Raw genomic sequence first — 288,358 nt, forward strand, 5'->3', positions numbered from 1 at the left:
TTTTGCTTTTGTTGATGTTCATCTTATATCCTCCCTTCAAGACACCATCCATTCCGTTCAATTGCTCTTCCAAGTCCTTTGCTGTCTCTGACAGAATTACAATGTCATCGGCAAACCTCAAAGTTTTTATTTCTTCTCCATGGATTTTAATACCTACTCCGAACTTTTCTTTTGTTTCCTTTACTGTTTGCTCAATATACAGATCGAATAACATCGGGGAGAGGCTACAGCCCTGTCTCACTCCCTTCCCAACCACTGCTTCCCTTTCATGCCCCTCGATTCTTATAACTGCCATCTGCTTTCTGTACAAATTGTAAATAGCCTTTCGCTCCCTGTATTTTACCCCTGCCACCTTTAGAATTTGAAAGAGAGTATTCCAGTCAACATTGTCAAAAGCTTTCTCTCAGTCTACAAATGCTAGAAGCGTAGGTTTGCCTTTTCTTAATCTTTCTTCTAAGATAAGTCGTAAGGTCAGTTTTGCCTCACGTGTTCCAGTATTTCTACGGAATCCAAACTGATCTTCCCCGAGATCGGCTTCTACTAGTTTTTCCATTCGTCTGTAAAGAATTCGTGTTAGTATTTTGCAGCTGTGGCTTTTTAAACTGATTATTCGGTAATTTTCACATCTGTCAACACCGGCTTTCTTTGGGATTGGAATTATGCAATGATATTGTAGATGTATTTACAATGGTCCTGCCTCATTCAGCTGCAAATAGTAAAATTTTGTAAGGGTTCTCTGAAAATAGTATTTGGCCGTTTAATGAAAGCTTTTTCAGGAGTAGGATTCCTCACCTTGCCAAATTACGGACTGATCAGATCCCGAAATTAGTCCTGTTACTCGTCATGACAGACTAACAGTAGCCTCAGCTTTGCAATGCAGACTCAGCAAAAGAAATTGGGGTTAACTTTTTTCACTTGGTGTTGTGCACACGTCTCCTAAAGCCAGCATGAAGGACATTTCCACACAACGCCCAGCAAAAGATCTGGGGAAAGTAAATTTATTACTGTATTCCAGAAAAACGTGCGCCTGAAGAAATTTCAAATAAAAGGAAAATAAATGCTTCAAAAAAAGTTCCAAAAGAAGGTGAAGACATGCCGTCCCTTATAAGGACACAAATTTCACTTCTACCACACTAACAATGATGAAGGAACTTACTTTTCATCTGTCTGAATGGACGATTACAATTGATCATATGAATAATCGGTGCAGTACATAACATGATCGAAGTGGACACATATTAGATAGACAAAGGGTGGACCGCAATATGAACGCTCTTTTTCCTTATTAGCATTTATGTTTATTACTTGTCTGTCGTACGAATGTTATACTTCCATGTTATGATTACTTTTATCTCGCGTATAAGTATTAAATTGCCATTTAATACTACCTTTCTTACAATGTTATAAATATTGTGTTACATACTTAATATTTCGTGTAGTAATTATATGTATAATCAATAACTTGAAGAAGATATACATCTATTATCTACACCAAATGTATAATGTTTGCTACAGCTGACACTTGTGTTTGTTACTGCTGTCTCACACGAGGGGGCAAATGTAATACAATGGAGTTTTAAGTTCGTGTTATATCATACACATTGTTAATTGAAACGTATGCATAACTGCAAGGAAACGGGAAATTCATTGATATCTACACCAAATGTATAATGTTTGCTACAGCTGACACTTGTGTTTGTTACTGCTGTCTCACACGAGGGGGCAAATGTAATACAATGGAGTTTTAAGTTCGTGTTATATCATACACATTGTTAATTGAAACGTATGCATAACTGCAAGGAAACGGGAAATTCATTGAATAAATTACGCAATTATTTTATGGATTCATAATTAGCTAAAATGTAATTTTTTTAACAACTGGCAGCAGACTCTTCTACCTTTCCATTTCAGCGTTACCAACTTTAGAACGAAAGTACAATTCAACTTAGCACAGGAAAACGATGCACATCGTACATTGGCTGCCAAGAGTTGCCCCACTACAATGAAAACTGTCATCAAGACGTTATTTGCAGTCGGTCCTAGAATTCCCTTTCTCGCGTTTAAAAGGCCCAGCTCAGGAGTTGAAGCCCATATTGAACTGTCATCCTCTGTGAAGGGGCTCCAGTGTCCGAAGTAGGCAAGACCATTTCCAGCAGGATCATGCCTAGTAAAACATAGTGGTGTCCTGTGTTGCAACTTCAGAAGAGATTTACTTCAACCAAAAATTCTGGAATGCGTCGAATATTTCATTGTTAAAAACAGGCCACTTTCCGCTTCTGTCCTTAAAATATCTATTGCACTGCTCTATGAGCCTATCTCAATTAAAGCTTCAAAAACGACATATCGCTCTAAACTGTCAAGTAGGACTTTAACATAACGAGAAATGTATTGTATTTTGAAACACACCAATGTTTTACAAGACCCAATAAAGAAAGTAACCAAAAGTATGAGACGTTAACAACACAATATGATATTACGGATCTAACAGTTAATACAGAAATTCTTACAACGTTGCACTTGAAATTCACACTGTTGTCCATTTTCTTAGACCAGCTTCATTTCCTTTAGCCTTCTGAATCTAGCACAGAGGTAATCTGTCCTTATATCCAGATCAAGTGTGTTCATCATATGCGTCTTGCGACAGTACGCACATTCCTTCAAATTCTTTCCTGAGATACATAGGCCATGGAAAAATTGTTTGCGGTTCCGAATCAAACGCTTAAGGCTAGATTGGAAAAAGGCTACCTTTAACATTAACTGTAGATATTCTTTTGCTCTTCTGTCCAAGACTAACATAAGGCATATTCTGTACCATATTCTTATAACAGCGCTTTTGCCGAGTTTTCACTTCGAGCCTCATTGTTCTTAAATCTTTTAATATTTTCTTTATCCGTGTTGTGGTTTGGGGAACAGAGCAGTAAATTTTGTTTCATTTTCTTCCTGTCTCCGGTAAAATATATTGTTTTTTGACACTTGAGGTTCCCAGTGAATGTTGCTGATATTTTTCCATTCTCTTCTTTTAAAGTTAACAGAATTCTGTCTTTCCTTTGGGAACAAACGGGGGGAGGCTTCGATCTTTTCACCCTCGTCCTCAAATTTCTGTAGTATTGCTTTAGTAAGTCATTACTATTAACATTGGCATGATATTATTTTATCCAAACATTCACTATTTCAGGGCAATGTATTCTAGAAATTGTGTCATGATCTGTCTGAAGCCCTTCAAGGACTACATTTGGAAATTGTCATGTTGTTCGTTCTATGTGTAAGTAGAGGAAGCATGAGTATTTTTAGATGATTTGATTTTTTTCTGCTCTTACAGGATTTTTTGTACGCTGCGTAATGTTGCACAAGCTTCCCGTATTTCCTTTCTTGATTTAATTACGCAGCAAAGTCACCCATGATGATCTTGACGAAGTTCATAGAGATGTTTGGTATACAGACTTCCTAAGTGTCCCAAATTTGTGTGTTCCCAAAGGCTTTCCGGCTTGGGCATTGAATAATGCATATTTCTTACTCGTACAATGTTACGATATTGTAGGCAACCTACTACATTTGAGACAGCTCACATGCATATTTATCATTCACATTAATGAAATCCTGATAAAAACTCCTCTCTGTCCCTTCCCCCTCACCCCCCCGCCCCACCACTCACCCAAGCACTACTCTCCCAGAACCCGAAAGGGTGGTTGTGTCTCCACCGGTGAAGGTGAAATCGTTGTAAGTTACTATCCTCGGAAATGTTTCGGTCATTACTTTAAAGTAATCTGTCACTTTGACTGGGGCCAGGGTTAAAATTTATCCAGATTACTCTGTCTGTCTGCATGAACTTATTAGAACTATTTATTATTGTACTGATAAAATATTTAATCAAATCCTTCGAAACACTAACGTGAAAGGAGTCCTAGTTATTGGTATGATTTGTGTTTAAAACTTTCTTGTATCGTAATTAACATGTCACGACTGATTGTTGGACGATTTCTTGCTGGTTTGTTGGATGAATTACTCACTATCAAGAGTCCGTTAAAACAAATTAACTAATTTAATTTCGTTTGATCTCACTCTGGGTGCAGAGTGAGTCCTTATAGTATGCTTCTTACATAAATTAGTCCAGAAACTGCTGGAGCTCAAGGGCAGATGTGTTTCTTCCGAGTATACTTCCAGTTTATATTACGGTCACTCGCATCTGTCATGTTTCATTATCTACTTGGCTACAATATAACTGTAACACAACGATTTCAAACAGGCAAAAGAAAATTACATCAGATGTTGAAACGTCCCCTTAGAACAAATTATACACGACTGTGCTTAAACTGACACACAATATTTTTTAGCGCAACGCAATCTGACTTTCAAAAATCCCTACAAAAGAATGGCCCTGACTAACATTAACCTGTACCTTTCACAAATCACTTACCTCACAAAAATCTTCGTTACTCAAGCTACAGCAATACAGCGAGCGCCATTACTGCCAGCTAAATAACAGATTCAAACTACGGAAGGCACTAACTACTAGTAGGCATAGTTAGCAAATGAAAGATTTTAATAGAGAACAAACAATGTATTTACCTTAATAGTCATAATATATGTAATTTCAAAACTCCGCCATTTCCTTCCACACATCCACCACTGCTGGCGGCTCACCTCTAACTGCGCAACGCTATGCGCTGTTAACATCCAGCTGCCGCTGCCCAACACTACAATGGCAGACAACAATGCAAACTAGCCACAGACTGCACACAGCACAGCCAGTGATTTTCATACAGAGAGCGCTACGTAACGTTGCCAATAAGAAAATATAAACAGCCTACTTACATAGCCCCCATGCTCCCCACAAAAATTTTACAAATTGTTTTGGGCAGTGGCCAATAATGATTCGAACGTATTGTAATTTTCTCCTTCGTAAGCTAGAAGCTTTCTAATGTGGACAATCTTAAGTTTGTGTAAACACTTCGCGATTCACAGAAGACTTTAAGAGCGAGGTATCGGGATCATATTTTTCATCTATGGACCCGTAGGATAAACCTAGGTGTCTGCTCTGTCAGGAGATGTTTTGTGGTAAATAACCCACAACAATTCGTTTGATAGCAGTTTTGGGGTTAAAAGACCATGACGCAACGTATAAGGTTTGCTTTGCAATTGTACGAAGCTTTACTGTAATTTCTGATTACACCGGTAGCTGTCTTTGCTGTGACGTTGTTGTTTTGCGCCTGCAATGGCGGATACAACAACATTGGCAGTTCTGTGTACTGCGGCTCCACTTACGGCTTGGCTCTGAGCTCTATGGGACTTAACTTCTAAGGTCATCAGTCCCCTAGATCTTAGAACTACTTAAACATAACTAACCTAAGGACATCACACACATCCATGCTCGAGGCAGGATTCGAACCTGCGACCGTGACGGTCGCGCGGTTCCAGACTGTAGTGCCTAGAACCGCTCGGCCATCACGGCCGGCCGCTCCACTAACGGGTACAGTCGTCGTATTGCTGTAATAGTGATCTTATGAATTGTTTTGTTTCCAGCTGGAAGTAGTACAACTATTAAGGCAAAAATACTTGTATGCAAAAGTACGTTTCTATTATTTTACGCATTCGTTCATTTATTTTTTGTTTCCGCCGAAAACGTTCATTTTGGTCTCGTGATCTTGCGATTACGTCACTCGTCACTAAGCTGACTGCCACACACTGCTTCCGCAATATCTCGTTAAGGAACAATCTCTGAAAGTGGTTTACCCCAGCTTCAAAACTTCAAGAATCCTCTCCTGGCACAACATGAAATTTTATTGTCGTCGTACGAACTGAATGCACTGTGAAAGAAGTCGGCTTTTCGCGAAATCTAATGTACCTCAAACTGTCAAAATTCCGTCACACCGTTCTTCTGAAAGAGTTTTAGCGATTTTAATATCCGAAGTTCCACGTTATTGGCCGGGCGCCTCTGCAAGACAGCTCCCACCACGTTTCCAAGACAGTTATTTATTTCAGATGTTTGTTATGTGTGCCCCTTTGTGGTGTAGGTCCTTAAGCTCATGGATAGATAGCCTGTGCATAAATGCGGCCCTTCAAGATGAAACGTCCCCTTAGAGAACTTAATGAATTACTATGCAGATAAGCCCCAACGTTATTTGATTTTCAAACAGCTGAGCAGAACTGCACGTACTCAGACATTTCGCAATTCGCCCTTTACCTGTTCTGATCAATACTAAAATGACACACAATATTTTTGCCGCAACGCAGTCTGACTTTCAGTAATCCCTACAAAAGAATGGCCCTGACTAACAATAACCTATACCTTTCATGAATTCTTACCTCACAAAAATCTTCGTTACTCGAACTACTGCAAAACAGCGAGCGCCAATACTGCCAGCTAAATAAAAGATTCTAATTACTGAAGGCACTAACTACTGATGGGCATAGTTAGCAAATGAGTTTTGATAGAGAACAAACAATGTATTTACCTTAATAGTGCTCAAAAGTCATTTATATATATATATATATATATATATATATATATATATATATATATATATATATATATATATTCACTCTTTTTTCTATTTCTATCATGAACTGATATATATATATATATATATATATATATATATATGTTCATGAGAGAACTAAAAAAAAGAGAGAGAAAAATATTAAGAAAAATTCTAGGTCCTGAGAAAAACAAGGAAAACAGGTGGATTTAAAGGAGTAATTAAGACCTATACAAAAATACAGAAAATATCACATATACAATGAGGAAGAGACGGCTAAAATTTTATGGCCATTTAAAAAGAATGGAAGAAACACGGATTACAAAGAAAATTTTTAAATACGTTGTTAAGCTGAAAAACACTGTAGGACGGATAGAAGCAGTAAAGAAAGACGCCAACAAAATAGGTGTTACAGAAGAAATAATACGTGACAGGAATAACTTTAGGCTACTTATAGAAAACGCAAACTATGAAGAAGATGCGCCAAAACCTCGACCCAAGAGTGTGGACAGGTGCGCAGAAACGAGCAGTTGGCGAGAAAATGAAGAAGTACTGGGAAGAACGGAAGAAAAAGAAACACCATAAGTCTTAAGTTGTATGCGGTTCATAGCTGGCCAAATTCATAATAAAAAAAATAAAAAAAATCAGTTCATGACATCCAGTCATACAAATTTACTGTCTCTGTCCAGATCATCCGCTCTCAAAACTCCGCCATCTCACTCCCCACATCCACCACTGCTGGCGGCTCACCTCCAACTGCGCAACGCTACGCGCTGTTAACACCCAGCTGCCCAGCGCTACAATGGCAGACAACAATGCAAACTAGCCACAGACTGCACACAGCACAGCCAGTGATTTTCATACAGAGCGCTACGTGGCGTTACCAATATAAAAACCTGAACCGCCTACCTACAAAATCAGTCTAAAAAACGTACGTGCATAACGCTCGTAATGTCACGTTATCTGACAGAGATGCCCCCGATTCTCGTCATTTGAGAGCAATATTTCGTATGCGTACTTGAAGAGCGAACTTGAAATGAGTGCTGGCATAGGAGCAACTCAGCCTCGACTGAGACGAATGTGGTGTCAGCGCTGAGTGGAACAGATGGACCAGCGGACGGAAGCGGCCGCGCCGTGCATCAAACGGAAGTACCCCACGGAGACCGGGGCCCAGGAAGAATGGCGGGCAAAGTCCTGGCGACGCAGGTGACCCGGAGAGGAACGGTCTACTTTGGAAGACGGGTGTTCTCCGTCCGCCAGCCGGGGCTTTCCATTGGCTGCTTACTGCGCCGAGGAGCCCGGGAATGGGCTTCCTGGCGCCCAGGGAGTTACGCAATCACACAGTAGACCGTTCGTTCTACAGTAGATCTCTGCTCAGATTATCACCGGCAACTCCACTGGTTGAAAGTCAAGACAATGCCGCTATCTTTGTTTACACTACTGGCCATTAAAATTGCTCCACCGAGAAGAAATGCAGATTATAAACGGGTACTCATTGGACAAATACATTGTACTAGAACTGACATGTGATTACATTATCACGCAGTCTGGGTGCATAGATCCTGAGACATCAGTACCCAGAACAACCACCTCTGGCCGTAATAACGGCCTTGATACGCCTGGGCATTGAGCCAAACAGAGCTTGGATGGCGTGTACAGGTACAGCTGCCCATTCAGCTTTAACACGATACCACAGTTCGTCAAGAGTAGTGACTGGCGTATGGTGACGAGCCAGTTGCTCGGCCACCATTGACAAGACGTTTTCAATTGGTGAGAGATCTGGAGAATGTGCTGGCCAGGGCAGCAGTCGAATATTTTCTGTATCCAGAAAGGCCCATACAGAACTTGCAACATGTGGTTGTGCATTATACTGCTGAAATGTAGGGTTTCGGAGGGATCAAATGAAGAGTAGAGCCATGGGTTGTAACACATCTGAAATGTAACGTCCAACGTCCACTGTTCAAAGTGCCGTCAATGCGAACAAGAGCCGACCGAGACGTGTAACCAATGGCACCCCATACCATCACGCCCAGTGATACGCCAGTATGGCGATGACGAATACGCGCTTCCAATGTGCGTTCACCGCAATGTCGCCAAACACGGAAATGACCATCTTGATGCTGTACACAGAACCTGGATTCATCCGAAAAAATTACGTTTTGCCATTTGTGCACCCAGGTTCGTCGTTGAGTACACCATCACAGGCGCTCCCATCTGTGATGCAGTTTCAAGGGTAACCGCAGCCATGGTCTCCGAGCTGATAGTCCATGCTGCTCTCGTAGAACTGTTCGTGCAGATGGTTGTTGTCTTGCAAACGTCCCCATCTGTTGACCCAGGGATCGAGACATGGCTGCACGATCCGTTACAGCCATGCGGATAAGATGCCTGTCACCTCGACTGCTAGTGATACGAGGCCGTTGGGATCCAGCACGGCGTTACGTATTACCCTCCTGAACCCACCAATTCCATATTATGCTAACAGTCATTGGATCTCGAACAACGCGAGCAGCAATGTCGCGATACGATAAACCGCAATCGCGATAGGCTACAATCCGACATCAAAGTGTGAAACGTGATGGTACTCATTTCTCCTCCTTACACGAGGCATCACAACAACGTTTCACCAGGCAACGCCGGTCAACTGCTGTTTGTGTATGAAAAATCTGTTGGAATCTTTCCTCAAGTCAGCACGTTGTAGGTGTCGCCACCGGCGCCAACCTTGTGTGAATGCTCTGAAAAGCTAATCATTTGCATATTACAGGATCTTCTTCCTGTCGGCTAAATTTCGAGTCTGTAGCACGTCATCTTCGTGGTGTAGCAGTTTTAATGCCCAGTAGTGTAGTTAATGGAGTTGTTTCCGAATGCCGTCTACAAGTGCTGGGGCTAGTTACAAAGTCGCATGTGCATGCCACTTTCAGAAGTCTTGATAAGCCTTTTATTTGCTTAGGAACGGCCTAGTGAACAAAACGGGAAGGGGGGTGGGGTGTGTGGTGTTGGATAAAAAACTGTGGTGGCGTTGGCGAAACGGCCAGCCGTGAGAACCATTTTTCAACTTCGTACTGACACTTAATTATCGGATAAATATCTGAGAATAACACCACGGAAAGAAAGCAACCCGAAGCAGTCTGAGGCGCGGGTACTGGAACGAATGTCCAATAACGTGAGGCGGACGTCTGTAGCCGGTCGTGGTGCTGCTAGGAGCAGTAATTACTGAGCTGGCACGCAACAGCAGTGTTTCAGAAATGGAGGTTCCTGTAGTGACTGTGATTTCACTCCAAAACCATTAATACAGAAAATACGGGACCCTAACTTGGGAATTTCTTAGAACAGATATGCTCTAAGATTCCGTAACAAATAGACATCGAGGAAACTAAGCGGTCGTTTTGTGAATCACTTCAGCTACCTTTCTCGTAGATGGGTGTAACCTGTGTTTACATGCAACCACTAGATGCATTTTTGTTGTGAGGTTTCATAGTACATTATCATTAAAAGAGGGGCTAATAAAGATGCAATATCAGTTACAGAATTTCATAGGTATGCGATCAGGTCCTGCAGCCTTGTTCGGATGTATTATTTAGCAATATGGAAGACAAATACCATACTGAGATTTAGCAGAAGGTTAATAAGAATATATGATTTCCCAGCGGTAGATGTTGCTCATTAAGAAATCCTTCTGTCAACTGTCAGTTACTTTTTGTTGATCTAGGTCATTACCATGTTGAATACGTAGAAGGGAAGGTGATTTTTCAGAGAACAGAGCACGCTTCGTCGCGGGTTTATTTACCCAGCATCACAGAGTCATAGAAAGCCCAACAAACTCCAATCCAGGACGCTAAGACATTCCTCCTCGAACCATCATCAGTATATATATATCCCCCATGAACCATGGACCTTGCCGTTGGTGGGGAGGCTTGCGTGCCTCAGCGATACAGATGCCCGTACCGTAGGTGCAACCACAACGGCGGGGTATCTGTTGAGAGGCCACACAAACATGTGGTTCCTGAAGAGGGGCAGCAGCCTTTTCAGTAGTTGCAGGGGCAACAGTCTGGATGATTGACTGATCTGGCCTTGTAACATTAACCAAAACGGCCTTGCTGTGCTGGTACTGCGAACGGCTGAAAGCAAGGGGAAACTACAGGCGTAATTTTTCCCGAGGACATGCAGCTCTACTGTGTGATTAAATGATGATGGCGTCCTCTTGGGTAAAATATTCCGGAGGTAAAATAGTCCCCCATTCGGATCTCCGGGCGGGGACTACTCAGGAGGACGTCATTATCAGGAGAAAGAAAACTGGCGTTCTACGGATCGGAGCGTGGAATGTCAGATCCCTTAATCGGGCAGGTAGGTTAGAAAATTTAAAACGGGAAATGGATAGGTTAAAGTTAGATATAGTGGGAATTAGTGAAGTTCGGTGGCAGGAGGAACAAGACTTTTGGTCAAGTGATTACAGGGTTATAAATACAAAATCAAATAGGGGTAATGCAGGAGTAGGTTTAATAATGAATAAAAAAATAGGAGTGGTGGTTAGCTACTACAAACAGCATAGTGAGCGCATTATTGTGGCCAAGATAGACACAAAGCCCATGCCTACTACAGTAGTACAAGTTTATATGCCAACTACCTCTGCAGATGATGAAGAAATAGATGAAATGTATGACGAGATAAAAGAAATTATTCAGGTAGTGAAGGGAGACGAAAATTTAATAGTCATGGGTGACTGGAATTCGTCAGTAGGAAAAGGGAGAGAAGGAAACATAGTAGGTGAATATGGATTGGGGGGAAGGAATGAAAGAGGAAGCCGCCTTGTAGAATTTTGCACAGAGCATAACTTAATCATAGCCAACACTTGGTTCAAGAATCATAAAAGAAGGTTGTATACCTGGAAGAATCCTGGAGATACTAAAAGGTATCAGATAGATTATATAATGGTAAGACAGAGATTTAGGAACCAGGTTTTAAATTGTAAGACATTTCCTGAGGCAGATGTGGATTCTGATCACAATCTATTGGTTATGAACTGCAGATTGAAACTGAAGAAACTGCAAAAAGGTGGGAATTTAAGGAGATGGGACCTGGATAAACTGAAACAACCAGAGGTTGTAGAGAGTTTCAGGGAGAGCATAAGGGAACAATTGACAGGAATGGGGGAAAGAAATACAGTAGAAGAAGAATGGGTAGCTCTGAGGGATGAAGTAGTGAAGGCAGCAGAGGATCAAATAGATAAAAAGACGAGGGCTAATAGAAATCCTTGGGTAACAGAAGAAATATTGAATTTAATTGATGAAAGGAGAAAGTATAAAAACGCAGTAAATGAAGCAGGCAAAAAGGAATACAAACGTCTCAAAAATGATATCGACAGGGAGTGCAAATTGGCTAAGCAGGGATGGCTGGAGGACAAATGCAAAGACGTAGAAGCTTGTCTCAATAGGGGTAAGATAGATACTGCCTACAGGAAAATTAAAGAGACCTTTGGAGAGAAGAGAACCACTTGTATGAATATCAAGAGCTTAGATGGCAACCCAGTTCTAAGCAAAGAAGGGAAGGCAGAAAGGTTGAAGGAGTATATAGAGGGTTTATACAAGGGCGATGTACTTGAGGACAATATTATGGAAATGGAAGAGGATGTAGATGAAGACGAAATGGGAGATAAGATACTGCGTGAAGAGTTTGACAGAGCACTGAAAGACCTGAGTCGAAACAAGGCCCCGGGAGTAGACAACATTCCATTAGAACTACTGATGGCCTCGGGAGAGCCAGTCATGACAAAACTCTACCACCTGGTGAGCACGATGTATGAGACAGGCGAAATACCCTCAGACTTCAAGAAGAATATAATAATTCCAATCCCAAAGAAAGCAGGTGCTGACAGATGTGAAAATTACCGAACTATCAGTTTAATAAGTCACAGCTGCAAAATACTAACTCGAATTCTTTACAGACGAATGGAAAAACTGGTAGAAGCCGACCTCGGGGAAGATCAGTTTGGATTTCGTAGAAATGTTGGAACACGTGAGGCAATACTGACCTTACGACTTATCTTAGAAGAAAGATTAAGAAAAGGCAAACCTACGTTTCTTGCATTTGTAGACTTAGAGAAAGCTTTTGGCAACGTTAACTGGAATACTCTCTTTCAAATTCTGAAGGTGGCAGGGGTAAAATACAGGGAGCGAAAGGCTATTTACAGTTTGTACAGAAACCAGATGGCAGTTATAAGAGTCGAGGGGCATGAAAGGGAAGCAGTGGTTGGGAAAGGAGTAAGACAGGGTTGTAGCCTCTCCCCGATGTTATTCAATCTGTATATTGAGCAAGCAGTAAAGGAAACAAAAGAAAAATTCGGAGTAGGTATTAATATTCATGGAGAAGATGTAAAAACGTTGAGGTTCGCCGATGACATTGTAATTCTGTCAGAGACAGCAAAGGACTTGGAAGAGCAGTTGAATGGAATGGACAGTGTCTTGAAAGGAGAATATAAGATGAACATCAACAAAAGCAAAACGAGGATAATGGAATGTAGTCAAATTAAGTCGGGTGATGCTGAGGGAATTAGATTAGGAAATGAGACACTTAAAGTAGTAAAGGAGTTTTGCTATTTAGGGAGTAAAATAACCGATGATGGTCGAAGTAGAGAGGATATAAAATGTAGACTGGCAATGGCAAGGAAAGCGTTTCTCAAGAAGAGGAATTTGTTAACATCGAGTATAGATTTAAGTGTCAGGAAGTCGTTTCTGAAAGTATTTGTATGGAGTGTAGCCATGTATGGAAGTGAAACATGGACGATAACTAGTTTGGATAAGAAGAGAATAGAAGCTTTCGAAATGTGGTGCTACAGAAGAATGCTGAAGATAAAGTGGGTAGATCACGTAACTAATGAGGAGGTATTGAATAGGATTGGGGAGAAGAGAAGTTTGTGGCACAACTTGACTAGAAGAAGGGATCGGTTGGTAGGACATGTTTTGAGGCATCAAGGGATCACAAATCTAGGATTGGAGGGCAGTGTGGAGGGTAAAAATCGTAGAGGGAGACCAAGAGATGAATACACTAAGCAGATTCAGAAGGATGTAGGTTGCAGTAGATACTGGGAGATGAAGAAGCTTGCACAGGATAGAGTAGCATGGAGAGCTGCATCAAACCAGTCTCAGGACTGAAGACCACAACAACAACATATAGAGAGAGAGAGAGAGAGAGAGAGAGAGGGAGGGAGAGAGAGAATTCAGTACCACTTATTACAATCACCATCTTTACTCTCTTTGCATACAACTCAGCACCACAGAAGCATAGCGTTAAAATTTACGTGTAACTCAGTTCATTTGTGCGCACAGTGTACATAAACGTATTAAATGATGTCTGTGTTTTTGGGTCACCTTCACTACCGACACGAAAGCTAGAATACATTTAAGATCATTGTTGTTACGCTATGTTACATGTCTGCAAGAAGACCATCATTATTTGTAGACACGTTGAGCAGTCCTCCAACAAATCGGGCATTACGGCTATATCCAAACACGATAGCTCCTTTTTGCCGTTGTGTCACGTCACCGCGTCACCCAGTTTACTATGCTAATTCCGCACAGACGACCAACGCATAAACACCACTGCACTGCCATTAATTGAACCACAGATGGAGGATAGGAACTGGACGTCTGATGCCAGGTCTGTGCTATCTAACTCTATCATGGGTGACTAATACTTTGCTCCAAAGTATTCGCTGAACAGAAAACAGATGTAGTAGCCAGTTGTGACATGTGAAAATTCGTGCCGAGCGGGAAACTGACCTGGATATTTCGCTAATAGCCAGGGCTCGCTCTTCCATTTCCGCGTTCTCTTGCCCTGTCCAAACCTACGTGTGTCACTGTCCACTTCCTTACACCGTAGTTTTGTGAACGTCTCCCCTCAAGATAGCATTATCTGATTCCCACTCAGGGAGAATAACGTCCAGCCTCGGGTTATAAGATTTACATATGATTTGGCGATCAACAACTGTGTTGTAGATAGGTTTGGGTCTCGGTCCGGTACGTATTTTCTTGTATCACATTGTGGTGGTGCATTGCACCTGATGTCATGATTCACTTTCAAAGAATAATTTAAAATAATATTTCATGTAGCTGTTGCCCGTCAGATCACATGTAAGCCAAATATTTTACCCGGTGAGCTGCAATGAACTCAAGCTGGAATATTGCTGTGGTGTCACCGCCAGACACCACACTGGCTAGGTGGTAGCTTTAAATCGGCCGCGGTCCATTAGTACATGTCGGACCCGCGTGTCGCCACTGTCAGTAATTGCAGACCGAGCGCCACCACACGGCAGGTCTACAGAGACGTACTAGGACTCCCCCCAGTTGTACAGACGACTTTGCTAGCGACTACACTGACGAAGCCTTTCTCTCAATTGCCGAGAGATAGAATAGCCTTCAGCTAAGCCCATGGCTACGACCTAGCAAGGCGCCATTAACCATTTCTAGAGAGAGACTCACTTGTATCTTCCAGAATGCTGTATACAAATGATGGATTAAAGTTAAGTATTCCAGCAGCTACGTACTTTTCTTTATAGCATTCATAACGTATCCTGTTTCAGACCTAACGCCAGCCGGCGTGTGTAAACGCGTGCCTTTCGGTTACCCGTCACTGTGGACTGGCTGTCTTGTCAGTCCACAACAATTGCTATGGCACTGTCTCCATCTGTACACGAGGGAAACATTTGTCAGCTGTTCTATGGAGTCATTAAAGCACTTCTCAGTAAATTTCACTAATCTCGGTGCACTGTATAACGTTCCCATAGTGACAGATGTATTTAGTCTCACAAGTGACTAATCTACAGTGAGAGCATGCCCTGCAACAATAGGTAAAGTAAAATATCTACGTCGATGGGACATTGTTGTACACAAACGGTAAGAACTCTACGTTACTTTACAGGAATCTAAACTGACTTCGTGAACACTGAACTTCGCATTTGCATTTACATCGACCCTCTGCATACCACTGTGAAGTGCATGGTAGAGGGCATTTCCAGTTACAAATTTAAAGATAGTTTGTTATCTTATATTGCCATTACTGAACAGGAGTGCAGCTTTTTCCCGTAATACTTCATTAAATATAAACCCTTCTTCATCAGAAGTCCGAGGTTACTATTAATATTGCCTTCAACGTCGTCAATATACTAATTGAACCACAAGGGATGGCAGATGAAGGAGCGAGCTGAGTTTCACAGTGTTCCGGGGTAGCGCCGGCACGAAGATCCAGAACGATACAGCAGAGGGGGCTGTGAGACGACGGCAGCCAGCAGCACGCTGTCTATGACGTCACCACGACAGGAGAATAAATGCGACGCGCCGCCTAGCCCCGATCGCAATAGAAGACGGACTAGGAGAGGCGCACTAGAAGAGCCGCGACTTATGAACAGTATCATTTACTTCCATAGAAATTGTATACGTTGAAGGACATTGGTTATTCCCATGGCGCCAATAGCTTGCGACAGCTCGTTGTAAATACAAAGTTAAGTATTGCCAATCACTGTAATAAACTCCATTAACAGATACGCTTGTATGTTGTCTAGCTATCCGAGAAAACAGCTTCCTAGGCACCCTATAAGACACGAGTCGGCAGGATTCCACACACAGGAGTGATCAATTCGGAATCCATGTTGGTGGAATGGTCATTCTAAAACAGGGCTTCACAACATACGTGCTCGCGGAGCAAGCTGTGAGCAGCAAGGCGCGAGCACGGAGCAGCGCGAGCACGCTACCCCCACTACCGGACCGGAGCGGAGTGGGGATAGTCACGTGGGGCACACAACAGCTGCCGCCAGTCAATGTAAATCCGCGGCCACCTGCAGGGATATCACTCACGAATTATTACTGCGACAAATGAAACAAATAAAGGAGAATGTACACATGCCACATAATTCTATTAGCTTAGTGTATGCCTCTACATTCGCATTAATTTGTGAACTGTTACACAATAAAAGGTGTCACTGAAGTATGGGAATCTCCGTTATCTTGTACTTTTTGCCCTTTGCAATTGCGTCTATGTTCGGAGTAATTGTTCTTGTGCATTTTAGACGAAGTGTGCAGTTTAAATTTCGATCAGACAATGCGTTTCTCAGGCGCGTCTTGTTACATTTCATTGCAGAGGACAGTTGTTCACAAACATACGTGGAACCGAACATTGATATTATTGTAGCCGCCAGTTTGTGCAAACGAGGAAATCTATCCTGAGGGAAGTGTCTGCAGAATTCCAAAATGTTTTTCTTGTTCTGAAATTTGTCTCTGTATTCTCTGTCACACTGCAGGTCAATAATTTCTTGCTGCAGCTCAGGACGAATCTCTTAAATATTCGCTGAATATGGAGAGAACAGACCAAAATCACTGTCCAGTGCTGTCAGATCTTGAAAGCGCTGATCAACTAAACTATGTGAATAACGTTCACAGTCTTTGTGAACATCTTGCATGGATGATAGTTTAGGAAAATGAGCTAGGTTTCCTGTTTCCAGCTGACTCACCCAAAGTGTCAATTTCATTTTAAAAGCTCGTATTCGATCTATGAAAAGAGTAATTAGCAGATCTTTACCTTGTAGTAAAATGTTCAAAGCATTCAGACGGCTAGTTAAATCTGCTAAGAACGCGAGATCACATTCAAACGTGCGCGCGCATTTCCCCTCCCTCCCCTCCCTCCCTATTCCACAACCTTGCACCTGCTCGCGAGCACGTGCCTGAGCAGACGCGAGTACTCGCGCTCAAAACCGGCCAGTTGTTAAGCCCTGTTCCCAAACGAATCTCCTATAACATGGCGCAGGAAAGACAAGTACGTAGCCTGGTGGGGTCAAAAGGGCACAGTTTGAGGGAGGAGGTTGTTGAAGTGAGTATGCATACATAATAAAGTCATTAACACAGAAAAGAGGAAAGCTCAATTTCGAAACCATTATTTTATTCACTCACTACACGAAAGCATTTGTAAAAATTTAGAGACAGAAGTCTTACGAAATAATGAATGAGGTAGGCTACCCACATTATACAACACATGCCTTCTGTGTTAAAAGAAGGGAGAGGAGGAGATCACCGGATGAAATCACAAACCATGGCCCTCATCACGGAACTATTTTAATGTCGTTATTAACTCAGCTATAAAAGATAGACAGAGAAATATAAAACACAGAATTGACAAAAAAGTTTTAAATAAAATTTTACTTGTTGATAATCACCTGTTACTTGCAGGCGATATAACTGATTCAAAATTATCCACACTTCAAATCAACTCAGTTTCAAACTGTAAACTAGAAATGGAGTTCAGCCATTTCACACATAGATGTTATTCAAATGGAGATATCCCCTCCGTTCAGATACTGTAATCTACAATTACATTATCAGGCAAGTCAACAGTATTAAAAATTGATTGTTTAATTTCCTGTCATCAAAACAAGTAATTTTCAAACGTTTTTTGCGCAAAAACAACATCAACGTAAGAAGGACGTACAATCTAAATGTTATAATGTGATGACCATGAGGCAATACTGACCTTACGACTTATCTTACAAGAAAGATTAAGGAAAGGCAAATCTACGTTCCTAGCTTTTGTAGACTTAGAGAAAGCTTTTAACAGTGTTGACTGGAATAATCTCTTTCAAATTCTGAAGATGGCAGGGGTAAAATACAGGGAGCGAAAGGCTATTTACAATTTGTACAGAAACCAGATGGCAGTTATAGAGTCGAGGGGCATGAAAGGGAAGCAGTAGTTGGGAAGGGAGTGGGACAGGGTTGTAGCCTATCCCCGATGTTATTCAATCTGTATATTGAGCAAGCAGTGAGGGAAACAAAAGAAAAATTCGGAGTAGGTATTAGAATCCATGGAGAAGAAATAAAAACTTTGAGGTTCGCCGATGACATTGTAATTCTATCAGAGACAGCAAAGGACTTGGAAGAGCAGTTGAACGGAATGGACAGTGTCTTGAAAGGAGGTTATAAGATGAACATCAACAAAAGAAAAACGAGGATAATGGAATGTAGTCGAATTATGTCGGGTGATGCTGATGGAATTAGATTAGGAAATGAGACACTTAAAGTAGTAAAGAAGTTTTGCTATTTGGGGAGTAAAATAACTGATGATGGTCGAAGTAGAGAGGATATAAAATGTAGACTGGCAATGGCAAGGAAAGCGTTTCTGAAGAAGAGAAATTTGTTAACATCGAGTATAGATTTAAGTGTCAGGAAGTCGTTTCTGAAAGTATTTGTATAGAGCGTAGCCATGTACGGCAGTGAAATATGGACGATAACTAGTTCGGACAAGAAGAGAATAGAAGCTTTCGAAATGTGGTGCTACAGAAGAATGCTGAAGATTAGATGGGTAAATCATATAACTAATGAGGAGGTATTGAATAGGATTGGGGAGAAGAGAAGTTTGTGGCACAACTTCACTAGAAGAAGGGATCGGTTGGTAGGACATGTTCTGAGGCATCAAGGGATCACCAGTTTAGTACTGGAGGGCAGAGTGGAGGGTAAAAATCGTAGAGGGAGACCAAGAGGTGAATACACTAAACGGATTCAGAAGGATGTAGGCTGCAGTAGGTACTGGGAGGTGAAGAAGCTTGCACAGGATAGAGTAGCATGGAGAGCTGCATCAAACCAGTCTCAGCACTGAAGACCACAACAACAACAACAACAACAACAACAACATCAATGTGATGACACTCCCAATGATGTTATACTTTATGATTTTGAAAATTTGGTTATGAACAGAAAGGAGGAAAGGACTGTGGAACGAATGGATATAAAATTCCTGTGAAGAAATTGTAGATATAGCATTACAGACGAAATAGGAAACTAAACATCAGACTGGAATTACCCATTATACAAAGACGAGCTAAAGCATTACGAACACGTGATTATTACCTTGATGGGCCATTTTGTAACGCAATACATCACCGATTCTGCGTACCATACATATTACAGTTCGTAGTAGATTTGCGGAACTATATAGAACCTGTTGGCTACGCACAATTCATGTAACTCCCGTAATTAACTAGCCGATGATTTGCGTACGCGGTGGTGGCGCTCGATAGCGACCCAGATGGGAACCATCGGATTCACGTCATGCGAATCTGGTGGCCAAGACATTATCGCGATTTCACTATCATGCTCACCGAATCACTGTAGTACACTTTTGGCCTCGAGATACGGACAATTATACTGCTGGGAGATGACTGCCTCGTCAGGGAAGGAATCATGTATGAAGGGATGCTGGCGGTCCGCAGCTGACATGGTGTCTTCCATTACTACCACATATCCCATGCAACCACAAGACAATGTCTATCACGGACTAATACTGCTCCCACCAGTCTGCGTGCGTGGTGCGCTGCAAAGTTTCTTGCAGACATTCCCCTGAGTGACGGCGTTTATGGAGACGACCATCTACTTGCTGTAGCAGAAATACAATTCATCCGACAAGCAGATACGTTCCCATTGATAGACTGCCAAATCCAGATGACCTCGGGCCCTCTGCAATCGTAATTGACTATGTCTTTGGGTCAACATGTGAGCACCTGGGGGTGGTCGGCTACAGTGCTCCACGTTCAACAATATACGATGAAAGGATATGCTCCGAAACACTTGTGCGTGCACCAGCTTTTTGTTCTTTCTGCAGAGATGCCACAGATTACCATCTATAGTACTTTACAGAGCAGACAAGCCTCTTAACCCCACGTTCAGTGAAGAGTTGTAGACGTCCAACCACCTAGAGCCTATTGGTAGTTTCACGGCCCATCTACCACTTCCCGCAGATGCTCACGACAGTAGCACGTGAACAATCAACAAGCCTCGCCGTTTCCGAGATATTCGTTCACAGGCTCTGCTTAATAATAATCCGCTCTTTAGCAAAGTCGTTTATCTCAATGGATATATCCATCTGCAGCGCATATCTTCGCTAGGGTGATCCGCATCTGTATCTGCTTTTCTACTTTTCTTACAGCATCATGTGCCTGCGACACCACTATGAGGTTTCCAGCCTTGCAGTAGACAGTGTATATCTAAAGGGAGTCTTTCCTATGGATCAAATGGTTCAAATGGCTCTGAGCACTATGGGACTTAACATCTGAGGTCATCAGTCCCCTAGAACTTAGAATTACTTAAACCTAACTAACCTAAGGACATCACACAAATACATGCCTGAGGCAGGATTCGAACCTGCGACCGTAGCAGTCGCGTGGTTCCAGACTGAAGCGCCTAGAACCGCTCGACCACCAAGGCCGGCTCCTATCGATCGTCAGGCATGTTTTCTTCCGGATTTCGGCAGATAATTGCAGATCTGTTTTTGCAGTAAGCAGCTGGGGTCAACAAAAACTGCACATCAAGCTTTTCATTCGACACCTGAGCGCCGACAGAAAGCGTCGGTTTGGTTCCGGTTACGAGCGAAATGATTTTGAAGCGCAGTTTTGAGGTGTCTTAGCAGAGACAGGGAAACACAAAAAAAAAAAAAACCAAGCCCAAGCAGACTGCCACCACCACGCAATAGCGCCGCGGTAACTGCTGGTGGGTACTGGTTGTTCTTCGTGTTTTTACTGTCGGTGTTAAAACATATCCATGAAAAAAATGTAGCAGTCGTCTAGAGGTAGTGCCTGTGGTTCATAATCGAAACGTCCTCTGCCCCAAGTTCGAACCCCTGCCACCGCCAAAATTTTGAATAAAAATCATCAGCAATGGCTACCGATGACATCTCAACAGAATATCGCCCGCGCGACCGGGGTTCAAGAGCACTCTCTTAACTATGGGTTTGGAAACTGATCCTAAAAGCAGAAGAATCAGAAATGATCAATGCCACGAGAATGCAGAAGCCAATGGAAACCATTACAGACAAATAAAGTGTATCCACACTACATGTAGCCTGTAATTTAAAAAGTGTCATGATGAACTCTCCATTGGTAAAAGGTTCCGGAATAGTCCCATTTCTTGATCTCCGGGAAAGGACTGATAAGGCGCAAGTTACCATGAAAGAGATTGTATAACCAACGAAATGATAACGTTCTGCGAGTCGGGTCGTCGAATATGAAATGTTTGAGTTGGGTTGGGGAGTTAGAAAATCTCAAAAGGGGAATGCAAAGGCTGAATCTAGACATAGTGGGTGTCAGTGAAGTGAAAACGAAAAAAGAAAATGATTTTTGTTTAGATGGGTGTAGGATAACATCATCAGCATCAGAAAATAGCATAAGGGGAGTAGCATTCGTTACGAATAGGTAAGGCAGAGTGTGAGTTACTGTTAACAGTTCAGCGATAGGTTGTTATGATTAGAATCGACAGCAAACCAACACGAACAGTAAAATCTCTGGTATACCTGCCGACGTCACAAGACGAAGACGAAGAGATAGAAGAAGTACACGAGGATATTGTATAACACCCCACCCATCACTTATCTGGTTTTGGTCTGTGTTTACCCCAGGTAATTGACTAACAGATCAACAGAGAGTGCAAAACTGCCGCAATGTCGGATAACACAAAGAAAGTAATAAGGCCCTGTGACTCCTGATTGAACTGCGGTGGCAGTGTTGACAATAATTGATTCAGAATTGATCCCTTTTAATTTGAAAGGGGTGCATACTGATGTTATATTCAGCTACTGAACGCCAGATGCAAATGTTGAACATAAAACTAATTAAGATAGTGACTTGGGATTTCAACTACTTGATTGGAAACAGATGCAGTCGATTAGCACAGATTTATTTTAACTCACGACCTTCAATCATCACATTACATGACTCTCTAACAGGTAGTGGTAATAAATTGCGTTTGCGTGGAGTAAAGCGCGATAAATCAAAAGTAATTCCTATCGGCTGACCCAGGCGTAATGCGAAATGCGAGAAGAATTCTACAATACATGGCCCATGAAACCCTCGTGGAAACTTTGCTGACGTGATCCAACAAATTAATCAGTGGCCGGAGCGGGCGCAATATCACCGAATTCAGTGTGGCTGAGCGGAGGCGTTGTATGGACGTCGGCCGACCTCATGGTGCTGCAAGGCTGTGCTCGTCTCTTCACTCCTAGCTATCTTGCTCAGTACATAGCTGAATCAAAACTTCCTATCTCCAAGCTCAATCGTTCCCTTTGCTAAGTCCTAAACTGCTGAGATGCTCACTCTTTCTCAGGCAAGCTGAGTCAAGAACGCCACGTCCACACTCTAGGCAAGCTGGGAATGGAAGACCTCTACAGAGGTCTGCTCTTCGCCTTGGTTTCCCATCCAGCAAAATCACTTACGCCAACTGCAGCGCAAGTTGCGTTAATTATGCATAGCTTCCCAATGTCGAACAATGCCTGCTCTGGGAAGTGAACAAATTCCCACAAAATTTCCCTTCCTCTCAACTTCTGTTATTTAGCTCCTCCCAGGCCACCCATCTAGGTTAGCATCTGCACAACACCAAGTTTTCCGGAATTCTGACTCCCAGGAGAGTACTTCAAATTCCTTGGTCCTACATTGCCATCTGAGGCCGGCGTATTTCATTCTGTCGCTCTTCACGTGATTTGCTTCAGACTCTGCGGACCGTGAATTCAGCGTGAAGTTGCTATAGTCACGAACACGCATATTTTGACCTCTGTTGACCGCTCCACCGTAGCTTTGCGCGGATTTCTCGCATGTTTCACAGAAAACGGGATGACAGACATTTATCAACATGCGTACAAGTTCTCTGTCTGTTTCCCAGTACACCGGCATGGGGTCAACCACCCATGCCGTCACTCATCTTAAGGCGGCTGGAGGCCGCACCGCGTTACCGCTTTCTCAGAGCTTGAGCCACCCTAAGCTGCCAATTGTCGCTTCCCTTTGCCATTCCCCAGCCGGCCATGGTCAACTCTAAATACTTCCCTGGGGTAAACTAGCGTCCAGTAAATCGACTCGTTTCCACAAAGTTTTCATGTTGTGTGAATTACCTTAAAACCATCACCCAACATTAATTATTCCAATACGTCCATATTATACCCTCTACAAGATACATTGTGCCTTGTCAGTCATTTTGTTCAGCCCTTCTGTTCGCTCAATGTGAGTGAGGTGATCTTTAATGACCTTATGTAAGGGGCATAGTTCTTGCCATCTTACAATTGAACAAGTAATTCAGTACATAAAGGGAGATGCAAATCTAATAGTAATGAGGGATTGCAATAAAGTTGTGGGGGAAGGAGAAGAATAACTGCCTGTCGGAGAGGCCAAGTGGTTATAGGCGCTACAGTCTGGAACCACGCAACCGCTATGGTCGCAGGTTCGAATCCTGCCTACGGCATGGACGTGTGTGATGTCCTTAGGTTAGTTAGGTTTAAGTAGTTCTAAGTTCTATGGAACTGATGACCTCAGATGTTAAGTCCCATAGTGCTCAGAGCTATTTGAACCATTTAGAAGAAGAAACGGTTATGGTGCTAGGAATGAGACAGGAGGAACACTAATTGAGTTCTACAGTAAGTTTCAGCTAGTAACAAATACTCTGTTCAAGAATCACAAGAGGAGAATGTATACTTGAGAAAGGCCGGGAGACACAAGAAGATTTCAGTTAGATTACATCATGGTCAGGCAGAGCGACATCAGGTACAGGATTGTAAAGCCCACCAGGAGCAGGTATAGACCAGGAGCAGATACCAATTTAGTAATGATGAAGTATAGGCTGAAGTTTAAGAGACTAGTCAGGAACAATCAGTACTATAAGAAGTGGGAAACGGAAGTACTAAGTTCTCTAAGTCCACAGATAATCCGATAAGGATTAACTCATTATGCAATTCATTGAAGAGGAACGGACATCTATAAAAAGGGCAGTCAAAGAAATTGGAAAGAAAAACATAGGTACAAAGAAGGTAACTGCAAAGAAACCAAGGGTAACAGAAGAAATACTTCAGTTGACAGTGAAAGAAGGAAATACAAAAATGTTCAGAGAAATTCAGGAACAAAGGAATAAGAGTCCTTAGTAGTGAAATAAATAGGAAGTACAGGGAAGCTAGGGTGAAATAGCTCCATGAAAAACGTGAGGAAATCGGCAAAGACATGATTGTCGGTAGGAGCGTTCTTGCATATAGAAAACTCAAACCAACCAACGGTGATATTAAAAGCAATGGTGGTAATATTAAGACTGCAATGGAAATTCCACTGTTCATTGCAACTAGGCAGACGATATGTGGAAAGAGTATATTAAAGGTCCCTATGAGGGAGAATTCTTGTCTGATGACGCTGTAGAGGAAGAAACAGGAGTCGATATTTTAGACATAAATGCCAGTATTAGAATCAAACTAGGTGGAAGGGATAGGTAATATTTCATTAGATTTTGTAAAAGCACTGCGGGAAGCGACAAGATAACGACTGTTCACGTTGGTGTGCAGAAAGTGTGAGTCTGACGATATACCGTCTGACTTTCCGAAGAACAGCATGCACATCGTTTCGGACACTGCAAGAGTCACCAAGTACGATAATTATCGCTCAATCAGCTTAATAGCTCCATGCGTCGAAGTTGCTGCCAATAATAATATGGAGAAGAATGGAAAATATAACTGAAGACGTATTAGATGCCGATCACTTTGTCTTAGAAAACGTAAAGGCACCACAGAGGCAATACTGACGTTGCGGTCGATAATGGAAGCAAGACTAAAGAAAAATCAAGACACGTTCATAGAATATGTAGACCTGAAAAAAGAGAAGTGATGGAAGATATTTGAGATTCTAACAAAAATAGGGTTAAGCTGTATGCAAATATAATATAGAATATATACGAGGGACAAGACCGAACAACAAGAGTGGAAGACCAATAACGAAGTGCTCGGATTAAAACGTGTAAGATATTGATGTAGTCTATCACCCCTCCTATTCAATCACACATCCTACAAGCAATGACGGAAATAAAAGAAAGATTGAAAATAAAATCCATAGTGGAAAGATATCAATGATAAAATTCGCTGATGATATTGCTATTCCCAGTGAAAATGAAGAAGAACGACAGGATCTGCCGAATGTAAAGAACCGTCTAATCAATGCATAATATGGACTGAGAGTAAATCGTAGCAAGACGAAAGTAACGAGAGGTAGCAGAAATGACAACAGTGAGTTGCTGAACATCAGGATTGGCGAGGACTGGCGATCTCGATGTAAATAAAGTGAAGGAATTCTTCTACCTATTCGGGTAAGTAATCAATGTCGGATGGAGCGAGGAGGACATAAAAAGCAGGCAAGCACTGTAAAAAGAACGTTCCTGGCCGATGGAAGTCTGCTAGCACAAAACATTGGTCTTAATTTGATGAATAAATTTCTCATAATGCATACTTTATTTACATCATTTTACGATAGTGAGACAACGACCATGGGAAAACCGGGACAAAAGAAAATCGAAGCATTTGAGATGTGGTGCTAAAGAATAATGTCTACAGTTAGGTGGACTGATAAGGTAAGGAGTGAAGATGTTCTCCGCAAATCAGTGAGGAAATGATGATTTGGAAAACTTTTACAGAAGGAGGGACAGGATGATAGGACACCTGATAAGACATCAGAGGATGTTTTCTCCCGTACGAAAATGTTAAAACTATGGAGGAAGACAGAGATTGGAACAAATCCAGCGAATGATTTAGGACGCATGTTGCAAGTGCTACTCTAGTTGGCACAGGAGAAGTATTCGTGTCGGAAGACTGACGAAAAGAAAAAAGAAGAAAAGAAAAGAAAAGCTGTAGCTGGACCACTCAGTCGAACGGAAACGTAAAATTCCTCTTTAAGAATCATTTTACTCTTAACGGGAAGCAAACCGACACTTTGTCTCGGCACCCGTTGTGCAGGGTACGCTTGATGTAATCATTCCCATTCGAATCTCTATATATAATATGTATAGGTGAAACATTTAATGCAAGCACCCAAATGTGCATACAATGTGTTGTATATGTGTTGCATGATGTCGGTTTGTGGAATGGAGTTTGTGATGCCATGTCTAATAACGAGATATATTTTTTTCCCTTTCTTTTACTGCCATGTAATACATAGATATATTTCTGATGACGTAGACGTAGAACTGGAAGTGTTACTACGTTTACTTCGCTGTTTTATGCATGAGTTCCTCATGTAGAGTCAGATTTTTTCTGATGATCTTTCAAACAGTTTTATTAAATGTATTGCGTGAAACGGAATGCAGTAGGCAGAAGTGTTGTAAGAACTTTGGAGCCAGAGAAGTATCGATAGTTGTCGGGTCTGAAAGTGTGGCAGATAGTGGCGGATGGCGCGTGAGCGTCGCAGTACGAAAACAAGAGTTGTGTGTAGTAATTGTGTGCATTTAACGCGATATTAATACCGGACTTTCGTGTGTTAGACGCGGTTTGAAATTTGACTTTATGATGGACACACTAAACGGACGTTGTATTGAGCGGCCGCTGTTGGTTTTTGCAGAATGATGCTTGTGGCAGTGACAATGTACTCGTGAACAGACAGTATTGTCGGTTTAGAATTGAACTGCACTACATAAACTGGGAATTTTATATTTCTCATTTTCTTCATTATGAATTATGACGTATGGTAAAACACTAACTGCCAATGTGGAAACTGTTAACCGTGTGCTCCGTTAGTGAACAGTGTTATCCTGAACCACGAATATTAACAGCAGGTGGAGTGTCTAACTTCGCAATTGGCAAATCGTAGCAAATAGAATGTTGATTTATACACGATGTATGGACTGTGCCAAACTTAAGTGTGTGAAAATTGCAGTTGAACCAATACGACCTTCAGGTAGTGCATAACTTTTACTTTGTTCCGGCCTACGACAAATGGATGCTATGAAAGTTATTAACCCCGCCAGACGAAACAGGATGTAAGGAAAGAGGATATATCAATGTCGAGGACACGACTGGATGCTCTTACAGGATTCGTATCAGCAACTTCAAACTGCTTCTACCGCCGTTGCCACTCCACGCCGTCCCAGAACACATAAGACTCAAAACCATTCCCCTCTTCGCGAAACTCACAACTGTAAGCAATTCAGTTTCTTTCTGCTTTGTAACAGACTATCTCTTAAGGTTTCTCTTCGTAAATAAAAGTACAGTAGTGCATTGTAAAGACTGTTCACCTTCAGTGATTGTTGACCACACCACCAGCAGTGGTTATTGCCATCATTTTATTTGTTTTCTCTTTTCATTGTATTTGTACTAGTCGTTGCATGCGTTGTGTTTGTCTTTCGGAGGAGTGTGCTTCGACGTCTATATACAGTCATTTAGGTAGGAGGACATGTGGCCAGACATGTAGGTTGAGGCATCCCCCATTAAAGTTATTTACACCGACCAATTACAGAGAAGTAGCTCACTCGCCATTCGTTCAAGTTGACATACTAGAGGAACGTATGAATCTAACAGCTGTCAAAGTAGGCGATCTTTGTTTAGATGTCACTTAACGTCATATTCCCATTCATTCATGTTTAGATGCAAGTTTATCTGGATTTAACTGTTACTGGTAACCAAAATCACAGTATACTCTGTCCTTATTTATCAGAATGTTTTGCTGTTTTCAATATCAGAGATTTTATTGCCAGAATTTGAAGAGGATTGAGAAACTTCTTATATAGAGGTTTGCTTTTGAGGTTTCCGAAAGTAAAACGGGTTCTCTGGTTTTATACCTGTATTAATTTATTTCATGCAGTTTCTCTTTAAACATTTTCTGATTGCAATTCATGGTCATAGTAAATCTCCAGCAACTGTTTTCTTCACAAGTTCCAAGCCTGTTGCACTTTGTCCGTCAACACAGAGATGAGTAGGCTGGTTGTGGATGACGCTGGACTTGTCCTTCGATGATTACCCAAATGCACTCGACTGGATACGTATTTGGCAATCTAGCACACCAAGGAACTTTTTCGACGCCCTGTAGAGCATGCTGGGTTAGAACAGCTGTATGTGGGCGAACGTTACCGAGCTGGAAGAACCTCATTCAATACTATTAATGAATGGCAGCACATCGTCACATCACCAAGCTGACGTACAAAATTTCAGTTAGGGTGCGTGGGATGACGAAGAAAGTGCTCCTGCGGTCATAGGAAATCGCACCCCTGAACATAACTCCAGATGTAGTTCGAGTGTATGTAGCAGTCAGACAGGTTGGCTGCAGACACTCAATTGGCGTGCTTCTAACCAACACACGGCCATCACTGGCACCGAACAGAACCAGCTTTCATCAAAATTAACAACGGACCTCAATTTTTCTTCTAATATCATCTCACTAGACATCGTTGAAGTCGCAAATGGTGGTGGTCTGCTGTCAGTGAAATGCTCGCTTCGTAGCGGGCTCGCAACTGTCGTTAAAGGAACGGATTTATAACAGGCAACAATGTAGTTGCGGCAGCCACAGCTGTCAGTATTCATCTTGGGTATTAAAACTTTCGGGCAGATTAAAACTGTGTGCCGGGCCGAAACTCGAACTCGGGACCTTTGCCTTTCGCGGGCAAGTGCTCTTTCCTTTCTTCTAGGAGTGCTAGTTCTACAAGGTTCGCAGGAGAGCTTCTGTGAAGTTTGGAAGGTAGGAGACGAGGTACTGGCGGAATTAGAGCTGTCAGGACGGGGCGTGAGTCGTGCTTGGGTAGCTCAGTTGGTAGAGCACTTGCCTGCGAAAGGCAAATGTCCCGAGTTCGAGTCTCGGTCCGGCACACAGTTTTAATCTGACAGAAAGTTTCATATTAGCTCACACTCCGCTGTAGAGTTAAAATTTGTTTCTATCTTGGGTATTAAAGTCGGTTTCAGCTGTATTTGGTCCTTTATTACTGTACCAGTACCGGTATCGTGGCGCTAAAAGTCACATCTTCGGGTGACATATGATTAAAACTTTAGGGCGGAAAAGCCTGGAAACTTTTTTCCCAACATTCTCTGTCCTCAAAACAAAACATCGCAAAAAGATGGTATTTCATGGATTACAAACTGCCAAATTCCAATATAGTGGATGGGTCCAAAACAAATCGTACGATACCGATCGCTTGTCTGATCTAAAATACTTCAAATGGCTCTACGCACTATGGGACTTAACATATGAGGTCATCAGTCCCCTAGACTTATAACTACTTAAACCTAATTAACCTAAGGACATCACACACAGCCATGCCCGAGGCAGAATTCGAACCTGCGACCGTAGCAGCAGCGCGGTTCCTGATCGAAGCGCTTGTCTGATCTATCACTCATGCAACCTCGTACAGGGGACGTGGTAGCGGCCGCGAGCTCTGTCATGACAGTCATGGTGCTCTGTCATGACAGTCATGGTGCTCTGTCATGACAGTCATGCGACTAGCGTGAAATTTGAAAAGAAATCACCTTTAAGATGTAGAAACATGACTCCTAGATTTAAATTACGTCGCACAACACATTCTTTGTGTTGCGATTTTTTTTCCGCCAGTGTACAAAATTAATTTCAGATTTTGTGACAAATAAGCTACTTGTACGGTAACGTGGTTTTCTGTTCACTGAGGGGTTAACTTGTGGCGAGCCCCCCAAACAATCGGAATGCTCGATTTCAACAGCTGCCCTCGAACACCGCCATCGGGTGACTGATTTCGGAGTGTGTTTCCATCAGACCGCCGTATCTCTCTGTTCTGGCATAACCACAAGCACCGGAACGAAGATGCAGTACGCAAGATCAGACAAGGTGGTGAGGAAACGTCGGCCAATTGTGCGCTGAACTGGACCGCGCCGCGCCAAGAATGGTACCTGGAAGAAATGAATATAAGCGTCGCTCTTGCTTACCTCTGCCGCTTGGATCGGCCCAGTCTGCAGCGGCCATTCTACGCTATCACCGGCCGCGGTGGCCGAGCGGTCCTAGGCGCTTCAGTCCGGAACCACGTGGCTGATACGGTCACAGGCTCGAGTCCTGCCTCGCGCATGGATGGCTGTGATGCACTAAGGTTACTTAGGTATAATTAGTTGTAAGTCTAGGGGTCTGATGACTTCAGATGTCAGACTTCAGATGTCAGAAGTCCCATAGTGCTCAGAGCCATTTGAACCATTCTTTACTACGCTATCAGGTGGTCGTGAACCGTATCACGTGCTTACTTGGACTTGGTGTACAGCAAAAACTTTACTGTTTTCATGTCGCCTCTCGCTAGCGACATTTCCTGTAATTAAAGTTAAGTATTTTCAATTTGCTTTCTGGAAATAAAACTACTAACGTTATTTGTTTGAATTGTTGTATAGAATTCCGAGAATGCAACATCGATTAGTAACACTAAAAGGAACGAGTGGGCAAGTTCCCACACTCTCGCTCTGATCGCTACGTGGCTACCGGGGGAATACAAACCATAACCACTGTAATAAGGTAAAATGTCCCAAGTTGTAGTGACAAAATGGATCAAATGGATCTGAGCACTATAGGACTTAAGTTCTATGGTCATCAGTCCCCTAGAACGTAGAACTAATTAAGCCTAACTAACCTAAGGACATGACACACATCCATGCCCCAGGCAAGATTCGAACCTGTGACTGTAGCAGACGCGCGGTTCCAGACTGTAATGCCTAGAACCGCTGGCCAACCCTGGCCGGCGTTGTAGCGACAGGCGCTTATGCTATGGATAGTTACCGAAATCAAATACTCCAGCGGTGACAGGCAAGGGGACTCAACGACATCAAGCACTCCACTGGCTTCAGGCAATGGTTCTCACCGATATTAAGCATCCCGGATAGGAACAGAAAACTATTACTTCCACACCTTGTTCCTGGACCACGCAAAACGTAGTTTCTAATCAGATTTTGAAACTCATCGTACTCAACTGTACAATCAAATTTGCGACACTGTAGTAAATTTCGAACACAGATATCAACTGTTTGAAGAAAAATGTTTACATTTACAGGGTCAGGGTACTCTACAATCAAATGTGACTGTTCTTAACCGGAATAACAGGCACACTTTGTATTTGTAGATTACAGTGCCATATGCCACGAACTGCAATAAATCTGTTGTAGCAAACGGTACGTGTTTTGGGGGGTAGAACCCGAACATGAAATAAAAATGGACGGGGGATGGGGGGGAGGGCTCCTATTTGAAAATACAAGGTTCACACCGCCAAGCCAACGCTGGTGGTTTGGAGGACGTCAGTTGTAGCACAGACTCAGCTAATTGGTATCCACTTTACTAGTGTTAACTTTTCACCTAGAACGTTTGTGTGTCTATGAAATGATAGTGGTAGGCGCACATACCATGGATACTCACATATGGTGTAAACACTCACATGCTTGCACCTCCGCTCAGAGCCTCAGGCTGTGGCGCGCCTTTATTAGCACGCGCACCGACTGTCTCGACGGCAAACTTTTCTGGAGACTGTGCTGGCGCAGCTGGCCTAATGGATGTTGTAGCTGTTTTTGGAAAAAAACATTTTGTCTACGGAGTGCGTGATTGATTCTCTTGTAAAATTTTTTGTTACTACACTCCTGGAAATTGAAATAAGAACACCGTGAATTCATTGTCCCAGGAAGGGGAAACTTTATTGACACATTCCTGGGGTCAGATACATCACATGATCACACTGACAGAACCACAGGCACATAGACACAGGCAACAGAGCATGCACAATGTCGGCACTAGTACAGTGTATATCGACCTTTCGCAGAAATGCAGGCTGCTATTCTCCCATGGAGACGATCGTAGAGATGCTGGATGTAGTCCTGTGGAACGGCTTGCCATGCCATTTCCACCTGGCGCCTCAATTGGACCAGCGTTCGTGCTGGACGTGCAGACCGCGTGAGACGACGCTTCATCCAGTCCCAAACATGCTCAATGGGGGACAGATCCGGAGATCTTGCTGGCCAGGGTAGTTGACTTACACCTTCTAGAGCACGTTCGGTGGCACAGGATACATGCGGACGTGCATTGTCCTGTTGGAACAGCAAGTTCCCTTGCCGGTCTAGGAATGGTAGAACGATGGGTTCGATGACGGTTTGGATGTACCGTGCACTATTCAGTGTCCCCTCGACGATCCCCCGGGGGGGGGGGGGGGAAGGCCAGTGTAGGACATCGCTCCCCACACCATGATGCCGGGTGTTGGCCCTGTGTGCCTCGGTCGTATGCAGTCCTGATTGTGGCGCTCACCTGCACGGCGCCACACAAGCGTACGACCATCATTGGCACCAAGGCAGAAGCGACTCTCATCGCTGAAGACGACACGTCTCCATTCGTCCCTCCATTCACGACTGTCGCGACACCACTGGAGGCGGGCTGCACGATGTTGGGGCGTGAGCGGAAGACGGCCCAACGGTGTGCGGGACCGTAGCCCAGCTTCATGGAGACGGTTGCGAATGGTCCTCGCCGATACCCCAGGAGCAACAGTGTCCCTAAAATGCTGGGAAGTGGCGGTGCGGTCCCCTACGGCACTGCGTAGGATCCTACGGTCTTGGCGTGCCTCCGTGCGTCGCTGCGGTCCGGTCCCAGGTCGACGGGCACGTGCACCTTCCGCCGACCACTGGCGACAACATCGATGTACTGTGGAGACCTCAGCCCCACGTGTTGAGCAATTCGGCGGTACGTCCACCCGGCCTCCCGCATGCCCACTATACGCCCTCGCTCAAAGTCCGTCAACTGCACATACGGTTCACGTCCACGCTGTCGCGGCATGCTACCAGTGTTAAAGACTGCGGTGGAGCTCCGTATGCCACGGCAAACTGGCTGACACTGACGGCGGCGGTGCACAAATGCTGCGCAGCTAGCGCCATTCGACGGCCAACACCGCGGTTCCTGGTGTGTCCGCTGTGCCGTGCGTGTGATCATTGCTTGTAGAGCCCTCTCGCAGTGTCCGGCGCAAGTATGGTGGGTCTGACACACCGGTGTCAATGTGTTCTTTTGTCCATTTCCAGGAGTGTATATGGACGCAATCACATGTTTATGACACAGTCATAACCGGTTTCGGCCATGCAATGAAAAATCTTCAGATTCTAAAGGCGGCATACACTGAACACAAGTTCATCCGTTGTCAAAATGACACCAAAATGATTCTGTCATAAACATGTCATTGCGTCCATAAATAAACCTAAAATTTTACATTATGTATCTGTTTCAGAGAAGAGCGAAATACTCTGGGCAGACGTCCATCCTTGCTGCAAGAGCTTCCACAACTGTGTCTCACTCATTATTCCCCTGTTCTCGGATGCTCCTGTCCAACTCATACAACAGTAGATCGATTGGGATGCCATCCGGGAGTCCATTCAATGTTTTTCATAATTTTGCGAACCTCTAGAAGCTCCAGGAAGCTGTGAAACAAACGATATGTACGGTTCCGGTCATTGTGTCGCTGCAAGAAAAACCTTTACCCAAACACATGCAAACCAGATGTGTTGGTATGTCGCTGCAGAATGCAATGAAAATCCTTTAGTTTCATTTTTCCATCTACTTCCATCAAATTTCGGACTTTATTCCATCCAAACCATTCCCATACCATCACAGAGCTCCTTCCATGCATCACAGCTGGGACTACCCACTGAAGATTCAAGTACTCATGGGGTAAGTGGCTTTCGAATTGATGGCTTTTACTTCCCAATATTTCAAACTTGGAATCGTGAATGAGACTCTTTCCCTGTCACCGGCTATCCAATGTTGGTATACCGTAGCCCACTGTAGCTTTTCTTCTTATTAACAGGAAGCAGAAATTGTTTCCTTGCTGCTACATAACCATGGATGTTGTTTTCTGCCAGGCGCCATCTCACCATTAATTCACTCGCTAGGGGTCCGTAACTTTGATGAATTTAGCAATCGACTTACAGTTTTGAATATACTATGTTTACTGGTTAATATCTCATACTTTTCCTGGTGTTTTGATTTTTCCTGGGTGCTCGTGAGCGAGCAGTATCATTATAGGAGCTTGTACCTCAATGCCGGTGTATGGTCTTGACAACTTCGTTGATGGAAATCCTCAAATTCTTCGATATTTGTCGCACACTATTGCAAAGTTATTATCGGTACCGATGAATCATCAGGAATATGGTACTTTCAGGCCAATTTCAGTTACTTTCGCTACTTTGCAAAGTGATTATCTTTACCCGTAAATCATAAGGAAACTGCCACTTTGGTGCTCTTTTCAGTTACTTTCACTACGTGTACTAACGTCTTTCACAGCGTGACTTAGCTTTATATGCATCGAGCTACAACTGAGGAGAGCTTTATGGAACGTAGCTCTCTTGCACCAAGTGGAAAAATTAGGTTATTTGCGGTCCCTAGGCTTACGCACTCTTTAAACTAACTTAAACTATCTTACACAAAGGACAACACACACGTCCTCCGTGCCCGAGGGAGAACTCGAACCTCCGACGGAGGGGGGGGGGGGGGTAGGAGCCTTGGGAACCGTGACAAAGCGCTTCAAGACCGCGCAGCTACCCCTCGGGAGCACGTGACATGTTTAGTAGAACTGCTTGGAAAGGGAAATTCAATTTATATAAAACTGAGTAGTATCAGTATCTTATCTTAGAAGAAAGATAAAGGACAGGCAAACGTACGTTTCTAGTATTTGTAGACTTAGATAAAGCTTTTGACAATGTTGACTGGAATACTCTCTTTCAAATTCTAAAGGTGGGTGGGGTAAAATACAGGGAGCGAAAGGCTATTTACAATTTATACAGAAACCAGATGGCAGTTATAAGAGTCGAGGGACACGAAAGGGAAGCAGTGGTTGGGAAGGGAGTAAGACAGGGTTGTAGCCTCTCTCCGATGTTATTCAATCTGTATATTGAGCAAGCAGTAAAGGAAACAAAAGAAAAATTCGGAGTAGGTATTAAAATCCATGGAGAAGAAATAAAAACTTTGAGGTTCGCCGATGACATTGTAATTCTGTCAGAGACAGCAAAGGACTTGGAAGAGCAGTTGAAAGGAATGGACAGTGTCTTGAAAGGAGGATATAATATGAACATCAACAAAAGCCAAACGAGGATAATGGAATGTAGTCGAATTAAGTGGGGTGATGCTGAGGGAATTAGATTAGGAAATGAGACACTTAAAGTAGTAAAGGAGTTTTGCTATTTGGGGAGCAAAATAACTGATGATGGTCGAAGTAGAGAGGATATAAAATGTAGACTGGCAATGGCAAGGAAAGCGTTTCTGAAGAAGAGATATTTGTTTACATCGAGTACAGATTTAAGTGTCAGGAAGTCATTTCTGAAAGTATTTGTATGGAGTGTAGCCACGTATGGAAGTGAAACGTGGACGATAAATAGTTTCGACAAGAAGAGAATAGAAGCTTTCGAAATGTGGTGCTACTGAAGAATGCTGAAGATTAGATGGGTAGATCACATGACTAATGAGGAAGTATTGAATAGGATTGGGGAGGAGAGAAGTTTGTAGCACAACTTGACCAGAAGAAGGGATCGATTGGTAGAACATGTTCTGAGGCATCAAGGGATCACCAATTCAGTATTGGAGGGCAGCGTGGAGGGAGACCAAGAGATGAATACACTAGGCAGATTCAGAAGGATGTAGGCTGCAGTAGGTACTGGGAGATGAAGAAGCTTGCACAGGATAGAGTAGCATGGAGAGCTGCATCAAACCAGTCTCAGGACTGAAGACCACAACAACAACAACAGTATCAGTATCTACGTAGACGTACAATGATTATCTGCACAGCACTGTGTCGGTATGAAACGTTATTTGAGAATAGTATTCTGTTTTCTAACCAGTACTTCACACACATCACTCCCATCTTGCTCCCGTGCAGTCTAGTGCGATACTTGTGTTATCGATACGTAATAACGGTGGCAATAAGACTGGAAGGGTCCCCTAGTGCTCCAGAAGCAACTGAGCAGCGTTGGTGCACGACGGTAGCAGTCAGCGCGGTTAGTGATGACGCTGGTGTAGTACTGGTAACTATTCGTGTTTTACTGTCCCTGTTAAAACATGTCGATAAAACGAATATCGCGCTAGACTCATTTGGGAGCGCTGAGTCGAATGGGCACGTAAAATTCAGCTTTTAAAAATAATTTCCTTGTAGCTGGTAATAAACCGACGCTTTCCGCCGACGCTGGGTATCGCATGAAAGGCGAGACGAGCAGTGTTTGTTTCGGCCGACTGCAGCTACACGTTACAGAAAAGGAAATTGCAGGTATCTTCCGAAACACCGGAGAAAATCCGCCTGAAGATCCTTCAGAGGTACACCCTATATACAGGGTGTTTCACTACATGTGTTTTCCTCTGTAAGTTACGAAGTAATAGGCGACGGAAATATTTATTGCACTAGGTCACCATAAGAAACGTAAAAACTGTCTGCGGGGCTATGAACATAGTTTATTGTGTTATTATCCAAAGAGTTACCGCAAAAAGATACAGTTTTTAAATGGAACAATAATTGTTTCTATCATGCACTGGAATCAGTAACAGCAGCTGTGTATACATAAATTTAAATTACATTCTTATCACTTTTAGTTTGAGAGTTACAACCCGTCAAAGTTTCAAGGACGGATACCACCCGCTGTACATAATACATGACTGTGTGGTGAGTGACATATGTTCTGTCGGTGGGAAATTTTTTTAAAATGAGATGTTCAAATGTGTGTCCATGTTCCTGAATGCACAATGCAATGCTCCTTCTAAAGGATCTGCGGACGAGATGTAATATCGCCGGTGTCACGGAGAAACATGCGTCCTCGATGCCCCGTTTTAGATCATCTGGGGATGTGGGCGCAGTGACATAAAGCGATCCTTTAGATAAAAAATGTCTCTGAGCACTATGGGACTTAACATCTATGGTCATCAGTCCCCTAGAACTTAGAACTACTTAAACCTAACTAACGTAAGGACATCACACAACACCCAGTCATCACGAGGCAGAGAAAATCCCTGACCCCGCCGGGAATCGAACCCGAAACCCGGGCGTGGGAAGCGAGAAAGCTACCGCACGACCACGAGCTGCGGACGATCCTTTAGATATCCCCACAAAATAAATCTAATGGTGTTAAATGGGGCGACCTTGTGGGCCATGAATCAGGACCATGGCTCCCCAGCCACCTTCCTGCAAACCTGTTGTTTAGTTCTTCCACAACAGCACGCGCAGAATGGGCTGGGTGACCATCGTGCTGCATCCACATATGGACTCTCGCTTTTAGACACACATGTCCAAGGAGACCACCCATATAAAATCGCGATATAACCCACCTGTCAGTGTACCTGGGAAGTAGTGTGGACCGATGATTTCATCCCCAAGGATTCCACACCATACGTTAATAGACCACCTACGTTGACGGTCAACACGTCGTACCCACCGAGGATTGTCTGCGGCCCAGTAGTGCACGTTATGGCGATTCACTGCACCATAATTTGTGAACGTGGACTCATCAGAGAACATAACACCTTGTAAAGACTCTAGCGTGAAATTACGCATGGCCCACTAACAGAAAGTAACTCTCCCACGGAAATCGTTCCCATGCAGCTCCTGGGTCAGTGACAGGCGGTACGTGTGAAACCTGTGGCCGTGTACTATACGCCACACATACGTATGTGAGACTGACACCAGCGACCGCATCAACGGTTCGTAAGCTGACATGAGGATCGTGGTGTACTGCAGCTGAAACGAACACCTCCGTCTCCTCACTTCTTGCAGTTCGTCGTCTGTTACTGCCGCGCATTACCAAGTTGCCTGTCTGACGAAGTCGTTGTTCGGCACGTAAGAACGTAATGGCTGCCGGAGCTCTTATCCTAGGATATCTCACGGCGTACCGCCATGGCTGCTTCAGTGGCATCGCGTCGGCACTCGCGGAGCATCAGCAACATGTCAACGTACTCGTTGTTTGTGTATGCCATCTTCATCCGATGTCAGTAACTGTGGTATATGGAGCCCAGTTTCTTTGTGTGGTTCGAACTGGCGGGTATACGACCGCGTGCGGCGACAGTAGACAGTCTAACAGCGCATCGAGGAAGCTTCTCGCTCCGTGACACCGGCGACGTTACAACTCGGCCGCACCACATTTAGAAGGCGCATTGCGTTACGTGCAGCGTGTGTGGTATGTTCCCCTGAAACTTCGAAGGGTTGTACCTCCCAAATTAAAAGTAATAGGAATGTAATTTCAATTGTTGTGTATACAGCTGGTGTTACTGATTTCAGTGCATGATAGAAACAACTATTGTTCCATTTAAAAAAATTGTATATTTTTGTTGTAACTCTTTGGATAATAACAAAATAAACTATGTTCATAGCTCCGCAGACAGTGTAACGGTTCTTATGTTTGTGGTACAAACTTAAACAAATCTGTTTACAAGCCATCATTGTTATTTCGTCTGCCATTTTCAGGAAAAATATAGCGAAAATTTGATGTTTTCCAGTATGTTGACATTCGAAAATGTCATATAAGAATAAATGACTTAATTAGGGCAAGGTTACTATCGATGGTACAACTGCTCTGTTGATGTTGACAACAGGCGCATTCAATTAGTCATTACGTGTACAGCTGTTGCGAAAGATTCGCATGGTAATAGCAATTACATTTCTTCAACAATCATTAGAAAGTACGAGGAGCTCACATCATTTTCTCAAATTCATAATGTAGAATTACGAGTTAGTAACGGGCACTTGGTGTTGTTAAGCGACGCCGTGCGCAAGTTGCCTTCAATGCTCCACTTCGAATTTCTTTAATCTTACGCCTAAATAGGCCGTTATAACAAAATTTAAGTATTGACTTTCATTCTACGTTTCCAAATAGTATATAAGTGTTTTGATAATCAGTAACTTTTAATTTTTATTTTTTTCTAAGGCGCCAATTCCACTTTTAACTGCGTTTAGAATATATGTTATTCCGTTTCAGATGTCAACAAAAAAGTCCTAAAAATATAAAATATGGAGAAGCGTATTGGCAGTTGTTTATGTATGTCTAGTATTTAATAACTGTTACAGTATAGGCCATTCATGGAATCTGCTTGGTCCGATGAAGAGATACAGTTACCTTGATTGGGTCGATAAAAGATTGAAATATTGTTTTAACAATAAATATTTATGACTTCTATGTCTACTACAGTGACATGCAAAAGGTAATGTTCTAGTCACAGAGTAAATAATGTGTTAATTTCAAAATAAGATGATTTTATTACATATTTTCTTTGAGTTGCCCATCGACAGCAACCTTCACCTGAATGGTTCACTTCCAGTGAATGTGGATATAACATGAATATGTCGAAACAAGGCCCCGGGAGTAGACAAATTTCCATTAGAACTACTGACAGCCTTGTGAGAGCCAGCCCTAACAAAACGCTACCATCTAGTGAGCAAGATGTATGAGACAGGCGAAATACCCTCAGACTTCAAGAAGAATATCATAATTCCAATCCCAAAAAAAGCAGGTGCTGACAGATGTGAAAATTACCGAACTATCAGTTTAATACGCCACGTCTGCAAAATACTAACATGAATTCTTTACAGACTGGTAGAAGCCGACCCCAGGGAAGATCAGTTTGGATTCCATAGATATGTTGGAACACTTGAGGCAATACTGACCCTACGACTTATCTTAGAAAATCGATTAAGGAAAGGCAAACCTACGTTTCTAGCATTTGTAGACTTAGAGAAAACTTTTGATATGTTGGGTGGAATACTCTCTTTCAAATTCTGATGGTGGCAGGGATAAAATACAGGGAGCGAAAGGCTATTTACAATTTGTACAGAAACCAGGTGGCAGTTATAAGAGTCGAGGGACATGAAAGGGTTGGTTGGTTGGTTTAAGGATTAAAGGGACCAAACTACAGAGGTCATCGGTCCCGACATGAAAGGGAAGCAGTGGTTGGGTAGGGAGTGAGATAGGGCTGCAGCCTCTCCCCGATGTTATTCAATCTGTATATTGAGCTAGCATAGAAGGAAACAAAAGAAACATTCGGAATAGGTATTAAAATCCATGGCGAAGAAATAAAAACCTCTAGGTTCGCCGATGACATTGTAATTCTGTCAGAGACGGCAAAGGACTTAGAAGAGAAGTTGAAAGGGATGGATAGTGTCTTGAAAGGAGGATATAAGATGAACATCAACAAAAGCAAAACGAAGATAATGGAATGTAGTCGAATTAAGTCGGCTGATGCTGAGGAAAATAGATTAGTAAATGAGTCACTTAAAGTAGTAAAGGAGTTGTGCTATTTGGGGAGCAAAATAACTGATGATGGTCGAAGTAGAGAGGATATAAAATGTAGACTGGCAATGGCAAGGAAAGCGTTTCTGAAGAAGAGAAATTTGTTAGCATCGAGTATAGATTTAAGTGCCAGGAAGCCGTTTCTGAAAGTATTTGTATGGACTGTAGCCATGCATGGAAGTGGCACATGGACGATAACTAGTTTGGACAAGAAGAGAATAGAAGCTTTCCAAATGTGCTGCTACAGAAGAATGCTGAAGATTAGACGGGTAGATCTTATAACTAATGTGGAGGTATTGAATAGGATTGGGGAGAAGAGAAATTTGTGGCACAACTTGACTAGAAGAAGGGATCGGGCGGTAGGACACGTTCTGAGGCATCAAGGGATCACCATTTAGGTATTGGAGGGCAGCGTGGAGGGTAAAAATCGTAGAGGGAGACCAAGAAATGAATACACTAAGCAGATTCAGAAGGATGTAGGTTGCAGTAGGTACTGGGAGACGAGGAAGCTTGCACAGGATAGAGTAGCATGGACAGCTGCATCAAACCAGACTCAGGACTGAAGACCACAACAACAACAACATCAAAAGAATAGAAGCAAAAAGTAGGACATGAGCCTAATGTCTCTGTGCTTTCTAACACACATTAAATATTTAACCCATTTCTTCATGAATAGTATATATCGGATACAATCAAAGACATAGACGAATAAATATATTCATAAGCATGCTGCTACCGTTTTTTCGTGTGGCTGTGGAGTACTTATGGCCTGACGCGATCGATAGTAATCGGCCACTTTGAACTCCAATTACTCATGTACTATTCAAGTAACATGCCTGTAATTCATACTAATTTAGGTTTACAGTAATAGCCTTCTAGAGACACGACGATCGACAAAACCGGTTGAAGCATTTATATTTTGGAAATTCGTTGCTGCGTGTTACTTGTATAATTTACAGTCAGATACTAAACTTTAAACTAGTAAAGATATTGAAAATCTGATAACACCATCAGAATCGACGTCTAAATAATGGTAATGTACATGTTTCCTTTTGAGCTATCATGATTCATCTGGCTACTATTAATTTCTATACGAACTGTAGAATGTCTGCCATTAAGGTTTCACAAAGTCTCTCCGGCACTCCCAGCGTGTCTCCTTCATCAACATAAAGCTCCGCCCTCATCACAGCGGAATTCCGAGCCACTGCTGGACCGGCCGTTGTGCGGCATCACGCGTTTGCTAAGCTAACCTTTAGCACCACTTCGTCGCTACGGGGCCGCAGCTTTGACCAGCCTCCTGTGCGGCCGCCCCACCTCCGAACATATAAGATTTCCAGGGCGCCACAGCTCACCCGTTAACTCACAAGATCACAAAGAGCAGGAGCAAACAAGCTAATGACGCTCAGCGTACTGGTAAGACTGTTGCACAAGACTAATGCAGACGGAAAGAAAGTAAGGTAATCGAGGTGATGATGATGGTGGTGGTGGTGGTGGTGGTGAAGACGATGATGGCTATGCCGTTAGTCAAGATCAGCCCAGTACGCCTAAAACACTACGAGACATGTTTGTAGTCATCTCTCTCTTTCTCCTAAATAGCACCCCTTGCCCTGCTGTGGGCAGGCGGAGGAAGTTGGCTGCCCGGATGGAAAACAGCGGCGGCTGACAGCCGTCTCTTGCTGCGGTCCCAAAGGGACTTTTCTGCAGCAGGACTGCCTGTCTCGATGCAGGACGAAAGAAGGCGCAATTTGTCCTCTGGCGGCGCCAGTAACAAGAAGCTGTAGGGTGGGTGAGGCAGGGAGGGGGGTGGGGGGGGGGGGGTGCTCGAATGACAGGTCCCCAGGCACAGCACCGCCACTCAGAGCCGAGCTGGAGGTCCTACCGGGCGGCTGGGCTGGGCTGAGCGGCCCACAGGATTACATTACGCGCCGGGGCCCTCCTGGGGGGGTCTGAGGCCCTCACCAGACGAGTGGCGGATTACGGCTGCCGCACTGGCGCTAGAGTTCTTCATACTGTGCTGTGTGCCGGCAGCAGCCACGAAAGAACGCGAGGCGAACGCTCTTTCATTCGTATGTCAGCAACACTGTCAAACAAAAGCTGGCGTCAGCTCGGAAATTGTTCTGAACATGAGAGTATTTTACCAGACACAGTCTTACTCTAGGTGACAAGCCATGCACTTCCTTCACCTTTTGCAATGACTCAACCATCTTCAAGGAGCTCGTCTCTAGCTCAATGGTGAGTCTATACGACAATTATGCGGAGGACTCGGGTTCAATTCCCGGTACTGTTTGGGGTTTTTCATTTGTGGGAGAACTGGAACGAGATACACTCACTCTTATGATGCTACTGTACCACGTAGGTATGTAGAGAGACGGTTTCGTAGATGAGGTGCAGAATAACAGCCTGATACATTTATCAAATCCAATATTTTTGAAATTTACGTTACAGTACTGACTGTGGTGTTACCGCCAGACACCACACTTGCTAGCTGGTAGCCTTTAAATAGGCTGTGGTCCGTTAGTGTACGACGGACCCGCGTGTCGCCACTGTCAGTGATTGCAGACCGAGCGCCGCCACACAGCAGGTCTAGAGAGACTTCCTAGCACTCGCCCAGTTGTACAGCCGTCTTTGCTAGCGATGGTTCACTGACAAATTACGCTCTCATTTGCCGAGACGATAGTTAGCATACCCTTCAGCTACGTCATTTGCTACGACCTAGCAAGGCGCCATTATCATTTGCTATTTATCTTGTGATGCATGTACCGTCTGACCGATGTTCACCAATTATGGATTGAAGTAAAGTATTCCAGCCGCTACGTATTATCTTTACTAGACTCAACTCCTTTAACTGTTCCAGACCTCACGCCAGCCTGCGGGACCTTAACGCGTGCCTTTCGGCTACCAATCATAGTGGCTTGGCTGTCTTGCCAAGTCACAACACTGACCACAACTAACATTACATACCCTATTGATCAAAGCTTCTTCATTAATCGAAGCAAATCTCTAAAGCTCTAAAAAAATAAAAGATTTTAATCATTAAGACGTCGGCCAACGGACCCGGAAAAGAACTGATTTCAATAGAGAGACAGTGCAGCTGAAGGCTTTACTGAACTGTAAGAAAAGGTAAACATCACACAAAGCTTTACAGCTGATTAACGGTAGTGAACCATAAATAATGAAAGTTGGTGGGTGGGTTGATGTGGGGGAGGGAAATAGACAGCGAGGTCATCGGTCCCATCGGATTAGGGAAATACAGAGTTGGAAGCTGCCAGTGCCCTTTCCAAGGAACCATCCCGGCATTTAATAAGTATCCTTTAACTTACGTCTATGGTCACAAAATTTTTGTTAACTGATTACCGGTTGCGGTCTTTAACGACCATCATCAGATCTGTTCCATAAAAATCTGTTGATGATCATTAAAGACCGAAACCGGTAATGTGTTAGCACAAAGTTTGTGACCATAGACGTAAATTAAAGGAAACTTATTACATATACGGGTCACTGTTTTTCCGCGACGATGTCGCAGCTTCTGAATCCAGGCATTTGCTTGAAGCGATTTAGGGAAATCACAGAAAACGTGAATCAGGATGGCCGGACACGTGTTTGAACTGTCGTCCTCCCGAATGCGAGTCCACTCTGACACATCGCTTGGTATGATGAAAGTTAATGCAACAGCTAGTCACTTAATTTTCATTGATCTTAAAAGGGCCGTAATTTATCTGGTACTACACTGAATACGCAGAAGAAATAGTTACAACAAAATTACACCATCAAATTAATCAGAAGATTAAATGGGAATCAGTGGCCACCCAAATCAATGAAATTTACCTGTGGCCGTAAAGAAATTAATTCCACAGTATAAGCCAAATTCAGACATGTTTAAGGATGGAAGCTCGACTCGGACAATGACTTACTTTAACAAGAGCAGCTCTATAATCATTACTTGAAAGACGGACTAGCCTTTTTTTTGGGGGGGGGGGGGATTTGTTTGACGAGACTCGCCACGAATTCCGGATTCCTCCCCTGTGCCAACTTCATCTAAGAATATAAGAATAGCACTTGAACCTACGACCTCAATAATTTCCGGGATGTACTCCAATCTCTATCTTCCTCTACAGTTCTTACCCTCTACAGCCTCATCTGATACCTTGAAAGTTATTCCGTGATGTCTTAACAGATGTCCTACGTCTTTTCCCTTCATTATATCAACTATTTTCATTTTTTTTCCTCACTGACTCTGTGGAGAACTTCTTCATTTCTTATCTTAGCTTGGTAGTCCATTAGTAAGTAATAATCGAGTTCTCAATCAAAAACAAATTGAGTAATTGGCGAAAGCATAATCCAGCAACTAAGATTAATAAAAGAGCAGCAAATAGTATACTTACCAACTGTTCCGGCTCCCAAACCGTTAATACAGCTTGAAGTGACATAAAAAGAAAGACAGACAAGTGAAACACATAAATACACAGATTGAACTCGACCCACTCCTTTTGAAATAGCATGGATTTATGTTTTACCGATAAGATTCTTTTCCTTGTTATTAATATTTCAGTGAATAATCAGTTGCCGGCCGGAGTGGCCGTGCGGTTCTAGGCGCTACAGTCTGAAACCGAGCGACCGCTGCGGTCGCAGGTTCGAGTCCTGCCTCGGGCATGGATGTGTGTGTTGTCCTTAGGTTAGTTAGGTTTAATTAGTTCTAAGTTCTAGGCGACTGATGACCTGAGAAGTTAAGTCGCATAGTGCCCAGAGCCATTTGAACCATTTTTTGAATAATCAGTTCAAGGTATTTACCAATGTAACTTTATTAGCACAGAAACCCGCCAGAGAAATACGGATATGTTGTTATTAGCTGGATTGCCCAAAGCAGAGCACAAAGGCTCCATAATACTGACATCTGGCGATGGTCGTGGCCAGGGAAGACGCGAAAATTAATCCACGTGCTCACAAAACCAGTTGTGGACAATTGACTTGGGTCAACATCTACATGATTACTCCACAATTCACATCTAAGTGCCAGGAAGAGGGTTTGTCGGACCACCGTTAAGTTACTTCTGTACCACTCCACTCTCGAGCAGTGCGCAGGAAAAACGAACACTTAAATCTTTCGGTGCGATCTCTGATTTATTTTGTTTTGTCATGATGATCATTTTTCCCTATGTAGTTGGTCCCCAACGAAGTATTTTGACACTCAGATGACAAATTGGTGACTGAAATTTCATGAGACCCTGCTGCAACGTAAAACGCCTTCATTTTAATTACTGCCGCCCCAATTCGTTTATCATATCCGAGGCACTCTCTCCCCGAACTTTTTCGATGTTCACCGTCTATTCTATCTGATACGGTTCCCACACCACACAACATTACTCCAGAACAAGACGTACAAACGTAGTGCAGGCTGTCTCCGTAGCATATTGTTACATTTTTCAAGTAATCTGCCAATAAATCGGATTCTTTGCTTTCCTTTCCCCAAAACATTATCTATGTGTCCGATCCAAGTTACGATCTTCTTAACTCTAATCACCAAGTATTTTGTTGCGTTTGCAGCTTTTATATTTGTGTGTTTTATCGTGAAACTGAAATTTAGCTGATTCCTTTTAGTTCTAATGTGGATGACTTCAAACCTTTCATACTTTAGAGTCAATTGCCACTTTTTGCACCATACAGATATCTTGCCTAATCATTTGGCCCTTCATTTTGGTCATCTGATGACATTACATGACAGTAAATGACAGCATCATCTCTAAACAATCTAAGAGGACTGCCCAGATAGTCTCCTAAATCGTTTATGCAGATCAGGAACAACAGAGGACCAGCAACACTTCCTTGGGGAACACCAGATATTACTCTTGTCTTCCTCGATGACATTCCTTCAGTTTTTGTGAACTGTGATCTTTCTGACAGAAAGTCACGACTTCACACAACTGGGACGATACTCCCTAGGCACGTAATTTAAATTGAAGTCGCTTGTAAGGAACTGTGTCAAAACCTTCTGGATATCAAAAAATGTGAAATTAATTGACGTCCCCCGTCGATAGCATTCATTACTTCGTGAAAATAAAGAACTAAATGTATTTCACGAGAACTATATTTTTTTAATCCGTGGTGGCTATTTGTCAATAAACTGTCTTTTTTTTTGGCTAGGTGATTGATGATATTCTAACACATTATGTGTTCCAAAATCCTACTGCAGATCGACATTGGTTATAGGGGTCTGCAGTTCAGCGAATTACTTCTATTTTCTTTCTAGGCTGTTGGCGTGGCTTTTGCAACTTTCCAGTCTCTGGGTACGGCAAACGATTGTATGTGGAGCAACGGTATCAGCACACACTGAAAAAAACCTCTTATACAATCCGGACCAGAAGGCTTGTCTTTCTTACGTCTTTTAAGCTACTTCGTTACTCCAAGAATATGTAATTCTAACTTACTCATGTTGTCAGTTGTTCACGAAACGAATTCTGGAAAATTTTCTTGGTCTTCTTTTGTGAAGGAATTTCGGAGAACCATGTTTAGTAACTCTGCTTTAGTGGCGCTGATATCAATAACATTACTATAGCGCAGTGAAGGTACGGATTGTGTCTTGCCACTCATGTACTTCAAACACGACCAGAATATCTTGTCATGATTTCGAGACACAGTGGAGATTTAAAAGTATATTTCACTAGGGAAAAAACAGATCCCGCATACAAGAAAATTAAAGAAACCTTTGGGGAAAAGCAGATATAAGAATCACAAGAGATCAGATGGAAAACAAGTCGTGAGCAAAGAAGGGAAAGCTAGAAGATTGGAGGAGTATGTACAGGGTTTATACAAGGAAGGTGAACTTGAATAGAAGTGTGAGAATGAGATGAGTAATATGATACTGCAAGACGAATTTGTGAGAGTACTGAAAGACAAAAGTCAAGACAAGGCCCCGGGAATAGACAACATTCCAGCAGGACTGCTGATAGCCTTGGGATAGCCAGACATGACAAAACTCTTCCACCTGATGTGCAAGGTGTATGACACAGGGGAAATATCCTCAGACTCAAAGAATAATGTGATAATTCCACTTACGAAGAAAGCAGTTGCTGACAAGAGTGTAAATTATCGATGTAAGTCATGGTTGCAAAATACGAACACGAATTCTTTACAGAAGAATGGAAAAACTGGTACAAGCCGATATCGTGAGGGATCAGTTTGGATTTCTGAGAAATGTAGTAACACGCAAGACAATACTAACCCTGACACTTACCTTAGAAGATGGCTTAAGGAAAGGAACACCTATATTTACGTCATTCGTAGACTCAGAGCAAAATTTTGACGGTGTTGATTGGAATACTCCCTTCGAAATTCTGAAGGTAGCAGGTGTAAAATACTGAGAGCGGAAGGCTATTTGCAACTTGTGCAGAAACCAAACGGTGGTTACAAAGAGTCGAGGGGCATAAAGCAGTGATTGAGAGGGGCGCGATACAGGGTTTTAGCTTATCTCCGATGTTGTTCAGTCTGTACATTGAGAAAGCAGGAATCTTGGAGTAGGAATTAAAGTACAGGGCAAGAAATAAAAACGTTGAGGTTTGTCGATGACATTCTAATTCTGTCAGAGACAGCGGAGGACATCTGAGAGAAATGGATAGTGTCTTTGAAAGATGACTTACTACAAAAGCAAAGTAAGGGTCAAGGAATGAAATCGAATTACAATGATGTTGAGAGAATCAAATTAGGAAACTTTACACTTAAAACTGTAGGCGAGCTTTGCTTTTTGGGCAACAAAGTAACTGATGATGGCCGAAGTTGTTGTTATTGTTGTGGTCTGCAGTCCAGAGACTGGTTTGATGTAGCTCTCAATGCTACTCTATCCCGCGCAAGCGTCTCCATCTCCAAGTAACTACTGCATCCTACATCCTTCTGAATATGCTTAGTACATTCATCTCTTGGTCTCCTTCTACGATTTTTACCATCAACAGTGGCTTGCACTACCTCCTTGGTGATGCCTTGATGCCTCAAAACACATCCTACCAACCGGATGGCCGAAGAAGAGAGGATTTAAAATGTAGACCGGCAATGCCAAGAAATTGTTTCCGGAGAAAAGAAATTTGTGACCATCGTATACAGACTTAAGTTTTAGGACATCTTTTGTGACGGTATTTGTCTGGGGTGAAACTCATATGAAAAACGCTTCAGACAAAAAAAGATCAGAAGCTTTCGAAATGTGTTACTACGGAAGTATGCTGAAGATAAGATTGGTAGGTGATGTAACTAATGAGGGGGTACTGAACAGAACGGGGGGGACAGGAAATTTGTGGCACAACTTGAGAAAAAGAAGAGGTGGGTTCATAGTGCACATTCTGAGAGATTGCCATGATGACCAGTGTAGTATTGGAGGGAAGTGTAGGGGGGCGGTAGAAACTGCACGAGGAGGCCAAGAGATGAATACAGTAAGCAAATCCAGAAGGATGTAAGTTGCAGTAGTTGTTCGGAGATGAAGACGCTTGTTCGAGATAATGTAGCTTTTAGAGCTATATTAGACCAGTCTTCGGATTAAAGACCACAACAACAACAGACCGGCTTTCATTGAATTAAATCAAAGTAGTGAGGAACGACGATCACACTGATGTCATAATTTCCTTGTGCTCTTCATTAGTACGGTTATATACGAAGTGCAGCCGGTCAGACGAGTGATTGGAGGCGACAAGACACGTTGCTGCAAAAATGCTGTGGTCGAGATGTTGTCGTATCCTAACGTCGCGTGTCCGTATGTTGGTGCGAAGACTGGCTGTTTTCACATATGACATACGTGCCTTTTTCATTGGATAACTCAGCCATTATCTAGTATAGAGAGCCAGATGATAGCGTATTACATCTGTGAAACCAGCGGTCTGTAAAACAAATTGGAAGAAAAATTACAGCTGACTGTGGTTGTTGTCGTTTTCAGTCCTGAGACTGGTGTGATGCAGCTCTCCATGCTACTCTATCCTGTTCAAGCATTTTCATCTCCCAGTACCTACTGAAACCTACATCCTTCTGAATCTGCTTAGTGTATTCATCTCTTGGTCTACCTCTACGATTTTTACCCTGCACTCTGCCCTCCAATACTAAATTGGTGATCCCTTGATGTCTCAGAACATGTCCTACCAACCGATCCCTTCTTCTAGTCAAGTTGTGCCACAAACTCCTCTTCTCCCCAGTCCTATTCAATACCTCCTCATTAGTTATGTGATCTACCCATCTAATCTTCAGCATTATTCTGTACCACCATATTTCGAAAGCATATATTTTCTTCTTTTCCAAGCTATTTATCGTCCATGTTTCACTTCCATACATGGCTACACTCCATACAAATACTTTCAGAAACGACTTCCTGACACTTAAATCTATACTCGATGTTAACAAATTTCTCTTCTTCAGAAACGCTTTCCTTGCCGTTGCCAGTCTACATTTTATATCCTCTCTACTTCGACCATCCTCAGTTATTTTGCTCCCCAAATAGCAAAACTCCTTTACTACTTTAAGTGTCTCACTTCCTACTCTAACTCCCTCAATAAGGTGTACTGCCCGTAGCAGAGCCAGGATGGGGAAGGTGAAGGCACATTTATTTGGTCCAAGCCTTGTTGACACAAATTTATGATTTAACAATAATTGGTTATTCATCCAAGTTAATACAATTAACAGTTTAAAGGAAATTTCAGCAACAGCAAAAAAAGAATTTCTCCAGAAGAACATGCAGCCCCACTCTGAAACATTATATAAAGGTACTGTTAGTAAAAGGTACATTATATATCATGTGCAGTCATCTAGACCTCAAGAATACTGTTCTGGTTCAACATAAGGTGAAAACACCAAAAATGTAGATCTTCAAAACAACTTTCAAATAAATAATTTAACCCATCAATCACAAAACTACCCGAATTATTTCACCCATACACTCTATTACGAGCTCAACATCATTTCTGCCAGCTGTATGAAACCTATATTTGATTGATACAGAATGAACACTGCTCAAAAGAATCATCTTCCAACATACTAGAAAACAACTTTATAATTAAAGAGGATTCGTTTTTCATTCAGATTTCTGCATAATACTTTTTGTACTAACAAGCTGCAGTTGCTGCCGCTTACTTACTACAGACAGACAACGAGGTGGCAATTCACAGCTAGCAACTTCTTGTAACAACTGATTCTCAAATGATGCCACGAAAAACATGCTACAAAACAGAATCACACAAATAAAAGTTCCACTCACTAGAAAATCCAACAAATCACGCAATATAAATAACGGTCACTTCGTAGCAATGGAACTGAAAAACATTACACACTCAAGTGTGCTTCTCACTCTCAACAGCCCTTTTAAGTGCATACACAACACAGCTCAAAATCTATATCCCAAGCAATATTAGTAGAATTAGGAATTTTCCATTTAAACGCAACAAGTTTAACAAGATCTAATGTAATAATAATAATAATAATAATAAGTAATGATCATTAAATATAATAAAAGTATATGAAAATTTCGGCCTTAGCCAGGTGCCGAGAACCACACCAATGCAGTTTCCTGGTACACTCGAGTGCTAGGCCCAACAAACAACAGCTGGTCATGGAGAACCACGCTAAGCAAGCGAGCATCCCGTCCACCCCACATGCTAGCAAACAGCGACACTCATCGCAGTCCTTAATTGGCAGGCACCAGTTGACTCCTCGCCGCTTCCGTCCTGTCGCCCCTTAACCGACGACCAGCCGACCGATCGACCAACGGCCTTCCGTCTGCGTCGACCAAGGCCCCGGAGCGTACTTGCACCGTGCGAACCTGCCTGCTGCTGACTGCCACCTCGTCCAACTGCCAAGTAACGACGAACACGACTCCCAAGGGAACCTCCCCATCGAACCCCCCTCAGATTTAGATATAAGTTGGCACACTTGATAGGCCTTGAAAAACTGAACACAGATCAATCGAGAAAACAGGAAGAAGTTATGTGGAACTATGAAAAAATAAGCAAAATATACAAACTGAGTAGTCCATGCACAAGATAGGCAACATCAAGGCCGACGTGAGCTCAGGAGCGCCGTGGTCCCATGGGGAGCGTGAGCAGCTGCGGAACGAGAGGTCCTTGGTTCAAGTCTTCCCTCCAGTGAAAAGTTCAATTTCTTTATTTTCGCAAAGTTATGATCTGTCCGTTCGTTCATTGACGTCTATGTTCACTGTAATAAGTTTAGTGTCTGTGTTTTGCGGCCGCACCGCAAAACCGTGCGGTTAGTAGACGGAAGGACGTGCTTCGCCAATGGCAACCGAAAACATTTGATCGCAAGGTCATCGATCAACCGATTCCTCCACAGAAAGCGCGTCTGATATATTCTATACCACACTGATGACGGCATGTGCGTCACATGACAGGAATACGTTGTCGACCCGCCTAACTTGTACACTTGGCGAATGGGTAAAAAGATTCTTCTACCTTACCCGATTTCGGTTTTCTTGTGGATGTGATAATCACTACCAAAAAAGTGATGAAAACATAAGAGGTTGTCACATAAACTGAAAATAAAAAATTAAACTTTTCACTGGAGGGAAGACTTGAATCAAGGACCTCTCATTCCACACCTGCCCACGCAAACCACGGGACCACAACGCTCGTGACTCGCGTCAGCCTTAATGTTGCCTATCTTGCCCATGGACTACTCAGTTTGTATATTTTGCTTACTTTTTCGTAGTTCCACACAACTTCTTCCTGTTTTCTCGATTGATCTGTGTTCAGTTTTTCAAGGCCTATCCACTGTGCCAACTTATAACTAAATCTGAGGGGGGTACGATGGGGAGATTCCATTTTCAGTGCACAAGCCAACAGCGACTGAGACTTAGAGCCGACCGACTAACATTGGAGTGTCTGCCTTGTGACTGACTCTGTCGCCTCACTGCACCGACTCCCAGACTGAGCGACTAACCGACTCACCAGACTCGCCGAGGCTGACTGACTGACCCTCTCGCCATCTGCCCACCGAGCCTTCCTCCTAACACTCTTGCTTCACGCACCAGCGCCAACAGCGCTCAGCGATCACGCCCCCCATCGCTGCGGCGAAAACAAGTGAATAATTTCGCAGGTGAATCAAATGAGCTGAGCCGTGACACGACTCACTCAGCATCACCCAACTTAATTCGACTACATTCCATTATCCTTGTTCTGCTTTTGTTGATGTTCATCTTATACCCTCTTTTCAAGACACTGTCCATTCCGTTCAACTCCTGTTCCAAGTCCTTTGCTGTCTCTGATAGAATTACAATGTCATCGGCGAACCTTAAAGTTTTTATATCTTCTCCATGGATTTTAATACCTACTCCGAATTTCTCTTTTATTTCCTTTACTGCTTGCTCAATATACAGATTGAATAACATTGGGGAGAGGCTACAACCCTGTCTCACTCCTTTCCCAACCACTGCTTCCCTTTCATTCCTCTCGACTCATATACCTGCCATCTGGTTTCTGTACCAATTGTAAATAGCCTTTCACTCCCTGTATTTTACCTCTGCGATCTTTAGAGTTCGAAAGAGAGTATTCCAGTCAATATTGTCAAAAGCTTTCACTAAGTCTACAAATTCTAGCTTTGCCTCTTCTTAATCTAGCTTCTAAGATACGTCGTAGGGTCAGTATTGCCTCACGTGTTCCCATATTTCTACGGAATCCATACTGATCTTCCCCGAGGTCGACTTCTACCAGCTTTTCCATTTCTCTGTAAAGAATTCGCGTTAGTATTTTGCAGCCTGCAGCCGTGACTTATTAAACTGATAGTTCCTTTACTTTCACATCGGTCAACACCTGCTTTCTTTGTGATTGGAATTATTATATTATTCTTGAAGTCTGAGGGCATTTCGCCTGTCTCATACATTTTACTCACCAGATGGTAGATTTTTGTCAGGACTGACTCTCCCAAGGCTATCAGTAGTTCTAATGTTGTCTACTCCCGGGGCCTTTTTTCCACTTAGGTCTTTCAGTGCTCTGTCAAACTCTCCACGCAGTATCATATCTCCCATTTCATCTACATCCTCTTCCATTTCCATAACATTGCTCTCAAGTACATCCCCCTTGTATAGACCCACTATATACTCCTTCCACCTTTCTGATTTCCCCTCTTTGTTTAGAACTGGGTTTCCATCTGAGCTCTTGATATTCATACAAGTGGATCTCTTTTCTCCATAGGTCTCTCTAATTTTCCTGTAGGCAGTATCTATCTCCCCCCTAGTGAGACAAGACTCTACATCTTTACATTTGTCCTCTAGCCATGCCTGCTTACCCATTTTGCCCTTCCTGTCGATCTCATTTTTGAGACGTTTGTATTGCTTTTCGCCTGCTTCATTTACTGCATTTTTATATTTTCTCATTTCATCAATTATGTTCAATATTTCTTGTGTCACCCAAGGATTTCTACTAGCCCTCGTCTTTTTACCTACTAGATACTCTGCTGCCTTCACTACTTCAGCCCTTAAAGCTACCCATTCTTCATCTACTGTATTTCTTTCCCCCATTCCTGTCAATCGTTCCCTAATGTTCTCCCTGAAACTCTCTACAACCTCTGGTTCTGTCACTTTTTACAGATCCCATCTCCTTAATTGCCCACCTTCTTGCAGTTTCTTCACTTTTAATCTACAGTTCATAACCAATAGATTTTGGTTAGAGTCCACATATGCCCCTGGAAATGTCTTACAATTTAAAACCTGGTTCCTAAATATCTGTCTTATCATTATTACAAGGTCAGATCAGTCAATCATCCAGACTGTTGCCCCTGCAACTACTGAAATGGCTACTGCCCCTCTTCAGGAACCACACGTCTTGCATGTTTACAGACTTTCAGTATGTGCGAAGTTGCTGTGTCTGACAACAATCATATCTTCAGCACGGAAAGAAATTCCGTTTATTCAGCAGAAGAATCAAGATTTTTAAATGTATGTTTCAACGAGGTGTAGAGTTCATGAAATTGATAATTAAACTCAACCCATCTGTAGTGAAATGTATCATAAAGCGCAAAAACTGAGGATGCTTCGAATCCTGGAGGACTATATACCTTTGAGAAACTAATGAAAAGAGAATTAGTGCTTATCGAAACGGTGCACGAGCCCCTTCACAGCTTATTATATTACAGTAACAGAAGCAAACCAAATATAAGCTAAAAAGTGGAAACAATGAAAGGCGATCTGAAAAAATGAAAACGTGATTCTGACAGTGACTAAAAATTGATAAAGCTACTTCTTTCTTAACAACAAAGCGCAAACAGATGGAGATTTCCGTTTCTTTATAGGAATTCAGACAATCTCTCAATGACTCGTAGTGGTTGGACGTCTGGCAGCAGTGCGTAAAACTAACAGCTTTGTTTCAGCACGCTGAGGACCTATTAATTAAATGTTGCCAGCTATCCCCTTTTGCCATTTACCGAACATACTATCGTTCATGCATATGAGGATAAAAAAGAGTAAAAAAACAAAATGAAAGCAAATTCCTGGTTACTCAGATTCTATTACGCACCGTAAAACAGAAAATCGCTGTATTTGCGTAAATGTACATACAAACATTACGTAGTAATTTCCTTTTTTCTGTAATTAATGTTTTCATTATAAATAGAGATACTGCTACCAGAATGGAAAACTATGTCAGCGAGTTCTACCGCATTTAACAAACAGCAGTGAACTACCGAATTAAAATACTGATCTGTCGACGGATGTAATTGTGAATTCAAATTTCGTTGCACATATTCCGGTCGGTCTTTGTTTTTTTTTTGTGACAGATGATCATGCACAGTCAGGTCTCTTAGAAATCCTAAAAGGTATTACAGTATCTTTTAATGTCTGGCTTATATCGTAGCGAGATTTCTGAAAGATATACTGAAAAATAAAGAAATAGATATAACGTTAGCATGTTTACAGAAAACTTATTGCACAGCTACTGAGTCTGCGAACGCCCTGCATTGGAGCTGAGTTGATGTACTTAAATTTGACACGAACAGTATGAAGTAACTATGGCTATGGGTTCGCTGAAACGTTTGATCACTTTATCTATTTGTAGTGTTCTATTTGCGCGCTACAGCTATACTTGTGTCTTGTCGCCGATTGACTCTGAAAATATTCTATTAAGTTTTCCACATAATACAGCATTCTTTTTTCACTATTTTTCAATACTTCTGTGTGACAGAAAATTGTTCGGAGGCTACTCCTAAGTCTAATGTTATCATCAGCCCAGAAGCATAGCCGTTATGAAGTTTAAAAAAATTCGTCTGTTTTATTTAATCGCTATATCATTTACTGGTTTCGGTCACAGAACGTCATTACTGGATATCTATGAATATCGACACTGAACAAAAAAAAGTTTTGAAAAAATACAATGTACACTAAAATGAGATAACTCAAAAAATATTCGTGCAAAATTACGTTTTTATACTTACAAAGTAAAACACATCAACAAAAAACATATCTGATTTTCCTTTTGAGCCGATGCAACATCAATGTTGTAACAGTGAATCCACCCAGACAACTACCATAACCTGTCCTTCAAATACTGAGAACGTATATCTTAATGTGTACTTCAAGTCAAATAGACAAAGTACCGTAGAAGAACGAAACGGCTTCCTGACAAATTAAAACTGTGTGCCGGACCGAGGCTTGAACTCGGCACCTTTGCCTTTCGTGGGCAAGTGTTCTACCAACTGTGCTACCCAAGCACGACTCACGACCAGTCTTAGAGTTTCAGTTCTGGCAGTGCCTCGTCTTCTATATTCTAAACTTCACAGAAGAGTAGGAGGTCAAAAGTACCACCTTAGAATGTGGGCTATTTTTAAGTGTACAGGATGTTGTGCTCTTTAAATGGCCCTCATATATATTTTCCCAGTTTCATGTATGCAACCTACCTTGGTGTAATGTATTATACACCGATGACAACCATGGTCAACTTTTTTTTAAAAAATATATCCTGAGTATGTTCATTTTTGTAACAGTGTGTTTTGAAACAGATTTTATCATATGTTTTGGAATAGATTTTATCATTTTGTACAGTACAAATGTAACTTACGTTTCATTGCCCACGACATTCCAGTGACATGATATATGATGATAACACTGTTTCTACATTGACAGTCTGTGACTGGATATGGACAGCATGTCAGAAGCACTTACATTTCATATCTTTCACATTTATTGAGGATGATGTGTAACCTCATGTCTACGTGGTGTTTGACGGTGTAGTCTTACCACATCAAGCAACAGGTTTCTTTGATTTGCTAGTCTGTGTTAAACAGCAACTACTTCTTCCACAACTTTGCTAAGTGCCAACAGCCTATTGCTGTCGATTGTTCACATCCTTCCTCCCTATATTCTGTACTTCACTGTCAAATGGTTGCCTTATGGGTCTAAATCATAACCTGTACAAATTGAGCAACTGATAATTTTTATATCCTCACTAAAAATTGCATGTTGGACTTTATCTGTAATTGTAGAACCTAGAAACTGTACAGTTTGTTCACGCCTTGAATACGATGGTGATTATCAAGAACTGTCTGTTCTAATATTTTTAGTTATTTTAGTTTTGAAAACTGTCTGTCTGATATATAAAAAAATATATTTCCGTATTGCATCCAGCTTGACCCACATGTGTATCATTGTATAAAGGTTGTTTTCATAGGTCAGGTATCACTTGACGTACGACCATGTTTCCTGTCAAAATTGTCCAGTAAAGAAATTCCTTCCTTTGCTTTGTTAATGAATTAAAAGACCTTGTTATTTTGGCTATGTATTACGAATGTATTATCTTTGACGTTATTCTGAAAACGTGGAACTTTGGTAGTGCTACGGTCGTTTGTTCTCCTATGGCACATAGTCTATTTGGTTTGATGCATTGAGAGACACGTTCGCTAGTATTTCAAGAACGGGTTGCGATAGTTGTTTGGGTTCTTTCCAGTGTAATAATCTTGACATTGTATTAGCTTAGACGGAAAATGGAATAGGTTTTTAGCTTATCTGTTTTACCTTGGTACTACAGATATGGAATTTGCACCCATGTTTATGTTGAGTTATGTTATTGTCTTGTGTACTCTGTTTTTTTCAGCTTTTCAGTTTCGATGTTGACAGACATCCAGAGATGATCTATTGCCGAAACCGGTAGATGATACATAGATTACATAAAACAGCTGATGGTTTAAATAGATTTTCTAAAATACTCCTAGATTGTTTTCTCTTGTTACTAGAATGTGCCATTAGCAAAGTCGTAGATAAATTTATTTTTAGTATTTGGGCATCTCGCGTCAACCGTAGCACCTCCTCATCTGCAGTTGAAAGTAGTTCGCAACAAATGCAGAGATCATACGTGCCGTAGAACTTTATCCAACAATATGTTCCCTTGTGCATGGGTTGCTCAGTTGGTGGAGCACTTGCCCGCGAAAGGTACAGGTCCGAGTTCGAGCCTCTGTCCGGCACACAGTTTTAACCTGCCAGGAAGTGTCATATCAGCGTACACTGCGCTGCAGAGTGAAAATCTCATTCTGGAATATGTTCCGTTACCATCCACAAATCGGAGCGGCAAATGAGCAAAACAAATCAGTCAGTTTGATCCGAATAACTGTGGCATCATGATGTCCTAGCTTGTAATGAGCGACAAAGATAATGAACTGGGACTCGTCTAAAAACAAGACGCTGAGCCTTCCCTGCATCGAGTGTCATCGTTGGGTGCAACACTGTTGGCGCCCTTCTCAATATTACCGCGTCAGTCTAAGTGGTAACAGTTGTAACCATCTTCGGTGTTCCAGACATCGTCATAATGTCCAAGAGGGCACTTGTCTCGCAGCAAACGACCCTATTTTCTGAGTCAAGGTAGATGCAGATGAACGATGCAGCAACGAGGAGCGAATAATGTGGCCGGACGTTGTGGCCGAGCGGTTCTAGGCGCTACAGTCTGCAACCGCGCGACCGCTACGGTCGCAGGTTCGAATCCTGCCTCGGGCATGGATGTGTGTGATGTCCTTAGTTAGTTAGGTTTAAGTAGTTCTAAGTTCTAGGGGACTGATGACCTCAGAAGTTGAGTCCCATAGTGCTCAGAGCCATTTGAACCATTTTCGAATATTGTGTCAATTCCCTCAGGAGCTAGACACGTGTGGCTGTTGAAATTCCGTACGGCGTTGATTACGGCACTCCTGAAGAAATCCTAGTCTCGATTGGCTACAATCCCGCTGCCGTCGGATCCCGATGACAGCTGGTAGACGCTACTTTTCCTTACTCGATCTTTTCACAAACAGCCAGCATGAAAATGCTCATTCTATTAGAAGCGTGCTTTGCTTTGTTTCCTCCTCTACAGAATGCAGGTACCGTAAGCTGTGTCTGTCCCGTTGCGCTGGAATGATAGTCATGTACATTATCCAAGCATGTGGTAATCTTTATGTAAATTGTGCCTTTGTTGCATTCCGTCTTTAAGTTGTTGCGACATTTGTGAGACTGGAGTGACCTTCACCTTTCTTCCCAAGGATGTGACACACGCTCCGTTCATCCAGGCTCCCCACATATTCGATACAGAACGTACTGAGCCGTCACGGCTCGCTCCGAGTGGGTTTCCGCGCTGGTCGGCTGTCGAGCAATGAAGGTTGGTGTCTCTAGGCCGAAACGAGGTGACCAGGTAGGAATGTGGTCGGCAGTCGGTGGAGTGGAGTGAAGTGCCCACGAGGCAAATGGAGAAGGCCCGTGCTTCGCCGTGAAGTGCGGCGATTGCAGCTGTGTTGTGCTGTGGGACTGGCAGTGGGTTGGAATGGTAGTTTTCTTTACCTTGCCGCCGAGTGTCGCCCCAAGCGTCCTAGTTTCTTTCCGGAACGTTGTTTCTAGACAGACTTGAAGGTGAAGGTTTCTACTACATGGAAAGCTGATTATTACGCGTTGGTATAGTTTGTGGTTTGTCTGAATGGTGATTATGTGGTTGCAAGAGAAAGAAAGTGACCTCTTTATTTTTTTGTGGATTTTGCAGACGGTGTAATTATATGTTGTTGTTCTTGAGGTCTTCAGTCCAGAGACTGGTTTGATGCAGCTCTCCATGCTACTCTATCCTGTGCAAGCTTCTTCATCTCCCAGTGCCTACAGCAGCCTACATCCTTCTGAATCTGGTTAGTGTATTCATCTATTGGTCTCCCTATACGATTTTTACCCTCCACTCTGCCCTCCAATACTACACTGGTGATCCCTTGATGCCTCTGATGCCTCAGAATATGTCCTACCAAACGATTCCTTCTTCTAGTCAATTTGAGCCACAAATTCCCCTTCTCCCCAATTCAGTTCAATACCTCCTCGTTAGTTATGTGATCTACCTATCTAATCTTCAGCATTCTTCTGTAGCACCACATTTCGAACGCTTCTATTCTCTTCTTGTCCAAACTATTTATCGTCCTTATTTCACTTCCATACATGGCTACACTGCATACAAATACTTTCAGAAACGACTTCCTGACTCTTAAATCTATACTCGAGGACGACGGTTCAATCACGCGTCCGGCCATCGTGATTTAGGTTTTCCGTGATTTCCCTAAATCGCTTCAGGCAAATGCCGGGACGGTTCCTTAGAAAGGGCACGGCCGATTTCCTTCCCCATCCTTCCGTAATCAGAGCTTGTGCTCCGTCTCTAATGACCTCGTTGTCGACGGGACGTTAAACAGTCATCTCCTCCTTCTATACTCGAGGTTAACAAATTTCTCTTCTTCAGAAACGCTTTCCTTGCCATTGCGAGCCTACATTTTATATCCTCTCTACTTCGACCATCATCACTGATTTTGCTCCCCAAATAGCAAAACTCCTTTACTACTTTAAGTGTCTCATTTCCGATTCTAATTCCCTCAGCATCACCCGACTTAATTCGACTACATTCCATTATCCTCGTTTTGCTTTTGTTGATGTTCATTTATGTCCTCCATTCAAGACACTGTCCATTCCCTTGAACTGCTCTTCCAAGTCCTTTGCTGTCTCTGACAGAATTACAATGTCATTGGCGAACCTCAAAGTTAATATTTCTTCTCCATGTTTTTTATTTCCTACTCCGAATTTTATTTCGTTTCCGTTACTGCTTGCTCAATATACAGATTGAGTAACATCGGGGATAGGCTACAACCCTGTCTCACTCCCTACCCAACCGCTGCTTCCCTTTCATGCCCCTCGACTCTTATAACTGCCATCTGGTTTTTGTACAAATTGAAAACAGCCTTTCGCTCCCTGTATTTTACCCCTGTCACCTTCAGAATTTGAAAGATAGTATACCAATCGTCACTGTCAAAAGTTTTCTCTAAGTCTACAAATGCTACAAAGTTACGTTTGCCTTTCCTTAATCTGTCTTCTAAGATAAGTCGTAGGGTCAGTATTGCCTCACGTGTTTGAATATTTCTACGTAATCCAAACTGATGTTCCCCGAGGTCGGCTTCTACCAGTTTTTCCATTCACCTGTAAAGAATTTGAGTTAGTATTTTGCAGCCATGACATACACTCCTGGATATTGAAATAATAACACCGTGAATTCATTGTCCCAGGAAGGGGAAACTTTATTGACACATTCCTGGGGTCAGATACATCACATGATCACACTGACAGAACCACAGGCACATAGACACAGGCAACAGAGCATGCACAATGTCGGCACTAGTACAGTGTATATCCACCTTTCGCAGCAATGCAGGCTGCTATTCTCCCATGGAGACGATCGTAGAGATGCTGGTTGTAGTCCTGTGGAACGGCTTGCCATGCCATTTCCACCTGGCGCCTCAGTTGGACCAGCGTTCGTGCTGGACGTGCAGACCGCGTGAGACGACGCTTCATCCAGTCCCAAACATGCTCAATGGGGGACAGATCCGGAGATCTCGCTGGCCAGGGTAGTTGACTTACACCTTCTAGAGCACGTTGGGTGGCACGGGATACATGCGGACGTGCATTGTCCTGTTTGAACAGCAAGTTCCCTTGCCGGTCTAGGAATGGTAGAACGATGGGTTCGATGACGGTTTTGATGTACCGTGCACTATTCAGTGTCCCCTCGACGATCACCAGTGGTGTACGGCCAGTGTAGGAGATCGCTTCCCACACCATGATGCCGGGTGTTGGCCCTGTGCGCCTCGGTCGTATGCAGTCCTGATTGTGGCGCTCACCTGCACGGCGCCAAACACGCATACGACCATCATTGGCACCAAGGCAGAAGCGACTCTCATCGCTGAAGACGACACGTCTCCATTCGTCCCTCCATTCACGCCTGTCGCGACACCACTGGAGGCGGGCTGCACGATGTTGGGGCGTGAGCGGAAGACGGCCTAACGGTGTGCGGGACCGTAGCCCAGCTTCATGGAGACGGTTGCGAATGGTCCTCGCCGATACCCCAGGAGCAACAGTGTCCCTAATTTGCTGGGAAGTGGCGGTGCGGTCCCCTACGGCACTGCGTAGGATCCTACGCTCTTGGCGTGTATCCGTGCGTCGCTGCGGTCCGGTCCCAGGTCGACGGGCACGTGCACCTTCCGCCGACCACTGGCGACAACACCGATGTACTGTGGAGACCTCACCCCCCACGTGTTGAGCAATTCGGCGGTACGTCCACCCGGCCTCCGGCATGCCCACTATACGCCCTCGCTCAAAGTCCGTCAACTGCACATACGGTTCACGTCCACGCTGTCGCGGCATGCTACCAGTGTTAAAGACTGCGATGGAGCTCCGTATGCCACGGCAAACTGGCTGACACTGACGGCGGCGGTGCACAAATGCTGCGCAGCTAGCGCCATTCGACGGCCAACACCGCGGTTCCTGGTGTGTCCGCTGTGCCGTGCGTGTGATCATTGCTTGTACAGCTCTCTCTCAGTGTCCGGAGCAAGTATGGTGGGTCTGACACACCGGTGTCAATGTGTTCTTTTTTCCATTTCCAGGAGTGTATTAAACTGATAGTTCGGTAATTTTCAGATCTGTCAACACCTGCTTTCTTTGGGATTGGAATCATTATATTCTTCTTGAATTAGGTCTTTTGTATATTATTTTTTATTATAAAAGAAATTAATAATTTTTCTTATTGATAAATGTATAGATAATTATTCGACTCTCACACCAAATATCAATTTGAAAAAAATATTTAACACTGACGGACAAAAGAAAATTTACGCTCTTCGCCTATTAGTTTTAGTAATAGTTGCCTCTCGTTGTTCTGATGTCCTGGTGATAAGACGTGCTATGTAATTTTTAGGTGATAGTGTTATGTAAGGAAATCAATCTACGAACAATATCGTTTTCTCATTTGCGATACCAAGGAACCCAGCTCCTGTAACCCTGGGAGAATATTATGTAATTTTGTATGGAGAATTTAGATGTAGGCGGCGATCTTCACGACGGCGCTGTTCAACAATAGAGGTACGTGAATGTGTTCATCTCTTTCCCGTCTTTCCCGTCGTGTTCACCAATGTCAGTTTCAGTATTTAGGTCATATTAGCCGCGATATTCTGAACCTGCAGTTTTTCTTTACATTTAAGTCCGATAATTTTCTATCTTAGATGAATAAACACATTTTAACCACAATGTTCTGTTCACCCAGGCCATGGGAAATTATAGTGCTTAGAATGCATGTGCCTCTATCTGGGCGTGTTCTTTTGATTGTGTGCTAGTGGAAGTGGGTCAAAACGTAAGTTAGCTGCACATTTGCTACTCCTCTGAGTATTCAAACCTTACTGAATCTCAGTCTGTAATACAATCCCCCTCAAGGCTCTGAACTGTTTCTAGTTTTAAGGTTTATGAAGGTGGTTTTAATTCCTAATTAGAAGGAAAGGTACTTACATGGAATTGCCGTCCATACTTTGCTGTACACTTCAGGAGAAATATGTTTAAGGGATGATGTTGTTTTGTGTTGTTAAACGGTACATGCCGCTAAAGACCCTAAATTGAAGATTTATTTCTACTTAGGCCGATTTGTTTGGCATCCCCGTTAGCTCGGCTTAACCTTTATGCACGACACGTTTCAACGTCACTACGGATAAACAGTAGTTGAGAAATCTTTATTTTCGCTCCTTGCAGTCATCTGGGCAATTGTTCGTAACAAAATTTAGCACACTGGCTACTAACAAGTTTTTTGTACCTCAGTTGCACCATCCATTCGTGTTATTGTATGGACTAGCAGCCGACTGAGCAAGCGCGACTGCCTTCCGGAGTGATCGGTAGCTTACACTGACGTATTACACTAAAGCGCCAAAGAAACTGGTATAGGCATGACTACTCTGATATAGAGGTATGTAAACAAGTAGAATACGGCCTTACGGTAGGCAACGTCTATATGAGACAACAGGTGTCTGGCGCAGTTGTTAGATAGGTTTCTGCTACTACAAAGGCAGGTTGTCAAGCTTTGAGTGAGTTTGAAAGTGATGCTACAGTCGGCGCACGAGCGATGGGACACAGAACTTTCGAGGTAGCGATGAAGTAGGGATTTTCCCGTACGACCATTTCACAAAGGTCAGGAATCCGGTAACCACCAAGTCTCTGACTTCGCTGCGGCCAGAGAAAGATCCTGCAAGAATGTGATCAACGACGACTGAAGAGAATCGTTCATCGTGACAAAAGTGCAACCTTTCCGTAAATTGTTGTAGATTTCAGTGCTCGGCCATCAACAAGTGTCAGCGTGCGAACGTTTCAACGAAACATAATCAATATCGGCTTTCGAGGCCGAAGGCCCACTCGTGTATCCTTGATGACTGCACGACACAAAGCTTTACCCTCGCCTGGGCCCGTCAACACTGACGTTGGACCCTTGATGACTGGAAACATGTTGCCTGGTAGGACGAGACTTGTTTCAAATTGTATCGAGCGGAGGGACATGTACGGGTATGGAGACAATCTCATGAATCCATGAACACTGTATGTCAGCAGGGGACAGTTTAAGTTGGTAGGGGCTCTGTACCTGCGTGGGGCGTGTGTAGTTGAAGTGATGTGGGACTCCTGATGCGTCTAGATACGACTCTGACAGGTGACACTTACATAAACACGCTGTCTGATCACCTGCATCCATTCGTGTCCATTGTGCATTTCGGCGACTTGGCTAGTTCCAGCAGGACAATGCAACAACCCACATGTCCATAATTGCTACAGAGTGGCTCCAGCAATAATCTTCTGAGTTTAAACACTTCCCAGACGTCAACATTATTGAGCTTATCTGGAATGCCTTGCAACGTGTTGTGGAGAAGAGATCTCCAACCCCTCGTACTTTTTAGGGATTATGAACAGTCCTGCAGGAACCATTGTGGTAAGAGGTCCCCATTTTGTAATTAAAGCCTAATGGTTCTACCTTGGGGCCATTCATTACATTTAAAATATTGGTTGACTGTCTGATTTAAGCTGTGTGTTGGTGCTAAATGTGTTTTGTTTTCTCTTTAAATGAGCCTTGGACCTTGAAGGCCTTAGAGGGATTAGCAATGGTGGCAAAAAAATTAATCGTATGTAACAAATGAGGTCTTCTGTTCCGTCTGACAGAAGAAGTAACAGTAATTGAGCTCCACTCTCGATTTTAGAGCTGTTATTTTTTACTGTTAAGGGCAAAAAAAAGAGAACTTTTAAAATTCATAGCTCTTTTTCCCAGTTGTGTAACGAATTTATGCTTGTGTCTTTCGCTTTAGGGAGAGCGTGGATTTGCTCAGAAAGCTTAAATTTTCATGAAAATTTCCTTATGACTAAGTGTACCCTAACTAATTGTTATTATTAAACTGTTATTTTTAAATTATTTCAAATATTTAACCTGTCATACTTAATTCCGCCACTTTTTCCTTGGTGCAATAAATCTGTATTTGTATTTTGGGTAAAACGGAAAAGTTGCTGAAAAGAAACCACCAGGGGTCCACTCCTTCCATTTCGGCCTTTTTCTCGAGTCGTCCTAACGATTTAAGCTGTTTTCCAGTTTCTTTCGCACTTACTTCTATATCCATCAGTTTCATGTCTGTGAAACGGTCGTACGCAGGAAATGCACTCTCCTCTTCTCCGACTAAACCGTATCAGGATTAATATTTGTATTCACATCAAGAAAGGTCTGTTACTAAAGACTGGAAAGTATCACAGGTCACACCAATATTCAAGAAGGGAAATAGGAGTAACCCATTGAATTACAGACCCATATCACTGACCTCTATTTGCAGTAGGGTTTTGGAGCATGTACTGTACTCGAACGTTATGAATCACCTTGAAGAAAATTCGTGATAGATGTCACAGTTCGTAGTGACAGACGGTAAATCATCGAGTAGAACAGATGTGGTATCTGGCGTTCCTCAAGGTAGTGTCCAAGGCCCTCTGCTGTTCCCCATTTTTATAAATGATCTAGGTGAAAATCTGAGTAGCCCCCTTATATTGATTGCAGATGACGCTGTAATTTACCGTCTACAAAAATCATCAGACGATGAATTCCAATGATCTAGAGAGAATTTCTGTATGCTGCAAAAAGTGGCAATTAGCACTAAACAAAGAAAAGTGCGAGGTCATCCACTTGGGTACTAAAAGAGCTCCGATAAATTTTTGGTATACGATAAATTGAACAAATATAAGGACTGTCAATTCGACTAAATACCTAGGAGCTACAATTACGAGCAACTTAAATTGGAATGACCCCATAGATAATGTTCTGGGGAAAGCGAAACCAGGACTGGGCTTTGTTGGCAGAATACTTAGAAGATGCGACAGAACCACTAAAGAGACAGCCTACATTACACTTGTTCGTCCACTGCTGGAATATTGCTGTGAGGTATGTGATCCTTACCAGGACATCGAAAAAGTGCAAAGAAGGTCGGCTCGTTTCGTGTTATCGCGCAATAGGGGTGAGAGTGTCACTGATATGATACGCAAGTTGGGGTGGCACCCACTGAAACAATGGCGGTTTTCTTTGCGGCGAGATCTATTTACGAAATCTCAAACACCAAATTTCTCTTCCGAGTGCGTAAATATTTGCTTGACACCCACCCACGTAGGGAGAAATGATCATCATAATATATTAAGAGAAATTAGAGCTCGAACGGAAAGATTTATGTGTTCCTTTTTCCCACGCGCCATTCGAGAGTGGAATGGTAGAGTAGTATGAAAATGGTGCGATGAGCCCTCTGCCAGCCACTTAAGTGTGAATTGCAGAATACCCATGTAGATGTTTATTTTATCATCTTGTGGTTCGGTGATGTTATGCTCGAAATTTTTTTACGGAATTTAAAATACCGTAGACACCGCGGTCATTAGATACGGACTGTAGGTTTGCATCAACAAAGGATGACGAAATAAATCGGCCGCGCCCCGTTCAAAGTAATTAACCCGGCGTTTGCCTGGAAGCGATTTAAATAAATCACAGAAAACTTGACTCTCGTTGGCCTGACGGGGATTTGAACCACCATACTCCCAAATACGAGTGCAGTCAATGTGGCACATTCCGTTCTTCCAGGTTCTCCAAGTGTTCGATATACACTCCTGGAAATGGAAAAAAGAACACATTGACACCGGTGTGTCAGACCCACCATACTTGCTCCGGACACTGCGAGAGGGCTGTACAAGCAATGATCACACGCACGGCACAGCGGACACACCAGGAACCGCGGTGTTGGCCGTCGAATGGCGCTAGCTGCGCAGCATTTGTGCACCGCCGCCGTCAGTGTCAGCCAGTTTGCCGTGGCATACGGAGCTCCATCGCAGTCTTTAATACTGGTAGCATGCCGCGACAGCGTGGACGTGAACCGTATGTGCAGTTAACGGACTTTGAGCGAGGACGTATAGTGGGCATGCGGGAGGCCGGGTGGACGTACCGCCGAATTGCTCAACACGTGGGGCGTGAGGTCTCCACAGTACATCGATGTTGTCGCCAGTGGTCGGCGGAAGGTGCACGTGCCCGTCGACCTGGGACCGGACCGCAGCGACGCACGGATGCACGCCAAGAGCGTAGGATCCTACGCAGTGCCGTAGGGGACCGCACCGCCACTTCCCAGCAAATTAGGGACACTGTTTCTCCTGGGATATCGGCGAGGACCATTCGCAACCGTCTCCATGAAGCTGGGCTACGGTCCCGTACACCGTTAGCCCGTCTTCCGCTCACGCCCCAACATCGTGCAGCCCGCCTCCAGTGGTGTCGCGACAGGCGTGAATGGAGGGACGAAAAGAGACGTGTCGTCGTCAGCGATGAGAGTCGCTTCTGCCTTGGTGCCAATGATGGTCGTATGCGTGTTTGGCGCCGTGCAGGTGAGCGCCACAATCAGGACTGCATACGACCGAGGCACACACGGCCAACACCCGGCATCATGGTGTGGGGAGCGATCTCCTACACTGGCCGTACACCACTGGTGATCGTCGAGGGGACACTGAATAGTGCACGGTACATCAAAACCGTCATCGAACCCTTCGTTCTACCATTCCTAGACCGGGAAGGGAACTTGCTGTTCCAACAGGACAATGCACGTCCGCGTGTATCCCGTGCCACCTAACGTGCTCTAGAAGGTGTAAGTCAGCTACCCTGGCCAGCAAGATCTCCGGATCTGTCCCCCATTGAGCATGTTTGGGACTGGATGAAGCGTCGTCTCATGCGGTCTGCACGTCCAGCACGAACGCTGGTCCAACTGAGGCGCCAGGTGGAAATGGCAATGCAAGCCGTTCCACAGAACCACATCCAGCATCTCTACGATCGTCTCCATGAGAGAATAGCAGCCTGCATTGCTGCGAAAGGTGGATATACACTGTACTAGTGCCGACATTGTGCATGCTCTGTTGCCTGTGTCTATGTGCCTGTGGTTCTGTCAGTGTGATCATGTGATGTATCTGACCCCATGAATGTGTCAATAAAGTTTCCCCTTCCTGGGACAATGAATTCACGGTGTTCTTATTTCAATTTCCAGGAGTGTAATAAGAGAAATTAGAGCTCGAACGGAAAGATTTAGGTGTTCATTTTTCCCACGTGCCTTTCGAGAGTGGAATGGTACAGTAGTAGTACGAAAATGGTGCGATGAACCCTCTGCCAGGCAATTAAGTGTGAATTGCAGAGTAACCATGTAGATGTAGTTGTTTATTTTATCATCTTGTGGTTCACTGCTGTTATGCTCAACAATTTTTGACGGAATTTAAAATAACTTCGACACCGCGGTCATTAGATACGGAATGTAGGCCTGCATTAACAAAGGATGACGAAATAAATCGGCCATGCCCCGTTCAAAGTAATTAACCCGGCGTTTGCCTGGAAGCGATTTAGAGAAATCACAGAAACCTAGACTCTCGTTGGCCTGACGGGGATTTGCACCACCATACTCCCAAATACGAGTGAAGTCAATTTGGCACATTCCGTTCATCCAGGTCCTCCACGTTATCGATATAGAATCTACCTGTCGAGCGACTTGCGCTGATTTGCAGTTTCTTCCGCCCTTACCTTTACATCTGTCAATAGCACAGCTGTGAAACGGTGTAACGCAGGAAATGCGGGTGCTCTTCCTCGATGTAACACTACCACAATACAGAATCCGGTATTTTGGCCTTTATTTTATCATCTTTTGTTTCTATGCCATCATATTTAGCCATCTTTTACGGAGTTAATACTTCCATTGAGTGAGTTTACACTGTACCAATAAATCTAGGTTTTTTGTCAACTCAGTATGTTAGTTGTCACTTTGGATTTCGTTGACGTCTTCTCGCATATTATTCTTGAGTTTTATCTGAATTCGGTTCAGTTTTTATTCGTCAACCAGTTTCAGCTTGATTTATATCCTCTCTGCTTTCACAGTGGCTTTCTGTGTCAGTGATGTTGGGTTCCTCCCATTCCTTTCAAAAGACAGCGTCATGCTTCATGGCCTCTTCCTTACTAACACATAGCCCAGAATTATCGTATTAACAGCTAAAGAGATCCTAGTGACTGCTCTGGGTGTTTCATTTCGTCACCATGCTTGTTAGGAGAAATATCTTCCTAAAATTATTTAATTCCTTTCGACACCAGAATCGATGCTTCTGTAGAGATGTGGTTGCTGATCCATAACTCTAACAAGTTTGCCCCTGTTCATCGCCATTAGGTCCTACAATTTTCAATATTGTGAATAATATTTCGGGAATACCTTTAATAGAAATGTCTTGTTGCTACCACAGCGCAGTAAACAGGAAAGAAGTGTGAAGTATATAAGCTTAGTGTGTGTGTGTGTGTGTATGTCTGGATCTCCTCCGAAAAACCTGCAATGATTTTTACCGAATTTGGCACAGAAACACCGAGCCTCGGGAGTAACAGTTTATAACTTCCCAGTGCAAATAGCAGTGGAAATATGAGCAGGAACGTGTTATTTTCAGCCCCTGGAGGCCGAACTATTCAACAGGCGTGTTGGGTGGGAACAATATCGGCCTGCGAAGCCAACCTGTTTTGCAGGTCAGCCTATATGTAAGAGGAAGGAATGGTTATTATGGACCGCACAAAATGGTTCAAATGGCTCTCAGTACTATGCGACTTAACTTCTGAGGTCATCAGTCACCTAGAACTTAGAACTAATTAAACCTAACTAACCTAAGGACATCGCACACATCCATGCCCGAAGCAGGATTCGAACCAGCGACCATAGCAGTCGCTCGGTTCCAGACTGCAGCTCCTAGAACCGCACGGCCACTCCGGCCGGCATGGACCGCACATGTAGGCTGCCCTGCATGATAGGTGTGTTGTGTTGAATTAGTATTGGCCTGCTTTGTCGACCTGCTTTGTATTGCGGTATGTCTGTCAGGGGCAAATAAATCATTTTCAAGTCTCAGATGTGTAGCTTGTTCCTCATGACAGGCATGTTGTAGGAGCAGTGTTGGCTTACTTTATTGACTTATATTGTAGGGGCTATAAATGTCGATGAGAACAGCTGGGGACAGGTTGAGATGCATAGTAGAGACAAAGGTCAGAGCGAGAGGTAGAAGGATATGGGTAGAGAGAAGGGAGAAGGAGGAGATGGACGAGGCAGTAGGGGGTTGTAAGGGGGTAGGGGGCAGGTGGAAAGGAGAGAAAAGGAGGAGGATATGGTCAGAGGGGGGAGGAATAGATGCTCAGAGAGATGGGGTGTAGGAAATATATGAAGAGAACGTAGGAGTGGGCGAATTTTCATAGAAAGTGGTAAGCAGCACTGAATGGCAGAAAATGTAGTAAGATAATGGCCTTTATTCTACGTGATAGAGGTGTAGTAAACCGTCGAATTGCCACTGCCGCTGCCTCATGGTCCAAACGCATTCGCCTTAGCGGATTGAAATCTTACCAATCACTATGACATTTACCTTGAATCACTTTCATACCTGATGTAGATGGACGATAATAACATTCGAGCACTAATTTAGTCCCGGATTTCAGGCTTATCTCCGTTCTCATGTCACATTCAGAACATTTGTTTTTCTCATTAGACAATGCAGATTTGGTTATGGCCATAAATACGTGAAACAGCGCAGATGTTATTAATAAAGGAAACATGTTTTCAATAGCGGACCACGGTCATCCTAAATATTTTATGAATAGAACCGTGCAGATCGTTAAATAAAATGTCCGTATTTATTACAGTTTTGTCATCTACCATCATTGGATACCAATAATATCTTGACTTCCGAATCAAAGTTCACCATCAGTGTTAATAAATATTGAAACTGAACAATTATTTCACTCCGTTGTTGCCGTTTGCTACAGCAGCCAGTCTCGACTTATGTCAAAATAAGAAGTTTGGAACGCCGGCCGGTGTGGCCGAGAGGTTCTAGGCGCTTCAGCCTGGAACTGCAAGACCGCTATGGTCGCAGGTTCGAATCCTGCCTCGGGCATGGATGTGTGTGATGTCCTTAGGTTAGCTAGTTTAAGTAGTTCTAAGTTATAGGGGACTGATTACTTCAGATGTTAAGTCCAATAGTGCTCAAAGCCAGAAACTTTGGATTACCAAATTTTCACATTTGACCAGTTTGGGGCGTTATCAGGTTGGGTAAAAGTAGATGGACATGTTCCCATCCGTCACAATCCCATATAAAATGCCAGATGGAAGTTACTGTCGCGTCCATTTTCCATTCTATATGGCTTTATGATAAGTAGGTCATATATCCTTCTAAACTCCTGGAAATTGAAATAAGAACACCGTGAATTCATTGTCCCAGGAAGGGGAAACTTTATTGACACTTCCTGCGGTCAGATACATCACATGATCACACTGACAGAACCACAGGCACATAGACACAGGCAACAGAGCATGCACAATGTCGGCACTAGTACAGTGTATATCCACCTTTCGCAGCAATGCAGGCTGCTATTCTCCCATGGAGACGATCGTAGAGATGCTGGATGTAGTCCTGTGGAACGGCTTGCCATGCCATTTCCACCTGGTGCCTCAGTTGGACCAGCGTTCGTGCTGGACGTGCAGACCGCGTGAGACGACGCTTCATCCAGTCCCAAACATGCTCAATGGGGGACAGATCCGGAGATCTTGCTGGCCAGGGTAGTTGACTTACACCTTCTAGAGCACGTTGGGTGGCATGGGATACATGCGGACGTGCATTGTCCTGTTGGAACAGAAAGTTGCCTTGCCGGTCTAGGAATGGTAGAACGATGGGTTCGAAGACGGTTTGGATGTACCGTGCACTATTCAGTGTCCCCTCGACGATCACCAGTTGTGTACGGCCAGTGTAGGAGATCGCTCCCCACACCATGATGCCGGGTGTTGGCCCTGTGTGCCTCGGTCGTATGCAGTCCTGATTGTGGCGCTCACCTGCACGGTGCCAAACACGCATACGACCATCATTGGCACCAAGGCAGAAGCGACTCTCATCGCTGAAGACAACACGTCTCAGTTCGTCCCTCCATTCACGCCTGTCGCGACACCACTGGAGGCGGGCTGCACGATGTTGGGGCGTGAGCGGAAGACGGCCTAACGGTGTGCGGGACCGTAGCCCAGCTTCATGGAGACGGTTGTGAATGGTCCTCGCCGATACCCCAGGAGCAACAGTGTCCCTAATTTGCTGGGAAGTGGTGGTGCGGTCCCCTACGGCACTGCGTAGGATCCTACGGTCTTGGCGTGCATCCGTGCATCGCTGCGGTCCGGTCCCAGGTCGACGGGCACGTGCACCTTCCGCCGACCACTGGCGACAACATCGATGTACTGTGGAGACCTCACGCCCCACGTGTTGAGCAATTCGGCGGTACGTCCACCCGGCCTCCCGCATGCCCACTATACGCCCTCGCTCAAAGTCCGTCAACTGCACATACGGTTCACGTCCACGCTGTCGCGGCATGCTACCAGTGTTAAAGACTGCGATGGAGCTCCGTATGCCACGGCAAACTGGCTGACACTGACGGCGGCGGTGCACAAATGCTGCGCAGCTAGCGCCATTCGACGTCCAACACCGCGGTTCCTGGTGTGTCCGCTGTGCCGTGCGTGTGATCATTGCTTTTACAGCCCTCTCGCAGTGTCCGGAGCAAGTATGGTGGGTCTGACACACCGGTGTCAATGTGTTCTTTTTTCCATTTCCAGGAGTGTAGTATTATACTACCTGATGGTAACCCAAAATGGCGAAAGATGTCATTAGTATTAACTAATTTCGCCAACAGGACTGTTTTTATTCTGAAGTTGAAACTGAACCTTGATTCGAACGTTCAAATTATTTTGACATCTGATGATGGCAGATGCTAATAAGCCGGTTTTATTGATAAATCCTCCTTATTGTCGCGCGCGATTAGCCGAGCGGTCTCAGGCGCTGCAGTCGTGGACTGTGCGTGAGGTCCCGGCGGAGTTTCGAGTCCTTCCTTGGGCGTGGGTGTGTGTGTTTGTCCCTAGGATAATTTAAGTTAAGCAGTGTGTAAGCTTAGGGACTGATTACCTTAGCAGTTAAGTCCCATAAGATTTCACACACATTTGAACAGTTTTGTCCATATTAACCTTGTATTGAATAGAATTGTGGAGAAGAGGAGTTTGTGGCACAACTTGACAAGAAGAAGGGACCGGTTGGTAGGACATGTTCTGAGGCATCAAGGGATCACAAATTTAGCATTGGAGGGCAGCGTGGAGGGTAAAAATCGTAGAGCGAGAGCCAGAGATGAATGCACTAAGCAGATTCAGAAGGATGTAGGTTGCAGTAAGTACAGGGAGATGAAGAATCTTGCACAAGACAGGGTAGCATGGAGAGCTGCATCAAACCAGTCTCAGGACTGAAGACAACAACGACAACAACAACAACAAACAGCCTTAATGCGTGTAATCAATCACTCCTCATCACAGGTCCAGTAAACCCCTGTGTCGCAAGTACACTCGTAGGTTGCTGCTGGTGGTCAGAGAGCGAGCAGCGGCAGGCATTTCTAGTTGAGACTCTCCGCTCTGGCAGGAGCGGCCTACAGGCTGCAGGCAGTCGGAGCCTCCCCCCCCCCCCCCCAGTGTGGGGTCGGCTGCGGCGGTGGCAGTTGGAGGCTGCAGGTCTGGCGACCCCGCAGGCAAAGCCACTTGGCAGCCAGTGCTACACTCACATACGGCAGCATACACACTCTGAAAGTTACAGGTGCATTCTCATTTGCAGCGAAATCATCAACTGTAGAGTTGAGTTTCGATGTATTCAAAATGGCTCTGAGCACTATGGGACTTAACATCCTGTGATCATCAGTCCCCTAGAACTTAGAACTACTTAAACCTAACTAACCTAAGGACATCACACACATCCATGCCCGAGGCAGGATTCGAACCTGCGACCGTAGCAGTCTCGCGGTTTCGATGTATTCCAAATCAGTGGTATAAAACTACATTTAATTTAATACGTGGACGAGCAAAACTGAGGACGAAAGTAAGGTGGTGTGTCAGTGCCAAATAAGAGAGGCGTCCAGCTGTGACTCCAGCAATGTTGGGACGTGCGGACACTCTCATTCCAGATGATCATCATATCTTAATCAGACACCTTACTGCTGATCTGGATGCCTCTGTTCGTAGTGCTTACACTCCCGTGCTGACACTCCAGTGCCGGCCGTAGTGGCCGAGCGGTTCTAGGCGCTACAGTCTGGAACCGTGCGACCACTACGGTCGCAAGTTCGAATCCTGCCTTGGGCATGGATGTGTGTGATGTCCTTAGTTAGGTTTAAGTAGTTCTATGTTCTAGGGGACTGATGACCTCAGAAGTTAAGTCCCATAGTGCTCAGAGCCATTGGAACCATTTGACACTCCATTTGGGATACTCTAGGGTGTATGGCAGCTGGATTCCTCGCCTCCTAGCAGAAGACCATGAAAAGCAACGAAGGACCATCTGTGCGAAACTGGTTGCGCGGTACGAGGCTAATCGTGACAACTTTTTGTCGAACATCGTCACAGTCGACGAAACGTGGGTTCGTCTCTCCGAATCGGAAACAAAACGACTTCCTGTGAAGTGGCGTCACACCATCGCTGCTCTGAAGTAAAGGCTGAAAGCTGCTTCCTCAGCTGGTAAGGTCATGGTGAAGGTCTGCTGGGGCTCTGAAGGAAGTCTGGTGTCCTTCCTCACGGCGCAGCAAATGTTCAAATGAATTCCTAAGGTACGAGATTGCCAAGGTCATTGGTCCCTAGACTGACACACAACTTAAACTAACTTATGTTAAGAACAACACACACAGCCATTCCCGAGGGAGGACCAGCGGGATCCGTGACATGGCACCTGTAGCCGCACGGCCACTCCACGCTGCCCTATGGTGCAGATGTCAACGCTGAAGTGTATTCTGCTATCCCCAGGAAACTGAAGAAACTACATCAGCATTTTCGTCTCCTCCGTGACAACGCAAGCTAACACAGTACGCACTCGCGGGAGCTCACAAGTCTTAATTGGGCTCTTCTTCCTCATGCACCCTACAGTATGTATCTCACACTTTCCAACTTGTATTTGGCCCAATGAAAGATGCACTCCGTGGGAAGCAGTACACGGACTGATGCAGAAAGATGTCAGCTCCGACGTCGGGCAGTAGAGTGCTACCATGTGGGCACACAGGCCTTCCCAGTAAGGTGGCGTAAGGCCGTCGCTCAGAACGGAGATTAGGTTGATAGAACAGGCTTTTGTAGCCATAAGAGTGGAGAATAATAAGATGTACAAGAATCCCGAATAAAAGACACCTGGTTTCAGAAGAAAGAGTGTTGCATTACTAATTGAACGCCTGAAACCTGACTGGTAGGTAGGCAGAGAGCGCACAGGATACGGTTAAGGTTGTGGATGGGGCCGTAAACAGTTACTACGAGTTGCATAATCAAACACACACCTTTATTGTTCTAAGAACCACTTATTTACACATTGGCCTAAAAGATCACAATTAAACAATGTGGTTGAAGGCTTGGTTAAAGAAACCTTGAGATGCTTTCTGGGCTGAAGGCCCAAAACCACACCAACCACAAGAACAGTTGAACGCCTGGCTTAAAAATCAAAAGCAATTAAAAATAGGAGGTAAAATAAAAAAAAATGCAATGAACACAATTACCGTCTGAAGGCCTACACTACGCGTCTGAAGGACAACTCTAATTAAGGGACATTAAGAAACAATTTTTAAACTTATAACAGAATGTCCGAAACCTCATTGACTTGTTGCACAGCTGAAGGCCACAAACCAATTTCAAACAACGGCTGAAGGACTGAACAACAAGTCTGATAAATAATTTAGAAGAAACCCCCGGCTTCTTATAAAAATTTTCCTTTACAGAAACACACAGCTGAAGGACTTATTAAGGGGTTGACGCCAATCCTCGGCTGAAGGTCTCACATAAGACATGGAACAAATAACAGCTTAGGACCTGGATTACAAACAATTTCAGATAGAACAATTTGTAAGAATAATTTTTTTTCTAAAAATCAATGCCTAAAAATTTAATTTAACACAGCTGAAGGCCTTTATGTAAGAGTTAAAAAAAACTGAATTAATACACGGCCAGAGGCCTCGCACAATACTTCAACTAAAATAGAATTCACAATTTGAAACAAACAGAACAAGTGGGACTCAGAAGTGTTCCAAGGATCGGCCTGGGAAGGTAGCTCAAATGTAATGTAAGGTGAGGTGAGACAGGCAGCCAAGAGGTGAACTTAAATAATCGGACAGCATCCCAAACTAGGGATGGCCCAAGGACCGGCCAACAATTTAACCAATTTCCTTCCGTCCGCCCAATCGCACAATGATGGAGAACATCGGCCGACTACGAGAATACGAGCACACCACGCCTACAGAAATTGGCATCTAAAACCAGCCAGGGGAACAATAACCACTCTATGCAAATATGAACCAAACAACCTAAAGGCTGTCGAACCACACGCCGTGCTGGACAGCAACAACACGACGAGGATAAGGCACACTGCCAACAAACTACACACGCGACCAGGGCAGGTAAATGGAACGTTAACGGCCACGGGGCAGTAAATACCGCTGGTGCACTTCACTTCACAATCAAATTAATAATTAATCACAACGTAGGAAGACGACTGCAACATTTCGCCGAACCCACCAAATCGACGCTGCTAGCCCAAACGGCCAAGGGGGCAACAACCCACAAATGACTGAAGAGATGTCACAATAAATGAGGTTTCATAACAGATTAACTGATCACTCAACTTCAGCGTCCAGGTTCGGTGAGCAACGAACTTGTCGCTCTCGCAGATAAGTTCTTGCGATCTGACAGCGCGTGTACGGCGCCAGTGGCCCCGATCTGGCGTCACGACTTCCTCGCCGCTCCATCCCAACCGATTCACTGCGTCCAGCACGCAGTCTGCGTTACAGTAACTGGTCAGTCAAAACCACAAGCCACACACGGTTCCGCGCAAACACTTCCACAGACAACTCGAACGATACTACGAGGTGCATTCAAGTTCTGAGGCCTCCGATTTTTTTTCTCCGGACTGGAAAGAGATAGAAACGTGCGCATTGTTTTAAAATGAGGCTGCGTTCATTGTCAAAACGTCCCAGAGGTGGCAGCACCGTACGGCAGATGGAATTTTACCGCCAGCGGCGAGAATGAGAACCGTTTTAAATAGTTAAAATGGCGACGTTTTCCTTACTTGAACAGCGTGCAATCATTCGTTTTCTGCATTTGCGAGGTGTGAAACCAATTGAAATTCATCGACAGTTGAAGGAGACATGTGCTGATGGAGTTATGGATGTGTCTAAAGTGCGTTCGTGGGTGCGACAGTTTAATGAAGGCAGAACATCGTGTGACAACAAACCGAAACAACCTCGGGCTCGCACAAGCCGGTCTGACGACATGATCGAGAAAGTGGAGAAAATTGTTTTGGGGGATCGCCGAATGACTGTTGAACAGATCGCCTCCAGAGTTGGCATTTCTGTGGGTTCTGTGCACACAATCCTGCATGACGACCTGAAAATGCGAAATGTGTCATCCAGGTGGGTGCCACGAATGCTGACGGACGCCCACATGGCTGCCCGTGTGGCATGTTGCCAAGCAATGTTGACGCGCAACGACAGCATGAATGGGACTTTCTTTTCGTCGGTTGTGACAATGGATGAGACGTGGATGCCATTTTTCAATCCAGAAACAAAGCGCCAGTCAGCTCAATGGAAGCACACAGATTCACCGCCACCAAAAAAATTTCGGGTAACCGCCAGCGCTGAAAAAATGATGGTGTCCATGTTCTGGGACAGCGAGGGCGCAATCCTTACCCATTGCATTCCAAAGGGCACTACGGTAACAGGTGCATCCTACGAAAATGTTTTGAAGAACGAATTCCTTCCTGCACTGCAACAAAAACGTCCGGGAAGGGCTGCGCGTGTGCTGTTTCACCAAGACAACGCACCCGCACATCGAGCTAACGATACGCAACAGTTTCTTTGTGATAACAACTTTGAAGTGATTCCTCATGCTCCCTACTCACCTGACCTGGCTCCTAGTGACTTTTGGCTTTTTCCAACAATGAAAGACATTCTCCGTGGCCGCACATTCACCAGCCGTGCTGCTATTGCCTCAGCTATTTTCCAGTGGTCAAAACAGACTGCTAAAGAAGCCTTCGCCGCTGCCATGGAATCATGGCGTCAGCGTTGTGAAAAATGTGTACGTCTGCAGGGCGATTACGTCGAGAAGTAACGCCAGTTTCATCGATTTCGGGTGAGTAGTTAATTAGAAAAAAAATGGGAGGCCTTAGAACTTGAATGCACCTCGTAAAACCAGTCACTGAGGAACATCAATAACGAACCACAAGTCGAAACACAAAGAGAACCCAGAAGCGGTCAGCGACCAAAAACAGGTCGTCAGATGAGACGACCGACCAAATGACCAACCAAGGTCGTCCACACCCAAGTCATGTTTCTTGGCAACGATCGGGCGAGTCATGGCTGTCCAGACCTCACTGCTGCTCCGTCCCGATTCCCGTGGTGCCCGTTCGCAACTCGGACACACGACGACCCGGAGACACTGGCTCGGACCCAACCATGTAGAGGGAACCCTTGCCCATTGGCCAACCGACATCTCTGCACATGGAAGGAACCGACCCACGTCCCGAAAGATGGCCAACTGAAGGGGCCCAGAAACGATCGGGCGAGTACTGGCTGCCCGGACCTCACTACTGCTCTGTCTCCACTGAACTCACGACACACCACGACCTGGAAATACTTGCGGTCGCTCCAAGGATAATACGACAGTGCGCTTATCGATAAGCGCTGTTGCTGCCACTCACGGGCAGGCAAGCCAGTAACTTAGCGACGCCAGTAACTTAGTGACGCCAGTAGATCGAATAAGGAACGAGGCGATAGAACCGTAAAGACAAGACGACAAGCAATGACGGCATATCTGCGCACGGCTCAACGCCCCTCGTAACGAAGCTCAATGAAACATTGACCATACTTGGAAAGAACTGCTTCAGTATAGCACAAAAAGTAACCGAAAAATATATGCAATGAGACGAATAGAGATGACATTTTTATTTGAAGACAATACCACCTCTGAGGTTACCGGGATTTATGACGTTTCCCCGGACATTAGAAAAAGCGAGACACGGTTCTTAACAGAGAGTGTAGTGCTAGTTCGCGTCCGTAGTAGACCATGCACCCTGGACAGCGCTAAATGAGCTAACACAAACGGTACCAGATAATCATTGAGACTTCCGGTAATATCATGTACCACGGCATTATTCCAACAAATGAGACTTCTATGGGTCATTTGACTAGGAAGATCGGAAGCTCTTTCTGAGAGTGCCACTTTAGTACAGACGGCTGGGGCACAGCTGAATGTAAAATCCTAAAGAAAAAAAAATTTAATGACCACGTTATCGACCTTGTCGCCAGACAGGAGACACTAACTGAATTCGGAAACAACCTTCTCTCAAGGGACAAAATATCTGGTTTTGATTTGCTGAATGCCACAAATGATCGGGCTTATGTAGTAGCGCCGTACGTGAGATCAAATACTGGAAATGCATCTCTTACTGCTTCTTCTTGAAGTAATTGTGAAGATTGGCGAGATCGGCATCGTAAACGTCTAAAAGCCTCCCATTTAGACCTGGCCAGAACACGTGTTGAACACCAATCCCCATCCAGCAGCTTGTTACAAGTAAGACGATGAAAATTATGTCGCTTGGTACGACGGTGCTGTGGAGCATTCCACACTCACTTTGTTTGACACAGGCACGTTCATATCGGCAGCCTAGCAGTGGGAGTGTAGTCGTGACATCTGCTTTGTGTCCTCCTATAAAACAGCCAACCAGTAGAAGAAACACGTAAAGTTCTCCCTGGGATATCACATATAGCTAATCCTTGTTGCGCGATAAAAAAAATAAAAAATAAAAAGAACGTACTGGGAGGCGTCCCCTGTTAATTTAAACAACTGCATAGAATAGATTCCGCCAACAATTAAGGACTGCCATGGGCTTATTAAGACAATTAGCAGTCAGCAAAGTAAGTAGGTCATACAGGATGCCTTGAAGAATAGTTCGCCGGTTGGACTATCGAGTGCGAGATACTTGTATAAGAGATTTTAGCAAAGCTAAAATCACGAGATAGCAGATGAACTACTTCACGACACTGCGAGACGCGAAAAATGGGTAGAGTCTGTTAAAAACTTGGAGTTTGAAATGTCAGGTGGGAGAGCTTTGTTCTCTCTGAGGAGGCTAAGGGTGTTAGCCCTTTGGAAAGTGTACGCGACTGACCTACTAATCTTTGAAAGAGGTGCACCCGTTGGTCAAAATTATTGTCATGCTGTACCCTTTCCCCAAGTGCGTCTTTTGATGGTCGCATTCAATTGTTGATGTCAAAGCCCGACCAAATCGAACACCACAGATGGAGGAATTGTTAGAACGAGAGGACATTTGGCGAATGGATTGGCCTGCCTGTTCCACGACTTCACTCCCATCGAACACGTGTGGGATGCGATGAGAAGTCGTACAGCAGCAGGTCCACATCGACCAGCGACCATCCAGCAGTAGCCAGCTGGGCTGGTGGAAAAACAGAAAGCCCCACCATAAGGTCTCCTCACCATCCTTGTTCCCAACATGGTGGCACGTTCCAGAGCATGCGTTGCGTTCCATGGTGATCACACACGCTTTGAAGAATTACGTGTCGCCTTTCGTAATGTACTAGGGAATGTCATCAATCGCGGTTACCTCAGTGCAGTTGTTGTCTTTGAATACAACTGTCTCATCTGTTCGTCTCATTGTATAATTGTTTCAGTTACTATCTGAACTTTAATCAACTTTTGTTTTCCTGTCTTCCTCAGTTACTTGTAATATTACAGTATATTGATACGTAATTTTTACTTTATAGACCGTCTAACAGCACTTGAATGTAACACAATTTTAGTGCCATACGCGTTTCACCTTTATTTTCTTCAAGGCATCTTCAGTGGACTTGAATATCTGCATGTGTTTGCTGTTTGATTTACATTTTGGTCACAGTACCTATAGGTTATAAACAGTTCTGGTGGTTGGTATTTCCTATTAAGTAATAAGTGTGTGAGTGTGTGAGTGTGTGTGTGTGTGTGTGTGTGTGTGTGTGTGTGTGTGTGGACGCTTTCCTACATACACTCCTGGAAATGGAAAAAAGAACACATTGACACCGGTGTGTCAGACCCACCATACTTGCTCCGGACACTGCGAGAGGGCTGTACAAGCAATGATCACACGCACGGCACAGCGGACGCACCAGGAACCGCAGTGTTGGCCGTCGAATGGCGCTAGCTGCGCAGCATTTGTGCACCGCCGCCGTCAGTGTCAGCCAGTTTGCCGTGGCATACGGAGCTCCATCGCAGTCTTTAACACTGGTAGCATGCCGCGACAGCGTGGACGTGAACCGTATGTGCAGTTGACGGACTTTGAGCGAGGGCGTATAGTGGGCATGCGGGAGGCCGGGTGGACGTACCGCCGAATTGCTCAACACGTGGGACGTGAGGTCTCCACAGTACATCGATGTTGTCGCCAGTGGTCGGCGGAAGGTGCACGTGCCCGTCGACCTGGGACCGGACCGCAGCGACGCACGGATGCACGCCAAGACCGTAGGATCCTACGCAGTGCCGTAGGGGACCGCACCGCCACTTCCCAGCAAATTAGGGACACTGTTGCTCCTGTGGGGTATCGGCGAGGACCATTCGCAACCGTCTCCATGAAGCTGGGCTACGGTCCCGCACACCGTTAGGCCGTCTTCCGCTCACGCCCCAACATCGTGCAGCCCGCCTCCAGTGGTGTCGCGACAGGCGTGAATGGAGGGACGAATGGAGACGTGTCGTCTTCAGCGATGAGAGTCGCTTCTGCCTTGGTGCCAATGATGGTCGTATGCGTGTTTGGCGCCGTGCAGGTGAGCGCCACAATCAGGACTGCATACGACCGAGGCACACAGGGCCAACACCCGGCATCATGGTGGGGGGAGCGATCTCCTACACTGGCCGTACACCACTGGTGATCGTCGAGGGGACACTGAATAGTGCACGGTACATCCAAACCGTCATCGAACCCATCGTTCTACCATTCCTAGACCGGCAAGGGAACTTGCTGTTCCAACAGGACAATGCACGTCCGCATGTATCCCGTGCCACCCAACGTGCTCTAGAAGGTGTAAGTCAACTACCCTGGCCAGCAAGATCTCCGGATCTGTCCCCCATTGAGCATGTTTGGGACTGGATGAAGCGTCGTCTCACGCAGTCTGCACGTCCAGCACGAACGCTGGTCCAACTGAGGCGCCAGGTGGAAATGGCATGGCAAGCCGTTCCACAGGACTACATCCAGCATCTCTACGATCGTCTCCATGGGAGAATAGCAGCCTGCATTGCGGCGAAAGGTGGATATACACTGTTCTAGTGCCGACATTGTGCATGCTCTGTTGCCTGTGTCTATGTGCCTGTGCTTCTGTCAGTGTGATCATGTGATGTATCTGACCGCAGGAATGTGTCAATAAAGTTTCCCCTTCCTGAGACAATGAATTCACGGTGTTCTTATTTCAACTTCCAGGAGTGTATTACGCTCCTGTCGCATTTTTGGTGTTGTTCTTCTTCTTCTAAATTCCAATTTGCGCTTTTTTTCCTGACATTTCACAGCACTATGAACTTGACACTTGTTTCGATGCAATGTTTTCGTCCGCAGCTCGTGGTCGTGCGGTAGCGTTCTCGCTTCCCGCGCTCGGGTTCCCGGGTTCGATTCCCGGCGAGGTCAGGGATTTTCTCTGCCTCGCGATGACTGGGTGTTGTGTGATGTCCTTAGGTTAGTTAGGTTTAAGTAGTTCTAAGTTCTAGGGGACTGATGACCATAGATGTTAAGTCCCATAGTGCTCAGAACTATTTTTTTGCAATGTTTTGGTTTGTGTTGCCGAATGTCCGATGCTACTGCCAGAGATCTAATGTTATTGCCAACTTTCGAGTGTAATTATTGAAGTATCTGTGAGCTGTTTGTGTATGCATGTGTGTGTGTGTGTGTGTGTGTGTGTGTGTGTGTGTGTGTGCGTGTGCGTGTCCAGAAGGCGAAGGGGGAAGATTTTTTTCCCCGGTTGTGTGAGAGGAACGATTATTTATCTTATCATGCCTTTTATTGTAGTAAACAGCCTGTGCTGATGTGCATTTGTTCATTTATCACCTGTTTGTTTTCAGCGATGGCTTTCTGAATGTGGAAGTTTTCTTGCATTTGTATAAGATGTCTGAGAAAGAATAAGCAACCATGACAAACATCTTATACAAATGCAAGAAAACTTCCACATTCAAAAAGCCATCACTGAAAACAAACAGGTGATAAATGAACAAATTCACATCAACACAGACTCCTTACTTCACTTAATAAAAGAAGTGATGAGATAAAAAATCGTCCCTCTCACACAACCAGGAAAAAGAAATCTTCCCCTTTCGCCTTCTGGACACACACACAGCACAAAAAATATATCACCTCAAAACGCACACACACACACACACACACACACACACACACACACACACACACACATGCATACACAAACAGCTACAAAAAATGTTCAAATGTGTGTGAAATCTTATGGGACTTAACTGCTAAGGTAATCAGTCCATAAGCTTACATAATCTAAATTATCCTAAGGACAAACACACACACCCATGCCCGAGGGAGGACTCGAACCTCCGCCGGGACCAGCCTCACGGTCCATGACTGCAGCGCCTAAGACCGCTAGGGTAATCCCGCGCGGACAAACAGCTCACAGATACTTCAATAACTAGACTCGAAAGTTAGCAATAAAATTTGATCTTTGGCAATAATATCGGACAGTCGGCAACACAAACCGCAACATTGCATCGAAACAAGTGTCACGTTCATAGTGCTGTGAAATGTGGGAAAAGAAACGCAAAGTGGAATTTAGAAGAAGAATAACACCAAAAATGCGACAGGAGCCTAATATGTATGAAAGCGTCCACGCAACCTGTAAGTACAGTTCTAAATATTATTACTTAATAGGAAATACCAACCACCAGAACTGTTTATAACCTATAGGTACAGTGACCAAAACGTAAATCAAACAGCAAATATATGTACATATTCAAGGCCATAGAAGATGCCTTGCATAAAATAAAGGCGAAACGCGTATGGCACTAAATTTGTGTTTCATTCAGTTGGTGTCAGACGGTCCATAAAGTAAAAATTGTCAATATACCTTTATAACGCACCAGTTCTATATATGTGTAGTCCAAGTTACGCCGAGCTGTGCTATTTGGCAGTGACACAATGCGAAATTTTCTTGCACACCAGAATATAAACTGGGTGAACCAGAACACCAACAAAAAAACTCTCAAGGACATTCCAGGGTATAGTCTGTGTATTTTGATACTAGAGATGCGTGATCTCATGTGGCTCTTTACAGAGTAAAAATTTAGTTAATATTTATTAGATCTACTACCATAATTATCTTTGTTTATTTAAAAATAACTGCACAATACTGGAAACGGTTCTGATGTGGGATCACCAAAACAGACAACACAAAATACAAAGTAATAAAGGGTGTCCGAAAAGTCTTTCCATCTACATGTACATCTACATGTATACTCCGCAAGCCACCCAACGGTGTGTGGCGGAGGGCACTTCACGTGCCACTGTCATTACCTCCCTTTCCTGTTCCAGTCGCGTATGGTTCGCGGGAATAACGACTGTCTGAAAGCCTCCGTGCGCGCTCTAATCTCTCTAATTTTACATTCGTGATCTCCTCGGGAGGTATAAGTAGGGGGAAGCAATATATTCGATACCCCATCCAGAAACGCACCCTCTCGAAACCTGGCGAGCAAGCTACACCGCGATGCAGAGCGCCTCTCTTGCAGAGTCTGCCACTTGAGTTTGCTAAACATCTCCGTAACGCTATCACGGTTACCAAATAACCCTGTGACGAAACGCGCCGCTCTTCTTTGGATCTTCTCTATCTCCTCCGTCAACCCGATCTGGTACGGATCCCACACTGATGACCAATACTGAAGTATAGGTCGAACGAGTGTTTTGTAAGCCACCTCCTTTGTTAATGGACTACATTTTCTAAGGACTCTCCCAATGAATCTCAACCTGGTACCCGCCTTACCAACAATTAATTTTATATGATCATTCCACTTAAAATCGTTCCGCACGCATACTTCCAGATATTTTACAGAAGTAACTGCTACCAGTGTTTGTTCTGCTATCATATAATCATACAATAAAGGATCCCTCTTTCTATGTACTCGCAATACATTACATTTGTCTATGTTAAGGGTCAGTTTCCACTCCCTGCACCAAGTGCCTATCCGCTGCAGATCTTCCTGCATTTCGCTACAATTTTCTAATGCTGCAACTTCTCTGTATATTACAGCATCATCCGCGAAAAGCCGCATGGAACTTCTGAGACTATCTACTAGGTCATTCATATATATTGTGAAAAGCAATGGTCCCATAACACTCCCCTGTGGCACGCCAGAGGCTACTTTAACGTCTGTAGACGTCACTCCATTGAGAACGACGTGCTGTGTTCTGTTTGCTAAAAACTCTTCAATCCTGCCACACAGCTGGTCTGATATTCCGTAGGCTCTTACTTTGTTTATCATCCGACAGTGCGGAACTGTATCGAACGCCTTCCGGAAGTCAAGGAAAATAGCATCTACCTGGGAGCCTGTATATAATATTTTCTGGGTCTCATGAACAAATAAAGCGAGTTGGGTCTCACACGATCGCTGTTTCCGGAATCCATGTTGATTCCTACATAGTAGATTCTGGGTTTCCAAAAACGACATGATACTCGAGCAAAAAACATGTTCTAAAATTCTACAACAGATCGACGTCAGAGATATAGGTCTATAGTTTTGCGCATCTGCTCGACGACCCTTCTTGAAGACTGGGACTACCTGTGCTCTTTTCCAATCATTTGGAACCTTCCGTTCCTCTAGAGACTTGCGGTACACGGCTGTTAGAAGGGGGGCCTGATTACATAAATGATAACTCAGGCTAGAAGCAAGATACAAATATGAAACTGGCCTCTAATTGTTAACAAACTATCAAAGATTTTTTCACACATCAGAAATCTTCCACATGAGCACCCTTGGTAGCACGTAGCACATCTAGGCGATATTCAGTTTCCGTCCACACATTAGCCAACATCGCTGGAGGGATCGAATCAACGACTGTGGTTTCAAGATGTGGTACACGTGTTCGGTAGACCTCGTCCTTGACATAACCCCATAAAAAGAAGTCTATTGGGGTTATGTCAGGAGAGCGTGGAGCTCAAACCGTTGGCCCATCACGACCAATCCATCGCCCAGGAAAGGTCATATCGAGATAGGCACGGATGTCCCAACCCCAATGAGGCGGTACACCATCTTACTGAAATAAGACATTTGGGTGATACTGAAGCAGCTGAGGAACAGCATACAGTTGCAACATGTCCAGATACACTGCAGATGTGATGGTAGCCTCAGCGAAGAAGAATGGCCCGATAATTCGATCGTACAATAGCGCGCACCAAGCATTCACCTTTGGGCTGCCTCTGGTACACTCCATGACCTCGCACAGGGGGTTGTGAACCCCAAATGCGCACATTATGGCGATTCACTACTCCAATGACAAAAAAGGTCGCTTCGTCGGAAAAGGCAATCCGTCTGAGATAGCCATCATCGTCCTCAGTACGACATAGCATTGTCATTGGGCACCAAGGCCTGAACGATTAGCACTTTGTATGCACGAAACAATAAACGTTTACGTAAAATGTCATGGAGAGAGCTTTTTGGCATCTGCAATTCACGTGGGGCCCTGCGCACCGATTTCTTCGGACTTCCCAGAAAAGACTGCCTTACGGCTTCCACCCTGTCTGCTGAGGTTCTTGGTCGATCAGACCTCGGAAGGTGAGCAACCGATCCTGTGTTCTTGAACTTCTCATAGCAGGCCTTAATGCTCTTGACATCAGGTGGATTCCTTCCAAATGTTGTTTGGAAGTGTCTCTGCACTTTGGTTGGTGATCGTGTCTCATGGTACCACAGGACACACTGTGCCTTCCCCTGATTGGTTAACATGGCTTCTTGGGCACTGCTCCTCATCCACTACTTACGTACTGCGAACCTAAAACAGAAAAAAACATTGATAGTTGTAAACAATTCGACACAAATTTCATATTTGTATCTTATTTATAGCCTGCGTATCAATTTATGTAATGAGGGAAAGACTATTCGGACACCCTGTAGAACAATCGTTAGAAGAAGATGAACTGACATGTGACTCTACTCGCTAAGGGAACAACTCAGGATTCCGTCGTTGTGCCACACTTACATTCCATTCAGTGGAAAGGGACGCAGGGAGAATGTCAACCAACTATTCACTATTAAACCTCTCCATACTGGTGTCCGTCGCTATTAACGAATTACTAACATTGTCGAAAACACATCCTGAGACATAACCTAGGAGACTTAATGTAAACCTCTGGGCGAAACGTAAAGTGTGCTTTTCTATTGTCAAGAGCAAATATCGCGAGTGAATGAGTACTTGCACTGCTTTGTTTGCAAACAAGACACACAAAGCATACCGTCTGAATTTGCACTGTTGCGTCTATTTTCGTGCAATGCAGATACCTAGCTAATTACAGCCAGAAACTAACGAACTGCGATTACTCCTCAACGAGCCGTCGGAGGGGATAGTTCCAATACACCTAAATACTCACAGGTATCCTTGAACCACGTCTGAAAGTTTATCGGTGGAGTTCTGGTTTACCACTTATATACTGCCTGCGAAGGAAAGTAATGCAAGCACCGAGAACCCATATTTTGATGTCACGACACACGACACACCATCAGCGGGTATGTAAACGATTATAGTTACCATTCTCCAACAGGTAGAAGGGCTACCTGATTGCATTAGTGTTGTTCGCATTTAGTGATCTTACCAAGCCTGGTAGAATATAGTGGGTATGTAGGAAGTAGGGACGAATATTAAAGTGCTATAGGACATACAAAATTTATTGCACATGTATTTTTTTTACAAACTCATTAAGTAACTTCCCACTTACGAAAGAACCATTATATCCTCCTTATAACCACAGAAGGTCACGCGCCAGTGGGCAATGCGTTCATTGAAGTTCTGGGTGACGCATTCACAAACGTCTCTTGGGATGGCGTTGTTGTTGTTGTTGTGGTCTTCAGTCCTGAGACTGGTTTGATGCAGCTCCCCATGCTACTCTATCCTGTGCAAGCTTCTTCATCTCCCAGTACCTACTGCAACCTACATCCTTCTGAATCTGTTTAGTGTATTCATCTCTTGGTCTCCCTCTACGATTTTTACCCTCCACGGTGCACTCCAATACTAAATTGGTGATCCCTTGATGCCTCAGAACACCAACCGATCCCTTCTTCTGGTCAAGTTGTGCCACAAACTTCTCTTCTCCCCAATCCTATTCAACACTTCCTCATTAGTTATGTGATCTACCGATCTAATCTTCAGCATTCTTGTGTAGCACCACATTTCGAAAGCTTCTATTCTCTTCTTGTCCAAACTATTTATCCTCCATGTTTCACTTCCATACATGGCTACACTCCATACAAATACTTTCAGAAATGACTTCCTGACACTTAAATATATACTCGATGTTAACAAATTTCTGTTCTTCAGAAACGCTTTCCTTGCCATTGCCAGTCTACATTTTATATCCTCTCTACTTCGACCATCATCAGTTATTTTGCTCCCCAAATAGCAAAACTCCTTTACTACGTTAAGTGTCTCATTTCCAAATCTAATTCCCTCAGCATCACCCGACTTAATTCGACTACATTCCATTATCCTCGTTTTGCTTTTGTTGATGTTCATCTTATATCCTCCTTTCAAGACGCTATCCATTCCGTTAATAACACTTTAAAATTCATCCTTCAATCGGTGTGTTGTTTGTGGTTTCTTCACGTACACTTCTGATTTCTCAAATCACCACAAAAAAAAGTCACGAGGCGCGAGATCTCGTGATTTGGCAGGCTATTTCTGGTTGCCACGCAAAGATATAATTTTTTGAGGAAACTTTTCATTCAGGAGAGCAGTCGTTCAACGAGGTGTGTCACATGTCGCCCAATCTTGTTGAAACCAAAAATCATCATTTTCACCAATAACATGGAAAAATTAAAACAAAGCATGTTTCGGTACCAGTCGCCGTTCGCATTGATGGAAGCTCCTTCCTCATTTTCAAGAAAGTACGCGCCGATCACTCCCTCTGGCCAAAACCTATACCGCACAGTCGTGCGTAGTGGATGCGTCTCGTCGTCCACAGTCACTCGTGGATTTTCGCTACCACAAATACTGCAGTTCGGCTTATTGATGTACTCGTTGAGGTGGAAGTGTGCCTCATCTGAAAAAACTATTCTTTTTGTGAAGTTCTCCGCTTGTCGAGCCAAGACCCATTGAGCAAATCGATATCTCTTTCCATGATCTGCATGCCTGAACCCTTATGTAAGTTGAATCCTAACGCACGCAATTTCAGATCTTTTGAAAGGATTTCATGCAATGTACTTGGTGATAAATTCAATTATTGAGGACATCGACGAACCAATTTTCTAGGGCTTACGGCCTCAATGTCACGCACGACAGCAATGTTTTCTTGTGTTCGAACAGAAAGTGGTCACCCTGTTCTCTTAACGCTTGAAACAGAACCTGTGGTCTCAAACTTCCGGATCAAATACCGAACCGATGATTCGGTTGGTGCAGCATTACCTCCGGATGTTACACGCAACTCACGAACGGTTGCCGTGGGACTTCCGCTGTTTCTGTAGTAACTTTTTACCATTTGGATACGTTGCTCAGTTGTCGTCTGCTCAGTGACGAAAATAAACAGCAAACGGCAATGCTCACCACACAAAAGCTATCAGGCAGCTATTCGGAGCAAAAAACCAAGGCTGCCAACCGTCATATGACAAAATGGTGCAAAATTCAAATTCGTCCTTACTTCCCGGACACGCTTTGTAAGGGACCGTGAAAAGGAACAGAAGGTGAATGATCGATATGAAGCACACAACGATGTCGTGAATTCTTGTGGGACAGCATTACCAGCACCTGACGGACTTTGAAAGAGGCCTCACTGCAAGTTTAAATTTGGTCGTATGTTCAAATTTGCAATTTTGGGACATTGGGAAATAGCAGTGGCCCAATGTTGGGCTGAGAAGATGATGACAGGTATACTCGTGGGCAATTTTCCGGTTGACCACGTCTGACCACTGTGGTGTCACCGCCAGACACCACACTTGCTAGGTGGTAGTCTTTAAATCGACCGCGATCCGTTAGTATACGTCGGACCCGCGTGCCGCCACTATCAGCGATTGCAGACCGAGCGCCGCCACACGGCAGGTCTAGAGTTACTTCCTAGCACTCGCCCCAGTTTTACAGCCGACTTTGCTAGCGATGGTTCACTGACAAAATACGCTCTCATTTGCCGAGACGATAGTTAGCATAGCCTTCAGCTACGTCATTTGCTACGACCTAGCAAGGCGCCATTACCAGTTACTATTGATACTGTAAAAGATGTACTGTCAAGAGCGACGTTCACCATTTATGGATTAAAGTTAAGTATTCCACCAGCTACGTCAGTTTTTTCTAAGTCTAATTTCCTTGTCCTGTTCCAGACCTCACGCCAGCCGGCGTGAGATTAAACGCGTGCCTTTCGGCTTCCTCTAGTAGTACCGGGTTGGCTCTCTTGCCAACCCACAACAACCACCACATAGGAAAGCATGGCTATATTATGCACCACACACACTGTAACCTCTTCACATCAGTGGCTGCCATCCGAGAGCATGTAATGGACTTCCTGCTATATTCTGTGTCATCTCATAACATTCTGGCATTCTGGGTGAGAAGCTGTCGGATATGTCCCCTTCCCCGTCCAAGAATAAGAAACAAAAAGGGTGCAACTGGATGATATGTACGCAGACTTCTGTCACATATATTGGTGCTGTCTCGTCCACACACGCGGCGAACATTCCACTACGCTGGAGCAGTGTGCGGCTCGCGGTCATGCCGTCTATTGCTCGTCATCTTAGTTTAGGTGGTCCTGTCGCCTCGTTTTTCTTTTAATTCGATTTACTGGCATCCTAAATTGCTGGTTTGCTTGCCCGTGAGTGGCAGCAGCAGAGCTTATCGATAAGTGCACTGTCGTACTACCTCTGGAGCGGAAAGCTAGTTTTTCCGGATCGTCGTGTGTCTGGAGCTCAATCTGGGGACGGAGCGCCAGTGAGCCGCGGACAGCCGGTGCTTGCCGACCGCTGGACACACACTTGAACTCTTCAGCTTTTATAGCCCTGTCTTCCTCAGTTGCGCGTAATATTACGGTATACTGATAATTTTTACTTATGGACCGTCTGACAGCAACTGAATAAAACACAATTTTAGTGCCATATACGTTTCGCCGTTATTTTCTGCAAGGCATCATCAGTGGCCTGGAATATGTACATATGTTAGCTATTTTATTTATATTTTTGTCATTGTGCCTATTGGTTGGTATTTCCTATTAAGTAGTAATGTTTTGAACTGTACCTACAGGTTGCGTGGACAGTTTCTTACATATTACGCTCCTGTTGCATTTTTTGGTGTTGTTCTTCTTCTTATGAACGCCAGTTTGCGGTTTTTCCCACATTCCACAGCACTATGCACTGAACGCTTGTTTTACTGCAATGTTTTGGTTTCTGTTGCCGTCTGTCAAATGTTTTTTGCCAAAGATCGAATGTTATTGCCAAACTTATGAGTGTAACTATTGAAGAATCTGTGGTCTGTTCGTGTATGCATTTGTGTGTGCGTTTGTGTATATATATGTGTGTGTGTGTGTGTGTGTGTGTGTGTGTGTGTGTGTGTGTGTGTGTGTGTGTGAGTGTTTTTTGGTGTGATATATATTTTTTGTGCTGTGTGTTTGTGTGTGTGTGTGTATTTTGGTGTGATATATATATATATATATATATATATATATATATATATATATATATTTTTTTTTTTTTGCTGTGTATGTGTGTGTGTTTCCAGATGGTGTGGGGAAGAGCTTTTTTTTGTTTTGTTTTATGTTATCATTTCCTTTACTAAGTGTAGTAGGGAGCCTGTGCTGATGTGTGTTTGTTCATTTATCACATGTTTGTTTTCTGCTATGGCTTTATGGATGTGGACGTTTTCTTGCATTTATATAAGATGTTTGTCATGGTTGCCTATTCTCATTATTTTCATTTCTTGTTCCATATTTGTAGGATGATGGTTGTAGTGTTTTAAATGCTCTGCAAATGTGGAATGGTTTGTTTCACACTTCCAACATCTGATATGTTCTTTGTATCTTGTTTGAAAATTCCTGCATGTCATGCCTATGTATACTGCATCACGACTTTGACATTCAAGTTTATATATTCCTGATTGTTGGAATTTGTCCCTCTTGGTAGCTGGCTGGCTTAGGTGTGATTGAAGGATTTGCCCAGGCTTATATGCTATTTTGAAGCCCTGTCTTTTTAGGATGTTTGCAACTCTGTGTGTTAGTTTATGTGTGTGTAGGTCATGGTGTACCATCTGGTTCTTTTCTGTGTGGTGTTGTCATTGTGTGTGTTTGTAAGTTTTCAGCGTGTGAGTTCTTTTGTATTGTGGAACTGTTGTGTTTGTTTTTTATTTGTGTTTTTATTTTTTGATTGAGCTTGTGTACCACATGTGTGTCATACCCGTTGTTACTAGCTATTTGTATGATTGTACTCATTTCTTGTTCATAGTTTCTCTTGCTGAGTGGGGTTCTGTTTAATCTATGTAACATGTGTCTTAGTGCTGCAAGTTTCTGGCTGTGGGGGTGGTTGGGTGTGGAATGTATTATTGTGTCTGTGGCTGTTGGTTTTCTAAAGATGTTAAATGTATGTTTACCATTTTCTTTTTTAATTGTAATGTCAAGAAAATTTATAAATAAATAAATAAATAAATAAAATAGCTAACATATTTACATATTCCAGGCCACTGATGATGCCTTGCAGAAAATAAAGGCGAAACGCGTATGGCACTAAAATTGTGTTTTATTCAGTTGATGTCAGACGGTCCATAAGTAAAAATTATCAATATACCGTAATAACACACTTGAACTTTCTGACGGAAGGAGATTGGAGCGGGAACGACCACTGGTTGTTCGTTCGGTTGGTCGTCTCATTGGGCGACGTGTATTTGGTCTTTTGACCGTTTCTGGGCTTCGTCAGTTGGTCATTTTGCGGGAAGTGGATCGGTTCCTTCCTCGTGTGTAGATGTCGTCACCGATGGGCAAGAGTTACCTCTACATGGTTGGATCCGAGTGAGTGTGCCCCGGCCGCCGTGTCCGAACGGACATCGAGTTGAGTCGGGTTGGAGCTGCAGTGAGGTCCGCACAGCCAAGACTAGCCCGACCGTTGACGACATTCAAAACGAGTGGGGACGACCTTCGTTGGTCGTTTGGTCGTCGTCTCATCGGACGACGTGTATTTGGTAGTTGACCTCTTATGAAAACTCTTTGTGTGTCGACCTGGCATTTCTCCCTGTTGTTTCACAGTGATTGGTTTTAGGATCGCCGGAGTTCTTGGTGCGACTGTGTGTAGCTTCTGTGATTTCCAATCAGCAGGTGAATGCTGTCTGCGTACTGGAATAGGCAGTCGGTCGGTTCGGTCAGAGCAGCGAGTGTGTGTTTGTAACGCCGGAAATGCATATCCTCCTACTTCCATCTGTTGTACTATAAATTGTTTTTCCTTATTTTGTTACCTGAAGATATGACATTTCTGTGTATTTATATATTGTAATTGTTTTACTATTTGTATATATATATATATATATATGCATTTATGTCGATGTATAATTGATTTGTTTTGTAAATACTATTCGTATTTTTATGCTGGGTCTTGCCTAGGGAAAACTACGCTATCACACGAATACATCGATAGGTCGTGTGGAGAACCAGTGTTTAGGATCTTTGGTAGTGTTAACTCTGTCGCGTGGAGCGCGGGCAGAGCAGAGAGTCTGGCTGGAGTAGGGTGGTGGAGCAGGTGTGTTGTGTGACGCTCCCGCGAGTTGCCGCGCTTTCGGGGTTGGGCAGCATGTAATTGCGCTCGACTTGCTATGATAGTTTCTGACACGGTGTCGCGGACGGGAAGCATTAGCTGGCGGACGTCCAGAGCCCGTTTTGCCTGGTGACCGTGTCGAGAAGAACATCCAGCTTCTGCAACAGCGACGGCCGATAATGAGTGACTGTCGCCACCGCCTCGATCGACGGCTTCAAACCTTCAATCAACCAACAAGGAAAACTGGAAGTACGCAAAGTTTTAGAACTGTATGGCAGACCTCAGCTTTTCAAACTGTTCCATTTTCATAACTAAATTACAGCAACTTAGCACGAACCTTTGTTGCTCATTGTCCCATTTGCATTACCAAGCAGGGTCCCTTCCTTTTCCATAATGAACCCGAGTATCGTTCAAATTGAAACGCCAGCATTAAAGTAATATCGTTCGATTTCACTGCTTTAATTTCAAAGTCCAGTTAAGGTATTCATTGCTGGCTACAATATTTAGATTACACAAGCACAAATTGTGAGTGCGAGTTTTGTTACCATATTTTAGCTTACCTGTGACTACAGCTCAGCTTGGTACGTACTAAATTTTACTATTGTTAATTGTTCAGAATCATGTAATTCAAGTTCAAAGTTAAAACTCTTATTTCTAAACTGCGTAGATTCAAGTAGCTTTTGAAATGATTGTTGAGGTAGCCCAAGACTAACCTTATTTTATTGAATTTCGTAGTGCTTCAGAAACAAAGCTCACTATTAATTTCAGTCACTAAATTAACTATCAATTTTCCGTTTTATTAATTATTTTGCTAAATTAAGAGTATAGCGAAATTTATTACTTCTGACAAACTTTCAGTTTTCACACTACACTTGTCAACCTTCAGTTGAAATGCTTCTAGTGCTAATTATATGTGTAATAACCTTTCTTTTTCAGTTATTATAGTAATTGTCCATAGGACTGGCGACCGTAATTTCCCCCAAATCTGAAATATCTAATTACCGCTAGTTAATTGTTAACGTAACGGCCGCACATTTACTTTCTTTATTAACTTTACCCCTTTTCAAAATTAATTTCCACCAGTTCCATTTGCATTTTTCCTTTCATTTAGATGTAACCCTTTCCTCCCTCTTTACCGACAGATTAACTTCGGTGACGATTGCTTTTCCCAAATTTCCATTAGGTACACGCGGTTTAATTTTTCACTGTCATTAAGGTCGGAAAGTGAGGAGGAGGTTACATGTTTCTTCACCGTGTTGATGCTGTCCGGTACGGCGTGTAGCTCGACATTCTTTGGTGTTGGCCATATTTTTCAGTGCATGTTCTGCCTTGGCTGTTTTTAGATACCAATTTTGAAGATGTAGTGCTGTTGGTATCTACGTCCTCCTCTGATATTTTCGGTTATCGTGCCGTTGGTTGGGTAGAAGGGAATTCATTAGGTTGTTGGTCGGTTCTTTAGCCGTCCCTAGGTCGTGCAGCTACACGATTATTTAGTGTTACGCTTGGCTGCCTGTCTCACCTAACCTGTTGTTAGAGTTTCCTCCCCAGGCCGCCCCTTGCAACACTTCTGAGCACCACTGTTCTGCGGTTTGTGATTGTGATTTTCTTTTGTCGCAAGTACTGTGCCAGGCCTACAGCCGTGTATTAATTTTGTCTGTTCCATGGTCAGCATACGGCATTCAGCCGTACCTTACGTGAAGTATTCTGAGATTTGGCCTTCAGCCGTGTTTTGTTTTAAAATCTGTGGCTTTCAGCCCATAATGTGTAAATTCCTCTTTGTAAGGTTTCTCTTTAATTATCTTGAAATCATAAAATGGCCTACTGTGTAAATGCTTTTTTAAGGTTTGTCTTTAATTATTTTGAATAATTGTTTGGGCCTTCAGGCGTCAAGATATTTCAAGTTTTCTTAAGATGGTTTTCTGTTGTACTGTGTAAATGCTTGTTTTTTAGGGTTCCCTTTTATTATGTTGAAATATTATTGGGCTTTCAGCCGAGGAATTAATTTAAATTTTCCTTAATATGGCTTTTAGCCGAAATTTGTAAATGCTTGCCTTTTAAGGATTTCCTTTACTGATCTGAAATATTATTTGGGCCTGTAGCTGAGAAGGTATTTTAATTTTATTTAAGTAAGGCTTTCACCGTTTCTCTAAATCCTTGTCTTTTAAAAGGGATTATTTAAGCTTTATTATCGAGAAGTTACTTGGGCCCTCAGCTGAGAATTTATCCTTGTTGCTTAAAAGAGACAGCTGTGCATTGGGTTTCGATTAATAAAGATGTGTGTTCTTGTGTAATTAACAGTAACTGATCTTGGCCCCTTCCCACAACCTGATCAGCTCTGTCCTGCGAATCCAGATTTCAACGCTCTCTCCATCTCTTATCCGCAAACACTTCGAACAGCTTCGAAGGATTTGGTGCATCGCTATCTATGCTTCACCGACCATGGCTATATAAATCGACGCCGCGCAGTACAGATTACATTCCCCACTTCAGTTTGCGGTTGCGAATCGATACTCCGCTCTCGGACTACAGTACTCGTATGTTCGATTCGTTATTTTTATTCAGTACATCTGTAAAATTCAATACCGGATGGCGATATTGTTCTATGTTTCTCGTACTGTAAAATTAAACTCTTCATTTTAGAAGATATAATGGGGCGTTACCTTAAAGTTGTTACAGCAGAATCGCATCGCCTGGAGGATGTGGCGTCAACCTCAAAGAACCTTGAAGAAGGTAATGTAACAACTTCAGGCCCCATGGCTTCAAGCAATAAGGCATCTAATGTCTTACTAAAGGTGCTCGACTGGCAAATTTGCTGATAACTGTACAGTATCCATGTGAAAATTCATTCGAAAACCTTTTGCTTATGTGACGATAGCTACTAACAAACAGTATCCGAAAAGAGATTTTAAATGCTATTAACATTTTTTTTAAATAAACCGCCGCTTCCATTGGAAAGATTCTGTCGATATTTGTGCAGATGGGACAAAGAAAATGACTGGTAAAACAGGAACCGTATCACTAATAAAAAGTAAAGCGCTAAACTGTAGTTCCAGCCATAGTAGCCTACATAGACAAGCACTCGCGATATAGAGTATGTCGCCAAATCTAAAACTGATTCTTGACGAAGCAGTATAAGTAATCTGTTACTTTGAACCACACCCTCTTCATAGCAAACTGTTTTCGGTATGGTGTGAATACGCTTGGAGCTTATATCAAACACTACTGTTCCGCACCGAAGTTAGACGGAAATCTTGGGGTAAGTCCTTAATTAAATTATTGGAACTAAGAGCTGAATTACAAGTTTTTATGACTGACGTTTCTTTGAAATGAAAAGACTGTTGGAGTGATGTGACTCGGTTCTTCAGACTAGCGTTTTTGGTGGATATACTATGAAAAATTAATGAATTAAACTAATATTCACATGGAAAACAGACAACTGTTTTGCATACAAATAATAAAATAACTAACAAAAAAACAACATTGTTTTTGGATAACTTGTGTTGGCAAGACACAACTAGAAGACTTTAGAAGACTTTTGAGTAATGAATGTGTTCTTCGGTGCTGAAGCAGAATTGTCAAATGAAAAATTGAATAAATGGTCCTCTGTCGCCACGACATGCGTACATCTTCTGGGACGTTTTCTCCTGAAGAGCAGATAACAAACCCCAAGATGAATTCGGGGTTCTGTATCCATACGTACAGATTTAGAAACCATAAAATAAGCCAAACGAAACATATACATGGTTTTTAGAAATGGTTTCAAATCCAAGCAATGAATCATCGTTCAAAATATGGTGACTTTAGGATTTTTGGTGAATGGTTTGTGGTGAATATCCTCAACTTGCCACACAGGTTCCGACTGTTCTTCTTCGTTTCCAACAGGAAACCTGTGAGAAATGGGATTCTCAGCAGATGCAGCTACAAAGACAAAATACAACCACGCGTCATTGCCAATAAATAGAATAAAACAAGCTCCAGCTAAGGCTGGCCCTAAAGGCGGGACAATCAGCAATGATCAACCGCTTGAGGATGCAGAAGGCAATGGAAACCATGGCGTTAAAAACACATAACTGTATCTTCAGGACATGCGGCCTGTAACTAAAAAAGTGGCATGATGACATCACCAATGGCAAAAGAGGCCGACGATAGCCCATCTCGTGGTAGCGAACGATAGGAGGCGAGAAACAGTTGCAAAGCTTGATCCCTGGCGTGTGCGGAGCGAAGAGTGGCCATCTGCTGCTTGACGGTTCTGACAAAACCTTCCGATTCACCGTTTGATTGTGGGTGGAACGGTGCACTAGTTAGATACTGTATGCCATTGCGTTCACAGAATGTTCCAAATTCATTAGACGTGAACTGAGGGTCGTTGTCTGACACTGTAACTTCAGGTAAACCTTCTAGGCAAAAATAGAGGACAACAACTGAATTGTGCTACGTGACGCAGTCGAGTTCATTTGCACAGCAAAAGGAATCTTGCTATACAAGTCAACCACAATCAAACAACGATTGTTCCAAAACGGTCCTGCAAAGTCGATGTGCCCTCGTTGCAATGGCGATTGCGACTTACGCCAAGCAAAGAATTTTCATGGCGGAGCTGACTGTTTTTCCGCACTGTGAAGTCATCTATTCGATTTGGGTGTCCATACCTTGCCAAGCACAGTGTCGACTCGCCAACTGTTGAGTACGAACAATCCCACAGTGTACTTGGTGAAGTAACTGCGACACTTCTTTTTGCAAAGCTTTGAAGATCAACACACGTGGCTGTCCACTGTCATTCTGAACAAGAGTCACACCTTTCTATATGGCGAAGCTATGCCGACATGCAAAGTATAGTCGTACTATAGAGTTCTTAATGCTATGCAAAGAACGAGGCCAAGATGTGCGAATGTATGTTAGCAAAATGTTCAAATCTGAATCAGCCTCCGTAGCCTGTGCAATTTTCTTATAGTTCAGCGGAAAAAAACGAAGCAATTGAGAATCTGATCATCGATGCGCCAACGAGATGCTGCACAAGCGTCAAATTCTGCATCAGGGCCAATCGGAAGACTTGAAAGTGTGTCTTCATTACCATGTTGAGCCGTCGGATGTTACACAATCTCGTAGTGGTATTGAGAGAACAACAAAGCCCATCTTTGCAATTTTTGGGCAGTCCGTACTGGAACCAGATTCGTCGGATGAAACAAGGACTGCAATGGCTTGTGGCTCGTTACTAAGTAGAATTTTCTGCCATATAAATAATGATGGAATTTGGTGACAACATAGACAATAGCCAACGCCTCTTTCTCAATTTGTGAATAGCTACACTGAGCTTTGGACAACACCATCGATACGAAAGCAATAGGCCTGGCTTTATCACCAATTGTGTGGAAAAACACTACACCAATTCCGTAAGAGGAAGCGTCAACTTGCAATACAACTGGTTTATCAGCATCAGAGTGAACTAAGTATGAGTCACTGAGCAACGCACCTTTAAGTTTTTGAAATCTAGTTGGCGCTCATCTGTTCAAACTGGAGATTCTTGAGAGCCGGCCCGAGTAGCCCTGCGGTTCTAGACGCTATAGTCTGGAGCCCAGAGACCGCTACGGTCGCGGGTTCGAATCCTGCCCCGGGCATGGATGTGTATGATATCCTTAGGTTAGTTAGGTTTGATTAGTTCTAAGTTCTAGGCGACTTATGACCTAAGAAGTTAAGTCGCATAGTGCTCAGAGCCATTTAGGAGATTCTTGAGACGCAGGCGATGCACTGGAGCTGCAATTTTGCAATTTGTACAGCGTTCGGTATGAACAAGAATATAATAGTTCATTTTCCCTAAGACTGACTGCAATTCTGTGAGATTCTGAGGAACTGGCAAATCTCGTACGGCTAACGAATGCGGCTGAAGAGGATGTACACCTTGACCGTTTATGACACGACCAAGACACTGCAACTCAGGTTTAAAAAAATCACACTTGTCCAGTCTACACTTTAGTCCTGCATCAGATAACTCACGAAACAAAGCTTGCAAATTCGCAATACTATCTTCAGGTGTACGACCTGCTACGACAATATCGTCCAAATTGTTTGAACAGTTTGGCACTTGAGCAGTCTGCTGTTCTAAATAGGGTTGGAAAATGGCGGGTGCGGAAGCACTGTCAAAAGGTAAATGCAATTATTTAAACAAGCCCAAATGAGTATCCACTACACACACTTTTTGAGATTCTTCATCGAGCGTTATTTGAAGATACACGTCACACAAATCAATTTTTGAAAAGTAGCGACCGGCGCCTAATTTTTCCATGAGATCCTATGGGCGTGGCAACGGATAAGTATCAATCAGAGTTTGTGGGCTGACCATAGACTTAAAGTCAACACGGAGGCGAATACTACTTGAGGGTTTGGGCAGCAAAACCAGTGGTCTTGCCCACTGACTAGCTTGTATAGGCGCAATACCTCCGCAAGTTCAGCAGCTACTTTGTCCAATAATGCAATGGGAACAGGTCAGGCCCTGCACAATTTCGGCTGAGCATTGTCTTTCAGAGTGATATTGCCACAGAATTGTAAGTTTTACTTGACCTTCAGAAATGTTTCAGGGATTTCTTTCAGTAAGCTAGTTACACTGTCTTTTACATGTAATGCAGATACTGATAACACGTTGTCCTGAATGTTAAAGCTAAACAAACTAAATAAACCAAGGGCAAATATGTTCTCACAATCGAGTGATTGTAGCACTGTAAATGTCACTGTTCGCATATGCGAGCAATACATGACAGCCAAAATACATTTTTTGAGAACGGGAATGTCTTGTCCATTATAAGCCGTCAGGTGTGTGCTAGGTCTAAAATTTCATATTTGTTATGATTTGGCATTGTAACAGAGGCACCCATGTTCAACTAAATTTCGCACATTTCCCACAAAGAAGAAAATGAAGAAAATGTTTGTTAAGCAGGCGTAGCACTGAAGAAGCTACTCGCTCGCTAGTTTGGCTAATGGCTGTAGCAGACTTGTAATATACTTTCATTAATGACATGGGCCTCGTGAGTAGATTTTTGTGAGTAGACCGAATTCATATGTTTGTTTAGTTGCAAAAATACGGATTGTACAAGTACTTTCTTGCCACAAGAGTAACATTGTGCTTGTCGGGAGGGGCAGTCTTGGTAATTGAGCCGTGAATAACATCACGGGCATGACTCAATTCTGTTCGCCTCTGTAGCCGCCTGTTTAGCGAGCTACGTACATGGCATGGAGAGTTGTTTATGCAGCATGGCAGGCGCAGGATGCCGCTGCCACATAGGCTGGTCGCAAACAAGCTATTCAACCCAATAAATACACTCCTGGAAATGGAAAAAAGAACACGTTGACACCGGTGTGTCAGACCCACCATACTTACTCCGGACACTGCGAGAGGGCTGTACAAGCAATGATCACACGCACGGCACAGCGGACACACCAGGAACCGCGGTGTTGGCCGTCGAATGGCGCTAGCTGCGCAGCATTTGTGCACCGCCGCCGTCAGTGTCAGCCAGTTTGCCGTGGCATACGGAGCTCCATCGCAGTCTTTAACACTGGTAGCATGCCGCACAGCGTGGACGTGAACCGTATGTGCAGTTGACGGACTTTGAACGAGGGCGTATAGTGGGCATGCGGGAGGCCGGGTGGACGTACCGCCGAATTGCTCAACACGTGGGGCGTGAGGTCTCCACAGTACATCGATGTTGTCGCCAGTGGTCGGCGGAAGGTGCACGTGCCCGTCGACCTGGGACCGGACCGCAGCGACGCACGGATGCACGCCAAGACCGTAGGATCCTACGCAGTGCCGTAGGGGACCGCACCGCCACTTCCCAGCAAATTAGGGACACTGTTGCTCCTGGGGTATCGGCGAGGACCATTCGCAACCGTCTCCATGAAGCTGGGCTACGGTCCCGCACCCCGTTAGGCCGTCTTTCGCTCACGCCCCAACATCGTGCAGCCCGCCTCCAGTGCTGTCGCGACAGGCGTGAATGGAGGGACGAATGGAGACGTGTCGTCTTCAGCGATGAGAGTCGCTTCTGCCTTTGTGCCAATGATGGTCGTATGCGTGTTTGGCGCCGTGCAGGTGAGCGCCACAATCAGGACTGCATACGACCGAGGCACACAGGGCCAACACCCGGCATCATGGTGTGGGGAGCGATCTCCTACACTGGCCGTACACCACTGGTGATCGTCGAGGGGACACTGAATAGTGCACGGTGCATCCAAACCGTCATCGAACCCAGCGTTCTACCATTCCTAGACCGGCAAGGGAACTTGCTGTTCCAACAGGACAATGCACGTCCGCATGTATCCCGTGCCACCCAACGTGCTCTAGAAGGTGTAAGTCAACTACCCTGGCCAGCAAGATCTCCGGATCTGTCCCCCATTGAGCATGTTTGGGACTGGATGAAGCGTCGTCTCACGCGGTCTGCACGTCCAGCACGAACGCTGGTCCAACTGAGGCGCCAGGTGGAAATGGCATGGCAAGCCGTTCCACAGGACTACATCCAGCATCTCTACGATCGTCTCCATGGGAGAATAGCAGCCTGCATTGCTGCGAAAGGTGGATATACACTGTACTAGTGCGGCATTGTGCATGCTCTGTTGCCTGTGTCTATGTGCCTGTGGTTCTGTCAGTGTGATCATGTGATGTATCTGACCCCAGGAATGTGTCAATAAAGTTTCCCCTTCCTGGGACAATGAATTCACGGTGTTCTTATTTCAATTTCCAGGAATGTAGCTGGCTGCTCAGATTTGTCGGCTGACAGGGCACCTGAATCACACTGATCTAGTATTTGCGCTACTTGATTAAATGATGTATCGGACTGTTCCAGAATCTGTTCTCTGAGTTTGAGATCAGTTACATTGCACACGATCACATCACGCAACGTAACATCTGAATATGAAGCACCAAAAGCACATTGGAATTAGCATTTCCTCGTCATATTCTGCAAATCTGTTACCTACTTGTGATAAGTTTGTTCTGACCGATTTTTACAATTAAAGAATTGATATCTAGCTGCTACCACATTCACTTGTTGGGCATAATAGTTAACGAACCTACAACCTGATCATATGAAAGTTCACTCACATTGTAAGTAGGCTGTTTAGGTTTTTATGGTCGTAACGCCACGTAGAGCTCTATATGAATATCACTTACTGTACTGTGTGAAGTCCGTGGCTAGTGTGCATTGTTGGAATATTCGCTATTGTAGTGTTGGGCAGTTGGATGTGAATAGCGCGTAGTGTAGCGCTGTTGGAGGTGAGCCGCCGGCAGTGGTGGATGTGGGGAGAGAGATGGCGGAGTTTTGAGAGCAGATGATCTGGGAGCGTGTCCATAAGAGAGAGTAAATTTGTAAGACTGGATGTCATGAACTGATATATATGGCTTTTGAACACTATTAAGGTAAATACATTGTTTGTTCTCTATGAAAATCTTTCGTTTGCTGAGTATACCTATCAGTAGTTAGTGCCTTCAGTAGTTAGAATCTTTTATTTAGCTGGCAGTATTGGCGCTCGCTGTATTGCAGTAGTTCGAGTTACGAAGATTTTTGTGAGGTAAGTGATTCATGAAAGGTGTAGGCTATTGTTAGTCAAGGCCATTCTTTTGTAGGGATCATTGAAAGTCAGATTGCGTTGAGCTAAAAATATTGTGTGTCAGTTTAGTGTTGTCAGAATAAGTAAAGAGAGAAATGTCTGAGTACGTTCAGTTTTGCTCAGCTGTTTGAAAACCAAATAACGTAAGGTGTTTACCAGCAACGTAAATCATTAATTTTTGTAAGGGGACGTTACAAGAGTGACGTTAGGAAACTGTTTTTTTTATGAGCCTGACCTGTGCATGTCCTACTGTTGAGAGAAAGTAATGGCTTTTCACAGTACCTGGTACATTTTGAGCAATTGTATGGGGTTCAAACTGCTGCAACCACTTGAGCCATTCCTCCTCTTGTTCATAAAACTGGTGAAAAGGCGGCACAGCACTGTGAGCTGCTGGAGGTGGGACCGCTACGGTCGCAGGTTCGAATCCTGCCTCCGGTATGGATGTGTGTGACGTCCTTAGGTTAGTTAGGTTTAAGTAGTTCTGAGTTCTAGGGGACTGATGACCTCACATGTTTAGTCCGATACTGCTGAGAGCCATTTGCTGGAGGTGGTGTTTGTGCTGCATTAGTAATTTGGTTCGTCAGGATTTGCTGTACCGTGTTTAGCAGCGAGGATATTTACTGGCTCTGAAACTGATACATCTGCACCTAAAGCCGACAGCTGTGGCGCCTGGGCAGGGGCACGTTGGAAGAGACAAATTCAAGAAACAGACAAGGCAGGCAAGAAAAATAAGTGAAAAAAGCAAAGAAAATATCTGCAACGCCCGCTCGAAAACTCTGATTAGCAAAAAACGGAAGAAGAGTTAAAGCAAGTAAACACGTCTGCGAAGAAAAGACAGAAGATAATTAAGGTGCTAGCGAAACATAAAAGAAAATTCCGTCGCCGCCAGCCACTGGGTTCTCCTTATAATTCGTCACCAATGTAGTATCCTCTCCACTCATCTAATACAGGGTGCCTAGGAAGCTGTTTTCCCGGATCGATAGACAACAATTCAAGCAAATCGTTTTAACGGAGTTTATTACAGTAAGTTAAATTGGCAATACTATGCGTCTTCTCAAAGGTGTGTCGCAAGCAAATGGCGACGTGCAAGTAATCAATGTTCTTCGGTATAGAAAAGTGCAACGCAAGCAAAATAAAGTGATTCATAAGCCACTGCTGTAGCGTTTGTATGATGGCTTGTCTCCTACTCCGTCTGCGGCTAGGCGACACGCACTTATAATCTCTTGACCTGGATGCCACTGCTGTCCCGAGTCGTCCTAGTCAGCGTACTATTGGCTGACGCCGTCTCACAGCCCTCTTTGCTGTACCGTTCCAGGCCGACGTGCGGCGCTTGATGTTTCGCTAGAACATACTGCAGCTGATCGATGAAGGAAAGTGGTAGATAAATGTGATGAAATCGAAAAAGGAATGATAGTTTGAAGGGCTGACTCAGCATATAGGGAATTCAAAATAACCTTTGGTGAAATTAAGAGGAAGGGTGGTAACCTTAAGAATGTAACGGGAATTCCACTATTAAATGCACAGGAGAGAGCTGACACGTGGAAAGGGTACACTGAAGGACTCTATGAGGGGGAAGACTTGTCTGACATAATAGAAGAAGAAATGAGAGACGATTTAGAAGAGATAGGGGACCCACTTATAGAATCAGAATTCAGAAGAGTTTTTGAGGACTGAAGATCAAATAAGGCAGAAACGATAGATAACATTGCATCAGAATTCCTAAAATCATTGGGTAAAGTGGCAACAATACGACTACTCACGCTGGTGTGTAGAATGTATGAGTCTGGCGACATATCATGTGACTTTCGGAAAAATATCATCCACAACATTCCGAAGGCTGCAAGAGCTGGGAAGTGCGAGCATCATCGCACAATCAGCCTAACAGCTCATGCATCCACGTTGTTGACAAGATTAATATACAGAAGAATGGAAAAGATAACTGAGGACCTGTTACATGACGATGAGTTTGGAATTAGTAAAGGTAGAAGCACCAGAGAGTTAATTCTCACGCTGCGGTTAATAATGGAGGCAGGAATAAAGAAAAATTAAGTCTCGATCAGTGGATTTATCGACATGGAAAAAGAGTTCGACAGTGTAAAATGGTGCAAGATGTTTGAAATTCTGAGAGAAATAGGGGTAAGCTTTCGGAAGAAATGGATGATATTCAGTATGTGCTAGAGTCAACAGGGAATAATAAGAGTGGACGATCAGGAACTAACTGCTCGGATAAAGAAGTGTGTATGAAAAGGATGTGGTCTTTCGCACCTACTGTTCAACGTGTCCAATGAGGAAGCAGTGACGGAAATAAAAGAAAGTTTCAGGAGCGGTATTAAACTTGAAGGTGAAAGATAGCAATGATACGATTCGCTGATGACATTGCTATCCTGAGTGAAAGGGAAGAAGAATTACAAGATCCGCTGAATGGAGTGAACAGTTTAATGATTATAGAATATGGATTGAGAGTAAATCGAAGAAAGACGAAAGTAATGAGAAGTACCAGTAATCACAACAGCGAGAATCTTAATAGCAGGATTGATGGTCACGAAGTAGATGAAATTAAGGAATTCTGTTACCTACTCTGGAAAATAACCAATGAGGGACGCAGCAAGGAGGACGACGTCCATTGCATGTAACAGCACTGGGAAAAAGGACATTCCTGGCCAAAAAAAGTCGTCCAGTATCAAACAAAGGCAGTGATTCGAGGAATAAGTTTCTGAGAATGTATGTTTGGAGCACAACATTCCGTGATAGTGAAACAAGGACAGTGGAAAACCCGGAACGGAAGAGAATTAAAGCATTTAAGATACGGTGCAACAGACGAATACTGAAAATTAGATGGGCCGATAAGGTAAGGAATGAGGAGGCTGCGCACAGAATTCGGGAGGAAAGAAATATGTGGAAAACGCTGACAAGGAGAAGGGACTGGATGAAAGGACATCGGTTAAGGCATTAGAGAATGACTTCCATGGTATTAGAGGAAGCTGTAGGAGGTTTGAAACTGTAGAGGAAGGCAGAGACTGGAGAACGTCCAGCAATTAATTTAAATACGTTCCAAGTGCTGCTCTGAGATGACGAGTTTGGCACAGGAGGGGAATTCATGGCGAGCCGCCTCAAGCCATTCAGAAGTTTGATGACTCAAAAAAAAAATTAAATAAATAAATAAAAAAGACTAAAATACTAATCCCTCCTCTACGTATGAGCAGGCGAGCTAATTCTCAGACTCAAGAATTTATTTGCGTTACCCAGTGGTGGTTGCTGTTACTGTTTTATTTATCAGACAGAAGCAACCTCAGTTATTTGGCAATATACTCGTGGCTGCTGATGTCCCACTTCCAACACAAAGGTGCACGATGGCCTCTTCTGTTGGGTCTTACATGAGATAACCCTTGCGCAACACTTCCCAGAACGCGAGACCCGTGTGGGCTCTGTTCAGTAGAATAGTGTTCCTTGCTGTTGCTGTTAGCTTGTGGGAATAAGTCATGACGGGTCTCTGGCAACAACAGGCACACCTTGATTGACACTCTATAGGCCCCCATGGCTTACGACGCAAGCACTATTCTCGTTCGGGAAAGCACAGATTGCACGTGTCCGGCAGACCTCTGCTTGCACACCATACACCGGTCGTAGCTCCATCATGCGTGGCATCTCACCTACCTCATTAGTGGCGACACGTTTTGCAGTTTGAAAAGGACCCGTAGTCTCCCCCCCCCCCCCCCCCCGGAACAAGGTGCTCGACATTGGCCCTCCTCTCTATGCTTTATTAGTCTTTGGTCAAAATGCATTCGATAGGTTCTTAACTTCTCGTTTAAGTAGTCCTTCAGAAGAAGAATTCAAAACGCAGTTTTGGTAGTTAGCTACACAGTGCGACCCATGTGAACCTGAAATACTTCAATGAGTGGTAACATTTGAACCAATAACGGGGTACTTCGGCAATTTTGAGAGATGATAACACGGAATAAGGCGATTATACATACATAAGTACTTACAAAGTGCTCACAGCATATGTTGAAAATGTCCTCCGCCAGCATCGATACACAACTGAACTTGTTTCACTGAATTCTGCAATGTCATGTGAAGTGCATCCTCGTCAGTGTTCCTTATTTCGTGTGTAATGGTCTCACGCGGCTCTGCAACTGTCCGTGGTCTATTCTTGTACACTCGGCTTTTAAAATAACCCCACAAGAAAACATCCGTTGGGAGGGGTTAGGTCAGGTGATCCGGAGGCGGGGAGGCGACAAATTTTTTGAGATTTTTCGGTGACCAAAGAAACTGGTTCCGCGTTGCGTGGAAGCATTTGAAATTTGGCCCGTTGCTCTATCTTGTTGAAAATAGCCTTCTGTAAGTTCCAGCTGCTCCACAAAAGTGTTCAAGGAAGCCAGCCATACAATCTGTAGTGCCTACGGTCTTATAAAAGATAATAGTGCCAACAATCATGGAAGCTGACACCGTGCAACATATTCCAACCTGAAACTTCCCGGCAGATTAAAACTGTGTGCCCTACCGAGACTCGAGCTCGGGACCTTTGCCTTTCGCGGGCAAGTGCTCTACCATCTGTGAGGACCGGGCGTGAGTCGTGCTTCGGTAGGTCAGGTGGTAGAGCACTTGCGCGCGAAAGGCAAAGGTCCCGAGTTCGAGTCTCGGTCGGGCACACAGTTTTAATTTGCCAGGAAGTTTCATATCAGCGCACACTCCGCTGCAGAGTGGAAATCTCATTCTGGAAATATTCCAACCTTTCTGTCATGCAATGGTGTTTCATGGATGATATTGGGGTTAGCACCAGCCCTGTATCTGCCGTTTTCTAAGTTCATGTCATCTGACACATGGAACCATCCGTCATCTGTAAACCAAGGTATAGAGAGATTATCTGGACGGTGAATGAGGAACCCCTGAAACCATCAACAGCAACGCAGTCTTTGCTGCTGATATTTCTTGTAATGCTTGCATCATGTGCACTCTATATGGTGGGAATAGTGATTTCTTCGCAGCTCTCTGACATACGCTATATCAGATGCCTGTCTCCTGGCTGAATCGAAGCAACGATTTCCTTGGAGAGTTCTTCAAGTGTCTTCGAAAATCGTCAGTAACCTTTACACTCAACGATGGTCTGTATATACGATTCTCACTGCTTAGTACGCCACTTATCTCCAGCTTTCATACAATCGATAAAATTGTTTCTTTTGTGGGAACATCGGGTGCACCGGATTCTCTGCGGAGTATCCGTGTTGTGTTGCAACCAGTTAGTCTGCTTTCCAATAGAAAAACCTGCAGTCGAAGGGCGTACTGCATGTTTCTGTCAAGCAAAGACTGCGAGCGAATCATTGATCTGCTCGTTATGGTCAGGCGGACCGACCCACACACTCACAGACTTCACAAACCGCTATCGACGAGGCTGCGAACGAACTAATACGAGCAGAACAAGCGCGGCGTTATAGCGGACAAGTGACCTCCTACGGAGAAACAGCTTGCGAACAACGGGCGATACGTCTGATTCTCCCAGGGCTACTGAGATCACTAAAACAACTTTCCCGTTTCTACGAGCTTTTGCACAGGAATTTAGAACTGTTGAAGTAGGTCAGTTTTATATGGGTCGCCCTAGAAATCACTGACGTTAACTTGGTCGCCCTAGAAATCACTGACGTTAACTTCATCAATACAAGTACTTTCATTTCTCGACCGAAATTAATCAGTGTTATCTGGGTTTATTTATTTATTGGAGTTTGATTATGATACCTGGCAATTCTGATAAAAACGGCCGTGAATGGCAGTCATTGACTATGGGATCCCGCAGAGCTACCGAAGTTCGGTGATGTTCATTGTTGCGTTCTACTTAGTGTTCCAAACAGTCTCATACGTTTTGTATGTGATTAATTTTGGGTGATTTAGCGGACCACTGTTTTTCCGTCCAGGTGACTTTGTGTTCGTTTTTCCACACAAGCAACTTATCATTTGGCGCCTACCTTCTCCCCCACTTTTCCCATGTACACTTTCAGCGGTGTCGGTTTTCACTGTTAACTGTGATACAAATGTAAAGAAATCTTTCACTTTGGCATCTCTTGCGACCCTCCTAGCCTGGTCCCCAATCGAAAACTTCTGTTGCTTGGGTTTTAAACCGGCCCAGGTTACCGTCTATGAGCATGGCATCCGGCTCCTTACATTATATGAAAAGACTCGTTAGACTGCACTACGCGCCTCCATTCAGGTACAGTTCAGATTCTGTGCTGTCGGGTGCACTGAACCCTGGCAACTTCATGAGTCGCAACTCTTAATGTCTGCTGCATGCAGTTCCCTTCGCGATGTTTGCTCGGTAATTGACTGGGTAGACTTACATTGAAAGAGAGCAGCAATCCCCCTCATCTTCCAAATCGATTGTTGTGGGCGACATGGTGGCACTTGTTGGGATCTGTTGATGACCACATTTCTTACGCCATATTAGGTGTCTGTGGATGGTACTCCATTCCTTGTAGGCCTGATGGATGGTGTGAGTTGACACTTCAGAAAATCGGCCATTTACACTCAGTGTTAATGGGAACGTCCAGACAAGATAGCTCCTTTTTTCTGCCATTTTGTAACGTCTACACATCCACACACCGATTCCACAGAACTGACAGGCATATTCATACCATTCCACTGCCACGAATAATGTGGAAGGAGGGTGACATGACCTACAGTAGTAGAAATCAGTATAAAGGAAGGGTTCCACGAAAGTAATAGTGCAATGTCGAAAGCATACATGTATCGTACTATTAAAATAGTAGCTACATATAGAACATAAACAATCATGACGAAATTAAATAGTTTCTTTCTCAACGCGACTGACAAAATAAGGCGTTAGCATTTCTGGATGGAAATTGGTATAAAGGAACTCACTGTCCTTTTGAGCTGTTGCATTGTTAGTACATTGTCCAACCTCCGTTCTTCCTAACTGCCTTAAAAACACTCTCCGACATTGATTTTGTTAGGGTTAGTAATTCTTGCAGTGTTATTGCTTCCCAATCTTCCCGTGGCGCTCTTTCAAACTCACGTGAGGCCTCAAATTGCCTACCATTACGATGAAAATGCCTCGCAAGCACTCTCGAAACGTTTTCCACTAGGTTCTAACCCGGGATACATGCAGCACAGGGCAAGAAATTTATATCCTTACCTCACACCACTTTTTGGTTGTATGAGAAACATACACAGATGCGTTATCTTGTTGAAACATTAGACGGTCGTCCCCTAGGTCTTTATACAATCTAATCGGTTCTGCCTCTGGCAACTGAGTGCACATTCTAGAGTTTATTCAAGTGTTCATCCAAGCAAAGCGTGACCTACCTGTAGCGCTGAAGACTGCCTAAATGATAAAACTTCCATCGGAAAAATTTCTCCTCATTCTTACAGGCTGCTCTGTTCTCAGACCATGCCATTAATACTAAAATCCATCCTTCCCATCTAAATTAAATTTCTCCACGTCGCTTATGATCACTTTATCCCATTCTGAACTCAACGAAACATGATTTTCAGCTTACTCCAGCCTAGCCTGTTTGTGTTTGGATGTTGAGTGGGTTTCTGTAGCTGTCACTTGAATGCAGCACGTTCGTTATGCGACAAAATCTGTCCTACGCTTCTGGTAGTTACCGACAACTGTAAATCAGCAACAAGGTGAGCAGAATAACGGTTTGTGGCCCTTGCTTTGCGAAAAGGTAACGCTTTGTATGCCTCAGATACTTTTCTACTTTGCCCGTATTCCCCGTTCTGTCTATATTGTGCACCCAGTCTAACGAAATCATCAATCGCTGTACTTTAACAAAGCAACTTCTTGGCAGTTGGAAGATTAGATAGTCACATATCCTTGTACCTACTGGTTTTTGCTTTTTCATAACTCGGTAACTGTTTTCCTAGAGGCATTGCCACACTCCTGGATTATACACTCAACAACCACTTTCGCTAGTGGTATCGGTTCCCTGTCTACAGTAAATGAACGTATGCACCCACTACCCCTGCTGAGAGGCGACTGCCTTCATAATGAGTTCCACGCTCTACCACCCGAAATATCTTTTTATGTACTACGCTACCTACACCAAATGCGATACCATTTGACTGGATTTGTTGGTTGTGAGTTAACGAGCATTGCGCTCACATTTAAATACATAGCCGAAAGACTTAGCCTGCAGGAATTGTGCAACGAACCCTGTAATCCAGGACCACGTGTCACAAAGGGCGCAGACTCACTACGAGATGGGGAAACTCACAGGCGTCTATTGTCTGTTGAGGCCTAAACACTGTAGTGTGTAAGACAGACGAGAACCTACGTCATAGGGAAACCCAGGGAATCATAGCAGTGTTAAATATGGCTGACCTAAGATCGCTCGTCAAGGGAAAAATTTAGGAAAATTATTTCATTCTGTATTAATTCAGTTAATTAACCAAAAGATATTTTAATCTACCATCCTTCATAAATTTTCATGGTGATCCCAATAAAACTTGAATATTGATCATATCTATAATAAGAAACTTCCTGGCAGATTAAAACTGTGTGCCCGACCGAGACTCGAACTCGGGACCCTTGCCTTTCGCGGGCAAGTGCTCTACCATCTGAGCTACCGAAGCACGACTCGCGGCCGGTCCTCACAGCTTTACTTCTGCCAGTATCTCGTTTCCTATCTTCCAAACTATACAGAAGCTCTCCTGCGAACCTATAATAGTTTAGGATTTACTTTTAAAGTGAAGTTAATAAGTTTTGTAACTAAGAGGTGAATGCTAGAATCTGAACGCTTCGGTCGATTATAACGATCGACATTTCATACAGAAGTGCATCATTAAAATGACAAACTTTGTAAATATCAACTCTGTAATGTAGTTTGTTTAAAACATATAGTAAATTTAAATTATCAGTGTTATCAGTTAAGCATCACATCATCATTTCCTCCACACAAAACACATTTAACGATGACAGCATGACACCTTACTGAATCATTAGGTAATAGCATATTTATTATTAAAGTTTGGTGCGTAAGAGTCACTACTGCTCTTTATTTATTTATTAGAAAGCACACTGGTGCAAGGCTACTGGTCGTGGCATTCAAAGCTAAGAAGAATACTGTATTGGTTTTATGTAAAACAAAGTAACGTATATTATGTAATGGATATTATTGTTACTTTATTTAGAACGTGAAAGTGATCGAACTCTGATTATTTAAATATGTTAAAATGTAAAATAATGTAGACTAAGCTGTAGCCAATCAGATGGATCGGCTTCAGGAAGGGGAACTGCGCTAGTCAGTTGAGGGAAGATGTTCGGCTCGAGGGAATCGCGGTCGGAGAGGGGCAGAGAGGGACAGTGCTGGTCTAGACACCAAAGAGTACAGTGAGCTAGAGACCTCGAAGGGTACAGTTCGGATTGAAACGCGAAAGCGGACAGTCGGTCTTTAGGCAGCTAGGGAGTGAAATGACTTAAAAATTTCGCGATGTGTGGCATCGCGGCACTTAGTCTAGTCTCTGAGCTGTGAGCCACCACGCGCCTGTTGTGAACTCCAACTTTTCGCATAGTTAACGACGTGGAGTATTGGACTGGTAATTCGCAATGACATTGTAGAATGAAGGCTTTCACGACCGGTTGACATGGCTGTTGATATTCTTTCCGGGATGTGAGGTCGTGGTCCAAGAACTTTTCTGCTCCTTACGTTTCGTCTGGACTTCCTCAGAGGCGCTGCTCCGCTGAGTCTTGCCGACTGACTGGTCGGGTGTCTGAGAGCGTCTTATATATTGTGAGAAAGGGGGGCGTGGTTCAGGTGACACGTGATGAGCAGTGATAATCCATAGCAAAGATAAGGTTGACTATCGATTACCACCTTGTCAAAGATAAAAATTGTTAGCAATTTCGTAGAGCCACTGTCCATATATCGCTGAGTTTCGTAGCCTACTCTTTCCTGTTAAAATTATCGTTATGTTTATATAGGAAAGAGGAGGCTATGAAACTCAGCGATATATGGACAGTGGCTCTACGAAATTGCCAACAATTTTTATCTTTGACAAGGTGGTAATAGATAGTCAACCTTATCTTTGCTACGGATTATCACTGCTCATCACGTGTCACCTGAACCACGCCCCCCTTTCTCACAATATATAAGTCGCTCTCAGACACCCGACCAGTCAGTCGGCAAGACTCAGCGGAGCAGCGCCTCTGAGGAAGTCCAGCGCAGTCCTGGACGAAACGTAAGGAGCAGAAAAGTTCTTGGACCACGACCTCACATCCCGGAAAGAATATCAACAGCGCAATGACATTGTTAATGATCGAACTGTGTCAAATGGATATGCGCTCGAGTGTAGCAATAACTCTAAATACGACCACTTCCGCTATTTGTTTGCTTTCGAAATAAACATTATTCCTACCAAATCACAACTGTGTGGCCTACATCATTTATGGGTCGTTGATTTAGCTCCCGATATTATTATTACTACTATTACATGTTTTGTTAACTTTGTATTTCGCAAACTTGCCATGAACCAGACAGTTTGACCAAAGGGTCACAAGTATCTAATTTAGGGCGTGTAATGCAACACGTGAGGTTCAACCCCTAGACGAAGCTGAGCTAAGACATTTTGACGAAGAGGAACCGCATGTGAGCCGGAACATCTTTGGGATGTTAGCTCGCGTGGAATACTGGATTTCATACTATTTCATATACATAGTGCACAAGAATTCCAACCGACAATTTTATTTTTCCTGCACGTACCCGCACCTATATACTGATTTCCGCTACTGCAATAGTACCAGTTCTACACCACTTACATCACTCCAATTTGGGCTCCGTGCTTCTACCCAACAGTTCTGTACTTGTTAGTCTTGCCGTTACTACTGTTCAGTCGGCAATGGTACTTTGTTCGATCACAATAGACTGAAACTTCGCGTCCGCTTAAAATTTTGTGCCGAAACGCCACTCTAAACAGATACCTTATTATCCTCCGTAAATTTAGTTGATCCATCTTTTTCAATTACGAGAAACAGTATCTTGATAATTATGTCCAATTACAACTGAGTAAAGAGAATTTTTCGTGCCTTACGCGTTTCGCTTTTGTAATTTGGAAGACATCGTCAGTGGCCTCCGGTATATTCGTATTTGTGTTTATACTATTTTGTTTTACATACAGAACATTGTACTTTGGGGCTGCATACCGTTCTGGCACTTTCTGACTTTCTCTGACGTACGAATTTCGTATATGCTACTCTACGTGTATTCTTCTTCCAATTTTTACTTTTCTTCTGCCTAGTCCAATTCAAAATTTCATTTGCGCATCACTAGGAAATAAACACTCATTTGTCGGGAAGAGCATGGCCCAGGAAAAGCAACGCACTTGGTTCGTATCCCGATGTGGCACATAATCCTAATATGCCAGGAAGTTTCAAATCAGGAAATAGGTGCAGGGTGATAGAGATATTCTCTCAAAAACCTAGCAGTCTGGATCGATTATGTCGTCTGAAATTTATGTGCCTTGAATTTAATCGTATTTCATGTCGCATGCTGTTTCTGAAGCGATATTATATAGCAGCTAATAAACGTTCTCCGTTCATTGAGTCGCCTTGACATTACTGAGAATTTCATCCGGAATACAAGTAGGAAGTCTGATGAAGCCAATGTCAAACTTCCAAAAGCTGACGCAAAGTATCAAATCACGTAGCCTATGTGCCCAAAAACTGTCATAAAATTTAAAAAAAGCTCTTAGGAAATTGATGAAGAGTAGTCATTACCATAACGATTGGCGCAGGAGGCCATATTGTGGTCGCAGAAATAGTTAGATAGAGAAAGATAAGAAGCAATTTATCAGCAGGATGTTTTTTGTTCCGGAGATAAAGGAACGACGAGGCAACGAAGCGCGGACAACTCGTAACTCTTCGTGCAGCGCAGAAGTTTGCTCAAGACTCAAGACACAGCGAGCGCAAGAGGAAGGCATTCCGTGCTGCTTACTTGAGCACGCTTCCCTGAGTTATCCTCCACTGCAGCATTAGGAACGTCCATAGATAGAGTCGGAAGACGAAGTAAACACAAGCTGTCAATCAGATGCGAAACGTAGGGTAAGTACAGCTTAATATGACATAGTACACGATCACATGATTTTTATTCTTCATAGAATTAGAACTGCGACAAGGAACAGTAGGGAAACACTGAAGCGTTATTCTGATGTTCTCTCGTTCTTCACAGATGAATTTCTGTTAACCGTTCTTTTTATTTTGGGTCATCATCTGTTGATTTTATGTGGTCTGCCACGAATTCCTGTGCCAGCTCTTCATCTCAGAGTAGCACTTTCAACATACGTCTTCAATTAATTGCTGGATGTATTCCAGTCACTGTCTTCCTGTACATTTTTTGCCCTCTACAGCTCCCTCGAGTGCCATGGAAGTCAGTTCCCGATGTCTTAACAGATGGCCTATGACCCTGTCCCTTCTGCTTGTCAGTATTTTCCACATATTCCTTTCCTCTCAGATTCTGCGCACAACCTGATCGTTCATTCCCTTATCAGTCCACAGGACGAGAAACATTACCCTATAGCACCACATCTAAAATGCTTCGATTCTCTTCTGCTCCTTTTCTCCCATAGTACATGTTTCATTTCCATACAGTGTGAAACATCCCCTTCGAAAAATTTATAAATGACAGCGCTAGAAAACCCCTACTTTATTACAGCTGAGTAAAACTGAACGTACTCAGACATTTCTCTCTTTACTTATTCTAATCAACACTAAACTGACACACAATATTTTCAGCGCAACGCAGTCTGACTTTCAATAATCCCTACAAAAGAATGGCCTGACTAACAATAACCTGTACGTCCCATGAATCAGTAACCTCACAAAAATCTTCGTTACTCGAACTACTGCAATCCGTCAGAAAAAGGAAATTTGTGAGACTGTGTGTCATGAACTGATTTATATATATATATATATATATATATATATATATATATATATATATATATATATATATATATATATATAATCAGTTCATGACATACAGTCTTACATATTTCCTTTTTCTGACGGAGACGCGTCCAGATCGTCCGCTCTCAAAGCTCTGCCATCTCTCCCTCCACATCCGCCACTGCTGGCGGCTCACCTCCAACAGCCCAACGCTTAGCGCTGTTCACATGTAACTGCCGAACAATACAATAGCAAATATTCCAACAAATCCAACTAGCCACAGACTGCACACAGCACAGTCAGTGATTTTCATACAGCGCGCTATGTGGCGTTAACAACATAAAAAACTAAACAGCCTACTTACATATGCTGTGTTCCTCAAATTAAGGGCTTTGTTCGATACTAGTAGACTTCTCTTCACCAGGGATTCCCTTTTTGCTAGTGCTAGTCTGCTTTTGATATGTCCATCGTAGGTGATTTTGCCCCCTGGGTAGTAAAATTCCCAAACTTCATCTACTTCGTAAGCATCAGTCCTGATTTAAGTTTCTCTTCGTTCTGATTTCTGCTACATCTCATTACTTTCGTCTTTCTTCGTCTTACTCTCGATCCATATTCTGTACTCATCAGACTGTTCACTCCATTCAGCATATCATGCAATTCTTCTTCACTTCCACTCACGATAGCATTGTCATCAGCGAATCGTGTAATTGATATTCTTTCACCTTCAGTTTTAATTCCACCGCCGATCCTTCGAGGAACAGAATCAACGGTAGGGGCGGAAGGCTACGTCCCAGTCTTATACCCTTTTTAATCTGAGGGCTTCCTTCTTGGTCGTCCACCATTATTATTCAAGCTTGACTCTGGTACATATTCTATACACCAGTCTCCCCTATAGATTACTCCTATTTTTCTCAGAATTTACATAATCTTTCGCCATTTTACGTTGTCGAATGCTTTTTCCAGGTCGACAAATTCTATGAACGTGTCTTGGTTTTTCTTTAGTCTTGCTTCCATTTTCAACGGCAACGTCAGAAGTGCCTCTCGGGTGTCCTACTAAAGCCGAACTGATCGTGTGCTAACACATCCTCAGTTTTCTTTTCCGTTCTTCTGTATATTAGTCTTGTCAGTAACTTGGATGCATGACCTATCAAGCTGAATGTGAGATAATTCTCTCATTTGTCAGCTCCTACTGTCTTCGGAATTTTGTGGACGATATTTTTCCGAAAGTCACATGGTATGTCGCCTGTCTCATACATTCTACACGCTAATGTTAACAGCCGTTTTGTTGCCAATTCCTCTATGATTTTAGAAATTTTTGCTTAATTAATCTTAAGTCCTCCTATGCTCTCTTAAATTCTGTTTCTAATACTGGATCCCCTTTCTCTTCTATATCGACTTTTTTTTCTTCTTCTATAAAACCATACAAATCTTGTCCCTCATAGAGGTCTTCAATGTACTCTTTAGACCTCTCCGCTCTCACCTCTGCATTTAACAGCGGAATTTCCGTTGCACTCTTAATGTCATCACCCTCGCCTTAATGACACCGTATTTTGTTTTGACTTTCCTTTATGCTGAACCAGTTCTTCCCACAATCACTTCTTTTTCGATTTCTTTACATTTTTCATGCAGGAATTTTGTCTTAGCTTCCCTGTACATCTTGTTTATTTCAGTCCTCAGCGACTTCCATATCTGTATTCCTGAACATCACTGATCATTTTTGTACTTCCTTATTTCATAGAATAACCGAAGTATTTCTTCCGTTACTTACTGTTTCTTCGCAGTTACCTTCTTTGTACCTATCTTTTTCTTTCCAACTTCTGTGATTGCCCTTTTTAAGAGATATCCAAGAGATATCCATCCTCTTTAACTGTACTGCGTACTGAGCTATTCCTTACTGTTGTATCTATAAACTTAGAGAACTACAAGCATGCCTCGTCATCCCCTAGTACCCCCGTATCCCACTTTCTTGCATATTGATTCTTCCTGACTCCTCTGTTGAACTCCAGCCTACTCTTCATCACTACTACATTGTGACTGAGTTTATATCTGCTCCTGGGTACTCCTCACAATCCAGTGTCTGATTTCGGAATGTGTGTCTGATCATGAAGTAATCTAACTCAAATCTTCTCGGAACACCCGGCCTTTTCCAAGTACACCTCCTCCTCTTGTGATCCTTGAACAGAGTATTCGCGATTACTAGCTGAAATTTATTACAGAACTCAGTTACCCTTTCTCGTCTCTCATTCATTGTCCCAAGCTCATATTCTCCAGTAACCTTTTCTTCTACTACCTCCTGTACAACTGCATTCCAGTCCCATGTGACCATTAGATTTTCATCTCACTTTATGTACTGTTTTACCCTTTTAATATCCTCGTGTACTTTCTATTCATCGTCAGCTTGCGACGTTGGCCTGTAAACCTGAACCATCGATGTCAGTGTGTAATTAAATAGGAAGTGAAATAGTGAAGTTAACAAGTTTTCAATTATTTGACAATGTCACAGCTACGACCAGTGAATGAACCGTAAATATATTGGTCAATTTTGCTACTCATTGCTTCTGTACAAATCTCGCAGATTTGATCGTAACCGGTTGTCAGAGATGATTAGTCTGAATTTGCCTTACCTCGGCCAGTGCTATATTCTAGAAGCAGTAAGCTACAGTTTTGGATTTTAAAAATGAGATGGCATTAAACTAATATTTGCTGTGCACATGATCCTCCTAGGTAAAGAACTAAAACATAAAAGGATCATGAAGTTCTCTTTCTGCTTATAGGTGGATTAATAATCAGTGATTTTCGCAAACATTATCCAGAGTACGATGACTTCTTTAAGCACAGACGCCTTCAAAAATCTTAGTCTGAAGCCCGACTTTTCTCCAGTGCCTAACGCTCTGTATCTGCATACACGTATACTCCATAATGTTCTGTGGAATAGTGCTGAAAGTCTGATGTAGACATCTTTCGTGGTATGCAGGTTGCTCGGAAACAGTAAAAAAGTATGTATAGTTGTTGCGATGTAGGTAGTGCTGAGAAATAATTCTTCAGAAAAATTTCGGTATGTTGCGCCTTTTCCGAATTAATTAGTGCAAAAGTTGGCCAAACTGGCCGTTAGGAGTGCAAATTCTAGCGGCTCGCAAGATAGAATAAGTGTCAGTTGTTCTCGTAGTGTAGATGATGGTGCACGAGACTTCCCAGCATTTGGCTCGGGGTTCGAGCCTTTGCTACCGCTCCGTATCCTATTTTTGTATTGCTCTCTAGTTCGGTTTTAGGAAACCGAACAAACTACACATTTAGTGACACCATCTCTGGCAAGCTTCTTGAACTGTCGCACAACGGCCTGACTGGCTGATTCAGTGGTAAGAAACTCATAAAGGGGGTGTCGTACGGAATTTTTTTGTTATCAATTATTTCTCAACACACCCTGCTCTCCAATACCCTTACAAGCGTTTCAGCCTGTTTCTGATTACCTTGTATATTCATAAACTTATCGATAAACACTTACATGTCTCAATGAATCTATATTAAATCTTCCATCGGCTAGAGAAGGCTTATATTTGCTGGCGAATCACAAGAGCATGTCTTAAGCGTGTCATTTAGACACATGTCCTCTACCACAAGGCGAAACAGACTTCCCTTAATGTCTTGCCAAATATTATTATTCCATGTTATGCCACGTATCTTGCAAAGGTTCAGTATCTATCTTCCCCATTGATATTATGAACCTAATCTCCCCGACACAAGTATCAGAGTAATCTATTATTGACCACAAATTTTTGTGTCTTCTGCTAGACTGGACTGCCAGCCAATCGTAGTGTTTGACGCAGAGAACCAGTTAGCAAGGTCCGCATGGCATGTCGACATAGACATCTCTTCCCGTAGCAGGCGTCAACGTGCTCTGCTTTCTTACTTGCCACCTCATCGACGTACCGAACTGTATAGCGTTGATGCTTTGTCTTGTGGTATTGAAATGGGCACATAGAAAAGAATTCCCTCAGGAATTTGGTGGGATGTCAGCTGGCTTCCGCTGCCTTTGCTTAAATACAAATGACGAAAGAACATCGTATGGTGTTATTTCCTCATTTGGCAGCTCCACGAGTGCTCCGATATCGAATACCTCCCAGATACGGGTGGTAACACGTAAATCAAATACTCGATGCGGACCAAAAATAGCCATAAAGGGTAAATTGAAAGCCAGAGGCTTGGAAGACAATCGATCTTAGGGACAACACCCATGAAAAAAGTACTTGATACTTCTGTAATGGGGCCGAACGATGGCCCGGCACCCAGTTCTATGGGAAACGAAATGCTTGTGAATAGTTTAGATCACAGGTCCCGGACAGATAGGACATTTGCGAAGCTTAAGGACGGTTGGACGCTTGGAATATTTAAAGTTTGAGAACTAAACAGAGTGGAGTTTCAGCTGAAATAAGTTAAATTAGAACAGTATCATTAAAATTGGGTTGGACTTCAAAAATCCCAACATTCTAGAGCAGGAGTGTGGACACTAAAAAAAATAAAAAAGATGAGATATATAATCTATGGAGAATGAATAAACGATAATAATGAATGAATAAAAGATAAAAAAAATGGAATTAAATTTAGAGTATAAGCAATAAATGTAAATGCCCTTACCGAAAAGAAAAAATTATGTTTTTATGGTTTGTAAGATGTAATGGATGTAGTAAATGAACGGTAGGAAACTTTAGTTTTTGTCCATTTTAACAGCAGGACGGGAACATCTGAAGGCGGAATCCTGGGACCGTTTGGGGGAATCAAACGACAACGAAAGGAGATTAATCAATGGTAGGAACAGGAGTGTATTGCACCAAATACCTTTCTTTATCTGAAAGACACACACACACACACACACACACACACACATACATACACACGGGCGCGCATGCGCGCGCGTACATACGAGGGAATGTAACTCGATTATAGATTTGGTTATCGTGAAAAAGAAAATGAAGATACCACTGGCGGAATTACGAATGGAGCAGAAGATATCATATGTTGGAGAAAAATATGCCACAAGCTAAGGCCAAATGGTCACGAGAACGGAGGATAAACTTAGAGAATGTAAGAAACTAATGATTAATGAGACCTTCTTAGGCAACGTATGTCGAGATGATGTATCGAAATATGCTCCAGAACAAAGTTAACGGGGAAGGATAGAATATCTCACAACTATTTGTGAACACCTGACAGAAACTGTTCTTTAAGAACCAGGAGACGCCCTTGTAGAGGACGGATGGGCGAAGATATAAGTAGAGGTTTTTACTAGTGAGCTGGAAGCCATGGGTCAGAAAAGGAAAAATGCATAAAGAAGATTAAGTCGCGAGACATCATGTCGTGTGTCAAGATCAGACAACGGGTTAAAGTGAGCGTTAAGACTAAAACGAATGGACATTGGAACAGGCTTTAGAGGAACAGATGGTACAATAGGATGTAATACGTCTACTGAAACATGCAAAGTTATTCAAAAAATGAGAAATAACAGTGACTGTAAGAATGTTACAAAAATCGGGCTCAATAATGCATGGGACATTATTCAACGTTACTGCAGGAAAATAGGTCAGACTACAAACGAGAAGAAAACATTAAGATCTTAGTAGGAAACAATGTATGTATAAAAGAGGTGGAATGAAGGAAATACTGTATAAAGTACTGTATAAAGTAAAGCCCCAGGACAAAGAAACATACGAATGGAACTTCTGAAGTATAGAGGAAGTGTAGTGATAAAACATCTACAGGAGCGTTTTGGGCAAATGTAGGGTGAAGAGGGTCAACCTATGAAATCTTCTCGATCTATAAAAAAGGTGTGGAGAGGGCATGCACAATTTATAGCTTCATTAGTGTTATTCCAGCAACAGGCAGGCTTTCCTCCAAAGTTATGTGTAAGAATATAGTAAAAGGCGTGACGTCTTTAAGCAAGGGCAATGTGATTTTTGGAACTGATGACCATATCTTGCTCTGTGTCACACTGTTATTGTAAAAAAAGGAAAAGACATACGTGACGTTTGCGAACCTTCGCAAAGCGTATGAAAGCAGTGAGAAGACTTAATGTAAGAGAAAACTGGATTAACGTGGTTAAAAAGTTGTACCATCATCATTAGTATTCTGCCTAAACGCAGGTTTTCACGTGGTAGTTCTCCAGGCTGTCCGGTCTTCTGCCATCCTCTTCTGTCGTTGTACAAGGATACAAAAAACTGAATATAAAGTCTCCTGAAGTATTTTTGTCGTCAGAGGTCCAAAACAAGGTTGTGGAACGTCATCAACGCTATTCAACATTTATTTGGAACTGACGTTGAATGTAAATTGAAGGAGGAGGGGGAGAAAGGAGAGGTAAGGGAATGATCTACTGACATCAGCTGCATTATCTCTACTGCGAATTCCCCGTGATGTCTGTTCTTTCGGATATGTTGGAAAGAACAAACACCAAGAATTCGTAAAGATCTTTAACGGACGTTACAAGAAATGCTCAGGGATGAGAGTAAGTATTGGTGACGATACTCTCCAGATCCTTTTATTTGCGGAAGGCCAAGTATTATCTGTCACGATGAATAGTATGTGGAATAAATGCTAAGAAAGCTTAAAGAAGAGTATAGTAAATGAGGTTTGGGAGCAAATCTGTACGTGTATGGGATAGGATTCTGTGAAAATTGACAAAGTGGAAGAAGAAATTGAACCCTGTATAAGACACAAAAACTGGGTCAACTCCTGTATAGTTTACGGCAATATTAGATCGAGACTAGCTACAGCGAAGATAGTTACTAAAGCTTTTAAACATGTGTGGATAAAAATCCTACGTCAAGACGCAATTTTTCTTTGCTATTTATCGGTTTCGGCTCATTACGGAAACATCTTCAGAGGATCAATCAATATGTTACTCATTGAGTGACAGTCATTACACATCGACGTATAGTTAAGCGCACAGTCGACGCCAAGTAAAACTCTTAATTGGTTGTGTAAATTGACAGCGTAATCACTAATCAAATGTAATAGCATTTGTTTAGCGATTATCATTTTCAATTTACATACCACGAAATGTAATGAGTGGTACAAACTGAACAACATATTCTAAATCAACATATTGCGTATCTCCCCTCATTGAGACTGTCAAAGCATAACTAAAGCTTCCCATGGGACATGGGATAATATGGAATAATAAGGGTAGCAATCGGAAAATAGCTACTATAGCTCTGCATCGGACATGGGGTAAAATGAAATAATAATGTTCGACAGGACACTAAGATCAGAATTTCACATTGTGGTGGAGATCACGGTCCTGTATTCTACATCTACATCTACATCCATACTCCGCAAGCCACATGACGGTATGTGGCGGAGGGTACTTTGAGTACCCCTATCGGTTCTCCCTTCTATTCCAGTCTCGTATTGTTCGTGGAAAGAAAGATTGTCGGTATGCCTCTGTATGGGCTCTAACCTGTCTGATTTTATCCACATGGTCTCTTCGCAAGATATACGTAGGACTGAGCAATATACTGCTTGTCTCCTCGGTGAAGGTATGTTCTCGAAACTTCAACAAAAGCCCGTAGCGAGCTACTGAGCGTTTCTCCTGCAGAGTCTTCCGCTGGGGTTTATCATCTCCGTAACGCTTTCGCGATTACTAAATGATCCGGTAACGAAATGCGCTGCTCTCCGTTGGATCTTCTCTATCTCTTCTATCAACCCTATCTTGTAGGGATCCCACACTGGTGAGCAATATTCAAGCAGTGGGCGAACAAGTGTACTGTGACCTACTTCCATTGTTTTCGGATTTAATTTCCTTAGGATTCTTCTAATGAATCTCAGCCTGGCATCTGCTTTACCGACGATCAACTTTATATGATCATTCCATTTTAAATCACTCCGAATGCCTACTCAAAGATAATTTATGGAATTACCTGCTTCCAATGTATGGTAATAGAATGTGGAATTAAATCGGGTGATGCTGAGGGAATTAGACTAGGAAATTAGACACTTAAAGTAGGAAAGGAGTTTTGCTATTTGTGGAGCTAAATAACTGATGATGGTCGAAGTAGAGAGGATATAAAATGTAGACTGGCAATGGCAAGGAAAGCGTTTCTGAAGAAGAGAAATTTGTTAACATAGAGTATAGATTTAAGTGTCAGGAAGTCGTTTCTGAAAGTATTTATATGGAGTGTAGCCATGTATGGAAGTGAAACATGGACGATAAATAGTTTAGACAGGAATAGAATAGAAGCTTTCAAAATGTAATCGAACCCGTGCCCCCTGCGTGATAGGCGGAAACGCTACCGCTACGCTACGGAGGCGGACTGTGACAAAGAATTGAACGCCTTACCTTTGTGTAGCGCTACGTATAGAGTCACGCGTCGAGCCGAAAATCGTCATACCATTAGTGACTTAAGTTATCGGAGAATTTCGAAGTCTATTTTCTCGAGAATTTTTAAGAAGTGCGTCTAACGTATTTGCTGGATTCTATGTGCTACAAAGACAAAGAATTTCAAAATGCGATTAACGTATAGTGGTAGATAAGGTTTCGATAAGGAACAAATGTCTGGAAATGTAGCATTTGGATGTAAGATAAACTAATAGAGCGGATCACTTTCAAATCTCTCGCTTCGTGTTACTCACGCAGGAGACGGTAAGCTTTGCCGTGTGCGCTCCACAGGAGCCCATTGTTTCGAGCACTCGACGTCGGATTCTCTTCTATACGACAAAGGACTTCCTGGCCGAAATGGAGTCTGCTGTGCGTCCTTGGAGCACCACAGTCGGACGGAGCAGTTTCTCGGTACTGTTGTTCCATTCGGATGAAGATGCTATGTGATGTCATAATTACACTAGGGACTGACGGCGACGTCCTTTTCTCGGTCTCTGTGCGTACTGTGTAGGGGGTGATCTAAAAATTAGCGTGGTTTCAAACTTACTTTACATCGAAACAGTACATTTGAGGGCATAGGTTCCTCATCGAAACTTTATTTACCAAGTCCCCTTTACTTTCCCTAGAAGCCTCTTGTAGGAACAGTCAAGTGTGTCTGTATGCGCACATGCACGTACAAATAGTTGCTGAAAGAAACAAGCAGCAAATATTATTGGAGTATTGCTCAGCACCAGCATACTTTATGTGGAACGAGACGGAGGTGTGGTGTAAGATGAATACCAATGAAAAAAAAAAAAAACTAAAAATGCATCACCCAGCTCTCTGTTGCCTGAGGGAGCAAATGTCTCGTAAGTTTGTACCAGCGCTGATAAGTTTTTCGACTGTTGGAAAACTTCTGTGTTCGTTAGCATGATTTTTAGCCGCTACACACTACTTTACTTTAAATATAAAGGGACGCCTGCAAGAGATATTGTGTACTTCAGGCTGATGGAATGAACTGCCGGCACAGTAATAAGGAAATCTTTCTGAAATTTGACTGAATTAGTATTCGAGCACGTCCGGAAGGAGTAAAGACTGATTTTTTATTTTGATTAATTCGTTAATTACTGCAGAAAATATGGCCAAAAACACGTCCACCACTGTGTTTTAATTCGAATTTAAAAAGAAGTGTGTTATTTTTCCGTGTGTAATATCTTAGAGGTTCAGATTTTTTTTTGTTTCAGGTAATACACTCCTGGAAATTGAAATAAGAACACCGTGAATTCATTGTCTCAGGAAGGGGAAACTTTATTGACACATTCCTGGGGTCAAATACATCACATGATCACACTGACAGAACCACAGGCACATAGACACAGGCAACAGAGCATGCACAATGTCGGCACTAGTACAGTGTAGATCCACCTTTCGCAGCAATGCAGGCTGCTATTCTCCCATGGAGACGATCGTAGAGATGCTGGATGTAGTCCTGTGGAACGGCTTGCCATGCCATTTCCACCTGGCGCCTCAGTTGGACCAGCGTTCGTGCTGGACGTGCAGACCGCGTGAGACGACGCTTCATCCAGTCCCAAACATGCTCAATGGGGGACAGATCCGGAGATCTTGCTGGCCAGGGTAGTTGACTTACACCTTCTAGAGCACGTTGGGTGGCACGGGATACATGCGGACGTGCATTGTCCTGTTGGAACAGCAAGTTCCCTTGCCGGTCTAGGTTTGGTAGAACGATGGGTTCGATGACGGTTTGGATGTACCGTGCACTATTCAGTGTCCCCTCGACGATCACCAGTGGTGTACGGCCAGTGTAGGAGATCGCTCCCCACACCATGATGCCGGGTGTTGGCCCTGTGTGCCTCGGTCGTATGCAGTCCTGATTGTGGCGCTCACCTGCACGGCGCCAAACACGCATACGACCATCATTGGCACCAAGGCAGAAGCGACTCTCATCGCTGAAGACGACACGTCTCCATTCGTCCCTCCATTCACGCCTGTCGCGACAGCACTGGAGGCGGGCTGCACGATGTTGGGGCGTGAGCGGAAGACGGCCTAACGGTGTGCGGGACCGTAGCCCAGCTTCATGGAGACGGTTGCGAATGGTCCTCGCCGATACCCCAGGAGCAACAGTGTCCCTAATTTGCTGGGAAGTGGCGGTGCGGTCCCCTACGGCACTGCGTAGGATCCTACGGTCTTGGCGTGCATCCGTGCGTCGCTGCGGTCCGGTCCCAGGTCGACGGGCACGTGCACCTTCCGCCGACCACTGGCGACAACATCGATGTACTGTGGAGACCTCACGCCCCACGTGTTGAGCAATTCGGCGGTACGTCCACCCGGCCTCCCGCATGCCCACTATACGCCCTCGCTCAAAGTCCGTCAACTGCACATACGGTTCACGTCCACGCTGTCGCGGCATGCTACCAGTGTCAAAGACTGCGATGGAGCTCCGTATGCCATGGCAAACTGGCTGACACTGACGGCGGCGGTGCACAAATGCTGCGCAGCTAGCGCCATTCGACGGCCAACACCGCGGATCCTGGTGTGTCCGCTGTGCCGTGCGTGTGATCATTGCTTGTACAGCCCTCTCGCAGTGTCCGGAGCAAGTATGGTGGGTCTGACACACCGGTGTCAATGTGTTCTTTTTTCCATTTCCAGGAGTGTACTTGCAGATTGTAGGACTTCCTTCATGGACACGACTAATTTTGGACAAAGCACTTTTAATTCCGTGGATGGTGCTCTAATGATGACTAAATTTCCTTAAAAAATCTGAAAATATAATCCAAGAACTCAAAAATAATGTGCAAAAAGACTTACGTAGAGTGATTCATCAGGTTCCACCAAAAAGCAGTAAAAATTGCTTATTTTATAGACTGCCTGAGGAGCATAGGCCCATAAGTGTCCTTGATTATTTATTTCGTCCCCGCGTCAAAAAAAAAAAAAAAATTGTTTTTCAGTTCTGTACGATGAGAAAGATATAGTTTGGATAGCATGTCATTCACTCCCAGATGCGCTGTTCTTTGGGGTAGCCAAAGTGCACAAAGCCATACTTTAAACAAGATGGGAAACATTTCAACTCTCATATGAGGAAAAGTACCACAACAGCTGTATCTTCAGAATGTCGTTATTGTATCACACGACTAGTTTCGATGGCACATTACCACCATCCTCAGGCCCCACCACTGCTGCAAAAACATTAGATTTCCATGGCACATTTATTGTAGAGTCCTTGTTACTAGCACACGTGGGCTAGCTTTCATCAGGAGTCTCTACTCGACATTGTGTTGTCTCCGATCAGCAATGTGATACAACGAAGACATTCTCTTGAAACAGCTGTGGTGGTACTTTTTCTCATACAAATCATTAGCTGAAGTCAATCGTCGATGCAACGTCGTCCGTCCAATAGGATGGACAACCATAAATTTCAACCCCTATTACCTTAGATGCAAAAATTAAAGTATGACATTTTAATAATTTCTGTAAGTGTTGAAATTATAAATAAAGATTATTCTAAATTAAAACTATAAGAACGGATTAAAAGTATACGTAGGTCAAATCGACAGTTACACTGTCTTCTTCTTGAACGTATCTCCGAAATAGTGACACAAACAAACCTTTTTGCCAAGACATGTTCAGTTCTCAATCCTGTTTTTCATGGTGCGGTTTTTTCTGATCTTCTCATTGTAAATTTTCAGGTTTTAACAGATAGTTAACCTAATGTTCGCTACATTATCCGCTGTTATTTATTTGCCTGATCCGTATTTTACCAGAAAAAACGGACACGGCGTTTACAATGAAAATTGCCTGTAAGCTAGCTCTGAAGCACCCAGCCCTTAACGCGTTGCCAAAGTGTGTTTTCTGGTTGCTAGAAGATATTCTAAAATAAATGTCCAATATAGTTAAATAACGCATTTCTCTATGCCCTAAATACCTTCCCTGAAATTTGCGTTTCCTGAATAAAATCTAATACTCATTTTCAAATGTAAACAAGCAGAAAAACTAGTTTTTCGTTTCTAAATGATCTACAGCAATACTCATGCGCACTTCAGTGGAAACTAAATTAACGTGCTGCCTTAATTCTAGGCTACTAAAGTTTTTATTCATTATTAGACACTCAGACTTAATTCTTCATATTGATTCTGTTTCATTTTTTGAGTAGACAATTAATTAAGCTTGCGTGCGAATTGTATGAGAGGAAACTCATTTATTCTATGTTGTGAGTGTCTGTCTGACGCCTCTTTACATGAAAACACTTATTATAGAATGTCTCACTCATCAGAATCTCGTACTTTGTGTCACACTAACAGCCAGAAGCTCATGTGACAATATATACGATGTTCCCATAACGATGGAATACACTTCTGCCAGAGAATCTCTCTGGCAGAGCCGTTGGGCATTAAAGCCGCTTCCTTCTATGCTGTCAAAGTAGAAATTCGATTTACCCAACAGATACAATCAGCTGGGAACAAATCTCAATCTCCCCTTCATTTTCATGCCTGATTAAGCATAGACACGAAATTTACTTCGCTTCTATTAGCAGGGTTTCGAATATTGTACCAACGAAGCCAGAATGAAACATCTAAGTTAACTCTACAGAGTTGGTAAGAAACCATTAACGAAATAAGATCACCGGGGACAAAAGCAAAAGGTAAACACCGCCAGAGACTGTTGGAATTACGTCTTTGCAAAACTAAGTAAGTTAAAGAGCGCTTCAAAATACATTATCAAAAGTTAAATGAGGATACCCTCCTCGTAAACGCATTTTATGAAAAAAAAATAACTTTGATATCGATTCAGACGTTCCATCTGTTACAGAGTGAGAACACAACAGCGATAAAAAAACTGTGATATTGGCTGCAGAATACTAAAAATCTGTGTCGTGGGTCTGGAACTCTTTGTATTTTGTGTTAAATCCCAACAACTGAAGAAATTGTCTTGTGCGTGATAAGTAAATACGTATGGGGTGTTAATAAGTTACTGGGATGATAACTGATAAGCTTCGTGTTGGGACGATACAACGCTTTTAATATTTACGTATGTACTTTAGCCAGTTCGTAACATATGTCGTCCCTTGGTAAGACATTCCGCACCGCTTTGTTAGATGAGAGTACATGTTCCAGGTTAGCTACAACAAGGTTAGCAGTACATCACAGTGTGCGAATGGAGTGGCGTGGCCACTGGAAACGTAGTGCAGAATAGAAGTAACGGGGCTGTACGACTATTGTGGTCAGTCAGTAGTTCTCGAAGCAGCATCCATCAACCGATAGCTATGTCCTATTCAACGGAAAATAGCACTGCGGTTTCTGAAGACTTATTGCTTCCTACTTCAGAAAATCAAACTCAAAAATGTAAGAGATAGATATTTCCCTTACAGACAACCACGTCCCAACAAATACGGATACGTTACCGAATTCAGATACAATGTGATTCCAAGTATAAATATCTCTTTCTTCAATGATGCACCTAATTCAACTTTAAAAGTCTCAGATTTCAGGCAGGCAGAATCCACAGCAACACAGACATTGCAAACTCAAGTCACAAAGTAAATAGGTAATGAGAATACCGATGAACTATTTGCTCATCACACAATGATTAACGGCAGTTCTTCACAGATCAATGATTTCTGCACAACGCTTCAGATTTTACTCGCACAAAATAACAGAATTCTTGAGGCTCTGCAACAAGAAAGTAATAACATATTAGCAACACATCTTGACACATAAGGTATACTGCACGAAAATAACGAAAGCAGAGTGAAATATTTGACAATCAGCTAGCAAACCACATTGACAAGTAATTAAGTAAAATTTCTGATCATTTAGAAGCGCTTGCAGAAAATCAGACGAAGCTGCAGACTCTATTTTTGCAACGAGTTGTTGAAGTAGACAACCAGTTAAAAATACTAAAGAAACAAAGCACAAAGAGAAAGGTTTGCTTCATAAGAAAATAAATAAAGTAGTTTCCAGTGCTGGAGTCGTAAGACTACAACGTAAAACACTGAAGCTTCCGGAGCAGATCATTCATTTGGAATTAATAAAGTCGGCAATGACACTACGACACTATTGCAATTCCTATCAGCACAAGTAGAAGACAGTTCTCAGAAAGTCGAACAATCTGACCTCAACACGGACTTTTCTAGACACACTTCCCACACCTTTTACGCAAACAGAAGAATTATTTTCATTACGGTGTTTTCAACATGACGGCAAACAGTAAACAACATTTAATCACAGGAGATTAAGAAAATAAAAAGTAATCTTGTCAACATTGCGATAAGTGCATCAAATGACCAAAACCCTTGTGATTCTCCAAATACTTTTCATGGACAGTCAGATGGATTTACATATGAACAACACTTAGGCAGAATGACTTTGAATCAGAACAGCGACAATAGCAAACATTTTAAAATAGAAATGATATGCAAAATTCCTTAAGACACGACGGATTCGAATAAATATTTTCTTTCTGTACGAAAATTAAAGTTTTTAAAAATGGTGATACTGATTTGCATCCATTAAATTGGGTCCAGCAGTTCTCGTTTTCTTTATCTCCAGCTTGGCCAATAACTCAGACATTAGAGTACATTTGTAATTTCTTAGAAATCGAACCCGCGGTTCGAATCCGCCCAAGAGCCAGATAATACTTTTCTGATGAAGAATTCCAGAACTCATTTTTAGTGGCGTCTTGGTCGGAAACGACACAGCGAGGCGTCGGAAATCAGTTAATTAACGTACCCAGTTTTGAGAATATGCAATTCGCTATAATTACGCAATTTTTTGAGTACGTAGTGCAATAGGACCAGCATTTAATAGAGCCATGGAGTCAGTCAGCTCTCATTCAGCTTTTTATCTCAGAACTTCTTCGTTCGCTACGTGTTTCTTTAATCGTAGGTGATGCATTAAGTGATTTACTTCAATTACTTGAAATTCAGCAGACTATTTTTTCCTTAACAAAAATTTCTCTCAAAACAACATAGGCTACAATGGCGATAGTAATCAAGGTTATAAAAAATAACAGATCATTTAATAACAGACAAAACAGACGATATGGCAATATTCAGGGGTTCAGAGTAGTTACAACAGGCGAAAGAATTTAAATGAACAGCCTCAGTACAATCAACAACAAAACCAAAATTTTGCTGGTAACAACCAACAGTTTCACTCGCTAAATAATAGCAGTCACAATTCGTCTCAGAAAAACTACGGATCACAGCAGAATTACAATAATAATAGTCAGAGAAACAATTATTTTGTCAAAATAATGAGTTACTTTTCAATCGTCACGTACCAAAGAAAATGGTTCAAATGGCTCTGAGCACTATGGGACTCAACATCTTAGGTCATAAGTCCCCTAGAACTTAGAACTACTTAAACCTAACTAACCTAAGGACATCACACACACCCATGCCCGAGGCAGGATTCGAACCTGCGACCGTAACAGTCCCGCGGTTCCGGACTGCAGCGCCAGAACCGCTAGACCACCGCGGCCGGCGGCACGTACCATACAACAGAATTACAGACGAAGTAACCGCAATGACAACAGTCAAAATAAGAGTTACAGACAGCAACAACACTGCGTATTAAATAAACCAGGTAATCGCTTCCATCCTTCTGACATACAGTGACTAGACGCTCAACATACAACAACTGTCCACAACAAAACTTCATCTACAGAGAATATGAACGCAGTAACAGAACGTATTATGACTCTGGAAGACATAGGAGACACTTCATTGCAGGGAAAAGAAGAACCACAAAAGAATGTGTACCGTACGATTATGAACATACAAACTGACTCAGATAATTTCACCGTAGATTTTGACTCAGGATCTCCATTTACAGTGATTAGTGATACAACATTTAATAAATGCAAAGAGAATAATTCTTGCCCTACATTCTCATTAGAAAGGACTAAGCTTAGAGAACCAGTTTCTGGAAAAGGAATAGATGTAAAACTACAGACACCCTTAAAATTTACTTTTCGTGGCCACAAATTTTATGGAAATTTTAGGATCTTCTCATTTTTAACAACAGAAGTTATGGTATAATGGATTTCTTGACAGAACATAAGCGATTTTCGACTTTCTTATATTCTGCTACGCAACAATAATGCTCAAGTTGCATTACACCTTCAGCAGAGCATTTAATTGGACGAACAAGAAATTAACAGATTAGAACTTTTTTCACACAGAAAGAATACGCAGTTGTATACATCATTGTACACTGACACGTCTTTTGCTACCGACAATGCAGATGAAGAATCTAATTTTGACGTTTCGCAGACAATCAGAGCCAGGGTAAACAACTGTGAAGCAGCAACAAACGAAGAGAGACAATAGTTACAAAAGTTTTACAATCGCGTTGGCATGTTTTCGACAATGTACCCGGTACTATGTGAGGTTTTGTGTATGAACTGCAAGCAGAACCTATTAAAACTTTCGTTTCACAGCATTACTCAGTATCTTTTATTTATATAGACACACTGAAATAAGAACTAGAATCCATGCTCGCATAAGGCATTATTGAACCGGTGGCAAATCCGTATACGAGCCCATTAGAAGTTGTTAAAAAAACGGATCGTTGAGGCTTTTACTAGATTCGCGATAGATTAATGGCACTATGGTTACAGAATCAGACAGATCACAGACATGAATTGCTACAGAAGTTTCTCGGAATAACAGTTCTTTTTACAAATCCGTCAAACAAAATAGAAGAACTTGTTTCTTTACCCAAGACACGGTGCCTACGTCATCGTGAAATGATTGGTATTGTAATTAATAATACAAAAAGGCAGCTGAGAAGAGGAAAATGCTACGGAGAATATAAGTTGCACCAGGGAACGCGATGTTGCACGAAGAGTTTTAGTTCGAGAACACCCATTCTCTTGAAAAGCAAAGAAAAAATGTTAGAAATTTGCTTTACATTACGACCGTTTCGAATTCGACGAATTCCACATCCCAGCATAGAATATCTTGAAACACTCAGAACCAAAGATTCGCGAGATCCAAATCACATCACCAATATAAACGCAGTTCATTCAATAATTATTTGACTTACTTTTCCCTAATGATGACAATAACGCGCTGGTATGTAACAGTCACGTTGAGACAACACGTATTTCATTTTCTTTTGGCATCAAAAATTTGTACATAGTTAGTAGTTAAGCTTTTCCTGCAGGTCTTCTGTCATCTACATGTATATGTGTATAACACTTTTTCGCCTCATGCAGTAATATAAGTGATTTCGTACGTATATTTTCACTGTGTCATGACTTTTATGTAACAGATACACTCATTGTTACAGAGCATATACAACACTACGTTCTAAGATAATTGACACAGATCATTACAGTCTATCATTTTACAAGAAAATATTATTAAAAGAAGACAGCAATGATGTTTTCGTAAAAGACAAACGCATCGCAGAAGATAAATGCAACATGAGAATCAACAACTTCGAATTTTGCGTATCATAATGCATTTTGTTTTACAGGCTAACGTGGAGAAGTATGCAACAATGGATTCTAGCTCGGAATGATAAAGCAGGTGGCGTATATATATTTGCACATATGTAACATGTACTGCCAATAAACGGAGGAAATAATTTCAGCGTCTTACACCGAGATAGTCTAACACTGAGCTATAACCAAGGTTTCTTCATTGACGGAAAGAATTTTACTAGAGGTGTCGTATGTTAAGTGAAGACTGAAGCATTTTCTACAGATGAAATGTGTGAAACAAGGACTTACTGATTTTTATAATGAGGATACGATTACAGGAAGTGGGAATAGCGAATTTTTTTATGATTATTATGCGTACGTTTATAGTTTATGATAAGAAGTGTGGCAGATTGATGTTAGGGATTATTAGGGATTAGGTGATGATTTTACCCTTTGTACATACTTTGTTGCTTGAGTTTTGGTGTGCTCCTCTGATGACTAGTATTATTAGCTTACTACTGCTTTTGTGTAATATTGTGTAGACGAATTTTTTCAGTACAAACTTTGCCATATGCAAAAATCATCCTGCAAAATTATGGCCGGAGAGGACATTTGATAGTGAAACAGGTCTATTGCGAATTTGTTATTTGCATTTCTGGAATTTGTTCATACTTCAGATGCCTCAAAAGCTAAGCGACAATTGAATCGCTCATTATTAGCACGCAGTCTTTGGTCAGAGTAGTTGTGTCCCCGGGAAATGTGTCAGTTTTGTCATCGCTGCTTGGCAGCGTTTGTATAGTATCGAGACAGACGCCGAGCAACGGACTTGTGGCGATGTAGACATAAAGTTAAAAGCATCCGTGTGTAGGTAAAATGATTTGTGTTTGAATACTGTGAAAAAGAGGGAAGTATTTAGTTGATTTTCAATGAAAAGAATACAAAGAGGAATGAAGGTAATATTTTATTTACATCGCGAGTAGTTAGAAGCATTGTTGAAAGAGACGTCCATAACAGGGAAGTTTCAGTTTCTTATTAAAGACTGAGTAATTTTCACTGTAAGGTATTTCTTATGTTTATTAATGATTTGTCTAATATTTGTGAAAGTAAGAATTTTGGTATCAATGTTGGCCTTTGTCATTGTTAATGATTGTTGTAACTTGAATTACATACATGTAATAATATATCAGAGAGTTTAAAAACAGTTTGTTAAAGAAATATTTCACCTAAGAGCATTGTCCACATACTCGATCCAAGTCATTTTTATTTAAAGGAATGTCTCACTCAGTAATGCGTGTTAAATAGTTTACTGGTTTTCTGGAGCATTGCACTAAGCGCTCAGTCATTGTAGTGATATTTGCAGCTGGTGCACAGACAGCAGCATGCACAGCGTTTCCAAGCTGTTGGGTTACGTGGTAAGATATTTTCATTTCAGGATCGGATTGCTATGAAAATTATCAACGCACAGGGACCACTTCATAAACAGCATTATTACCTAGGTCATTAACGCACAGGATCAATTTATTTAATTAAAGAGAGTAATAGTAAACTTCAGTATTTTATTATTTTGGGTATTTTTAGGAAGATTTTAAAACAGGGCCAAATTCATGTTGTATTCTAGCAGGCAGATGTATTTGGTTTCTATCGCAGTGGGAAATGCACAAATTTACCCAAAGCTAAACAAGAGCAAAGTTACAGTCAACCGACCAAGTCAGAACAACTTCAAAACCAACAAAAATAGTTGTAATAGGAGTTTTCCATTTTAAGTGTCCTACATCTAGTTACAGATATTCAAGTAATTATTAGTTACCTTTTTGTGCTTATTATAAGGGCTTCTTATTTTCCTCTTGTATTTCTCACACATAACGTAAATGCGCAATATTTCTTTTTGTGTTCTATGTTAATATTTCATGCATGATCAGGCTGACGACAAGGTAAGAGGTAACAGCCTGTTTCATGCCTTCTCCTCACGTTTTGTCTTATATCCATACTTGATTTGCACACAAAATTCTTCCCACTTCATCGACTTCGCGATTCGGTTTTTATTTGGTCATATATCACTTGCGTTAGTTGTTGATTACGTTAGTCGTTCGACAGTAGCTTGTAGCAATGTACAAGACTCATCTCTTCTTACCTTATTTAACATTTCGTACTGCACTTCCTGTAACAGAACGGGAGACCAGCAACGGTAGTGTTACGAATTACACCTGTTAGCAAATTCTCGGTGGAGTCCTTTTGCTAACCACTTGCCGATACACTGCTGTATTTTGGTTTCCAGACTCGGTTCCACACACCAGACATCTGGTCGCATGTGCATCTGTAAAATTTCCTAACTGTCTATTTCAGCGAGTAGGCAGTGCGAAGCTAATACAAATGTTTCCAGAATTTGCTACAAGCGATACTAGCCATGCTTCTCAAAACACGAAGCTCATTCGCGGATACATCATTAACGTATTAGTTGGAGCTAATGAACTGACTTCAACATCTCTCAATGGGGCAGGACCTAGGACATTTCTGGGATTGGGCAGAAAGACTATGCCAAGTGCCTTTCGGAGGTCTGAAAGAAGGCTTTGGAGAAGTAGAGAGGAATATTGGTCATGGCATTGTCGCTTCGAACTCGTAGTTTTATAAATGCTCCGCATTTTTCTTTGGCTTTCTGCTGTTTCTTCATAGTTCTACACTGCGGTTACACACGATTTAGATTTGCAGGAGAAGTAAGTGAGTAGAATACACAAAGAAATAAAAATTGTAGGACGTAGGATGTGTGTGCTATTCCGTGCTAAAGAGTTTTGCTTGGAAGACGAAGTAATTTGGGGGGTGGGGGGCGGCGTGAGGCGTGCCGCCTTCATATGTCTCCTCTCTGGAGCCTGTGTATTGAGAGAATATCTCATGCATGCACAGTGACAGATGGTCTGAAGGGAGTTCAGTCGAGTACGTAGTTTTAATTTTCATCCACCAGAGTACAGTAGCGGACAGAAACTTTCAAGAAACAGTTCAAGAGAATGTTTCGTGAATTGTTCTGTTTATTTCTTGAAGGCTTTTTCGTTTATTTGCTATTTTACAGCTTTGTACATGTTTTTAGTGGTGTGAATGTGGTCTAAAGTAAATATGTAGATCATTCATATACTGACAAACGCTGTTCGAACTAGCGCGAGAAATTTTTAAGACAGTGTGAATGCAGACGACAGGGGAATTTTGTATCATCACATGTTAAGTAAATTTGTGGTAAAAGGAAAACTAATTCGACTGCAAATGAAAATAGTTAATAACGTAAAGTATAAATGAAATATCAGAACATTAAATATTTATATCGGAAAAAAGGAGAAATCGAAAGTGAGTAATTTGTTGATTGGTCACGCAGTGAAAACGCGCACTAACGCGGGAGAATAATATTTTTCTATTGGCCTTAAAGAAAACTGACCAATCAGAACGAAGTATTCATTGCACGTCTTTTCTCTTGGAAATAGGGATGATTAAAACAGTCTATGTAGCCGGAGTCCAGCCTTTCAATGGTACGGTCGTGTGTAGTATGAACTGTGAAGGAAGTCATAGTTTGCCGGTTTTAGTTAGGGTTTAAAGTGAAGGCATATTTATTCCGGTGTGGTTTTCTTTAGAATGTACGGATTTTTTAAGTAATTTTGTGTATGAGAAACGACAGTAATTTCGCGTGGCATACTGAGCAGATCAGTGACCAAAAACTTGAGTGCATTAGACACCGATAAACTTAATATTGTAGCGAGCATTTTCATTTAAGAACAGTTCATGTTTAGTAGCTGTTCAGATTTCGGGAAATACGTTACCATAAACTTGCTAACGTGAACTCGTAATTCTAAACTTCAGAATATACCGAAGTTTTGCCAGTATTTCCACCTTTCATTCAAAATTAATACCTTTTCCCAGTTTGTAGAATAGTTACGTAGTATGCTGCCTGGTGCGAGTTAAAAAATCTAATCCGATATCAAGGCTAGGAGAGCAGGAGACAGAAGCCTGTGTGGGACAGTGACAACACTCCCGGATCGGCAGGGCGCTTCCGATTGGCCGTTGTTGTGGCGTCAGCGCGCGCGCTGCCCCCGGCACCCACGCAGAGGCAGACACTCAATGGCGACCGCGCAACCCGCTAATGGTCCGCCGCCGCCGCAGCCGCCCCCGGGCGCCTCAACCGCCCCCGGCCTGTGGCCTAATAACTCGGCCAGCCGCCGCCGACCACACGGGCACATACCGCACTGCCCCCTCAGCACTCACGTGACGTATTTCCAATACCGCACCGTGCCGCGCCGCGCCGCCCACCGACTCGACGGCGAGCGAAACCTCCTAATTGTCACCCGTCCTAATGGCTACACTCACGAGAGTCAATCCACCCCCGGCAGCACTCAAACGGTGACGAGGAGAACGTTCCTGAAAGGAGAAAAAGAAAAGCACTTGTGCCAGTCCTAGATACGCACGGGAGTAATTGAGACGTGTATCTCCTGGCGTGAAACATGCAGGGTGGCTAGAATGAATCTGGAGACACATAAATATTGACATTCTTTATCGGTTGTAAACCGTAGTTAACGTAGGAATGTAATTAGTATAAAAGATACAGTTAATGTTCTTGAAACAACTGATATGTAGCGATAATTTAAGAGTAGCATCTTTATTTAATGTCTATGAAAATAAAAAAGGATCGAAAGAGACGCGATTGTGCGGCCGAGGGGGAAGAACGTATTTTATGGTACACTCACTGTTTGGTTTCGCGATACGGAAGACAGCCATTGAGCGGCTACACATATTTTATGTAAGTTATTCTGTATTAAGCTAAAATAAACAAATTATTGTAATTACAAAATGAATTTCCTAGCAATAGTTGTCACCTCAAATGCTCGGAGTGGCTAATTATTTTTAATAAGCATTTTTTCAGTGATATGCGCTGCGGGAAGCTCATCTTCTGATGCAGCCTCTGGTTGGCCATTATGCGCCGAACTATTAATTCTTTTTTTTTTTATTTAGTGTTAACAGTAACTGTAAATGCGAGAGATTTCATTGTATGAGCCTTTCTAAATTGCTAAAGATAATTAATTTACGTTAAAGCTCTTTTTTTTAAAAAAATTTACAGATTCCATGAGTTCAGTAAGTTTTATCTTGGCCGCTCCACGGCAACAATTGAAAATCTCTCGAGCCTTGCTTTGCAGTCAATAAATAAAAATTAACAAAATTACATTCAATTCAGTTAACGGCAACAAGAAAAGAAAAATTCCTGCATATATATATATATATATATATATATATATATATATATAATTTTTTTGTATATAACATTACAAATGGCAGCGACGTAACACAGTCCTAGATACGCACGGGAGTAATTGAAAAGTATCTTCTGCCTGAAACATGCAGCGTGGCTAAAATGAATCTGGGCAGGCGTAATTTGAAGGTAATAGATCGCTTTCTCCTGACGCAGCGCTGTGATCATAAGATAGAAAAAGACAGAGATTGGAATACATCCAGCAAATAATTGTGGACGTACGCTGCAAAAGCTACTCTGTCGCCAAGAGATTGGCTCACGAAAGAAATTCGTTTCCGGCCAGATCAGACTAGTGAGAAGACGGAAAAAAATAGCTCACTCATTTTCAGTGAAAAGCACCCAGAATGACGGAATGACTGATTGTTTCCATTCAGTTTTCGACACCTGCTGTACATCTCAGTTCCTTTTATGCAGCCGATCGAGGATGTAATGATTTTTTGTTGGGTAGTTAATTTGTGAAAGATAAAAGACTAGTGGGCAGATGGACAAAATATTTCACTCTTTTCTCGTCTATAATTATAATTGCCGTTTAAATCTCCTAGTCATGATATATGGCCAGTTTACTGAATGAAATTGTGTTCTCCTAGGAGAGTTCACATGCGGCCTTATAAATTCATTAAGTGCTCGTGTGGCACCTGATTACTTGCTTGTGTTTACTGTCAAGCCTCGCTGCTATAAAACTGTGAATGGTGTATTGTTCTAGTGCAGTACTGGGTTTAAAAATGAAATAAAATTTCCTTGGCATAAATACAAGTGGCAGCTAAATAGAAACCAAACAGACTGATGAAAGTAAGTAAATTGTTTATTATCTCAAAAGTAGAGGTTAAAACAGTTAATGTATTTATCATACTGTGAGACTAGACGGCCAACGACTTCATGGAAGCCGGCGGCGGTGGCCGAGCGGTTCTAGGCGCTCCAGTCCGGAACCGCGCTGCTGCTACGGTCGCAGGTTCGAATCCTGCCTCGGGCATGGATGTGTGTTACGTCCTTAGGTTAGTTAGGTTTATGTAGTCCTAAGTTCTAGAGGACTGATGACCTCAGATGTTAAGTCCCATAGTGCTCAGAGCCATTTGAACCATTTTTGAACCTTCATGGAAAAATATTCGCAGTTGGCTATGGAGCCACGATAGTACCCAAGCGTGCACCTCTTCGTCTGATGCAAATCGACTATCAAGAATGTCCTTTTTCAGAATTCAGATAATATGGAAATCGCTTGGCGAAAGATCAGTACTGCATGGAGCGAAGCCTTAGCAGCAATTCGAAACAACCTCGGCAACAGTGGGATAAATTTATTAACAGTTATGGCGATTACTTTTGAAATAATAGTTTACTTCTTCTAAAGTTTCCATTCGATGCTCCTTAATTTTCTAGGTCTGGCACTTCCACTCCCACCTCCTCGTTCTTCAGCTTTCAGAGGTGTTATGCAAGTCTGTATCGTTTATTCATACATTGTTCAAGGACTGAACGTTGTAATTTCCTCTGAAAGAGTCAGTATTGTCAACAATAAGTCCCACGACGGAATACATGACAGGGACGGCTGAGTTAGAAGTGCGAGACAGCTGTACAGCCTACACGAAGTAATGGAACCAGCACCGGAGACTTTCCTGACCCCCAGTTTGTGCGTTAAGAGTGCCATTCACGAGTGCGCGGACTTGCCGCCAAAATACACTATTCAGAGGAATTAGGGAAACACGGCAATCAAGTCCGACGTGTTGAATGGTTCAAATGGTTCCAATGGCTCTGAGCACTACGCGACTTAACTTCTGAGGTCATCAGTCGCCTAGAACTTAGAACTAATTAAACCTAACTAACCTAAGGACATCACACACATCCATGCCCGAGGCAGGATTCGACCCTGTGACCGTAGCGGTCGCTCGGTTCCAGACTGCCGCGCCTAGAACCGCACGCACACTCCGGCCCGCCGTGTTGAATATAATGTTACTTAGAATGCGTCTTGATTGCATGTGAAGGTTGCTGGATTTGGACGGGTTACTCCTGTAACCGAAATATCAGATCTGAAGATGTTTCTGGGTGAACCCAAACCGATCTTATGAATAAGAATTTTACAATCAAGACGGATTATAAGTAACATTGTAAAATCACTGATTGCTGTTATCCTTTCAGAAATTATGTCTGTTTTTGCAAAGTGTTGAATATATTTTCGTACATCCGGTACCTGTGGTCTTACTGTATAGCTTGAGTTTTCCATTTTCGGTGTCTGCAACAATTACAATCATTTGTCTTCTATCGGCTGTCTTGCAGCACAGTGTCAGGTGATTCCCCAGCGGATTGTGAGATCCTGTGTCACAGTGTTTTCTAGCGACGTACAAAGATGGCATTTGTCATTCGGCGACGCTGTATTCAACCAAGCATATGCAACGCGACATCATAATGCAATGCAAGGCTGATATGTTTGAACAAAAAGGGACGAATTTTTGATCGTGTTGCTGAAGATGCAATCGTGTCTCCATCTGTCATCCGTAGACTATGGAGACGTGAAACGTCCCCTTCGAAAAATTAATTAATTGCTGTGCTGATAACCCTCTTACATTATTTGATTTTCTAACAGCTGAGCAGAACTGAACGCACTCAGACATTTCGCTCTTTACCTATTCTTATCAACACTAAACTGACACACAATATTTTTTGCGCAACGCAATCTGACTTTCAAAAATCCCTACATAAGAATAGCCCTGACTAACATTAACCTATACCTTTCACAAATCACTTACCTCACAAAAAACCTTCGTTACTCGAACTACTGCAATACAGCGAGCGCCACTACTGCCAGCCAAATAAAAGATTCAAACTACTGAAGGCACTAACTACTGATAGGCATAGTTAGCAAATGAAAGATTTTGATAGAGAACGAACAATGTATTTACCTTAATAGTGTTCAAAAGTCATGATATATATAGTAGTTCATGACAACCAGTCTTGCAAATTTCAAAACTCCGCCATTTCTCTCCCCACATCCACCACTGCAGGCGGCTCACCTCCAACTGCGCAACGCTACGCGCTGTTAACAGCCAACTGCCCAACACTACAACGGCGAATATTGCAACAATGCCGACCAGCCTCAGACTGCACACAGCACAGTCAGTGATTTTCATACAGAGTGCTACGTGGCGTTACCAATGTAAGAACCTAAACATCCTACTTACACACGCTACAAGGAGACAGGTCAGTACACAAGCCGGGTTCGACAAGCTCACCCACGCATTACAGCACCATGTTATGACCGATATCCTGCCATCACTTCCTTGCGTCGTCGCGCATTTACTGCCAGAGCAGTGCAAGACTATCTGAGAAGAGCCATTGTAACTACTCGAACAGGTTACGAGACAGAGGCGTCATACCCAGACGTCCCGTTTGGGGACCCCGCATAACTGGAATCACTCAACAGAGGAAAGTCCACAGGACCTGACGGGATACCAATTCGATTCTACACAGAGTACGCGAAAGAACTTGCCCCCCTTCTAACAGCCGTGTACCGCAAGTCTCTAGAGGAACGGAAGGTTCCAAATGATTGGAAAAGAGCACAGGTAGTCCCAGTCTTCAAGAAGGGTCGTCGAGCAGATGCGCAAAACTATAGACCTATATCTCTGACGTCGATCTGTTGTAGAATTTTAGAACATGTTTTTTGCTCGAGTATCATGTCGTTTATGGAAACTCAGAATCTACTATGTAGGAATCAACATGGATTCCGGAAACAGCGATCGTGTGAGACCCAACTCGCTCTATTTGTTCATGAGACCCAGAAAATATTAGATACAGGCTCCCAGGTAGCTGCTATTTTTCTTGACTTCCGGAAGGCGTTCGATACAGTTCCGCACTGTCGCCTGATAAACAAAGTAAGAGCCTACGGAATATCAGACCAGCTGTGTGGCTGGATTGAAGAGTTTTTAGCAAACAGACCACAGCATGTTGTTATCAACGGAGAGACGTCTACAGACGTTAAAGTAACCTCTGGCGTGCCACAGGGGAGTGTTATGGGACCACTGCTTTTCACAATATATATAAATGACCTAGTAGATAGTGTCGGAAGTTCCATGCGGCTTTTCGCGGATGATGCTGTAGTATACAGAGAAGTTGCAGCATTAGAAAATTGTAGCGAAATGCAGGAAGATCTGCAGCGGATAGGCACTTGGTGCAGGGAGTGGCAACTGACCCTTAACATAGACAAATGTAATGTATTGAGAATACATAGAAAGAAGGATCCTTTATTGTATGATTATATGATAGCGGAACAAACACTGGTAGCAGTTACTTCTGTAAAATATCTGGGAGTATGCGTGCGGAACGATTTGAAGTGGAATGATCATATAAAATTAATTGTTGGTAAGGCGGGTACCAGGTTGAGATTCATTGGGAGAGTCCTTAGAAAATGTAGTCCATCAACAAAGGAGGTGGCTTACAAAACACTCGTTCGACCTATACTTGAGTGTTGCTCATCAGTGTGGGATCCACACCAGATCGGGTTGACGGAGGAGATAGAGAAGATCCAAAGAAGAGCGGCGCGTTTCGTCACAGGGTTATTTGGTAACCGTGATAGCGTTACGGAGATGTTTAACAAACTCAAGTGGCAGACTCTGCGAGAGAGGCGCTCTGCATCGCGGTGTAGCTTGCTCGCCAGGTTTCGAGAGGGTGCGTTTCTGGATGAGGTATCGAATATATTGCTTCCCCCTACTTATACCTCCCGAGGAGATCACGAATGTAAAATTAGAGAGATTAGAGCGCGCACAGAGGCTTTCAGACAGTCGTTCTTCCCGCGAACCATACGCGACTGGAACAGGAGAGGGAGGTAATGACAGGGGCACGTAAAGTGCCCTCCGCCACACACCGTTGGGTGGCTTGCGGAGTATAAATGTAGATGTAGATGTAGATGACCACGACAACGTGCTTCAGCCAGTAATGAATGTGGTGGACTCCTTGTTGCAAAGCATATTCCGCAACAGCTGATCCGTCAACCTCTACTCTCCTGCAATTGCCCCTGTGCACATCTAGTCGTATTTTGACGGTCCTTTCTGTAATTCTCACGTACACCTCCACACAATAACACGGAACCCTATAAACTCCTGCTTTTTGTAGCGGATGGTCAGAATCCACGGTCGATTTTAGATAATCTTGTATCTTCCGGGTGGGTTTCTACACTACTGGGCATTAAAATTGCTGCACCACGAAGATGACGTGCTACAGAAAGAAGGTGCTGTGATCTACAAATGATTAGCTTTTCAGAGCATTCACACAAGGTTGGCGCCGGTGGCGAAACCTAGAACGTGCTGACATGAGGAAAGTTTCCAACCGATTTCTCATACACAAGCAGCACTTGATCGGCGTTGCCTGGTGAAACGTTGTTGTAGTGCCTCGTGTAAGGAGGAGAAATGCGTACCATCACGTTTCCGACTTTGGTAATGTACGGATTGTAGACTATCGTTGATCGTACCGCGACATTGCTGCTCGGATTGGTCGAGATCCAATGACTGTTAGCACAATATGGAATCGGTGCTGTGCTGTATCCCAACGGCCTCGTATCACTATCAGTCGAGACGACAGGCATCTTATCCGCATGGCTGTAACGGATCGTGCAGCCACGTCTCAACCCCTGAGTCAACAGATGGGGATGTCAAAAGGGAACAACCATCTCCGCGAACAGTTCGACGACGTTTGCAGCAGCATGGACTATCGGCTCGGAGACCATGGCTTTGGTTACCCTTGACCCTGCATCACAGACAGGAGCGCCTACGATGGTGTACTCAACGACGAACCTGAGTGCACGAATGGCAAAACGTCTTTTTCCAGATGAATCCAGGTTCTGTTTACAGCATCATGATGGTCACATCCGTGTTTGACGACATCAAAAAAAGAAACATGGTTCAAATGGCTGTGAGCCCTATGGGACTTAACATCTGAGGTGATCAGTCCCCTAGAACTTAGAACTACTTTAACCTAACTAACCTAAGGACATCACACACGTCCATGCCCGAGGCAGGATTCTAACCTGCGACCGTAGTGGTCACGCGGTTCCAGACTGTAGCGCCTAGAACCGCACGGCCACACCGGCCGGCGACGACATAAAAATAAATGGTTCAAATTGCTCTGAGCACTACGGGAATTAACTTCTGAGGTCATCAGTCCCCTAGAACTTAGAACTACTATAACCTAACTAACCTAAGGACATCACACACATCCATGCCCGAGGCAGGATTCGAACCTGCGACCGTTGCTGTCACGCGGTTCCAGATCGTAGCACCTAGAACCGCTCAGCCACTCCGGCCGGCCTTGGCGACATAGCGGTGAACGCCCATTAGAAGCATGGATTCGATATAGCCATAGTAGCGTATCACCCGGCGTGATGGTATGGGGTGCCACTGGTTACACGTCTCGCTCACCTCTTGTTCGCATTGACGGCAGTTTGAACAGTGTATGTTACATTTCAGATGTGTTACGACCCGTGCCTCTAGCCTTCATTCGATCCCTGCGAAAACTCACATTTCTGCATGATAATGCACGACCGCATGTTGCAGGTTCTGTACTGGCCTTTCTGGGCACAGAAAATATTCGACTGCTGCCCTGGCTAGCACATTCTCCAGATCTCGCACCAACCGAAAACGTCTGGTCAATGGTAGCCGAGCAACTGGCTCGTCACTATACACCTGTCACTGCTCTTGATGAATTGTGGTATCGTGTTGAAGCTGCATGGGCAGCTGTACCTCTACACGCCATCCAAGCCCTGTTTGACTCAATCACCAGGCGTTTCAAAGCCGTTATTACGGCCAGAGGTGGTTGTTCTGGGTACTGATTTCTCAGGATCTATGCACCCAAATTGCGTGAAAATATAATCACATTTCCGTGCTAGCGTAATATATTTGTCCAATGACTACCCGTATATCATCTGCGTTTCTTCTTGGTGTAGCAGTTGTAATGGCCAGTAGTGTATATAAAGCTACGGAACAGTCCAATACAATGATGGTTGACATTTGTCGATACTTCCAGAATGCACTCGAACCGAATATAGAAATTAAAATTGTACAGTGGAGGTGGGTTCCGTACTCACGACCCTCCATGCAACAGATTAGTATCATAAGCACTAAACCATTGTGCTACTCACCTTCTGTTGCGTCATTGCTCCCTCGTTAAGTGAACAGCGTCTCGTTGTTACGTGGTCCTAGTCCGGGAACGAGTTATCGGTCCTGCATAATCCGACTTCCGATGACTGATGCTCGCCCTGGCGGTGTTCTTCTTAGAACTTCCCTTGCCGCTACGTTCATCGTTACCTTTCCCCTTGTTGCCTGTCGCTGCAGCTTCGAATTTGCCCTGGGTTGCTGAATCCTTGTAGGGCTTCATTCGAAGGACGAGGACCGTATCTCTGATCTTTCGTCGTCTTGCGTCGGGGTCGAAATCTTCAACTTCATAAGTAACATCAGGCAACTGTCTTACAACCTTATACGGTCCAAAGTAGCGCCTGAGGAGCTTTTCAGAGAGACCAATCTTCCGAACAGGAGTGAAGATCCAGACGAGGTCACCAGGCTGGTAAACAACAGGGCGGTGGCTCGCGTCATACCGTCGGTGATGGTTTTCTTGAGCCTGCAGCGTGCGGAGTCCCGCCAACTGCCGAGCTTCTTCAGCTCTGGTTAACTCTTGGCCGATGTATTCGTCGTCCACGTCATCAGGATTTAACGGAAACACAGTATCCATCGTCGTAGTCGCCTCACGCCCATGCAACAGGAAAAAGGGCGTAAGTCCCGTGGTGTCTTGTTTCGCGGTGTTGTAGGCAAACGTAAGGAAAGGTAGCACCTCATCCCAGTTGCTCTGCTCAACACTGGCGATGTGCTGAGTAATTTTGCAGCGACGGTTTATCTCTGTCACAAGATTCGATTGGAAAACTTTCCCTCGATCCGTAATTAACGACCTTGGGGCTCCGTGTTTTGCTACAATGTCTTCCACGATGAATTTGTCTACCTCGAACGCTTCGGCTGTTCTCATGGCTTTTGTAATGGCATAGCGTGTCCGATAATAAGTGCAAACAATAATACATCTATTGTGATTAGCAGACGTTGGAAATCGTCCGAGGAGATCAATCCCAGCACGCTGGAAAGACGTTTCGGCTGATGGAATTGGTATGAGTCGGCCAGGTGGTTTCTGAGTGACTGGCTTTCTCCTCTGGCACTCTCGACAGTGCGACACATAGTGACGGACACTCCTAAATATATCTGGCCAGAAAAATCGCCTAAATGTCCGGCCTCAGGTGTGTCATGGAACTTATGTAGAACATCAAAACGCATGTGTTTAGGAATCACTATTAGCCACGTCTTTCGAAACGGATCAAAGTTTTTCTTTCAAAGTAATCCATTAACTACCTTAAATTGTCCTTAACATCCTCTGACCGATTTGAGGAACGTATAATTTGACATATCTTGGCGTCCTTCTTTTGCTCAGCGGAAAGATCCTGGAGTGCAGCGAGACAGTCACTTTCTTCATCAAAGTCTAATGGTCTTGCACAGGATTTCTTGAGAGACAGTAGGCATCTTGGTGTTTTCTTCCACTTTTGTACACTATGGTAATGTCATACTCTTGAAGACGTAGTGTCCACCTTGCTAATCGTCCTGTTGGATCCTTAAGACCTATCAGCCAACAAAGTGAATGATGGTCTGTAACAACCGTGAGTGGCCTTCCATAGATGTACAGTCGAAATTTGCACATGGCCCATATCACAACAAGACATTCTCTTCATGTAGTTGAGTAGTTTCTCTCGGCTTTTGTGAGTGTCCTAGAAGCATAGGCTATAACCTTCTCTTTTCCATCGGAAATTTGCACCAGAACAGACCGATCCCATACCCACTGACATCTGTGTGTAGTTCTGTAGGTGCTCTCTCATCATACAGACCAAATACAGGGTCAGTCGTCAGAACCTGTCGCAGCACATCGAAAGAATCTTGTTGAGCCCCAACCCAGATAAATTTAGCATCAGCTTCTAACATCCCTTGGAGTGGCCTGGCTTTGGTACAAAAGTCTTTTATAAAACGACGGTAGTAAGAACATAATCCGAGGAAGCTTCTCACATCTCTAGCACTTTTAGGAATAGGAAATTCCGTTGTAGATCTCACGATCCTCCATGCAACAGTTTAGTATCATAACCACTACACCACAGTGCTACTCAACTTATACTGCGACACTATCAGTCATGTGGCAATGTGAATAACTGCCTTATTAGCTACGTCATTTATGTTACATGCTATGTATTTTAAAATAAAACGGTTCATGTGCAGAGAGAAAAATTATTTAGCCATTTGGCATGTATAGAGGCCAATCTTTGATATATACGAGGAAAAGCAACGGACCAAGAATAAAACCCCGTGGTAACCCCTAATTTACAGGGCCACACTCAAAGTCTACCCTCGTACATTCAGAAATACGGTACTTGTCAATTTGAAAAGTGTCTCTTAACGAAATCTACGCCCAATGTGCTTCAGAGTTTTAAGAATAAACAACTGGATGTTCAGTGGAATAGCTAGATTATTACCTTATTTAACGGACTACGCTCGCGCGTTTTTTCTCTTACTAAATTTACAGTTTAAGCGAGAACGTCTTCTGCCAAAACACGGGAGGCTCTTTTGTACGCTTACGTGTAGAGTACAGGGGCTGCTCATTAGCGGTGTCGTCGGTGGTTGCGGGGGTGGGGGAGTCGGTGTCTTTGTCAGGGGTGGACCGCAGACGTCCGGTGCTACGGGATTAGCTGCTGGCCCGCTTTTCACTCCCTCCTCCCTAACGAACGGGTCTGAATTCACGAGCGCCGGCGCTGCTTTGCATAAAAATGCTTTACATCCGGGCGGTAATACGTCACACAAATGGCGGCCACGTTATACCGGCGCGGCGCGGTGGAACGGTTTGCATCTCGACTTAGTTGGCAATACGGCTCATTTAAAAAGGGATTTCGCTTTCGTGTTTAATATAAACATGGAACGCTTCCGCTATTCATTAACAACAGACGTTTACTGAATCTCTTAAGCTTCCTCCTTTATACGATGCCAACTTTTGTCAGTGTTCCATTGTTATTACAATACACGTCGCATTTTCGCGTTTGGCGCTCTCTTCGCTCAAAAAACGTTTCGCACCGAAGTGGCTCTTCATTCAGTCCTCTTTCAGACACCTCGTAGCTCCATTTAAGAGCTGTTAGTAATTCGTCGGATAATGGCTTTCCATTTTTTAACCTAGATGTTATGTATTGCTAACAACCTTTTGTCAACTTTGGTAAAAATCTGGTAACTATGGAGACTTCACAAAGTAACACAGCCTTATGGAAAAATTAGTAAAATAAAAAAGGTTTTGTAAGTGGCACCCATTTTGCGATTCATTTAATTGAATACATTGTAGAATGTAACGGTTAGTGAGCAAGTGATGCTAATTTTGATTCGCTTTTTATTTTTTTCTGGAAATATGTGGGAGTATGTTTTGTGGGTAGCATCCTTGAGCCGTCCAAACAAGAAAGAGGCAGGTGGGGACATACCAGTAATAGTCAACTGAATTGAATTCGGTTTACTTCCATTGAGTTGGGACCTGTTGTCTGATATGATAACATTCAATACATTGTTGTATACACATTGCCTCGCAGAAAACGAGCAACAGGCATATTGGACTGAGGAAATGAATTGAAACTCCACAGGTTAAGTTGTGATTTCATTTCAGTAATTACAAAGTTCAGTTGATTTTTACGAAGAATTTGGCAGTATGAGTACATTTCAGGAGGGTCATTCAATAAGTGAAGAGAAAAATTGGTCTGGGGTAAAAAGTGTTCGTAGGGCGAGTTTGGTACCATTATGGCATTAAGTTGGCATCACTGGGACGAGTCCTTATTAGTTGATGTATCAGCATTGTTTTGTTTATAACTTCAAAAATACATTTCAAGATAGCGAGTCTGCTTGAAGCGACAATATTAGTTGAACAACGTACTGTTATTCGTTTTTTACTTGCTGAAGGCGAGAAACCTGTGAATATATCGTGTATAATGTCTAAAGTTTATATGAAGGTTGTACGAATTGCGGAAATTTTTACACGTGGGTAGAGCAGTTCAAAAATGGTCGCTACTCAACGTTCTGACTGACCAGTTGCAGTTTCAACTCCCTCACTTGAAAGTCGAACTGATGACATTATCCGCGCCGACCGCCATGTGCTGTGGAAATGATAGTTTATAAGGTTCAAGTTAGTACTGTTACAGTTCATAACATTTTCTGTAACAAGCTGAAGTACTGCAAAACATATGAAAGATGGGTCCCAAAGGAGTTGACATGGCTACACAAGGAAAGATGGTTGAGTGTGCACAGAGGTAAAGGAACGTTATGAAAAAGAAGGTGAGCACTTCCTCAACAAAATGTTAACTTATGATGAAACATGGATTAACAATTATGAGCCAGAATCAAACAGACAAAGCGTGGAGTAGAAGCACACCAACACACCCGTCAAGAAAGAATTCAAAACCCAAGCATCAGCAGGAAAAGTCATGTTGACGGTGTTTTGGGATGCTGAAGGTCGATTTTTTTGTGATTATCTCAAGACTAAGGGCTATGGTATGAAGATTAACATCTCCAAAACGAAAGTAATGTCAGTGGGAAAGAAATATAAACGGATTGAGTGCCAAGTAGGAGGAACAAAGTTAGAACAGGTGGACGGTTTCGAGTACTTAGGATGCATATTCTCACAGGATGGCAACATAGTGAAAGAACTGGAAGCGAGGTGTAGCAAAGCTAATGCAGTGAGCGCTCAGCTACGATCTACTCTCCTCTGCAAGAAGGAAGTCAGTGCCAAGACTAAGTTATCTGTGCACCGTTCAATCTTTCGACCAACTTTGTTGTATGGGAGCGAAAGCTGGGTGGATTCAGGTTACCTTATCAACAAGGTTGAGGTTACCGATATGAAAGTAGCTAGGATGATTGCAGGTACTAGTAGATGGGAACAATGGCAGGAGGGTGTCGACAATGAGGAAATCAAAGAAAAACTGGGAATGAACTCTATAGAAGTAGCAGTCAGGGCGAACAGGCTTAGATGGTTAGGTCATGTTACACGCATGGGACAAGCAAGGTTACCCAAGAGACTCATGGGTTCAGCAGTAGAGGGTAGGAGGAGTCGGGGCAGACCGAGGAGAAGGTACCTGGATTCGTTTAAGAATGATTTTGAAGTAACAGGTTTAACATCAGAAGAGGCACCAATGTTAGCACTGAATAGGGGATCATGGAGGAATTTTATAAGGGGGGCTATGCTCCAACTTAACGCTGAAAAGCATAATCAGTCTTAAATGATGATGATGATCATGATATCTCAAGAGCAGCGTCAAATGAGCAGCCAATACTACTCTGATTTGCTTGTAAACAAGTTGAAGCCAGCCATGAGAGACGTTGTGGATCTCAGAGGAGAGGTGCGATTCTCCAGCAAGACAACGCACGTCCTCATATTGCTCAATTAATCCGTGAAACCATTCACAAAATGGGCTGGGAAGTACTGCATTATCCCACTAGCACTCCTGATTTAGCACCCACTGATTTCCATTTGTTTGGTGCACTGAGGGAGGCATTACGTGGGAAGAGGTTCCAGGACAACGAGGACGTGAAAAAGTTTGTGGGAAATTGGTTCAAACATCAAGATAAAGATTTCCTTGCAGCCGGAATAAAAAAGCTTGTAGCCAGTTGGAACAAGGGCATATATGTTCAAGGGGATTTTGTTGAACAGCAGAAAAAGTATAGTTTCGTAAAAATATACGATTTTTTTCTCCAGACCAAATTGTCTCTTTAATTATTGAATGACCCTCGTAAGTCTGACGTTCCATCCCTTCTGGCCAGGCCATGATGCATGCACTGGGGAGGGTGACACGAAGCTGCTAAATCGTCTCCTGAGGCAAACCGTGGAAAATGTTCATTTATGTCATGGATAATGGCACTAGGAAGCTGCTGGTCCCACAGATGTCCTGTTAAGGACAGATCTGGGGCTTCACCTCAACATCATGGAGACTGTTCATAGGGACACTTGCCACGATTGTACGAACTTCGTCCTGGTTACAGATGTAGTATGCTGTCGCAGGAGAAGTAATACCTGACGACGCAGGTTATCCAAGATATCCCAATGTGCTATCATAGTTCCTTGAACCACTACCAGCCATGACCTGAAATCGCATCCGATGGCTCACCAAACCATGACGCAACGAGGGTCATCATTGCACGTCTCCAATACTTTGGAAGAATGGGACTTCTTCCCAGCCACACTCGCCGACACTGGTCATCCGTGATAGCGTAGAACAGCGATTCTTCGCTGAGCACAATGCGACGCGATTCATCGCTAGTCCATGTTTCACTGTACCACTTCTGCAATGTGGTGTTAACGGCAGCCCACCCACAGGACGGTAATTCTTTAGTCCGGCTGATGCTAATCTCTGAGCAATGGTGCATATTGACACAGGTTTCTGCAGGGAGACCTCACTCGTTCTCGAATGGCAGGCGTAGATATGATTGGGTTATGGTGTACTCGGTGTACAGTACGGCGATTCCCCCTTACCGTGGTCAGGTGTAGTCGACTGGAACCTTACAAAACATATGCCTGCACTCAGTTTACCATGCAGAGTAAAGCCGTGTATTGTCACATTTATACAGGGTGTTACAAAAAGGTACGGCCAAACTTTCAGGAAACATTCCTCACACACAAAGACAGAAAATATGTTATGTGGACATGTGTCCGGAAACGCTTACTTTCCATGTTAGAGCTCATATTATTGACACATTGTTGGATAAACCAATCGCAGAAGTGTACCCGTGGAGGCCAATCAGCTGCTTATAGTGCCTGCACACGCTGTACATGGTACGGAAACAGATTGTTCTCCCGTAGCACTCTCCCTACAGTGACGTGGTCAACGTTACCTTGTACAGCAACAACTTCTTTGAAGCTGTTAGGGTTATCGTCAACTGCACGAAGAATTGCCTCGTCCATTGCAGGTGTCCTCGTCGTTCTAGGTCTTTCCCAGTCGCGAGTCATAGGCTGGAATGTTCCGTGCTCCCTAAGACGCCGATCAATTGCTTCGAACGTCTTTCTGTCGGGACACCTTCGTTCTGGAAATCTGTCTCGATACAAACGTACCGCGCCATGGCTGTTACCCTGTGCTAATCCATACATTAAATGGGCATCTGACAGCTCCGCATTTGTAAACATTGCACTGACTGCAAAACCACGTTTGTGATGAACACTAACGTGTTGACGCTTGTAACCTCCCCCTCACTTATCGACCTTAATGACAGTGAAAAATTAAACCGCGTGTACCTAATGGAAATTTGGGAAAAGCAATCGTCACCTAAGTTAATCTGTCGGTAAAGAGGGCGGAAAGGGTTACATCTATATGAAAGGAAAAATGCAAATGAAACTGGTGGAAAATAATTTTGAAAAGGGGTAAAGTTAATAAAGAAAGTAAATGTGCGGTCGTCATGTTAACAATTAACTAGCGGTAATTAGATATTTGAGATTTGGGGGAAATTACGGTCACCAGTCCCAAGGACAATTACTATAGTAACTGAAAAAGAAAGATTATTACACATATAATTAGCACTAGAAGCGTGGCAACTGAAGGTTGACAAGTGTAGTGTGAAAACTGAAAGTTTGTCAGAAGTAATAAATTTCGCTACACTCTGACTTAATTTAGCAAAAGAATTAATAAAACAGGAAAATCGAAAGTTAATTTAGTGACTGAAGTTAATAGTGAGCTTTCTTTCTGAAGCACATCGAAATTCAGTAAAATACAGTTAGTCTTGGACTACCTCAACAATCATTTCTAAAGCTACTTGAATCTACGCAATTTAGAAAGAAGAGATTTAACTTTGAACTTGAATTAAACGATTCTGAACAATTAACAATAGTAAAATTTAGTACGTACCAAGCTGAGCTGCAGTCACAGGTAACTAAAATACGGTAACAAAACTTGCACTCTTAATTTGTGCTTGTGCAATCTAAATATTGTAGCCAGCTATGAATACCTTAACTGAACTTTGAAATTAAAGCAGTGAAATAAAATGATGCTGGCGTTTGAATTTCAACGACACTTGGGCTCATTTCGGAAAAGGAAGGGACCCTGCTTGGTAAAGCAATTGGGATAATGAGCAACAAAGGTTCATGCTAAGTTGCTGTAATTATAGTTACGAAAATGGTACAGTTTATACAGTTCTAAAACTTTACGTGCTTCCAGTCTTCCTTGTTGGTTGATTGAAGGTTCGATGCCGTCGATCGAGGAGGTGGCGACAGTCACTCATTGTCGGCCGTCGCTGTTGCAGGAGCTGGATGTTGGCGCGCCTTCTTCTCGACACGGTCACCCGACGAAACGGGCTCTTGATATGCGCCAGCTAATGCTTCCCGTCCGCGACACCATGTCAGAAACTATCTTCGCAAGTCGAACGCAATTACATTCTGCCAAACCCCGAAAGCGCGGCAACTCGCGGGAGCGTCACACAACACACCTGCTCCACTCGCTACTCCAGCCAGACCCTCTCTCTGCTCAGCCCGCGCTCCACGCGACAGAGTTAACACTACCAAAGATCCTACACACTTTGATTCTTCACACGACCTATCGATGTAATCGTTCGATAGCAGTTTTCCCTAGGCAAGACCCAGCGTAAAAATAGAAATAATATTTACGAAACAAACCAATTATACATCGACATAAATGCATAAATATATATATACAAATAGTAAAACAATTACAATATACGAAGACACAGAAGTGTTATATATTCAGGTAACAAAAATAAGGGAAACAAATTTATAGTACAATAAATGGAAATAGGAGGATATGCATTTCCGGCGTTACATGCTACGTACTTATGCACTTGATGCTAGTAATGTAGAGCAATAAGTCGCATGTCAACACAAGCACCGAAGTCAACGTTACCTTCCTTCAATTGGGCCAACTGGCGGTGAAGCGAGGAAGTACAGTACATACTGACGAAACTAAAATGAGCTCTAACTAGGAAATTAAGCGTTTCCGTACACATCTCCACATAACATCTTTTCTTTATTTGTGTGTGAGGAATGTTTCCTGAAAGTTCGGCCGTACCTTTTTGTAACAACCTGTATAGGAATTGGCCCCTTCACGCCCACACCAGCGTGGTGACCAAACCAAAAGTTCTACTGTCACCTCCATATAACATGTTAGTTTTCGAATCGTGAGTCACAGAATGCGGGCTGTGATGTTATCCATGCGTCTGTGTAGGATTACTCATTGACATGGTCCATCGGGAGACAGAAAGTGGACGAAAGCGATCGAAGGGTAGCGGTTGGTAAGGGCAGAGGGTAAAAAGTGACAAGGCAAGCGCCAAGGGAAAAAAACCTTTGCGGCAGTAGGACGGGTTGTGCGAGGTATCGTGCATCGTTACCTTTGTCGTTGCGGAAACTCGTTGTAGGGCTTGTTGCAGCTGCTGCGTCCCTGTAATAATTCAAGTTCGTCATACATTAGTGGGCGATCGGTCATAGATCAGCTCAAAGTGTAGGGGGAGTGTGTGGCTGGTTTGCGTGCTGTGTACAGTACGGTTTCCCTGCGACTGCCTGTTTTTCGGCGGGTCGAGCATCTGGGGTTGCCAGTAATAGCTGTGTTGCAGGGGATCGCCAGTACTGTCATGTTAGCGTGCTATAGGTCATAGATATTTAGTTTATTGATAATAGTGTCTTTGGTCTATTATGTTTTATGGTTATGGTCGTAATTACCCAGAGAAAGGATAAACGGGTTACGCGAGTGTCTAGTGTTATTGTACAGTCGTGTGGAGAGTTTTTGGGATACCTGCAAGATGGTATCCAGCCGATATTCCCGGTGAAGGTACGCGGTGCGTGTGCAGCACGGAGCGTTGCTTATGATTCTGAGTACTTTGTTCTGTACGAGCTGCAAACGGCCCAGGCGTGTGGGCGCAGCGTATCCCCAGACAGGGGCTGCGTACGTCATCAGGGGTCAAATAAGTGTCATGTACATGGACCTGGACACCCTCCTATTCAGTGTGCTACGCCTGTTAATCATAGCGTACAGTTGTCTGAGTCTCGCGTTTGCTTTGTTGGTCACGTGTTGAATGTGGTCCCTACAGAGTAGTTTCCGGTCCAACCAGACACCGAGGTATTTGACCTTTTCGCGGACACATATTGGCCATGCATGTGGTGTTATTGGGTTGCAGTGCTGATGTTTGCGCAGTAGTTTCGCTCTTCTAGTGAACAGATCGGCTTAGCACTTGTCGATGTCTACTCTAACACGCCATTTCACCAACCAAGGCTCTGCTGTACTGAGTGCAGTCTGTAGTCGCGAGTTAATGTTAGACGGCTTCCAGTCTTGCGAAAGGGTGGAAGTGTCATCCGCCTAGATTGCCACCGTCGTGTTGTGTGTAGCTGGGAGGTCGTTAATGTAGAGGTTAAACAGTAAGGGCCCTAGGATGCCTCCTTGGGGTACTCCTGCCTGGATACCATGTCGTGTCGATTATTCGCCCTGCACGTCGGTGTAGAAACTCTTGTCCGTGAGATTGGGTATTGTCACAGTCGAATACTGAGTATTTATACCGCACGATTCATCCGGCCGTCCAAATGGAGACCCACAACGACACCCCTTTGAAACACTGTCAGGCACTGATAATGCTATCCCACACGAATACACGGCATATCCAAGTCTTTCACAGAGATCACTCAGTATCTGACGCTGTTCACGCACCGTATACACCTTTCAGTCCTGGTAACAATAATAACCACTGGTGGCCACTTTAACAGTTGCGGAGAACTGCAACTCTAATCATTTACATAAACGTCGATTGTGTGCACGTTTACGAAGTTATATTTACATGTGGCCATGTTTTCTATTTGCTCCACATTTTTTCCGGGCAGTGTACATGGTCATAAGGACTGTCAGGAACTACTGTAAATATATTATGAGGGAACAAAATAGAATGTTGATAATATAATTAAATAATGATCAAGGAATATAACTTAAGTCATAAGTGACTACCTTTCAATTTAAAGTACTACAGCTTTTATTTGTTTCCTTGGAGGAGCTCGAGGCTTCCCGGATTGCTGGCACTGTACCTACAACTAGACCTATTGTCACTACATCACTACGTGGCCACAAACTGTTATATACGTTCCTCGGCAATCCACGATTCTACACATACCCATTTGAAAGGCCATTGTATTTCTTATAGTGTCTTTTAATTGAATTTTAGTCGTCCAAGTAATGTCTACTAAGGGCGTAACACTTCTTGTACATGCCCTTCTTCTACGTTGCTCTTCCGATATACAGACGTTAGATTTATACCTGATCTTAAAGAGCAGTAGTTTTTGTGATATACGACGTGCAATTAAATTAACTGTAGTTCATTAATCATGATCTTCAACAGTTTTTAGTCAATCACAATACAATTTCCTTAAATATTTGCTTTAATATTATCAGTTGAGAGCTGTTGCGTAAGTACCGTAGTTCATATCACTCAGTGATCATTTGTAGCTCTGATTATTCACGAATAATGGCAATTCAGTAGCCTAACATTTGTAATGAATTTCAGTCATAACTGCAAAATAAGGCAAATACCATTTTATCCGCTTGTTGTAACGTTCAGTGGTAATCAACACGTCTCCCATACTCTACGACATATGACTGACTTCTTTTTTAAAAAAATTAGGACGTTTCACTACTCGTAATTAATCAGATGTTCGTTGTGTGATAGAAATCAGTAATCGTTTGTGGCAGTTTGCAACTGAGTTTGTTAAATTCAATTATATTAAAAATGTACAGTTACTGATTGCTTACTACATTATTTTGATCTTATAATTCATACGAAATGCAGAATCGCAACCTTAAAGCGTGTCGTATTAAGTACAATTTTTAAGAAACCTGATGTGATAGCCGGCTGCAGAGGCCATGCGGTTCTAGGCTATATAGTCTGGTACCGCGTGACCGATACGGTCGCAGGTTCGAATCCTCCCTCGGGCATGGATGTGTGTGATGTCCTTAGGTTCGTTAGATTTAAGTAGTTCTAAGTTCTAGGGGACTGATGACCAAAGAAGTTAAGTCCCATAGTGCTCAGAGCCATTTGAACCATTTTGAACCTGATGTGGTACATAATAATGGAATTCTATTACGGTAATCACAAATCTTCATAACACAAAATACATAATTGGATTTAAGAAGGGTCACCTTTTTTGGTCTATTTTATTCACACTGTAATTGTTTGTTTTCTCTCTCCAACTGGAAAACGGGTAGCTGATAACGATACGGGCAGTGTAACATTCTTTTCAATACAATAAGACTGGTATGTTACTAAATTCCAATTGAGTCAATATTTGTGATATGGGTTATCATCTGTTAATACAGCGCTCTGAGGAAGTTAGGGATGAGTTAGATAATGTTTTATGGCATAATTCTCATGCAGAAAAGTTAGTGTCATAGCTATGCGATTTCATTGTAGCGGACGCTTGTCAAATTTCACTGCACGACTACAACAGCTCCAGATGAAGTAGAATCTATCACAAACGTTCATGTTACCATTTCTTACCATACGAAACTGAACCTCGAAGAACACATGGTGCGTACAATGACAATGGGAAGAAAGAGGTGTAAACAGTGCATCATAAGAGGCTCAATGCTTTATGGAAGAGTGGGTCATGCGATCAGCAGCTCTTTGAATATAAGTAGACGAAGAATAACGCCCAAAACGAAATTAAGTAAAAACAAGTTGTGTAAGAGCCGCTTATCGTATAACTGAGTCACATCCCTCCACCTCACGTAAGGCGGAAACAAGCTCTACTGAAGCAGGCGAAGGAAATCTATACATCACCTTCTCTACCAGTGCACCAGGAATTCTGTTATCCGCCACAGCAACGATTGCGATCAAGAAGGCCAGCTAGTGTTACTGCAGGACAACTCATCGCGGATGATTTTGATCTAAATGAAAGCTGGAAGCATGAATGGTCATCAAAAATATTGGGAACAAGAGTCCATCACCTTGATCCCACAAATAAGCCAAAAGCCTTTGACCTACCGAGGAAACTTTGGTGCCGCCTCAACAGGTTAAGGACTGGATATGGTTGTTGTAGCTACTTCAGGTACAAATGGGGCTGGATCAGTTCACCAATATGTGAATATAATAAAGAAGAGCAGACAATTGAACATTTAATCCAACGATGTCCACTTCATTCATACCCTGGAATTCCTGATGACTTGTTCACTCTCACACCCAGCTTAATTAACTGGTTGACAAAACACGGACTTTATGGTTTAATCTTGTCTTATATCATATGTATATTGTATAAAATCATTTGCCTTATATCAACTGTATATTGTATAAAATTACCATATGAATCAATAAATAAATCCAATAACTAGATTAGCGGTAATCTTTACTTCCAATAACCAGAGCGAGTTGTTTTTAAAACACATCTTAACACCACCAAAAGCTGTGGTAGTAAAAGTTTACATTATTTTCGAGTGTTCTGGATCTTCAGTTATGATTAACTTTGCAATTATTTCTAATAGAGCGTAACAACACACGAAAAGTACGAGGTTTTCATTTATTTAGTCAGTAAAAGAATTGATTTTGGCAAATTAAAAGGGGGGGGGGGTATAAAATGATGTCTCTAATTAGCAAGTATAGCATTTATTAAACGAATGTTGACATTTAAAAGAAATACAAAAGCTAAGAAATCTTTTCTGACTCCTTCGTTCTGGATGTTAAAGGGGATGATAAGCTGTGCAGATTCTGTGGAAGATTCTAAAACGTAGCGCCATGATGAATGCTGAAAATTTGATGGCTACATCAGGTAACTGACGAAGAGGTACTGGAAGGAGGGGAAAGAAACTGTGTTAAGAAATGACAAAAGAAGGGATCGGTTGATTAGTCACATTCCTAGGGGTCAAACAAGTGTCAGTTTGGAAGATTTTTTCCTTTTTTTCTGGCTGAGAGGAGGGAGGGTATGTGGATGTAGAAAGGTTCACCGCAGTAAACAAGTTGAAACGCATGTACATCACAGCAGACATGCAAGGACGAAGAAGCTTGCGTGGAAAACTATCAAACCAGTCTCCAGACTAAAGACCACAGCATCATCAAAAACAACAACAACAACTACAACCACATGGGAAGGAAGGTCACTGCCATCATCAATATAGTATGAAATCAGTTTAAGTTACCTTGATAATAGTTGCACACTGTCGTTCATTTTGGTCATCTTTCTCTAATGATGGTTCTCCAAATTTATCCAAGACAATTTCGCATGGTCAGTTCCATCCCTTTTGCCGAGTACATGTGTTACATCTAGAAGGTCATACAGGCTTGTTACGATCCTACCGTGTAAAAATACAAAGCCATCATGCCTTGTACAGTGATATAATTATATTCTACCTGTACGAACGTATTTGAAGTGAACGTAACGTTGTCCCTCGTTTCTTGACCTGACGATGAGTTAAGTCCAAAATTAGTAAAAAAAACGAAAATTACAGTTTTTGTTACCTTTAAAGGTCTACTGTGAATCAATTAAGAAGTGCCTACAGAAGATATTATGAAATTGTTCGAATACTTGACGTTTGTAGATGACAAAGCGAATTAAAGAGATTTATTGGGAGGTGTCTGGGGCAGTGCAATGTCTTTGTAAAGAACTTTGCTTACGAGACGCTAGTGGTTACAGTTGTAGAGTACTGGTCAAGTATTTGAAGTAGTTATCAAGTAATTATTACAGCAGAGATCGAAATCCGAACGTGCTGCTTATGTCGTAACAGGCCTGTAAGACCCGTTAGGCATTGTAACTCATGTTCTCTGCAAGAAGGATGGAGTTGATCTCGAAAAATTCAGTTGGACAAATTTAGGGAACAGGCATTAGAGAAAGACAGCTAAATTAAATCTGATGTATATATCACAAGGCATTGTGAGCATTAAGCGGATTATGTCGTTTTACTCTGTTTTTATTTCCGAGTCATCAGTTTTCTGAGTGATTCGATGTGGCCCGTCACGAATTTGTCAACAAGCCTCTCAAGTATAATGAAAAATTCTCCCATGTGTCTCAACACATGCGCTATTATACTGTCTCTCCTTCCTGTCCGCGATTTTCATATGTTCCCGTCAACGTTGATTTTGCAGAGAAACTCCTCATTCCTTATCAGTGCACCTACTTTGTATTTATATTCTATAGCACCACACCTCAGCAGCTTCGATTAATTTCTTTTAGATTTTCCCACAGTCCACGGGACACTACAACGTAATGACGCGCCTAAAACTTACTTTTTTCTAAAATGAAGGACGTTTCACAGTTGAGTACTTATCTTGACCACGTATTCCCTTCTATTCTATACTAATCTAGTTTTCCTGTTTTCCATCCTTCGTTAATTACTTCCATGGTTAAAGAATTCCGTAACTTCGTCTAGTTAGTGGTATCCGGTTTTTGATGTCTAGTTTAACACTGATCTAATTTCTGCTACTGTTCGTTACTTTCGTCTTTCTTCGGTTTACTTTCAATCCATACTTTTTACACTGTTCATTCCTGTCATCAAGCCCTGTAGTTCTTCACATTCGTCCCGAGAAAGAATGGCGTCAGCGAATCTTGTCAGTGACAGATTTTCACCCTTAATTTTATCCCCACGCTCCAAACTTTCTTTTATTTCTGTCATTGCTACTCCACTGAGTAGACTGAACAATGAGTCCGAAAGAATGCATTTCTGGGTTATACATTTTTTAATCCAAGCACGTGGTTCTTGGTCATCCACTGTTGTTTTCCTGTCTTAGTTCTTATACATATACTACAGTCTTCGCCCCAACTTACGGCTTACTTGTATTTGTAGCAAAACTTTTTATTTCTTACCCCCTCTTAAGTTGTCGAAGGGGTTTCCCAGGTCGCCAGAATCCTGTTCAACATAATTCATGCTTCCGTTACTAACCATAACATCAGACCTGCCTCTGCGTTGCCTTTACCTTTCTCAAAGACAAACTGATCGTGTAACACATCCTCAGTTTTCTTCCCTCAAGACTTCCAGGCTGTTTTTTATTTCAATGTAGCTTGTGGTTCTCACATTTCAGCTGCCTCAGGTCGATTTGCTTCCAATTTACCGAGGGTCCAGCTTTCCCATGGATACAGTGTTGCACACGTTTTAGGAGTGATAGTGGTCCTGAATTGTGTTAAGTCTTCTTGCATGATTTTCGTAGCAGTCATTTATTATTTTAATAATCGGCCCTGTACATTATTATCAATATTGCTGAGCTATTGTGTTGGAACTCATCAATAGAAGTTGCTTTTCCTTGTTTGAGACACCGAAAAGTGTGTTCAGATTCATGTCTTATGACTGGGGGACATTGCACTAGTCTTCCACCCTCGTTTATGTCTTCTGCACTAAAGCGCCAAAGAAACTGGTATAGATACGCGTATTCAAATAAAGAGATATGTAAACAGACACAATATGGCACCGCGTTTGTCACCGACTATATAAGAGTGCGCATTTGGATTGATATGGGACCCATAATAAGTCTATATACAACCCTGAGAGGATGGACATACGTAAGTGTATTGTCTGATCCCCTGCATCCATTCATGTCCATCGTGCATTCCGACGGTCTTGGGCAATTCCAGCAGGACCATGCGACACCCCACACGTCCACAGATTGATGGACAGCCCTGCAGGATTCATGATATTAGTTCCCTCGGGCAATACTTCAGACATTAGTTGCATGCCATGTCGTGATGCGGCACTTCTGTGTGTTCGCAGGAGTCCTACACGATATTTGTCAGAAGTACCGGTTTATTTGGATCTTCAGTGTATTAGATTACTTTCATTCTTCATGTTCTTATCATCGATTAATCTTATACATATTTTTTCAAAGAAGCACATATGCCATAATTGCCTATCGGTAAACATCCTTCTCCGCTTTCCCCTTCTACTGTTTACTTTGTAGGTTTATGCTGATGGGCTTTCATTTTATATGTAAATTTACTTCCGTTTGTGCTCTCTTCAGCAATACTTTTGGTCCATTTCTCTTTTTTTCTCCACATTTTGTTGCGATGTGATTTTCAATTCTGTTATAATCGTCAGCATTGCTCCCCTTCATGAGCTCCTACCTTTCGTGAATTAGGTTTAGCATCTTTTTCGTCATACAAGGTTCCCTGAGCTCCAGTTTCCTTTTATCTGAATCCTCATTTGTCGCTTCACTTATAGTCATTTTGATATTATTCCACTGCATTGGTGCATCACCTCCATTAGCTATTTTATCGGTTCTTTCTTCAAAAGTCTTCTTTATTACTTTCACTCTTTCTGGTTCCCAAATATTTTAAAGAAATCTCCTGATACTTTTAAATATAACTTAGCAATTGGCTTACAAAGGAGAATATCACTGCTTCCGTCTGGTCATGGGTAGCTGTGCCATGATTTTATCTGATTAGTGTACCTTTGCTACGTTAAATGATCAAAATATGTGTGAACTCCTAACGGACCAAACTGCTGATGTCATCGGTCCCTAGACGTACACACTACTTAGACTAACTAATGCTAAGAACAACACACACACCATGCCCAAGGGAGGCATCGAACCTCTAGCGGGAGGGGCCGCAGCTTCGTTAGTATATAGTGCAGTTCAATATGTCTTCTGCCTGGTGCCTCCTCCGCCTACCTTCCTCTGAGTGGAACTCAAGTAATTTGTTTGTAATCAGTACAGTTGTATTATTCTTACTGCAAAAATATACGAAATCTAACCTTTGTCATTTGCTCCCCTGAAACCAAAATTTCCCACGGCGTTATGCATTAAAATCATCCATTAATACAAAAAATAATTCTTTAGTCAGTTCCGATAGTTCTCCAGTATTTTTGAACAGTCCCTCCCCTTCTTCTAAGTCATGAATCGATATTGGCAAACTTGCCTGAAGTGTTCGAAAGTCCACTCGTTTGCTACTTTTTTGTCATCATCAACCTAATACTGTCATGAAAAGTGTTGCAAAGAGTGTTCGAAAATTTTCCTCTTATTACGGCTGCCACTCCATGTTTCCCCTTTTCTCACCGCCACTACAAGTGATTGTCAACTCAGCACCATAGAAATTTCTTACCCTACCATCTTGTCTCACAAAGTTCTAGTGGAGGAATTTCATTCTTCCTCAATGGGTTTTTCAATTGACCCAGTTTTTCCACGTTTAGTAGGTTTCGTACATTCGATGTTCCAACAGTCTTGGCGATTTTAGAGAGATTTCACTTGATGAACTTCTGAGTAGTTCTATTATCTCTCCTGCTTCTGGCTTCCGAGATCCTTGATCATTTCTTCATTAATGTCAACCTCAATGGTTGCATGCTACTTGGAGTATCTTTCAGATCTTTAATGGAGTGGTTTTCCGTTGCCTTCCCTTTTCTGTGATGTGTTGGTTCCCCCCCCCCCCCCTCTATGGTGTTTTCACACCCCAAGGACAAAAGAGCTTCCAGTGTTCAGCCCACTCATTCAGCCTCAGAGGAGGCTGTAGGTGACATTGAGGAAGTGCACTTATAATTTATTTATTAGAAAAGGAAGTAAATTTTGCAATGAGTTTATAATTCCTAAGAATTTTGGTGAATGAAACCCACATACAACACCTTGAGACCAAACAAGGCAGAAGGAATAGATAATATTCCATCAGAGTTCCTAAAGTCATTGAAGGAAGTGGAAGCCACACGAGAATGGTGTACAGACTCAATGAGACAAGCAACAAGAAGATATAACTTCTAGGTTTCGAGTCACCTACTCAAATTATATATAAATTGTAAACAAAAATAGCATAATTTACAATTTTTAGGGGTAAAAATATTCTTCTGTTTCTCTTTCAAGGAAACCAGATGAAGAATGTAAGGTAAAGAAATTATGTTATTATCATAAAGTTTTTATGTCAATTTTTAATAACATTTTAAAATAATTTGTGCATATATCAAGATATATTAAGAAACTAATAAGACCTGATTCATTTCAGAAAAGATGTCTGCATCAGCACTGTGATGAATAAGGGTATTAATATTAATTAAACTAATCACTCCCAATAATGGAATTCATTATTACTAGTTCTCATTTTCTTTAACTTATTGTATCTCAATTTAATCTGTACTTCTTCAAAAAACTCAAAATCACAGTTAGTTATTAATTTCAAATATCTGTTTGGCGAAATAATCTTAAACTTGTTATCTAGCTCCTTAGAAATTTTTTGTCAATAGATAGTATTAAAATATTAACATCCAGTAATGTTATATAAAACATTTTCTTGTTGGTCGCGAATTTTCTTAAACAAATTAGGGTAGCTTGCATTATAGAGATTTTTGAGTATGGGCTCCATTTACATAGAAAAAGATTTTGTTAGGATATAATTTTTTGTTTTCCATATCACATTTTATAGTCAGTCATAGGCTGATTGAGTATGCATAAGTTGTTGCTCAGCACTTCACGCTGCATGGCATAACTTGAAAACTGTTGTCAAGAGCGCTATCATAACTGTTTCAGAGAGCATTTGTATTATCTTACATAAAGTGGCCGTTTTATAATTATTTGTATTCACAGTATTACAATGAGTTTTATAGGATTTTGGTATGCCAAGATTAATATTGTGTAGCCCTTCCCCCATTTTTAATTTGCGTCATGTCATTCTACAATGCTTGTTATTCATAGAAAAACAGTTTTACGTCATTCAACCATATATGTTACCATAAGCATGTCAGTAAAGAATCCATTTGTGGCTGCTCAGCACCTAATGCTCCATGGCACGAGCTGATTATTATTGACAACAGCGTTACTGTAGTAGTTTCAAAATACTTTTGCATTATTTTATTTAAGCTGTCTTTTTACAAACATTTGTTGTTACAATATTTGAAACGGTTTTACATGATTTATTAATATGTTAAGATTAATATTGTGAACGTGTTGACCGCTCTGCCTTCCCTTAATTTTGACATGGCGATCTACAATGTTTCCTCCTTACAGAAAACAGTTTTAACCTCACACAACTACAGAACCTTAAGTGTGCCAGATTTAATCAATTCCCTTACAGTCTTCTAGTAATCTATATAATTTTAACTTTAATTAAATACTTATAAACTTTCACTGATGGTAGTAATTTATGTGCTGTAAGTTGAAAATACAAGAAAAGATTTTTTTCTTAACTGACAGTTGGCCTCAGCATCAATCAGTGCACTCTTCCAACACATGATTTTGTAAAGTAGTATCTTCTGTACAACAAAGTAAGTAATTGCCATACTAACTGAACAATGTTTTTTATGTTTTGTAGCAATCAGAATTGTGACTGTAAACAGAAACAAACTGTAGTGTGCACTGAGTAGCCAGTGCCACCAGGCAGTGAAGTACAGCTGACTTTCAAAATTTTCACTTGGTAGCAGTTTCACTTGTCTCGTGCTCAAGATTGTTGACATGGTACAATGTATCAAATATTTTTATATGCCTGAGATAGCCACGGTAACCTAGGAACCTACATTCTATTCTTTCTAACATGTTTCTTATCAATGGTGAAATGTATCATATTTTCATATCATCTGATACAAGTTTTATGTTGTGTTTTTGCAGAAGTCAAGGAAAGTCTAAACGTATAAGGTTCAGACAAAATCAAGTGTGATCAGGACATAAGTAAAGTTATTGTACGTCCACCCAGACAGCGGTGTCGCCTCATAGCATTTTCGTGCAAATTGCAGCTAAATTTTACATATTATATGTTGTTGAACTGAACCATAATCCACTAGAATTGAGCCTTTGATTATGAATGTAATGAAAAGAAACAATGACCATAAGGTAATGTATCTACATTATTTTCCAAAACATATCTTTTATCATTATGGGGTTTCAATGCTTTACTATCTAACACTATTTCATATTTAATGATTCCCATTAAATATGTAGTTCGGCGTTGTTCAGTATCATTAAACAAACAAACTTTAGAAACATCTAAGCTTATTTCATTTTTAACAACACATTACTTAACACCTCCCGATTTTTTCTCGATCTTGTCAGCAACTTCATAAGTACCATTTCTCCTCTCAAACCAATAAACTCTTTGATTATTTTTCCATTACATTCTTCTTTCATTTTTTCTGAAACTTGTGGAATACTATATACTTTAACTGTGAGATAGTCACTAGTATCATGTTTGTCACTCATTGATTTCATGTCTTCCCATACATTTTCTATCTGAGTATTGTAGACAGAGGGTGGCTCAAATAAAAGTGTCCCATAGAACACGGTTGGGGTGCACTCAGCCTCGTGATGCCAACTGAGGAGCTATTCGACCGAATACTAGCGACTCCGATCAAAGAAAACCGTCATAACGATCTGGGGAGAGGTGTGCTGACCCCACGCCCCTCCTATCCACATCCTCAGCTGAGGATGACATGGCGGTAGGATGGTCGCGATGGGCCACTTGTGGCCTGATGACGGAGTGCTTATAGAACACAGCTCCAGGGTATAAAGAAACACAGCAGAGGACTGGAAATGAAGTACTAAAATGACTATATTAGATGTTGAAAGTTTCCATCACTCTATCTTGGCACTTTTGGACCCCAATCAACAAATTGCTGTAATTGAATCGAAGAAGCGATGCTGGTATTGCTGCAGCCTCATCCAATAGGTTCTGTTGCAGTTCTTGAAGACTATGAGGGTTGCTGCAGTACACAGACTTCAGGGCTTCCCACACAAAGTAATCACACACTGGCAGATCAGGTGACTTGAGTGCCAAATTAGGATTGTGCACAGTCCGACACCTGCTAACAATTTTGTCAGGCATGAAGACTGTGTAAAAGTTCTCGACGGTTCAGCCCACTGTATGGGCAGTTGCTCCATCCAGTTGGAAGTAACTGTAGGTCTTTTCCTCCTCCGTTAATGCTGCACAAATAATTTAAAAATGCTGGGAATGTAGTGCACCAAAGTTAGCCTCTGAAAAAAGAATATGGGACCAGTAATGCAGCCTACAGATGCTGCACACCAAACCCACACCTTCATATCATGCAGTGGTGTGTCGTGGAAATTATACAGCTACTCCTTTGCCCAGAACCTGTGACTCTGTTAGTAGGCACAGCTATTCAGGTGAAACTAGGCTACTTCAGACTCAAAAAACAGCGCCATGTGCAAACCATTTATTGTTACCTCAGGTGCGGAAGAATATCTGCTTGTTTCAATGCGTATGCAGGTCCAGGTGGAGTATTCATTTGCATGATCAATGTGATACTCTGGTCGGCTTGATTTGGTAGGATTGTGAAGCATTTTGGGGTGAACTGCAGTCACATTCTCTGGTGGGTGTGCATGTTGAGGAAGTTTTTTGACTTGTTCAAAGTAGATACTGTCTGGCGCCATTTTCGGACAAAGTTTTGCATGGCACTCCTTGTAGGCACTTGGACACCATTAAACTTATCAGCATACAACTGACCACACTGTTTCTGCAACTGTGTTATCACACAACTTTTCAAAATGAATGCCTGCTGATACAACGTTTCTACGGAATCCAAACTGGACTTCCCTGAGGTCTGTTTCTACCAGTTTTTCCATTCCTCTGTAATGAATTCGTGTTAGTATTTTGCAGGCGTGGCATAATAAACTGATAGTTCAATAATTTTCACATCTGTCAAAACCTGCTTTTTGGGATTGGAATTATTATATTCTTCTTGAAGTCTGAGGGTATTTCACCCGTCTCATTCATCATGCTCACTAGATTGTAGAGTTTTGTCAGATCTGGCTCTGCCAAGGCAGTCAGTGGTTAAGTCTTTCAGTGCTCTGTCAAACTCTTCACGCAGTATCATATCACCTATTTCATATTCATCTACACTCTCTTCCATTTCTATAATATTGTCCTCAAGAACATCGCCCTTGTGTAGACCCTCTATATACTCCTTCCACCTTTCTGCTATCCCTTTGCTTAGAACTGGGTTCCCATCTCAGCTCTCAATATTCATGCAAGTGTTTCTCCTTTCTCCAAAGGTCACTTTAATTTTCCTGTAGGCAGTATCAATCTTACCACTAGTGATATGGGCCTCTACATCGTTACATTTGTCCTCTAGCCATCCCTGCTTAGCCATTTTGCACTACCTGTCGATCTCATTTTTGCCTGCTTCATTTACTCCATTTTTATATTTTCTCTTCTATATATCTCTTCTGCTACCCAAGGATTTCTATTAGCCCTTGTTTTTTACCTACTTAATCCTCTGCTACCTTCACTATTTCGTCTCTCAAAGATACCCATTGTTCTTCTACTGTATTTCTTTCCCCCATTCTTGTCAATCGTTCCCTAATGCTCTTCCTGACGCTCTCTACAACCTCTGGTTCTTTCAGTTTATCCAGGTACCCTCTTCACAAATTCGCACCTTTTTGCAGTTTCTTCAGTTTTAATCTACAGTTCACATCCAATAGATTGGGGTCAGAGTCCACATCTGCCCCTGGAAATGTCTTACAATTTAAAACCTGGTTCCTAAATCTCTATTTTACCATTATTTAATCTATCTGAGACTTTCCAGTATGTCCAGGCTTCTTCTCTGTATACAACCCTCTTTTATGATTCTTGAACTAATTGTTAGCTATGATTAAGTTATACTCTGTGCAAAATTCTACCAGGTGGCATCCTCTTTCATTCCTTACTCCCATTCCATATTCATCTACTACGTTTCCTTCTCTTCCTTTTCCTACTGTCGAATTCCAGTCCCATATTACTATTAAATTTTCGTCCCCCTTCACTATCTGAATAATTTACTTTATATCATCTTACATTTCATAATATCTTCGTCATCTGCGGAGCTAGTTGGCATACAAACTTGTACTACTGGGGTAGGTGTGTGCTTCGTATCTATCTTGGGCACAATAATGCGTTCACTATGCAGTTTGTAGTAGCTTACCCACATTCCTAATTTTCTATTCATTATTAAACCCACTCCTGCATTACCCCAATTGGATGTAATACTTATAACCCTATATTCAGCTGACCAGAAGTCTTGTTCCTCCTGTCACCGAACTTCACTAATTCTCACTATGTCTAACTCTAACCTATCCATTTCCATTTAAAAATTTTCTAACCTACCTACCCAATTAAGGGATTTTACAGTGCACGCTCCTATTTGTAGAACCTCCTGAGTAGTCCCCGCCTGGAGATCCAAATGGGGGACTTTTTTACCTCCGGAATATTTTAGCCATGAGGACGCCATCTTCATTTAACCATACAGTAAAGCTGCATGCCCTCGGGAAAAATTACAGCTGTAGTTTCCACTTGCTTTCAGCCGTTCACAGTACCAACGCAGCAAGATCGTTTTGGTTAGTGTTACAAGGCCATATCAGTAAATTATCCACAATGTTACCCCTGCAACTACTGAAAAGGCTGCTGCCCCTCTTCAGGGGCTCTGGCCTCTCAACAGATACCCCTCCATTGTCGTTGAACCTACAGTACGACTATCAGTATCGCTAGGGCATGCAAGCCTCCACATCATCAGCAAGGTCCATGGTTCATAATTTTAGTTTTATTCCAGTGAATTGCAGCAACATTTTCATTAAATGTTGTTCTCCCTTCGAAGTGAGGCTTTACCACTTAACTTTAATCCATAATTGGAGAACATCGCTCTTGATGATACATAATTACAATCTCAGTATAAACTGGTAATGGCGCCTTGCTAGGTCGTAGCAAATGACGTAGCTGAAGGCTAGGCTAACTATCGTCTCGGCAAATGAGAGCGTATTTGTCAGTGTAGCTTCGCTAGCATAGTCGGCTGTACTACTGGGGCGAGTGCTAGGACGTCTCTCTAGACCTGCCGTTTGGCGGCGCTCGGTCTGCAATCACTGACAGTGGCGACACGCGGGTCCGACGTATACTAGCGGACCGCGGCCGATTTAAAGGCTACCACCTAGCAAGTGTGGCGTCTGGCGATGTCACCACACACTCTGTAATATCTTCCATTACATTTCCAAACACTGAGTTTCTCGTCAATCATTCATTGCTCTCATCCTCATTTTCCCCTTAAAATGTATATATTTCTTTAAACAATCAAATTGTTTAAATTTTAACGCTCTGTGCATTATTTGTTAGTTTCACACCTACAGATACTGTTTAAGATTCCTATAGTCAAATATGTAACAATTTTTGTCATCCACAGTAGTCAACATCTTACTTTCTTTAATTCCAAGCACAACCTTATTTTCAGGAGGTAATTGTATATTTTTATGTAAGTTATGCAATTCTCTTAATTTCCTAGATGTAGTTCAAATACATATACAACTTGAGATGTGTCTGACATCTCAATTATGTTTCCTTTACATCAAAAAGTCAAAAATTCTGAATCATCCCATTGCCTCCCCCCCCCCCCCCCCAGCACATGTTAGATATTTACTCACATCACAATCATACAGATTGTTTGAATCTAAATATGCTATTTTGGTGTCTTTATTTTACATTATAATCTTTCATATATTTATTATTTGTCTTAACATATTCTTTACTACATTAAGATATGCCACTTCTTAGTCCTTTCCTACTTTTTAAATCATATTGTAAACACATATGTCGTAATTATAGTCATTTTTAGCATTGCATCCAAAGATAAACCAGGTACAGTAAAAAACCAATAAGATCAAATGTGTGTTTTACACAAATTTTTCCAAAAAATATAATAACATATACCAGTAAAAAACATTAATTCTGAGATACAGATCATGTTGTTTATTGAGATTTTTAATATTAAATTTTCCCAAACTAATCTTGCATTCTTGTATCCTTCATCATGTATTTCACAGTCATTCAGTTTACTCTAAATTTCTTCTTTTGCTGATAGGTTTGTTTCTTTAAATGTCATCCATGAATCCATGTAATCATTTGGAAAGAAACATTTTATGACCACTAGAATGCATAAAACTTCTGAGAAAAATTTCCTGAAGATTCTGATCCGATTCTTCTCAGAGTTGATGAGTGTTTCCAGAATGAGATTTTTCACTCTGCAGTGGAGTGTGCGCTGATGTGAAACTTCCTGGCAGATTAAAACTGTGTGCCGGACTTAGACTCGAACTCGGGACCTTTGCCTTTCGCTGGCAAGTGCTCAACCACTGAGGTATCCATGCACGACTCACTCCTCGTCCTCACAGCTTTACTTCTGCCAGTACCTCGTCTCCTATCTTATAAACTTTACAGAAGCTCTCCTCCAAACCTTGCAGAACTAGCACTCCTGAAAGAAAGGATATTGCGGAGACATGGCTTAACCATAGCCTTGGGGATGTTTCCAGAATGAGATTTGCACTCTGCAGCGGAGTTTGCGCTGATGTGAAACTTAATGGCAGATTAAAAGTGTGTGCCAGACCGACACTCGAACTCGAGACCTTTGCCTTTCGCAAGCAAGCGCTCTAGCACTTAGCTACCCAAGCACGACTCACGCCCCGTTCTCACAGCTTTACTTCTGCCAGTACCTCGTCTCCTACTGTCCAAACTTTACAGAAGCTCTCCTGCGAACCTTGCAGAACTATCACTCCTGAAAGAAAGGATATTGTGGAGACATGGCTTAGCCACAGCCTTGGGTATGCTTCCAGAAGGAGATTTGCACTCTGCTGCGGAGTGTGCGCTGATGTGAGACTTCCTGGTGGCAGATTAAAACTGTGTGCCGGACCGAGACTCGAACTCGGGACCATTGATGAATGTTTGTCAACGTTTGATGTCATAAATTCAAATATATCAATAAAGCTGATCTTCAAATTTTTTTGTAGTCTTGCTGAAACTAAGGAACTTCTCTCGATTGTTGGATATAAAATTACTGCTCTTTCATCATAAATGATTTCTTTTATGAACTAATCTCAATCATATCCAGAGTGACTATGTAAGTAAATTGCTACTAAATTTAGATTTTTCAGTTGTAAATGACATCTGTTACATAATGGATTTACGTGTTTTCCTCTTAAGTCATCATGGTAACAAACTTTTTATTATTTTTTCTTTAATGATGTCCAAATAATGACCAAGTATTAGATCTTCTGTGTCTTGATTGTTCTTCAAATTTAGAATAAACTCTTCAAATTTCTCCAACCTCTCTTCTATTACATTCTATGAATGTTTTGTGAGAATTTGATCCTCAATATTTGATCCTTGTTATGTCCATTGATGTGTTTGATATAGCAGCAAGAACCACATGGTTAATTTTTTTGATACTTCATAGTGTAAGACCCATCATTTAACTTTAATTCAAATAGATGTATCTTTTGGTTGTGATGTTCATACCTTTATTTAAATATTTCAACTACAAATACTAAAAAAATTCATAGTATTGATAGACATAATCTGATGACAATGCGTCTTAATTCTGTATTAGTTTTATTCTGTGATGTGGCCAAAGTTTGGTCCTCAAAATAATTTAATTTTTGTAAGTATCACGATTTTCCTTTTTATTATATCATTAGATTGATGATGTATTTCAATGTTAAATATATATCCATATGGGTTTCAATTTATCGGTTCTGAAGAAGACACCATTATTGGAATTGAAACCTAGGTAAACTAAACAAAATTACCTTGCAACTAAAGGCTGAATTTCTTATTGTCTGACATTGAAATTAACATCCATATATGGGGATGGGTGGCTTTATCCTGATCATGCTCAGCTGTACATAGGCCTTAAGATTGTATAAACTGGTGGATCAGATTACCCAACATATGACAGAAAATTCTATGAAAAAGAAATCAGTAATTATGTGGCAAAGATATATCATCTTATAACCGTAAAGAAACCAAATGTTGTTTTATTTTACATGGAAAATCGTTTTAGTTCACCGGCAGTTATGTTGCATTTACCTTCATCTCTTGGTAATAAAATAATCATGTAAAGTCGTATACTAAACAACAGAATAATAAAAATCAAGAAGAATGTGGTGCAAACATTTGTAATGTTTGAATGATTTTTCTAAGATTCTAAGAGGTCGTGTTTGAGGGAATTCTTTCTGTTATTTTAATGTGGTCTCCAAATGTTGGAGATGCTTTTCTTGGATGGTCTGATTACCATGATGCTGGAATTGCAATAAAAGATGCTTTTCCAAATGAAGGTAAAATTTTATGCTATCTATGCAAAGTAGTGTACTGATTGTTAAATATCAGCCAAATTACGAGCTAGAGCAGTGACAAAATATACTGAACAATCCAGAAACTCTGATACCTTTTGATGAACTGTGAACTGTGGATGTCACTGCATCGAGTTAGATATTTTATAAATAAGCGGAATCTGATACGCCTACTTCATATTAGTTTCAATTCAGACAAATCGAAAAAACAATTAGGTGTCTGATTTATCATTACTGGATCATGTAAAGTTATGCACACTTCATCTTAAGAATGGAAGAAATGAAGTTTTTCCAGAAGAAATGTCTAACTTAGATCAGCCAAAAAATAATTTGAAGAATTACTATTCTTTCATGGATTTTAAACGAGGGATGAAATAGAAACGCAATGTTGATCTTAATCTATATAATTTCATGATTAATTATCCATTTTAAGTCATAAACATAGCTCATAAAAGAATGTAGTTGGCATTCAAAGAAAACGAAGAAACTTTGTGCAATGTTGAATGATAAAATTGTTACAGATACCTTTGTTCATGTAATTATGTATGTTAAGAAGAATCTCACACACGATGCACAGCAAAGGGCACTTACTGAAAATTTCTCAACATGGTAAATGATTTCTCTGAATAACCCTTCACATTTAAAGTACGCTAGCGCTTTGAATTCTTATATTCAGTTAGTATTTGTTTGATAAATATAAAAAATTGAACTATTCTGGAGCTCAGAGGTGGTGATATATGGGACCAGTCTACATGAGACAACTGACTCAACTAACCTAATCAGGAAGTGGGCATGACTAACACAGGTATCAAAACACACCTTCCACAGAGCTCTGCCTACTTGTCTACATCTTGGTTGCTTTTTGTATGTCTGTACCGATTCTATAGCAGGCAATAAAGTCAATCATAGACAGCACTGAGGCCGTTTCCATTCAAATGACTGTGGGAACATACTTCCATTTTCACATAAAATATTCATTTTTAATTTTAATTTGTCTGTTGAGATTCAAATTTACAAGTTGTTTACAATTAGTCTCTTCTAGAAAGACCAAACAATGTAAAGAAAATATTGGATTTCTATCCAAAATAAACCAATGAAAACGTCTAATTTTGAATGAAGTTTATCACACAAATACAAACTATATATATACAAGCTTAAAGATGCTTTATTATGTCTACATGGGTACATTGACAGAAGGATATTTGTCCATTATCTGATGAAGTTAAAGACACTCGCTCGCTTATATAGTATATGCAGTAGCTTGGACTTAGAATATTTTCACAGTGCCAGTGGAACGTTATCCCAGACGCGCACACTGGGTGTTCTAGATGTGCGTGTCCGCTGGCGCGCCTCCACGAACGCGTCAGCCCAGCGCAGCTGCGGCAGGTCAGCAAGGTCTAGCGATAAGTCTATTAATAGAACAAAACTGTTGCCTCCTTGAGCCCCCTGGTTCGTGATGTACCCGTGCCCGGTTGATGGCTGACGCTACAGATCAGTTTGCATACAGATGAATTTATTTATGAAAGTACAAAGTACAGTCACCAACAAACTTTACATATTCACATACTCCTTAACCTTTAACCCAAGTGAATACAGACTCATTTACAGATATTTTTCTCTTATTACGAGTACACAAAGACAATGAAGAAGGCGACATATAAGCTGATTTAGCAAAGTCTTTATTTGCAAGTTCTGCCATATGGTAGGTACGGTAGGCGATAATGTCTCTATGAACGAAACTTTCAAGTCCAGGTACGTTAGGAACTCCCGTACCTCTACGTACAATGGCTACAGTGAGCCAACCATTACCATGATCAAAAGTATCATTAATGTCAATACTAAAATTAAGTCTACAACCACAGAAAACACAAGGTCCATCGACAAGTGCTTTAGCAGCAACACTCTTAACTGGTATGCGGTTCTTCTTGTCCCCAGATGTTGTGGCGAACTCGTTGTTCTCGATGGTTATATGAACTGTCTGTTTAGAGGCTACAGTTTTGTTCTATTAATAGACTTATCGCTTGACTTTGCTGACCTCCCGCAGCTGCGCTGGGCTGACGCAATCGTGGCGGCGCGCCAGCGGACGCACACATCTAGAACACCCAGTGTGAGCGTCTGGGATAACGTTACGCTGGCACTGTGAAAATATTCTAAGTCCAAGCTACTGCATATACTATATAACCGAGCGACAGCCGCGCAGAGGCTCATTCGCGCTGCTTCTGCTGCTGCTGCACAGGGAACTGCATTGAACGCCGCCACGATGCCTTGCAGGAGAATTCGTCGCCGATCTAAACAGACAGTTTATAAAACCATCGAGAACATTGAGTTCGCCACAACAGCTGGAGACAAGAAGAACCCCATACCAGTTAAGAGTGTTGCTGCTACTATACTTGTCGACGGACCTTGTGTTTTCTGTGGTTGTAGACATAATTTTAGTATTGACATTAATGATACTTTCGATCATGGTAATGGTTGGCTCACTGTAGCCATTGTACGTGGAGGTACAGGAGTACCTACCGTTCCTGGGCATCTGACAAAAAATTTTCTGTCCTCACTTCTCTAGAACTCATCGTATTCCTTGGGAGGGTCTGATACCTGCTCTAATGAATGGGTGATACGTTCCAGCCAGAACTAAAGGACTGCTTCTGTTAATTTAGAAGTAAACTGCATGATGCACTGATGTACGGAAGGTCAGAGGATGGAAGCTTGCTCTGTAGGTCTCACTGGGTGGAGGGTGTTCGATAGGGAATGTTTTGTACTTCTTTAGTGTGTCGCATGCCACATTCTGAATAATTTTTTTATATTTATTAAAAAATTACTTAGTAAGAACTAAATGTCTTGAATTTTAAAAAGTAAGTTGTCTTACCAGGGAAGGAATAAGGAATTTCTCCACAGAACTGTTTAAGGAAAGGGACATATGGAAAACAGTGACAAATACAAATTTTGGACAGCAGATATGGAGAAAAAATCTGTAATTAGCTTAATATTCACTTTAAGATTGTTTTGCCAGACATATATTTAAAATTAATTACTAACTGTGATTTTCAGTTTTTTTGAAGAAGCACAGATTAAACTGAGATACACTGCATTAAAGAAAATGAGATATTTTATGATTTGGAACTTTCAGTTTAATTAATATTATTAATCCTATTCACTGCTACGCTGGCACAGATGTTTTTTCACAAATGAGTCACATCTTAGTAGTATCTCATAAAATCTTGATTTATACCCAAATGATTTTTTAAAATAAAAATATTAGAAATTTGTGTATAAAAATAGTTTTTAAATAAAGGAATTCGTTTAATGAAAGGGGAATGTAAGAAAAAAAATAAAGTACAGAAATCTAAGTCACCCACTCTAACTGTAAATAAGTACAAAAATAGCAAAATTTTTAATTTTTCTAAGAGTTCTCATTCCAAATTGAAAATTTTGCTTTTTTATACATAATTGGTCTATAATGTTAGTAGATGACTCAGAACCTAGAAAATATATCCACTGCAAAATACCACCAAAGTTTCGGAAATACATCAGCCACGCACAACAATGGCCAGTAAGTAAATGAACTGTTGCATAATCGGCTAACTGCTCATGCTACCAAGCTGCTAGCAAGAATCATATGCAGAACAATGAGCAAGAAAACTGAGGGTCTGTTAGAAGACGATCAGTAGACGAAAGGCACCTGACAGGTGGTTTTGACGTTCCGTTTGTTATTGGAAGAAATACTGAAGAAAGGGTCCAGACATACACGATTTCACCTACATCTACACGATTACTCTGCTATTCACAGTAAAGTGCCTGGCAGAGAGTTCAATGAACCACATCCAAGCTGTCTCTCTACCGTCCCACTCTAGAGCGGCACGCGGGAAAAACGAGCACTAAAATTTTTCCGTGCGATCCCTGATATCTCTTATTTTATCGTGATGATCATTTCTCCCTATGTAGGTGGGTGCGAACAGAATGGTTTCGCAATCGGAGGAGAAAACTGGTGTTTGAAATTTCATGAGAAGATCCCATCGCAACGAAAAACGCCTTTGTTTTATTGACTGCCACCACAATTCGCGTATCATGTCTGTGACACTATCTCCCCTATTTCGCGATAATACAAAACGAGCTGCCCTTCTGTGCACTTTTTCGATGTCATCCGTCAGTCCCACCTGGTGCGGATCCCACTGGTTTGCTCTACCCACAATATTATCTATGTGTTCGTTCCAATTTAGGTAATTTGTAATTGTAATCCCTAAGTATTTAATTGAATTTACAGCACTCAGATTTGTGTGACTTATCGCGTAATCGAAATGTAGCTCATTTCTTTTAGTACTCATGTGAATAACATCGCACTTTTCTTTATTCATGGTCAATTGCCACTTTTCGCACCATACAGATATCCCATCTAAATCATTTTGCAAGTCGTTTTGATCATCTGATGACTTTACAAGACGGTAAATGACAGCATCATCTGCAAACAATCTAAGACGGCTACTCAGCTTGTCTCCTATGTCGTTAATATATATCAGGGACAACATAGGGCCTATAACACTTCCTTAGGGAACGCCGGATTTTAATTCTGTTGTACTCGATGACTTTCCGTCTATTACTATGGACTGTGACCTTTCTGACAGGAAATCACGAATCCAGTCGCACAACTGAGGCGATACTCCGTAGGCACGCAGTTTGATTAGAAGACGCTTGTGAGGAACGGTGTCGAAAGCCTTCTGGAAATCTAAAAATATGTAATCAATTTGACATCCCCTGTCGATAGCACTTATTACTTCATGAGTATAATGAGCTAGTTCTGTTTCACAAGAACGATATTTTCTGAATCCGTGCTGACTGTATGTCAATAAATCGTTTTCTTCGAGGTACTTCGTAATGTTAAAATACAGTATATGTTCTAAAACCCTGCTGCAAATCGACGTAAATTATATGGGCCTATAATTCAGCGGATTACTCTTTCTTCCCTTTTTTGGTATTGGTGTGACTTGAGCAATTTTCCAGTCTTTAGGTACGTATCTTTCTGTGAGAGAGTGGTTGTATATAATTGCTAAATATGGAGATATTTTATCGGCATACACTTTATTAAGTGATTTAAGCTGCTTTATTAAACCGAGGATATCTACTTCTATGTTTCTTACCTTGGCAGTTGTCCTTTATTGGAATTTAGGAATATTTACTTCGTCTTCTTTGGAGGAGTATCGGAAAACCGTGTTTAATAACTCTGCTTTAGTGGCTATGTCATCAGTTGCTTCACCGTTGTTATCGCGCAGTGAAGGGATTGATTGTGTCTTGCCACTGGTGTGCTTTATGTATGACCAGAATATCTTTGGGTTTTCTGCCAGATTTCGAGACAGAATTTTGTTGTGGAAATTATTAAAAGCATCTCGCATTTAAGTACGCGCCATATTTAGAACTTCTGTAAAACTTTGCCAATCTTGGGGATTTTGCGTTCTTTTAAATTTGGCATGCTTTTTTCGTTGCTTCTGCAACAACGATCTGACCCGTTTTGTGTGCCATGGGGGATCAGTACCATCACTTATTAATTTATGTGGTATATATCTCTCAATTGCTGTTGATACTATCTCTTTGAAAACATTCCACAACTTTTCTACACTTACGTGATCAGATCGAAAGGAGTGAAGACTGTCTCTTAAACAGGCGTTAAGGGCATTCTTATCAGCTTCTTTAAATAGATATTTTTTGCGTTTCTTTTTGATGGTTGTAGGAGTTACGGTATTCAGCCTAGCGGCAACTGCCTTGCGGTTGCTAATCCCTGTATTAGTCACAACCATCACTATTTGTCCAGGATTATTTGTTGCTAAAAGGTCAAATATGCTATCGAAACCATTATGCTTCGAGTTGGCTCATGAACTAATTGTTCAAAAACGTTTTCTGAGAAAGCATTCAGTACAATTTCGGATAATGTTTTATGCCTGCCGCCGGCTTTAAAGGAATAATTTTTCCAGCATATCGAGGGTAGATTGGAGCCACCACCGACTATAATTGTACGAGCGGGATACTTATTTGAAATGAGACTCAAGTTTTCTTCGTTTAGCAACTATGTCTTTTGAGTTGGGGGGGGGGGGGGGGGAGGTCGGTAAAACGATCCAATTAATAGCTTAGTCCGATTGTCAGGTATAACCTCTACCCATACTATTTCACATGAACTATCTACTTCAATTTCGCTACAAGGCAAACTACTTCTGACATCAATAAATACTCCACCACCACCAACTGTATTTAATCTATCCTTTGTGAACACTGTTAGATCGTTTGAAGAAATTTCGGCTGAACTTATTTCCGGCCTTAGCCAGCTCTCTATACCTACAACTACTTGAGCTTCAGTGCATTCTATTAGGGCTTGGAGCTATGGTTCTTTCCCAACACAGCTACGACAATTTACAACTACAATACCAATCGTTTCTACAACTACCTTACCGTGTTTTACCTGCCCACTTTCTGACGGACGCCCCTTCTGTGGTTCCCTGAGACCCTCAAACCTAAAAAAACCGCCCAGTCCCTTCCACACAGCCCCCGCTACCCGTGTGCCGGCCGCGGTGGTCTAGCGGTTCTAGGCGCGCAGTCCGGAACCGCGCGACTGCTACGGTTGCAGGTTCGAATCCTGCCTTGGGCATGGATGTGTGTGATGTCCTTAGGTTAGTTAGGTTTAAGTAGTTCTAAGTTCTAGGGGACTGATGACCACAGATGTTAAGTCCCATAGTGCTCAGAGCCACACTCCGCTACCCGTGTAGCCGCCTCCTGTGTGTAGTGGACTCCTGACATATTAAGCGAAACCGAAAACCCACCACCCGATGGCGCAAGTCAAGGAATATGCAGCCTACACGGTCACAGAACAGCCTGAGCCTCTGATTCAGACCCTCCACTCGGCTCTGCACCAAAGGACTACAGTCGGTTCTATCGACGATGCTGCAAATGGTGAGCTCCGCCTTAATCTCGGAAGCAAGACTGGCAGTCTTTATCATTTCCGCTAGCCGCCCGAAACCAGACAGAATCTGTTCCGATCCAAAGCGACACACGTCGTTGGTTCCTACATGAGTCACCACCTGCAGTTGGCTGCACTGTGTACTCTCTATGTCAAGCAATTTAATATTGTGCACAGCATTCCAAATTCTGATAGAAATAGGCTATAGGGAAAGACGAGTAATATGTGGTATGTACAAGAACCAAGAAAGAACAGTTACACTGTACTAAATGTTCGGATTAATAAGAGCTTAAGACAGCGATACAGTCTTTCGCCCCTTCTGTCTCGTCGGTACATTGCAGAAGTAACGAATGAAATAAAAGGAACGTTCCAGGTACGCTTAAAATGCACGAAGGAAGGACAGGAATGATAAGATTCGCTGATGACATTGCTATCCTCACTGCAAGTTAAGATGAATTACAGGATCTGTTGAATTGTAATGGACAGCCGATGAATGCAGAAAATCGATTAGGAAACTCGAAATGTGCAAAGAAATGAGAAGCAGCAGGAAGGAGAGAAACGAGAATCTTAACATCAAATTTAGTGACGACGAGGTAGACGAATTTTCGGAATTCTGCTACCTAGGAACCAAAATAAGACACGACGGGCAGTGCAAGGAGGGTACAAGAAACAGGCCTTAATTTGAGGATGAAATATCTGAGAAAGAACGTTTCGAGTATGGTCTGTGGGAAACCTGAACAGAAGAGCCTAGAAGCACTTGAGATGTGGTGTTACGGAAGAATTTGGACTACTAAGTGGGCTTATAAGATAAGAAATAAGGTGTTGCTCCCTAGAATTGCCTAAGGAAAGGGACATATGGGAAACTCTGACAAAAGAAAGGACATGATGATTGGAGTTGTTTTAAGACAAAGGTACTGTGTATGGTAAAAACTATAAGGGAAGACAGAGTTTGGAATACATGCAGCAGTCAGAAGAATGATAACACAAAAAATAAAAAGTCACACAGTGTATTCTAATTCATCACATTATTTCGGCCAGTGCCAATATGATCGCTATCATACCTGTAATTATGATTAAAATCACAAAACATGAGAGCTCTTGTGTGTATATAAACAGTTATCAAAATGAAAATGTAGAAAAATTAAGTTGCACAACTAATTTTTTTTTTCAAAATTGGCTTTCGGGGCGTCCCTTACAGCGATCTCAACAGTGGAAGGTACAACAGTATCTTTCGACAAGTCAAAGCATTCATTAGTGTCATAACGTTCCCTGATGCGAAGTTACATAGGTTTCGACTTGCTGTTTGACGCCATGAAAGCTATTTTCGTGTCAACGATAACAGTACTAAGTTTACGACGACACAGTGTCCAGTCTCCAAACCGCCGGGGAATCGAACGCTCACGCTCCAGTTAGCAATCTGCCCCGCCGATCCTGCAGCTACCGAGGTGGACTATCAAAACGTAGATCTGGTAATTGTACTGTAATAAAATCTGAATCCAGACAGTTGACGACCGTCCTGGGCGTAAGTTATATTACAACTAACAGTGAACCTTGTTTTATGAATTCTCAGGTTAATCTTATTTTCAGATATGATGATGGCAACAGCCGAAACGTAATAAATTATAAAATATCAATCGACTTAAACTGCTTTACTAGAAAAGAAAAATTTATTTACGAGGCATGTCGCTGCACGAAATGTTCGTTTGAAAAAGAATCTTACTACAAGAATGGAAACTTTAGCATCATTTTTGGGAAGCGGCAATTGGAATATGAAACCACTCTTCAGTTTGTGCAACACAGAAATTCAGGTAACTTGTTATACAACCCGTTTCTCTCTACACTTTTAACTTCTCTCCACACCATGTTCTATAGAGGCTCATCGTCAAAAGGCGCTCAGCTAATTCGCAGATTAATTCAGCCATGTAGATACCATCAGGTCACTGCTAATCTCCGACATCGCCATCAGCCTGTCTCTTATCAAAGGAAGTTAGTTGATTGCAACTCTCTGCCAACTTGGTGGATTCTAGGAACGTTTACATCAGAGTGAAGCAGGTATTGAGTTTCGAAGAACACTTAAAACAGTCTGCGATATGCATCACTTCTGTAAATACTCCTGAAACACTTTCCGGCTGGGTAAGAATTATCACTAACCGCCATGTAATTCTATGTAGACTTCATCTATGTAGTAACAATAATGATAATAATAACAATAATAGTAACAATAACTATAAGATTAACAAAAAGAATAAAAATAATATTATAATAATAATAATACAGTGTGGTGTAGTGTTAAAAGATACAACTATCGAAACGCGAAAAACAAGGTGCCTACGAGCAAAGTGAAATACCATACATTTCAGGAGAGAACATCTTACAAAGTGTATGTGAAACAAATTTTCTCATATTCTGACAGGGGATAATGATCTGGGAACAAATCAGTGAAACATATAACCGAAAAAAATATTTGTTGAAATATCAGCCATTTCACAACGGATTAGTGCATAACGGTGTAGGATACCTTCGTGTTGACGATCACTGCTTACTTATTATGGGTGTGTTTCTCTCTATACTTTATCTTCCGTCCGTGCTTGTACTGTAAGACAGCACTAACGACTCCCTTGCACAGCAGCCGTTCTTTATGTATCATTTGGAGGTTGGAATTTCAACATAAGAAGGTTAATGAATCCATGGACTGTGGACAATGGATGGAGCGAAGTGGAGAGCTATTTCTCCACATGGGCAACAGCAAACATGGATATTCTACTAGGGCAGGAATGACCCTGAATTCTGCACGCGTGCAGTGATCAGGCTCGAGTACAGATTTCTCTAGGCTGGCTTCAATTTCTGTAGGCTGGCTTTACACTATTTCCACTACCACACCAAGTTGTCTGTGGAGGACGAGGGTGAGGGGGGGGGGGCGAGGAGGAAACCGCGAAAGCACCATATTTATATGGCAATACAATCGTGCAAGAAACTCTGAACATCTTCCAGAATTTTCTGTATTCATTATCTCATCATATCGTGCCCTACTGTTAAAAACCAGTGTAGAGCTGTACTATTACGATTGCAGCATATGTCATTATGGCGAGGAGATTAATGTGTCATCTTATTTCAGAAATATCTGAAAATCTGAGGAAGGGAGCTAGTTACTGTCGAAACTGGTCATGAAATAAACTATTTCACATCAAGCGATCTCGGCTTCTAACATTAAACTGTTTTATTCGAATATCTCACTCTATAGAGAGAGAAGGAGGAAACATTATCCCTCAACTGTTAGTAACCAGACCAAATTGAAAAAGTCTTAGATTCAGTTACAACAAAACCTGTCATTATTACTTCAACTGAAATCTATACTAACTGTGAACAATTTATGATTCAATAAATATTCTAGTCTAGCTCCGCTGATCTTTGGAATTTTGGTGGGTGTTCGTTTTACTGCTCTTCCCGCAAGAGGCCGCTTCTTCTGTAACTGACTGGCTGGTAGCTCACGTCACGCCACCAGATGTCACTTCGAATGCCAATAAAACAGAGACCCTATATTTTTCGTAGCTCCCATTATTGTCACGAGATGTCACTCCAAATACCAATGAAACAGAGTGCCTATAGCGTGGACAATTCTCAGGCTGATGTCATACGTCATTTTTCTTTTTTTTTTTTCAGACGGTGACGCACTACTACATACGGAGCGTCGTAGCGTGAAATGCACTCGTCTGTTGACTTTAGCAAGCTGTCGATCAGATAACTGACACCAAATCAGAACTTCTAGTCTGTTGTTTGGTACGTGACTAAATGGAATCAGTCAGTTGATAGTTGCTGATAGGAGAGTTAACATCGCGGCTACAGGCAGTCTGTGAAAACCAGTTATAAATGTTTACCAGTGATTAATCTTGTTTATGAGTGGTGTTAAACGGCTCAGCATCACCTATATCCTGCAGATGGTTCACTGAAGCAAATTGGTAGCCATACAATAAATGACCCCATAAAGACGGCTGTAAGAGTTACATTTCCAAACGTAGATGGAATGCTATTCTTGTATGGCTCTATACTGCAAAGTATACTGGTCGAGAGTGAATTGAGGATTAGAGTATATTAGCTTTTTCTTATAGTTTTCTTGATGTTATGGAAATAATGGGTCTCGATCAGTAAGTGTGACTTGTTTTCTTTAATACGTCCTGAAGCCATTTCAGTTTTACCTGCAAAGATTTCATCGTTGGAGTTAACTTAGTAACCTCCAAGATTTGAATACATTTCTTTTCAATAAGTCGTTGTGGACCTAAAGAGTTTCTCTTACATTGGGAAAATCAAGAAAACATTTTTCCCCACTGAGAATCAGAAAAGCTAAAGCATAAATGTAGGAAAAATATTTTCACAGTAGCTGATTTTCTAGAGCGGAGCAGTTATACTTTCTATACTGACATAGTAGTAGTAATGAATAACTGGTTATTGATTATCCACTTTATAAAGCTAGACACTAGCAAAGTACAAAATGTAAAAATTTATGTACTGTGTTCGTCATGCTTAACAATTTTCCATTGTTTTCCCTGTGAAATTCAAGAAATAGCAGTTTCAAAACGTCAGTCTGTAAGTAAAAATGTGAAGTGTGTTCTTACGAGTATTACCAGAGGCATATCACACAACACAAAAATAAAATGTTTCATAGAGATAAAGGAAGCAGTTATGAAAAATAGTTTAACTTACAACGATATGAACACGTTATCATATGAAAGGTAGTGGATATTATACAGCTTCGCCAACAAGAGATATACTCAGTATGGCACTAAATAACCATCGACAGCTGCGTATTATGCGTTAAATTAAAAATTCCTGTCTTTTGTAGAAGCACTACTATCATATCTCGCCAGCTGTTAGGTAGTAAAGAAGCGGCTTTTTATTCACTCTTCTGCTATCAACGTACACATCGTACACTGCAACACTGAATGGTCTTAGAGAGATCCTAGGTATACGAAATAACACTGGTTAAAAATTACTCATGCCACGCCGATGCACAAAATATGTACTTCACACATGAAGTCGGTTCCAACAATGTATTGCGTTATTTGGATTAGCTTTAACCTTCCACCCTTTCTATCTACCTTTATTTGTCGGAAATACTTGCGACATGAAGCCGCGATTGTACAATTTTTGTAATCAGCAGCAGAACAACCTCGACTCAGTGTACACTGAGGTGATAAAAGTCGTGGGATAGAGATAGGCACATATCCAGATGGCAGTAGTGTCGCGTACACAAGGTATAAGGGGGGCAGTGCATTGGCGAACATGTCATTTGTACTCATGTGATTCATGAGAAAAGATTTCCGACGTGTTTGTGGCCGCACAGCGGGAATTAACCGGCTTTGAGCGCCGAATGGCAGTTGGCGCTAGACGCACGGGACATTCCATTTCGTATATCGTTAGGGAAGTCTGTATTCCGAGATCCACACTGTCAAGAATATGCCGAGAAAACCAAATTTCAGGCAGTAGCTCTCACCAGGGACAACGCAGTGGCTGACGGCCGTAACTTAACGACTACTTTTTTTTTCCTTTATTGGGTTTCGATTCCCCCTAAAGGGGGCGGGCTGGCAGCAGCTTATTACGCCGCTCTTCAGCCTACAGAATTTGTTTTAAAAAGATGAAGATAATAAAAATAAAAACAGTTGGCGATAAAATCGGTGACTTAAAGGTAAAAATGGCAGAAAATTCTGGAGCATAAAACATAAAACATAAAACACAGGGTCGATGAAGCTAATAAAACACATAAGAAGCAGAAAAACAATAGACAGACAATTAAAAAAACACGGCGACAGTCTGGTTTCTGTTCGCAAAAGACATAAAAAGCACACCCAGCGACAGCATGATTTCTGTTCGCAACACTGTGGAAGGACGCACAACACCGAACACTCACTTAAACACTGCGCTAGAAGTTTGTAAAAATAAGACATACCACACCCGAGAGCAGGTGGGGGGAAACTGGTCAGATGACGGGAAAAAGGGAGGGGGAAGGAGAGGAAAAGTGAAGGGGGAGGGGGAAAGGAGCCAATGGAAGAGGAGGATCCATAAGAGGGGTGGGGGGTGCTGAGCAGACAGGCCAGGGATTGGGGAAGGCAGAGGAGGGGAGTACAAAAGGATTCGGGGGGGGGGGGAGAGAAAGGAGATGATAGGCAGGGGGAAAACACAGGATGGAATGGGGGAGGAAGAGGGAGCCCTGGGAAAGGACGGAGGAAAGGAGGGGGGGTTGAGGATCAGATTGATAGGAAGGATAAATGGAGGGAGAGAGGGCATCATCCGGGAGGGGGAGCTGATGGAAGCCACCTTGGGAAAGAAGATGTAGGGTGTAGAGATGGATGGTAGGGGGGACACAACGTGGCAGGGGGCGGGGAGAGGAGAGGAGCAACCAGGGGTTGAGAGGGTTCAAGATGGCGGGAGGTGTAGAAGATGCGGATATGTTCGAGGAATAGGAGCAGATGGGGGAAAGGAAGGAGATCATAGAGGATCCGTGTGGGGGACGGGAGGCGTATACGGAAGGCGAGGCAGAGTGCATGGCGCTCAAGGATTTGGAGGGACTTATAGAATTTGGGGGGGGGGGGCAGATATCCAGGCAGGACTGGCATAACAGAGGATGGGACGGATTAAGGATTTGTAGGTGTGGAGGATGGTAGAGAGGTGCAACCCACATTATCGACAACCGTGTGCACAGAGTTTTCATTGCTAACAGAGAAGTACCACTGCAGGGGACAATCGCTGAAATCAATGTGGGACGTAGGACGAACGTATCCTATAGGATAGTGCGCCTGAATGTCGCATTAATGTGCTATGGCAGTACGAGGTGCATTCAAGTTCTAAGGCCTCCGATTTTTTTCTCCGGACTGGAAAGAGATAGAAACATGCGCGTTGTTTTAAAATGAGGCTGCGTTCATTGTCAATACATCTCAGAGATGGCAGCATCATACGGCAGATGGAATTTTACCGCCAGCGGAGAGATTGAGAACTGTTTTAAATACTTAAAATGGCGACGTTTTCCTTACTTGAACAGCGTGCAATCATTCGTTTTCTGAATTTGCGTGGCGTGAAACCAATTGAAATTCATCGACAGTTGAAGGAGACATGTGGTGATGGAGTTATGGATGTGTCGGAAGGGCGTTCGTGGGTGCGACGGTTTAATGAAGGCAGAATATCGTGTGACAACAAACCGAAACAACCTCGGGCTCGCACAAACCGGTCTGACGACATGATCGAGAAAGTGGAGAGAATTGTTTTGGGGGATCGCCGAATGACTGTTGAACAGATCGCCTCTAGAGTTGACATTTCTGTGGGTTCTGTGCACACATGCAGGGATGACGACCTGAAAATGCGAAAAGTGTCATCCAGGTGGGTGCCACGAATGCTGACGGACGACCACATGGCTGCCCGTGTGGCATGTTGCCAAGCAATGTTGACGCACAACGACAGCATGAATGGGACTTTCTTTTCGTCGGTTGTGACAATGGATGAGACGTGGATGCCATTTTTCAGTCCAGAAAAAAAGCGCCAGTCAGCTCAATGGAAGCACACAGATTCACCGCCACCAAAAACATTTCGGGTAATCGCCAGTGCTGAAAAAATGAAGGTGTCCATGTTCTGGGACAGCGATGGCGTAATCCTTACCCATTGCGTTCCAAAGGGCACTACGGTAAAACGTGCATCCTACGAAAATGTTTTGAAGAACAAATTCCTTCCTGCATTGCAACAAAAACTTCCGGGAAGGGCTGCGCATGTGCTGTTTCACCAAGACAATGCACCCGCACATCGAGCTAACGTTATGCAACAGTTCCTTCGTGATAACAACTTTGAAGTGATTCCTCATGCTCCTTACTCACCTGACCTGGCTCCTAGTGACTTTTGGCTTTTTCCAACACTGAAAGACACTCTCCGTGGCCGCACATTCACCAGCCGTGCTGCTATTGCCTCAGCGATTTTCCGGTGGCCAAAACAGACTCCTAAAGAAGCCTTCGCCGCTGCCATGAAATCATGGCGTCAGCATTGTGAAAAATGTGGACGTCTGCAGGGCGATTAAGTCGAGAAGTAACGCCAGTTTCATCGATTTCGAGTGTGTAGTTAATTAGAAAAGAAAATCGGAGGCCTTAGAACTTGAATGCACCTCGTAGACGACCGACACGAGAGTCTTTGGTATCTGCACGACATCGCCTGCAGCGCCCCTGCTGGGCTCGTGACCATACCATATCGATTGGAAGGTGGAAGACTTTAAAACCGTGGCCTAGTCAGGTAAGTCCCAATCTCAGCTAGTACAAGCTGAGGTAGCGTACGAGTGTGGCGCAGACACCACGATGTAATGGACCCAAGTTGTCAAAAAGGCACTGTGCAAGCTGATGGTGGTTCCATAGTTGTGTGAGCTGTGTTTACATGGAATGGAGTCGGTCGTCTGGTACAACCGAACCGACCATTGATCGGAAACTATTATGTTCGGAGACTATTAGGAGCTATCCGAGAACTTCAGGTTCCGTTGTCTGTGCACCGTGTCATCGGGCCACCATTGCTCATGACTGGTTTGAAGAACATTCTGGACAATTCAAGCGAATTATTTGGCCATACAGGTCGTCCGACATTAATCCCACTGAACATTTATGGTTAAAATGGCTCTGAGCACTATGGGACTTAACATCTGAGGTCATCAGTCCCCTAGAACTTAGAACTACTTAAACCTAACTAACCTAAGGACATCACACACATCCATGCCCGAGGCAGGTTTCGAACCTGCGACGGTAGCAGTCCTGCGGTTCCGGACTGCAGCGCCTAGAACCGCAAGACCACCGCGGCCGGCTGAACATTTATGATAAGTAAACGAGTAGTCAGTTCTTTCACGAAATCGTACACCTGCAACCCCTTCGCAGTTATGGACTTCAGTGGACGCAGAATGGCTCAGTATTTCTGTAGGGGACTTTCGATGACTTGGAAGTCTCTGTCACGTCGAGCTGCTACACTACCCCGGGAAAAAGGAGGTCCGACATGATATTACGAGGTATCCCATGACTTTTGCAACAGGCTATATTGTCCTTTAAAATATATCTGTGCCGTTGAAATCTGTTATCGCAGGACACTGCGGATCAGGTTGCAGAAAGGAGCCGAGATCAGTTACTGTTAGTTACACAAGAACGCAGAACTTTTATTACTCGAAACACAGTTCACAGTTGTCTCTTTAAAACAAAATGGATCAATTCACGGCTGAGGGCCCAAGTAACTTCTCCATAAAAAGGTTTAAATAATTCCTTTTTAAACATAAGGTTTTAGAGAAACGGCTGAAGGCCTTTCTTAAGCAAAATTAAAATATCTCCTCGGCTAAAGACCCAAATAAGATTTCAGGTCAGCAAAGGAAAATCTTTAAAGTCAAGCATTTACGAATTTCGGCTGAAAGCCATACAGAGGAAAATTAAATTAATTCCTCGGCTGAAGGCCCAATAATATTTCAACATAATTGATGTGTTGGCAGAAGTTCCAACACCTTGTATTTACAGGAGGCCGAAATGCACGCTAAGCTCACGCAGGATGGCGTGAGGTCTGGAACAGGTCAATGTAATTTTATGTAGCAAATAAAGTACGGAGTTGAAGTAATACTTAACTTTATTCCATAATTTGAAAACATCGGTCTGATGGTTCCTGCTTCATTAGATACATAGCAAAGGATAAATGGCGCCTTGCTAGGTCGTAGCAAATGACGTAGCTGAAGGCTATACTAACTATCGTCTCGGCAAATGAGAGCGTATTTGTCAGTGAACCATTGCTCGCTAAGTCGGCTATACAACTGGGGCGAGTGCTAGGAAGTCTCTCTAGACCTGCCGTGTGGCGGCGCTCGGTCTGCAATTACTGACAGTGGCGACACGCGGGTCCGACGTATACTACCGGACCGTGGCCGATTTGAAAGCTACCACCTAGCAGGTGTGGTGTCTGGCGGTGACACCACAATAATAAAAGGCAACCTCTACAGACAAGCATTTAGACGGTACAACAGAAAACCATCTTAAGAAAACTTGTAATATCTTGACGGCTGAAGGCCCAAAGAATTATTCAAAATAATTTAAGACAAGCCGTAAGATAAGCATTTACACCCTACAGTTGAAGGCCATTTTAAGAATTTAAGCTAACTGAAGAGAAACCTTACAGACAGGAATTTACACATTACAGCTGAAAGCCACAAATTTTAAAACAAACGCGGCTGAAGGCCTAAATACAGAGCAAACAAGAATTTTAAATAAACACGGCTGAAAGCCTAATCTTAAAATACTTCACTTAATGTTTGCCTGAAGGCCACACACTGAACATAGACGAAAGTAATACGTGTCTGAAGGGCTGCCACAGTACGTGATATACAAGAAAACCACAATCACAATCAACAGAACAGTGGTGTTTCAGGCCTGGGGAGGAAACTCTAACAACAGTTTGGTGAGACAGGCAGCCAAGCGTAACACCAAATAATCGGGTGGCAGCACAATCTAGGGACGGCTGAAGAACCAACCAGCAACCTTAATCAATTCCCTTCCACCCTACCAACGACACGAGAACCAATAATAACAGCGAGGACAAGGATTGCAGCAGGACTGCTTTAATAACTGGCGTCTAATCTCAGTCAGGGCACAGTAACCATTCAAATAAAAGGGAGAACAAGATCAAGCTGTCGCTCTACAGGCTGCACCCGACAGCATCAACACAGTGAGGAAAACACACTGCTGGAAAACTGCCCAATGACCAGGGCAGGTACCCAGAACGTTAACGGCCACAAGGCAGAAGATACTGCTGGTGCATTTCACTAATAAATTATAATCATTTCAAAAGTTAAACATCATACAGGAAGGCGGTTGCAAAAATTTGACAACTCCAACACACTATCATGTTGTTGCTTGCAGGAACAGTCCAGGAAGCAAATAACCAGCAGTCAAAGAAGAGATGTCACAGCAGCTGAGATTTCACAGCAGGTTAACTGATTACTCAACAGCAGTATGCAGGTTCGGTAGGCGACGAACTCTGCAACTCTCGCAGCTAGTGCCATACAACCCCGACCATATATGCACGCCGCCAGCGGCCCCGGTCATGACCACATGCCATGGAGACTTCCCTGCTGCTTCGTCGCAACCGACAATTGCCTGACACACACCACGACGTGGAACCATAGCGGCCACACCATGGAAGGTAAGTGAGCAACTCGTTCAGGTAGTAACTGAGGGAGCAATAAAACGCTACTCATTGGTGACAAAGTGCCAATAATTAAACAAAAGGAAAATAACGGCATCAGCGCGAGCCGACCATGGCACAGCCATATTACACAAAATTTCACCATAATTCTGCATAAAGCCAAAGTGGACATGTCACACGAGAGAATGGTCGTCGTACCCCCTCTTACTGCCGGCCGTGGTGGTCTAGCGGTTCTAGGCGCTCAGTCCGGAACCGCGCGACTGCTACGGTCGCAGGTTCGAATCCTGCCTCGGGCATGGATGTGTGTGATGTCCTTAGGTTAGTTAGGTTTAAGTAGTTCTAAGTTCTAGGGGACTGATGACCACAGATGTTAAGTCCCATAGTGCTCAGAGCCATTTGAACCTCTCTTACTGACGTTTCACCCTTTCTTTGGAACCGCGACCCCAGCATTGAAATCAAGCGTTTTCCTTGTGAGTGGCCGACGAAAAAATCTAAGACACACTGCCGCCCAGAACAGACATGAAAAGGCGGCAGGAATGAGATAAACGGCGTCATTAAAACCACCCCTTCCCTTGGGGCGTTGATTTCCACACATTTCACTGTCGCAAAAGACAGGCTACAGTGCGACAAGCAGCAGGATGACTTTGGTGACAACGTTAGATACTACTGACAACGCCGCAGACGATTAAACCCTTGTCTAAGGGCATCATGGGGCTGCAACCTCACTGCATGTGACCCGACCGTTTCAGAGTGTAACGCAACCGCTAATTTGCTAATATCCAGCGTGGAACCACAAGTGCTGCAGAAAACAATTCAACAAAATCTTAATATGATCCGAGGTAGCAAACGGTGTTTATGCTTATTCAGCCTTCTGATACGCGACCTCCCTTGTCGTGATCACCTGATACGTGAGTGAATAAAGCGGCAAAGGGTTCCTCTAAGACCAGAGCTTAGCATCACGCTTACTGCTACCCATGCACTTTTGCTGAACACTTTCAAGAAATACTTGTAGAGAGACTAGGACAGCCTGTAACGCCAGAAATGCATATACTCCTATATCCATCTGCTGCAGTATAGATTTTTTTCCTTATTTTGTTACCTGAAGATATGACATTTCTGTGTCTTTATATATTGTAATTGTTTTACTGTTTGTATATATATATATATATATATATATATATATATATATATATATATATATATATGCATGACATTTCTGTGTCTTTATATATTGTAATTGTTTTACTGTTTGTATATATATATATATATATATATATATATATATATGCATTGATGTTGGTTTGTTTTGTGAACATTATTTGTATTTATACGCTGGGTCTGGCCTAGGGAAAACTATGCTATCGAACGAGTACATCGATAGGTCGTGTGGAGAAGAAAAGTGTTTTGGATCTTTGGTAGTGTTAACTCTGTCGCGTGGAGCGCGAGCAGAGCAGAATCTGGCTGGGGTAGTGCAGTGGAGCGGGTGTGTTGTGTGACGCTCCCGCGAGTTGCCGCGCTTTCGGGGTTGGGCAGCATGTAATTGCGCTAGACTTGCTATGATAGTTTCTGGCACGGTGTCGCGGACGGGAAGCATTAGCTGGCGCACCTCAAGAGCCCGTTTCGTCTGGTGACCGTGTCGAGAAGAAGGCGCGCCAACATCCAGCTTCTGCAACAGCGACGGCCGACAATGAGTGACTGTCGCCACCTCCTCGATCGACGGCTTCAAACCTTCAATCAACCAACAAGGAAGACTGGAAGCACGTAAGGTTTTAGAACTGTATGGCAGACCTCAGCTTTTCAAACTGTTCAAATCACAAAATTACAGCAAGGTAGCATGAACCTTTGTTGCTCATTGTCCCAATTGCATTACCAAGCAGGGTCCCTTCCTTTCCCGGAATGAACCCGAGTGTCGTTGAAATTCAAACGCGAGCATCATTCGATTTCACTGCTTTAATTTCAAATTTCAGTTATGGTATTCATAGCTGGCTACAGTATTTAGATTACACAAGCACAAATTATGAGTGCGAGTTTTCTTGCAATATTTTAGCTTACCTGTGACAACAGCTCGGCTTGGTACGTACTAAATTTTACTACTGTTAATTGTTCAGAATCATTTAATTCAAGTTCAAAGTTAAATCTCTTATTTCTAAATTGCGTAGATTCAAGTAGCTTTTGAAATGATTGTTGAGGTAGTCCAAGACAAACCGTATTTTACTGAATTTCCATGTGCTTCAGAAAGAAAGCTCATTATTAACTTCAGTCACTAAATTAACTTTCGCTTTTCCGGTTTTAGTAATTGTTTTGCTAAATTAAGTCAGAGTGTAGCGAAATTTATTACTTCTGACAAACTTTCAGTTTTCACACTACACGTGTCAACCTTAAGTTGCCACGCTTCTAGTGCTAATTATATGTGTAATAACCTTTCTTTTTCAGTTTCTATAGTAATTTTCCTTAGGACTGGCGACCGTAATTTCCCCCAAATCTCAAAAATCTAATTACTGCTAGTTACTTGTTAACGTAACGGCCGCACATTTACTTTCTTTATTAACTTTACCACTATTTCAAAATTAATTTCCACCACTTTCATTTGCATTTTTCCTTCCATTTAGATGTAACCCTTTCCTCCATCTTTACCGACAAATTAACTTCGGTGACGATTGCTTTTCCCAAATTTCCATTAGGTACACACAGTTTAATTTTTCACTGTCATTAAGGTCGATAAGTGAGGGGGCGGTTACAAGCCCTTCAGCAAAGAGGCACCCCACAGGGCAGGCAAGCCCTTTAACACCCCTCAGGTTTCACATGCCTGCGGGCAGGTGTTAGAGCAGCAATGGAGCAGTACTCATTTAAATGGGTGTCAATTTCTACGTACAGGTAGATTTTTAAAGAGTTCGAGGAAGGTATGCGGATGGCATCAATATGTTGTTTAACTTGAGTGTCCTAGAAGGACTAGTTCCCATTTTATTCATGCACTTATCAATGATGGAACTGCCCCCCCCCCACCCTTTCCTCCTTTCGCATCATCCTCCTAAAGGAAGGCGCTAAGCGTGAAGACTGAAGAGGAGCACAAATACAACTTGCTACTTTACTTCGGATCACGTTCAGATTTTGTTGAATCGTTTTGAAGATTCCCTAGTCGTTGCATGCAGTGTACAGACTAAAAACCGCGTTCACGCCACACTGCAAAGTGGTTGCAACACTACGCTGTCTCAGCAAAGGTATCAATCGACCAGGGAGTGTCATCGGTGTCGAAAGTTGTCCAGAAAGTCGCACTGCCAACTGTCGTTTTACATCCTGAATTGTTAGGAAATCAACGCTCCAACGGAAGGGGTTGTTTCACTCTTTACACCACTCCTGCAGCCTCTCCGTGTCGGTTTTGAGTGGCGGTTCGTACGAATGATTTTCCTCTGCCTTCCATAGGAAACCTTCGTGAATTCAACGCTAGGCATCGTGGTATTGTCCTCCGTAAAAGGCGTCAAAGGAAGGACTGAACTGTTGGTAAGAGTGGGTGTGACACATTTCCATCTTGATACCCCTCCATGGTGGCCCAGGGCAGAATTGTGGTGAAATTTGGTGCCAGTGTGATATTATCAACCCTTCGAGCATCAGTGGTTTCCGCCTGAACCACGATTTAATTATTCTTCTTCTTCTGCTTCATTAGGACCCTTGAGGATCACGTATGGCTTGTTTTGCACGTCTTCTTTCTTCCCAAAACCTCTTCACTCTTCTGCTCCTTCTGTTTCTTTCCTCTTCTCTTAAGACAGCTTTGATTTTGATTTCTGGCCACCTGTGACCGAACACCAACCCTTTATACGTCTCCCTGCCCTGTACTATTTCCTGCTGACTCCTTTCTTTTATTTCTACAGCCTTCCGGTCATCTCTGACTTACTTCACCCAGTTGTTCCCCGTATGACATGTGACATTCCATACCTTCTTAGTCAGCCTATCCTCGTCCTTCCTCGTGATGTAGCCAACAAAACGTAACTTCCTCTTCCGTATCTCGCTCGATATGCGTTAAATATTTTTATACAGTTCCTGTCGTGTTCTGTGTATCCAGATATCCCCATGTTTTTTGGTGCCCCATATGTCTCTCAGAATTTTCCGCTCCTTCTTCTCCAGCTCTTTACAAGCTCTATTGGCGAGTGTACTCGTTTCTGATGCATACAGACCAGCATTTCTTACAGTTGCTGTGTAATGTCGCAGTTTGGCAGACCGTGACAGATTTTTCTTGCCATATCTTGTTTTCACCGCATACCGAAGCGTCTGCAAAAGCTGTGCTCTATCTACTGAGCTACTGTTGCTCTGTATGGCACCAGTCATCTTCTCCCCCATATAGCGAAAACTGTTAACTTTCTCAACCACTTGGCCATCTATCTTCCAGTCAGACTCTGTGTTCAATGTCTGGGTCCTCTTATATGCAATCTTCAATCCGATCTTTTCTGCTGTTTCGGCTAGATTTTTAGTGTTGTCTTTGTCTCTTCTTCTGTCTCATTTAAGAGTGCCATGTCATCTGCGAATGCGGGGCAGTCCACTGTTGGATTATGTTTGACCTTGTACCCTATTTGCACACCTTTGATCTTAATGTTACTACTTAGTTGTCTCCACTGTCTCACTACTTCGTCCAAAACCAGGTAAAATAATATTGGTGACAGTCCTTTCCCTTGCCGGAGTCCTGTTTTTATTTCGAAGCTGTCCGACAGCGTATTGCGATGCTTAATCCTGGCAGTTATGTAACTTAACGTTTCCTTTGGAAATTTGTAGTAAGGACTGTGGGACCAAACTGTTGAGGTCATGGGTCCTTAGGCTTACACACTAATTAAAGTAACTTACGCTAAGGACAACACACACACAATCACGACCGAGGGATGGTTCGAACTTGCGATGGGGGGAGCCGCACGAACCGTGACAAGACGCCCTAGACTACACGGATACCCCACGCGGCCTAACGTTTCCTTTATTATTGCGTGTGTTGTAGCAGCCTGTCCTCTGTCTTCCAACACATCAAGCAGAGTACGATTTAATTATTATTATTGTTATCAGAATTATTTGTTAAGTAACCGCGCCTTTCGCATGAAACCCTCCATGGAATTGAAAGACAGAGAAATCTAACGGTGCACTCAGATACTTCTGTGTAGCAGTCACAGTTCACAAAATAACAGTCGGCGCAGAGACTGTACTACCTTTTTTTTTTTGGATTTTGGCCGTCTAGGGACCGCGTTAAACAACTATTTTTCAATGTACATTTCTCCTATTGCGCCCCTCCTCTTTTTTCTTCTGCCAATATGTCTTCATCCTCTCTCTGTGCTGCTCCATTCGGTCTTCTGTCCACACTGTTCCTCCAGTTCTTCTCTTCTTCACTTCAAATCCTTCAAAATGTTGAATTTTGTCTCTCATTAAGTCTCTGTTGGTTATATCATCTTCTCCTATACCCATCTCCTCTAAGTCTGCTTTGACTTCTTTGAACCAGGTAATTTGGGTTCTGGGGTTCTTGTCAAAAAACATGAATATTTTCTTTGTCAGCCTTTCATCATTCATTCTTTTCAAATGGGCGTAAAAGCTTACTCTTCACTTCCTCATAGTATCTTCCACTTTCTCAATTTTGTCATACACTTCTCTATTACTTCTAAGCTTCCAAGTCCCATTCTCAAACCTCGGCCCAAGTACTCTTCTAATGATTTTTCGCTCCTTTTTTGCTATAGCTTCCATTTCCTTGTTAGTGTTCATTGCTAAACATTCAGATGCATGCAGACACTCTACCTTAATCACAGTGTTGTAGTGCCTTATTTTTGTGTTAATTGATACTGACTTCATATTGTACACATTCTTTATTAGCTGGAATGCCATTTCCATTTTTCTTGTTCTTGTTTTATTTCCTTCTTTATCTGAAGCATTGGACAGGATGATTTCCCCCAAATACACTCCAGGAAATGGAAAAAAGAACACATTGACACCGGTGTGTCAGACCCACCATACTTGCTCCGGACACTGCGAGAGGGCTGTACAAGCAATGATCACACGCACGGCACAGCGGACACACCAGGAACCGCGGTGTTGGCCGTCGAATGGCGCTAGCTGCGCAGCATTTGTGCACCGCCGCCATCAGTGTCAGCCAGTTTGCCGTGGCATACGGAGCTCCATCGCAGTCTTTAACACTGGTAGCATGCCGCGACAGCGTGGTCGTGAACCGTATGTGCAGTTGACGGACTTTGAGCGAGGGCGTATAGTGGGCATGCGGGAGGCCGGGTGGACGTACCGCCGAATTGCTCAACAAGTGGGGCGTGAGGTCTCTACAGTACATCGATGTAGTCGCCAGTGGTCGGCGGAAGGTGCACGTGCCCGTCGACCTGGGACCGGACCGCAGCGACGCACGGATGCACGCCAAGACCGTAGGATCCTACGCAGTGCCGTAGGGGACCGCACCGCCACTTCCCAGCAAATTAGGGACACTGTTGCTCCTGGGGTATCGGCGAGGACCATTCGCAACCGTCTCCATGAAGCTGGGCTACGGTCCCGCACACCGTTAGGCCGTCTTCCGCTCACGCCCCAACATCGTGCAGCCCGCCTCCAGTGGTGTCGCGACAGGCGTGAATGGAGGGACGAATGGAGACGTGTCGTCTTCAGCGATGAGAGTCGCTTCTGCCTTGGTGCCAATAATGGTCGTATGCGTGTTTGGCGCCGTGCAGGTGAGCGCCACAATCAGGACTGCATACGACCGAGGCACACAGGGCCAACACCCGGCATCATGGTGTGGGGAGCGATCTCCTACACTGGCCGCACACCACTGGTGATCGTCGAGGGGACACTGAATAGTGCACGGTACATCCAAACCGTCATCGAACCCATCGTTCTACCATTCCTAGACCGGCAAGGGAACTTGCTGTTCCAACAGGAAAATGCACGTCCGCATGTATCCCGTGCCACCCAACGTGCTCTAGAAGGTGTAAGTCAACTACCCTGGCCTGCAAGATCTCCGGATCTGTCCCCCATTGAGCATGTTTGGGACTGGATGAAGCGTCGTCTCACGCGGTCTGCACGTCCAGCACGAACGCTGGTCCAACTGAGGCGCCAGGTGGAAATGGCATGGCAAGCCGTTCCACAGGACTACATCGAGCATCTCTACGATCGTCTCCATGGGAGAATAGCAGCCTGCATTGCTGCGAAAGGTGGATATACACTGTACTAGTGGCGACATTGTGCATGCTCTGTTGCCTGTGTCTATGTGCCTGTGGTTCTGTCAGTGTGATCATGTGATGTATCTGACCCCAGGAATGTGTCAATAAAGTTTCCCCTTCCTGGGACAATGAATTCACGGTGTTCTTATTTCAATTTCCAGGAGTGTATTTGAAATTAGAAACCCTCTTTATCTGGCCATACTTTGTAATCATATTGTTCGGTGCCTCTTTTACATTGGTTAGGTACTCTGTCTTTTCAAAGGAGATTTTCAGTCCTGCTTTTTCTGCTGTTTCATTCAGAATATTGATCTGTTTGACTGCTTCTTCCAAACTTCCTGCCAGAATCGCTAAGTCATCAGCAAAAGCGAGGCAATCTACCTCTAATCCATCCTTTATTCCTCCTAATCTGATTTTTTGTATTCCTTCTTCAGTCGTTTTCTTCCTCCACTCTCTAATAACTTTTTCTAACACACAGTTGAATAGGGTGAGTGACAACCCATCTCCTTGTTTTAATCCTGTTCTGATTTTGAATGGTCTGGATACTTCACCACGGAACTTTACTTTTGCATATGTATCCGTAAGTGTTTCTTTGACGATTGCGACTGTTCTCTTGTCTGCTCCAAACTCCCTAAGGATGTTAACCAAGGTTGTTCTGTCAACGGAGTCGTACGCCTTCTTGAAGTCAACAAACGTGATAAAGATGTCTTTTCCTCTTAATCGTCTATATTTAATAATTAACTTCAAGTTTAAAATTTGCTCCACACAAGATCTTCCCTTCCTAAAGCCTGCTTGGTATTCACCAATTTCTTGAACAAGTTGTTTCTCCAATCTGTTTTGTAGGGCCTTAGAGATAATTTTATACGTTACCGGAAGTAAAGATATCCCTCTGTAGTTATTTGCATCGGTTTTATCCCCTTTCTTGAAGATGGGGTGGATTAATGCAGTTTTCCATTCTTCCGGTATACGTTCCGTTCTCCAAATCTCATTGATTATTCCCAGTAGTTTTTCTTGAGTTGTATTATCCACACTTTTCCACATTTCTGCAGTTATCATGTCTTCCCCTGGTGCTTTATTGTTCTTAAGGTTTTTAATGATTTCTCTGATTTCAATGAGGCATGGGGGTTCAGAATTATTGTTTATTGTGTTTGGGGTGTTGGCTGGTAATTTTTCAATAGGCTCCTGACAGTTGAGTTGTTCAAAATATTTTGCTAATATTTCACAATTTTCTTCATTATTCATTGCCAGTTTTCCACTGGTATCTTTAAAACAGATTTGGTGCTACATATTTTTGTAGTTTCTGTCTGAATGTGCTGTAAAAGGATCTGTTATTGTTTCTCTTAAAATCTTTATCCATTTGTATAAGTTGGTTCTTTTCAAATAGTCTTTTTACTGATCTAATGAGTTTTGCTGTAGAAGATCTTTGCTGTTTGAACTCCAGGTAGTCCTTATCCCTTTTCGTTGAGTGCCATTTCTTCCATGCCTTCATCCTTTGTTCTATTGCTTCCTCACATATCTCATCCCACCACTCGTGTTTCTTTCTCTTTTTCATTTTTGCGACTTCTTGAGTTGATCTTATCATTCCTTCTTTTATATCTTCCCATTTATCCGAACATATAACTATGTTTTGACAGAGTTCTTCTCTTTTCTCTTTCAAGATGTTTGCATCTATCCTTTGAGTTTTCCTGTTTTGTATTTGTTTCTTTCTTTGTGGTATGAAATTTAATTTGATTGTCAATAAGTAGTGGTCAGTTACAATGTTTGCCCCTTTCCGAACTCTCACATTCATTATTTCTTTTTGATTATAGTGTGTGATGGCTATGTGGTCTATCTGGAACTCTCCAATACTTGTGTTTGGTGATTTCCATGTTTTCTGTTTCTTAGGAGGTTTTTTGAAATTTGTAGACATTAAATTTAAGTTATGACCCTTGCATAGTTCTATTAATCTTTCTCCATTTCTGTTTGTCCTTTTGTGAGCCGGGTAGTTTCCTACTGTTTTTTTGTATTTTTTTCTTGGCCTATTTGTGCATTGAAGTCCCCAAACAGTATTTTCACATTTGATGTTGGGATTTTAGAAAGTTCGTGGTCTAAAGATTCCCAATATGTATCTACTTTCTGAAGGTTTCTCTTATTGTCATTGTTGATGGGTGCGTGGCAATTAATAAGTGTATAGGTTTTATTTAGGGCGCGGAATGTGAGAAAAGACAAGCGTTCATTAGGTGACTGGAAGTCGGTTATTGAGTTTACCCTGTTAGATTTCACGATGAAGCCTGTTCCAAGGTGGGGAAGGCCTCTTCCACATGGGTTCCAGCCTTTCTTTCCTTTAAATATCCTGTATCCTTCATAATCCATTAAATCTTCATCTGTAAATCTGGTTTCCTGCAGCGCACATATTTGGATTTTATATACCTTCAAGACTTTGGTGAGCTGCTTCAGGTTTCCCAGCTTCAAGAGCGAGTTAATATTTAGGGTGCTAAAGAAATGTACGTTGTTTTTCTTCAGTTTGGAGGATTTTGAATTTTTTGAACGACATGGTGCTTCAGGCTCTCCAGAATCCTTAGGCCTGATTGCGCTGCTGTTAGCGGCGGAGGATTGGTTACCTCCTGGAGTAGTTCTATCTAGAGAAATTGACATCAGGCATAGTTGTTTGAAATTCAGGGGGGAGATGGCTTTTTGGGCCATTCCGATGTTAAAACTGGGATTGTAAGTTCCAGAGTGTGTGTTCAGCCGCTCCTAACATGGAGAACAGACGCTGTTTGTAGCCGCTCCTCTAGGAGTTCAGACGCTACCTTTCGTTAGTTTTTGGTCCGCCCTGGGTATTTGATTTCCCCAGTACCACCTACATCTAGGAGGCATTCCCCTATCCGCCACCTGGGGAGGCCCCCGATGGGGGTACTAACAACCCCACACGGGACTGTAGTACTTTACTGTAGGAGATTGTGACAAGTGGTTTTCTTTTATAGTGAGCGTATTGAGGAGGACATTGACAGTAAAAGTAAGTGGTTTCGAAGTGAAACCACTGGAGCCGTATGTACCATTGATATTAAATTACAAAATTGTAGGCCCATTCTTACTATACGTCGGACTACAATTTGTTTTAGGCACTATGAGTTCATGCAAGTTCAGTGATGTGGGATTGTGTCAGGGCATGATGCGAAATTTCAAATACACCTACAGGAAAATGTCGCAACAGCAAGATGGAGTTGTACGACATAAACGGGAGTTGGTAGGCGTATCTCTATATCTGAGAGGTATTTCGCGAGAGTCACACAAGAGTAGAGCTAGTAGCACCACAATGAGGATGCAGATAGTGTTTCCTTTAAATGCATCCTGAAACGGTCTTGAGCGTTAGGTACCGCAGAGACTGCAAGTGTTGCGTTGATGTTAGTTATGAGACTGCATTTAAAGCGGAAAGACGCCCTTATCAGCACCTCACTAAGTTTGAACAAGGTGATGTAATAGGTCTACTAAAAGCTACATGTAGCTTCTACGACTCTGGAGAAAGACGCTGCTGGAATGTATCCACTGGACATGACTGCTGTCACGGGAAATGTACTGTCACGAGATTATCCGAGTCTGCACGGCCACGTGGGACTACCGAGAGGGAAGACCATCGTGTTCGGGGTACGGCCTAGACTCTTCGTGCTGCACCTGTAGCAGCAATTTGAACAGCAGCTGGCACCACAACGAACTGTTGCAAATCAGTTACTTCAAGTACAGCTCAAAGTCAGCCGCCCCGTAGTGTGCATTCCATTGATCCCAAAACACCGCCATTTGCGATTTCAGTGATGTCAAGCTAGAACTCGTTGAAGGGATGGGTGAAGATCTTCCGTGTTCTCTGATGAAATCCGGCTCTATCTCGGTGCCAGTGATACCAGTGTGTTGGCTGGGAGGCCACATGAGCCTCTGAAACCAAACCGGAGCTACACCTGGACTTGTGGTCCGGGGTGAGATTTCGAATGACAGCAGGAGTAGTCTCACTCACCACGACCGTAAATTTGTGCGTTATTCTCGTGATTCGACCTGTTGTGCTGCCATTCATGGACATAATTCCATGGGATATTTTCCAACAGGATAGCGCTCGCTCGCAAAACCGCTGATGTATCCCCACATGCAGTAAAGAGTGTTGATACGTTGCTATAGTCTGCTGGATCACCAGAAGTGTCTCCAGTGGAGCACATATGGGACATGAACGGACAGCTCCAGCACTATCCACAACCAGCATTAGCCGTCCCTGTATTGACCGACCAAGTGCAACAGGCATGGAACTTCATCCCACAAACTGATATCCGGCACCTGAACAATACAATGCATGCACTTTTGCATGCTTCCATTCAATATTCTGGCGGTTACACCGATTATTAATGTAGCAGCATTTCTCGTTTGCAATGTCTTATCTCGCTCTTACAGTAATCTGTGATCTTGGAGAATGAATCACTTAAATATGCTACCTAGACAAATGCAATCACGAAATTTCATAATACTGCATTAAATATTTTATAGTGCTGCAATTTTTTCCGTCTGTTTATATCTCATGAAATGATGGGTGGTTGAAAACTGTATGTCCCAGTGGTTCCTAAGTGAATCCAAAACTTTAAAATAATAGATTTTTTAGTTCTTGCTCATTTCTAATTGTATTCGTTGCCTACCACGACAGTAGATGTTGGTTTTATCAAAAAGTTTAAAATTAATCATTTTACCTTGTTTTGACTCAACGGGTTAACCCTCCCTACACTTTACATTACCTTCAATAAATTGGCTTTTTATCTGCCAGTTTGCAGGGACGCCGAGCCCGAGTGTGACGGTTTTCCACTGTTATAGAGGCAGGTAGTAGGGAGCTTTGAACGAAATTTAAATCTTCTACTTCGTGATGGGAGACAGTTACTGAGCGTTAATAAAGTGACCCTTTGTGCTGAACTTTGTAATTGTGTTCATTATATTTCCTGTCATTCAAAATTTAGTCTAAAATTGTTGTGAGAATCTAATGCGATAGCCATTGTCACAGAGTTAGCTTATGCCGGTATTATACTATAAAACCCATTTGAAAATGAAATTTGTGTCACATTAGTCATATTTGCTTGGCAAAGATCTCTGATGTGGCGTAAAAAGGGCTATTACTCATCAAATATTCCGTCATACTTCCTTCACAACTGGCGAAGAAGACGTGTTATTGTTTTCAGCCGTTGCATAGTGTTTACATTTGGAAGAGCAACAGAGAAAAAGGAGAAGAAAGGAGATCTACGTGGGTGAAGCAGTGACTTCCGCCGTGAGATAATAAAAGTATTTCACAAAGAATGTCGCGGAACTGGAAGCTGAGCACGTAGAGTCGTAGGAAGAATACATCTCAGTATGTACTCCGGAAAGTGACTCCTCATACTACGAAGAACAAAAGTCACCCCAGAAATGCTATATCCGGAAAAGGCAGACTCTGGTCTTTCTTGCGACAACAAAGGCTATTCTTGTTTACAGTACAGCACTGCAATACCGCAATGCACATTAACAAAAATAATAACAGAAACCTGTAAAGCTCTTTATACAGCACTATTGGAAGGAGAACAGCTGTTTAGCACACAGAATACCTTATAAGCACCTTTTTTGTGCATAAAGGTGTTTCTGAAAGTAGATTAGAAAAAAATACATTAACTTCACTTCTTAGTGTTTCCTCGTCCTTCATCCCTGGCCCTTCAGAAGCAGTTTGAATACAACCAGAGGTGGACGTCTATGACTGTCCCCCTAGAAACGTGTTCCACTTACAGGAAAAGATCTTTACCGGCTACCTCTGTGTTATTCCTCGTAATTTAAAAAATGTTCAAATGTGTGTGAAATCTTATGGGACTTAACTACTAAGGTCATCAGTCCCTAAGCTTACACACTACTTAACCTAAATTATCCTAAAGGCAAACACACACACCCATGACCGAGGGAGGACTCGAACCTCCGCCGGGACCAGCCGCACAGTCCATGACTGCAGTTCCTAGACAACACGGCTAATCCCGCGCGGCCTCGTAATTTAGGCCGCCGCATACAGAGTTCTAGCAGGATATAGTAGTAGACATATAAGAATTTGTGTATAGGTACTCACCAGTAAACAAGAATGGAAGCAAATCGCAAATGATTTCTAGGAACAGGGAACGCTTTTAACACAGTAGCAGCAATGGATCACGCGCATAATTATATAAAATGTTCACATGCCAGTAGCTCTCACTTTTCCAATCTCAAGTCTTCCAGCAGAATAATTTTATTTGCCATTGTAGATGCTAATTACAAAATTGTGTACGTCAATTTAGGAATTAATGAACGAGTTGGTGATTGAGTGTTTACAAAATGTAAGCTACAGAAAACTGTTATCGAAAAATCTTTTCTGAACTGTTCTTAAGGCAGAAGGTCAGGGAACATGCATATAACAACTGCAAGGCGTGGAGAACGTTAGGGTGGATGCTCTAGATTTGGCCACTACCCCACGTACGGCCACCTTGAAGTCAAAGGTTAATTTTTAAGCTTTTCTGGAATACCAGCCAGTTATAACATAGATTATTATAAACTTTGTGAAAGGCTCTATTCATTTGTCTACTTAATCATTCTTTTGTCTGTTTTTGTTTGGATCAGTGTTTAAGAAGCTGGGTTTTGCAGAAGTTTTCTTTAAGCAACACATGATATGATTTTTGTATTTTACATGTTTAAATAAAACATTAGAAGAAACTTAATCTGTTCAGATGTAAGATAAGACATTATATATTCATTTCTTTTAAGTTATATATAGCTCAGCCTAAAAATATGTTATCAAAAGTATGTGGCCATCAACAGATCCATATTTAGCCCTGGTTCCGTGTTATGGCCATGCATGTGGGCAGAAGTGGAGACACATATGTATCCTGTTTTGGCCACTTCTTAAAACTGATACAAAAACATCAATATTGATGTTCTGTCCTGCATTACACTAGGTTAATTTTATTAAATAGGCTTATTAAAATATTTTTGGTATTTTTATATCAATATATACCTCATTGTTAGTATTGTCTTGGCATATCATACTAATTTACCTATGCTTGTAAGATACAAAATATGCAATAGCCACTATTCAAATATGCAACATTCCTTAACTCCATCTTTGTGAATTATTTATAGGAAAAATGAGAGAACCAAAGAATAAGAGGTTTCAGTATCTCCCAGCAAAGTTAAAGATGCTCTAAAGGCTGTTGATGAGGGAATGAAGGTTGCTACGGCAAGCAAGTTGTACAAAGTTCCAAGGACAACATTAAGAAACAAAATTTCTGGTGTATCTCCACAAGAATCTACAGGGAACTGTGGACCACATTCTGTCATAGGAGAACAAATTGAATAAAAAATTGGTGGACAGGTTTTTGGACTGTTCTAGCATGGGATTTCCAGTTACTAAAGAAAATCTCTGTGCATCTGAGCAAAAACTTATTGAGAGTGCAGATATGGAAAATTGTAAGGCTTCATTTACTAACAATCGACCTGCGAAAAAGTGGTATTATCGATTTCTTAAGAGACACAAGGTTGTCACAAAAGCATGTAGAATATGTCAATAGGGCTAGAGGTTCTGTTACAGAAGATAAAATACGAAACTCGAAACTGGTTTCACGAAGTATCCATCACTTTAAATGATATGGATGCGTTAAATGACCCAAATAGAAATATTAATATGGATGAAACGTCTGTTTTTTTGTTCCTAAAGGGGAATTAATCATAGGTCCTCGTGGCCATCATGTCTATTATGAGTCATGTAACTCTGACAAAGATAACGTTACTACATTGTTTGCAGTAAATGCTGCTGGAACATTTGCTCCTCCCTTAACACTGTTCAAATATGCAAGGATTCCTGCATCATTGGTGAAAGCAGCTCCTCCTAATTGGGGCATTGGAAAAACAGAAAATGGGTGGATAACAGGTGAAAGTTTTTTCGAGTATATAACAAATCTGTTCTTGAAAGAAGCTGAAATTCCCCAGCATGTAGTAATATTTTTAGATGGGTACTGCTCTCATTTGACACTTAATTTGAGCAGATATTGTAGGGAAAATCAGATAATTGTAGTTGTTCTCCATCCAAATTCTACACACATCTTGCAACTATTAGATGTAGCTGTCTTTGGACCTATGAAAAAAATCTGGAAGAAGATTGTTCAGAAATAGCGTTTTGAAAATAATGCCACTAAAATTTCAAAATCTGATGCACTTTCTGTTCTGTCACATAATTATTACAGAACCTAAAATGGTGGCAAATATCCGTGCTGGTTTCAGGGCAATTGGTCTGTTTCCATTTAATGTGAACAATGTAGATTACAGCAAGATAGTTGTTCGTAGTATACCAGCCTCCACCACAGTTCAGACAAATGACAAGCTTCAGAGACATTTCTCATATATAGAAAAGCAAATTGATTCTGTCCTTCTAGATGAGTTCAGAGTAACCCAGAGAAGGAATCATGAGTGGGAAGGAAATCAAGAAGCATTATTATTTTTCAAGTTCTGGAGAAAAATAGCTGATGAGGTAGAAATGCATGGTGCTAGTGGTAACACTGATGACATTCTGACAGATAGCATAGCGCCTCCCTCTGAAGATAATCCAACAGGGAATCTTTCTCAAAACACAGACAGACTTAATACTTCATCCATTCAAAATGTTGATAATATTGACATATCTTCAACACACAGCAGCATTTTACAAAATTCAGATATTCCTTCGACACCCACCAACAGTCTTATTCCTGCAGATATATCAACAAACCCCAATAGTATTTCACATAATTCAGGTAGTCGATCTTCAGTGCGTATTCAAGTGACACCACCTAAATCAATAGCAAAACGTTTTGGAAGTGTCATCACTTGGCCAGAACCCAAACAACAAGGCACAAAGACAAAGAAAGAACACACACCCACTGTTGTGACTAGTGACAAGTGGGTGGAATATCATGAACTGAAGGAAAAAGAGAAGGAGGAGAAGGAGCAGGAAAATAGGAAGCGAAAAGCTATGAAGGAGTTAAAGTCCAAAGAGCAGCACTTGGCATTATCTCATGTAAAAAAGGGGAAAAAAGAAACAGACAAGAGTTAACAAGTTCTTCCAAGGAAGAAGAATGGACGGACAGTGGAAACAGTTTATATGACTACGTAGGAGATGAAGATGAAATACCAGAAAATGTGAAACTACCTTCGAGTGAGAATTTGAAAGTAGGGGACTTCATTTAGGTAAAATTTAGTTTAACAGGAAATAGAGCAAGACCTGCAATTTTTAAGTACGTATGTGTAATTTTGAAAGTGCTTTCTAATTCTGAATATGAAATTCAGTGCCTAAAAGGTTCTAATGTTCAGAAAAATTCTTTCGAATACACTGAAAATGATGTTTCGATTATAATGGGTGACGATATTATAGGGAAACTGCCACATCCAGTCTTGGTGCAAGAAGGACATTCAGTAAAAAAAAGTTTCCTGGTTCCATTGATACTCATGAGAAATAAACTTGTCTGGAAGTTGATTTAAGTAATTACTGGGACAATACTTTGCCTAATGATTTTTTTTCTGTTCATTCAGTTGCTGTACCTTTTACCTATTTGATGTATGTTTGTTGTCTGTTGTCTTATATACTTGTATAAAGCACAAATCACTTTGTGGCACATGGATTGACAATTATTTTAGCCATAGTTTTATTATAATATGAAGTGGCCATAAGTGGGGAAGCAACTGGCCATAGGTAGGGTTAACATGGCCAAAACCGGGGAAATGTGCCATTTATTTTTCAATATTTTTTTTCTGCTTTTGTTATACAACTTAGAATATTTGTTTTTACATGGGTGTAATGTGTAGACTTTGAAGCAATAGATACGTTTTTTTGAAGTAATTTGTATACTTTCTTCCTATACTAAAAACGTCATGTATCCGAAACTGCCCTTAATGTGGCCATAACTGGGGCCTCGACCCTACCTGTCATAATTTGCAATGCCAACATTGAAGCACGAAGGAGGTGGTGTTACCATCTGGGGGCGTTTTATGGGGTAAGAAGGAGATCCTCTTATTTCACTTAACGATTAATTCAGCAAGATATGAACAAATTTTGTATCACTGAGTATTGCATACAGCAGAGTAATTGTTAGAGTCGATGCGCGAAAGTGACAATGCATCTTTCTATAAAGCAATTTCGGTGAACAGTACCAATTATGAAATGGACTGAGCTGTCGAGAAACCCGACTGAACGGATTGTAACATCTTTGGAACATGCTGAAACGTCGACTTTGCTCCACACAATTTCCTCCTCTTATTTCGTCTCTCGAGGACGAACTGGCTGCAAATCCACTACATACATTCACGACCCCACCAGATTACAAGCTGTTATAAGGGTTAAAGGTGGAAACGCCCCACATTGAGGGGAGGTTTCCCATCTTTTGGTTCAAAAAAACGATTTTTTGAAATTGCATTTTTGGATCCACAAAAGTGTTTAGAATCAACCCCTGAAACCGTTTTTCCGAACACTGAACGGAAATGTTTGTTATTCGCAGTTGAACAGAAAAATGCACCTGGCTGAAGTAGGCATTTCTCACGCACCAGTTTTTTTTCTTTCAGAGGACGAGTTATTTTACCGGTACTTGGGAGGAAACACTCAAAATTCAAATGAAAGTTTGAACGCGTGTGTTTAGAAGTCAGCCCGCAAGCATTTGCATTCTGATGCAAAGACCGTGGAGATTGCGACTTTCCTATCAGTGAGCAGCTGCAACGAAGGGTATTCAGCAATTCTGAAGACCATGACAATGATGGACGTCACCCTGGGACTCTATTCGACGCAGTTCACCAAGCATTGCAACGACCAGCGAATTCAAGCGACCGAAAACCACTTGTCACCGGCCGTACGAGCGGTTCTGGAGCAGCGCAGGATGGCCCAGATCGAGCAGATCTCCCTCTATGGGGAAGAGGAAGAAGTAGTTTATGGACCCGGAATAGCATATTGAAAGAAAGTTGCATAATATTTCATTTATATGTAGTCAAAACTTCAAACGCGAATCCTGCCTCGGGCATGGATGTTTGTGATGTCCTTAGGTTAGTTAGGTTTAAGTAGTTCTAAGTTCTAGGGGACTGATGACCTCAGATGTTAGGTCCCTTAGTGCTCAGAGCCATTTGAAACTTCAAACGCGTTTTTCTCGAAATGACTTTTTTTTTATATAGCGCGGTATGGTAACTTAAAATCTAGTGAACCGATTGGCATGATTCTTTGTTTCCGACGAGCTAACTAAATTGCCTAATAGTTGTGCCACTTTTATTCCGATCCATCACCTCTAAATATTTTTACTTGGACGACGAAGTCGAAAAATCGATGAGAAAGACCATATTTTTTTGAAATGGCCACCATTTTGTTTCATATGGTTCAAATAACTTAAGCGAGGTGCAAATCCTAAAGAATGTTATATACTTCGCTAACGTCAACTCAGTTTTGATTTCAGAGGAGCCGGCTGACCTGTGACATACCACGCGTGGAGGTATACCGAAATTTTGTTTCGTTCCGACGACGTTTCCGCCTTTGCTCTTCGACATTTCTGGTCGAAAAAATTCCAGTTTGTAGACGAAATATCAATAAACATTTGACCAAATTTGACACTGATATCTATAAGACATTGTAAAACTACGCTCGGGCGCACGATACTCTTTAAAGCCTGTACTATAGTAAGTTGACGGGCTTCACCTTATAATAAAGGATTTTTGTATATATGTTGACCGCGTGTACCTGAATGGAGGCAAAATCAGACTTACACCCGCTCAGTAACAACAATGATACGTCCAACAATTCTGAAGTGCAACTACACGTTAGGACGGACAAGAAACAACACAGCAGATGCTACCAATAGTTAATAATACGGTCGCCAGCCTAATTAGGCATTAACTGAGTTTCTTTCCTGTACAAGTTGATGTACGTTCAAGCATAACATCACGTAGTAACACTGCATTATCTGGTAAATTTTAGAACCAGAAAATCTACTGAACTAATAATCTCACTTTCTGTACTAATATGGACACGCCATCAATACACAACAATACACTACAATGTTTACTACAAACTTCGTATTGTCTATTGATCTGATTGAAATCGGGCATAGGTTACCCTAGAAATAGCACTTTCGAAAGACACAAACAATGTCAATTTAAAAAAGGGTAAAACATTGATAAATTTTGGTTTTATCTTGACTTTAACCTTGGTAGTCCAATCAGTTCAGTACACTTCAGTATTCAAATGAATAGAAAAGAAGGAAGGGGAGGGGGGGGAGACCCTGAAACTGTTATGATCACTGTATTGAAAATTTTGATTATTGGAAGCATTAAGCATTCAAGATTTCCAATATATGAGTTACTACTCTTTTTGTCTTATTTCCTGCTCATTTGACTACCATTATTTTTGTCTCAAATTAATTAAGCTTCATTACTAAACCAATTTCAACATTATGTTCCGATTTTGTCAGACCTATGTTATTTACCTATGTATTCATTAACAAAAAAGTTCTTTAAACATCATTCTGACATAGATAGGTCTGCAGGTAATTATTATTAACATAAACTTTAAATCTTCATCTGCCGGCCGCGGTGGTCTCGCGGTTCTAAGCGCGCAGTCCGGAACCGCGCGACTGCTACGGTCGCAGATTCGAATCCTGCCTCGGGCATGGATGTGTGTGATGTCCTTAGGTTCGTTAGGTTTAAGTACTTCTAAGTTCTAGGGGACTGATGACCACAGCTGTTAAGTCCCATAGTGCTCAGAGCCATTTGAACCATTTTTTTGAAATCTTCATCTCGGGATACTCGGATTGCACAACATGTGGAAAGGACCCTGTCTAGGTTAGTTGTGAGCATAATTAAATGATAGGACAGTTCTGGTAAAATAATGGCATGAAACAAAAAAGAAATGAAATCAGAACATCGATTATACTAATTTATCGAAAATCAGAAGAAAAAATTTATTATATGTACAATAGTATAGCGTTGTTGTTCTTACAACATCCCGAGAACAAAGTTCCGAAAGAAGATGCTTTTCTCGGGCCAAAGATAGTAAACCTCCCCTCAATATCCACTAATAGGCGTCCAGCCTCCTAATCAATAATAATAATCATTTAGGGATTTCATGAGGACAGTTACGTAGCACACAGGGGACGCAATGTTAAAACGTATTCGGCTGTAAAAACAACCAGGCTACATATTGCGAATAGTAAAAGAAGAGGTGCGCAACTCAAATATCATGCGTACAGCAGAGAAAGTTAGTGGCGTATTGAAGAATGACGCAAATTATACACGTTCCGAACGTTCGTAAAATTCAAGGCTCATGTTCTAAATGGTTGCTACATGCGATATTTAACGCATTGAATTCGTTTCAGTCGTTAAACCATCCAGTTCTGGGGGGATGTGATGACGTTCATGGCTCTAGTCAAAGTCCGTGTGGCTGGATGACGACTGTCGTATTTGTAATAAGGCAACCAACGCCTTGGGGCGGCTGGCGCGCCACCGTACGCAGGAAATCTCAGCCGGAGTACGGCCGGAGCGTGTGCCCTTAACATCTCGGTCCAGTTTACGAGAAAAGCCGAGTGTCTGCGGTCTGCTGCGCAGAGTAACGCTAATTACACGACACCCGTAAACATCGTAGCGGGACGGCGCATAACTTGTTGTTATTCCTTTTTTATTATTATGTTCTCTCTCCTTCTACATACCGGCGCAACTACAAGCGCGTATTTTAATTATTTCAGTATTCTGGCTCGCAAGAGAATACAAGCTGTGCCCAGTGGCTAGATATTGTTTTTAATCCCTACCCATTCTACGGATAAGAGCAACTCAACATTTTACTTGCCTGTAGCGCGCATCACGTTGACCGTAATTAATGCTGAGCTCTGTCGGAAATAACAAAGATTGTCGTCATCTGAACTCTCCTTCTGACACGTTATCTTTTCGTATATTCCTTGTACCGCCATCGCACTTGACAGCGGAATTGTATTCCACCGTTTAGGTTCTTTGCAAGAACAATGCAGTTAAATCCTATTGGTAATAATCATTTTATCGTTCCTCTAAAGATTCGCCTGCACTTTATCAAACGTCCGTACCAGTTTTCGCATATTGATCATGGAGCCTCAAATGTATGGGTGTCGTACGATTCAGCGTCTCCCTGGGGTATTGAGATTTACTGTCCACGGACATTGTGTTTAATGTAAAAGAACAATGGGTGTCGTACGATTCAGCGTCTCCCTGGGGTATTGAGATTTACTGTCCACGGACATTGTGTTTAATGTAAAAGAACAATGTGAAGTCTTTAAACAATAAATCATGCGAACAATGGTAATGTGACATGAATTCGATGTACTTCACTATACAGCAATTGATTTACGTGCTATGCGACAGTTGGCGTTTTCCTGATGATGAAAAACCGGACGTTTCCGGTTATTTTTGTTCATTTTATCAATGATTTGTTATATATGTTTCAACATTAACTGTTCGTTCAACACCAAGAGTGAAGGTCGCGACGTATCTAGTGTAACTAAAGAAACTAGCGATACGTTTCTTGGAAGTGAATTATGATGTAACCACTTTCGTCGGTTTTGGGTCATCGTGGAATTACAAAATAGAGGAATACCGCTTAACGCCAGACATCTATAAGTAAATCCAGTGCCTGTCTGCTCTTACCATGTTGTAAACAAATTCTGCATTTCTCCGTCGGAGATTTATGAAAATTTCCTTGGGACAGATAGCTAGATCACATTTTCAAGTTTAGGTCTCATGGAATCCAATATGGATAGACTCTTTTTGACAGTTAAACTTGGTTCCAAAGTCAAACGCACTGGAACTTCGGTATGCCTGAGGATCATTATACGTCATGGTAAGTCGAATAGAGATTCTCCATTTTCATGTTGTGCGCATCATACATATTTTTGGAACAACAATGGATTTTGATCGATATTCTTTAAATTCATAGCTGATGAAAGCAGGAAGCAAGGCCACGACGAAACTTTATAAATCAGTTTCAAATAGTCGGATTTTGTCTCCACGAAAATCATAAAAAATCAAAATTACACAGCCACTTTCCGAGAAACCATTGATTTAACAACCAGAATTGACACATTTCAAAACAATGGAGCTTTCACAACTCAACCCTCAAAACTCAGTCCGACCGTCTGGTAGCCGTTTGCAAAAATTTAAAAAGCGTGTCTCACGCTAAAAATAGGAAACATTGGAGAGGGAAGCACAAACCCGAGGATGGAAGACACGGATGTAAACTTTGCGTAGTCTGGTTTTAGGTAACTGTGACTTTAGCTGACGATGATTTCTTTGAACCAGTGTTTAGTTGACGTAGATATCAGAAAAGCGGTTACAATGCAGAATGATCATGACAATGTTGTTTGATACATTGACAATAAAAAATTTTGGTATTGTGAAATAATACGGCGGTCAACCGTGTTAACAGAGAGTTGTGGTGGGGGTTACTGTTGGCTGAAACTAAATCTCATATCTGTGCTGAGCCTGTTGATGTAATTGGGAGGTGGGGCTACGCTAGTCATGGTCTGAACCTGAACAGTAGGGGGAAGGATAGATTAGTTGATCTTCTTCCAGAAAATGAAAGGGGGGCCACATGCACCCAAGACAAAACACCTGTGATTACTGGAGCCAGAGGGACGCATTTTTTAGATTTGAGTCAGGGTCCAGACAGAGAGTATTGAGAAAGATTAAAATAGAACAGTGCCATAATGTCTGTAGTTGTATCCAAAGAAATGTAATTTGTGTGATTCCTCAGAGCATTAGAGGACTGAAAAATAACATAGATAAGTTTCTTGTACGCCGAGAAAATGGGGTAAATTCTGAAGGTATATATGTTTTGTGTCACTCCGAACACCATGTAATCGCAGGGATGCAGACGTCAAATTTAAGGGATTACAGATTAGCATCTTCATAATGTGGAATCAACATGGAAAAAGGAGGAGTTGCTACTTATACAAAAACCGGACACAAAGTTAAAAATATTGAAACAAATAGTTTTTGTGTAGATCATATCCTTGAAGCATGTGCTTGTGAATTGCTACTACAAAATACTTCTATAGTAATTTTAACGATCTACAGATCCCCTAAAGGTAACTTTCAGCTATTCATGAAAAATCTAGAGGCATTATTGAGCTACCTGTCAGACAAAAAGAAGCTGATAGTGGTTTGTGGTGATTTTAATGTAGTTTCCTTACAATATTCGGATAGGAAAAATGAGCTAGAATATTTGTTTGGTTGTTTAAATCTAGTATCTGTTGTAAATTTTCCAACACGTATACAGCAGGATAGTAGGTCACTTATCAATAACATTTTCATAGACAGTGCTCAGGCAGAAAGAATTAATGTGTACCCAGTTGTTAATGGACTATCTGATCATGATGCACAGTTAATGGAAATAACACTTATAACACCTTACAGGATTCAGGCAGTTTCATACAAGGCAGGGAGGCTTATTAATGCGAACAGGATACAGAGTTTTAAGTGCAGCCTAGAAGAGGTAGAATGGGATGAAGTATGCACAGAAAATGATGCTGATGACAAATTCAGTTTATTCCACCGTATTTTTGGCTCAATATTTGACAGTTGCTTTCCTGAAACGTTATCCAAAATAGACATTACAAAGTTAAGTAAGCCATGGATTACTAGGGGAATTAAGATATCGTGTAAGAGGAAGAGGGAAATATATGGATAGACCAGAATAAGTCACGATCCGACGTTAGTTGATTACTACAAAAGATACTGTAATATTTTAAGGAAAGTAATTAAGAAGTCGAGAAGCTTATGTGGTGTGACAGAAATTAATAATGCGAATAATAAGATTAAAACTATATGGTATATTGTCAAACGGGGGCAGGGCACCCTGACAGTGCACAGCTTAACCATAGCAATAAAGCTAAATGATGATGTTGTGAGTGATAATTCACAAGTTGCAAATGTTTTTAACAATAACTTTCTGAATGTAGCAGCAAAAATAGGGTTAAAGGGTTCAGTTCAAGAAGCAAAAAAAAATGTTAAAATGTCATTCGCCAGGACTTTAGGCCTTTATAAATAACACCAACACGCCCCTCTGAAATTAAGGGAATTATAATTATACTGAAAAACAAGAGCTCTTATGTTGTTGATGGAGTCTCTAACAGAATTTTGAAGTGTTTTCTAATTTAATAAGTGGAGTCTTTAGCGATATATGTAATGCTTCGCTGGGACAGGGAATTTTTCCAGACAGATTGAAATACGCAGTTGTGAAATCTCTTCATAAGAAAGGGGACAAGAGTGACTTGAATAATTATAGACCAGTCTGATTGCTGGGTTCATTTTCTGAAATATTCGAAAAAGTTATGTATTCAAGAGTAATCTCACATTGAAGTGAAAATAATTTACTCAGCATGTCACAGTTCGGGTTCCAGAAGTGTTACTCGACTACACATTTACCCGTCAAATAGTATAAGCTCTAAATAAAAAATTATTGCCATTTTGGTTTTTTTGTGATCTCTCCAATGCATTTGACTGTGTGGATAATGTCAGACTCTTAGAAAAACTGAGGTTTTATGGAATTGGAGGCTAAACACACAGCAGATTTTAATCATACTGAATGAACAGAAAGCAAAACGTTGTGCTGAATAGCACAAATAATGTTGGGAGAGTGGTAAATTCTAGTGAATGGGGAGTTATCACAAAGAGAGTCAAACAGGGTTCAATTTTGGGTCCTCTGCTGTTCCTTGTGCATGTGAATGACCTCTCACTTAACGTACAGGAAGCGGAACTAGTACATTTTGCTGATGACAGGAGTGTTATAATAAATCCTATTCCAGAAAAAAACACCTGAAGATTTTGTTAAGAATGTCTTTCAAAGAATTATTAAGTGGTTCTCAGAAAAAGGACTCTCCCTTAAATTTGAAGAAACTCACTATATCCAGTTCTGTACACCGAATAGAATCATACCGGCAATTGATGTAGCATATGAACAGGGCTCAGTTAACAGGGTACATTTCTCCAGATTTCTGGGTGTTCACATTGATGACAACTTCAACTGGAAGAAGCGTATTACTGAGCTTTTCAAACAATTAAGTTCAGCTTCTTTCGCTCTTCGTATAATCGCTGGTCTTGGTAATAGGCGGATCAGCCTCCTAACGTACTTCGCATATTTCCAATCAATAATGTCTTGTGGAATAGGTTTCTGGGGTAACTCGCCACTTTGACACAAAGTATTGAGCGCACAAAAGAGAGCAGTGAGAATAATTAGTGGTGTTCACCCAAGGGCGTCACGTAGGCACCTTTTCAAGGAGTTAGGTATTTCAACTGCACCATCAGAGTACATATAATCGCTAATGAAATTCGTTACAAATAATCCATCTCAATTCGCTAAGAACAGTGATGTTATACGTACAACACTAGAGGGAAAAATGACATTTCGTATAAGTTATTGAAGCTGTCAGTTGCTCAAAAAGGGGCACATTATTCAGCAACAAAAATCTTTGATCATTTGCCCAACAACATGAAGTGCCTGGCAGGTAGCTGATCAAGTTTTAAAGATAGCTTAAAATCATTCCTTTTGTACAACTCCTTCTATTCCATGGACGAGTTTCTGTTTCAGAACTGCTAAAGAAATAAAAAGAAATAAAAAAAATACCTCTAATTGTAGTTGCACGTGTACAACTAAAAATTTCGGTAATATTACTATTAGCACTATTCATGTGTATATACATAGCTTGTAATCTGACTTGTTCCACATCAAATCGATAAAAAATCGGGAAAATGATCTATAGAACATAACATAACTAAAACTAAAACTGAAATTAATAAGTCTAGGTGTGTGAACGTGGATGTAATACGGTGGAAGAGATACTTTCACGATCATTCGCAGAATGTAGGCATAAAAGGAATATATCTGGCACTTAGGATAACGCTGCGATAAAGAGCGCTTCCCAAAAACTCCTGAAAATGGGAAATAGTTTACATTAACAATTTACATAATCGATAAGAATAACGTAACCATATCAGTGTTTTAGACTTTTATCAAGTGAATGCAAGACTCTTACCAACATTCTGAGACAATATCATGAAAGGACACTTTCATGAGAGTACGAACGAATTGTAGCCTTCGTACTGGAAGGAGGTTAGGCAAACTGAAAACGATTTTAATGACTCAACAAACCTTTTCCCATCAATTCGTACTCGAATTAAGAAACAATCAGTCTACCGTATCTGCTTTCCCGGAAAATCTAATGTGCTGATACAGTTTCAGTTAGACTGCATCAGGACACCAAAGTAATCAGAAATAGAAATGGAGAAGTTGACTGACTATTCAGGCAAAAAGAACTGTGAAGGCGAACTTTTGAGATTAGGCTCTACCCTGACTGTTCTTATTACTGAATGGAACAGCAGTTTTGTTATTACCAGTCGTTGTTCATTTATATCCACGACGCATTTGAAAGGTATCAAGTTGCATCATCAGATGGATCTATATGTGTTAATAAGACGTGTGTGTGTGTTGTGTTACGACCCTAGGGTAACCTACGCACTGTGTAGTGGAGAAAAAAAAGTTTAGAACATGGATTTGGGGAGGTTTTTGATTAGAAACTAAACGTAAACGTATATTTACGTCGGTTGGTAGTAAAATAGACGTTCACGTAAAATGCAAACAAAAAGTAACCTACCGGAGGCTATAAACAGAAAACCGCTGAAGGACCATGATATCTTTGCCCATAGATTATGTGCGTTCCATATAAGAGCGCTAAGTTCCCAAACGCCACCACAGGGGCACCGGCACATCCACTCTTGATAAGAGGTCGAGCATACCTCCATGTTGACAGCCCATTGCACTTCAAAAGAAAAGCAAAAGAGTATAGTGCGTGTACTGACAGCGGAAGGCGCATGGGAAACAAATATTGTTTGAGGAATGCAACAAGTGTACGGGTATGGCAGATGCGATTCAGGGAAGGACAGATGTTACTACTCGTTAAAATTTCGCAACGTGTGCGCCCAGTGGGTACCATACTCTCTTTAACCAGCCCAGGAACCATGTCGAATGAGACTCTATTTTGAACATTCGCAGTGCTGTGTCAAGGAGAGGAATGAGTTCTTGTCATGTGTGGCTGCTGCAGACGAGACATGGCGTCATCACTTTGTATCCGAGTCAATACGAAACAGTCTCCAGCGGAGGCAGGACTGATCGCCACCTCCCAGAATGTCGAAGGCCGCCCACACAAGCGCGGGAAAAGCTATGACTGTAGACTGGGTAAGGTGGCAGTTTGAACGAATGTTGATTCCGCACCTTACATGACATTTTATACAGTGTAACAAGTGAAAGGATATGTCACCTGACATACTTCAGCGATAGTGAGCAGATTTGCCTATCAAAATGTACAGCATGTAATGCAAAGGGATGACACTCGATTCGACGGTATTAACACACCGAACCCAAATCCTGCATGTCAATGAGTAAAAGGTGGAAAAAGCTGCTTGAAGAAACGCTTTAGTTTGGGGGCAGACGCGAGTTGTGCTGTCGTAGCCCACATAGTACAGAAGGATTATAACAGGGGTTGGTGACCCACACAGAGAGAGAGACAATGAAAGGGCCGGGAGATAAAGCGAGGGCAGCAGGTAGCAGTCCAGCGCTGCTTGAGATAGAGAAATTCTTTAGAAAAAATTCCTTAGAAAACTGTGTTGGGGAATTTTCAGATGATACAAACAGACCATCGATGGAGTTGATCATGTGAAAGGCCAATGATATGCTTGTACTGTATGCGTTTATCTTTCAGGCGTCATGAGTGGGCTCAAAATGTCCGATTGGCTGAAATATAATCGGAAGGAGAAAAAGGGGTGATGTTGCGACGAATTGTAAAGGTAGGCCCATTGCATTTGGCAGGGTAGTATCCACAAGATGAAAGGATCGCTCCCATTGGTCTTAATAATCCACGACGTGAATCACAAAAATACAAAGGTGGGGGACAGTTTTCTACGAAAGACACAATAGCAAAAACTTCGGGAACTCTCCTCTAAACCACCGTCATCACGCTCTGTACGACGCCAAAAGAGCAATTTTTTGTGTGAACATTGTGTTCACGTTGGCTGACATTCAGCTAGAAATAATCTGAAGAGTCATTCAGCTCCTATAGTAGAGAAACGAGAAAGCCACATAGTTATTTGTTCTTGTGAGAAGTGAGAGGGAAAATTGTACTGAAATGCAGGGGGATCTCCAACGAATTGATGTATGGTTCGGGAATGGCAATTGAATCTCAATGTAGACAAGTGTAATGTGCTGCAAATACTTAGAAAGAAAGATCCTTTAGCATTTAGCTACAATATAGCAGGTCAGCAACTGGAAGCAGTTAATTCCATAAATTGTCTGGGAGTAGGCAATAGGAGTGATTTAAAATGGAATGACCATATAAAGTTAGACGTCGGTAAAGCAGATGCCAGGCTGAGATTCATTGGAAGAGTCTTAAAGAAATGCAGTCCGAAAACAAAGGAAGTAAGTTACAGTACACTCGCTCGCCCGCTGCTTGAATACTGCTCATCGGTGTGGGATCCTTACCAGATAGGGTTGATAGAAGAGATAGAGAAGATACAACGCAGAGCAGCGCGCTTCGTTGCAGGATCATTTAGTAATCGCGAAAGTGTCACGGAGATGACAGATAAACTCCAGTGGAAGACTCTGCAAGATAGACGCTCTGTAGTGTAACATCGACGAGATAAATTTTAGCTACAGTGCGACGAGAGGAAATTACGCCTGTAGCAGTTATATACATTATGTATTCGACATGTAAAAAAAGTGAAAACGATGATAAATATTAATTATTTATATAATATTCTATAATGTAATAGGACATATCGATGTGTATCATACAAAGACAATGATAATTGTAAATTCCTATTATGATCTGCGTTTGTCTTCCTTTGTTTTTACGTTGTGTTGGTTGGCTTTCTTAGGTTGCGGACGCATATCAAACTGAGGTCTGTTAAGAAATTGTAATTATTTGTTAATTATTACTTGAAAATAGAGTTCATTGCTACTATATATATATATATGAGTGAATAATTATTTGTAACTTTAATTCCTCTCTCAGTAAGCATTATCTGTGTTAATTATTTCTTTCCGCTGCAATGAGCGCAGCCATTGATGATAGCGATTTGTATCGCGTTTTTGTCTGTGTTTTCCTTAGAAACAAATCAAATGTTTGCTTGATGAAGTCTAAATAGTGCACAATACGAAAGTAGAGTTTATAGAGTTTAATAAGCATTTCAAATACTTACTTATCTGGTCTAACAATAGAAAGGTTCTATCAATTGACTGCCGCCACCTTAACAATTATCTCAGCGGCAAATTCAAATTACGCAACTCTGCAGACATAAATGCCAAACGTAATACAAATGTGTAAAAATGAATGTGCACCGGTGGTCCCGAACTCATTTTAATGAAAATAATTCGAATCAGATTGGTTCTTCAAAAACAGTGCTCATAGCACGATCGTTATAACAAACTTTTCTAGCTCATGTATGGAGCCGAAATTAATTACGCATGAGTTGCGAAGAATATTGTTTCAGGTAACGTACGTCAGTGTTGTGCGCGACTGATATTCGGTGGTTTTAATGATCATTTTGCTGAAGATAACTACTTCCATCATAATCAATATAGAGTCTGTTGTATGAACTGTGATTTAGTGACACTTACACAACTTACAGACAACACTTTAACACACCGTTAACTTGGAGTTCTTTAGCAACTTGACCAAATCTTTAGCCGGGAGAAAATTTATTCAGTAATTGCTCAATGTAATAAAATAAAATTATCATTTTCATTTACAAATTAGTTAAATACGAAACCACTGAATAACACAGCGAACGCCACAGTAGCTAGGTATGGGCTTTTGTTGAAGTTTCCAGAACATACCCTCACCGAGTAGTCAAGCATTATGTTGCTCCCCCCTGCGTATATCTCCCGAAGAGACCATGAGGATGAAGTCTGAGAAGTTAGAGGCCACACAGAGGCATGCCGACAATCTATCTTTCCACGAACAATAGGAGACTGGAATAGAAGAGAAAAGCGATAGAGGTACTCAAAGTACCCTCCGCCACACACCGTCAGGTGGCTTGCGGTGTATGGATGTAGATGTAGATGCAGATGCAGAGGCATACATGCTGCTCCATTTATGCTCGTGTATACCGCCGTATTTTCTAGACTAGGGATTAGTGCATATTTTCTCACCTAAGGACAGTTTCAGCTGCAAAAATGAAGAAAGATTTTTATTAGTTTTTATGGGATTTTCAGAGGAAGAGACCAGCCATGCAGCCAACAGCACGTCACAGCTAAAGGTAAATGCTGCTGGAAGGGGCATAAAAGTTTGGGTCACCAGCTTGGGTCCACTGTGACCTCCAGCAAATTTGAGTAATCTTTTGCTCATCTTGTCACAAAAACTAACCATCCTCCGTAGACTTGAATGTCATCCTAAATAGTACTGAACTTGAAATGGAATCAGATGATTTGTCATAATATTGGCCAACTTTACTGTCTAGAAGAAAGAAACATCTTGTAGAGAACTTTCTACTTGGAATTGTGGTGTTCGGTGTTATTTCGGCTAAACTGGACGCAATGTGTTATCTTGATAACTGTACTGATATTGTCATGTCACGATCTATGTAAACCAGTGTGCTTCTTTGGCAATAATATGTATGGCTTCCAGATTTTAGGGCCCTTTTATGAGTCTCACTTGCTTCTTTGGCAATAATATGTTTTATGAGTCTGATCAATAGCCACCAATGCACATTTATTCATTTTAATAATTGTGATCTATTACAGGTACGGGGTACCAAAGCAAACTATTAGCCATTTTTTATTTACTTGTTTCATGAGCATTGACATCTTCCTACCGAACTGCTGTACGAATCTGTGTATCTGCACTGGTGCCAGACACGCGAGTAAATTCACATTATCTGTGCAGTAACAGATGAGCATGTTCAGTTAATGAACAGCAGCACACGACCGACCTTTGCAGGGTGTCAAATCTTAAATTGGAATTAGTACCTGCAACTATAAGTAGTATAATTGAATATTCTGGCTGCGAGAATAATATTTTTAAGTGTTATTTGTGTATATGTGTTAGTTATAAAATTATTTTGTGTCAATTGGTGCTTGTAAGTCATTTATATACTTGTTGTGCTATATTAGTGATAGAATGGTTAAAGAAGAGAAAAGTAAACCGAATGAGCATACTGATGCAGAGATGACATCAGAGTCTCAGGTCGAACAATCTAGCAATATTTCCGTCGAATTATTAGAATATTTAATTATGAATGATAATTTAGTAACTGATGTTCCGAGTGATAGTAAAACTGAGGAGTTGTCAAACCAAACTGACACTCTTGGATTCAACCAGTTAGGAATTAATGACAATATTTCTTGTGGGCAAAGGACAGAAGTTAGCAATACTCAAGCTATGTCCATACAGGAAATGCTAACAGCATTTTTTGAAAAGTTTACTATTAAAGAGCAGGAGCGTGAAAGACAACGTCAGCTGGAAAAGGAAAAACGTAGACAGGAAAAGCTTATGGAAAAACAGCAACAGGAGCTCATGGACCAAGAAATGGAAATGAAATTTATGGAAAATATTAACAATATTTTTCTGGAAAGAGTTGAGGATATTGTCCGTAGGATAAATCTATTGTTGGTCGATCGTGATAATGCTGTTGTTGTTGTCTTCAGTCCTGAGTCTGGTTTACCCTCCACGATGCCCTCCAATGCTAAATTTGTGATCCCTTGATGCCTCAGAACATGTCCTACCAACCGATCCCTTCTTCTTCTCAAGTTGTGCCACAAACTCCTCTTCTCCCCAATCCTATTCAATACTTCATCATTAGTTATGTGATCTACCCATCTAATCTTCAGCATTCTTCTGTAGCACCACTTTTCGAAAGCTTCTATTCTCTTCTTGTTCAAACTATTTATCGTCCACGTTTCACTTCCATACATGGCTAAACTCCATACAAATACTTTCAGAAACGACTTCCTGACACTTAAATCTAAACTCGATGTTAACAAAATTCTCTTCTTCAGAAACGCTTTCCTTGCCACTGCGTCTACATTTTACATCCTCACTACTTCGACCATTATCAGTTATTTTGCTCCCCAAATAGCAAAACTCCTTTACTACTTTAAGTGTCTCATTTCCTAATCTAATTCCCTCAGCATCACCCGACTTAATTCGACTACATTCCATTATCCTCGTTTTGCTTTTGTTGATGTTCATCTTATATCCTCCTTTCAAGAGACTGTCCATTGCGTTAAACTGCTTCTTCAAGTCCTTTGCTGTCTCTGATAGAATTAAAATGTCATCGGCGAACCTCAAAGTTTTATTTCTTTTCCATGGATTTTAATACCTACTCCGAATTTTTCTTTTATTTCCTTTTCTGGGTGCTCAATATACAGATTGAATAACATCGGGGACAGGCTACAATCCTGTCTCACTGCCTTCCCAAACACTGCTTCCCTTTCATGCCCCTCGACTCTTATAACTGCCATCTGGTTTCTGTACAAATTTTAATTAGCCTTTCGCTCCCTGTATTTTATTCCTGCCACCTTTAGAATATGAAATAGAGTACTCCAGTCAACATTGTCAAAAGATTTCTCTAAAGTCTACTAATGCTAGACACATAGGTTTGTCTTTCCTTAATCTTTCTTCTAAGATAAGTCATAAGGTCAGTATGGCCTCACGTGTTCCCATATTTCTACGGAATCCAAACTGATCTTCCCCGAGGTCAGCTTCTACCACTTTCTCCATTCGTCTGTAAAGATTCGCGTTAGTATTTTGCACCTGTGACTTATTAAACTGATAGTTCGGTAATTTTCACATCTGTCAACACCTACTTTCTTTGGGATTCGAATTATTATATACTTCTTGATGTCTGAGGGTATTTCGCCTGCATCGTACATCTTGCTCACCACATGGTAGAGTTTTGTCAGGACTGGCTCTCCCAAGGCCATCAGTAGTTCTAATGGAGTGTTGTCTACTCCCGGGCCTTCTTTCCATTCAGGTCTTTCATGTTCTGTCAAACTCTTCATGCAGTATTGTATCTCCTATTTCATCTTGGTCTATATCCTCTTCAATTTCCATAATATTGTCCTCAAGTACATTGCCCTTGTATAGACCCTCTATACACTCCTTCCACCTTTCTCCTATCCCTTCTTTGCTTAGAACTGGGTTTCCATCTGAGCTCTTGATATTCATACAAGTGGTTCTCTTTTCTCAAAAGGTCTCTTTAATTTTCCTGTAGGCAGTATCTATCTTACCCTTAGTATGATAAACCTCTACATCCTTACATTTGCCTTCTAGCCAACCCTGCTTAGCCATTTTGCACTTCCTGTCGATCTCATTTTTGTGACGTCTGTATTCCTTGTTGCATGCTTCATTTACTGCATTTTTATAGTTTCTCCTTTCGTCAATTAAGTTCAATATTTCTTCTGTTACCCAAGGAGTTCTACAAGCCCTTGTCTTTTTACCTACTTGATCCTCTGCTGCCTTCACTAGTTCATCCCTCAGAGATACCCATTCTTCTTCTACTGTACTTCTTTCCCCCATTCCTGTCAATTGTTCCCTTATGCTCTCCATGAATTTCCATAGAGCCTCTGGTTTAGTCAGTTTATCCAGATCTCCTTAAATTCCCACCTTTCTGCAATTTCTTCAGTTTTGATCTACAGTTTATAACCAATAGATTGTCGTCAGAGTCCACATCTGCCCCTGAAAATGTCTTACAATTTAAAATCTGGTTGCTAAATTTATGTCTAACTATTATATAATCCATCTGGTATCTTCTAGTATGTCCAGGATTCTTCGATGTATACTACCTTCTTTCATGTTTCTTGAACCAGGTGTTAGCCATGATTAAGTTATGCTCTGTGCAAAACTCTACCAGGTGGCTTCCTCTTTCATTTCCTAGCCCCAATCCATATTCGCCTACTATGTTTCCTTCTCTCCATTTTCCTACTGTCGAATTCCAGTCACCCATGACTATTAAATTTTCGTCTCCCTTCACTACCTGAATAATTTCTTTTATCTGATCATACATTTCTTCAATTTCTTCATCATCTGCAGAGCTAGTAGGTATATAAACTTGTACTACTGTAGTAGGCGTCGGCGTCGTGTCCATCTTGGCCGCAATAATGCGTTCACTATGCTGTTTGTAGTAGCTTACCCGCACTCCTATTTTTTTATTCATTATTAAACTTACTCCTGCATTACCCCTATTTGATTTTATATTTATAACCCTGTATTCACCTGATCAAAGGTCTTGTTTCTCCTGCCACCGAACTTCATTAATTCCCACAATATCTAACTTTAAACTATCAATTTCCCTTTTTAAATTTTCTAATCTACCTGCCCGGTTAAGGGATCTGACAATCCACGCTCCGATCCGTAGAAAGCCAGTTTTCTTTTTCCTGATAACGATGTCCTCTTGAGTAGTCCCAGCCCGGAGATCCGAATGGGGAACTATTTGACCTCCGGAATATTTTACCCAAGAGGACGCCATCATAATTTAACCATACAGTAAAGCTGCATGCCCTCGGGAAAAATTACGGCTGTAGTTTCCCCTTGCTTTCAGCCGTCCGCAGTACCAGCTCAGCAAGGCCGTTTTGGTTAGTGTTACAAGGCCAGATCATTCAGTCATCCAGACTGTTGCCCCTGCAACTACTGAAAAGGCTGCTGCCCCTCTTCAGGAACCACACGTTTGTCTGGCCTCTCAACAGATACCCCTCCGCTGTGGTTGCACCTACGGTACGGCCATCTGTATCGCTGAGGCACGCAAGCCTCCCGACCAATGGCAAGGTCCATGGTTCATGGGGAAGGCCATATAAAAACAAGCCTAAAAATATGCGGGGTGACAGTGAATATCGGCGACAGCCAGGGCCAAGTCATTAGCAGCTGCAACAAAATTCTATCAATTCAGGTAACCAATAAATAAAGTACAGGCTATACTTATACCCAGCAATCAATATCCAAGGTGTTGGGATCCAAGCAGGCCTCCTCCGACTGAAAACTCACAAAATGTTAGAATAGTGGTGGTACCTTCGGAAGCAAAACAAAACACTCAGAAGCCAACAAACTAATTTCGGTCCCTGTAGGCCTTCGCCAGGGGACCGAGGCCAACAATGAAGGCAATAAGTCGACGGGACAAAAAATAAACATGATACGGTATCAGGATGGCAACAGGATCGAAGATGAGCTATATCAGGAACCTGCTGTCTCTGATAAGCCACAAAGGGAACATATCCAAGCAAGTGTCACGGGAACTTTAAATGGTGTAACAGCTACTATTCTGCTTGACACAGGTGCGAAATAATCAGTTATGAACACGCAGTTTTTCAAGAAGGTATCGGAGATAAGAAGATTGCCGATTTTTCCGGTTGCAAATTGTAAGGTTATAGGTGCATTGGGAAAAAAGGCACAGAGTATAAAATACCAGACAGGTGGAAGTTTCCTTGGGAAACAATCGCTTATTATGTACGTTCCCACTAATGGATAACTTTTCAGTACCGGCGCTACTGGGTCTTCAGTTCTTTCGGGAAAGGGAAGCTGTAATTGATCTCGCCCGTGGGACATGTGCACTTAAGTACCAACAACGACCCATAACATTAATGCTGAATCGGTAGTTCGGTGCGAACCTTCCGCTGATGAGAGAAATTAATCTTTCTGTCAGGAAACAGAAGTTGTTGGTGTTGGATCATAAGCACCCACAGATGTGTCACAAAAATCGAAATAACGATGCTCCCAGCAACGTGAGTGACATGGTCACAACAATAAAAGAAAACGTACAGGAGCAACTTGCATTAATGCTTCAGAGGCTAGAGAATTAACAGAATTATTATCCGGATGCCTTGAAGTATTCATTTGAACACCCTGGAATCATAAAAGATTACCAGTATAATATGAAAGTATATCCGCACAAGACCTATTGCAGAGCATCTTACTCGGTCCCCTGGACTAAGAAAAACGAAGTGAATATACAAAGGACCAATCAGAAGCGCAAGTGCACTACCCCATAACTGTAAATATAATGTCTATAGTAAAATAATTAGCAGTAGTAATGTGATAATATTATGTATGTATTAGTTTATAAGCTTTTATATCAAGTACTACAATGTAATGTTTTTCAATTATTTGAGCAAGGAGTAGAGAATCTGCATAATAAATGTATTTTTACTCTAAAAGGGATCAATAACTTGACAAACACTTGAGTGTTATTGCATTAAATGTGAGGAATTTTACCTTTCTATACGTAGGATAGAAATGATTAAAGTCCTTAAATAGCATATTTGTTCGTCTGTAAGAATGGATATAACAAAAATATTTTCATAAGATTGAGTCATGTAGTCCCACACACGTAGCGAGTGTTGGTGGTGTGTGAGCTGTGTGACTGAAAAAAAGGGTTAAGCCAAACCTGAATGTGTACTGATTTACGTACACGGTTTCATTACGAAGTCATTTAAAATGCTCTTATGAGCAACATTCCGATTAGATAAAGCGAACATGGACATCTGTCCCAAAAACATGGTAAATAAAAATCACAATTAAAAAAAGATAATAAAATAGAATTATATAAATATATGTATCTGTAATAAAAATGGAAATGTACTGTTATCTGGACAGTTCAGTAATGATCTCATGGTCAAGATAATGTAGCATTCTGAAAGTTTTAAATTGTCTGAGTGTTTATGTGACAGTGTAAAATTTTAAATTTCGTTATTCAGTCATGGTATATTGAACTTATGTGGAAGTGTACCAGACCTCATTACTTGAAAAGTGTTATTTGCATATAGATTGTCTGTTAAGTACTGTGGAAAACTACTGACAGCAATCAGATCAGTGAAACGTGTTTCGCAGGGACTACTGGACGCATGAAGTACTGTGATTTACATTATGAATAATGATGAACAGTGATAAAACTGTGAACACGTAACCTTATGAACGCTCTTGGAGTGTCAAAGTTAGCAGCAACGCTATGAACGTTGAGTACTGTTGAATGTATTAATAATTAAGTTGAACTGATGATCTTTTGTAGTTTGATACGAAGCGTATTCGCGTGCCAAATTTAATGTGACAGACTGTACAGCCAGCCGCGTGGCAAAGCAATAATGCAACGTAGGCTACGCAGCGCGTCGCGAAAATATTTACATTCCGCTTAAATAAACGAAGTACACTACGGACACTTGTATGATTAACGGTGCAGCGTTCAAAATGTGCATATTGTGATAAACTTACATGTGAATCACTACATCGTGTTGAACAGTGTCACAATACAGAACATACTCGAAAAACAGTCTAATTCCAACCGTGTGAATGCGAGTGAAATGGAAACTAGTAAACTTTTCCACAGGATGAGAATAGTAATTATCTTGTCACTGATGCTTATATTTTGACATTTCATGTACCCGTCTTAAACTGAGGGACGTGGGAAAGGAGAAACAAGACCTGCTACAGCGCGACTTCTAGCCAGCAGCAGATCCAAACCACGATGCAGCCCACGGCAACCAACGCCCCACCGACTCGGCCGGGGGTGGTCCAGCAGCAGCCACTACCTGTCTGCGTTCCAACGGCTTGACACGGGGGCGGTCTTACGACGGCAGCAGCAAATTCTTATGACATTCGATAAATGAGTGACTTCGCAAATTTTATGATATACCACAATGAGAAAACATTCATTATCTCAGATGCTTACAATAGAGTCATAAATTTGCATTTTTCAGCATATTTTATGTCTATCATGCCACGCCTGACCGTTAAAAGTAGGTGTCTGTATTTTCTTGAAGCCCCTTGGACGGTTTTATTCCCGGTTTTCCGAGTCCAGTGAACCCAAATGGGGGGGGGGGGGGGAGGGGGGAGATAAGTTAATTCGGGAAGTATACGTAGCAATTTCCGAGATAATACAGTCACTGAAGTCGTTTAAAGTACTCGATTCAACTATAATTTTATCATGTCTAAAACAACATTGAAACTTAACATTTGCATTTTGAGAGTAGCAAATCTACGTGGATTACATGGACTGATAAAAAAATATACAATAGATAAACAAATTTTTTTTCTCAGCCCAGGGGCATTGTAACATCGAGATAAATTTTAGCTACAGTGCCACGAGAGGAAATTATGCCTGTAACAGTTATAAACATTATCTATTCGACATATGAAAAAAGTGAAAACGATGATAAATATTCATTATTTATATAATATTGTATGATGCAATTGGACATATCGATGTGTATCATACTAAGACAATGATAATTGTAAATTCCTTTTATGATCTGCGTTTGTCTTCCTTAGTTTTTACCTTTTGTTGGATGGCTTTTGTAGGTTGCGGACGCATATCAAACTGAGGTCTGTTAAGATATTGTAATTATTTGGTAATTATTAATTGAAAAGAGAGTTCATTATTATTATAAATATGAGAGAATAATTATTTGTAACTTTAATTTCTCTCTCAGTAAGCATTATCTGTGTTAATTATTTCTTTCCGCTGCAACGTGCGCAGCCATTGATGATAGCGATTTGTATCGCGTTTTTGTCTGTGTTTTCCTTAAAAACAAATTAAATGTTTCCTTGATGGAGTCTAAATAGTCCACAATACGAAAGTAGAGTTTATAGAGTTTAATAAGCATTTCAAATACTTACTTATTTGGTCTAACAATAGAAAGTCTCTATCAATTGACTGCCGCCACCTTAACAATTATCTCAGCGGCAAATTCAAATTACGCAACTCTGCTGACATAAATGCCGAACGTAATACAAATGTGTAAAAATAAATGTGCACCGGTGGTCTCGAACTCATTTTAATGAAAATAATTCGAATCATATTGGTTCTTTAAAAACAGTGCTCATAGCACGAACCTTATAACAAACTTTTGTAGCTCATGTATGGAGCCGAAATTAATTAAGCACGAGTTGCGAAGAACATTGTTGCATGTAACATACGTCAGTGTTGTGCTCGGCTGATATTCGGTGGTTTTAATGATCATTTTGCTGAAGATAACTACTTCCATCATAATCAATAGTTGTATAGAGTCTGTTGTTTGAACTGTGATTTAGTGACACTTACACAACTTACAGACAACACTTTAACACAACGTTAACTTGGAGTTCTTTAGCAACTTGACCAAATCTTTAGCCGGGAGAAAATTTATTCAGTAATTGCTCAATGTAATAAAATAAGATTATCATTTTCATTTACAAATTAGTTAAATACCAAACCACTGAATAACACAGCGAACGCCACACTAGCTCGGTACGGGCTTTTGTTGAAGTTTCCAAAACATACCTTCACCGAGTAGTCAAGCAGTATATTGTAATTCTTCATGCTTTCCCGGCGATCTGTTCACATCTTGGATATTCGGGAATCCAGCCGGATGTTCGCGTCGTTCTCGCACGATATTTCAACAGCGTGCCTCGCTGTCTTCTTCAGGTGCTACCTGAGACTGATCCTTGGTGCGCGGTGTGCATAAGTGTGTGTGTGTGACGCATTTCTGCGTTAACACTCATGAGGAAGTTTTCAGCGTACTTGACGCTCTTTCTTCCAGAAATAGGGTGCACCATGTTAGTATAAGTCTTTGTGAGGTTTTAGTCTTGTTCTGCACTGGAACATCACATGAGCAAAGTCTTCACTTCGCGGCACTATTGTTGCAGGCGAAGGAGATCTGGCCAGCGCAGCGTGGCGCGCCAGTGTGGTCGGTGGCCGAGATCGCGCACCTTGGGGTTACGCGATACTTCGACCTTCTCGTAGAAGTCTTGGGCAGCAAGTTGGAACCGCTGTCTCAGTAATGGTACTCCTGCGACATGGTGTAGTTCCGCGGTGTTGAAGTGCCACGGAAGATGCAGCACCGTTCTGAGGGCCCTGTTTTGGACCGTTTGTAGACGGCGGATGTTGGTCTCGGCTGCGTTGCCTCACACCACCGCTGCATAGTCAAACAGCGGGCTGATGGTGGCTTTATACAAGGTGAGACATAAGTCTGCTGGTAGCGATGATGTGGGGTTGATGACCGGGTACAACATGCGCAGTCTACCAAGTGCCTTCCTCCTCACTTCTTCGATGTGTTGGCGCCACGTTAGACGCTTGTCTAGCGTGACGCCAAGATACTTGGCACTGTTGTTCCACGGCACAGGTCGTCCGCGGACTGTCAGCTGCTCGAGGTCTGCCGGAACATGCCTGAGCGCGATGATGATCGCCTGGCTTTTCTCGGGATTATAAGCCAGACGCCATTTCGTGGCCCACTCTTCTAGCGCCGCGGTTGCCGCTTGCAGACGCCGTTGTAGAGCTCGGGGGCATCTGCTGCGGCCGTAGACAGCGGTATTGTCCGCGTACAGGGCGTTGTTCACTGCGGCTGTACGTGGGAGGTCCGCTGTGTAGACCGAGTAAAGCGTCGGGCCGATGACCGAGCCTTGCGGTACACCCGCGAGTACCCGGCGCTCCGTGGAGATTCCACTGTCTGCCCGAACGTGGAGCGTCCTGTCCCGCAGGTAAGTCTGCAGGAGACTCACGTGTGACACGGGTACCCCCAGTACAAGCAACTTGTACAGGAGACCTTCGTGCCACACCGAGTCAAAGGCGCGTGACACGTCGAGCATAAGAGCACCGAAATACTCGCGTCGGTCAACTGCTCCGAACGCTTCCTCAGTCAGCCGTAGGACTTGGTGTGTGGCAGAGTGTCCTCGCCGGAACCCAAATTGCTCATCAGGCAGAATTTGTTCGTCATTGATATGACGCATGAGGCGCGTCATGTAAAGCCGCTCAAATAGTTTGGATAGCGCCGGCAGCAAGCTAATCGGACGGTAGTTTTTTGCCATCCGCGCGTCCTTCACTGGTTTTGGTAGGGCCACTATTTCAGCGTGCTTCCAAATTTGCGGAAACTCTTCTGTTCGAAGCACTTCATTGAAGAGTTCTGTGAGTTTGGCCACTGCTTCTTCTGGAAGTTGCCTGAGGAGCGAATTTGTCACCATGTCTGGACCCGCGGCTTTGCGACCTTGAAGGTGACGCAGCAGCAGTTTCACCTCGTCGACGGCTATCGGCGTGATGTGGTCGTCAGGGTCCCTCGCCGCAAGGAAGCGGGGAAGACGATCCCTGACGAGTTGAATATGCGCTGCGTCGACTGGGTCCTCCATCGGTGTGAAATTAGCGGCGAACGCATCCGCCAGGGAGTTGGCCTTTGCATTCGGCTCGCTGACAAAATCCGCGCCGACCTGGAGTGGAGGAATTTTCATCGTGCGACGGATGAAACTCTTAACCGTTCTCCACGCCGAACCGTCTTCCGTGTTGAGCTGGGCTATCTTGGTCGCCCACTCCTGGTGCCTGTGTTGTTCTCCTGCGACCTTGATTTCCCGGCGCAACCGATTGAGTGTCGGTTTGATGGCCGGGTTGCGGGTGCGCTGCCATTCTCTGGCAACCCGGTTTTTCTCGGAGATTAGGTTCTCCAGGTCTCGTGGCAGGCGCTGTGGTTTGCAGCTTCGGTGGTCGGCTGCTGGTCTGGGCGGTGTGGCGTTGGTTGCTGCTTCCACCTTGCAGTTTGTGTAGTGTTGTAGAGCCGCGTTTACGCCGTTCGCGGCCGGGTGCGGGAGTTGTTCCAACGCTGCCACCATGGCTTCGCGGTATTGGTCCCAGTTTATTCCGCGCAAGTCAAGCCCTCTTCTTGGTATTGGCGCAAGTTCCGCCTCGACTTCGAACATGACTGGGACATGATCGGAGTTGATAGGCGGCCTTGTGCTCGCTGTAAGGTTCTGTCTGACGCCTTTGTTGATCAGTATGTCGATCACGTCAGACAACCCTCTAGGAGGAAAAATGGTCGGTTCGTGTGGGGCGACAACTACGGCGTTATGGCGCTCTACAATGCGTTGCAGCTGTCGTCTACTCGTGTTTGTTAGTCTGGAATTCCAGACTTGATTTTTGGAATTGTAGTCACCTCCCAATAGTAATTGTCCTGACAGTGACAACAATTTGTCCATGTCTTCTCGTTGCAGGCGCCGGCGCGGTGACTTGTACACGACACCGACCGTAATTTTTCCGTGCGCCGTGTTTACGGCGACCGCGGTCGCCTCGGCTGTCTGCAGCGGCGGCAGGTGAATCTTATAGTGGCTTAGCGTCCGACGAACGTATATTGCCGTTCCCCCTCCGTGGGTTGGCCTGTCGTCGCGGTGACACACATAATTCGGTATCCCGACGCGGACTCCGGGCTTCAGGAACGTCTCCGTCACGAGACATAAATCCACGTTTTCCGTGCGAATTAACTCTCGAAATTCTGCGGCCTGTTCTCGTAGGCCGCGGGCATTCCAGAGGCATATTTTAATTTCTCGTGGCGCTGCCATGCTGGGCCGTGGGGTTGTTGATATTTGTTGATCCTTGGGTCGATCGAGTCCAGTATTTATGCCTGGGAGGAGCTGGGCGTTCCCTAATCAGTCCGCGCCGGGTCGAGTGTTCCATCTGTGGTCCGCGCCTGCCAGACTCGGCTTCAATGGACCCCTCCAGTCGCAGATGTTCCGACTGCCGTCGGCGCCCGTTCTGGCCGTCCTCCACGGATGTGGTTATCATCTGAGGTGTGTCAGACCTGGTCTGAGATGTTGGGTACTCTATCTCCTGACTGTTACTATGATTTCCACCTCTGTTTCGTGCTGGGCGCTCCCTAATCGGTCCGCGCCGCGTCGTGTGTTCCGTCTGAGGTCCGCGCCCGCCAGACACGGCTACATTGTCTCTCTCTGGTCGCTGGTGTTCCCTCCGCCGTCCGCGCCCGGTCTGGCCGACTTCTGAAGTCGAGTTCATGATCTGGGGTGTGTCAGATCTGGTCTGGATGTTATGTCCAGGGAGTTGCTGTATCTTCACCTAACTATAGCAGCTTCCTTGACCACTCAAGACTGGGACCAGGTTGACGGTGCCTCCTGGTCTCTAGCAGAATGCACCTGCAAGAAGTCAATGGCACGCCAACTAGCCAAGTTTGAGCGCCTCAACAACAAGGCGCAACAGACTGGGGACACACGCACGGTTGTCAATCTAAGTGACAAGCAGCTCGATGAGACCACCTTAAAAGTACTTAGCAAGGGCCTCAATTTCGCAGTGACCCCTAGAAACGTGCCTGTCACAGCCTTCATCAGTGCAGTTGAGCAAGTGGCCAACACGCTACCTTCTAGTGTGGCCGAAGAGATCCGAAGAGAGACCTGCAGGGCGCTCACCAAGACCAAGCCACCCAAATCCAACATTTTAGGTGATGAAACGGTGGCAATTAGGCGTCTCCGGGAGGATGACAGCATTGTGGTGTTGCCTGCAGACAAGGGGAACTCCACAGTCATCCTAAAGAATACGGAATATGACAGAAAGGTGCAACAACTTCTGGAGGATCCTGCATACAGGTCTATAGCTAGCGACCCTACAGAGAAAGTGGACAAAAAGACCAGGGCTCTGTTGAAGGAGACGGGCCTGCCTGAACAAGTCATCAAGAAGCTGCGTCCCAAAGCGCCAGCACCACCTAGACTTTATGGACTCCCCAAGGTTCATAAGGATGGGGTTCCACTGCGACCTATTGTCAGCAATATTGGCGCAGCAACTTACCATACTGCGAAATACCTGAAGATGATGTTGACACCACATGTGGGAAAATGTGCACATCACATCCGGAACTCAGAGGATATCCTGCAACGACTGGGCCAGCGACACATCACAGACACAGACATCATGGTTAGTTTCGATGTGGTGTCTCTCTTCACACGGGTACCACTGAAGGAGTCACTTGAGCTTATTGGAGAGAACTTCGATGGGGCTCTCCTTGATCTATTCAGGCATGTACTCACCTCGACGTACTTCCTATATGGGGGTCAATTTTATGAACAAACAGAAGGGGTGGCTATGGGCAGCCCTCTATCACCAGTGGTGGCCAACCTATTTATGGAAAGGTTTGAAGAGGAGGCACTCTCTTCAGCCACATATCAGCCCAAGTGCTTTTTTCGGTATGTGGATGATACCTTTGTCATCTGGCCCCATGGTAGAGAGAAGTTAGATGAGTTCCTGCTACATCTGAACTCTTGCCATCCGAACATTCAGTTCACAATGGAAATGGAGAAGGATGGACTACTCCCATTCTTGGATGTTCTGATGAAGAGAAAGGCAGATGGCACATTTGGACACAGTGTGTACCGCAAACCTACGCACACTGACTTATACCTACAAGCCAGCAGTTGCCACCATCCAGCACAGAAGAATGGAGTGCTCAAAACACTGGTCCACAGAGCACAAACTCTGTCAGATCCTGATAGTCTGGCCACAGAGATAGAACACTTACAATCAGTGTTCAACAGGAATGGGTACTCCTCTAGAGATATCCAGAAGGCACTTCATCCTGCTAACCGGCCAAAGGATCAAGAAGAAGAACCAGAAGAGGCAAAGAAGATGGCATACCTGCCATATGCCGGACCTATCTCTGCCAAGATCAGCAGGATTCTCCAGAAATATGACATCAAGAGCATATTTTGCCCACCCACCAAAATTGGGGCTATGCTGGGGAATGTAAAAGATGACCTGGGGCTACGCAAGCCAGGTATTTACAGCATACCATGCCAGTGTGGGATGTCATACATTGGCCAGACCACCAGAACTGTGAACATCAGGTGTAAAGAACACCAGAGACATACCAGACTCAGGCAGGCAACTAAATCAGCCATAGCAGAGCATTGTCTGGAATTGGTCATTCAATGGCTTACAATGACACCAAGATTGTGACACAGACCTCAAGATTTTGGGACAGTGTCATTAAAGAAGCCATTGAGATTAAGGCCACAGACAATCTAATCAACCGTGACTCGGGATACAAAATCAGCACTGCCTGGAATCCAGCGCTTGAGCTTGTGAAAACTCAACGCAGGACACTCCGGGATTCTACAAGAAATAGAAGTGGAGACCGAGAGAACAGCCGTGAGACAAGGTGTCTGACATTGGAGACCAGATCTGACACACCCCAGATCATGAACTCGACTTCAGAAGACGGCCAGACCGGGCGCGGACGGCGGAGGGAACACCAGTGACCTGAGAGAGACAATGTAGCCGTGTCTGGCGGGCGCGGACCTCAGACGGAACACACGACGCGGCGCGGACCGATTAGGGAGCGCCCAGCACGAAACAGAGGTGGAAATCATAGTAACAGTCAGGAGATAGAGTACCCAACATCTCATACCAGGTCTGACGCACCTCAGATGATAACCACATCCGTGGAGGACGGCCAGAACGGGCGCCGACGGCAGTCGGAACATCTGCGACTGGAGGGGTCCATTGAAGCCGAGTCTGGCGGCCGCGGACGACAGATGGAACACTCGTCCCGTCGCGGACTGATTAGGGAACGCCCAGCTCCTCCCAGGCATAAATACTGGACTCGATCGACCCAAGGATCAGTCTCAGGTAGCACCTGAAGAAGACAGCGAGGCACGCTGTTGAAATATCGTGCGAGAACGACGCGAACATCCGGCTGGATTCCCGAATATCCAAGATGTCAAGCAGTATATTGCTCCCTCCTGCGTATATCTCCCGAAGAGATCATGAGGATGAAGTCTGAGAAGTTAGAGGCCACACAGAGGCATGCCGACAATCCTTCTTTCCACGAATAATAGGAGACTGGAATAGAAGAGAAAACCGATAGAGGTACTCAAAGTACCCTCCGCCACACACCGTCAGGTGGCTTCCGGTGTATGGATGTAGATGTAGATGCAGATGTAGAGGCATACATGCTGCTCCATTTATGCACGTGTATATCGTCGTATTTTCTAGACTAGAGATTAATGCATAAATTCTCACCTAAGGACAGTTTCAGCTGCAAAAATGAATAGACATTTTTATTAGTTTTTATGCGATTTTCAGAGGAAGAGACCAGCCATGCAGCCAACAGCACGTCACAGCTAAAGGTAAATGCTGCTGGCAGGGTCATATAATTTCTGGGTCACCAGCTTGAATCCACTGTGACCTCGAGCAACTTTGAGTAATCTTTTACTCATCTTGTCACAAAAACTAACCATCCTCCGTAGACTTGATTGTCATCCAAAATAGTACTGAACTTAGAAACGGAATCAGATGATTTATCATAATATTGGCCAACTTTATTGTCTAGAAGAAAGAAACTTCTTGTAGAGAACTTTCTACTTAAAATCGGAATTGTGGTGTTCAGTGTTAATTTCGGCTAAACAGGACGTAATGTGTTATCTTGATAATTGTACTGAAATTGTCATGTCACGATCTATGTCAACCAGTGTACTTCTTTGGCAATAATATGTATGGCCTCCAGATTTTAGGGCCCTTTTATGAGTCTCACTTGCGTAGAGGATTGCTGGTTTTATGACAGTATAGTAGTGTCGAATTTTTGGCCCTTTTGACATTGATTTTTCGTTGTAGAGATTTTGAGTTAACCCTAATCCTTTGTTAATTTCTTGGAGGCGATGTTGTTGCGAGATTTTTTTAATACCTATGAATCCTCCTAGGCATTTAAAGAGTGCAATTCTGTTAATTTTCCCATATTTAGTTTCCAAGATTGAAATTTCTGTTTCTGAACAAAGAATTCAGTTTTCTAAAATGAAATTTGTATACCTGTTTTTTCTGCACGTCCTACAAGAATTTTCAGTTGTTTTACTGTATGCTGCTCATCCACTGTTAGTATCGCCAGGTCGTCAGCAAATGCTAGATATGGTACGTAGAAGTTGTTTTTGGCAACGCCCGGAATGATTGGCCCCAAAACCACACATTTCTTGAGTTCTTTCTTCCGTTCTTTCATAACTCTGTCTAGAACTACGTTGAACAAAATAGGAGAGAGTACATCACCTCGTCTCACACCTGGTTGACTGTCGAAGGGTTCTGAGATCTCCCCCATAAATTTTACTTTGCATTTCGTACCAATTAGTGTTTGTTTTATGATTTCCCGTTTTTTTTTTTTTTTTTGGATCTGATCGCCTCTCTTCTAAAATTTGGAATAGTGAGGGCCTGTCTATTGAATCGTATGCTTTTCTGAAATCTACAAATGTGCATACTATAGGTTTTTGCCTGAGAGCTCGTTTTGAAGTTGAAAATTTGCTGAATCCTGCTTGATATTCTTCTACTTTGGGTTCTAATTGCTGTTGTGTCCTATTCAGGAGACAAGCTGAGAGCATTTTGTAGGTGACTGGTAATAGAGAGATCCCCCTATAGTTGTTAACATCTAATTTATTAGTTTTTATATGTAGTGGATGAGTCAGAACAATTTTCCAGTTACCCCGGAATTTTTTCGGTTTGCCAGATGTTTTCGATTATTTGAGCAGTTTCTTTGACTGAATTTGGGCCTTAGTTCTTCAAGACTTCTGCTGCAATTCCGTCTTTCCCTGTTGCTTTAATGCTTCTAAGTTTCTTGATGTGCGCATAAATTTCTTCTTTTGTTGGTAGTGACTCTGGGGAGATTTCTGACTTCCGCGAATCTCTCATTGGGTTATATACACCATGGGTAAAAAAGTCATAGTCAAACGTAAAGCATAAAGAGCATTGTTGCGCCTTCCGAAAGTAAAATAAAATGTCTATTTGACCACTAGGACTATCTTGACTGTTAGTCATTCATAGCCATAACACGTAAGTGACAATTAAGTTAGTCCTACTGGACTCACAAACATTTTATTTCACAGTCGGCTAGTTACATGGTGTAACGATGGCCTTTTTATGTTTCAAGTTTGACTATCCGTAGTATAAAACTGGTTTAATTTTTGTTGTAGTGTTACGATCAAATTTTTTATTGAAGTTGTCTCTGATACAAGTCTTAGTTATTGCATGATATAGTTATTATTGGTACATTCAATCATTGTTCAACTTGCGTCTCATACGAGCCTGGTCTGAGGCTGGTGGCAACGACAACTGAAACTAGTACAGTAATCATATGTTAATTGTTACAAGGTTGTTAATTGTAGCAATCCTTATACACATTTTTCTAATAAATGAGATCACTGTTCGCGTGATACTCTACGATACTGAAATTGCGCACGGCGCAATCTTTTATACACTTCTGCAGTATCTAGGTAGGTAAAAAGAGTTTTGAAAAAAGATTTTTTTAAATTTTGAGAAATCACTCAATATTGCTTTGAAATGATAACTAAATGAAGACCCTGCGCTACCGACAGGAGTTTATATTCATCGACGGGGACAGTTGGAAATGTGTGCCCCGACCGGGACTCGAACCCCGGATCTCCTGCTTACATGGCAGACGCTCTATCCATCTGAGCCACCTAAGGCACAGAGCACAGTGAGACTACAGGGACTTAACCCTAGCGCACTCCCCGTGAGACCCACATTCCCAACTTAATGTCCACTCACTACATTCGCAGTGCCCCTGGCCACTATACTCATTACTTGCGGCAGACAATTGTACCGAGCCCCGTAAGAGTTCGGGCAATGCGTGTGCATCCAGCACAGAAGAAGAAGGTCAATGGCCGGTTAGCCTTAGCTATATATGAAGATGGTACCTGTTTTTATGGACATGCAGGGTCTTCATTTAATTATCATTTCATTCCAGAGCGCTGCATGGTCGCCGGACATGTCCGAATGAACAGATACCATCTTCATATGAAATCACTTTCTCATCTCCTGAAAGTGTTTGTTGTTGTTGTTGTTGTGGTCTTCAGTCCTGAGACTGGTTTGATGCAGCTCTTCGTGCTACTCTATCCTGTGCAAGCTTCTTCATCTCCCAATACGTACTGCAGCCTACATCCTTCTGAATCTGTTTAGTGTATTCATCTCTTGGTCTCCCTCTGCGATTTTTACCCTCCACGCTGCCCTCCAATAATAAATTGGTGACTCTTAATGCCTCAGAACATGTCCTACCAACCGATCCCTTCTTCTTGTCAAGTAGTGCCACAAACTCCTCTTCTCCCCAATCCTATTCAATACCTCCTCATTAATCTTCTGAAAGTGATAATCATTATTAATAACTCACCTCTCTAAGCCATATAAAATTGTTTACTTCAGTTGTTTCACTTTATGAAGCAATCTGTTCCGAATACTTGCTCACATCACCTGGAACTGTTCATGACTTCTTCCGATATTCAATCTTTGTTCACATCTGCCTAATAAACGAGCTTGCTGTTCGCATAATACTATACGATATTGAAACTGCTCACGGCGCAGTCTTTTACACTCTTCTGCTCCAAAAAAATTAGTTTCCCTGAAGTTTAAATCACTAAGGGGATTCAGAAGCTTCCTCATTTCTTTCACACTCATTACACATCTATATTAACACACCGTGAGCGCTATTGGATCGCAAGCCGACTGTCAACTTCGGCATGTAGCAGCTGACTCACTCACTGCAAGATCTCGAAAGTGCGAAGTCTACCTGGGATTCCCCGGCCGTTGGCACGCAACTGTAACTTCCAGAACCTTGTGGAGCACTATAGATACAACGGACATCCGTTATTAGATTCTAATATCGGTCTCTCATAGGGGTGTCGATAATGGTGTCCTTACGCAGTACATGGCGTATTTGCGCCATTGCTATAGCGTCGGGGAGCATTTCAGTTGCGTGTGTTGGCATGATTCGCTACTCCATCGACCAAAACGGATTCGACATAAACCATTTTGCTTACTTTCTTTGCGCCTCTCTCCACGTCTCTCACCACCCTACCTACTTTGTCGTTTCCTGGCGTCTCTCTTGCCACAAACTCTCGCCACCTACTTCCTCTCACACAACGGATGCGGACGAATGCACACGGGAAGAGAAAAGAGGTGGAAATGAGCGAGCGGAGAGCAGGCATTAACCAGAAACGTAAACCGAAGCTCTGGGGTTCCGACAGAGCACAACAAAATCCCACCCCTGTGGCAGTCACCCCTCATCCCAGCCCTCGGCCCTAAATGCGGGGGCGGAGCGACTGGATGGGACCACGGGTCGCGGCTGACAGCTCTTCTTTGTCCGGTGGCCGCCGAATGTTGCCCATTTGCGCGGCCCAACAGGGATTACGGTCTTTGCGCAAATTGCCACGCCGCACTTAAAATTATGTCGGAAGGCAGAAACATGATGTGCCACTCAGGAACGCAAACAGGCTTATCTGTGTAGATAAATCGTGCAGCCATTTACGCTGTCGCTGGTGCGAACGGCCTTCGATTCTTATCGAAACTGAAAATATTTATGTAGCCTAAGTTCGTTATTTTCGTTCTACCATGTTTTCTTTTCGCAAGCACAGTCTCACAAAACAGGTGTGGAAAACCTCCCAGAAAACACGTTAAGTTCGAAACTGTTCTCCTCAATGATTAACATTTCGTTGGACACTTACCAGAAACTTGTTTGTATACAAGAATTTGTATTGGAGTTCTCATTCGAAAAATTAGCATACTAGGCATTCGTCACTTATAGTCCTTGTTGGATAATAACTAATATAACATTACACAGATCCAGATGTTTAAATTTTTTGATGAATTCAATCAGCGAAATTTCATCGATTAATAGTTGGTTCTCTGGTATAAAAAAATTACTAATTGTTGTACACTTTCGTGACGGACGAGTGAAGGCTCCATAGAAGGCCCACGTAACCCAAAAATATGAGAAAGTTAACTTAATTGTTATTGATAACAGATAGGAATTAAGCATCCATTTACATCTCTGTCCAATAATATCGTGGGGCAGAAGACCAAGAGGCCACTGAAACGATTGCCAATGTCATTGTTTGACGGTAATTGACCGATCTGCTTAAAATTATTCTTATGTAATGATACACGCAAGAAATGAAAGGAAATGATCGGCACATCGATCTCAGGCCAATTCGAATTAGAGATATTCAAGTAATTAACGAAAGAACACACAACGTGTCCAGTTGTTCTGCCCTCGAACAATTCGTCAGCCATCCTTTCTTTGGTGGATGAGAACAGAAAGATACAATTATTCGTCACAGGAATAGGTGAGATGTGCTTTTCTAAATAAATTCGACTCACACATTTCAACTAAATATCAAATATTTAACTAAATACGGAGGTACATAGAAGCAGACGATTCAACTTTGTGATATCCAACAGGGAAAAGCGCGACTAACTCGAGAGAATAAATGAGGTACGTAATTGAACTGTAATTCGGTAGTAGGAAAAGGGAGAGAGGGAAACGTAGTAGGTGAATATGGATTGGGGCTAAGAAATGAAAGAGGAAACCACCTGGTAGAATTTTGCACAGAGCATAACTTAATCATAGCTAATACTTGGTTTAATAATCATGAAAGAAGGTTTCATTGCGACGGATGCTTCCACTACAGGCCTGGAGGTGTGCTTATTCCAAATGGACGACACCTCAGGGACTACCTAGATAAAGATTATTGGTTTCTCATGTCGTGTTTTGTCATCCTGTGAACGAGTCTACTCCGCCACGGAGCTAGAAGCTCTAGCTGTGGTCTGGGCTTTCCGTAAGTATCACTACTATGTATACGGAAAGAAGGACAGGAGAGACGCTCAGTAGCTCGGTACGGGCTTTTATTGAAGTTTCGAGAACATACCTTCACCGAAGAGTCAAGCAGTATATTGCTCCCTCCTACGTATATCTCGCGAAGAGACCATGAGGATAAAGTCAGAGAGATTAGAGGCCACACAGAAGCATACCGAGAATCCTTCTTTCCACGAACAATACGAGATTGGAATAGAAGGGAGAACCGATAGAGGTACTCAAGGTACCCTCCGCCACAAAACGTCAGGTGGCTTGCGGAGTATGGCTGTAGATGTAGATGTAGATAACAGTGTTTTGTGATCAGCAAGCATGTTTCTTACTATAATGTAAGTTGCTACATGCTCTATTTGCTCGGCGGATTTTGACCTTACAGGAATATTTATTTGAAATAAGAGATGTAAAGGGAAGTCGAAATGTGGTGGCGGATGCATTATCACGTTTATCACAGGGCTTAGGCGAATTCGCTGAATTAGTACAGCAATCATCTGAGTATAAAGTACTGCTGTTGCAGGATGGAGCTCGACGACAGAAATATTTGTCTATGTTTAAGAGCATAACGAATATGCAAGAGGCAGATCTATTGTGGCGAACTGTGCGAGAAATAGTTAACAGTGGGTAGTATTGTGAATTACAGAGGCACTATAAAATCAAGGACAATGTTTTGCCCTACAGAAAGAAATATAATTGTGAACAATGGCTTGTTTGCGTTCCAGAAGGGGACTTAGAAAATCTAATCTGGTACACACACCATTGTTGGGGACATTTCGGTATAAAAAAGTGTACAAGAAAGATCTATACCTATTGCTATTATCAAAACTTATGGCATTGATAACTCAAAACCGAACAGACGCAACAGTTATGCTTGATCTGTTACACGAGATTGCTGAAAAGACTGGGCTAAAATTATCCTATGAAAAAACCGAGTATATAGAACACAAACATAATACAGAAAAGTTTATGAAAACAAAGTATGGAAAAATTAGAAGAGCTAATAGATTCAAATACCTGGGGGAGTGGATCCAAGCCAATGGACTGGATAACACAACAAATAAATAAAGAATAAAAAAAGTTGGGAGAATTTGCATATAAATTAACACAAAACTACTACAATAAGAAATCAGTATCCACACAAGCAAAAATTAAACATTATAATTCTGTTATTAGGACACAAGCAACGTATGGATCAGAGTGCCTAACATTGTATAAGAAAGGCGAATTAAGAGAACTAGAAAAAAGAGAGAGAAAAATATTAAGAAAAATTCAAGGTCCTCAGAAAAATAGGTGGATTAAAAGGAGAAATGAAGACCTATAAAAAAATACAGAAAAGATCACAGATACAATGAGGAAGAGACGGCTAAAATTTTATGGACATTTAAAAAGAATGGAAGAAACACGGATTACAAAGAAAATTTTTAATTACGTTAGTAAGATGAAAAAAACTGTAGGATCGATAGAAGCAGTAAAGAAAAACGCCAACAAAACAGGTGTTACAGAAGAAATAATACGTGACAGTAATAACTTTAGGCTATTTACAGAAAACGCAAACTATGAAGAAGATGAGCCAAAACCTCGACCCAAGAGAGTGTGGACAGATGAGCAGAGACGAGCAGTTGGCGAGAAAATGAAGAAGTACTGGGATGAACGGAAGAAAAAGAAACACCATAAATCTTAACTTGTATGCGGTCCATACTTGGCCAAATTCATAAATAAAAAAAAACATATGAAACACGTACAGAGGTTAATACGCAGCTGTACCACCTGTCAATAGGTTAAAGCCATTAATATAGGTACAAGAGGGGAATTGCTCCCTATTATACCGAATAGACCACTAGGGCTGGTGTCAATCGATATTGCAGTACCTTTACCCACTGCTCGCAGAGGTGTAAAGTATATCTTGGCGATATATGACTTGTTCATAAAGTAGTTATATGCTATAAAACGTACCACATCTATCCCTATTATTAAGCACATAGCAATAGAATTTGTTCCGCAAGTAGGCAAGCCTATTACTATCTTGTCAGATAATGCTTCATATTTTAAGAGTACGAAGTGGAAAGAATTCTTACAGGATCAGGGGATCAAGCAGATATTGATATCCTGCTTTAACCCACAAGGAAGCACTGTGTAAAGAATTTCGGGAGTACAATAGATTCATGAGGGCATATAGAGGAACCAAGCATTCGAGGTGGAGTGAGTACCTCAACATCTTTGAGCAAATATATAACAGCTTGGCTCATCGTGCCACAGGTTTTACACCAGCGGAATTAATGTTTGACCATCTGGAGAGAAATGAATGGCTTTAACCCATACCTCAGCTACCCAGAACAGAAAGTCACGAGGAGAAAATGAAAGAGGCGCTGCGGGCTTTGAGTCAGCGGGCGGCTCTCAGAAAACGACGATATGACCGACAATTAAAAAAAGGTGCAACAATACCGCGAAGGAGACCTCGTATTGTTAAAGGCGCGCCAAAAAGCACCAGAAATAAAGAAAGTTAACCGAAAATAGTGAATAATCTACACAGGACCGTACAAAATATTAAGAATTCCAAATGAAGGATGTTATATTCTGGGGTATCCCGACTCAGGAAAGATATGCGGGTTATACTCACATCGTGACTTAAAATTGTACATACAAAGATAGACACTTGAGAAAGAGAACATTTGTTCTTCACTTGTAATGTAAATAGTAAAATACTTTAATAAGTAAGAAATGTTATGTTCATGTGTCAATATCATTATATTTTTGTAGTTTTAAGATAAGAGATTGTGGTAATAAGACCTTCAGTCTGAAGGATGAACTTGATGTCGAAACAAAAAGAAGTAGCAACGAATAACTTGCATTGAAGGCAGAATTAAAAGACAGTTGTCAGTTTTGTGTGTATATAGTAATATAAGAATTTCTTGTGCATTTTTTGTGTGTACCCAGTTTTAGTAAATAAAATGTGATTTAGTATTATGTGATCAAGAACTTGCCGGAGTACATGGGAAATAATAAAGTGAAATAATGACTAATAAATGACTTCTCTGTGTGTGAAAATAAACAAGCGTATTATGATTACTTAAGAACGCTATTGAGACCACATGATAGTTTGTTTCTTCCAGTAGTGGCCTTCAGCCATGTAATTGCCTGCGTCCGAGGGGCGCTACTGAGAACTTGCGAAAACATGGATTGTATCCATGAAGTTGAGACCTGGTCTTAGGGCAAACGGTTCCTCACTCAAAATTTAAAATAATTAAGGGTGTGGATCTGTGATTCGTGGCTCACAACACACATGTAACTACCTGAGGATCGGTAGTTCAGATGGCCCAAGGTCTACTTTCGGCACGAAAGGTCGAGGACAGTTTATGACAAAATCTTATAAATAACATCAATTCCTAATATGGACAAAATGTTAATGTCATGACTTGTCAAACTGAAAATGTAATGTCAATCTTAACAAGATAAATAACGTTTCAATAGACAGTGTATGTGAAACAATGTCACTTGTAGAAGCATCAGCGTGTGCTATGTAAGAAAAGAAAAAAATACTAGCAAACGCATCAAGACTCTGTCAATGTGCATTTTGTTTATCAGTTAATAATTTAAGGAGAAAAGGACTCTACAATTGGAGTTTGACGACTGACATTGTAATTTACTTTGTTCTGATACAAAAAAGGAGTTTTGAATAGTTAATGTGTGAAGACTATAGCTGTGCAGCACAGACGACTTCACGAAATAATATGAATGGTAATATCGTGTGAAGCTAAATGTTTTACGCAGGGAACGCGGTAGTAAGAGTGAACCAAAGTGAATCTACCTTTGGAAACCAACCATAGTGACAAGGTAGAAAACTCAGTGTGTGTTATACAACAGTGTACGTGCGTGTTGCGGACGACAGTACAGAGTTGGAGTTTATCTAAAGTGAGTACAAAAGTTCACAGGATATTCTAAGAGTGCAAAAACTTAGCTAGTCACTGAGTAGTAAACTGTATAATTTTCTAAGGAATTTGACAGAAAACACATCGGGTTCCGAAAACTGGACTAAAGGTTACTCGGAAACTTGAATACGTTACAGAACATTGTAACAAACACTCGTGAACGAATATTGAATGAATGAACTTCTAGTAACTGTCTTTTCCCCTAGCCGGTAACATCTGTTACGCAATTAGTTTACACTAATGGGTTATTTCATGTTCACGCGCATTCAACGAACACCATGCTGAGACGGCTCGCAAGCAGAGGCGAAATAGCTGACCAGGGGCCCAACGGCCGCCGCTCAACAATCGCCTGTCCGCGCGTGCTGGGGGAAGGGGGGGGCGTGGCAGCTTTGTTACGTGCAGCATTGCCGCGCCACCATCTTCGTTACATCGGCGCCGCAACTGCGGAGAACCGTCTATCGACGACGTGTATTGCGTGTGATGAGTGCGTGTGTGTGGTAGCAAGCTCCAATTATACGAGTCAAAGTGTGTCTGCCACGAAAAAGTCAAAAGCGTGCTCCGAATATCACATATGAGAAAATTATGTAGTAAATATCAATATGTAACTACTGTCACTGTATTTTCTTTGATTGAATCTTTTGTCTGAGCAAATTCACTTGGGGAACATTCAATTAATATGTCCTTAAGCAATAAAAATATTCAGATTGTGATTTTTTTTTTTGAGACACTGGATAAATGTTTTAATAGTCCGAAGACCCTGTGCTGGTTTTTTACTCCTGGTTTTCCCATGCCCGTGAACTCGAATGGGGTTTTCCGGTGAGATTAGTCAATATTTTTCCGGACTGAAACTTATGTCACACAAATAAGGGGATTGTACTTGCTCTCCCTTACCATTTGAGAAAATTACATGCGCAAACTAATTTTAGAAACTAACTGAATAAACATGCAAGTACAATCGAATGGATGAACTGAACAGTACTGTGGTATGTCTCGTCCAAATACATCCTTTTGTCCCAGCCATACCAGGGGGCCATTGTACTGTCTCTCCTGGGTGTATTTGGGTTTTTAAAGAAGTAAACTAAATATTACAATAGATTTTATAAATAATCGAAAAGTACGCCAAAGAAAAAGAGATAGAACTACAATGGACATGTTATTCCATGGACTCTTGCGCTTGTAGGCATGAGCTATCTTTCCTTTGTCATTCGCTTATCTTATCTTCTTGGATTCGGACCTAGGAGGACGTTCTTGTGTAAAGCTCATCTTGCTGTACCAGCTGATAATGTAAGTTGCACTTAAAACCCGAAAAATAGAATGGTTATTTTGTCAAAAGAATTTGTGTATGTGGTCAATTAATTGATCGTCTGATACCTAGACTGTCATAAGTAGATATGGGCGTTGACAAAGAATTTTCATTGTTAGGCGCCATCTTCGAAAATCTGTACCATTTTTCTCTTAGCTCAACTACGAGACGTACCATCGGTTAGGACAATTAACTTTATTTCAGAGCCTACTAGACCGGAGGCAGCTATTATAATTTAACAATTTTATTTGCAGATTTTCTATATATAAGGAGATAACATCCCAGGCAGAAAAGTTCTGGTCACAGGATTCCAGTTCCATTATAGGATTTCATTTGTAGATGCCACTCTTGTTATCTTATATTGGGGAACCGAGACGAAACCACGACATTAAGTTGCGTACTACAGTAGTGTAGATCGAAAAGACTTGGCAAATATTCTCTGGTGACTTCCCACAAGCCTAGTGTTAGATAAATAAGAGAAGGACAATTAATTATAGACGATTACGTAACTATCCTGAGAACTGAGCTAGTTTACTAAGTGCTTATACACGTCGGGCTAAATTAAACATCTTAATACTCTGTTAATAATATTCCTACGTTAGTTATTTCTCTTTTATGCTGAGCCATCGCATTAATGTGTGTTTCATTTTTGTATAAGCCTCGGCTCATATTTTATTTTATTACATTGCACTAATAGTCACAAAACAAATAAAAAATAATTTTATTACATTACAGCCCCACAAACCAAACATCATCATCATCACATGAGCATCAACGACATCTGTCGTTTGCGAACTGAGGCTATTCTCAGATTCCATCTGAGACTGGTGGATTCAATACGCCTCTCTGGTCTGGAGCTGAGCACATGATCTAAACCAGGAACATTGTCGATGATGTGAAGAGCTCAGCTGTAGATTCCACGACACGTACAATAAGGTATAGACTACTAAAGCAGGTTAGGTGTGTGCAGTACACCAGAAAAGTAAACCTATGTGTATGAGTCCGTGCATATCCCACACGAAAATGGAACAGTGCTTGAAGAGGACATAAAAGTAACTCGGTTCCCTCGGAAACATGGCGAGTAAATCTGTGTTGGTTATCTTGATGCAGTGTGACCCAAAAATCTCAGATGTCGTTCAGGGACATTTTCAGGTGTCAGAGACGTGGGATTCCCGATGGCTGTTTAGAGAATTGTAATTAAGATTTATTCGGTTTCTTGCCACAGGTACCCTCGTTTTCATCAAAATACCTTGCCAAATTTGAGGAAGACTGTAGCATGCAATCACAAAAACGCATTACATAATGAAAATCAGTTTCCCATAGATACCTGTGTACAGATGCAAAAGTGATGTGACGAGGTTGCCATCACGGAGGGACCAGTGATAACGTGCCGATGTGCTACGCCACACTCTAAACATCCCATTAAAATTATGCCATTTCTCTTCGAAAGCGAGCCGGAAATTGCACTAGAATAATGCAAGTTCTCTTCCAAAGCATCCTGGTACGTACATAAAGCAGTCGAAAATATGTTACGTACAATACCGCTCTCTCCGCGAAAACTACAAACTAGTGTCGAATGCTGAAATGGTGGTCAGCCACACTACGTTCAACTCAGAGAAGGTACGAAGACGTCTGTTATCGACTGCACATGCTCTGATATGACGCCATCCCTTGCTCGCAGCGGCAGGTCGATGTTATTCTTTGAGCCCAGCGTGTAAAATATTGTGCAGGAGTAGAGTACGAGGAATTTTAGATCACCAGTTGTCGTAATAGTGCCACAGCTGACTGTTCTAGTGCACCGACTGTCAGTTCGTCAGCTCAGGTAAGATTCCTGCTGCTACCAACATCTGCTTGTTCTGTCGTTTTATTTTATTCCTGATAATGGTCAACTATTAATTACAAGACTTAACCCTTTGACCGCTACGGACTTACTCTTTTCATTCCTTGCTGAGAGTGGCCGGCCGGTGTGGCCGAGCGGTTCTAGGCGCTTCAGTCTGGAACCGCGCGACCGCTAATCTCGCAGGTTCGAATGCTGCGTCGGGCATGGATGTGTGTGTTGTCCTTAGGTTAGTTAGGTTTAAGTAGTTCTAAGTTCTAGTGGATTGATCACCTCAGATGTTAAGTCCCATAGTGCTTAACCGAATCCAGGGACCTTCTCCTCGGTCTGCCCCGACTCCTCCCACCCTCTACTGCTGAATCCATGAGTCTCTTGTCTAACTTGCTTCTCCCATGCGTGTAACATGACCCCACCATCTAAGCCTGTTCGCCCTGACTGCTACGTCTATAGAAATCATTCCCAGTTTTTCTTTGATTTCCTCATTGTGGACACCCTCCTGCCATTGTTCCCACCTACTAGTACCTGCAATCATCCTAGCTACTTTCATATCCGTAACCTCAACCTTGTTGATAAGGTAACCTGAATCCACCCAGCTTTCGCTCCCATACAACAAAGTTGGTCGAAAGATTGAACGCGGCACAGATAACTTAGTCTTGGTACTGACTTCCTTCTTGCAGAAGAGAGTAGATCGTAGCTGAGCGCTCACTGCATTAGCTTTGCTACACCTCGCTTCCAGTTCTTTCCCTTTGTTACCATCCTGTGAGAATATGCATCCTAAGTACTTGAAACCGTCCACCTGTTCTAACTTTGTTCCTCCTATTTGGCACTCAATCCGTTTATATTTCTTTCCCACTGACATTACTTTCGTTTTGGAGATGCTGATCTTCATACCATAGTCCTTAAATTTCTGATCTAGCTCTGAAATATTACATTGCAAACTTTCAATCGAATCTGCCATCACAACTAAGTCATCCGCATATTCAAGACTGCTTATTTTGTGTTCACATATCTTAATCTCACCCAGCCAGTGTATTGTTTTCAACATATGATCCATAAATAATATGAACAACAGTGGAGACAGGTTGCAGCCTTGTCTTACCCCTGAAACTACTCTGAACCATGAACTCAATTTACCGTCAACTCTAACTGCTGCCTGACTATCCATGTAAAGACCTTTAATTGCTTGCAAAAGTTTGCCTCGTATTCCATAATCTTGTAGAACAGACAATAACTTCCTCCTAGGAACCCGGTCATATGCCTTTTCTAGATCTATAAAGCATAGATACAATTCCCTGTTCCACTCATAAGACTTCTCCATTATTTGCCGTAAGCTAAAGATCTGGTCCTGACAACCTCTAAGAGGCCTAAACCCTCACTGATTTTCATCCAATTGGTCCTCAACTAATACTCGCACTTTCCTTTCAACAATACCTGAGAAGATTTTACCCACAACGCTGATTAAAGAGATACCTCTGTAGTTGTTACAATCTTTTCTCTTTCCTTGTTTAAAGATTGGTGTGATTACTGCTTTTTTCCAGTCTGATGGAACCTGTCCCATCTCCCAGGCCATTTCAATTAACCTGTGTAGCCATTTAAGACCTGACATTCCACTGTATTTGATGAGTTCCGACTTAATTTTATCCACCCCAGCCGCTTTATTGCACTGCAGTCTATTGACCATTTTTTCCACTTCCTCAAATGTGATCCTATTTCCATCATCATTCCTATCCCATTCTACCTCGAAATCTGAAACATTACTGATCGCATTTTCACCTACATTGAGCAACTCTTCAAAATATTCCCTCCATCTGCCCGAGGCATCCACAGGATTCACCAGCAGTTTTCCTGACCTGTCCAAAATACTTGTCATTTCCTTCTTACCGCCCTTTCGAAGACTGCTAATTACACTCCAGAATGGTTTTCCAGCAGCTTGACCCATAGTCTCCAACCTGTTTCCAAAGTCTTCCCACGATTTCTTCTTGGATGCTGCAATTATCTGTTTGGCTTTGTTTCTTTCTTCAACATAACTTTCTCTGTCTACCTGGGTTCTGGTATGTAGCCATTTTTGATACGCCTTCTTTTTCCTTTTACAGGCTGCCTTGACTGTATCATTCCACCAAGCTGTTTGTTTCATCCTAATTTTACACAATACTGTTCCAAGACATTCTTTAGCCACTTCTAGTACTGTGTCCCTGTACCTTGTCCATTCCTTTTCCAATGACTGTAATTGACTACATTCAACTAACTGGTACCTTTCTGAGATCGCTGTTATGTACTTGTGCCTGATTTCCTTATCCTGAAGTTTCTCCACTCTTATCCTCTTACATATGGACCTGACCTCCTGCACTTTCGGCCTCACAATCCCAATTTCACTGCAGATTAAATAATGATCAGTGTCATCAAAGAATCCCCTGAATACACGTGTGTCCCTCACAGCCTTCCTGAATTCCTGATCTGTTATTATATAGTCAATGACAGATCTGGTTACCCTGCCTTCCCAAGTATACCGGTGAATGTTCTTATGTTTAAAAAAGGAGTTTGTGATTACTAAGCCCATACTGGCACAGAAATCCAAGAGTTGTTTCCCGTTCCTGTTGGCCTCCATATCCTCTCCAAATTTACCCATAACCTTTTCATACCCTTCTCTTCGATTTACAATCCTGGCGTTAAAATCACCCATGAGCAGAACACTGTCCTTGTCCTTTACTCTAACAACTTTATCACTGAGTGCCTCATAAAAACTATCCATCTTATCTTGATCTGTCCCTTCACAATGCGAATATACTGACACAATCCTCATTTTCTTGCTAGACACTGTCAAATCTATCCACATCAGTCGTTCGTTTACATACCTTATTGCAACTACGCTGGGTTCCATTTCTTTCCTGATGTAAAGCCCTACACCCCATTGTGCTATTCCAGCTTTGACGCCTGACAGGTAGACCTTGTATTCTCCCACTTCCTCTTCTTTCTCACCCCTTACCCGAATGTCACTAACAGCTGAAACGTCCAGCCCCATCTTACTTGCAGCCTCTGCCAGCTCTACCTTCTTCCCAGAGTAGCCCCCATTGATATTAATAGCTCCCCATCTCATTACCATTTGTTTGCCAAGTCGTATCTTAGGAGTCCCTGGTTTGTCAGTTAGAGGTGGGACTCCGTCACCTCCAAAGGTCCGAGGCATTTTGCTCTGATTATTGCCAGCATCATATTTATAGTACCAGGGAAGCAGGTTGCTTTCCTTACTTGCCCCGAGTCCCATTGGGTTTTACCCCTAACGGCTGAGGGACTAACCGGTGGATTTTGTAGTCTTTGCCGTATGAGCAAAAAGGTGACCACGACTCAGAATATGTCCGAGATGCCCAGCCTTATTCCAAAGTAACTGGTATCCCGACTGTCGGGACCACTTACTTGGCCACTCATACATTGCCCGTGGTTCATGAACTAGGACATGACTACAGGAACCCACACCATGAACCATTGAATATGAACTATTGAATACCGTACACAAATTTTAAGTTAGAAACAACCATATTTTTTTCTTCTTTTTCAACTTGCATGGAGTATTACAGCAAAAAGAACTTCAATCGATCCTTCCTCTTCAAGTCCAATAACAGAAGTAGACGACAAAAGAATAGAGAGTTCAGACACAAAATCTCGAATGTCCATGGAATTGCTATACAGGGTGGACCATTGATAGAGACCGGGACAAATATCTCACGAAATAAGCATGAAACGAAAGAACTAAACAGAACGAAACTCGTCTAGCTTGAAGGGGGAAACCAGATGGTGCTATGGTTGGCCCGCTAGATGGCGCTGCCATAGGTCAAACGGATACCAAGTGCGTTTTTTAAAATAGGAACCCCAATTTTTGTTACATATTCGTGCAGTACTTAAAGAAATATGAATGTTTTAGTTGGAACACTTTTTTCTCTTTGTGATAGATGGCGCTGTAATTGACACAAACATATGGCTCACAATTTTAGACGAACCGTTGGTAACAGGTAGGTTTTTTAAATTAAAATACAGAACGTAGGTACGTTTGAACATTTTATTTCGGTTGTTCCAATGTGATACATATACCTTTGTGAACTTATCATTTCTGAGAACGCGTGCTGTTACAGCGTGATTACCTGTAAATACCACGTTAATGCTATTAATGCTCAAAATGATGTCCGTCAACCTCAATGCATTTGGCAATACGTGTAACGACATTCCTCTCAACACCGATGTTTTTGAGATTCCCGATTCTCGCGCAATTTGTCTGCTACTGATCTGCGGATTAGCCGCGACAGCAGCTAAAACACCTAATTGGGCATCATCATTTGTTGCAGGTCGTTGTTGACGTTTCTCATGTGGTTGAACACTTCCTGTTTCCTTAAATAACGTAACTATCCGGCGAACGGTCCGGACACTTAGATGATGTCGTTCAGGATACCGACCAGCATACACAACACACACCCGTTGGGCATTTTGATTACAGTAGCCATACATCAACGCGATATCGACCTTTTCCGCAATTGGTAAACGGTCCATTTTAACACAGGTAATGGATCACGAAGCAAATACCGTCCGCATTGGCGGAATGTTACGTGATACCACGTACTTATACGTTTGTGGCTATTGTAGTTTTTCGTTTGCCGCTTATTTCGTGAGATATTTGGCCCGGTCACGACCAATGGACCACCCTGTATAATACCTTTGTTTACTCGCTGCCATGCTTTGCCAGCTTTTTATAGAATAATTATCGATACATGGCATTTACACACTTCAAGTTCATTACCACCTCAGGAGATACAGTACACCACTCTTCTGAATACGCAAAATATTATCCTCTCCACCCCACGCCCATTGCCGCGCCTCTATCGCTATATCGCTCCCTCTCTCCACCTCCAGACCCTCCATCTCCTTCATCAGGGCAATTTCCAACGCCTCCCCCTCCCGGATGACGATTTTCGCCCTTGACATCTACCCTTCCTTCCAACTATAACTTGGCCTTGTCCCCCCCCCCCCCAGGGCTCCCTTTTTTCCTCTTCCCTCCTTCTCCCAGAGCGGATTTTCCCCTTCCCCCCCCTCCCCTGAGACCCAGCACCCCACACTTGCCTCTTTCCTTCCCACATCCCTCCCTACCTGGCCCTCTTCAGCGCGCCCCCCGCTCATCTCCCCCATCTCTTCCCCTCCCTCCCTTCTTCCAGTTTCCCTCATCTCCTTGCGCCTGGCAGATCCTCTGTCTTGATCATCGTCAGTGTGCCACGTCAGTGTTGTGTTTAGAGCGGTTTCTCCTGTGCGTCAAGAGGTGTGATTTTAATTGTCTACTGCCTTGAGGTTCGCCGTCAGTGTTTGTTATGTGCTACACCATCTGTTGATACTTGTCATGCTCCAGTCATACTGTGCCTTGTGTTCTTTTAATCGTCGCAGTGTGTTGCTTTCTGTGTGTGCTACTTTTAAACAGTTTTAACAGTTTCTTATCTCCATTTTATGGGTACCCCGTTTTTTGTCTATTGCCTTCCATGATGTTTCCCCTTTTTTATACCTATGTTCACCATATTCTCTCCTTTGTTCTTTTTAAATGTCTTCTATTGTTTGTTCTATGTCTTTCAGCTGAAGAGCAGCGCATATGCTGCTGCCAGCCCGCCCCGATGGGGAATTGAAATACAATTTTATTACCTTTTTGGGTACATGAAACTATCGTATGTGTTTGGGTGAAAATGGACGTCGCATCAAACGTATGAAGAGGAGTTTTTTTCATGTTTCTACAGACATGCACAGTGTTTAAGCGAATGATGCACGTATGTGTGGTAAAGCTCCACTACTTACAGTGCCTCGTATTTTCGCAGAACGTGAGAGAGAACCAATGTATGGTTCTTGTATTTCATGGCAGTTCTAGAATAGGAAGATACTGTGAGTGTAAGCAGTCAAATCGAGGAATGGAGAGACTAATATAAATATAAGCTCAATTTAGAGAAGAATGAATGAAGTTAAATCTACAGGTTAGTGCATTGCAGGGATTTGATTAGCTGTGGGTAGGAGGTATGCTACAATATCGTAAGTTACCACCTGTCGCTCAAATGATCAAATGTGTGCCAATTCCTAAGGGACCAAACTGCCGAGGTCTTCGGTCCCTAGACTTACACACTACGTAAACTGACTTTAACTTTTGCTAAGAACAACAAGATAGACACCCATCCCCGAGGGAGGACTCGAACCTCAGCGGGAGGGGCCGCGCAATCCGTGACATGGTGCCTTAAACTGCGTGGCCACTCCGCGCAGCCCACCTGTGCATCCACCTTCTTGGACACTAAATGACTAGTTATAATACAGTTACTTAGAACACTCTGAACAAGTAATTATTAATTCCAATAAAACTCTTCTTTGCTCCTCAGCCTCGACTGTAGCTATGAAGCTGAACATATCTGCTTGCAGTTCGGAACCTACTAAATGAGACACAATTACTGTGTGGTGAATGGATACCACTGCAGCATGGCCATACTGTGGCTTCAATATGATAACTAGAAAACGCGAGTTTGTAGACACTTGTTGACACAGTTCTGATAGCGCTGACTGATAGGTACAGTTCTCAGGAGACGGAAGTCTCTTCATCCCTCGACGGTTGACACGAGTTTCGTCACGGCGAGTAGGAAGCAAAACGATATTACTACGACAGGAACTTCCAGGAAGTAGGCAGGATCTGGCATCGAACAGGAGACGACGCCATTTCAGGGCAGGTACCTGTCGGTGGCGGCTCGGAACTACGGAAAACACCGCTTTTTCCCTAGTATTTCATTGGAGCCTCGTGTTTTTGCTATCAGTTATGGCAGATACTACGAATGTATTAAGAGTGAAAAACTTGTTATTAGTTCCTATACATGCTCCGCTACTATCAGACTTAAGCATCGGTTTTATAAAGGGGAGTCAAATGAAAACGAGACAGTTGGAGAAACAGTAAGTGAACTGTTCATTATTTCAAAAGTCATCACGGTTACGTTTAGTACATTTATCCCCCTGTGAGACAAGACGGTCAATGCCTTCACGGAGGGAAAGAAATTGCGGTCGCCTACCGAAACATGATTGTACCCAGGCGTGCAGCTCTTTGTCCGAAGCAAATCAACGGCCACTAGAGTCTTTCTTCAGGGCTCCAAAAATATGTAAGTCACATGGAGAGAGTTCTCAAATGTAAAGAGAATATCACAACGGCTTCCTAGCGATATTTCTGCAGCTTACGCTAAGCAAACAGCACGTCAACTCCTGGTCAGTCATGACGACGTTCTTCTTTGACTACCAGAGTCAGCTGACCATTTACTTTCTGACACACGGTGTCGCAATTAACGCACAGTGGTATTCGGACACTGCAAAAACTGAAGCAAGCCATTACGTCCAACCGGCCACGAATCTTGACGGACAGCATCATGCTGTTGAAGTATAATGCCCACTCACACGTCACCACGATAATCTCCACTATGCTGTAGACGTTACGCTGGGAAGCCCTTACACATCCTACATAGAGTGCCGATCTCTCTCCAAGCAATGTCCACACGTTTGGACCGGCCGTGGTGGTCTAGCGGTTCTAGGCGCTCAGTCCGGAACCGCGGGACTGCTACGGTCGCAGGTTCGAATTCTGCCTCGGGCATGGATGTGTGTGAAGTCCTTAGGTTAGTTAGGTTTAATTAGTTCCTAATTCTAGGCGACTGATGACCTCAGAAGTTAAGTCGCATAGTGCTCCGAGCCATTTGAACCATTTTGCCATACGTTTGGAGCTTTGAGGAAAGATACTCGTAGCCGCCGATTTGCTTCGGACGCAGAGGCGCACGCCAGAGTACAGTCATGGTTCCGTATCCAACTGCAAACATCTTTACATGAAGGCATTGACCGAACTTTCTAAATGTTGGCTAAATGTGTTAAAATCACGGCGATCACTTTTGAAATAATATACACTAATGGCCATTAAAATTACTACACCAAGAAGAAATGCAGATGATAAACGGGTATTCATTGGACAAATATATTGTATTAGAACTGACATGTGATTACGTTTTCACGCAGTTTGGGTGCATAGATCCTGAGAAAACAGAACCCAGAACAACCACCTATGGCCGTAATAACGGCCTTGATACGCTTGGGCATTGAGTCAAACAGAGCTTGGATGGCATGTACAGGTACAGCTGCCCATGCAGCTTCGACACGATACCACAGTTCATCAAGAGTAGTGACTGGCGTATTGTGACGAGCCAGTTGCTCGGCCACCATTGAACAGACGTTTTCAAACGTTTGCAAACGTCCCCATCTGGAGAATGTGCTGGCCAGGGCAGCAGTCGAACATTTTCTGTATCCAGAATGGCCCGTACAGGATCTGCAACATACGGCCGTGCATTATCCTGCTGAAATGTAGGGTTTCGCAGGGATCGAATGAAGAATCGAACCACGGGTCGTAACACATCTGAAATGTAACGTCCACTGTTCAAAGTGCCGTCAATGCGAACGAGAGGTGACCGAGACGTGTAACCAAAGACACCCCAAACCATCACGCCGAGTGATACGCCAGTATGGCGATGACGAATACACGCTTGCAATGTGCGTTCACCAGGATGTCGCCAAACACGGATGCGACCATCATGATGCTGTAAGCAGAACCTGGATTCATCCGAAAATTTGACGTTTTGCCATTCGTGCAGCCAGGTTCGTCGTTGAATACACCATCGCGGGCGCTCCTGTCTGTGATGCAGCGTCAAGGTTAACCGCAACCATGGTCTCCGAGCTGATAGTCCGTGCTGCTGCAAACGTCGTCGAACTGCTCGTGCAGATGGTTGTTGTCTTGCAAACGTCCCCATCTGTTGACTCAGGGGCCGAGACGAGGCTGCACGATCCGTTACAGCCATGCGGATAAGATGCCTGCCATCTCGACTGCTAGTGATACGAGGCGGTTGTGATCCAGCACGGCGTTCCGTATTACCCTGCTGAACCCACCGTTTCCATGGTCTGCTAACAGTGATTGGATCTCGAGCAACGCGAGCAGCAATGTCGCGATACGATAAACCGCAATCGCGATAGGCTACAACCCGACCTTTATCAAAGTGGGAAACGTGATGATACGTATTTCTGCTCCTTACACGAGGCATCACAACAACGTTTCACAAGGCAACATCAGTCAATTGCTATTTGTGTATGAGAAATCGGTTGGAAACTTTCCTTATGTCAGCACCTTGTAGGTGTCGCCACTGGTGTCAACCTTGTGTGTCAACGCTCTGAAACGCTTATCATTTGCATATCACAGCATCTTCTTACTGTCAGTTAAATTTCGCGTCTGTAGCACGTCATGTTCATGGTGTAGCAATTTTAATGGCCAGTAGTGTACTTTCCTTCGTCGGTCTCATTTTCATTGCATTGCCCCTTATAGCCAAGGCCTGGCCTGAGAGCAGTTGCTTCTCAGATTTTCATACTAACATAGACGTGATCGTGGCTGTAGCTGAGGTGAAGTACAGTTTCATGCCAGCCACCATCTTGGTACGCTCTAAACTCATCCGCATTACGGATGCCGGCAACCTCGGGCGGAAGGCCGCATCGTCGGCACAGTGCTTTTAGCCAACATGCCCGCTTCCTCCCAAAGGGATTCTGCGCCTCAGTTATGCAGCGAAATGCGCCGCAGTTAAGTCCCACAGCTCCACGTGCGCTCACAGTCGAGCACCTCACAGCTTTACGGGCTACATTAGCACCAAATACAACAAGAATTCCCATCGACTGCTAATTTTCAACTACACACCTAAGCAAACAGTGAAATATAATTCTAAGAAACCATCTAAAAGCCATGGCTGAGTAAAGGGATGATAATATCTTGTAAACAGAAAAGCGAAATGTGGCTTATAGCTAGAAGCAGTAATGACCTAGAAACATTGAAACATTATAAAAACTACTGCACTGTATTAATAAAAAAAAGTCCAAAAGTATATGCACTGTATCTGATAGTAGTACATCTGATAAGAAAAGTAAAACAATTTGGAATATTGTTAAAAGCGAACCAGGGCAACAGATTAAAATCTATTAAAATCCGTGACAATTTTATTAGCAAAAAGTAAGAAGTAGAAAACATTTTAACAAACATTTTTTTTTTGGGTTGCAGAGAAAATAGGATCCAGATATTCATTAGAAACTGCAAAGCAGTTTATGAAAGAGGCGATACCTATGCAGTTTCATATAACTGAAATTCAACTCACGTCTCCCACTGAAATTAAGAAAACAATAAATTCACTCAAATTCACGTGCAATTGATGGTATTTCTAACAGAGTACTAAAAGCTTATTCCCAATAGATAAGTAGCATTCTCAGCCACATATGTAGTAGCTCACAGAAACAAGGCATTCTTTTCGCTTAGACTGAAATACGCTGTTACTAAACCATTGCATAAAAAAGGATACAGGTCTGATGCTAAAAACTACGAACCAATTTCACATTAGAGCTTTATCCAAAATTCTTGAAAAAGTAATGTATTCAAAAATTGCATCACATATTTGCAAAAATGAGTACTGAAAAATTTCAGTTTGGTTTTCAGAAATGTTTTTCAACAGCAAATGCATATTTGGCGATCTCTTCAAGCCTTTTGACTGTGTGAATCACGAAATTCTTCTACATAAGCTTAAATATTGTTGTATGAGTGGGACAGTGAACGAATGGTATAACTCAGAAGAATGCAGAAGGTTGGAATTAACGGTACAGATAGTCTTCAAAAATCTGAAGAATCCTCTAACTGCTGAAGTACCAAGAATGGTGTCCCACAGCGTTCAGTCTTGTTTCCCTTATTTTTCTTAATATATATTAATGACTTGCTAGTCTACATTCATTACGATACAAAGCTAGTTACTTTTTTGATAGTACAAGTATAGTAATTACACCCAACGAACAGGAATCTACTGCGGAAATTGTAAATAATGTCGTTAAAAAAATTATGAAGTGGTTCTCTGGACTCTTACAAACTTTTGAGAAAATGCAGCATATACCATTCTCTACAGTAAATGGCATAACACATTGAAGAGATGTCTGTTGTCAAGGTAGAATGTTCAAAATTCTGAGTGTGTGCATTGAATAGATATTGAATCGGAAGAAACACATAGGCAATTTACTGGAAATTAGGCTAAGTTGCTTGTGCTAAAAGGGTTATAGGATATTCCTTAACTGATTGCTTGTGACTATGCTGTACTGCAGCAAAATGCCAATATATTCTAAAGGAAAAACGCAAACCCCGGTAAGTATACTGAATAATTTTAGAGACCTGCAATAGAACATGAATTGATTCGTCTGTAAATGGTGCCTCTCAAAATTCTTAACAAACATGCATCTCACTCTTCTGTTGACGTTTAGAAACTGTCGAAGCCAACGCTGTTACTTTGCTGTACCTGCTTCCACATTCTATACAATCTTGACAGGAGCTTGCTACAGTGTTTTTCATCTCCTTGAAGTTCTTAGAACGGATTAAATTTCACTGAGCAAGAGCTAATGCTAGACATAATGTCCGCAGAACAGCAGTGATTGCTGTGTTTCAACTGAAAAAGAAAGATCAGTCGAGTTTATTTAATATTAATCAACACTTAAGGAAGCACCAATGTGGGCTTCAAGGTATTGCCGCGTTGTATCAACTAGTTGCTGAAGAGAGAGTTAAGGCGACTGCAGTTTGATGAGTCCTTTACACAAAGAATGGGAAATTTATCCACCTTTGGAAACGCTGCGTCAGGCTATTTCATTGGAATGCTGACATTATTGACAATCTTAACTACACATTGTCTGACTAAATACGAAAATAAGAGCGAAGATGAACTCTCCCACAAGGAATGAACGATAATGACGCAGACTCCACAGCATCCCATGGAAAATTCTCCCTTCCTTCTGTGCGTCAACTATGAGACCATCACATTGCAAGGCATTTGTCAAAGCGTAATGAGCAACGGCTGTGTCAATTACGTCCACACCTGTTCAAGTTTTGACAGCAGGCAACCTTACAGAAGAAATGAACAGAAATTTGTCTCTTCTGCAGGAGAAAGGGAGGAAGGCATTGTTATTTAGTTAACCACCCAATAAAAAATTCATATTTTAAAAAATATAACTGCGAAAAAACATTTTGGTTGAATGGAGTGCTCAAAACATAATATTTTCACTTCGCTAAGTTCAGACGAAGAGGGTGAGGATACAGTGATTTAGTAGCAAGAGGAAAGTGATTTCTTTAAAGAGCCCGTATCATGAAAACTGCTCTTCCTTTATAAAGATGTCCCAGTGATGCGATAAAACCGCATGCGAACACAAGAAGGAACTACCAAAATAAGCTTATTTTCCATTACGAGTTTCCAGATTTAGTTGAATACTTCTGTTAATACGTCTTGTTCCTTGTAACCATCTCTGCCGTACTGCATAGGCCAACTCAGCCACTTAATTGGAATAGATGGCCCTTGCAACTATTTTATAATTGCTTAGAAAGAAATGTTTCCTTTTAAAGTATTTCCATTTACTCTTTCTGTATACTGGTTAATGTGGTTATCACTTTACTGTGTAATTATAAAATATTGTTCATAATCTTTTCAAATCACTACAGGAATGCTCGTTGTGAAACATTAGTCATCCCGCATTCACTTTAATTTAAAGTAAAAAAACTTAAAACTCTTCAAATTATTGCAGTAATGCTTGTTCTGAACATTGGCATTCTTAGTCGAAAATGGTATTTATACGATATGATAGGCGGAGACGTGAAAAGAGAAAAAGGAAAAAGAAAAACGGAGTGAAATGTGGAGATGACGAATTAATCACCAAATTAATAATCCAAAGTGGTTTTAGTTAGACAAGACGTTGAGCTACATTTGAATTCAAAGCGACTGCGTGAGATAATTATAGCCCTTACACGGGACGTACTACAATTTCTGAAGATGCAATAATAACCTATAATAACTTTTACATCTTCTACAGTTATTTGTTTGCGGTGTATTATGTTACACATTCTACATTATTCTTCATGATCATTGACTCATAGGCAATACATAGCTTTACTTATGTCAGTCAGTAGTTGCTGATTTATTAATTTTGTCTACCTCGATAAAGTTTAATCCTTTTCTGTGCCAGCATTGAAAAATATAAAATTTTAAGCATTTAAATACTCACCAGCAAAGAGCAGAAACGATTCATATATCAACTGACAGAAGATACTGTCGACACTCTGACTTCCTAGAAGTAGTGAGCAGACAGTTGCTACCATTTCACTGTTGTCCATCGTGAACAGGAAGTAATAGATCCTCAAGCTGTTTAAAACTCACCATTCAGGTTTTACGCAAGGTATATGTGGTGTAGGGAATGCGTCTTTGACTAGTAATCGAAACGTCTTCGGTTTCGGTTTCGAAACTGACCGCTGCTTAGATTTGGAATAAAAATCGTCAGCAATGGCTGCCGAAAACTTCCAGCATAAGAAGTTACTCTCGATCTGCCAATGACCTTCTCAAAGAGACTGAAAGAGCGGACAGATTTTGAGGTCACTCTCCTGCCTTAGGAGTGGAAAACTACCCCTAAAAGAAGAAAGAAACAGCAATGTTCTACGTTATGAGGGCGCAGAAGACAATGGAAACCACTGCATTAGAGACACGTAATTTGTATCCACATGACATGTGGCCTGTAACTGAAAAAGGTTTCATGATTATCTCGTCATTGGTGAAAAATACTGGATCATCGGGAGGGGACTGAAGAAGTGGAGGTGATCATGAGAAAAAGAATAAACAACCAATAACGGGTAATACCCTACGAGTCGGATTGTGGGGTGCCTAAAGTTTGACCGTGATAAGAAAGCTGAAAAGGGAAATGCTAAGGCATGATGAAGATGGAGCAAAAAAATATGGTGTAACGGAAGCAGGATTCGTTATGAACAGTAAGGTGGGTAGAGAAACAATTACAATGAACAGTTCAGTGAAAGCGCTGTTCTCATCAGATTCGACAGGAATCCAACCCCGACGACAATAGTTCGGATATACATTCCGACGTCGCAATCGGAATAGGAAGATATGGACAGTGTATATGAGGATTTTGAACAAGTAGACGTAGGAGAAAGGGTTACTGGAGAATACGGGCTTACTAACAGCACTGAGAGAGGAGAAAGACTAATTGAGTTCGGCAACGATTCAGCCACTAATAGCGAATACTCTGTTCAAGAATCACAATAGGAGAAGATAAACTTAGAAAAGACCTCGAAACACGTTAATATTCCAGCTGGATTACTCAATAGGCAGACGGAAATTCAAAAATCAGATATTGGATTATAACCAGTTTCCAGGAGCCTATAAAGACTCGGATCACAAATTAGAAATGATGGGGAGCCGACTGAACTTAAAGGGAGTCGTACGAATGCACCAGTGTCGAAAAAAGTGAACTTACTGCTTGGATACTGGGGTAAGGAATACCACAATAGGCAGCTCAGTTGAAAAGGTAACAGGGAGCAAACGTTGGGTAACAGAAGAAATGATTCAACGGTCAGTGAAAGAAGGAAGTACTATAATGCTGAAGGAAAAATAGGAATGGAGCAATATAAATCAATTTGGAATTAAATGAATAGGAAGTTCAGGGCAGTCAAGGGTAACTGGCTGCAAGAAAGATGTGAATGAATCGAAAAAAGAAAGATAGTCTTCAAGACTGACTCAGCATATTTAAAACTCAAAACAGCCTTTGGTGAAATTAAAAGCAGAGGTAGTAACAATAACAAGTCAATGGTAATTCTACAGTTAAAGGCAGACGTTAGAGCGATATGAGACAGGGGGTTCAGTATTAGAATCAGAATTTGAAAGAACTCACAAAGGCTTAAGTTTAAACCACGGAAACGACTAGATAACAATTCAGTCAAATTATCGAAATCACAATCGACAATTCAAGTTGGTGTGTAGAAACTGGCGACATACCATAAGATTTTGGGAAAAACATGCTCCACTCAGTTCCAAAAATATCTAAGGCAGATAACTGTGGAAACTACTGCACGATCATCTTGTCAGCTGATGCATTCAGGTTGCTGGCAAGAATAATATAAAGAAGAGTGGAAAAGAAAATCGAGGATCTCTTAGATATGGCAGATAGGCAAGGAAACTATCGCATGATCAGTTTAATGGCTTATGTATTCAAAGCTGCTGGCAACTTTAATATAAAGAATAATACAACAGACAACTGGGGATAAGTTAGATTTAGGAAAGGTAAAGACCCCAGAGAGGAATAACCGACGTTTCGTTTGATAATGGAAGCAAGACAAGAAAAATCAAGACAATAAATTTGGAAATTTGTGGTAAGGTACAATGGGACCAAACTGCTGAGGTCATCGGTCCGTAGACTTATACACTACTTAGTCCAACTGAAACTAACTGACGCTAAGGGCAACACACACACCCGTGCCCGAGGGAGGACTCGAACCACCGACGGGGGGGGGGGGGGGGGGACACGCGAACCGTGGCAAGGCGCCTCATACCACGCGGCTACATATTATAGGACGTGTCGATATGGAAAAAGGGTTCGACAACGTAAAACAATGCAGGATGTTACGGAACCTTAGAAAAAAGGAAGCAAGTGATAGGGAAAGGGGGAGGGGTGCATGTACAACACGTACAAGAAAGAACCAATAAATCTGGATAACTAAGAACGAAGAGCTTATGTTAGGAAGGGTATATGGCAAAGAAGCAACAAAGAAGAAAACGAAAAATTCAAGAGTGCGATTAAAATTGGGAGTGAAGTAGTATCAATGATAAGATTCGCTGATGACATTTTGACCTTAGTTAAAGTTAAGTGAAGAAGACATACAGAATTGCTTAAAGGGAATAATTAGTGTAATAAGTACGGAATATGGACTGGGAGTAAACTGAAGGAAGGAGAAGCTAGTGAGAAGTAGCAGAAATGTAAATGGTAGGAAACTTGGCATCCAACTTGTAGATCACGAAGTAGACGAATTTAATAAAGGTGTGAAGCAAGGGGATAGTCTCTCCACTGTCCAATTCAACATTGCCCTGCATAATGCAGTAAATAAAATCAACAAAAGAGGCACCATATATATGAAAACTAGCCAGATATGTGCATACGCTGATGACATTGCTATAGTAGGAAGAAATACCTATACACTCCTAGAAAGATACCGGGCAATGGAAACAGAAGCCTTAAAAATTGGCCTCATAGTAAATGTAAACAAAACAAAATATATGGTAATGTCACAATCTGAGGCCAGAAGAACCCCTAAGAACCTAAACATCAATGGGAAATGCTTCAATGGAGTGTCCTCTTTTAACTACTTGGGAGCCCTAATAACAAATGATAACAGTATTGGAAAGGCTATAAGAGAAAGAATACAAGCAAGAAACAGAGCTTACTTTGCAAATATGCAGCTTTTCAAAAGTAGCCTTGTTACAATAAAAACTAAATTGCTAACATATAATTCCCTAGTCCGCCCAGTTATCACATACGGCTCAGAGGTATGGACGTTGACAGAACACGATAAAAATGCTATAAGAAGCATTGAGCGGAAAATACTACGCACAATCTATGGGCCAATAAGGGAGGAAGAAGGCTGGAGAATACGCTACAATGCTGAAGAGTTAACACAAGGCAGGGACATAGTAAAATTTGTTAAATCACAGCGAATACGATGGTTAGGACACTTGGAGAGAATGGCAGAGGATAGAATTCCAAAGAAAATGATGAAAGGTATGATCCATTCAGTTAGGCGAAAAGGGAGACCTAGAAGAAGATGGATCGATGAGGTAATAATGGATACCAGCAATATGGGAGTCCGGGGGTGGAAAAGAGCAGCAAATAACCGAGAAGTGTGGAGGAAGATTGTTGAAGAAGCCAAGGAAGGGCTGTAGAGCTACTGAAGAAGAAGAAGAAGAAGAAGAAGGATACCTTGGAAGCAAAACATCCATGACGGAAGAATCAATGAAAATATTTGTGGCCGAAAGAAGTCTACTACTATCAAACGTAGGCCTTACATTGAATATTCTGGGAATGTACGTTTGGAGCACACTGTCTTACGGCAGTGAATGATGGACTGTAGGGAAACATGCGCGCCTGCTTAGCTGGTTGGTAACGTGCTCGCCTCACGTGCAAGCGGGTCCGGGTTCGATTCCCGGCCTGGTTGGAGGTTTTTCTCCGTTTGGACCCAGGGTGCTGTGTTTTCATCATCATCATTTCATCCTCATCAACGGCGCGCAAGTCGTTCGATGTGGCGTCGACTGAAACAAGAGTTGCACTTGTCGGCCGAACTTCCCCGAATGGGGCCTCCCTGCCAACGATGCCGTACGCTCATTTCCATTTTTTTTTTTTTGTAGGAAAACAGGAATGTAAGAGACTCGAAGTGTTCAGATGTGGTGCTACAGAAGAAGAGTGAAGTGGGGTGGGCTGATAAAGCAGGGAATGAGGAGGTACTCCGCAAAATCGGCGAAGGATGAAGCACTCCTGTTATTGCGCTCGGCGCCACGGCTATGTTAGACCCGTTTCACACTGGGACACTTGTGACGGTCACCGGTGACGGTCACTGATAGAGATACCTTCGTTTGAATTGGAGCATTCACACCGGGACACTGCACTGAGTCACCGAGTCTCGGTGACCCAGTAGTGACTCAGCCTCGCCACATGTGACGGACACGGACACTGTGTTCGCTGCGGTCACCGCCGGATATGCATTAGCCTGTACTGGAGTGTTCACACTGGGACACCGATCACAGACACAGCAGTGCAGAGTTGCCAACAGGCAGGCAGCCGTTGCTGAGCCCAGTGGTTCTCCACACAGTGCAGCCATGAGTTTAGAGTTCATCAACACAGGAGATTTTATAAGTGAAGTGGAAAGTCGTCCCGTTATTTGGGATATGAAAAGCGATGACTACAGTAACAAAGTCATGAAAATGAAAGCGTGGCAAGAAATTATTACGAAGTTTGTGCCTCATTTCGATGAAAAGAGCATAGATGAAAGAAACAAAATTGGTAAGTTCTATATTCTTTTTTCACTTTAATACCGTATTTTTCGGACCACAAGAATAGCGAAATATATTTTCTACCCCTGTACGAGGCTGGGAGGTTAATAACCTACAAGGAGAATGCTAGTAGTTCATCAAATGAAGTTTTTGACATTTGAAAATAGTGAAAAACCTTCTTCTCAGATTGTCTCAGATCGTCATAAAGGGTGTAATACAATCCTTTCTCCAGCCGATCACGTAGCAGTGGATGTATGTGTAATGAACGTTTTGTCTTCATTCTCCTCCTCCTCCTCATTACAAGTACTAACAACAGTTCCTCCTCGCTCGAGTCCATTTCACCAACTAATCAGTTGGCAACAGCTGCAGTGTGGGACACCAGTGGCCCAGGAGTGTTCGCCACAGTCACCGGTGACCGTCACCGGTGACCGTCACAAGTGTCCCAGTGTGAAACGAGCCTTGTTCCGGACGTTTCTGCGAAAAGGTCTCTGAGCTCCACGGGATATCCGACAGAACGGCGCCACACCTACCCTCCAGCTATCACAGTGCGCGTCGCCGGTAAGCTTCCCCCGAAAAGTCCTGGCGGAGGCTGTGACAGGCTCCTGGACTGCTACGTCAGTACGTGTTTTTAGTCACCGCAGGGAATGGTATTGGCGCATAGTTTAACGGAGTATGGTAGTGGCAATCTAGGTGAATGTGTTCTAAGACCGTAATTGGCGAAAGCTTTGTTAATCGGCCACAATTTGCGGAGGTCTGGTACAGTGGAACAGTCCGCTCTCTGGCGACTGGCCGGAAGAGTATTTGAGATGGTTGTTGGCCGCTGTTGGAGTCAGTCGCGTACTTTTCCGCACATTCTGCCGAGTATTTTCATTCGCAGTTTCACTTGTCTGGCCACCCTGACAAACCATATGTTCGTGGTAGCGCTTCGATCGGTCACCAAGACAAAGACCATATCCGCGTGGCGGAGGCGAGCACGAGTAGCAGCCGTCATCAGCTCTCCGCATTGCGCTGTACTGTCGGTAACATACCTAGCCCCTGCCCTTAGAGTTTCTAATGAGTTTTCAGGTGCCCAAAATCGAAATGAGATTTCTCAGCGGTTGCTGTATAAAGCCACTTGTTCTCCTTAAGTGATATCGTGGTAAATCATCAGATGCTGAATTGCATATCGCTATTGTACACCTGTTCTCTTTGCTCAGCGTCCTCAAAGTAGTGAAGCACACTAGATTCCATACAGTTATTTGCATTAGATTCTAGCTCAATCCTCTATCATACGAATACTATTTACATTTTTGCTTTATATTCATAGAGATGAGTGTTCACTGTACAAATTTATGATTAATTTCGTCTTCCATTAAAATAAAATAAATGTAAGTGCAATTTTTAGGCTGGCATTAATCTGTTAAACCATCACACTCACCAGTATCCTGTCCTAATCTTTCCTGGGGGGCAACTTCAATCAGTTAAGTCAGTGAAGAAATTGTAGAGAGGCTAGGCGCACCACGTAGGATTTGTATCAGGGCCATTATAAGATTAATTCAAATCAAATGGCTCCGAGCGCTATGGGACTTAACTTCTAAGGTCATCAGTCCCCTAGAACTCAGAACTACTTAAACCAACTAGCCTAAGGACATCACACACATCCATGCCCGAGGCAGGATTCGAACCTGCGACCGTAGCGGTCACGCGGTTCCAGACTGTAGCGCCTAGAACCGCACGGCCACCCCGGCCGGCTATAAGATTGAGTTAACACACCTTACGCAGATGGAATATAAACTCAAATGGGTCTAGCTTGCACATCAGTTATGTGTTCCACGATAGCAAACACATGGCTAGTTTCCTAACAAGCGAATCCAGTGGACGCCAATGTCTACGAGTTAGTAATTCCACTTTTCCCATGCGTTCTGTAGTCATAAAAAGCAGATTAAGTTCCAGATCTTTCATGTACTATAACTAAGCGATTTGATTCTTGGGCTTCTGAGTTGTGTGCCATGGTATGCGATTTTGCGGTTAAGCTTGTGGAGAAAAAAAATGGTTCAAATGGCTCTGACCACTATGGGACTAAACATCCTAGGTCATAAGTCCCCTAGAACTTAGAACTACTTAAACCTAACTAACCTAAGGACATCACACACACCCATGCCCGAGGCAGGATTCGAACCTGCGACCGGAGCAGTCCCGCGGTTCCGGACTGCAGCGCCAGAACCGCACGGCCACCGCGGCCGGCAGCTTGTGGAGAGTAAGAGATACTTTCTCTTGATGAATAGTTGGATGTTTTGTGGTTGTCATCACGAAGGAATAGGTGGAAGGTAAGGGATGTAGAGGTGTGTATGCGCAGGTAGTTCTCCCAGCGACAGTAATCTTGGAACGGTGAGAAGTAGGAGTGATTTGGTCTGCAAGCAGCATGAGCGCCCTGTTTTCCGCAGGAACCCTTAGCTGTGTGCAATGTTGTAGAGAGCTAGTGTATGACAGGTTACTGGGACACAAATTTATTAATGTATTTATTAAAAATACAAACTAATTTATTAAAACACAGAAAATGATGCAAGACAATCTGATTAGCTATTTCCAAATTAATTACATTAATTTAAAACAATACAGCTGTTAATAGATATTACATAGCCTTCAGGAATGACTTAATGTAATTAAAAGTAATTATTTTTGAGAAAAAAGTTTGATAACGTAAAAAAAAATTGATAGATGCTTAGCACAGAGGTCTAATCAGATCATAAGTCTGTAAAATTAACCTGCATATTCCACATTACAAGTTTCAAGAGCATATTGAAAATAGCTGACAGGTCATTAACATCAGCCTTCCCCTATCACGTGACTGTTTGCAAATGACAGGAGGAAGGCCACTGGCTCCAAGCAAGCGCAATAAACTGACAACAATATATTCAAAGTAAGATAGAAGTGGGAGTTGCGGAGCGGAGCAATTTCTCTTTCACTTGAATGCGGATGGTAATCGCCACTAGGGAAATAGACACACTCAGTAAAGGCATTTATTGTTCGCCGGCAATGGGGCCGAGCGGTTCTGGGCGCTACAGCCTGGAACCGTGCTGCTGCTGCGGTCGCAGGTTCGAATCCTGCCTCGGGCATGGATGTATGTGATGTCCTTAGGTTAGTTAGGTTTAAGTAGTTCTAAGTCTAGGGGACTGATGACCTCACATGTTAAGTCCCAGAGTGCTTAGAGCCAGCCATTTATTGTACACGTGTCTCTCTACCTGGAACCACAATATAAACAACGGATACAAGCTATCCTGTAACATAGGAGCCAGTAATTAACAATTTCCATTTACAACGCAGATACTCAGCGCAAGTACACTTACCAAAGGTGAAAGTTGTGGATGAAGCACCTAATTCCAAATAAATGACACTTTTTAATTACATGTGTACCCAAACTTAGTCAGACAGCTCGAGCACCACTAGTTTAGTCGCACACATTCACAGCAACGTAACTTGAGTGATATCGTTTTAAGTATTCTAGGACTGCGAGACACAATATAATTACGGACACGATAATCGAATACTCAGCATAATTTCGTGCAGATCGAAGTGGAAATTGAGAACCGCTCGACCAAGGGCTACCGTCAAGTGGGTGCTATGACGTGTTTGGCAAGAATCAGGATCCAGTGGATACTGTTCGAAAGACGTCCCTGCAGCCGGTTCTTGAAACTGGCAGACCGCACCGAACCCGGCACCTCAGTGTACACGGACCTGTTGCCAATTCGGGTTCCGAGCGTCGCACGGATATAGCATTTCCAGCGAGCAATCTGCGTAGCTCCACCTGACACTCAGTTCCACAGAACCCCCTAGTTACCAACACTGCAAATTTTTGCAGCGGGACGTGGATACTGTCTGCCGCAACGTCAAGTCGTTTTCTCCCGCCGCTGTCAAAGATAGCCGCTCAGCCGGCCGTTGGTTCAATAGCGCTTCCTGGCCGGGACAGCTCGGCGTGAGGTCTGCTATCTTTGGCCCGAAAAAAGCATGTTCTTCGAGAATTTTTTTCTCTGGATGTGTTATAGATATCAATGTCGAATTTGGTCAAAATGTTTATTGATATCTCCTCTACAAACTGGAATTTTTTCGAGCGGAAATGTCGAAGAGCATAGGTGTAAGAGCCGTCGGAACGACACCAAAATTTCGATGTAGACCTCCACGCGCGGTTTGTCACAGATCAGCCGGCTCGTCTGAAATCAAAATTGAATTGACGTTACCGAAGTATACAGCATGGTCATTTGTTCGTGACCGAGATAAATATCTCACGAAATAAGCGTCAAACGAAAAAACTACAAAAGAACAAAACTTGTCTAGCTTGAAGGGGGAAACCAGATGGTGCTATGGTTGGACCGCTATATGGCGCTGCCATTCTTCTGTATATTGTTCTTGTCAACAGCTTGGATGCTGTTAAGTTGATTGTGTGATAATTCTCGCAAGTGCCGGTCCTTCCAATCTTCGGAATTGTGTGGATGATGTTTTTTTTCAAAAATGTTAAAATGTGTGTGAAATCTTATGGGACTTAACTTCTAAGGTAATCAGTCCCTAAGCTTACACACTACTTAACCTGAATTATCCTAAGGACAAACACACACACCCATGCCCGATGGAGGACTTGAACCTCCGCCGTGACCTGCTGCACAGTCCATGACTGCAGCACCCCAGACCGCTCGGCTAATCCGGCGCAGCGATGGTTTTCCAAAAGTCAAATGGCATATCGTCATACTTATAAATTCTACATAACACCGTGAATAGTCGTTTTGCTGTCACTTTCCTCTATGATTTTATAAATTCTGATGGAATGGAATGTATCTCTTCTGCCTTATTCGATCGCTTCCAAGGCTCTTTGGAATTCTGACTCTAGCACCGAATCCCCTATCTCTTGTATATCGATTACTATTTCTCCTTCTATCACGTCGTCAGAAAAGTCCCCTGCCTCATATAGTCCTTCAGTATACTCTATCCTCTCCCTCATCGGCATTTGGGAAGTGAATTCCCATTGCACTCTTAATATTGACACCCATTCCTTTAATTTCACAGAAAGTATCTTTTTTTTTTTTGTATGCTGAGTCTGTCCTTGTGACAATCATTCCTTTTTAAATTTCTTCACACTTTTCCTTCAGCCAGTTCCGCCTTAGCTTACTGTGGATAATACCTGACGATGTGTTAGTAGTTGGTAGGCAGCAAATGGGGCAAGCAGATAGGGGCTCCCTTGTAGACTAGCCGCCCGAAACACGGACCTGACCCCGAGCTGATCACCCACACACATGCGAGCAAGTTGGCGGAGTGATAAGCTTGTGTATGGTGCCCTTGACGTCAGGCAGTTGAATGGAGGCCAGAGAAGAACCACGTTAGCTGCTGGCTGAGAATACACCGACAGTGACATTGAATATACTGTGGGCACTTCGTACAGTTTTGTTTCCCGGGTGGTTCCTGGAGTCTTACGTCGAGCAGTGCGACAGCAGGAGCTTGTAGCCGTGGGCAGCTGCTGGCGGACAAAATCTAGAGAGTGGCATCAGGCTCGCCTTTCACTGGTGTTTCTGTTCCCGGATAAATTTCTTATGATACAATGAATCAGCCTGGACGTAGAACGTGCATCCGTGGAGGCGGGCAGTAGTTGGCTGCTGACGGCGTAAGAGAGCGCCAACGAGCCCTTGGAGAACGAACTACCAGGTGTTGTTCTGCCCAGGAGGACTGTGGCTAGGGTGACTGGACGTGACGGCGCCTTGTGTTGTGTGCCCTGCACACAGGACTGCTAGGAGATGCAGTTGTGACTTGATTTGGTGTACCACCATGATTTCGCTTAGAAATGTAGTAGCTATATTTAGGACACTATGTGGTTTATTGCTGATTATCTCACAGGATATTTCACAGGCACTATCGTTAATCGAAGGTAACTTTGCTTAAATTAATATATGTGATTGCAACTTGTGTCTACGGAAGGATTTGAGGTACATAGATTAATGTTGACACCGGTACAATAGGCTTTTCTTAAATTGCCAATATTTAGCTCGAGTATCACTGTACCATACTTGACTGGTATTGAGCTGCTTTAGGTTATTGTTATGAGCTGCTGTTTGATGTCATCGCGTTGGATTAGACGACACATATACACTCCTGGAAATTGAAATAAGAACACCGTGAATTCATTGTCCCAGGAAGGGGAAACTTTATTGACACATTCCTGGGGTCAGATACATCACATGATCACACTGACAGAACCACAGGCACATAGACACAGGCAACAGAGCATGCACCATGTCGGCACTAGTACAGTGTATATCCACCTTTCGCAGCAATGCAGGCTGCTATTCTGCCATGGAGACGATCGTAGAGATGATGGATGTAGTCCTGTGGAACGGCTTGCCATGCCATTTCCACCTGGCGCCTCAGTTGGACCAGCGTTCGTGCTGGACGTGCAGACCGCGTGAGACGACGCTTCATCCAGTCCCAAACATGCTCAATGCGGGACAGATCCGGAGATCTTGCTGGCCAGGGTGGTTGACTTACACCTTCTAGAGCACGTTGGGTGGCACGGGATACATGCGGACGGGCATTGTCCTGTTGGAACAGCAAGTTCCCTTGCCGGTCTAGAAATGGTAGAACGATGGGTTCGATGACGGTTTGGATGTACCGTGCACTATTCAGTGTCCCCTCGACGATCACCAGTGGTGTACGGCCAGTGTAGGAGATCGCTCCCCACACCATGATGCCGGGTGTTGGCCCTGTGTGCCTCGGTCGTATGCAGTCCTGATTGTGGCGCTCGCCTGCACGGCGCCAAACACGCATACGACCATCATTGGCACCAAGGCAGAAGCGACTCTCATCGCTGAAGACGACACGTCTCCATTCGTCCCTCCATTCACGCCTGTCGCGACACCACTGGAGGCGGGCAGCACGATGTTGGCGCGTGAGCGGAAGACGGCCTAACGGTGTGCGGGACCGTAGCCCAGCTTCATGGAGACGGTTGCGAATGGTCCTCGCCGATACCCCAGGAGCAACAGTCTCCTCCGGCCGAAGTTGCCGTGCGGTTACAGGCGCAGCAGTCTGGAACCGCAAGACCGCTACGGTCGCAGGTTCGAATCCTGCCTCGGGCATGGGTGTTTGTGATGTCCTTAGGTTAGTTAGGTTTAACTAGTTCTAAGTTCTAGGGGACTAATGACCTCAGCAGTTGAGTCCCATAGTGCTCAGAGCCAGCAACAGTGTCCCTAATTTGTTGGGAAGTGGCCGTGCGGTCCCCTACGGCACTGCGTAGGATCCTACGGTCTTGGCGTGCATCCGTGCGTCGCTGCGGTCCGGTCCCAGGTCGACGGGCACGTGCACCTTCCGCCGACCACTGGCGGCAACATCGATGTACTGTGGAGACCTCACGCCCCACGTGTTGAGCAATTCGGCGGTACGTCCACCCGGCCTCCCGCATGCCCACTATACACCCTCGCTCAAAGTCCGTCAACTGCACATACGGTTCACGTCCACGCTGTCGCGGCATGCTACCAGTGTTAAAGACTGCGATGGAGCTCCGTATGCCACGGCAAACTGGCTGACACTGACGGCGGCGGTGCACAAATGCTGCGCAGCTAGCGCCATTCGACGGCCAACACCGCGGTTCCTGGTGTGTCCGCTGTGCCGTGCGTGTGATCATTGCTTGTACAGCCCTCTCGCAGTGTCCGGAGCAAGTATGGTGGGTCTGACACACCGGTGTCAATGTGTTCTTTTATCCATTTCCAGGAGTGTATATGCAAAGATGCTCGTATTGAGTTCTTGTAAGCACATTGTCTCAAGTCAAGATTGCGTGTGTAGCTTGTTATTTTCTAGCATCACACTAGTGAGTTAAGTTTCAATTAGATGGTATCTTTACTTTCTTTGGTCTTGATTTTAACATTCTTTCCTTGGTTGATTATATAATTGAGGAGTTATAGGGCTATGAGCCAGTGCTCCGATATTAATTACGACATTTTGTAATGTGCCCTGGAAGTGTGATTTAATTTCACCGTTATTTGAAGTATAGTTATTGGTGTATCTCCCATGGGTGATTTTGGCTACGGGTGTTTCGTATAGTAATATTAAATGAGACCAGTAAGTTTTTTCTTGGTAATTTTTGTTCCCATTTCAAGCAAGATTTGTATTATAGGCATTCTAGTTAATGTTTCAGTAATTTTGGTCGGTAATAAACTAGCCAGTAATTTGTATCGCTACTAAATTTTAGTAACGTCTTCACAGCCCGGAACCATTTCTACACCATGGCGCATGTTGCTACTTAAAATCGCACTGTACCAGATGTATCCTTCACGACCGAATATCCTTTCTAGCTTATATGGATAGAGCGACTGCCATGTAAGCAGGAGATTCCGGGTTCGTGTCCCGGTCAGGGAACACATTTTCATCTGTCCCCGTTGACATATGTCAGCGCTTGCAAGCAGCTAGGGTTGTTCATTTCATTGTAATTCTACATAACGATTGGTCCTACTTTTTACACACGCGTGATGTTCCATTATAGTCCACTTGTGAATTTCTGAAGTATTCTAGTTTCGCTGACTTTTTTCTTGTTGTGAGGACTAATTCGTGCTTCGCACTGAACACTTGATTTTAGCTGAGCCTAGACAATTCAGTAACTGAAGCATACCCAACTGTCCAGCATCTGCATACATATCACACAGACCACTATCCGTGTATGGCGGAGCATACCACGTTCCTCTGATGGTCATTTTCTTTCCTGTTCCACTCGCAAGACAAAGCGAGAGTAAAACGACTGTCAACAAAACTCTGCAGGAGCGCAAAATTCTTTGGTCTTATCTTGGTGTTCCTTACGTGATTTTACGTGGGCTGCTGTAGAATCGTTCTGCAGTCTGCCCTAAGGGCCGCTCCACTAATAGCACATAGTGCATCACGAAGAGATCGTCGTCCTCCCTCGAGGAGTTCCCATTGAGTCGACGAAGTAGCTCCATGACACTTCCGTGTTGTTCGAACGTGATGGTGGCAAATCTATCAGTAACCCTCTGAACTGCTTCGATCTCTTCCTTTAATCCGACACGGTGGGGATCCCAGAGAGTCGACCAGTGCTCTAGTAGGGGTCACAATAGCGCTCTATACGCCTTCTCATTTAAAGATGATCTACACTTTCCACAAAATTCTCCCAGTAACATTATGTCTAGCATTCGCTTTTCCTTCTACCAACCCGGCGTGCTCTTCAGTTCTCTTCTGCTTTAAAACGTTGCGTCTAGATATTTAATTGATGTGACTGTGTCAAGCAGGACTCAACCGACACTGTATTCGAACGTTAGAACATCGTTTTTCTACTTATCCGCATTACCTTACATTTTCCTATATTTAGAACCAACTGCTATTCATCGCACCTACTAGAAATTCTGTCTAAATCACCCTGTAACCTCCTACAGCTACTCAAGACGACATCTCTCCGTGCATCACAGCGTCATCGACAAACAACCATAAATTACTGCTCACCCTGTTCGTCAGGCCATACAGACCAAAACATCGGTCGTATCACAGTTCTCTGGGGCTCTACCGATGATATCAGTGTTATTAACAAGTGATCCCAGTATAGTAATTACATATCAGAAATGTTTGTCATAGAACGATAGTTTTTTCACTCATGTGACCCAAAGACACTTTGACACTTTTTCTCTACTGTTCGAACGTCAATTATATTAGGTTTCTGCGTCACGTCAACATTAAGGTCTCAATATATAGGCTGCGAGTGAAGACTAGATTCGAAGAAGAATTTAACTAACCATGGCTTCAGGGAAGAATGGCGAGTTTCACCACTAATTTAGAAAACTGGAATCTGAGCTCTGGAATTTTAGCTCTCTTCGCGCAAATTTAAAACTACTGACCTAATTAATTATTGTACCACCACTCTCAACGTCTCAACTTCAAGTGAAATTAAGTCTATTTTTACTTATTTGAGTATTAGAAGGCAGCTGGGTTCCAAACGTTCTTTCCATACTGAAGACAAGACGGCATAATTATTAACGAGCATCGTTTCCTCGTAACCGTAAAAGCCCAATTCTCAGTAACGTTCGTACTTCTCAGCAGTCTTCCTAGTTCCCTGCGGTACGCATGGAATACTGTAAAGTTCATTAAAAGAAGAAGCTCCGCCTGTGTTCTCTGCCTGCAGGTATATTTTGCATAATAAAATTGTTGTTGCATACAACACAACACGCATTGTAATGTTAGTACAGGAACCAGCTCGTCCTTACAGCGCGAATGAACTCCTCGCTGTCTGTTTCTTTTGTCTCTTCTTGCCATGTGGGCCGCATCAGCTCCTTTATCGTCCAGTTTCATCGCGGAACTGACCCCGAGAGTCTATGAAACAACACAACCTCTACTAGTAACTCCTTTTGCTAAGTAAGGGTTATCAGACATGAATGTGTTTCGATTTAGATATCGACTTACAGATATACTCTGTGGTACAGGAGGAGTATCAATAAATATAATGCTAAGTCGTAGGTGTGTGTATCTGCTAAGAGACTTATATACCATGATTAAATTACAGATGACATTTTGTTTGTTTATATATGAATCAGATTTCGTGGGGCAATGTGAGCCGAAACTAGCGTATCATGCAGCGAGTCTCTACAGCGAGAATTTTTCCCATGCACTTCTAAGCGCTACAGTCTGGAGCCGCGCGCCCGCTACGGTCACAGGTTCGAATCTTACATCGGGCATGGATGTGTGTGATGTCCTTAGGTTAGTTAGGTTTAAGTAGTTCTAGGGGACTGATGACCTCAGAAGTTAAGTCCCATAGTGCTCAAAGCCATTTGAACCATTTTGAACAAAAATACAAGAATTAATTTAGCACGAAAACGTTTGTCAAAGAGTCTTCTTCTAGTTCTGCCTTTCAAGGCTTAGGCAGTGCGCCTATTTAGACTTCACGTAACTCATCTCTTTCACAGCCGTCCTACACTTCGTCTTCCTGAGGGTTTGTACTTGTTCACAACGACTGTAACTCTATCTCCATCCATCTGTTCGATGTGTTGTCTCCATTCGTCACTGTATTCTTCGGTCTCCTGACGTAATCCCATTTCTGCCCGGATGTGATCGTTTTCGTGTGGTTCCTCCTTGAGCAAAGTCTGAAAGTCTTAAAAATTTTATTTCTGCTGACTATATGTTATTCTCATCTCTTTTCCTCTGAATCCAGGATTCGTTACCGTAAAGTGATGTGGGAAGTGCCACCATTGTTCTACACAGCTTTTCTAACTTTAAAAAATTAAGTTTTGTTTATACTTCCACATAAACACTGGAATATGCTAATTTCCTCTTTCTATGTCTTTGTCTTTGCCAGAGTTATGGCACTACGTAAATAACTGAAAAGGTACACTTACTCGAGTACATAGATTTTAGATTTAACTGGGGATTTTCCGTGACTGGTGATAACTTTTGTTTTAGTAGCAGATGTTTTAAGATTTTAGTCTTTCCTTAGAAGTCATGTAACTTGTACACAGAGTATTGTAAGCCTATCTCTGTACGTTGTAATGCAATAACATCATTTGTATACAACAGGTCTCCGATATATATGGTAAAAAAGGAGTCGCTGAAACTCTACATCTCAATCAGACACCTTGACTTATTATTATTTTATCTGCTTTGAAGCTATCCTCCCTTGTCCATTATTTCCCGTAGTATTCTGCTAATGACCGAAGGAAATGCCTTCTCGAAATCAATGAAAATAACATGAGTTGCTAAATTTGCTTCTCGTCATTTTTCTAAAATTCTACTGAGGCCAAATTTACTACCGCTGCACGAGCGACCTTTTCTGAAGGAAAAAGGAGGATGATTAGGTTTAATGTCGTAGCGACAGCAAGGTCGTTGGAGATGGAACACAAGCTCGGATTGTGTCAACGATGGGTGATGAAATCGGCCGTGCCCCTTGGAAGCAACCTGTAACGCCGGAAATGCATATCCTCCTATTTCCATCTATTGTACTATAAATTTGTTTTCCTTATTTTTGTTACCCCCCCATGAACCATGGACCTTGCCGTTGGTGGGGAGGCTTGCGTGCCTCAGCGATACAGATGGCCGTACCGTAGGTGCAACCACAACGGAGGGGTATCTGTTGAGAGGCCAGACAAACATGTGGTTCCTGAAGAGGGGCAGCAGCCTTTTCAGTAGTTGCAGGGGCAACAGTCTGGATGATTGACTGATCTGGCCTTGTAACATTAACCAAAACGGCCTTGCTGTGCTGGTACTGCGAACGGCTGAAAGCAAGGGGAAACTACAGCCGTAATTTTTCCCGAGGACATGCAGCTCTACTGTATGATTAAATGATGATGGCGTCCTCTTGGGTAAAATATTCCGGAGGTAAAATAGTCCCCCATTCGGATCTCCGGGCGGGGACTACTCAGGAGGACGTCGTTATCAGGAGAAAGAAAACTGGCGTTCTACGGATCGGAGCGTGGAATGTCAGATCCCTTAATCGGGCAGGTAGGTTAGAAAATTTAAAAAGGGAGATGGATAGGTTAAAGTTAGATATAGTGGGAATTAGTGAAGTTCGGTGGCAGGAGGAACAAGACTTTTGGTCAGGTGATTACAGGGTTATAAATACAAAATCAAATAGGGGTAATGCAGGAGTAGGTTTAATAATGAATAAAAAAATAGGAGTGCGGGTAAGCTACTACAAACAGCATAGTGAACGCATTATTGTTGCCAAGATAGACACAAAGCCCATGCCTACTACAGTAGTACAAGTTTATATGCCAACTAGCTCTGCAGATGATGAAGAAATAGATGAAATGTATGACGAGATAAAAGAAATTATTCAAGTAGTGAAGGGAGACGAAAATTTAATAGTCATGGGTGACTGGAATTCGTCAGTAGGAAAAGGGAGAGAAGGAAACATAGTAGGTGAATATGGATTGGGGGGAAGGAATGAAAGAGGAAGCCGCCTTGTAGAATTTTGCACAGAGCATAACTTAATCATAGCTAACACTTGGTTCAAGAATCATGAAAGGAGGCTGTATACATGGAAGAAGCCTGGAGATACTGACAGGTTTCAGATAGATTATATAATGGTAAGACAGAGATTTAGGAACCAGGTTTTAAATTGTAAGACATTTCCTGGGGCAGATGTAGATTCTGACCACAATCTATTGGTTATGAACTGCAGATTGAAACTGAAGAAACTGCAAAAAGGTGAGAATTTAAGGAGATGGGACCTGGATAAACTGAAAGAACCAGAGGTTGTAGAGAGTTTCAGGGAGAGCATTAGGGAACAATTGACAGGAATGGGGGAAAGAAATACAGTAGAAGACGAATGGGTAACTCTGAGGGATGAAGTAGTGAAGGCAGCAGAGGATCAAGTAGGTAAAAAGACGCGGGCTAATAGAAATCCTTGGGTAACAGAAGAAATATTGAATTTAATTGATGAAAGGAGAAAATATAAAAATGCAGTAAATGAAGCAGGCGAAAAGGAATACAAACGTCTCAAAGATGAAATCGACAGGAAGTGCAAAATGGCTAAGCAGGGTTGGCTAGAGGACAAATGTCAGGATGTAGAGGCTTGTCTCACTAGGGGTAAGATAGATACTGCCTACAGGAAAATTAAAGAGACCTTTGGAGAGAAGAGAACCACCTGTATGAATATCAAGAGCTCAGATGGCAACCCAGTTCTAAGCAAAGAAGGGAAAGCAGAAAGGTGGAAGGAGTATATAGAGGGTCTATACAAGGGCGATGTACTTGAGGACAATATTATGGAAATAGAAGAGGATGTAGATGAAGATGAAATGGGAGATAAGATACTCCGTGAAGAGTTTGACAGAGCACTGAAAGACCTGAGTCAAAACAAGGCCCCGGGAGTAGACAACATTCCATTAGAACTACTGATGGCCTCGGGAGAGCCAGTCCTGACAAAACTCTACCATCTGGTGAGCACGATGTATGAGACAGGCGAAATACCCTCAGACTTCAAGAAGAATATAATAATTCCAATCCCAAAGAAAGCAGGTGTTGACAGATGTGAAAATTACCGAACAATCAGTTTAATAAGTCACAGCTGCAAAATACTAACGCGAATTCTTTACAGACGAATGGAAAAACTGGTAGAAGCCGACCTCGGGGAAGATCAGTTTGGATTCCGTAGAAATGTTGGAACACGTGAGGCAATACTGACCTTACGACTTATCTTGGAAGAAAGATTAAGAAAAGGCAAACCTACGTTTCTAGCATTTGTAGACTTAGAGAAAGCTTTTGACAATGTTGACTGGCATACTCTCTTTCAAATTCTGAAGGTGGCAGGGGTAAAATACAGGGAGCGAAAGGCTATTTACAATTTGTACAGAAACCAGATGGCAGTTATAAGAGTCGAGGGGCATGAAAGGGAAGCAGTGGTTGGGAAAGGAGTGAGACAGGGTTGTAGCCTCTCCCCGATGATATTCAATCTGTCTATTGAGCAAGCAGTAAAGGAAACAAAAGAAAAATTCGGAGTAGGTATTAAAATTCATGGAGAAGAAGTAAAAACTTTGAGGTTCGCCGATGACATTGTAATTCTGTCAGAGACAGCAAAGGACTTGGAAGAGCAGTTGAACGGAATGGACAGTGTCTTGAAAGGAGGATATAAGATGAACATCAACAAAAGCAAAACGAGGATAGTGGAATGTAGTCAAATTAAGTCAGGTGATGCTGAGGGAATTAGATTAGGAAATGAGACACTTAAAGTAGTAAAGGAGTTTTGCTATTTAGGGAGTAAAATAACCGATGATGGTCGAAGTAGAGAGGATATAAAATGTAGACTGGCAATGGCAAGGAAAGCGTTTCTCAAGAAGAGAAATTTGTTAACATCGAATATAGATTTAGGTGTCAGGAAGTCGTTTCTGAAAGTATTTGTATGGAGTGTAGCCATGTATGGAAGTGAGACATGGACGATAACTAATTTGGACAAGAAGAGAATAGAAGCTTTCGAAATGTGGTGCTACAGAAGAATGCTGAAGATAAGGTGGGTAGATCACGTAACAAATGAGGAGGTATTGAATAGGATTGGGGAGAAGAGATGTTTGTGGCACAACTTGACTAGAAGAAGGGATCGGTTGGTAGGACATGTTCTGAGGCATCGAGGGATCACAATTTTAGCATTGGAGGGCAGCGTGGAGGGTAAAAATCGTAGAGGGAGACCAAGAGATCAATACACTAAGCAGATTCAGAGGGATGTAGGTTGCAGTAGGTACTGGGAGATGAAGAAGCTTGCACAGGATAGAGTAGCATGGAGAGCTGCATCAAACCAGTCTCAGGACTGAAGACCACAACAACAACAACAACATTTTTGTTACCTGATTATATGACATTTCTGTGTCTTTACATTTTGTAATTGTTTTACTATTTGTATATATACATATATACACTCCTGGAAATGGAAAACAGAACACATTGACACCGGTGTGTCAGACCCACCATACTTGCTCCGGACACTGCGAGAGGGCTGTACAAGCAATGATCACACGCACGGCACAGCGGACACACCAGGAACCGCGGTGTTTGCCGTCGAATGGCGCTAGCTGCGCAGCATTTGTGCACCGCCGCCGTCAGTGTCAGCCAGTTTCCCGTGGCATACGAAGCTCCATCGCAGTCTTTAACACTGGTAGCATGCCGCGACAGCGTGGACGTGAACCGTATGTGCAGTTGACGGACTTTGAGCGAGGGTGTATAGTGGGCATGCGGGAGGCCGGGTGGACGTACCGCCGAATTGCTCAACACGTGGGACGTGAGGTCTCCACAGTACATCGATGTTGTCGCCAGTGGTCGGCGGAAGGTGCACGTGCCCGTCGACCTGGGACCGGACCGCAGCGACGCACGGATGCACGCCAAGACCGTAGGATCCTACGCAGTGCCGTAGGGGACCGCACCGCCACTTCCCAGCAAATTAGGGACACTGTTGCTCCTGGGGTATCGGCGAGGACCATTCGCAACCGTCTCCATGAAGACGGGCTACGGTCCCGCTCACCGTTAGGCCGTCTTCCGCTCACGCCCCAACATCGTGCAGCCCGCCTCCAGTGGTGTCGCGTCAGGCGTGAATGGAGGGACGAATGGAGACGTGTCGTCTTCAGCGATGAGAGTCGCTTCTGCCTTGGTGCCAATGATGGTCGTGTGCGTGTTTGGCGCCGTGCAGGTGAGCGCCACAATCAGGACTGCATACGACCGAGGCACACAGGGCCAACACCCGGCATCATGGTGTGGGGAGCGATCTCCTACACTGGCCGTACACCACTGGGACACTGAATAGTGCACGGAGCATCCAAACCGTCATCGATCCCATCGTTCTACCATTCCTAGACCGGCAAGGGAACTGGCTGTTCCAACAGGACAATGCACGTCCGCATGTATCCCGTGCCACCCAACGTGCTCTAGAAGGTGTAAGTCAACCACCCTGGCCAGCAAGATCTCCGGATCTGTCCCCCATTGAGCATGTTTTGGACTGGATGAAGCGTCGTCTCACGCGGTCTGCACGTCCAGCACGAACGCTGGTCCAACTGAGGCGCCAGGTGGAAATGGCATGGCAAGCCGTTCCACAGGACTACATCCAGCATCTCTACGATCGTCTCCATGGGAGAATAGCAGCCTGCATTGCTGCGAAAGGTGGATATACACTGTACTAGTGCCGACATTGTGCATGCTCTGTTGCCTGTGTCTATGTGCCTGTGGTTCAGTCAGTGTGATCATGTGATGTATCTGACCCCAGGAATGTGTCAATAAAGTTTCCCCTTCCTGGGGCAATGAATTCACGGTGTTCTTATTTCAATTTCCAGGAGTGTATATATATATATATATATATATATATATATATATATATATATATATATATATATATATATATATATATGCATTTATGTCGATGTATAATTGGTTTGTTTCGTAAATATTATTTTAAAATTTACGCTGGGTCTGGCCTAGGGAAAACTATGCTATCGAACGATTGCATCGATAGGTCGTGTGGAGAACGAAAGTGTTTAGGATCTTTGGTAGTGTTAACTCTGCTGCGTGGAGCGCTGGGGTAGTGCAGTGGAGTAGGTGTGTTGTGTGAAGCTCCCGAGAGTTGCCGAACTTTCGGGGTTGGGCAGCATGTAATTGCGCTCGACTTGCTATGATAGTTTCTGACCTGGTGTCGCGGACGGGAAGCGTTAGCTGGCACACATCAAGAGCCCTTTTGTCTGGTGACCGTGTCGAGAAGAAGGCGCGCCAACATCCAGCTTCTGCAACAGCGATGGCCGACAATGAGTGACTGTCGCCACCTCCTCGATCGACGGCTTCGAACCTTCAATCAACCAACAAGGAAGACTGGAAGCACGTAAAGTTTTAGAACTGTACGGCAGACCTCAGCTTTTCAAACTTTTAAAATTGTTGCATCACAAACTTACAGCAACTTAGCATGAACCTTTGTTGCTCATTGTCCCAATTGCATTACCAAGCAGGGTCCCTTCCTTTTCCGGAATGAACCCGAGTGTCGTTGAAATTCAAACGTCAGCATCATTCGATTTCACTGCTTTAATTTCAGAGTTCAGTTGAGGTATTCATAGCTGGCTACAATATTTAGATTACACAAGCACAAATTAAGAGTGCAAGTTTTGTTACCATATTATAGCTTACCTGTGACTGCAGCTCAGCTTGGTACGTACTAAATTTTACTATTGTTAATTGTTCAGAATCATTTAATTCAAGTTCAAAGTTAAATCTCTTATTTCTAAATTGCGTAAATTCAAGTAGCTTTTGAAATGATTGTTGAGGTAGTCCAAGACTAACCGTATTTTACTGAATTTCGATGTGCTTCAGAAAGAAAGCTCACTATTAACTTCAGTCACTAAATTAACCTTCGATTGATTATTTTGCTAGATTAAGTCAGAGTGTAGCGAAATTTATTACTTCTGACAAACTTTCAGTTTTCATACAACACGTGTAGTAACCTTTCTTTTTCAGTTACTATAGTAATTGTCCTTAGGACTGGCGACCGTAATTTCCCCAAAATCTCAAATATCTAATTATCGCTAGTTAATTGTTAACGTAACGGCAGCACATTTACTTTCTTTATTAACTTTACCCCTTTTCAAAATTAATTTCCACCAGTTTCATCAGCATTTTTCCTTTGATTTAGATGTAACCCTTTCCTCCTTCTTTACCGACAAATTAACTTCGGTGTCGATTGCTTTTCCCAAATTTCCATTAGGTACACGCGGTTTAATTTTTCACTGTCATTAAGGTCGATAAGCGAGGGTAGGTTACAAACCATCCCGACATTTACCTGGAACGATTTAGGGAACTCAACGAAAAACATAAATCTGAATGGCCGGACGCTGGTTTAAATCATCGTTCTCCCGAATGCTAATCCAGTGTGCTAACCACTGTTCCACCTCATTCGGTAGGATGCTTTCCTAAGCCCACTTTGCCCATCATCCAAACATTCATCTGTTTTACTTTCATGCGATTGTTTATTGATTCTGAGAAAAGCTTGTAAAATGTACTCACGAGATTTATACCTCTACAACTGTCGCAAGCATTTTCATCGCCTTTTTTGAAAACAGCGTTTACTTCAGCGGTTTTCCAATCATCAGGAATTTTGTAACTGCGCCGGTATTCATTAAGTAAATGTAACAGCGTCCCTGGATATTTAATAAGTTCAGCATTTGTTCGATCTGGGCCAACTTTTCCGGACCTGAAGAACGGAGTCTTCTAGTATAATAGGTTATCACGCTGTTCTATACATTTTGTAACTGTTTCACAGTACCGTAACCTCTTCTAATGCCGTATCCACTGTTCTTCACTAATCACAATAATTCTATCGTTGTCTCTTTCTAAATGCCTTAAGTTTCTTTATATTT

The sequence above is a fragment of the Schistocerca cancellata genome, chromosome 7, assembly GCF_023864275.1.
Source record: "Schistocerca cancellata isolate TAMUIC-IGC-003103 chromosome 7, iqSchCanc2.1, whole genome shotgun sequence".
NCBI classification, from domain to species: Eukaryota; Metazoa; Arthropoda; class Insecta; order Orthoptera; family Acrididae; genus Schistocerca; species Schistocerca cancellata.